The 243,793-nt window shown below is 39.1% G+C and overlaps 1 long non-coding RNA gene across 1 annotated transcript; it reads left to right on the top strand.

The window, feature by feature from the left end:
* The first annotated feature begins 409 nt into the window (after positions 1–409).
* Positions 410–169,926, top strand: LOC143434011 (uncharacterized). The gene is made up of 4 exons (XR_013103153.1): positions 410–645; positions 148,670–148,756; positions 161,601–161,760; positions 169,468–169,926. It is a non-coding gene; the product is annotated as an uncharacterized LOC143434011 (long non-coding RNA).
* Positions 169,927–243,793: the final 73,867 nt, after the last annotated feature.

Raw genomic sequence — 243,793 nt, 5'->3', positions numbered from 1 at the left:
ACTGTGCTAAGCTCTGCCAATGATAGAGCAAAAAACTCTAGTCAGGTTTCTGGGGATCACTGAGCCCTACCATGACCTGGGGAGAGTTACTGCCCCTTCTTCATGAGTTAATCCCTTGCTTTCATTTTCAATATATAGAAAGCAATAACTATACCAATACTCTCTCCCCCTCAGGCCTTTAAGACAGTCTTGCTTGTGATCATAGCTTTCTGCTTGCTTTAGACCTCATTCTACCTACTCTACAAAAAGAACACTGAGATTTCCTGTTTTAATTAAAAAGAGAAGAAACCTTAACTGGCTTTTCTTTCACTACTGCCCACCCCTCTCACTGATTACAAATTGTTGGAAGTGGTGCATCCTGCCCAAGAAAGTCTGTAGACTCTTACGCAATTTTTTCCATCTGAAAGATCCCCTCTGGGAGAGAGGAGACAGGCTCACAAGCCTGAGGAAGTAAACAAATGTCAGGAGTCTTGAAAAAGCAGCAGCAAGATTCACAAGGCCCTTTGCCAGTACCAGTCAGACTAGAGGATAAGCATCTGCTAAGAAGAGGAGACCCTTTCCAAATGGACAGTCTGCCTGCAGGAGACTTCCCAACGCCTGGAGCTTCCTGCGAGTCCCACAGAAACCTCAGGGGATGCAACTTTGGTGAGTGTTGCTAAGGCAGAGGTGGGCCTTTTTGGTGTTGTAGCTGCCTTTGAGCTATCCAAGGTCCTAGAGGTATATTTCCCCACCCACACTCCTGTAAATAACCTCCAAAGAAACACACTGGTTCACACACAACAGACAACATATTCATTTGGAAACACACTTCTGCCAACCAATCATTCATTACAAATGTCTATTAAGCACCTATTGTATACTGAGCACCATGGCTGCTGGAGCAAACCAGGCAAAGTCTCAGAAAGGTTTATTCTTTAAGGAAACATCAGACATAAACTGACTGACAAACATATAATACCAGAACTGAATTGTATTATTCAGGGTTCTAAAAAAAAAAAAAAAAAAAAAGACAACAGAATATATCTGACCTACATAATTCTTCTATATAATTTAAATCATCTCTAGATTTCATATACTGTTTAGTATAAGGTAAATATTACATAAATAGTTGTTACACACTTATTTAGATAATAATGTGAAAAAAATTTTCTTTGTGTTAACATAGCTTTTTGAAATATGTTCTATCTGCTATTGGTTGAATCTGCAAATATCAAATGTAGATATGAAAGGGTAGCTATAGCCAGAGACAGAATTTTCTAAGATCTAAATCAATGATGGTTATAAATCATTTTTTAACTATATCATAAAGGCAAAACACCCAAGAAGTAGTTAAGTGCACCTACAAATTTTGTTAACAAATTTACAATGCTACCAGTGTTAATTGGAACATCCATAATCTAAAATGTAAGAAAGAAAAAAATAGAAGTATAGATAATATTTTAGGTCACAAAATAAGTTTTAAATTCTGTATGTAACTGAAGTTACGTTTTTATCAGCTTGTTTCATAGTGCTATCTCTGTAAGATAGTTTATGTAAGGTTCATGGTAACTATGAAGAACGTGAAAGAACAGTAGAGGAGACATAGTGATTAAGGTAAAGGAACCAAAATCTCTCATATCAAGAAGTCATCAGTCAAAGGAGAACAGAAAGAGAGAGCGAGAGAAATAAGATAGAAAATGAAAATGTAAATGCCAGCAATTATGCCCTTACCTTCCAATAATTGGTATCAAAGAAAATAAATTAAACTCTTCAATAAAAGTCAAAGAGTGACTAATTGGACTAAAGAATTCAAGGGTGAGCCTTTAATAAGACCCACAAAGCTTAAGGACACACAGTATAAAAATGAAGAGATAGAAATATTCTGTAGAAATTACAATTGAGGAAGAACTGCAATTGCTACACATATACCAGCTAAATTAAACTTTTAGTTAACGATAAAATGGCAAGGCTCTCATTGCACAATGAAAAGGGAGTCAATTCATTGACAAGATAGACTAGACTAGCTGGAAATACTTAGGTAGCCAGATACAGCTAATTGAAATGTGAAATAAATAAGTAAATACTATGAGAATATAAGAATAAACAAATGCCAATAAAATATAAACTCTAATACTAGAGGCTGAGTTTAATACCCCCTCTCAACAGTGGACAAACCATCTATACAAAGTTTCCATATAAAATACAAAAAAAAAAAAAAAAAACATACAAAACGCACATGCAGAGCATTCCTGGGGATAGATAATATATGCATAAAACAATCTTTAAATTCAATAAAACTGAAATTATACCAAGTACCTTTATCTGATTTCAAAGATGTGAAACTAAAAGGTAGTGACAGGAAATAAATTGGAAGTTTTACAAATGTGGAAATTAAACACCAGTACATACTCCCAAACTAACAATGGGACAAATTAAAACTCAAAAGGGAAAGAAAATATCGTTAGACAAATGAAAATGGAAACAGGACCTAACAATACAGGACACAGCGCACCATATCCTAGATGGGGAAAAAATGTGGACATTAAGAGACAAGAAATTAACACCACAGCTGTACAACCCAGGAACTAGGAAAAGGCAAACAAGTCACGCTGACATTGGCAGACTAGAGAAAATGGGATGGTTAAAGGGGAGCAAATGAATAGAAAATAGAAGGTAGAAAAATAAACAACACAGATTTGGCATTTTGGAAGAAAAAATACTGAAAAACATATTTAGATGGATGAAAAATACAGATTTTTTAAAATAAAATTATAAATCAAAGAGAAGGGATCACTGTTGATAACAGAAATAAAAATAGATACTACTGCCAAATGAATGCACACCTGGAAGTATTATTTATAAAAAATGGATACATTCCAGGAAATGGACATCTCACTGAAAAGAAATCTTAAACAGAAAATTTGAATAAACACCAAACGTTAGTAAGTGACTAGATGGAATTAGTAATCATCATCATCATCATCATCATCATCATCATCATCATCATCACTGAAAAAAGAGTCTAGGATCACAAGTATTTCACTAGTAAGTTCTTCTGAGTGTCAAAAAATCAAATTCTAACCAGTCCCAAACTCTTCCAAAACCTTGAAGAAAAGGAACTATTTTACCGTTCTTTCATGAGTTTTCTATTATGCTAATAAAAGGTAAATGAAGACATTGCAGCCGAAGAAAGTTAAAGACCAGTATTCTTAGTAAACATGGAATACATACAAGACATTCTCAGTTGTATCACACTGTGTCCCTCAGCACAGTGACATACTTGTTGGTAGACCACAAGCAAACCCCATGTACCTCAAGAGTGAAAGGATAGTTCCACATTTACCAGTCAATAAACACACTGCAGCTCATTAACAGAATGGAAAACCCATGTGACCATTTTCATAGAAGCAGGGTCAACAAAATTCAATGTCGTCTTACAACAAAAACCCTGAATAAACTTGATGGAGGCTGAACCTCCACACTCTAAAGGCTGACAAGCAAGCCCATAGCCAGCATTACACTCTGGTATAAAGCTCAACTTTTTGTCCTCCACATTCAGGAACTAGAGGCTTGTTCTCACTGATTCTCATCAATATGGCTCTGATAATCCCAGGCAGAGCAACTCGAAAAAGAAAAACTAAGAAAAATAGGAAAAGTGGAACAGGGACTTAGCATGGTGGTGGAGGTTTTGCTTAGCAAATGCCTGGCTCTGGGTTTGATCCCCAGCACTGAAACCAAGATAAAACAAATGAACCAAAAGAAGTAAGAAAAGCTGTCACTGTTTAGAATGACGTGGCATGATATATAAATAATCTGAAAATCCCACCCCGAACACTGTGCAGTTAATGAATTCAGTGGGTTTGTAGACTAAAGTAATCAACATGTACAAGCAGGCACATGTCTCTGCAGTAACAATAACCAGCTGACAATGGAATAAAGAAAACAACCCCATTGACAGTAGTGGGAACAAAAGGAAAATGTTTTGTAATAAACTGAATCAAGTTCATTTTGAATCAGATTTATTTACTGAACAATACAACATTGATGAGAGAAAGCGAATAAGACACCAATCAATGGGAAGTTGTTTTTGGTTCATGATTTAGATTAATATTGTGAAAATATTTAGCACACCCAAAGTAAACTGTACATTTCATACAATTTCTACCAGAATTCCATTGGCATTTTCCACAGCATAAAAAATAATCCTAATTTAAAAAAAATCTGTAGTACCATAGAAATTTAAGAAAGATAGCACAACTGGAAGGTCATTCACATAACCTAATATGGTTATATTACAAAGCTATAATGATTAAAACATCAGAGTGGGAGTACAGTAGACCAATGGAGCAGAATTGAGATCACACCAGTCAACCTACCATTTTACGATCAACCTAATATTTGACACAAGTTTCAAGAACACAGGGTAAGAAATAGACTCTTCAGCAAGTTGTGCTGAGAAAATTGGATATCTACATATGAAATAACAAAATTGCATCCCTGTGTTATACAGTCATAAAACTTAAAACCAGTTTAAAGGTTTAAAGTCCTGACATCATAAAACTCCTAGAAGAAAAACAGGCAATGGTGTTTTTATTTTTGGATTTTGTCTACTATAACAGATGCTTGGGCAGCAAAAGAAAAAATAAGGCAGTAGAGCACTTGTCCTGGTTAGGGCTGCTATTGCTATGATGAAACATCATGACCAAAACCAACATAGGGAGGAAAGGGTTATTTGGCTCATACATTTACGTCATAGTCCATCCTTGAAGAAAATCAGGGTAAGAACTCAAACAGGGCAGGAACCTAGAGGTAGGAGCTGATGCAGAGGCCATGGAATATAACTCTGCTGGTGTGTCCAGAAGGAATTAGATCACAACGGCTCTGACCTGATGAATGATGTGGTCTTTTGAGACATAATATAATGACATTTTGGGTAACAATGAAAGACAGGGCTTAGTTAGAAGAAGGAGGCCACCAGTAGTGTGCCCTTGGAGCTATACCTCAATCTGGTCCCTTACTGTGTCCCCCTTCTCTCTGCTTCCTCTCAGATCTGAGTCATTGTACCTGCCACCAATGATACCCTATCCACCTACATGGAGCCAAGCAACCATGGACTGAAGTATTTGAATCCATGGGCCAAAATAAATATTTCTTCCTGTTGGTTTTTTTTTTTGGGGGGTGTATTTTGGTCATAGTGATATAAAATGACACATCAAACCCTCATGTGTTCACCAGAAATGTATAACATTTTATTTGTCCATTGCAACTCATTAAAACTGGAAAAGAAAAAAGTGGGGTGGGGAGAGGAACTATATTATCAAGAGCAATCTCAAAACTTGAAGAACTCAAACTACTCTGATGATGGTGTTTTTCACTTTCCAATTACTTAGGAATTGTTCTCATACCCGATGTACTTTCTAAAGTAGGTTGATAAAAATTTTGGTTTCAAGTAAGTTCTGTGATGAGCTTGATTAGTATGAAAACACAAAAGAGAAAGGTGAATGGATATGATGGTAATCTATGTATGAGATGGGAGATAATGAACCAGAAGGAAGAGTTAAGTAGAGAAACGAAGCATGCAGATTTGCTAAATGACTTTTGGTGTACGAAACTCTGGGCTACCTGCAAGTCAAGGTTCAGTTGTCAGTGGAAAATGGAATTATACCTGGAGCTTAGAAAGACATGGTACCCTCAGATCCCAGGCTATAAACTAGCTAACTAGTCCGAGAATGAAAGAGATTAACTTTGTACAATTCACTGTTCCAAATGATGCCTGTTAAAGCTGAATGCAGTCTTAGGCGGATACCACAGATAATGTACCTAGCTCACACTCTTCACTCTAGAGGGCAGATTTCTATATAACATGGCGAAAGAATAACCTTAGTGTTCTAACACAGGATTGGTATCTCAAATATGCTATGTAGTACTTTTCTGAATCCTAATACTGTCCTGTTCATGGCATCCTACTGTTTAGCTGAATCTATCTCATACTGAAGACAGTATTCTGGGCTAGTCAATAAAGCTTGGGAAATCCATAAAGCCTGTATTCCATAGCATCTAAACTAGTCTCTGTGATATCCAAATTTTTAAGAATATAAATAAATAAAGGAAGAAAGTGGAGATGTTTGGATTTAAAGAATGAATCTGTATTTGTTTGTTTTTAAGTAAAATATCATAGTGAGGAATCATTTCTAACAACATTGAAAGAAGAAATTTGAATAAATTGAGGATGTGTATAAAGAATGAGACTGTATGATTCAACTCTTGAGTTGAGAGATGCTAAGAAACAATTTTAATCACTCTTGGTCTATTATCTACCCATGTTCTTCCTCGGGGCAGCTAGCTGTTCACAGTTTCCCTTCTATTACATTGCCTCTCTTCCCTGTTTTCTTTTCCTTTCTCTCTCACCTGCTCCCAATTTGGCTCCTTCTTTCTTCCCTTTTATTACCTTGTTTTGTGATAGAGGATTCAAATATTAGTTACAAGTGGGATCAATAAAAGAAATGGATAGATATGGCTTAGAATATCTAGGAAATATGTCGAATACGTTCCAGATTGTTGATTGCAGTTAAATCCCACAATAATTATGTATTACCTACATTCAGGTCACTATACTAAGAACCAGGGACAGAAAAATGAATATAACATTTTGTATTAGAAGCAATTGTATTCCAGCACATTTAATTTAGAGGTTTACTTTCTTTTGCTGGATAGAACTGGCATCTTTCCATTTGTAGGCTTTTCATCTAAGTTTTGCTGCAGTTTCTGGAACAGCATTTGAAGACTCAATAACTAAAGGTTCAGCTAGGATGACGGCTGTTGTTCTCTTGCTTGGAACAGGAAGTATTCCTCAGAGAAACTCTATATGCCTAGTACAACCTTGGCATCTCAAATTATAGCTTGATGCCATAATTTAATTTTATCTTCTGGCAATCAAGAACGGAAAGATAAGATTAAGTCAGGCCAAGGCTTTCCTTCTTGTCCTTATTGTAACTACCTCTTCCCCAACATTTCACATTAGGGGATCAAAAAATAGAAGCTCAGGGCAGCTTTGCTGTGTCTGTCAGTCTCCACTGTGGTAGGGTGAGGTGGCCATGATAGAAGTGGTCCTCAGGACCAGAGATGAGGTTATGGTGCTGACAGAGGTCACCAGAACTTTCTACCACAAACAGTTGTTTCCTCAGCCTCTTTCTTCTCTACCCCTGAATTTAAGTCACTATCGACTGTCTTTTGCAAGAGAGGCACCACTCCATAGTAGTGTTCCTTTCCTTTGGGAACAAACATTCCAAGGGCTTCCAGATCATCTGAAAGCATGCCATGGAAAGAGTTATGTAAGCTAGCATATTATCTGTTAGTTTCCACATATAAGTCTTAAGTTCATTTTAAACCTGTGTTAAATATAAAGTTTGTTTAAGGAGTCAAAGACTGAGAGAAAAAACTGGCAGTTCTGCCCTTTCCCATTTTCTGCTCTGCAGAGGCAAATTCTCTCAATACCACTAAGCTTTTGTAATTTACCTTTGTATTTCCTCTTTTATCACAGTTATTTATCATTAGGTATTTAACTAATTACTCTCTCTGTTTTTATCTCTGTCTTTCTCTGTCCTCCCCCCTGTGTGTGTGTGTGTGTGTGTGCATTTTGTACCACATGTGTGAAGATCTCTAAAGGTAACTTGTGGGATGGAACTTGGGTCTTTGGGCCTGGAAGAAAACAACACTGTTACTGACATCCATTGTGTTGTCTCCAATTAATTTTGTGTGTCTAACGTGACCAATTAGCTGCTACATTTCCTTCCTCCACATTTATTGCAGATGTTTTCATTATTTGTTGATCTAGTACTTTGGAAGTCAAGTCTGAAGTGCTCTCTCTCTCTCTCTCTAACTTAAAATTTTAATGTTTTTTGAGATTTCCATCTGTGAATATTGTATTAACGTCATTTCTATCTCTTCTCACTTTTAAAAGCATTTTATTGATTCTTTGTGAATTTGACATCATGTACCCCAATGCCACTCATTTCCCAATCCCTTTGTATCTATTTTTTCCATAAAATTCCTATAGCATCATATGGGTATTTAAATAAATTGTATTTGAAAAACTAAAACAAAGAGAAAACTACATTAGAATTGTACATTGACAGTTAGGGAACTAACCCAGTTGGTGAAGGGTTGCCATGCAACTATGAGGATCTGAGACTGGAATGGAGGACAGGAAGGAAATAAAAGTTGCCTACTGAGTCTCAGCCTAGTGGGGCCACTGGGATTTTTTGTTAGAAAGTGATTCTGTAGGGTCAGCTAGTGACACAAAGGAAAGGGAATGGAAAATCAGCATGGTGGAGCTTCAGGAAGCTGGGAATAAATCTACCTCAAGATTCATCTATAACACTTTTGAATATATACCCAAAGGACTATATATCTCACCACAGAGACACTTGTTCATCCATGCTCATTGCTGCTCTATTCATAATAGCCAGAAATTAGAAACAGTCTACATCCCCACCAACTGAAGAATGGATAATAAAGTGTAATATATTTACACAATGAAATGCTATCCATCTATTAAGAAAAATAAAACTCGCAAATAAATGGGTGAAGCTAGAAAAAAAAACATCCTGATCAAGATAACCCAGGCCCCAACAAACAAATATTGTCTGCTTTTTTTATATGTGGATTACCTCTCTAGCTAGAATACAGCCATGTCCTTAGTATACACCGTTAATCACAAACAATGAAGGTAAAGTTAGTCCTTAGAAGGAAATGGCCATGTTTGTAAGTGGCATCTAATTGAGGGGTTAAATGACAAATCAGAGAAAGATTTGACAGAATGAGTCACAGATAGAATTGCTCAACTTTTAAGAGAGCATCTCGTGCACACACACACACACACACACACACACACACACACACGGGGGGGGAGAGAGAGAGAGAGAGAGAGAGAGAGAGAGAGAGAGAGAGAGAACAGTTTTATCAGAACAGTTTTACAGAGTCAGATTGCAGGTGAAGACAAAACAAGCCAGAGAATAAGAAGGAATCAGGCCACACAGAGCAATTCAGTCAGAAGCTGAGAGAAGAAAGTTTGAATCAGTGAGCTTGGAGAAGAGTTTTTCAGCCATAACAGCTGGGTTGAACCAGCCAGCCAGAGTTCAGAAAGAAGTAGAAAGTGTGAATTTATTCAGCAGCAGGCCTCCAAGAGGACAATTACATTTGGCAAATAAAAGTTACTTTTACATGATTTTTTTTGTACATGTGATAAAAAGATGAAGAACATAAAGTTGGGTAGGTTAGGAGGTGGGAAAGATCTGGGAGGTATTGGGGAAAGAGGAAACATGATCAAAATATATTGTATGAAAAAATAAATAAAATTAAAAATTTGAAAGAATTAAAAATCAGGGTACTTGGCCAGGTAGTGGTGGCACATGCCTTTAATCCCTTAATCCCTGTACTCAGGAGGCAGAGATAGATCTCTGTGAGTTTGAGGCTGGACTAATCTAGAGAGCAAGTTCCAGAACAGCTAGGACTACACAGAGAATCCCTAACTCAAAACAAAACAAAACAAAACAGCAACAAAAAACAAAACCATAAACTTACAGTAATAAATAAAAGTCCATTACCAATGAAAATAACAAAATAGATGAGTTAAATAGATTATAGGGTTCAAAACTAGAATCACATAGACATATATGGTTTTAGTTTATTATGACATTTTAGAATTAGTGGAGGGGTAATATGAAATACCTTAAAATGATAAAGACATCACAAAATGATGTTAGGCCAGTGACATGGCTCAGTGACTAAACGTTTTTGTTGTCAAGGCTAACAACCTAAGTTTGATACCTAGAGCCCACATGGTAAATGAAGAGAATGAACTCCTCAAAATCAAACTGATTCTAAGGGTCTTTCTGACCTCTATACTAGTTCCCTCTCCTCTCTCCGCCTCTCCCTTTCCCTTTCTCCACCCTCTCTTTCACAGAGAGAGAAAAAGAAAGAGAGAAAGAGAGTCTCTTCTATTTTTGAGATAAAAAAAACGGTGGCCAAGGCAACTCTTCTCAGAGAAAGCATTGAATTAGGAGCTTGCTTTCAGTTTCAAAGGTTTAGTCCATTATTATCATGGTATAAAGTATGGCATGCAAACAAACCATTGGAGCAGAAGTTGAGGGTCCTCCCATGTTGCTATGAAATTAGATATAACCAGTATAGGAGGGTGGAGAAAGGAAGCTGCTGCATGAAGATAAGAAAGAAAGAAAGAAAGAAAGAAAGAAAGAAAGAGAGAGAGAGAAAGGAAGGATGGATGGAAGGAAGGAAGGAATGTTTAACCGGAGTATACCTTTATAAAGAAATCTTAGTTGGGTAAAAATGGGTAAGTCCTTTACCTTAGTTGTGTTAAATATTGATTAGTTCATTGTAGACTCAAGAGCTGAGGCAAAACTTAGAAACTATAGGCTGTCATTCCACTCTTTCTGGCTGGCAAGGTGTTCTCTCTTAAAGAGTTCAGAAGGGTAAGCTAATATAAAGCCTTTGTGTGCAATGGCAATGCATACATGTGCACACATGCACAGAAACATTCAGACCAAAATATGAGCAAGGAATGGCTGTATTGGTTTGAGTGGTAGGATTTGTGAATGGTCATTACTGTTTTGACTGTTTTGGCATGTGTGTGTGTGTGTGTGTGTGTGTGTGTGTGTGTGTGTGTGAAGATGTGTGAGTGTGTGAAGATGTGTGAGTGTGTGTAAACCAGAGGTTGACACTGGTTGTCTTTCTCAAACACTGTGTACTTGTTATACTGAAACAGAGACTCTCATTGAATCAGGAACTTTGACCTGACCAGTGTTGATAGTTTGCATAAGCCTTGGGTGCTCTGTTTCCACTTCCTGAATGCTGATATACAGATTAGAGCAGGATGTCATGCCTGCCTGGCTCTTTTGTGGGTGCTAGCATTGGTATTCTAGTCTTCACACTTGGGGAGCCAGCACTTTTTTCCACTGAGCTGTCTCCCCAGCCTACAATATTCCTTTTTATGATATTCTACTGTACAACAGAAATACTTTAGCAAGTACATGCATTACTATAAACCAGAAGAAGTTGATAAATTCAGTAATAATTTTCAGACATTACTGATCCCTCTCTGTTCAGAGCATATGTCTATCATGTTCAGAGTTGTTTACCCTTCTATCTGTTAAGAGATCTTCCCTGCTCTTTTTGTCTAGCTTTTCATCGTTGGCTATATCTTAGCCATCTTAATTATTCTGTGTTATGTTATCCATACTAATTACTTCAATTAGGAATTCAAACCTATTAGTTTATATGCTTACCTCTTGGCTTCTCTCACTGTGAAATCAACTCCAAGTAACCAAGACTTAGTTCCAAGTTTAGCATTATATCCCTACCTACCAGCAGCATTTCTGGTGCATAGTGTAAGCTCAATAAATATTTGTTGGATGGTCAAATGACTTGTAAATAACATTAAGAAGAACTGGGGCTACATATTGACCCATTTTGATTAGAACAGAATTTGAGTCTTTCTGGCTTCACTTTCTTTTCTTTCTTTCTTTCTTTCTTTCTTTCTTTCTTTCTTTCTTTCTTTCTTTCTTTCTTGTTTAATACATTGCACACTCAGTGGCTGCTCTATAGAAGACCTATGATGTAAATGATAGAAAGGTAAGGTTTATGGTAGTCTCATGAAATCTACAATTAATGGGGAGGAACAGAAACCTGGGTTTTGACTAGCCAGCCTGCTACTGGCTGAGGAGTCCTTCAACCAGAAGTGGTAAGGCTAGGGTGAGGAAAGTGTAATGTTTCTATAGCTGGTGGGGTTCAGGGAGTTCCTACTCTCCCATATTGAAAGGCAGACTCTTGGAAACCACCTTCACCTCCTAACTACTGGGATATACCCCCACATAGAGAGGATTCTTGTATGTTATCTGTCTCCTGCTGGGTTTTCTCTCCCATATGGTTTCTATGGCTCCCCTGAAGCTCTAATGCATGGAGGGAATGCTGCCATAAGTTCCAGCTGGCTCGTGGGCCCCATTTTCTCACCTCCTTTCTGCCAACCCTGTGTCAGAGAGCTGGGCCTCGTTCCCACTTCATCTAGCCTTATTCAGAGTATATTCCCTGAACACAATCATCCTTAGAATGGGAGAAAGGATGTAATCAGAAGAGAGGATTTTCATAATAATCTTTGGATCTTTGGCCTGGAACCTTTACTAAAAGTGACTCATTTCTTTGAATTAATGCATTACCCTCTTGGCATTCTAGTGTTTCTGATGATAAACAGATAACTTATTGAAATATTAAAACAATAAAGAAGGAGATAACAAAAACATTTAAAATCTCAGTGTGAAAATGGGAACTAGGTATTTGACAGGGATCTGCTCTGTGTGTGTGTGTGTGTGTGTGTGTGTGTGTGTGTGTGTGTGTGCTTGTGCATGTATGTGCATGCACTTATCTGTGCGCATGCATGCATGTGTGTATGCTTGTGTACATGCATGTGCATTGGTGTGGTGTGGTGTGTGTGTGTGTGTGTGTGTGTGTGTGTGTGCGTGTGTATGTGCCCCTACACACATGCACACACACCTGTGCATGTGTGTTTATTGACAGGATTGAGACAGTGATCTCCCAAAAAGTGAAGTGGATTGGCTGCTGTCTATGATTAAGTTTCCTGAATCCCACCTGCCTCTGGAAGTGAAGCACAAAGCCAACTGAGTGTTAAGTGGACATCCCTTATAGAGGCCATTAGCAGACTGAGCCACTAAGCACTTAGGTGAGACTCAGGGAGACCATGATTTTGTTGCCTCTTTTTCACTAGTGTAGGAGTTAAAGGTCTTGGTTCTGGGGTTAAAGCAACATTGACTTGCTTCTTGTTTTATTGTTGAGCATGAAACAATATATCTTTAAGTAGCAGTTTATGCATTCCTAAGAGACAGATGGCAAAAGTATCTGCTTCATAGAATTATAAAGATTAAATGAGCTAAAGTAGTAAAGCACATAGCAAAATCCTTGGCTCATATCAGGAACTTGATAAACACTGGCTATTTAAAGTGGAGTTATTAAAGGGAAAATTTTCCTACCAAATGGTGTTGTGAATGGCTCTCCTGATGCCTGAGATATTGGACCAGCCAGCATCCTCTCAGCTCTACTTTTCTCTGCATTTAAATTTTCATATCTTCAAAATGATCTTGACAATTCATTTTACCTATGTTCTCTCCAAGAACAAATCACTTTAAAAATATGACAATCTTAGATGAGACACTGTGTCCTAGGGTATCTTCAAATCCTAATATCTTTGGAGAGCATAAAAGAGCTAGAGAAGACACATTTGTGTGAAATGTTTGGATTCTGTGATCCTAAAAATTATTGCTTATCCGTTTGTTTTGAGAAGGCCTGGGCTTCCATTGACTGGAATAGAGCAAGAATCAGAACCTGAGCCTTTGAAGACCCAGGGTTCCCTAAAAAGTCTAACCTGAGATTTGGGAAACTTACTGAGTGAATCTAACATGATATCTAGCTCTTCAAGTCTTAAAAGCTAACAAGAGGTATAATGGTTTTCTTCCTGTCTTGCTCCAGCACCAGATATGGGCTCAGAACTTACGTCAAAAGGCTGAGACCTAGTAACAAAGCTCTTACTATTTTTTAGCTAAATGAATAAAATGTGCCCATGAAATTATGTTCTAAATAATTATGATCATGCCTATAGATTATTAATTCTGTCAACTTTGTACAGAGAAGCCTCCTTTTGTAGTGGGTAGTGGTTAATGCAGAGACTCATAGCTGGTCAAAGTGTTGTGAATAAGGAACTTTGAGTGCTTAGCCTTAAATGGGCTATCCATAGCACCTCCTCCAAGTCTCATGAATATAGGGACAGAAGGAGCAAGAGATGGAGGAAGAGGTATGGAATCTATCTTCTAGAATGACATGGAATTTGCATTCATGAGCTCATAGAAGCAGATGATGTGCATAGAACAAATACAAGATTGGACTTGCAGACATCCCATCAGGAACTGGGAAAGGCTCATGAGTCTAGTCCTTTCTGAGGAATTATTGGCTATTAATGGTGCTAGGGAAAAAGAAGACATTTTTACCACTGGTAAGTTTTCTATGCCCCTATGAATAACCACTCCCTCATGATTATGTAAGTAGCTCTACTTAAAAGTTATTGGATCACTAAAACAAACAACAAAAGTCGTAACAGTAGAAGGGGACTTACTGAGAAGACAATGGATTAGTACAAATTGGAGGGGACATGAGGGATAATGAAGAAATGTGCATGATCAATACATTATATACATGAAAACATAATGAAACCTATTATACATACTTAATATATCCTAATTAAATTTTTTAAATGAAAAACAAATCTATTCTCTCAAAGGAAAAGCAGCTTAAGGTAGCCAGGTTTAGATAAGTTATCATGATAAATTACCGATATGATTTGTTTTTCTAGTCAGTTCATCCACTTCTAACAACATAAGACTTTCTGAAGATCTGTGGAATCATCTGGAAAGTCTAGAACGCAAATTCTTTAGTTCTACCCATAGAGAGTAAAATATGGAAGATTCAGAATAGGGCCTTGAAATAAGAATTTCTAATGAGCGATATGTAATTTTTGCATTAGAGTAATTTGTAACAGATACAACTATATATTCTGAGCTATCGGCATATACATCAAGGTGTCAGTTACAGAGTTAACAAAAACCATCTTCCTTTTGTATTTTCAATTCTGTTTTTGTGCAAATACCTCATTTTCCTACTGTTGAGAAATGATTTTGGTGCTTAAAAATATGAATAGGACAGAACCAGAGAATTTACAAGGCAACTTCCGCTGTTAAAATATCAGGGCCAGAGAAATGGCTCCATGGATAAAAGTGTTTGCTGCCAAACCTGATGATTTCAGTTCCATCCTGGGACTCATATGGTGGAAGGAGAAAACTGCAAGTTGTAATTGTCGTATAACTACCACACATACATCCATGTGTACGCATGCGCACGCGTGCACACACACACATACATACACACACACATACACACACACACACACACACACACACACACACACACACACACACACACATATCTGTTAAAGGAAACACAGAAACCAGAGACCTTGGTGTAATATTGAACATAGCTTTGTGGTATTTGTTTCTATTTATCTTTTGAAATACTATTGACTCTTAAACTATATAATATTTTAATATTCTAAAAAGAATATGAATTCAACAAGTATAAACCTCTAGAATTGAAAACAGAGATGCCTGAACTGAGTTTTAGATCAAGTTAATAATACTAACATAAAGATTCCAATTAAGAAAAAAAAACGAAACTATATTCCATCGTTGGATATTTTCTAAAGACAAAATCTTTTGGTGGTAGTGGCTTAGTTTGAAGCCACTTTTTGTGGATTGTCAAACTGAGCAAATGAACAAATGTGTGGGCATGTTAGAGAACCGTTTTCATTGTAGGAGAAACAAATGTGAAGCCGGGGGAAGACAAGGACTCTGATGCACTGGAAAGTATCGGTATAAACTTCTGACCTGAGTAGAATAAAAGGTGTGGAAGAGATAACGCCCAGGAGTAAGGAATACCCTTGCCATCCTTGCCCTGCTTTTAAACTACCACCTACCATTCAAAGAAATGAGGGCTTGATGAGAAACTGGTCCATGGTAATGGAGACCAAGATGTGCTTCAGCATGAAGTTGCATCAAAAAAGAAAAAATGTGCTCAAAAGCTGATTTAAAAAAATATTTAAAAACAAACAAAGACCACACATCCAGAAGCTAGGTTGAAGAAGGAATTTCTACTGGCTAAATCTGGGACATCTGGGATATCAAAACCAATTGCGAGAATGAGTTATAAGCCATTTATTGTTCAAAATGCATGCTCATAATGGTACCAACAATACTGGAGATGAATGGAGAGAAGAAAGATAAATCCATCTCTATAGAGAATTATAAAGGCAGAAATAATGGAAAATTATAATATTTTAGGTCTGTCGATCAAAATTACAATAATTGATTCAAGTAAGTCATCAAAGCATGATAAAATTATTGAATAAAATATTGGTCTTGGGCTAGGTATGGAACAGCTTATTCATACAGTGTTTGCTTAGCATGCATGAGGCCCAGATTCAACCTCAGCACTGCACAGAAAAGTCTTTAGAATTATCCATTTTCAAAAATATTTGTTTTTTAGAGAAAGGATATTGCAATAGAGAAACCAGGCAGCATTTCTTGAGCCCCATGATTAAACTTACAATCACCACATTTGACGAACGAGTAACACAAGCCACCTGATATACTAGGTCTAGCTGAAAATGTTTAATCATATTCTAGTCACAGTGAAATGATGAAATAAATTCAAACTGACAAGTGTTTGGCAAAACAAGTGTTCTTTTAAAAAAAGAAATAAAAACAGCTAAGATACTGATAAAATTAGTTAAAGAGACAGAACAAGTAAATATGCAGAATTCTTGACTGATCCTCAAATTTTAAAAAAGTCATCAGAAGACATTTTTGGGAAGACTTGGTAAATTAATAAAAAAAAGTCATAGAACAGTATATATCAGTTATAATTTTCTGAAAATGATACATTCTGTAAAAAATAGGAGAACAACTCTGTTTTCATGAAATCTACAACATTATTTAGGGATAAAGAATTCTGATGTCTATCATTTAATACTTCAAAATAAAGACAGGGAATAAAGGAAAATGAATCTGACAAAATCAACTACTGAATCTAAGTAAATAGTAGCACGTGTTGGTGTTATTACTAGTCCATCCTTTTCGGTATTTTTTTAAAAAGTCAAAATTTTAAAAAATGGCTCCTAGGTATTCTTGGTTGCAATCAATATTATTACCAGAATACTGGGATAGACATGTGCTTGTTAATAACCACAATGCTTAATTACTTACTGTCTATGGTTGTCTTTATCCCATCCCCCACACCTCACCAGGATGTGTTTAGGTCCCATAGTGGAGGAGATAGCTGGGGACATAGTGAGTATTCTCTGTCTTACTATCGCAGAGGGACAGGCCCCACTTCAAGCAGGTCTCCCGAGAACTAATGGCCAACAGAGCATTATGGCAATCCTGGGATAAGATCATTTTTGTTATGATAGTAATTTGTTACACTAGTTTGCCACTTGTCTGCTGCTTCCTTGTTAATCCAATAATCTATATGAGAAAAGCAATTTGACTTACCCTCTTCCCATCTGCCACCCATCATCCAATCTATATCTTAACTATGAGTGATTTATTAGTGGCGTCTGTGCATCTCCATCCCACTGGCGGCCCCCTTTTCAAGGCTCCTACTTGGATACAGTCCCTGAGTGTGTTAGAAGGCAAACTCAGCATGAAGATTAAAAGCAACAAAGGAATAATAAAGTGAGCTGCAGTTCCAGGGGTTGTTCATCTCAAACAATTAAAATTTATATGCATGTGTGTGTGTTACGGAGGTTCTTTTCTGAGCTAGTCTTGAGAATGTTTGAAACTAGGATATTTTTCATCATAACCTTCATTTCCTTAGCTGGCTGGAATTAGTTATTGGCTCCAGTGTCCCAACACAATGTTGTTCTTCTCACCTGAAGTCCCTGGATACCCATTCACGTGAACTGGACCATAGTGTGTTTCAAAGGCCATGAGCAGAGACCAAAGAGTAGGTAGCTATGGGGTAAAATGTGCAGGAGTTTATCTAAAGAAGGGACTCAGTCTTCAAACGTGTGAGTCTCATTCTCTGCACATCAGAATATTGCCTGTGTTTGCTGAACTTCCCTTTTCACAAGTCACCATGGTCTACTCGGAAAAAACAATGGCCCTAAGATGACACTCCCAGAGGAGGAACCCATGGTCTTGGCCAGGGAGAGAGTGCATAGCAGTTGCTGGCTGTCTTCTGTGAACTAGACGTGCCTTTTGCTTAGATTTTTATCGGTAGAAATGTGCTGCACATGGCCCAACCCAAAACTGTCATAGTGAGAAAAAGATAGCTGTGGATTAACCCCCAGGGCCCACCTTTACACTGTCTGCATGCAGCTTCCGTGAAGAGTCCACACTGGATGGAGTGGGCTTCGGCTAACTTAGACCCCTTTACAATTTTCTATTTTTCCGCCTTATGGGAAATGTTATCCATTGTTTATATCTCAGCTGTTTCTTTAACAAGGGACTGCTGTTGTCCCCTCCATGGCAGTGATAACCATTCAGCTGTTTATTATTTTCATTCTCTGTTTCTCGTTCAATGTGCTCTGAGTTTTAATTCCATACTGACACTCTCATTCCCATAAGCAACATTTTTTTTTTCCCATGTCCTCGGAGTTCTGAGAACTCTTGCTTTGAATTGGCCTTTATATGGTTTGTTTGGCTGTTTCTAAACTTCTATCCCATAAATATTCCTCTATCCTTACCCCAGACAGGGACCCTCTCCACTCCCTGCTAAGTCAGTGAAACATTGTGATGGTAAGAGCAGCCGCTAACACATTCAAGAGTGGTTTCTTGAGCTGATGGTTTTAGGGAATAGAAAGTGAAAACAGACAGTTCTACCTGTAAGCCTCCATCATTCTCATTCCAAAATCATTTTATGTTGTCATCTTGTAAGTAACCTAGCAGTGTGCTGTGTGGGGCAATAGTTCTGAACCCCATGCTACAGGTTGTGATTTTGCACAGCAGTTGGCATAAGTCTAATCTCATGAGCTGAAAGCCTGTTGACGGATGGGAACTGGCCAGCTACAGTCCTACTCGCCTTGCAGTTTCAGCACAGTACACTGTATTCAGAAAGTGTTCAATAAATGCTCAAGAAACTTTGTGGTAACAATCTTACATTTTTTTTTTTTTTTTTTTGCTATGGGTTTTCTTCCTTGAGTCATTTTCTTTCAGAATTCTGCATTATGAAATTGTTTCTTCTATCCAAGAGTTGCATTTCTCCATAGAGAAATCATCTTCCTCCATCTTTGCGTAACTATCAGCCTTTCTCAGTACTTTTTCCCCTTCTCTCTGACAATTTCCCACTATTGTCTGTTTGCAGCTGTTCACAGTTGAGAAACTGAGTAGACATGTTAATAATGTGTGCCTGGTGTGTGGGAAGAGCACCTTGTGTTTCTCCTGGACTGCCCAGGCAGCCTGTTCCAACTTAGTCTTTCTAAAATAAGCTTCTCTTGGCAGGCAGGGCCTGAGTTATTTGCAGTTTCATTCTGTGGAGGAAGTTCTTGCTTGCACTAGTGATCCATGTTTCTATTTAGGCACACACAAACACTCGGATGCTCCAAAATGCCTCCTGTCTTCACCATACATCAAATGCCAGATTCAACCTTGCTCATGAACTTGTCCAAATGATTGGGAACCAGCTTATGTCACAGGCTTTTTCTCTTAATCAGCTAACTTAGTAAGCTCTCCTACTGTTTTCTGCTCTGTCTCCATCTCTTTCTATATGCTTCTTAGTTGTACTCTAAGTATTAAGGGACATTGTGCGGTGAATAGATTACGGTCTTTGCAATTGTCTTTAGAATTATGCTGGAGATGGAGTATTTCCATTTGGGAATGTTGAGCACTTTGACATTGTTTATTTATTCTCCCCAAAATTTGAGACAATGATATTGACAGCCAAGAGAGGTTACAAGGTGTCTGCATTTCTGAGTGTCTAGGATGACAGTCTGAGGCACCGATCTGAGATTCTCATTCTGAGTCATGTATTTCACAGAGTTGGAGGAAATCAAGCTAGTTAATCCGCTTTCGATATGTTTTGCAGCTGTTAGGACTTTGTGACCTTTCCACAAAGACACAGAGGATCTCACTGATCAGAGAGAAAGCTGGAGGGGACAAGTTGGAGGCCTGGAGAGATAGCAGGCTTTGAACAAGATGCAAGGTGGTTGCCAACTGTCTTGTTGATGTGGGCAGCATCTCAGTGAGCACGAAATCTTTTAGTTTCCCAGTATATCTTAGGAATATCCCTTTTTCCCAGAGTATCCACAAGTATAAGAACTTGGAAGATGGGTGGTTGGCAGGAGAGGCAGGGCAAACTCTTTGTGATATTTGAAACATTGCTTTGTTCATTGAAGATGAGGGAAACTTATAGAAGAAGCTGAAACTATCCAGTTTCTTTGCACTTGGCAAATAAAAACACAGAGAACACACTCCTGGAGAAGGAGGGAATGATGGGAGGGCTACATTACACATTTTTTAATGTTCATAAACTGTTTTTTAGCCACAGTAGTCTCATTCCAAGAAAGAAACAAAGCTTTGTATATGGGCAGTTCTTACCATCTTGCCAAGCTAGTTCTGACCATAAATATGATAATACTGCTAACTTTTAACTGAATCTAATTAGTGTTATAGGATATATTCAGTTTGAAAACATATTCAGATTGAAGGCGTCAATTTTATGTGTTCTAGTGAAGGAGTCAGCTCAGGAACAGAGAGACTAATTAACATTCCTGGTCAGCTCAGGAACTTTGGAACATTTGTCCCTCCTGAAAAGAAAGGCTAATTAACCTTGCTCAGACCACAGGGGTTGGGGGAGGCCCAGAGCACATGGACACATTCCACAGGATGGACGATTGGCCACCCACAGACAAGGGAAGTCCCTGTCATCTCATTCTCTAAAGACCAATAATCAGTTTAAAAGTCACACTGTTCTGCCAATCATATTGTCTCTAGCTGCTGCTTCTCTATGCTACCCCTGAAAACTGCATACAGGTCTACCAAACAAGCTGCCCAGGGGTCGTTGCCTCTCCTTTTGGATGCAGGATGACCCTAGCATGCTGCAACAATAAAATTCCTCTTGCTTCCTTTGCATCAGTACCTGGCTCTGTGTTGTTCACTCAGGGAGTCCTGTCAGCTAAGGCTCATGGGAGTCTTACACTAGGCGCTGTGGACTTCCTCATCACCTCAGGATGCTACATCCCATATCTTCCCTGTATTCTAACCTACAACTCAGTTATACCCCTTGTTGCTCCCCTAAATAACTCGTCAGGTTAAATTGCTGGTCAGTGATGGGCAGGTGCTCATTCATCATTTGCCTCAGCTGCAGGATCTTTGTTAAGGGAACTAACAGAAGAGTAACTTTTACAGCTGGAACTTGAAACTATGTGCTGAATAATTAGCCATGTCTGGTAATCAGTAGGTGACCCAATAATAGACATAGAAAACAAACAAGATATTATTGAGTGGAGTAAGCTGATGGTTCTAAGAGGAATACATCCCTTTACGTGGAAGAAGACCATCCTGGGTAGAAATACCAGGTTATTTTGATCTCTTTGTATTACATATTGATTTTACTCACAGACTGTGAAACTAGATACAGATGGTTGGCTCAATAACTATTCCAGTATGTCTAGGATGTAGGCTAATCTGTAGAAAATATGGATGGAGAAAACTTGAGAATACATATCAGATGAGCTTAGAGTAGATATTTGCACATTGCCCAATGAGAGTGTGAATCTGCTGACTCTGGTATTGCCAACAATAAAACCAAGGTAGAAATATCAACAAATGCCTCCTCTTTTTTGATATCTCTTTAGCTCTGGCTCAGCTTCTCTTTGATTTATTATCTAAATGAGTGTGTGGTTTCCCCTTGAGAGCATCCCTTGGGATATTTTTAGAAATGGACCTTCTTAGGTCCCACTCCAGATGTGCTGAATCTGATGCTCTGAATGCAGAGGTCTATGAAAGTGATTTAGCCATCCTTCAGATGACTCTGATAAGTGCCAATCAAGATCTACAACCCTAATACCAACACCGTGTTTTACAAATCAGCAGATCAGGAGTCCTTAACAGATTCTTCAGCCCTTTCTGCACAACCTATGTTTCCACCAGCTCCCAGGGTATTATCAGGCAAACTAGAAGTTTGAGATGTACTGAACTATGTCCTTATTCATAGACCAGTTTGGCTTATGTCCCATCTACTTGCCAGAACTTCATACTCCTTAATACTACTACCCCTTAATACTACATACTCCTTAATACTACAATACTTAATTGCCCCTTAATACTACTACCAATGACTTCAAATCATGACCCTCAATGACTGTTTTCCCATCAGTCCCCACATCTTGTCACATGTCTCTACTGCATTTCACACAGGTACTCACTCTCTTCTTAGGCCATAGCATATTTTTGTGAAAACATCAAATATTGCTTCTTTGGCTCCTTCATAGTTGCTGTTTCCTTTTTGAATGTTCTTAAATATCAGAAATATACTTCAAGGATTCTGCCTTCACCTCACGGTTCTTGGTTTGTATATTCTTCCTGAGCTCATACATTGCTGACCTATAAATGTCTCTCATTCTCTCCTACCTAATTATGGGGCATGTAGAAATATCTTGCAGGCATTGTAAACTAGACATTCAAAAAATTCCAATTTAGCATTGTTCTACACTCAGCTTCTTCCGACTTTAATATTTTTTTCGTTGAGTTGGTATTTACCCAAACTTGAAGGTTGCAATTTTTTCTATTCTTGTCTTTTCTTTATTTAAATGTTTTATTTCTAAAACTAGCTTACAAAGCAACAGGTTTCCACATGGCTTTCTGTAATACTCCATTACGGTTGATTCCTTCACCATCTCCTCCCTCTGTCTCCTTTTCTTGGGTGTAATCTTTGCCCTCATTATTTCCCCTTCTACTTAGGCCTTTTGTGGGAATGCAGTAAAACATAAAGCCTCCTTTTTTTTTTTTTCAGTTTCACGGGTTTTACCTATATTTACTATCACTTAGATATACATATTTAACAGTATAGTCTAGAATGAACACATAAGAGAGAATATAGAATATTTGCCTTTCTGAGTCAGGATTACCTTGCTTCATACAATGTTTTTTAGTTCCATCCAGTTTCTTGCAAATTTCATTTTTATGGTTGAATAAAAATCATATATGTGTGTGTGTGTGTGTATACATATGTATATAAATATACATACATGTTATATGTGTATATATATAACATTATATATATACATTATATTTATAAAACATTAGCCATCCATCTGTTGATGAACATCTAGGTTGCTTCCATTTTCTAGCTTTTATAAAATGAGCAGTGATAATGTAAGTATCTCTGTGGCACGATGTAGTCTTCCAAGTATACGTACAAGAGTGATATAGTAGGATCATGCTGTAATTCTATTTCTAGTTTTCAAGAAGACACCACACTCATTTCCATGATGGCTGCACATTTTATACTTCCGCAAAGAGTAAATAAGAATTCTTTCCCCACATCCTCACCAATGGAGAAGTATCCTGAATAGCATAGGATGGAATCTCAACATAGTTTTAATTTATATTTCTTTAATAACAGAAGATGTTGGACACTTTAAAACCATTTATTGGCCATTTATGTTTTGTTCTTTTGAGAAATATGTGTTTAGTTAATTGGCTAATTTATTGATTACCAGGTGTTTGCATACAATTGTTCCCATAGGCTTATATACTTGCATCCTTAGTTGAGGAGCATCAGGGAAGGAGCTATGTTCTGTTGGAAGAGGTGTGTCACTAGGGGTGGGCTTTGGGGTTTCAAAAGCATCCACCAGACCCAGGGTAAGCTCTCAGCTCCATGGCTGCCTGTGTGCCTCCATGCTTCCTGCCATGATGACAATGGACTAATTCTCTGAAACTGTAAGCCAGTCTCTGACCAAATGCTGTCTCTTATCATCAGACATGCCTTGCTCAAGGTGTCTTTTTACAGCTGTAGAATTAACACCAAGGTTATATTTTGCCTTTTTGTTTTACTTTTACAAATCTTTATGTATTCTAGACATTAACTGCTTATGTGAAATATAGCTGGCAAAGATTTTTCTCCTGAAAAGGGGGCGTGGGATATGGGTTTTCTAGGGAGGGGAAATGGGGAAAAGGGATGGCATCTGAAATGTAAATAAAATATCCAATTTTTAAAAAAAGATTTTTCTCCTGTTTTGTATACTGTCTGATTACTATGTTGATAGTTTATTTTTCTGTGAAGATTTTTTTTCAGTTTCATGTAATTCCATTTGTCAGTTATTGGGACTATTTCCTGTGCTTTTGGAGTAATTTTAGGATTTTCTTGCCTATATTTACAACCTGAAGTGTTTCTCTATGCTTTTATTTATAAAGCAATTTCAACATTTTTAAGTTTAAGATTTTTTTAAGATGTATTTTTATTTTATTTTAATCTCTCTCTCTCTCTCTCTCTCTCTCTCTCTCTCTCTCTCTCTCTCTGTGTGTGTGTGTGTGTGTGTGTGTATGTGTGTGTATCTGTATGCCATGTAGATACCATCAAATTTCCTGGAGCTGGAGTAACAGACAATTGTGAGCCGCTAAATATGGCTGCTGAGAACTGAACTTGGGTCCTCTGGAAAAAGCAATATGTGTTTCTAATGACTGAGGTATCCATTTCTGAGATTAAAAGAATGTTCCTGATTCAATTGGATTGATTTTTGTGTAGGGGGTGAATATATGATTCTAATTTCATTCTTTTGTAGGTAAATATACAGTTTTCTAGCACCATTTATTGAAAAGGATATTTTTCCCCCCAGTGCATTAGTTTGATACTTGCATCAATAATGAGAGTTCACAAAGGTATGGATTCATCTCTGTATGAATGATGTATATGTCTGTTTCTGATGATGTATATGTCTACATTTATCAAGGTCTCTATATCATAATGTGAACTCAAGTAAGGGGATATTTTCTATATGCTCTTCCTTCTTAGAAGTGCTTTGGCTGCTGGGATTTGGGGGGTTTTATTGTCTCGTTTCTTGCTTTTGTTTTGTTTTTGTGAAAATTAAAGATTTGTGATAAAAAAAATCTGCAAAGAATGTCATTGGAATTTTGATGAGAATTGTATTGAGTCTGTAGATTGCTTTTGGTAGTTTAGCCAGTTTGACACTATTAACTCGTCCTTTCGGTCTGAGCCCGAACACTGAGCAGATCCCAGGTGGCAGCTCTGGCCTCAATCTCACAGAACCCAGAGAAAGCAGGCCTCCCAGGAGCTCTAACCCAGGCAGTATCTTAGGTAAGCAGACAGCAATGCCTGCCCCAAACAGGGAGTAACTGGGACCCACAGGGACCCAGGAAGTCACTCCTGGTCCGGAGCACTGAGCAGATCTTGGGCCCGAGCTCTTAACCTAGTAGTAACACCCACCCCACACAGTTCTGATACAACCAAGACAATAGGAAAGACAGGCTCCAGTCAGAGACAGGGCAGGTAGCACTAAGGAGATACAGATGGCAAAAGGCAAACACAAGAACATAAGCATCAGCAACCCAGGGTACTTGGCATCATTAGAATCTAGTTTTCCCACACAAGAAAGTCCTGAATTCCCCATATCACTAGGAAAGCAAGATTCAGATTTAAAATCACTTCTAATGATGATGATAGAGGAGTTTAAGAAGGACATAAATAACACTCTCAAAGAAATTGAGGAGAACACAGGTAAACAGGTAGAAGCCCTTAAAGTGGAAACACAAAAATCCCTTAAAAAATTACAAGAGAATACAACCAAACAGGTGAAGGAATTGAACAAAACCATCCGGGACATAAAAATGGAAGTAGAAACAATCAAGAAATCACAAAGGGAGACTACCCTGGAGATAGAAAACCTAGGAAAGAAATCAGGAGTCATAGACACAAGCATCACCAACAGAATACAAGAGACAGAAGAGAGAATCTCATGTGCAGAAGATACCATAGAAAATATTGACACAACTGTCAAAGAAAACACAAAATGCAAAAAGTTCTTAACACAAAATATCCAGGACACAATAAGGAGACCAAATCTAAGGATAATAGGTATAGATGAGAGTGAAGATTCCCAATTTAAAGGGCCAATAAATATCTTCAACAAAATTATAGAAGAAAACTTCCCAAGATGCCCATAAACATACAAGAAGCCTATAGAATGCAAAATACACTAGACCAGACAAGAAATACCTCCTGTCACATAATAATCAAGACAATATTAATTCAACCAATCCAAGAGTGGTGACAGACTCTCAATTGCAGAGTTTCCTCTTCAATTTATCTCTTCAGTGTCCTAAAGTTTTCTTCTTTCACCGTTTGTGATTAGACTTTTCCTAGGTATATACCTTAGTTTTCAAGTATCATGAAAAGAATATTTCTCCTGATTTCCTTCTCAGCAAAGTCATATTCGCTTTAGACAAAACCTACTGGTTTTTAGATGCTGATTTTGTATCCTGCTACTTTATTGAAAGTGTTTATAAGATCTAGATAGTTTTCAATGGAATCTATCCCATGTTTTGAGTATATAATCATGCCATCTTTAAATAGGGATAGCTCAACTTCTTCCAATTCTCACCCCTTCCTTTCTTCTCTTACTGTTGTAGTTAAGACTGTAAGCAGTATATTGAATAAAACTAAACAGGGTGGATGTTCTTGTCTAGTTTCAGATTTTAGTGGAAACAGCTTTGGTTTTTCTTGATTTAGCATAATGTTGGCTACATGTGTGTCACCTATAACCTTTGTTATGTTCAAGTTTGCTCTCCTTGTTCCCAGATTCTTCAGGGCTGTTACCATGATGGTGCATGGAACTTTGTTCAATGTCTTTTCTGTATCTATACCAAGGATCTGGCAATACCTGTCATTAACTTTATTAATATGTATTATATTTACTGATTAGTGAATGTTGAACAGACCTTAATTCTTGGAATAAAATTAACTTGTACATGGTGTATGGTTTTCTTAATGTGATTCTGAATTTTTTTTTGTATTGTGTTGGGAAGATTGAATAGTAGGTTTTTATTGTTGTTTCCTCAGTTAAGAATTCTCTGTTTAGCTCTGTGCCTCATTTTTAATAGGGTTATTTGGTTCTCTGGAGTCTAATTTCTTGAGTTCTTTGTATATATTGGATATGAGCCCTCTATCAGATATAAGGTTGGTAAAGATCATTTCCCAATCTGTTGGTTTCTGTTTTGTCCTATTGACAGTGTCCTTTGCCTTACTGAAGCTTTTCTTTGTATGAAGATTTTTTGATTAGATTCAGTCTGCTGCTTATTAGGGTCTTTTTAGGTTGTTTATTTCTCTGACTTTAATTTTAGTAGGTCATGTTTGCATAGAAATTTATCCATTTCTTCAGGATGTTCCAACTTGTTGGAATATACACTTTCAAAGCATTCCCTGATGGTCTCCTGGATTTTAGCTGACATCTGTTGTAACAACTCCCTATTTACCTCGAATTCTCTGCATTGTTTAGTTCTATTTTGTTCATTTCTGCCATGATATTTATTATTTCTTACTACTTGATACATTTAAAATAGACTTTTCCTTGTTTTCCTATTAAAATTTATGATGATGATAATGATAATGTTTGTGCATATTAATGGATGGATGTCTGGGTACATAGGCTACAGCGTGGATGTGCAGTCAGAAGACACTTCTGTGGTGTTAGTTCTTTTCTTCCCACTTGATGTGGGGTTTAGAGATTGAACTCAAGTTGCCAGGCTTGCTTGGCAAGTACCTTTTCCTGATGAGCCATCTTGTTGATCCTTTTTAATTTTCTAAAGGTTTGAGTCACATCAATAGGTTATTTATTTCTAGTATCTTTGATTTTGTCACATTAACACTTACAGCTATATACTGTGCTCTGGAGACAGCCTTGGTTATTTCGGCTTAAGACTGCAGGGTAGCCTTTTACCTTCATTTCACTCTAGGTGGCTTTTAATCTCCTCTACCCTGGTCTCTTCCAGGACTCTCTGATCATTTAAAGCTTATTGTTCACTCAAGTATTTATATATGGGCTGAGGTTAGTTTTGCTATTCATTTCTAGTTTTATCCCACTGTGGTGTGGCAGGGTGCTGGGAATTATTTTTCATTTTTTTTTTCTTTGTATCTATGAAGGCTTGTTTTGTGGCCTATAATGTGGGCAATATTGGAGAACCTTCTTTATAATTCTGAAAAAATATGTATTTCTGATCTGTTGTGTTGAATAGTCAGATATCTGTGAAGTCTAACTGATCTATAATGTAGTTTAACTGTAGGTTTTCTTTGCTGCCTCTTTCATTAAAGACTTACATAGATACAAGAAGGTTCTACCGCAGTCACCTATCTAGTATAGAATCTGGACTTATGTGGTCTTTATGCCTTGTGATGTTTCATGCAATTGGGGGCCCCAGGCTTGGTGCATAGATGTTTATAGTAAGCATGTCCTCTTGATGAATTGTTGTTTTTATCAATACCTAGTGGCCCTCTTTATCTTCTTGTTTTGAAGTCTACTTTATCAGAAGTGAGAATTGCTGTGGATTCTTCTTGCTTGGTAATCTGATTTGCAACCTTTGCCTCTCCGTTTCAGGATGTCTTTCAGAGATAGGTAAGCTCCCTGGATACAACAGATAATTGGATCTTGTTTTTATAACCAGGTCTATTTGTTTGTGTTTTTTTAATGGATGAGTTAAGATAATTTGCACTCAAGACTATGATAAAAAGGTATTTGGTCTTATTTATTATTTTGGTGTTTATTGTTTGTGTTGGTTGGTTGTTTTGGTTTTTTTCCTCCTCACAATGTTGGATATTTGCTGATTTTCTGTGTATAAAAGATTGACTCCTTCTGTGTGTCTATTGCTTGCATGTGTTCTCCTGTGTGAAACAATTTCTTCTGTGTAGTATTTTTGTAAGAATTCCTGCAGGGTTGGCTGACCTAACATGAATTGCCTGTGTTTATCTTGAATAGTCTTATTTCTCCATCTATTTTATTAGTTCATTTAGGTGCATATAGCAATTTTGGTTGACAAGCATTCACTTTCAAGGCCTGGAATGTACCATTTCATTATTTGTTGTCTTTTATGGTTATTGACAAAGGACTGAATGTTATTCAGATGTTTTTACCTCTATATATTAGCAGTAATTTTTCTCTTAAGCTTTTGTCCTCTTCTTGCATATATTACATCCTGACCAGTTTTCCATTCCTCCCTCCTTCTAGCCCTTTCCTCTCCCAACCTCCCCCAAATCTACTCTTACTCATTTTCTTCAGAAAACGGCTGGCCTCCCAGGGATATTAACTGAACATGGCAAATCAGGTTGCAATAAGACTAGGCACCTCATATTAAGAGTGGACAAAGCAACCCACTAGGAGGAAAAAGGGTTCTTAGTATTGTTTCTTTGCTTTGTATTTTTGATGTCTTTATATGTTATGAAGAGTTTCTGCTCTGGTCATGTCTCTTTTTAGTACTAAGAGCTTGTGAATTGGATGTCTAGGTCTAGGTCTGAAAAATTCTTGGCTATAATTTCATTGAATCATTTGTCTAAACTGTTAGATTTTCTTCCCAGGTCCTTGTTCTATCCTACTAATTCTTAGCTTTGGTCTCTTAAGTGTTTCTTACACTTGTTGGATGTTTGGGGTATGTTCATTGATTTTCTTTCATGTCTATATGTCTTATTGTTTCAACCTTTTCCTCCTGGGTTTGTTAGTTATGTTAACTTGAAACCAGCTACACCACTGGTTCTCAAACTTCCTAATGCTGGGACCATTTAATATAATTCCTCATGTTGTGGAGACCCCCAACCATAAAATTAGCTGCTACTTCATAACTGTAATTTTGCTTTGTTATGAATTGTAATGTGAAAATATGATATGCAGGATATTTTAATATGTGACCCCTGTGAAAGGCCCATTCAATCCCCAAAGAAGTTACAACCACAAGTTGAAAACTGCTAAATTAGAGTAATTTGGGAAGAGGGAGTCAATTGAGAAAAATCTCCATCAAATTGACCTATAGGAAAGTCTGTTTGGAGTTTTCTTGATTAATAATGGATATGGGAGGTCCCACCTCACTGTGGGCAGTGCCACGCCTAGCTAGGTGGTCCTGGGTGGTATAAGTAAGCAGACCAAGCAAGCCATGGAAGCAAGTCAACATTCAGCCTTCCTCTATGGCTTCAGTATCAGTTCCTGTTGCTAGATTTCCCCTCCTGAGATCCTGCCCTGATTTCCTTCCATGAGGGATTGATTATAAACTCTAAGTTAAAACAACCCTTTCTGTCCCAAGTTGCTTTAGTTCATGGTATTTTATTACAGCAAATGAAACCTAACTAAGACACCTTCATTCCTGACATTTGTTCTGCTTGACCTTCTTTGCTCTGCTTTCAGTGGCATAATTTATTTGTTAGATTGATTGATCCCTTTGTTTCCAGAATTTCTATTTCTTTTTGCAGTTTCTCTATTTCCTTGATGAAATTTTCTACCATAATTTAAGATCTTTCTTCTAAGATACCAATTCTATCATCTACTCTGGTAACTTCATTGGGATTTCATTGCATTGTTGAAACACCATGACCAGAAGCAACTTGGGAGGGTAAGGGTTTATTTTAGTTTACTGTTTAACATCACAGTTCATCACTGAGGTAGGGGGGCAGGAACTCAAATAGTATAGGAACCTGGAGGCAAAGGTCATGGAGGATCACTGCTTAATGACTTAGTCCTCATGGCTTGTTCTACCTGCTTTCCTACCTGCTTTCCTAGGGTATCCAGGACTACGTGCTGGGGGATGGCATTGCCCATAGTGGATGGAGTCCTTTCACATTAATAGTCAATCAAGAAAATGTCCTAGATGATTATTCACAGGCCGGTCTTGTAGAGGCATTTTCTCAGTTAAGAATTCCTCTTCCCAGATATGTCTAGGTTTGTGTCATGTTTCTTGCCTATGAGCTGACTTTGTAAGTTTCCTTCTGTATCTTGAGTTAAATACTTTGTCCATGTTGAGTCTTCTGTTTGGCCTTTGAACCCTTTTTAATGATTGGACTCTGCACTCAGATCTAAAGAGGACATTTCTATCACACCCCTCCATCATAGAGCTCAGGAATCATCACTAAAGAGGGGGCAAGAAGACTGTAAGAACCATAGATGTTCAGTGACTACAAGGAAACAGTTGCTTTCCGGACATAACAGAGCAGTTGCACGTATGAACTTACAGCAGTTGTGGTAGCATGCTCAAGATTTGCACACGTTCTAGCCAGACAGAATTCCAGAATAAGGTATGTCTGTGGACACAAGATTCCACCACTGTCCCAGGAGCTCTGGGTAATTGATAGCTGCCAGGAAAGTGAAGGTAAGTTTTCTTTAAGGGTGTGACCTTTGGTAGGTCTACCACCACCAAGAGTATTTGGGACTCACATACAGGACTTGATGAGTTACAAAAGAAGAGAGAAAACCATGATGTTGGGTAGATCTGGGAGAAGTTGGGATAAATATGATCAAAATATGTTGTGTGAATTTGTCAAAAATTTAAAAAATTTAAACAAAATTAGCCTATAAAATCCTTTCCTGGCAGTTCTGCTATCTCACTATTTTTATTTTTCTGGCATTGAGGCTGTCTGCTTAGCAGGCTGTCGCATAGTGCTGTGTTGTCTAATTGTCTCATGTTTTTGTTGTTTTGCATCTATTGGGAGGTATGTATCCCATTTGTAGCTTCACCCCTTTCCTACTCTGCTTTATTTTAAGGTTATCTTCCTGGTAAGGTGACTTCACTTGAATTCAGGTTTAGGAGAAAAGATGCAGTAATAGTTATGATGGTCTGAAGAAGACCTGTCATTAGCTGCAGGGGAAGACATTGTGCTCTTGTTACATGTTCTCTGTAAGATTGGGAGAAAGGAGTTTTAGGGTCTTGGTTGGCAAAAACATAGAATAATTACGTAGCGAAATGAAGAATGGACAGGGAATGGAATAGAAGGTAGGGAAATATATAATTAGAGGCATAAAAAGCAGAAGAGAAAATATTGTATATTTGGTTTGAAGGGGAGAAAGTCCAGCCATGGGGGCATTTCCAATAAGATTCTAGTTATAACGTATCAATTAAGCAGTTAGGATACATTGTACAGGGATAGAGAGAGGGACTCAGTGGTTAAGTGCTCTTGCAAAGGACCCAGGTGTTGAGGCCCTCTCCACTCCATGCTTGGTGGCCACTGTTTCCCAGCCCAAGCTGCTGCTCCGGTCCGCGGGTCAGGGTTCAGCAAGAGAGAGAGAGTGAGGATGGACTTGAAGAATGGAGACCAGACAGAGTGTGTTTCAATCCCATTTATTCTTCAGTCTCTCTTCCTAGTCCAAGTCCCAAGTCTTGAGTTCCTAGTTCCTAGTTGTACTCAATTTGTTCTCCTCTGAGTGTCTAATGTCTACTCCTACTCCTAGTGTCTGAATCTCTGTTACTCCAAATTGTTCTCTAAGTTGTACTCTCTAAAGTGTCTGATTCTCTCATCTCTCTTCTGTCTGCCTCTTGCCTTTATTTGTGGCACTTCTAAGCCATGCCTTTTGGTCACGCCTTTAAGCCATGCCCTTAGGTCTTGTCTCTAAATCTGATCTCTAAGTCACACTCTTAAGTCACACACCTTTAATCTCACACACCCAAGGAAAGTCCTGGGTATCTAAAGCAAGATGTTATCAGAGTGTGCTTAGCTGTTGTAGGCTATTATAATACAAGTCTCATGTCAGGCTATTATAATACAAGGCTCAAGATGGCTGCAAAGCTGATAGCCGCTTTCTGCTAAAAGTCGGCCCCCAACACCCAGGTTTCTGTTTCCAGCACCCACAGAGTAGCTCAGAGCCATCCATGCCTCCATGTCCAAAGGATCTGATACCCTCATCTGACCTCTATGGGCACCAGGCACACATATGGTGCACATGCATGCATGCAGGCAGGCAAAAACTTTGTAAAGTTTTATTGTAAATGAAATAAATCAGAAAAATGAGTTTTCTCCTTTTGGAGATAGCCTTAAATTCCAAAAGAATGCTGTTGGTTGTTCCCAAAGCATTCAAGCCACTGTTCACCAGTGGGCAGAGCTTTCCATGCCAGTCATTACTGTAGCTTGCAGTGTTCACAACTGAGTGATTATTGTTGATTATTTTCCTCCATCAGCAGATGGAATAGCAGCTCCTGGGACTATGGGCTAGTCAATAGGGAAGAAGCTTCCAGGTTGGTATTAGGTTGATTTCTCTGTGTTCTGTGACTCAGATTTAAGGCCTACTGCATAGGATATAACTCAAATTTGATATTATAAACCTCAACATAATCACATGACTAGGAAAGTCCATTGACCCTAAGGGAGAGTTTACTAATATTATTATGCCCAATGAACATAATATCAAGCTGCCTCTAAATATTTACTTATGTACCCATAGATTAATGTGACTATCAACCCTCATTAGAGAAGCTTCTTTTTACAATGTGTGCTGGCAAATTTTATGTCACCTTGACACAAGCTAGAGGTATCTGAAAGGAGGGATCCTCAATTGAGAAAATACCTCAATAAGACCTAGATGTAGGACATTTTCTTAATTACTGATTGATGGGGGAAGGCCCAGATCATTGTGGGTGGTACCATCCCTGGGTCCTGTAAGAAAACAGACTGAGCAAGCCAATAAGCGGTACTTCTCCATGGCCTGTACATGAGCTCCTGCTCCCAGGTTCCTGCCCTGTTTGAGTTCCTGCCCTGTCTTCCTTCCGTGTTAAACAGTGATATGCAAGTTTAAGTCAAATAAGTCAAAGAATCCCACACTTTCTCCCCAAGTGGCTTTGGTCATGGTGTTTCATCATAGTATTGTAATCCTAACTAACACAGTGAACAGAAATTGATAAAGAGACTCAGATCCTGGTCAATGTGCATCAAATATGTGGGTGTGAATTACGTATCCATAAATGTGACATCTACATCACAGTTCTGTTCCCCAAGTATCGAGGACCATTGTGGAAGAAGGAGAAGAAAGACTGTAGGAGTCAGAGGTTTCAGAGCACTGCTGAGAAACACCATTTTCTGGACAAAACAGGGCCATTGCAGACATGAACTCAGTGACTGCCATTGCCTATACAAGACATTCACAAGATCAAGCCAGTCAAAATCCATCATTGCTGGGGCAGAGCTCACAAACACACACTCCTCGTTAGGGAGTTACTAGAAGTTGGTGGTTGATGTGAACAGATGAGAAAATTTTCCTCAGGGATGTGGCCCCTGGTAGGTTGTCCATGATCAAGTGAATGGCTCTATACTCACACACATATTGGCAACGCTAATTAGTCTCAGTGGGTTTAAAAAGAGTTCATGAAGCAGGGAAGGAGACATGAGTATGGGAGGAGGTATTAGAAGGAATGGCATAGAGATGGTTATATTAAAAACATGCACATGCATACACATATGAAGTTTTCAAAGAATAGATTAAAACATGAAAAAGAAAGTAAAAATAGAAAGTTAAGCATTAAAAACTATGTAAACCGAGATGAGTAGTAAACTAAAATTGATACTGTATTCAATAAACTAAAACAGGATTATATTCTCAGCCAATGCTTTTTCCTGACAGAGAACCAACAGCCTGTGGTAATCTCAGCTCTGCTCTCGGGACACTGCACCTCCTTCTGTCACAAACTTCCAGCAATCCATGCAGCCCCTCGCAGCCAATGTCAGTCAGTGTTCCTGGCTTCTGGATCTGGTTCAGACTTCTTTAACTGGCTCCTGTTGTGTTCCTGGCTTCTGAATCTGGTTCAGACTTCCTTAACTGGCTCCTGCTGTGTCCACAGTTTTCGTGCCTTTGGGGTCTGATGCACTGAACCAGAAGCAGTGACATGCCACATAACATACTTTCTGTGTTTCTGACATACCTTCTGTGGTGGGAGAACATGCCATGTGGGTCCCTTACCCTTTGAGTGCTTTACCCTTTCTCTGAAGCTGTGACCATGGGTTGCTGAGCTGCCCTCCTTTGTTGGTGAATTTTCATGAAGTGACATCAGCTATTGCCTACCTGCCTACTTCCGATCTCGTGCAATTCAGATCATCTCTGCAGTACACTGGTGAGGGTGACTTTGGTAGGGAAGGAGATATAGGGTGTTGAGAACTAGTCCATCTCTAATTTCCAAACCCCTCATTTGTTACTTGTTCTGCCACAGATGGTTCTGCCTTTAATCTGGGTTTCCTGCAGCACCCGGTGCCGTGCTAAGTGCTTGGATCGAAGATGACTTCAACTCTTTTAACCTTCCCAAGCCAGTGGGGTTCATCTACAGTCACCGCTGGTGCTGCTGGGTAAAGCATCCTCTGAGAGCCTGTGTCAATGTGTTTTCAGAGTATTCTTCCTTTTCTCCCAATGGAGAATGTTAGTTGCTATCTAATATTTAATTTCCTGCCTCAAAAGCGAGATGGCAAAATGTTTATTCTGGGACTTAGGGTAAACCCTGCATTTCACAACTTACCTTACAACAAGGTGTTGTGTAACAATTTCCTCCCAGATAAAACCATCAGTCTTGGAGGGACGCTCCTTAAGACTTAAGATACTCTTTTGGAGACTGGGGTTCATCACATAGCTTTGGCTGTCCTGGAGCTCGTTGTGTAGACCAGGCCAAAATCCAATTCACAAATCTCCACCCACCTCTGCCTCCCAAGTGCTCAGATTAAAGGCAAGCACCGGCAAGCCTGGGTATTCTAAAGGGAGGGTCATTAAGCCTCAGGAGATAAGCAACCTGAAAGCTTCAGGAAATCCCCCAAACTGATCAGATGTGCTAGGCCCCTCCCCCTTCAAGCTTATATGAGAGTAAGGCCTCCAGAGAGACACTCTCTGTCAGGCTAAGCTGCCTGGAAGAGGCAAAAACCAGCACAGCTGCCTCAGAGAAGCCGAGACCAGCTGGGTTGCCTGGAAGAGGCTCAGACCAACCGAACTAGCTGCCTGGAAAAGACACTCTGACTGGCTGAGCTGCCTTCAGGCTGTGTGCAGTGTGCTCTAGATTTCTAGCTGTGGTGAGTTTGTCACCCATGTTAGCTTTTGGTGTTAGTCCCTTTGAGTCATTTCTGCTCCTGGAAATAACCCCGCACTCGCATTCCTGAAAGTAACCCCAATAAAATTCATTGGTTCGCCAACTTGGATTTTGATGTTATCCAAACTTTGGTTCATCTTTAGTTCTCTATCTGGGGTGAATCTGTGAACATCTGTTCACGTTTCCTCTGGAATAGTGTCGGACAACGCTGGTGAAATGTAGGTTCGAGCCTTGTAGGTAGTTTCTCTAAAATCCTGAGCATACCTCGTTCTCCTCTCCTTCTGCCTGAATCATAGGGGCATGGACCCTGCAACAGCAGCCACATAATTCAGGCGGTGGATGTCCACACCAGGGGTAGCACCGTGAAGAGATGGGAGGAGTTGTGTCCCTCTGAGAGGAAAGCCGGTGCTTAACTGACTTCATCGTGTGCGAAAGAAGGAAACTTCCTTCTCACAATTGCATCAGGTCTTCTGTTCTCACAGTTGCACTTAATCTAAGATATGAAATCCATGTCTAATTATCACCAAGACTTACTGATTTTACCTCAAATTATGTTTGGCTACAAGAGAAAAATTGCAAAATTCTAGCTTTACAGCTCTTAATTGGCTTTTAATTGAAATTTCAAAGTTGGGCAGCAGTCTGGGCCAAAAATGGTTTCGGATGCTCCACCCCGCCACATGGAAAGATGATATTTATAGCCAGAGAAGAGGAAATGACATATGGAAAGTGGAAGTGAGGTACCGACATAGTTTGATTGGTTAAAGTTTGATGTTTGCCTGACTTGAACCTGACTTGAACAGTTGGCTGCCTGGGGTTGGCTGAAGGTTGACTAATCTGATTGGCTGAGTTTCAGGTAATTGGTATAAGAATACCTTCCAGTCTGTTAACATACAAAGTTAGCTTGCAGTTCGTTATGTATGGAGAAGTATTTAGGGCAGGTTTGTCTATGGAGGCGACTTTAGACTAATGGAATTCACTTAGCAGTCCCAAATGTGTCTCCTCTACATTATGATCCAGACCTAGTTTAGACCCTTGTCATCTTTGAAAGTATGAAAGTGTTTCCCAAGTGCTGTTCAAATCTCCATGTGCATACCCTGCAAATTCATCCTCTGTTAGGTGAAGATCGAATTAAAAGAAACTCTCATCTTGCCGTTCCTCCCTTTGGTTATAATTCTTTCCCCCAGAGAGCAGCTTTCTGGTTCATGTCCTTGAGCTCACTACACTGCCCAGGCTGATGAAGTGTCTTCTACTTTCCAGATTAGTCTCTCACTTTTCAGGGCTCGAGATTGCCATCTTTGTTCCGGAAGGAGCTGCCTTGCTTCTGTTCCAGAGGCACATTCTTGGTTATCTTGTAAGATGTGCCTTAAAGGTTTTAACCTATTAGTCTAATTCTAAAATATGTTGGTTGCATAATACACGAATCAAAAGTTAAGAATATGCAACGCAAGTTTAGGTGTGCTAATTTGTTGTTCAGGTTTTTATAGTTCTACTATTGTATATATGATTCATGTGTACCCTTAAAAACCTACTTTGAAAAGAAAAAAAATAAGTTGTTAAGTTTTACTTTTACTCTCATAGGTGGATCTTCTGGGATAAGAACATTAGGCTTGGGGACCAGTTGTCTGCTCTGTAATTTCATCTTTGATACTCCTAACTGAAGCAAGATTGCTCTTTATCCTTTTTTACTATATCACTATCTCTAGAGCAGCACATTTTGTCACGTGTTTCTCCTAGTTCATAAGAAGCTCTGTGAGCTTTGTATACATCTGATGCAGCTTTTAAAAATCACTACCACCTACCGTTTGAATACTTTTAATTAATCGGCCACTAAGCCGACCCATATTTGTTGGATGTCTGTTATATACTAGCCTTGTTCTAGATCCCAAGGACTGAGCAGGGAATTTATTCAAGTCCCTGCCTTCACTTAGCTTATGTAACAAGGAACAAGCAAAGAGTGAAGAAACAGAAAATGTAAGTAAGGTTTTAGGTGTGATTAAGTTCAATGATTGAAAATATTTCTGTGTTGTTTTGAGGCAGCTCCTTGCTCTGTAGTTTGTAACACTCTGAAACTCACTATGTAGAATGGGCTGGCTCATTAGAATGAGCCATTCTCATGATGAATCATGACAATCCTCCTACCTCAGCCTGATGGGTTGAGGAGGTCACAGGAGTGAGTCACCACACCCAGCAAAGAGGGAAAACACTGAAATAGTATAATTTGAAACAGAGCTATGCTGAACAGTGGTCTTATGCTTGTTAACATAAAGATTTTGATATATTAAACAGCAATGGGTATCTGTGTATTTACCTAAACATATACACATATGATTGCACACACACACACTACACAGACACACACAGAGACACACACACACACACACACACACACACACACACACACACACACACACTTTCTTTTCTCAGCAGGAGCTGGGAATCCTTACCAGTACAATAAGCTCCATGTGGAGGGGCAGGCTAATGAAGCAGCATTCCTTTCTAGTCCTGTTCCCTTACTCTTTTATTAGAACACAGGGGCTATTTTGTTCTGCAATTACCTACATAAATCACTATTTGCTTGGCACTTTCGGTACTCTGTTGCTCAACAGTCCCTCTTATGAGCATCCTCTACCTGCTCCTCTCATTCCTGTGCTGAACTCAACCCTGCATGCAAATCCTCCTCCTAAAATAGCATCAGCCTCCTCATTTGATTCAGCCGTGGCCTCTGAACGTCCCTCCTATGTTCTGTCTATGCCTGAACCAGAACCATTCTTTGATTGGCTCAGAATTTGTCTTCAATCCTTCCTTCAAAAACTCCATGAGTGCTTTGAAATGTTCTTCCAGGACACCATTTTCTCTCCCAAGCTTCCAATGAAAACAAGCCAGTTTTTACCCCCTTCTCTTTCAGGACCGGAAAAAAAAAAAGGTGCCATCTTTTCTTTTTTTCCTTTGCTTTCCTGTGATCACATGCAATCCATTCTCTCATGGGACCATCTTCATGAAGGTGCTTCAGTTTGATTATGTTATTTTTCTTTCTTTATTATTACAAAATCCACTCAGTAAAGCAGTGAACTTTTCTACTTATGAAAAAGGACTTATGATTATCTTTCTTTTTCCTTGACGTTTTTTTGGTGGTGGTGGTGGGGGTTGTTAATTTTATTTCTTGCGATTTGGTCCTTTGCAAGATTTTACCATCCATGTGACTGAGGGTTTATGTAATAAGTACCTTGCTCCTCAACATTGGACTTGAACTTCTTCAACTCTTATTTCCTTAAGACATAGCTGGGCACTTAGACTCTTTGTACCCAGGTTTCAATTCTGATTCTTTCCTTATTTGGATTTCATTCTCATCTATTGTTCTTCATCTCCATCATATTCAGGTTTTTAACTTTTCTCCTGACTGTGAAGTGTAGCCTCATATACCTCTGTCCTTTGACCCTAACAATGCCTGGTGGATGGCCTCAGTAAGGTAGTACACATCATCTCTGGGTTCTTGCCTCTGTACTATATCTATTTATCTTTACGCTGTCTTTCCAACAAACCAGCCTGTATCAGCAGACATCTTCACCTTGAATATATATTTTGCCACCCCCCTCTTCCTTTATTTCAGCGTTTGAGTAGGAGGTATTTTTCTTCCTGTCTGCTAAAACCGAGTCCTAGACTCCTGACTCAGAGTATTGTCACATTCTCGGTCTCGAGGCAACTTGTTTAAAGTCCCTGCACCTTAGCTTTTCCATTGTTAGCTTCCTACCTAGCCCCATGGCCAATTGTTTAAGCTCCTTCTACCTTGGACTTTCATTGTCAATGGGAAGGAATAACATTTCCCAAGTGATGGTAAGGAGAGCAAAGTAAATACCAAATGCATCTTACAGTGATGGGACAAAGAAGGCAGTAAAGAAACAGTAGTTCTTCTATGTCTCCTAGTGCCATGTGAAGCAGACTTGACCTTCTTCCCACTTCCATGTCGGCCGTCTTCGGCCTTATATACGTATGTGCTTATATACACTACTGTAAGCTGGAATTGAGCTTCCTTCCATTGGTAGGCAGTGAGTCTCATAGCCTTGCCCATCTCCAGATTGCATTCGACTCAATTAATTTCCTTTCTTTTCATTATTAGTTTTCATCTTTCTCAATTTTTATAAGAAAGTCGCTACCCCACTTAATACTCCTGTGTTTTCCCTTTTGGGGTACTGTTTTCTCCTTAGATTAGATCATTGCTTGCCAGTTTTTTATTTCTCCACTTTTTTTTTCTTCAGTTTTCCCATTCTCAGAAGGGCCACTGCTTTTAGTTCTCAAATGACTTCTTTTACTCAGTGCTTCCCAGGGCCTGATTCCAGGTTTCCAGCACTGGTCTTAACCCCGAATGCCTGTGTCTGTTGAGTTTTAGCTACTATGAAAAAGTTACCAGTAAGAAACTGATGTAAGTGAGCTCAGCAGGTATGAGGTCAAGATCCCACAGCACTCCTGCAGACTACTCAAATCAGTTCCCAGCACTCACATCAGGAGGCTCACAACTGCCCTTAACTCTACCCCTTGGGGATCCAAATGCCTCATCTGCACCCCAGGTATATACTTACACTTATACACAGAGTTGGAAGTAAAACTAAAATCTTTTTTGAGATTAAGAAATCAATTTAAAGGAGGAAATTTGTCCTGGCTTCAAGGCTTCAGAGGGTTTTGTCCTTCATTGCTGTAAGCCTGTGGTAACATAATATCATGGCAGCAGCAGAGGTGGTAAAGGAAGCTGATCACCTCATAGGAACAAAAGGAAAGGAGATGGGAGAAGAAGAAAGAGGCTCAGGAGAGAATATATCCTTATAGGCATTCTACAAATAGCATACTTCCCCCAGTTTGGCCCCATCTTCTAATATCACCTTTAGCTATGAACTTATCAATAGATTGAATCATTGTTAGCACACAAACAATTCAATCATTAACAATTAGTGTCACCAGCCGTTAGCAAGTCTTCATTCAACCTATGAGCCTTTGGAGACATTTCATAATGTTGTACCCCTGGCCTCCAAAGGCTCATGGCTGTTTCATGACCAAAAACATCTGAAGTCGCATCAGTTCTGGCAGTGCTCTAAAGTTCCAGTTCAGTCTCCTCAGAGACTCAAGGAACACTTGTAGCTATGAGCCAATACACCTGCACACTCCAAAACCTTACTTACCCAAATTACAACTACAGATTAATGAAAGGAATAGAAAAAAAAAAGCAAGAAGAATTGAATCAAAATATGACCAAAGCACAGCCAAGAAACATTAAATCTAATACCTTCGTGCCTGGCATCCAGAATATGCAGTCATGTGGTATGAGCTTCATAAGTATGGGAAAGCCCCACACTTATGGCTCTGCCACCTTCTGTCAGCCTGTCTTCTCTCCTTGACTTGCATCGATTGCTGACTGCAGCTCTCCTGCACACATTTCCCATGGTCTTTCCTGTTACTTCCTAAGGACCTCCACTGGGATTTCAGCTTCACTCTCATATATTCACGTGCTACCAGTTTCAGGCAGTCTGGGAAAGGACTCCCAACTGCTACACCTCGCTCAATAACACAAGCCTTCCTTTGAAATCTGAGTATTTGCCTCCATGATGTCTTAACTTTCCCATTCTGTATGCCTGTATTCCATGTATGTATGTCATGCCGATGACACTGAGGTCTGCTGGCAGCCTGGATAACTAATTGCTTGATTCTCTTAAACTACACATTTAGTGCCTCTGGGGAGTCAAGATGGAGAAACATTTCTCTACTGCCCTTTGTAAGCAGACTGTCCTGGAGGTACTCTCAGTGGAAAGTTTTTCATAAAACCTGTTATGTTTGAAGTCTGGTAGATTCTACAGATGCCCTCAAGTCAGTTTTTCCTGTTGTCTTAATGCCATGTGTTTGGCTTTAGTAGTGCTGACCTCTTCAGCAGCCATGGCTTCCTCAATCCAAACTTTATATGACCCTTTCTTCGGGCCAAAGTGCCACCTTTCTGCTCAGCTTTTTCTTCCCAATTCTTTCTACAAAGCTGACTAAAAGCAGGCAGCAGTATTTATGCCATGGTATGAACGCCGTGATACCTTGGAAGTTTCTCTAGTAAATTAATAAGTCTGTCACATTTAAACATAGCCACACACAAAGTTGCTGGGAGCACAGAAGTCCTTGTATACACAGAGAACAATCAAGAGAACCGAGAATGCTAATCGTGCAAGGGTGTCTCCTCAATGGAGGAGATAAAAATCAAATATGGACATTCCATCCAGAAAACTGAAGTGCATTTTGTTAGTCACTTGGTGACCTTTTTCCTCTCTGTGGAGGCATACTGTACCCACCTTTGACTATAGAGGCAGACCGTACCCAAATTTCCCAGAACAATTATCCCAGATTCTTCCCCCATCCTTAGGGTAAATGTCACATATACTTATGACCTGCTGAACCCTATGTTATTAGTCAGAGACCACACTAGATTCTAGACCTTTTAGATATTGAACACACCCTCATGGTGACATGTAGTCTGTAAAAGAGTTCCATATAGTCACACCTTAGGCTTTATTGTGTGCCTGGAATTTGACTGATTGGACTGATTATTGCCTGGAAACCTTTTCCCAACTTATACTTGTTTTTAATTTGCTGACAATTAACTACCTGACATTAAATTCCCCGAAGTCTGATTCAAATTAATGAAGATAATCTATACCAGGTGTTCATTCTTACCTCTTCTTGAGGTTTGCTTTTCTGCTTGAATAGCTACAGGGTCCCCACTCACAAAGTCTCAAGCATAATATACATAAGATTCTTGCCAGAATGTGATACACATGACCCATAGATAAATTCCGCTAGAATCTTAATGTCTGTCTGAAACATCGTGAGTACAGTCCTTATTGTCTGCTTTCTGTTAACATTATATGCTTCTGAGGTCCAACCAGAGTCACTCATTACATTCCACGTGTGTCATTGTTTGCTCTTCTCCAGCCAGCTTCTCTTTTCTAGACTCTAACTGCAAGCCAGTCTTATAAGCTTCTGAATCACATGGTCTGCTAAAAGTCATAGCAGGAACTTTACTTGTCAGAACTAATTCTTTATGAGAGCTTTGTGTCTCTGAGATGAAATACTTCTGAAAATCAATGTGAAGGAAGAGAGACTTATTTAGGTTCACGGGTTCAAAACTCTCTCATCAGCATGGGCCCATTGTTCCTCAGTGATGGGCTTTTTGTGAGGGAGAATTTTATGATAGTGGGAGTATGAGGTGGAGGAGGATGCTAATGCCTTGGTTTTCATGAGGAGGGGCGGGAGGAGAGAGACAGACACAGAGACACAGAAACAGAGAGACAGAAAATGAAATAGCTGGGGACAGAACATACCATCTAAAGGCAAGCTCCCTGTGACTTACTTCTTTAAACTGAATTCCCCCTTTTAATTCACCATTCATGTGTGAACTCAGAGTTCCTCATCCAACCTCATCCCTACAGGACCATCAGTTAGAGACTAAGCCTTCCATACTTAAGCCTGTGGAAAACATGCTAAAAATATACAAACCCAAATAATGTCCCAATTTTAATATTTTTAAAATACATCCTGCATTTCTTACTCTTAATAATTTCTCTTTTAAAAAGCTCCATTTGTTTTTCAAGATAGTCTCTTAAAGGCTTTTACAAACTTAATCTGCAACTAATCAGTTGCTATATCCCATTAGTTGCACTACCACAAGTTTGTATTTTTCTCTAAAAGTTGTTCACAATACCAACACTTTACTTCAGATTTTGAGAGCATCTCCCCCCACTCCCCCTATGTCTTAGAGATTTGGTGACCTCTTTTGTCTCCATGGGCATTTGTACTCATTAGCATATACCCTCCCACAATACATGCCATTAAAGCCATCTTTAAACAAAGAACTATATTACCTGATGGCTCCCATCCCCCATCTACTTCCCAGTTCACAATAATTACACTTTGAGGTTTCCCACCTCCAGGGTCCTTGTTGCTGCCCACTGCTTCCCAGCATTATCAGTTTAATGCTCATTATTAATTACAGGTTAATAATGTCCTGACCTATTTATCTCAATTTTATTTTTGTTACTGCTTTCCTCGTATTGACCTGCATTTCAACCAGACTGGCATACTTGCCATTCCCCAAATGTAAAGCATTCTTTACATCTTTCTGCTTCTGTTAATGACCTATGCTGTCCCTTTAGAGTAAAATGCTTTTTTGATATTGTCCTTCTTGAAATCCCACTGTTTCAAGCCTTATACAATCTTATCATTTCCCTGTTATCATTTATGTTCTTTGTCTGCACCTCCCCCAACTTTAAGAAACTTCTAAGGGAGAAATACAGCACCCCCTTATATTATAGCTATTCTTTTGTTTACCTACTATACTACCCTATAGCTTGTCTCAGACAACCAGGTTAATGATTTGTTCATCCTTTTCTCCCATTGATGCTTAACACTCTATAATTTATACCACAAATGCTTGTTGAATTGGCTTGAATCTGTAGTGAAAACCTTTATTAAATTCAAATAAGATGTTTGATTTAGCAAATAAAGAATACGTTTCTGCTCGTTCAACTTTTTTCTATATAAATATAGTTGAGGAAAACATAGATCCTCCAATGTAGAAGTCATAAAACCCGTCTACATTAACAAAAGGCTAAGCGGCTGACCACGAGTGGACAGCAGTAACAGCACAAGGAGGAGGCATATTTAGAACTTATTTTCCACAGGGATTGAAACATCTTAAAAATAACAAGTCCCGATTTGAACTGGTAAACAGTAGGGACTAAGTTTAGCATTATACTCATTTCCTAGATGTTCTAATTTCTTTTTCTGTTATTATGATAAGGTGTTCTAACAAAGGCAACTTTGTTCTGGCTAACAATTTAAGGCATAAGGAAGTCAAGGGAGCTAGAACTTAAAGCAGGTGGTCCACTTGTATCTACAGTAAAGAAGCAGAGAACAATGAATTCCTGTTGCTGCTCCAACTTCTGTTCTCCATTTTATATAGTCTAGGATTCTAGCCAGGGAATGGTGCCACCCATAGTGGGTGAGTCTCTTCATCTAGATTGACCATAATCAAGGGAATGCCCCACAAACTTCTCTAACAGGCTTGGCTCTTAAACAATTCTAGATTCCGTTAAGTTGACATGTAGCACTAACCATCACACTGAATAAGCTACAACTATCAAAGTAGAAACCTTTGAAGTCTCTGATAGAAGTATACATACACCAAATAACCACATTTCATTCAACCGACCTTTAATAAATTTAGTAATGTGTGTGTGTTATATTTATAATTTATGATGTCTGTGCCTGTCATTCATTTTTTCAAATGTTATCTCTTTAGAGAGTCTTTCTATTCCCCTTTTCCTAAGTAGCCTGTGCCTGTCACATTATTAACACTTTAACTGTTTTCATCTTCATTGTGCTTCCAAAATTCACCTTCATTGTTATATGAGGATAGTTTATGTATACATACTGGCTAAATGAATTTCAATATCAAATGTGTTTTATTCTTCTCTGACATATTTGTTATAAAACCTAGTTGTTTGGTAGCCTTTTGATTTTGAGATGTTTTTGCTCATCTCTGCCATATCATTTTAAAGCACTCTATTCTTGTCCATACATCTTCACTGATGGATGCACCAATCTACTATTTTTTCTACCCTTTTCCTAACATATCCTACCTGTTCTGTAAGATGGTTTGGGCTTAAAATTTCCCCGGAAGTGAAAATGGATTTGTAACTCAGGCTTTTGTTGCTTCTTCTTTCCTTTTAACTCATGACCATTCTTGTTCCAAGTTGGTCCTTGTTGACCTATTCAGCATCATTACTGGGAACCAGAAGATGGTATGTAATTGAATTGGTATCTCTGCTGTCACCATCAATTTGTGTAGGAAGAAAGGCTGAGGAAACACAAAGGCAGAACCTATAATTGAATTTGGTTACTCCAAAGGTAAAACACAGTAGCAATTTTCAGAGAGCATGGCAGGTCAGTTGGTGAATGGGGTGGGCATGAGTGAGATAGATTGTCCTTGAGTTGGGAAGGGATTGCAAAAGCTGAAAAGATGGATGCTGGCTAACTGAGTGCTCAGAAGTTCCTAACACTAGCTTTCTCAAGGTCAGCTGTTCTAGCTAGGTATTCAAGGATAACAAACAGTGAATTAAGAGACAAGTAGGAGATCAAGAGAAGTGGGTTCTAGTCCCAATTTCTCTAGTAATATGAACTAATAGAACAATTATTGAATTCCCCTGGATCACAGTTACCTCATTCTTAAAATTAGGACAATAATAAAATCTCTTTGACTCAAGCTGCTAAAGGGACCAAATGATGCATCTTTGTTTTTGTGTACTATGCCACTGGATGAGATATTTAGAAGTTAACCTTATTATTATTCTTTGATCAAGGCCTTATCCCAGTAATGACTAACTATTTTGCTTAGCTTCTTTATTCCCTGTAGAAAGCATACCACAGAGAACTGTCTATCTCACATTATATTTATTTAGCTTTTAACCTCCTATAAATATGCATTTTTAATGACTGGGAATTTATAAACTCAAAGCCAGGAAAATGAAAGTGATATTTGATAAGGGTCTTTATATTTTAGCATTTATCTAGCCATAGAGAAGAGGATGTTTGCTTTGATAATATTTTATAGATGCTATTTATCTGTTCTTTTGTGTGTGCTCCGCTTTTTATGGCACTGTTCATTTAAATACTAATTCTAAAGGGGTCATGTGACTAGACAATACTCCCTTATAGATAAGTTTTCAATTCTTGTCTTTTCTACCCAGAATTTTTCTCTTCCACTGTTTTTGTTTCTTCATATCTTGTTTCATTATATGATATTCTGAAGTCCTTTTAATGCTTTTTCTTGGCCTCAGCCATTTAACAGAAGCACTGAATTGGTTAAAACTTACTCCTTTTGAGCCATCTCATAAACTGTCGGAAGGCTAACCATGCTCAAAGGCTTCAGTTCATTTCATTTTGTGTCATCTATTTCTTACTCTCAGAAATATTGGTAACTAGAAAATAACAATTTGGGATTCCAATGAGAGTCTGAAATCTATTATCTTTTAAGGACAATGTTGTCTTAGTTACTTTCCTATTGCTGTGAAAAGAAAGCATTTAATTGGGGACTTGCTTACAGTTTTAGAGGGTGAGTCTGTGACTGTAAGGTGGGATCATAGCAGCAGGCAGGAAGTGATGGTGCTCAAGAAGTAGCTCAGAGATTTCATCTGATCTATAGGCACAAGGAAGAGAACGTCAGACCAGGAATGAAATGGGCTTTTGAAACCTCAATGTTCGATCCTAAGGATATACCTCCAACAAAAACATATCTTTTAATCCTTCACAAACAATTCCACTAACTGGGCACAAAACATTCAAATATATGAGTATATGGGACCATTCTCATTTAAACCAACACAAGGTCATCATATAACATACTCCACTTGAGGCTCTGATTTATATATACATCTGTCTCAGAATAATTATCAGTAGTATTCCATTTTTGCCCACAAAGATGTCTTAATTTGGACATTAAATGACACAACCACCTTATTAAAGACAATATTTCCAAAATACTTTTTTCTTAGTTAGGGTTTCCATTGCCATGAAGAGACACCATGACCAAGGCAACTTTTATAAAAGACAACATTTAGTTGGGGCTGGATTACAGTTTCAAAGGTTCAGTCCATTATCATCATGGCAGAAAGTATGGCAGCATCTAGACAAATGTGGTGCTGGAGAAGGAATTGTGAGTTTTGCATCTTGATCCAACTACAGCCAGGAAAGCCTGTCTCACAAGCAGCTAGGAGGAAGGTTTCTTCTGCACTGGGAAGAACCTGAACATAGGACCTCAAAGGCCACCTCCATAGTGACACACTTTCTCCAACAAGGCCACACCTATTCTAGCATGGACACACCTCCTAATAGTGTCACTTTCTCTGGGCCAAACATTCAAACACATGAATCTATGGGGGCAAATCTATTCAAACCACTATAACCTTCCATCTCTTAAAACTGCCATCAGAGCAAGACATGACTTTGGAGTCCTTCTGAGCTTCTCACATGGACACTGACGAGCAACTGTAGTGGCTCTGATCAACCAGACAGTAGTGTTGTCAGAACTGGCCTTGCAAATTTAATGAACCAAATTACTTCTGTACTTTTGAGCATTTCGTTCTAAAATTATAACATTATCCTAGAGTCTAGATAGCTGTGTTAGTTAGGGTTTTACTGCTGTGAACAGATACCATGACCAAGGCAACTCTTATAAGGACAACATTTATTGGGGCTGGCTTACAGGTTCAGAGGTTGAGTCCATATGCAGCTTCCAGGCAGGCATAGTGCAGGAAAGCTGCTAGCAGAATACTGGCTTCCAGGCATCTAGGATGAGGGTCTTATAGCCCATGCCCACAGTGACACACCTACTTCAACATGGCCATACCTCCTAATAGTGCCACTCCCTGGGCTGAGTATATACAAACCATCAAAATAGCTTCACTCTTTCTTTAGTTGATAGATGTTATTTTCTAATTACAGAATTATGCATAATCTTCAAACATTGAAATATTATGAACTCTACCGTATAAAGATAAACTGCTTTCATAAGTGTACTCTATAGAGAAAGCCAGGATTCAAAATACTTAGCATATAGTTAGGGTTTTAAGTACTTTTTTGTGTGTGTTTGTACACTAAGGAGCTAACATGAGTTGCCTTACAGAAGAGTTTCACCATCTCGCTAAAAATAACAGGAGTCATTCTAGATGGTTCACAAGCATACAATTCTTTAAATTGATTTTTCTGGAAATCTGTTCTACGTGGTAGTACATGAATTTGAAATATCTTGAGGACAGTGTTGCTTCCCCTCTTTGTTGCTCACTGTGCTCTCATCAGAATCCGTCAGTTGATTGTAGAATGTATTCTATTTTGACCAATTCAACATGCTGTGGATCACCTGGTAGCTGCACTGTGACTCTTGGACTGGAACAGCAATGGTCCTCTTTAGCTTGCAGGAGTGTATTTAATTGCAGTGATCTGCCTGAACAGATCCATGGTGACAGCAGATGTCCTGAGAGCCCTTAATTCTCAGGTTGAGCCGTCATGGAGGACAAACTCTTCATGATGCATAGAATCTGATTTGGAAAACTGAGGTACAAATCTGCAGCAGAACTTTTGGATTACTCCTACAAGGGAAATCAATACTGTAGAACTAATCAATAAATATTAGTCCTAAGTCTATGTATTTAGTTTTTACTACTCATTAATGTGACAGATAAAGTGGAAAAAGATGGATATAATAGTACTACCATATATATACTAATATATATACTATATATACTCTATATATAATATTTATTTATTATATAGTATTTATATGTACCATATATTACAAATATATATACTAATATATATAATACATATAATATATATATATATATATATATATATATATATATAATACATATAATATATATTAGTATATATATATGGTATACTATATATTTCCCCACAGTCTTCTAAAGTATGTGGGGAAATTCTGAAGAATGTGAAGGGCTGAAAGGTCCGAGACTCCCCAGAAAGGAGGTCCACTTAAGTCACAGGATAGCAGGCACCCAAAGGACACACGAGAGACTGTTGTTGTTTTAAGAAGAAGTCCGACCGCAGCTCAGAACAGACCACTCCAGACCATGCGGTTCCAAGGGGGAGAAAGTTTATTCAGGGGAAAGGGCAAAGGTGGGGAGAGAAGAGAAGTAGAGGCCGGCCATGACCACGTGGAGAGACAGAAAGGTGGGGGAGGGGACAGAGAGGCAAGAGGCAAGAGGGTAAGAGAGAGGAAGAGGGCAAGAGCAAGAGAGAGAGGGAGGAGGGGGCAAGCAGCCCCTTTTATAGTGGATCAGGCTACCTGGCGGTTGCCAGGTAACTGTGGGGAGGAGCATACCTGGCTGTTGCCAGGTAACTGGGGAGGTGCAGTTTAGACGGAATACTAACATTCCACTGTTTTGGTTTAATTAAAAAAGAAAAAATTAGAAAGAGGTGACTATGAAGCAGGAATAGGGACGTCGTGATATCTGGCTACTTCCTGCTGGCATTGGGGGCGACATGTCTCTAGGGGAAACACAGAAGAATGGGTATGGGGGTGTTTGTCCAGTCGTAGGAGAATTGGCTGTTTCCTGCTGTCCAGGGTCCATGGAGCCATCTGAGGACAGGTCAGAAGGAGCAGGTCCAGTAGAAGCAGCTGTGTATGTGTCAGGAGATGGAGCATCTAGAGGTTGCTTCTCTGGAGTTGTTCTGGATGTGCCTGGACTTGACAAGATGTAGGGAATAAGATTAAGTACATTTGGGGAAAGAAAATTTTCCTAAGATGTACATTTGAAACCCAGAGGGATCCCACCCTTTGGAATAGGTAAGTGGGAAGTTTAGGCAGATATACTTATCCAGATGACATCTATTTGGTCCGTGAAAGGTAAATCTGAGTGGGTTTCCTGTAGTTTGTAAGTTTACAAAAGCGATAACAGCATGAGTTAATAACATTAGCAGTCTTTAAGATGAACCTTTGTTGGATCATATAGTGGCATGTTTTATTAGAGGTAGGCAAGTTTATAGGAACTCAGATATTAGGACAGTGGAGTAGCAAGAAAAGGAAATAAGAAGCATTTAATTGATGGCAACTGAGTTTAGGTAATGAGGTAACAGATAATATCTGTGAAAGCTTAGCTGTCAATGTAGTCAGAAGCCTGAAAGAGTAAACAATAATCTAGCAGTTATATATTATTTTTAAAAATGACAGAGTCCACTAGTCAACAGTTCCCATGGTCTCCATAGTTTCTTGAGCGAAGTCAGTTTGGCTTCCAAGCACAGAAGGCGCAGGGCTTTTTCTCTGTGGAGTGGATACGCGTGACATGAGAAATGACTTACCTTGGTTTAGCCAAGTCATTTGACTCACAGCATCCAGTTTAGCCCACTGCATTTGTTAGTGACCGTATCATCGCATGTAATCCAGGCTGTATCTTCTAGGTGTCCAAGTCTTCTGAAACCATCTTGGGTCAACTGTTACAGGCTTTGGGAGTTCTGTCGGCTACAAACTTAAATATACTATTAGCAGACTTCTGACAGGATTGAGAGCCATAAGGTTTGGTTGTAACTGAATAGAATTTAATAGCAGTAGTAAAAATCTATTAAGACAGGATAGGAAAGAGGTTTAAGTAGCTTTGGCGGGTACTGTAGGTAGAGAAAAGCACATTTTAGTATTAGCAAGAAAACATTTGGCTAGGAACAGAATAAGAAAGCTGGCAATAGTGGCATACGATCAAATGGCTGGAAAGCTGGGACTATGGGCCCGCAGCTGAGGGCAGAGGTCAGGTCCGCTGTGGCGGTAGGGCGGGACTTCCTATTAGCAGCTGGAAGCCACTGCCCAGTGCCTTTAGCGGCTAGGGTCTGCACTCACTTTACAGGAAAGCTGGGGCTATGGGCAGAATGTAAGAAGTAGACCCAGAGCAGAGCTAAGGAACATAGGGGAAGGGAGCAAGCAGGGTCCTGGACCCGCTGCTTTTCAGGCGAACCAGCTGAGCTAAATGGTCACAGCCAGTCGCAAATGACAGAGAAGGCAAAATGGGGAAGAGGCCTGCATCAGCAGGTGGCCAACTGACCCTTGGGGGAGACACACTAGGGACTAGAGCTTGGAGCCAGTGCTCCTGCGAGAGAGAACAGTCTGTCCAGGCCCGGCCTGGGGTACTCAGCTGCGAGAAACTGTCTCAAGAGGAGAGGGGATGTGTCTCACCCAAGAGGAGTTCTAGAAGGAGGGTCAGGGAAGAAAAGGGTTAGCTCTGAGCTCAAGAAATTTTTCTTGGGACCATGAGGATGGTTACTCTGATCAGTGGCGGATGGCTAAAAAAAACCTGAGGTTAGGAACAGACAGAACACATGGAGGGATTAGAGCGAAAGTAGATTGGATATAGGGAATTTTTCCATTTACCAGACTGCTGTATGTATGTATGAAGACCCTTTTAAATGACTGGGTCTAGTGTGTCATTAGGTGGCCATTTTAAACCATTACCTAGAGTATACCAAATCCAGACTTCATTGTAGAGATGTATCAATTTGGAAGGCCTCAAAGTAGGCGTTAATTTTAGAGATCTGAGGTTTTTAAGGAGACAACCCAGTGGGGTGCCTGAGAGTGCGGCCGAAGACAATGTAGCGCCTATTGGGTGACAGGGAGGGCTTACCAAGCTATCGTATCTGCGTCCCGATAGAAAGGCGGTAAGAAATCAGCCAACGGCCTGGGTAACCAGGTCGTCACGAGGTTACCCAAGGGGCTAGCACGAACTCCCGGAGTTCGGCGGGAAGCAATTTACCCTGGTACCAGGCTTTCGACAGCTGCTAGAGCTAATTGGGAGGGAGGGTGTAAATTGCTTTCGAGGGGAGGGGAGTCACCCAGTGGCCAATGTCCTAAATAGTGGTTCGGCTAGGAGGCTAGTCATAGGGACCAGGGCAGACAAATGCCAACACTTCACCGCCCAAGGAAGACTGGCCAGGTCTTATTTGGATGGCTAGGGTCCCTCCCAGCCAATTGAAATTTCCTTACCAATAAGCCGGTGTGTGTTTGAAGAAATATGCAGTCTGGTATCAGGAAAGAGGAACCACGAGGTCTGTGTGTGGGCCTGTCTGGCTGCCTAAGCCACGTGGCAGAGTACCACGTGGTGGGCCGCAGGCGTACTTAGTCTGCAGCAGCGGTGGAAATTAACGCAGTCGGTGATGGCAGATAGCAGTGATGGAGTCCACGCGGCGTAGAGGCGGTGGCGGCGACGGGTGGCAGGTCCAGTGGGTGCAAGGCTGCGGCGCTGCCAAGCTCGGCCTCGGCCAGAACGGCAGCGGCGGCGGTGGCAGCGGCAGTGGCGGGCCCAAACCGCGTGGCGTCCGCGGTCCTGCCTGGCCACTGCAGCTAGTGGCTGTGGCGGTTCCCGGACAGCGTGCGCCACCACAACCGGCGGCGGTGGCGCAGCGCGCGGCAGGCCACATGTCGTCGGTCCTTTTAAACCGCCCACCGGTGTCCCCACGCCTGCACCAGGCCGCCCGGTTACAGCATCCAGCAGCTGCCCCGAAGTTTTCGTATCCGAGTCACGGCACCATTGTTGTTGTTTTAAGAAGAAGTCCGACCGCAGCTCAGAACAGACCACTCCAGACCATGCGGTTCCAAGGGGGAGAAAGTTTATTCAGGGGAAAGGGCAAAGGTGGGGAGAGAAGAGAAGTAGAGGCCGGCCATGACCACGTGGAAAGACAGAAAGGTGGGGGAGGGGACAGAGAGGCAAGAGGCAAGAGGGTAAGAGAGAGGAAGAGGGCAAGAGCAAGAGAGAGAGGGAGGAGGGGGCAAGCAGCCCCTTTTATAGTGGATCAGGCTACCTGGCGGTTGCCAGGTAACTGTGGGGAGGAGCATACCTGGCTGTTGCCAGGTAACTGGGGAGGTGGAGTTTAGACGGAATACTAACAGAGACCATCTTGCTGTAAAGCACATGAGGTGGTTTATTATATCAGAGCTCTGGGCCAGCCCATATCTCCATATCTCACATAGGGGATAGAGGGACTGACCTCGTGGCTCAGTGGTCTAGCGCTTATATATGGGCGGGGTGGGGAAAAAGCGAACTTTCGCGCGGGTGCACAGGATTGGTTGTTTTACTTTTTTTTTTTTTGAACACTAGTAGGCCGTACCATGGGGGCAGGGTGTAGTTCCTCTCTTGGCCAGTCAGTTTCTGGGATGTTCTTAACAGGCCTTTGTCCTGTAACTCCCCCTCCTCTGTAACTAATTAGATGGACCCAAACCTGCTGGCAGGTGCTTTTCTGCCCAAGGTCTAAGGCGAAAAAATTTACACATATTTCATAAAATGGCCTTTATAATTTTTCACTCTACAGGGCTACTGAAATGTTAGGCATACTTAAGTTTATTACACCTTCTTTGTAGCACTTACACAGATGTTGTAGTTAGGTATTATATGCTGCCTAAGTCAAAAGACATTACCATAGTTTATGCCATGTGCTTCTACTGGCAGGTATTATTCCAGTGTACTTGACAAGATGAAGATATCTTGAAGAGAAAGCGTTTAACACAAGTTGTTCTCATTATGATCAGATATACATTTGATCTAATGTTAAAAAAAATTCTATCTCTTCAGCTTAAACAAGTGGGACCCTTCAATTATTTATTAAACAATAAACTGAGTAAATTTTCTCTAAATTGTTTCTCTTTTTAATAGTGGGCTTTTTGATAATTCTCTGCTACTTCTTTCTCACCTCTTTTCTGTTTTTCTCATTTCTAATGTTAAGACATTCCCTGGGGTGCCTGGTGTCTGCCATAGTTCATCTGTGTTACAATCTTCACCTTCAGGACCCACTAAGTCCCTCCCACCATTATCTTTTGAGCTCCTCAGAGCTGCCTTAGCAATCCTAAGAATAAAGAATACTTCAGACAAAGCACATTTCTAGAAACATCACAAAAATCAAAATAGCAAGGTCGATGACATTTTTCTGAGTACTCAGTTCTTGCTCACTTGGATTTGATATCCTGTTTAATAAAAGCAGCAATAGCAACAACAGTGAGAGGTGGAGGTGCTTGAAAAAAAAATCACCACAGTGCATAGGATTACCCCACCCTTCCTTAGCCATTCTGCTAATCAAATCGGTGATGCAATCTTCTGCTTTTCCCAGAAGGCCCCTCTCTCCATAGTGACAGAGAATACATTTGATGCTTCTTACCGTGCCCTAGATCCCTGACCTCTCATCCCTTTAAACAGTCCTAGCTGCTAAAAAAGAACCCCAATGACCCTGCAGCATTTAGCTTCAGCTGAGTAGCCCCCACCTCCTCTTACTTGCCATTGAATTGCAAATCCGGGCATGCCTCAGTGAGAGCACTTCAATTTCTCATCTGCATCTTCACTCCCCTCCCCCTCAGGGACAGCAAAAAACCCTAAGGAAATATAGCCAGCCACAGCTAGACTGGGGCACCGATCAGATTAACTCCTAGTTTAATAAGACGTGTGGTGAGCCACCAGCTGCTCCATCCCATTGCACTCAATGAAGGTCTTGAAGGCCCTTATTTGCAAGAGTTGAAACAATGTGTGGAATTTAGGAACCTGTTTCTCCAGATTTCTCTGGCTCCCCAAGTCAGAAGACACCAGAAGCAATCTTTGAAGGTTTCAGTGCATTAGGTTTAAAAGCTAAGAAGAAACCTGAGAATTCTTACTTACAGTCTAAAGCCCAACTAACTCTGTTTTTAAAGAAACTCCATTTTGTGCGAGACCAGGGGCTACATTCCAATTCCAGGAAGAAAATCACAGAGTCCTTTTGAGCAAGCATCCTATGGCAACCCACACCCCTTAGTAACTGCCAGTCAGGCTAAAATATTTACTTGCTGACCAGTATGGAAATTCCCCAAGTATGCTGTACCTACAATAAATATTGTGTACCCCTAGGCTCTCACCCTGACCTGCTGTGACAGGGTCTATGAGAGACCTTGCTTTCAAGCTAGTAATAAAGACCCTTAGGTATTTACATTGAAATTGGCTCCTCGGTGGTCTTTGGGGTATCTGCAACTTGGCATAATACTAGGACATGGCAAAGTTAGGGATTTAAAAACCTTTATAGTCATTTAGTCCTAACAAAACATTATTTGGATGGCATAAAAATTTAATTCTTCTATCTCTTAAGATTTCTGGCTTCCTTCCTGTTATGAAAAGAGTAAAGATAAATCAAGATAATACTTTTAAAAATTCATTCATTCTATTTCATGTGTATGAATGCTTGCCTACGAGTATGTGTGTATGGGCACTATGTACACACCTGGTACCTAATGATGCCAGAGGAGGGCATCTGATCTGCAACTGGAGTTACAAAAGGTTGTGACCCACATATGGTTGCTAGAACCCGAACTTCTTGGCTCTTCTGTAAGAACAATAAGTACTCTTAACCTCTGAGCTATTTTTTTTTTTCATCAAGACAAGCTAATTCTTAAAGCTGCTCTGTGTTTGGACTCCCTTGGAATCCTCAGGACCTGGAAGACTACTGTGGAAAAGATACCATGAGAGCCAAAGTTACATTTAAAGTTTTAATTACTATGCTTAAGAATTTCATGAAACAACAACAACAAAAAAATGCCTCTGGTCAGTAAGCCCTTATCCACTGACAGATACTTCCTGAAATGCTGGAGGCTATTGTTTATGGGAGAAACAAGCCTCTTGTTTTTACTTCCCTAAACAAGTTTGTTTGATCCAACAAAACCGGATGTGCTTGTTAGTATTCTGTCTAAACTCCACCTCCACAGTTACCTGGCAACAGCCAGGTAGGCCTGGCAGCTATAAAAGGGGCTGCTTGTCCCCCTCCTCTCTCTCTTACTCTCTCACTCTTACTCTCTCTCTTAATCTTTTGCTCTCTTGCCTCTAGCTCCTCTGCCCCCTCCCCCCTTCTCTTCCTCTCTCCACGTGGTCATGGCTGGCCTCTACTTCTCCCTCTCTCTTTTTCCTCTCTTCTTCTTCCATCTTCTTTCCCCCATCTTTGCCTTATCTCCTGAATAACCCTCCCCTGCTTGGAACCCTGTGGTCTGGAGTGGTCAGTTTGCTGCAGTCGGACGTCTAACAACAACTAACAGTTCCATGTGGACAGAAAGTATGTATGCAGGAAATAACTCAGGATATATGCTTGCCTCTGATTGGACCTGATGGAAAATGTAGGGAATTGTGGATTTTAGGTCCTTGCAAAGAGTGACTTGGGGCCATTTTCTGGAAATCTAGAGATGCACCTTAACAGAGAGTCCATCAATCTGGCTAGTATTTAATTAAAGCTTGCTTCAAATTTGGCTTTAAATCATGGTGGTGGTCTGATTATCCACTGGTGGAATTTACACCTTAAGGAAAGCGTGAAGAGAAGACCACAGTATTGCCTCTTGGTAAACATTTTAAATGCTCACCAGACGAAGCCACCCTGGTGAGAAAGTACAGTAACTGATTGCAAAGAACTCATCCATATGGGAAGATAATGGCTCATCCTAATTCACTGTGGTCACAACATAATTAAGATTCATCCACATGAAGTATTATGGGTTTATAGAGTTCAGACCAGAAGAGTTATTTCAGGAAAACGACTGCCATGCTCTGTGTGCAGGCTGAGAACAATGAATAGCTCTACTGTCTTTATATAGCTGAGTCTTCATTGCTAACCTTCTTAGTTTGCTTTCCTCTGCATCTTAACCAAGGATCTGAACTAGGATAATTTTTCCAACTATGAGGTTGATAATTTATAGGCATTCCTTGAAGTAATTTACTATGTAAGAACAATAGAATAAAATATTAGAGTCTGTTGAATCTACCTTGAGAAATTTTCAACCTAGTATTCATCAAAAGTGTAAGTAGACTCAGCCAAACCAATGTATCTGGTTGTATATGTTAATGAAAAGAAAACCCGCACTAGTTTAAAATATTAAATGTGCATCTGTTTTTGAAGACAAGACAAAAATCCAGGGTAGCTTTCAACTTTCTAGCTGATAGTCTAGAAAGAGAGGGCTACATCCGTCCCCAGGTATGGCCTTAGGACTTTACTTAATCTAGGATAATCTGATTGTATAATAGAAAAAAAAAAAAGATCATTAGCCAAGAGACGTGAGAATTGGTATCAGCTCTGGCTTTACCTAGCAAGGTTAGTTTAGCTAAACTGTTAAACTGAGAATATTTTGTGTTAATTGAAGTAGCTGGATGACATAATCCCTAAATTTGCTTTCAGCTCCAAGAGTCTTGGTTCCTCTGTGAGTCACCCCAAGGGAGTAGAGTGTTTGACAAGAGAGGTTCAAGTCCCAGAAATAAGTATGAGGATGTGTCCTGGGGTAGCTGCTCTGGGCAGCAGCCTCTGGCAGAGGAATTGATAAGCAGATTATTTATAAGGGAATGCTGTAGGCATCAGAATCTAAGCAAAGGAAGGAGAAGTAGCAGGAATGGGCAGAAGACAACTAAGTCTGCAGCATCTGGAAGTAGACCTCTCCAAGCTGTGCTGTGTTGGGAAGTTGGGCCCAGTCTTGGTGCTTTTCTGTCCAACCATCACTAGACACTGGCTATGATGAGTGGCTTTCTTCAGCTGCAGTGATACCAAATGGGAGCTTACAATGCAGATTTTCTACTGGTAGAGTTCTCTGGTAGTTGCAAGGGTACATCTTTCAGTCTTGAGGGGGAATGTGAGTGTCCACTACAGGGGTCTATACACTTTCACACACTATGAGTATCTAAGGAGTGTATGTGAAAGCATCTAATGCCTGTCCATGCTCAGTAATTGCTTTCATCCACCCATCTGCATCCACTCCTACCCACCCATCCTTTTGTTACCTTGTTTTGTCTTTTCAAAGGTCAGAGAATTGAGTTGTCATTTCTCTTACAAGAAAAGAAAATCCTTTAAAATAGATTGAATTTATCAATCTATTTCCAATCTGAAATTATTGCTAAACTGACTATTTACCAATAACAATAGTAAACAACAACTGACTATTGCTGCACAGATAGTTTACAGCATCTTTAAATATTTACTTATCACCTCTAGCTTCTATGATAAACTAAGCTGATGATGACAGTCTAAATGTAGATGTGAGGAACCAGAAGGTTAGTTTTTTGCCTGAAGATCACAGATGCAGCAGGATGAAATGATTGCCAGACTTTGAATCCAGTCCTGTTGATTTCTGGTCTTGTGTCAAGCCAGCAGGATCTCAGGGGCAATCAATGGCTTACAAGACCCAGACATGGAACACTTGGGTTCATTAGAACTAAGTGAAGACCCCCATACTCGGGAGACCCTTCCTCAAGTCTCAGGAGATCATGACCACCCAAAGATCACAAGAAACCATACCTGGATGCAATCAGCAGAGGCTTTATTAGGGAAATTAGTCGGTGGTCAAAACTACAAGCTCTTTAGCTCCAAGAGCAAGGTTTTGGCCCCAAGTGGTGGGTTAAAGGGTCTTTTATAGCATGGGGTGGTGAAAGGAAGGCATTTTCACGCACTTACACATGAATGGTTGCATTTTCGAGCGTTTACACATGATTGGTTGTTTTACAAATTTTGAACATAGCACTGGGAAGACCAAGGGAGGGGTAACCAAGAACAGTGGAACATTTTAGAGAATCTAGCCCAAATGATCTAGAGTCATGTGAAAATCACTCTGCACACTCATTCTTCTCAGAAATGTGGTTTTTACCATGCTATTGTGTCCTATCCTGCCATTTACCAACTATTTCAGATTAACTATCTTCCGGCTATAGCCCTACCTAGGTGGCAGCATCTTTATCTGTAATCAGGAATGCCTTCCTGCCTTGGGCCTCTCCCACCCATAGGTGGGCCTATTGTTTGAGGCTTGATTCACATTCACCTGGAATGTGTCCTGGGGAGGTGAAAATCTTACATTTAGTTCCTCTTTCTGGAATTTACATTCTTGTTCAGGTATAGGATAAAGGAAAAGCCTGCATATATAATTTTTCACTCTACATAAGGACAGCATTGACTTGCTGGGGTTGGAAACCTTAGGCCCCCTCTCACAGTGCTTCAGTGCTGCTCACAGAAGCCTACATACGGACTATCAACTGATAGTAAAGTTTGCTTTAGAGATTTTGTGGAGATTCATGGGAAAAGGAAACAAAAATTCATGTAAAAGAATGCAATGCATCATGTGCCATAGGCCACTGATTCTTAAACACTAATTGATGCTTTTATCTCTTGAAAGTCTTTTTAAGATGAGAGAGGATTCAGCAGGTCTGGGGTGGGTACCAAGAGCCTTCATTTTCAGTAAATCACCCAGTGATGCTGATTCTGTGTTCTCAAGAATGGCCTCCCACTGCTCCAGGAACAGAAACCTACAATCTTTCCCAAAGGGAGCCCAAGATTAGTCCTAGCTCTGAAGGTGGGTTGGAGCCAACAATCAGAAAGAAATAAGTTGGAAGAAATAAGTCACTATGTAGTGACAGTTCTTTATCTCTTCTACCTTTCCCCAACTTCCATCCTGTGTGAGGAAGGACGGAAGAAGTGGCAAAGACAGGAGAAGGGAGGGGAGAAATACGAGAGAATAGGAGAGTCCCATCCCTAGGTGACTCAGATTCTAGATTCGCACATTACTTCTTCCATTTGCCCAGGTTTATTACATTAAAGGTCTGGCTTCCTGACCACCTCCCATCCTGGAATGTGTCACTGTGCTCTGGGCCTTCCTCACCCACAGGTGGGTCCCTTTCCTAAGGTCTGAGGAATGTCAATCAGCCTCTCCCTTCCTCCTCTGACTGTTAATCCAGAAAGTGTCCTCTGACTAAGGAATGTGTCCCTCGGAGGATGTGTCCTGGGACAGTGGGATTCTTTTAATCTTAAATTTAAACTGAGACCCAAAAGTCCTATATAGTCAGAACAGACCTTGCTCTGTGTTTACATGACGCTAGTCACGCATGACGAACATTGGTTTGGAGCCCATTCTTACTTTGAGCAGGTCAATATTATCCATTTTGTAACTGAGAGGAAGTCAGATAGATGAAACCTTCAGATGTCAGAGGGAAAAACACTGCAGACAATCACCCAGAGTAAAGAAAACCCTTGGGGTTAGAAGCCCAGAGCAAAGCTTCACAGGCCTGTTAACCGGCTCCTGTTAATGGACAGTAGTTGGGTACTTACACAGAATTACCCTCCCTCCCTGCCATCCCTAGGGTGACACTTTCCTTCTTGACACTGTCTGTACCAAACAAAGCGTGTGGCTTCCTTTCCTGGCTTTTCTGGTTAGCCGAAAGGGTGGGTGGGAACACATGATTTTGAAGTGATTTCCTTGCTTTCTCCTATGGGGGATAAAATACCTTCTGAGTTTTAACTGTATAGTTTTTCTGAGAAGCAGAAGGAGGAGGGTGGGAAACAGAGGCTAGAATCAACCTTAGTCAGAAATGTTCTTGAGAGGGACAAGGAGGCATGGGGGGGTGGGGGGGGGAGGGTTCTTTTTCCTACACAGAATGCTCTTTGAAAGCAATGGGAAGAAATATGAAAATCAGGGTTTGCTCACTAGAGAGCTGCCAATGCTGTGGTAGAATATACACATGAAAGGACCACCTTCAATAGGCAGCAGGATCAAAGCCTCCTGAGGTATTCTGTTCAGGGGAAGTGACCCTGCTAGTTCTCTGTGTCATGTCTATTCTGGTCTCCAGGTGGTAGAGTTGGGGTGGGCAGAGTCGATACTGACAGCCATTGTCTGTGTTCTCAAGGGTGTGTGTGTGTGTGTGTGTGTGTCTGTCTGTGTAAAGCATTTTTGAGACCACATGTCTCTGGAGACTTTAGGGGAGAACTGAGTTCAGGCTGTGGCGCCAGCTTTCCAGAGGGAAATCAAAAGCATGGTAATTAGACATCTCCCCCCTCAGGCAAATGGGGAAGGAGTTTACCTTACCTAATGCCAGCCCACAGTGATGAAAACCAGGAGGGAGCAGCAGGGTCCACCTGCCAGCCAAACCTGCAACTCCCGCTGTGAGGAGCCATCTGACTTTGTCACAAATGCTGTTGACTTGAACAACCTGGGTTCTTTCTCATGAAACTTTTTTATCCACTTGTTTGAATGATTTATTACAAAGAATCACATTCAAGCCTTCTGAGAAAATGGCACAGCGCGAGGCAGAGAGATAGAAAGAACTAGGGATGTGTGATCTCACTTACAGGAAATCTCCATGGAACTAGAAATAACTAAAATTTAGAATAGCCTGTTTTGCAAGAACTTGCATAGGGCTTTTTTTTTTTTCTGATTTGCATATGTTATTCTATTAAGTTCTTTAGTAGGCCTTGAGCCAGGCATTGCAATGGCAGTTTCAAGGCCAAGTCAGAGAATCTGACAAGTCTAAGGTCACATAATTAGCAAGTTGTAGATTTGGGACTCAATGAAAATTGCTTCTCTATCTTCCACTGATCTTCAAAACTGATCTGTTGCCATCTTCTATATGGCAACTGAACCATCTTCAGGGCCCACTTTACTATTGTCTATAGTAAAGACAATATAAACTTCAGTCCACTTTGCAATTTGGGGTTATACCCTTAGCTATTATATCCTATCTGACTCAACTAAAGGCCAGAACTTCCCTATTTCATTTTGAGAGGATATAAAAGGGACAGAGGTCACCATACCTACCCTTCTACCTACTGTAATTTTAGGTAAGCATGGAGTATCTTTAAGCTTAGTTTTTCAAAACCTACTTTAATAAAGGTTCTCAAATGTTTGGACTCCCCCTTCTAGTCCACTGTTCAAAGATAGGGAAGAAAAGATGGAAAATGGGACAAGGGGGTGGGGACCTGTTTAGCAGTAGTTCTTTAATGTGATTCCAATGTTTGTCAGATTGCCAACAGTCCAGTTCAAAAAGTGTCACCAAATATGAATCAGCATCAGCGGCACAATCCAGCAGAAACAGCCAGGCTTACTTCCAATCAGCATGAGTCAGTAGGAGCAACCAGACCAGCTGTAATACCAGGAGAAGTTCTTTGCCATGCCTCTCTCAATGAAGTGAAGATCAGTGGAGAAACAAGACCAATAAAGCATTGCACAGCTAGCAATGCAAGTGCCCTGTACTGTCTGTTGAGTCCTACCTATAATCTCTCCAAACATCATGTGTCTTCTCATGGGTCTGTTTCCGCAAAACATCACCTGAGTCTGCATCATAGGATGTAACCAGAAATTTCCACTTCACATATGTATCTGCTTTGCATTGGTGCTCTGAGGACAACCACAGAAACCATATTCTGAACCCAGCAAGTGTGAGGCCCTAGAAAGGAATAGATAATGAACATGAGTTTTGCAGTCACACTGCAATAATACTCTGGCCTTGTTAGGGATTATTTAATCTGTTGAGATTTCACTTTACTGATTCTACAACAGGAATAATAATAATGCCTCAGTTACTGTGAGGGGTAAGGAATCTGTCTAGTCTTGTAATGTTGAATGGCTATTTATTATCTCTATTTGTAGTTGTACCTTTGAAAGAAAGTTTGACTGTGAAAGACTTGCAAAATTCAAAGTAATTTTAGTGCAAGTCAACTATAATTCCCATGTTGGGATTTTTATAGAGCTAGAAAATGCCATAAAACTGTAAACCAGTGGTTCTCAACTTGTGGGTCCTGACCCCTTAGGAAGTCAAAGGACCTTTTCGCATGGGTCATTTATCAGATAACCTGAATATCAAATATTTGCATTACAATATGTAACAGTAGTAGAATTCCAGTTGTGAAATAGCAATGAAAATAATTTTGTGATTGAAGGTCGTCATAACATGAAGAACTGTATTAGAGGGTTGTAGCATTTAGGAAGGTTGAGAACCATTGTTGTAAATCTCTTCAAAGCCAAAGATATGCTTCTAAGTAATCACAGTTCTCAACTGTATGACTTTACATGGGGACAGTGTTCTATGAATGCTACTTTCCCAGCATAAGATAGGGAGAAAGTGTGCATGTGTGTAGAAGAAGAGAAGATAGACTTGTACTCATTCTTTGACCAGCCCAAGGTCTTTGGAGTTCTTGATTAGAGATTTGCCTTTGGAATACAATTCTCTTCTTTCCCTAGACTTTTGCTGGATAATGCTCTTTCAAGTATACCTTTTCAACACTCATTGTTGTGGTTGAATGACAATTGTCCACCATAGTCTTGGACATTTGAACACTGTTCTCCAGTTGGTGGTGCTATTTGGGGAAGTTTAGATGGGACAGCTGTGCTGGAGGAAGTACATTACTGTGTAGAGGAGTTTTAATCCAGTAACATGGCTGCTTTCACAGGGGATAATATCCCAAGACATTCTATGACTATGTGATCTGGCTGGAATGCAGACATGCTTTGGATTATAGTATGATCTGGCTAGAATAAGACATGCCCTTAGCACACACATTTAATTCCTAATAAGAAAGGTAAGATTAGTTTGTAGAAGGAAACAATCATATTTGAAAGGGATGTCTAATTGAGAGGCAGACAAAGTAATGAATCAGAAAACTATTTGACAGAATGAATCAGAAATAGGATATACCCAACTCCCATGAAAACAGCAGAAGGATAGGTAGAAGAGCAGAGCAGGAAGAGAGAGAGAGAGAGAGAGAGAGAGAGAGAGAGAGAGAGAGAGAGAGAGAGAGGCAGTTTTAGCAGGACAATTTTACAGACAGGTTGCAGACAAAACAAGCTAGACATAGGCAAAACCAGAATGAGACAGAGAGTGAGAAGGAGATAGAAGATTAGAACATATTGCCAAAGTTATTATGAGGCCAAGCAGAGCAGTTCAGACAGAAGCTGAGAGAAGCCAGACTGAATGAGTCAGTTTGGAGGATTAGATTGTACAGAAGCTAGAAGCTTCCAGGCCTAGGTCTAGGAATAATTAGAACAGAGAAGAAAATATTCTGGACCCAGCCCAAGCTGTGTGCACAGTTTGGGTATGGCTCTTATCTCATCACTGCATCTGAGGAAAATAAAAGTAGCATTTACATCACAGGGGTTGAACTTTGAGATTAAAGGTCCTGCATCAGTGTGTTCTGGTTTTGTTTTATCTTTGCAGTTAAGAATGTGAGCTCTCACCTTTAATCCCAGCACAGTGGGAGGCAGAGGCAGGCGGATTTCTGAGTTCGAGGCCAGCCTGGTCTACAGAGTGGGTTCCAGGACCGCCAGGGCTACACAGAGAAACCCTGTCTCGAAAAACCAAGAAAAAAAAAAGTGAGCTCTCAACTTTTTGTTCCTGTCCTCATACCTGCCAGTAGCTGCTATACCTCATCCCTTGAACTGGAAGCCAAAATAAGTTTCTTATAAAAATTGTTGTGGTCATGGTGATACTTTATCATACCAACAGGAAAGTGGCTAATACACTCATGTTCATGGTGTTGGGTATAATGAATTGATTTACTAGACATATGAGAATCTACATTCACAATAAAAAGATAAGTGATTATTTGAATAGACAGTTGATTTATTTTTTTTCAGCTTTGAAAATTAAATTCTAAATATTTTTGAACATTGTGCTCTGATATTCTCAGTTCATCTTCTTCTACTGATTTTCATTGATTCCAAATTCTTTTTTTTTGTTTGTTTTGTTTTTGTTTTTGTTTTTGTTTTTTGTTTTTCAAGACAGGGTTTCTCTGTGTAGCCCTGGCTGTCCTGGAACTCACTCTGTAGACCAGGCTGGACTAGTTTCTTTTCTATGTTTCTTAGTAGACTAAACTGAAATTCAGGGCATTCTCTGGCTGTTGCTATAGTCATAAATTGTTGTACCACTGGGCAGGGAGTCTTTGTTATTCATTTCATTGGAACATTCTCAAATTCTTTCTAAAAATAAACCTCTTTCCTCTTTTGTAAATTCTTTCTGTAAAATCTTTTGAGATTCTCATTTCTGAACTAGAGAAAGCAAAGAGGATCTATGCATTGCTAAGTATTAAGATCCTAAGACCCCCAAAGTTCTTGCTTTGAGATGCTTGGTGTGATGAAGAAGGTTTTTCTAATTGGTAGGTCTACCTGGATCCATTGGTTAAAAAGGGGAGAAAATGGAAAAGTGTTGTGTAAAGGGTGTTGGGAGCCCAGTTTACACAGAAATAGGTTCCTAGATATGCAGTTGAAAGTGCCTTGTCAAAAAGGGCCAGGAGAATGAATGGAAATATGCAGCTGTTGGGGGTGGAGGTAGGGGGAACTTCTAGAAAGTCCCATAGACCTGGGATGTGAGAGACTCAATGAGGATGACCTAAGCCAACAGTGGGGAGATGAAACCTGAAGAGACCACCTCCAGTAGATAGACAGGGCCCTCAGTGGAGAGATGGGGCCACCCACCCATCTTCAAAATTTTTGACCCAGAATTGTTCCTGTCTAAAGGAAATGCAGGGACAAAACTGGAGCAGAGACTGAAGGAAAATACATCCAGTGGTTGGCCCAACTTGGGATCTAACCCATGTATAGGCACCAAACCTTGACACTATTATTGATGCCATGTTGTGTTTGCAGACAGGAGCATGGCTGTCGTCTGAGAGGCTCCACCAGCAGCTGACTGAGACAGATGCAAATAATTACAGCCAGCCATTGGACTGAGGCTAGGGACCTCTATGGAAGAGTTAGGGGAAGGATTGAAGGAGCTAAAGGGGATGGCAACCCCATATGAAGAGCAACACTATCAACTAAAATATACCTCTCAGAGCTCCCAGAGACTAAGTTACCTACCAAAGAGCATACATGGGCTGGTCCTTGGTTCCTGGCACATATGTTGCAGAGGACTGCCTTGTCTGGCCTCAGTGGGAGAGGATGTGCCTAATCCTGAAGAGACTTAATGCCCCAGGGAAGAAGTATGCTGGGGGTGGGGAGGTGGTTAGGGGTGTGTGTGTGTGTGGGGGGGTGGAGGAACATCCTCTCAGAAGTAAAGGGGAGGGGGAAGGGAGGAGGGAGGAAGAACTCTGGGAAGGGAAGGCAACATTTGAAATGTAAATAAATAAAATAAGTTAATAATAAAAAAAACCAAACCAAACAAAAAAACCAACAAAAACAGCAACCAAACCCCAAAATATAAACAAACAAACAAACAAAAAGAAAATGACTTGCTTGTCATTATTGGGATCTAAGTTCCTAAATTAAAAACAGAGCGATCCAAATAAATCTACAGTCATATACTAACTTTGTCTGTTAGGTTTTATTTAAATTTCTTCATATTGTAAAAAAAAAAACAAATCCATTTCATGATGTGTATGATTGTGACATACAATAAAATTTACATGTATAAAGCATTTCTTACAGCCTGGTATATATTTGGAGGCTCTTTCTCACTAAAATGTGAAGATACCTCCTTCCTAAGAGGGCAATGTCCTATATTTATCCACTTAATCAGTTTTTAGCATGGAAATTTAGGGTCTAAGGACTGGGAAAAAGAAGAAAGAAAGCTAGGGGGAGTGGGACTTGGGAAACAGATGGGAAGAGCAGATAGGTCCAGTCTAGGTAGAGACTTGTAGACAGGTAGACAGAATGTAACAAAATAGCTGGTGATGCAGGATATTTGATCACACCGTGAACCCTGAGATTATATTATTTAGTGGAAATATCCATTTCTAGTTGTGGTGTGGCTTAGCCCTGGCACACATCTTTGATTCAAGAGCTTTCTACTTATTGTAAAAAGGATTAAATAAAGTCAACCATAGGTTAAGAGTTGGAGCAAGCAACCAGTTGACAGGGAGTGAACGTAGGAAAAAAACCATAGCGAGTAAAATCGATAGAGAGATACACAGGAAGTGGAAGAGAAGGACATGGCATTTGAAGTTGTGAGATGGCTTCATAAAAAAAGAACTTCCTTTTGGGATGATGACTAAGGAGAAAGGACTGCTGGGTGCTTTCTCTGCCTTGCTGAGCTAGCAGGCTTTTACCCTAGCATCTGGCTCCTGAGTCTTTATTGGTAAAGTTGAATGATTTAAATTTTGTTAAAAATAACAAGTTGGGGAGGCCTGATAAAAAGAAGGGAACACACTGAAAGGGGTGATGATACCCACAGACTGCAGCAGAAATAGATACCAGTTGCTAAGATTGGATCAGATACACCCACTGTTTTAGTGCCTAAGGCTTATCCAGCTCAGGCCTCAGAGTTTCCAGGCATGGAGTGAGAAGCTTCATCATTGCAGTAGTTCACAGAGGTGTCTAAGTATTTCTACTCGTTTCATGCCTCTAGCTTCAGCAGAAGGGACTTAGGTTAGAGACGTGTTGGTCATTTTACAAAATAAGGTTATACAGACAAAATCAAAACCAGGATTTGGTTTTGATTTTGGTTTTGGAATATTCTTTGGTTTTGGAATATTCTTCTAGTTAGTTTATTAATTAGCCTGTTTAGTTATGGGAGGTTGATTTTGATAGATTTGGTCCTAAGCTTCCAATCCCTGCTTCTAATCCCTTTCTGTTTCATTCAGATCAAGTCACTATCCTGTGTTTTATTTATAGAACAGCTGGGTTTCTCTCCTTCTGTGAAGCCTGTTTAGCACCTTGTATGCTAAGATTATCTTAAAATACCTTCACATCCTAAGTCGAGGCTGAAGGAAGTGAAATCTTTGGGGTTCTGTGGTTTTTGTGGTGGCCTATCTTGGTAGTAAACATGACAGGATATAGAGACACCTAGGAGATACACTTTCTAGGTACATATGCAACTGTGTTTCCAGATAGGTGTAACTGAGGGAAAACTACCCTAAATAACAGAGTCATAATCCTGGTTCAGGGTTCTGGACTAAGAAAAAAACAAAACATTCATCTCTTGCTGCTTCCTAACTGTGGACAATGTGAAAAATTGCCACCCCACCCCCACTCTATCATGCCTTCACCATAATAGATTGTGTCCTCCATCTATGGACCAATATGAACTCTTCTTTCTTTGAGTTGTTTTTTTGCCAGTCGCAGTAATAAGAAAAACATAGTGGATATAGTAAAAGAAAGTATCCTACTGGAAAGTTTGATACTCTACTGATAAATGACTGATTTGTAGTCACTATACCCTGATTGCTTGTGGCTAGAAGCCTTTTGTTCCCCATATGCTCATCTACAAGGACTGTGAAGATTCCAACTAAAGACCACCAGAACATCTCAGAAATGGCCTTAAGTAAAGTTGCTTGTGGTTTGGTGGGAATTCATCCTACAGATGGACTGTAGAAATCCCTGACAACTTACTAACCCATGCTTAGTTAGGGTTTTACTGCTGTGAACAGACGCCATGACCAAGGCAACTTTAATAAGGACAACATTTAATTGGGGCTGGCTTACAGGTTCGGAGGTTCAGTCCATTATCATCAAGGCAGGAACATAGAGCATCCAGGAAGTCATGGTACAGGAGAAGCTGAGAGTTCTACATCTTTATCTGAAAGCTGCTAGCAGAATACTGGCTTCCAGGCAGCTAGGATGAGGATCTTGAAGCTCATACCCAAAGTGCCACACCTACTCCAACAGGACCACACCTTCTAATAGTGCCACTCCCTGGCTAAGCAAATACAAACCACCACACCTCCCATAAGTCAAAGTTAATATATTGAGGTTCTTTGCAGTTTTTGGTCCTAGTTAACAATTCCTGAACAAATTTCCTATGCTGAGATTCTAGTTCCCTCTTGAATTGGATCCACAAAACACCAAATACTCAGAAAGATGCTGGAGGTCACCTGGAAAGCCCAACCACAGCAAGGACAATGCCCAGCTGCAGTGCAGCATGTGTGGGGGTTTCTTGTTGCTGTTTTTACTATTTTTATTTGGCATACAGTACAGATTTAATTCTATTTCTAAGGAGAAAGGGGAAAATGGCTTAACAACAGTGTCCATCAAATGTGGTTGAGGGAAAAGGCTGTTGTAAGAATATATCTGATGAAGGAGTTCAGAGACATAACCTTGTCCATTAGACAGAAGCAAATAGAAGTGGCAAAGGCATCAGGATTTTGCTAACAAGTTATACTTTCACTTATTGAGCAAGTATAGATATTTTAATATTTAATTCAGCAAGTATGTATGGAGGTTCCATTATTCGTATTGGAACTGTGCTTAATAAATAGAGTGTTGACCTAGATTTACATGTAGAAAAGCTCAGATTAGAGTTCAACGCCTATTCTCTTTGTAAAACCTGACACAAAAGAAAATATGTATTTAGCCTTAAAGAAGTAAAGTAAGAACAAAATGACATAAAATATAAAGTAACAGTTTGGTTTCAAGAGCACAAAGGCTGTACGCTGAGTACAGCTACTTCTTTTCCTGTTTTTTAAGCTGTTATTTCATTCTTTTTATTTGCTAGTGAGAATTTCATATGTGAGTATTACAACCTTTCTCTCCTTTCTTCTCTTCTTCCAACATCTTCCATATCCCCCTCTCTCCCAAATTCATGACTTCTTATTCTTTCTTTACTATTGTTACATGCACACAACTATAAATATATAGATACAGCCTGCCATTTCCTTTAGTGTTGCTCTTACACACACGTGTTAATGACTGACCATTTGGAACTGGAGATTCTATCAGGGAGACTCATCCTTGTCGACGACCAATTCTCTCTTACTCAGCAGCCAGGAACTGCCTGCATCTCTTCATCAAGGGCTGGGTCTGTGAAAGACTTTTCCTCATCTCTGTTGGCATGTCAGTTGTGTTGTCCTTGTTTAAGTCTTGTTTAGGCAACTTTATTGGGAGTCCATGGGTGTGGCTTTCCTGTCTTATACAGACATATATCTCACATCACATGTCCTGGTCTTCTGCCTCTTAATCAGTTTCTACCCCCAATTTCATGATACTCCCAAGCCTTATCTGTAGGTATATATTTATCAACTAGGGCAGGGCACCCCATGGTCAACTGTTTTCTGCCTTTTAACCAGGAGTAGATTTCTGTAATGTTCTCCCTTTTCTGCAAAGAAAACCTCTTTTTTTTTTGTTTCACAATAATATACTGTTTCGTTTTTTGCTTATTTTCTATTCCATACACAGATAAATGTTTTATTATTAACTATGCATCCTAATTACCCATTCAGCATTCATTCTAATTATCCTTTCAACATTCTTCTACTTGCCAGGAATTACAAGAGATGCAACAATTCATAAGGCCAAGTTCTGTTCTTGAGGAGCTTATAAGCCTGTTTGGGGAAGTTACTGTGATAAAAGGCACAGTGTAAAATCTGCCAAAAGGGAAGTAGGCGTTCTGGCTTTCCCATTTCTCATTTCCACAGATAATCAATAATTAATCCTACTTTGTATTTTGCTTATACCTGCCTTCCAAGGAAACCAAATGCTTTGCATACATTACATTGTGAACATTCTCCATAGCAGAAAAGCTTCACATTTGAATTCTAAACACCTATCAGCTCGTAACCAGTACAACCTGTCTCGCTCCACCTCTCTCATGCCATCCGTGGGCACGAGGCATTAAAATTCACATTAAGCACCTAAAGCATAATGCCCTAGCACTGGATCCCCACACCTTACTTTTATTTTATCTTTCTGAGCACACACCCTAATTCTTGTTACAGATTATATATTGATAAACCAGTCACTGGGACAGCAATGGGAAAGAAAATATGAAGTGATTTTTTGGGGGGTGGGGGGATAGGGGTCAGCAGTAATATAAATAAGTAAGTAAATAAAGAAATAAAAATCCTGAAAGTAAATTTGGACTGCTGAGCCATGATGAAGGCTTACTGTGTAGACATGGTGCTGATTGCTTGACGCTTTGGATTTTATTTGCTTACTTGGAAACAGCCCCCTCCTGCTCCATGATTGCATTTGATCCCCTCCTGTCTTAGAAGGCTATACTTACTTTTGGGTAGCACTTTTATCACTCCAATAGCCTTATAGTTAGAGGACTTGGGACTCAGTCATGACTTGGACCAGGCAGTAAGGCTGTAATAAGCTAGAGTCCAGCCACAGATTGTTTTCTGATGCTCTTGTCATTAGTAACTCTGCCATTGTTCTTCACAAGGCTGGAAGGACATTAAGGAAGCTACCTGAAGATGGAGGCTGGGTGTCTGAGGAGGCTGGAGAGTAACTGAGAGAGAAGACAGGGATGGAGAAGCAACGAGGTTTCAGATGAGGCTGGGGTTTGTATAACAGCCTGACTCCTGTGTGACATGACAGAACCCCAACACAAGCTCTTGGAAACCACAGAGAAAATTCTGGGGCTCATGAAAGCAATTTCTGGAAATTATGGAAGCACAGAAAATCTAGCAGCCTTGGTCTAGGACACTAACGAAGACTGCAGGGTACCTGTCTTTGTTTTCCTGCCATTTAGCTTTGGTGTTCTCTATAAGTTTCTGTCTCTTTCTCTGTCTATCTGTCTCTGTCTATCTGTCTCTGTCTGTCTGTTTGTCTGTCTGTCTGTCTGTCTCTCTGTCATTCTCTGTCTGTCTTTCTGTCTCTCTCTCTCTTTCTGTGCTCTTTAAGGGGACCAACTCTTCCCAAAAGGGTGACCTCATGTCTATTAACTATCTCACAATTTTACCATTGGAAAGGGGAAACACACAGCTCTTTATAAATTTCAGTTTTAAAGACTCCCACTAGAGCCCCCTGATTAGCATTGCCCTATTTTGTTCTTCTTTGAATTTTTTGTATAATTCTGGGGATCAAATGTATGACCTCAGCAAGCATTCTGCCATGCTTTAAGCATATCCCCAGCTTTAAGCCTTTGCGCAAGAACACTTTGGTTGGAACCTTACCCCAGTGAATCAAATATTGGTATAGAGAGAACTGTTTCCACAGCTGGGAAAAGGGACAGATAAAAGTTGAACCATCAATAACTACAAGCCACAAACCAGATTGGTCATCAGAACAACAGACATAAGAAACCATACCTGAAAAATGTACCTTCAAATAGGGCATTTTATTTTGTTTGTTTTCCTGCTAAGACAAAGGTTAAGGCAAGCCAACCCACGATCTACAAATTTATGGAATCAAGAATCCATCAACCTATGTTCTCCTTAATGCTTCCTCTGGTCCATCCATACTATCCTTCCTGGGATTTGTTTGTTTGTTTATCTGTTTGCTGTTATTTATAACTTAAACTGTTTTTATATATTTTGTGTTTTCTCTCTCTTCAACTCCTCCCTGGTCCTACCTACTTCCTTCCCATCCAACTTTATGTTCTCTTTCTCTCTCTCACTCAAAAAAAAAAAAAAAAAAAAAAAAAAAAAAAGAACAAAAGACCGACCCCCATAAACACACACACACACACACACACACACACGAAACAAAGCAAAAACTAAGACAAAACAGCCCCTGCCAAAAACACAAAAATGAAAATACAAACAAACAGAAAAAAAGACCAATAGGACAGGAAAGTGGAATAAATAGTGCACAAAATACCACTGAATTCAATTTGATGTCGTTCATCTATCCCTGGGCATGCAGCCTGCTCTGGAGTGTGATTGATACACCCAGTGATACTCCATTGGAGAAAATTCATTTTCTCCTTGCCAGAAGGTATCAGCTTTCCCCTCTCAGCTGGGACCCTGTCTGGCTTGAACTTGTACAGGTCTTGTGTTTGCTGCCACTGTCTCTGCGTGTTCATATATGCATCAGTCTTGTTGTGTCTAGAATATGCTTGTCTAGAATATGCTGTTTCCTTGGAGTTATCCATCACCCCTGACTTTTGCACTACTTCTGTTTCCTCTTCTGTATAGATCCCTGAACCTTTAGGAGCGTGGTTTGATGAATTCACCCCTTTTAGGATTGAGTGCTCCAAAGTCACCCACTAGCTGTATGTTGTCTGAGTTAATTACCATCTGCTGCAAGAAGCAGCTTCTCTGATGTGGATTAAGCAAGATACTAATCTATGGGTATATCACTATGTTGTTAGGAGTCATTTTATTGATATGTTCCTTTACCAGAATAATAGTATGTTTTCTCCTTGGCCTATGGCCTATCTAGTCTCACATTATGGATTCCATCTCTTGGAGGATTAAAAGAGGATTGGATATGAAAAGGCATAACAGAGGAGGGAATATGGGGAAGAATAACTAACAAAGGTTTTGCGAAAAATTAATATGGAAACCTACTCCTATAGAAGCTTACACACACACATGTGTGTGAGTGTGTATGTATATACATATATATATATATGTGTGTGTGTGTGTGTGTGTGTATATATATATATATATATATATATATATATATATAGAGAGAGAGAGAGAGAGAGAGAGAGACGAGAATGAAAAAGAAATGAAGTTGCCTTATAAAGGGGAAACAATTCCCTTATTAAACATTATATGCCACTAAATTAAAACCATAGAACAAGTAATTTGTTGCATCTTTTGGAGTTGTTAGATGAATGGGGTCACATAGATCTCCATAAAAACATCACAGGCTATTGCTAATGCCATTAGTACCTATAGAACTTGATGGAAAGAGCCTATCACTGAAGCCATCATGTACTTGCGTCATAGAACATGCAGAAATCCATCTTGTACTACCTTGGAAGTTTGATTCCTATTGGCTAGTGTTCCTTGTGCCAAAAGATGCTCTGAATGCTAGTGAAGGAGAAAAGTAATCACCAATTGTACCCAGCTGTGAATCCTGAGATCTACAGTAATGATCTGCCTGGCAAAATGTAACCACTAGCACAATAATGGTATGGATAGATTATGGAAGTAACCAATATTTTTTGATAGGATTTAAGGCCCATTCCATGAGATGGAACACATACTCAATATTGTCAGTGAGGGCAGGAACCCGGGGCTAGATAGATTCATGAGCCTTGGGAGAAAATCTACTGCTATTCTGATAAACGAACACAGCAATGAAATAACTCCTCATGACACTATTATACCCTCAGACATCTATACAAAAGAGGAAACAGAAGGAATGTCAGAGACAGAGGTGATGGGTGACTACAAGGAAACTGGATTTTAGATACCATGGGGGCACATGCACATGGGAATTCATAGACACTGTGACAGCATGCACAAAACCCATACACGATCAAGCGTACAGAATCCCAGAATGGTGGAGGGGAGATGGACGTGAAGTCTTGCACCTAGATGAAGGCCTATTGGTTAGTGATTGGTTCTGGTAGAGGGAAGGTTGGTTGTATTCAGTGGAGTGACACCTGGTATACTGACCACACTCCAGGGCAGAACCAATGCCTAGGAATCGTCAGCCAACATAAACTAGATTTTATGGTTTTTAAATCTAATTAATTAATCAAAATATTTATTTGTTTTTATGGAGTGATAATATGGAGATGAGTGAGTAGGGAGGTCTAGAGGTCTGGCAGTAGTTGGTGGAGGGATGAATAGGATCAAAATACATTGTATGAATCTCTGCATCTCTTTCCATCCATTGCTGGATGGAGCCTCTCTGATGATGATTGTTCTAGGCTTCTATCTGTGAGTATAGCAGAATATAATTAAGAATCAGTTTCTCTTCCACGATGGGTCTCTTTTTGCAGGGCATGTTTGGTTCTATTCTAGTTCCCTGGGCTATCCAGCCTTTGGTTTCTGGCCCTCCAGGCAATGCTGGGGATGGGCTTCCTCTAGTGGTATGGGTCTCAAGCTGGAACAATGTTTGGTTGAACACTCCCACAATTTCTGTGCTGCTTTTACCTCAGCACATCTTTCAGTCAGGACAAATTTGTATAGGTTGAAGGTTTTCTGTGGGTTGGTGTCCCAATGCCTTCACTGGAAGTCCTGTCTAGTTACAGGAGACAGCCTTCAGGCGCCTTATCCTGTGTTACTAGAATTTTTAAATTCCTGGGATTTTTCATTGTCCCAGGTTTCTACCTTGCCCTGGAAATGCCCCCAAATTCCAGGTGTCTCTTCCAGTACTCTCTCCCTCCATCCTCTCCCTACATGGTACCTCCCCCACTTCCCCCAGCACAGATGCAGAGACCCACAGTCAAATATTAGGAGGATCTGGGGAATCTTGCAAAAGAAGGGGAAAAAGGATTGTAGGGGCCAGATGGATAAAGGACACCACAAGGAAAAACACAGAATCAACTAACCTGGGCTCATAGGGCTTCAGAGAGATGGGATAAACAATCAGGGAGACTACATGGTCTGACTTAGGCCCTCTGTGTAGATGTTATGGTAGCATGCCGTGGTCTTCTTGTTGGACTCCTAACAGTGGGAGAATGGGCTGTTTCTGATGTTTTTGCCTGCCTTTGGGACCCTTTCCTTCTACCAAGTTGCTTAATCCAGCCTTAATATGAGGGGAGGTGCCTAGTCTCATTGCAACTTGACATACCATGTCTGCTTGACATCTCTGGGAGGCCTCCCCTTTTCTGAAGAGAAACAGAGAAGTAGTGTATGTGGCGGGGGTGGGGGGGTGGGGAGAGCGGGGGGGGGGGGGAGAATGAGGAGAAAAGGAGGGAGGGGAAAGCAGCAGGTGGGATATAATGAGAATAAATAAAAAATTCTTAAAAAGAAAATAAAATACATTGTATGAAACTCTTAAAGAATAAACAAAAACACGTTATAAAAAGTATAGCTTCATAGGTGATGAGAGAGAGAGAAAGAGAGAGAAGGGGGGTCATGGAGGCAGATGTTCACATGTCTCCACCAGTCAAAGATAGTTTATATATCTAGGTTGGGTATTGGGTTACACTTCTGATTGAGCATTACCAAACTTATTAAGCTTTGGATTAACATTTAAAAAAAATTGTATAAAAGCAAAAAGGAAAAGGGGGCATGGGATAGGGGTTTTCTAGGGAGGGGAAATGGGTTAAGGGGATAGCATCTGAAATGTAAATAAAATATAAAAATAAATAAATAAAAAAGGAGAAAAAAAGAAAAATATAATAAATCTTGCAAACAAAAAAAAAAGTATAGCTTCAGATCAATACATCAGCATCTCCTGAGAGGATGTTAGAAATGACAATTTTTAATGGTCCTTTTTTGTTCTTTCAAGTTAGAAAGTCTGGAGCAGGCTCAGCAACTTGTGTCTCAACAGTGCCTCTCCAGGAGACTTGGCTGGAGAGTCCCAGCTTTAGGACATTTGCACAGCCAAGTGGTCTCAGCTGAAAGGTAACTGGATACCTATGGGGAATTAGAGCCCTTTGCTCTAGAGAATTAGGGATTAAATGACCAATGGCTTTTGTCATCACTTAGCAGCACTAAAGGGATTCTCAAAATGTTAAGTCCACTGTTATTAAAATAAAGGATAATCTTAGTAAAAAAAAAAAAAAGAATGAATTGGCTTTTGTAATATATTTCTACTGCCTGTATTTTTTTAAAAAACCTGCAAGTATAAGACAATTTTTGATCTTATGCTTTTGTAAGTCATCCCCTAATATAGATGTCACTAAGTTAAAATTGGTGTCAGTCGAGGGAAAGTTGTGTTTCTTTCTAGGGACTTGCAGAGAATCTATCTTATTGACTTTCACATGTCCAGAGCCTACTTTACTTCCCCCTTGAAGCTCGTAACAGTACAGCTTGGTGACCATGCTTCTGAACTCACATCTCTCTCTGATTACAGCCAGAGAAGGTGTTTCAATTGTTAGGACCATAGATCCCGAACTTAGTTGATCTTCAAAGTCTCCTTTGCCATTTAAGGAGCCTTATTCCCAGGACCTAGGACTTAAGACAAAGACAACTTGGAGAGAATTTACTCTGCCTACCACCATTAGTATAAATGGGAGGCTGGGGTGTAGGACTTTCAGTATGAAAAGCAGAGAAATCTTGGGCCAAAACCCACGACAAGGTTGTTCCTTAATTGGAGAGCTGGGTACAGAGGAGAGTGACATTATTGTGATGGAGGTCACATCATGCAGTGTTGAGAGACCCTGGGGCCGATCTTCTGTATCTGTGCAGAAGTGTTGAGGAGGCAGATCTGCACTCCTTGGAGAACTAGTCCTTGATTTTGTGTGACCTGGCTCCAGCTTTCTCATTCCCATGCTGTGACAGGACCTCGCAGTTGTAGACCTTGTCCTCATGGTGAGGATAACCGTACTAATTTATTGCTAATCGCTAACCATGAGTCATTCATTGTTGCTTATAAAATGCCACATTAACCACTGCTCTCATTGAGTTACCAGTTCCGATAGTAGCAAAAACAAATCACGACATTAATTGTCTGAATCTGGCTCTGTGTGTTGTGGGATCAGCATGTGCTCAGGGTCTCGCTGAGTCCTAAAGAGAGATGGTGAGACACAGTCATAGGAAGGCAGGCTATAGTACCAGCTCTTGCAGGGAAGCAATGTTCCGTGAGTATTTTACTGTGTATAGTATATATTAAGAATTCATTTGTCCCGTGTAAACATCTAGCTGTCTTCCTTCATCTATTTAGATGAGATTCTCTCTACTGTATTCCCTTTACCAAACTCCCTTTACTATAGAAAGCTGGACATATAAACATAACCTATTAATTATGCAGCTGAATTCTTGTGGTGTAATGTCAAATCACTGCTTATCCCTTTGTTCGTATTGACCAGCTAGAATTTGAGTTGAGGAAGGATTTGGCTTCCATAAAGTGACCAAGTACTAGACTACATTAGGGCCCAGCTGCTCCTCTGTCAGGGAGAGAGCATGGCTGTTTGGGCAAAAGATAGATGCTGAAAATTTCAATCTAAATTCCTTATTGTGCATCTTAGAGGCATTTCTATTTTTCCTATCTTATCCTCTTACCTTTAAAACTATATATTAATATCTAATATTTATTATGATTAAGGAATCACATATGTAAGTTATATAAAGCTAAGAATCTGGCACTGCAAGGGTAATGGCACAAATGGATACCAGTTATTAATATCATTAGGGAATGAGGCTAAATATTTCCAGTGAAGGGCTTGTTGAAGTGTTTTAGCAATGATGTGGCTATTTTCACTCTTTCCAAAGCTGTCTATTCAACAAGTTCTCTGTATTGTATCAGGTTAAAACTGAGAACATTGACAATGAAAATGAAAACCCCATCCTCCAGGAATTCACAGGCTCCCTGCAGAGATGACACTCTCTTGAGCTAGAAGCCAAGGTGATGATATTTGAGGGAGCAGAGTGCATGCGCACTTGGGAAGCAGTACAAGCTGAACTAAATAAGGCACAGAGAGGAAACCAGTGTGATCTGAGCTGAGAGTCATTCCTCACTTGGCATGCTGCAGGAAGTGAGCAGAGCTGAGGCTGGAGATAACAGTGGGCAGTGACAAGCTACTCTGCATCACTATAGAGAACAGTGGGACTTATCTGTGAATGGTTAGGATCTACTAAGAGTTTTAAGGAAGGAGTGGCCTGATGATGTGGATTTATTTTAAATATCAGCCCAACCACTATATGAATAACCGACTGAAGAAAAGCCATGGCTGACACTGGGCAAATGACCACCAGTCATGGTATCTATGCAAAAGGGAAACTGTGTTATCTTGTGAGAATGGAGGTAAGGACTTGTGGATTCTACTAAAGCAGCTGGAAAGCAAATCTGGTCATGGAGGATTAAGAAGAAATAATGCAAGGTGGGAGTATGAAGAGAGAACCCAGATAGGAGCTATAGATAGGATGAAGGGAGATACCATAGGGTACAGATAGGAGCTCTCACTTTCCTAGCCTCAGAACTAAACTCTAGGGATTTAATTCATGAGATGCTTCCTGGAGAAACTGAGGAATAAGAGAGAGAAGGAAGGGAAGGGAACAATGCATATGTACCATTCCTCATGCCTGGTGGGAGAACCCTGCTCTGGGACATGCCGGAGTGGGCAGAAGCCAGGATCATGGAGGCAGCCCTCATCGGTCACGCAGACTCCCTGATTTTCAGTTATCTATTTAGAAAGGGAAATACACGCTTACAGAGCCATAGCAGAAATAAGTGAGGGTAAGGATTCGTGACATGATGTGCAAACCTAAGGTGTTAGAGTACTAGGGACATTATAATATTTTAAATCCTTCTGATCTAGGAAATGAATTCAGAACCCAGGTCACATGTGGAGGCTGATGTTAGTTCCTTTGGGGTCTATGTTGATGCACTGTACTGACAGACACTGAACCAATTCCTAGACACCATTTGCTATGCTTTTAGATTTAAAAAAAATCATCCTAATTAGTAATTTTGTACAATGATAATGACAAGAGAAATTTTAAAATATTCTTGTACTTTAAATTGGATATAGTGCTGAATTGATGGCATAGTATGTACAAATTACTATGGATACTATATATTTTTTTAAAAGCCAGTATGTATGAGTTTGAGTCTCTATGTCAGTGTGTATTCTAATGGCCAGCTACTTTACTGTTACCCACTGTTATTTAAAACCTATAAGCTATCAAAAGAAATGCAGTCATAGCCTTCTGAAAGGATTTCAAAATTTTAGTCTTGTCATTGCCATTTTGTGTTTTCTTCTAAATTTATCTTGACATCTGGGCTAGAGAGTAGCTCTTCACATGATGGTGACATCTGTTTGACTTTGAGATGTTTGGAAGACTTAGTATCTTGGGATGGTAAGAGAGGCCGAGTGGCCAAGGGAAGGACCTGTCTTAGCACATGATTGCATTGTGATCACCTCAGGTTACTTCCAGTGGCAGCAGGAAATACTGGTAACCTTGGCAACAGTGCTCTAGCCCTTCCCACCTTCTTTTAATTGAAACAGCTGTTGCTAGGATACAGTCTAATGAAAAAGGAAAAAAATAGGAAAAGAGAGGGAGCAAGTGATTGAGAGAAAGGACAAAGAAAAATAAGAAGTCTTGAAAGAAAGAAAAAGGAAGGACTATGGTGTGGGAACAGTAAGTGGTAGCAGAAGGGAGACTTTCTGCCATGAGGCTGTTGTATTGTTGTGAAAATTAGGGGTGGGAGTAGGAGTGGAATGCTAATTTCTAGCTTACTAAAAATCAATAATTCATACTTCATTTTGATTCTGAGTTTTCTCAAGTATGCTACTTATCTTTAATGTGGGTATCTTCACACTGCCTCGTAAAGGAAATGCTCATTAGGTTTCTTTCCCTTATTTTTCATCAATTCTCAACCTCCATCAGGGTTTGTTCTTCTGTTGCTTCATTTTTCCACTTCAGCCTGAAAATAATATATCTGCAGAGACTAGCACTGCATTAAAATTCAGCAACCGTTCTTCTGTCAGAGGGCACAGGAAGAGTTTCCCTGGTGTCGAGGAAGAGTCATGACCCTGTCATCCACACTTCTGCTCTCATGCTCCTTCCCTCCCTCCATACAGAGGCCTGGATATTGGCTAGAGATGAATGGTTTAAGCAGCCGACACCCTCTGAGTTCAGGGGAAAGGTTATGATTGCTTTGGACAACGGTAGCTTTTGTCACACCATGCAAGACTAACACATCATGAGAACTGGCAGTTCTGTGGACCACCTTCTCTCATCAAATGAATGGGTGAGGATCAATCAGTATGAGCATACCTCGTATTTCCAGCAAACAAATGTGTCATCCAAGATAGAGACAACTTCCATAGCTTAAGAGATTCTGTGTGTTTGTTTGAGATGGCGTGTGTCTATAGTACCTAGAACACTGAGATCATGGTGGGTGCTCAGTAAGTGTTGATGGATAAATGGGGGATGGGGAAGAAAAATAAAACAATTTATTGTACCTTACTGGGCAATAGTAACCTCACTATTTCCAATCTTATGTAACAGGCATCTAGCTCACAGCCCTAAAAGTATACTTCATTATAAGAACACTCTTCTCACAATAGTGATCAATAGTGATAGATTCAAGGATAAGTCTATAACTCGGTCAAAGTGGTGGGACTAATTTCTAGCTAGAAACTTCTCATTTTCTCACTTTCTCCCCACTGTCAAAGGGGAGAAAATGAGATGTAAAGGAGCAATTGTTTTTGTTTTGAGGCCATTTATGAGGATCATAGAGTCAAGAGGAGTTAATTCTAATGAAGTAGCAGAGAAAGGAGAACTATTTTCCCTAATGACTATGCTCAAGCCCCTTCAAAGCCACAAAAATTGGGAGAGCATCACCGGCTCTCCATTGCAGCCACAGGCACACAGATATTGGAGATGCACCTTCCTCATGCAACATTAACTAACACTCATCTGTGTTTGTGTCTTCTAGTAGCTTCAGTTGGTACAGACTTGGTGCTAGAGCTTTGGCAGAAGAAGCGTCTTCTTTCTCCATCATTACTTCCCACCCTCATATCTGTTCCAGATATTTTATCCAATGGTTCTTCTAAAAAAATCTTTTCTATTGAGTTGGGGAGATGATCCATTGGGCAAAGTGCTTGAAGAGCAAGCATGAGGACAAGGATTCAAACCCCAAGGACCCATATAAATACCTGGTGGGTCTGGTGGTCTTTCTTTAATCCCAGGCCACAGTGGGCAGACACAGTAGATATCTGTAGCAAACTGGCTAGATTGAGTGTCTGAATCACTGAGCTCTAGATTTCAAGTGAGAAACTCTGCCCCAGTATAAGGTGGAGAATAATAGAGAAATGTTGTGTGTAGTTTTGGCTGCTTGCTTTGTGCTCCTGACTGGTTGCATCACTCACGCACCTGCTGAGGAGCTATCAGATCTGTGAATAGAAAACACACACACACACACACACACACACACACACACACACACACACACACACACACCAGTTATTCTTAAAATGTCTTGGCTAACTCAATTACTGGGTACTCCTAAACCTTTCCCTGCTACCTCAGGTCCAGTCAGGGAAGAAGGCCAGTTACTTGAAACATGGCTGGTTGGTTTTATCTCCTTTGCTACTGCACCACCTTCTCCTCTCTTCCCAATCCTCTCAATCCTCTTTCCTCCTACCCGCACAACTCTGAATGTCCTGCCCCATGCTCAGCCATTGGCTACTGGCAACTTCATTGAGAGATCAAAAAACAATTGAGGGCAAGGACCTTCAGCATCAATAAACACAGATTCCCCATCAAAGCATCAGAACCACCCCCTACAGGCCTTTATGTGTACCTACACATGTGTACCTACACACATGCATATATATCACACCACATTTATATACACAAACACAAAGAGGAAGAAAACCGCATCTCTTGTACAAATGAAAATGAAGAACAAACACAAGAATGTGTTCACACCCAAATTTATCAGAGCCATACAAATGTATGTGAGTTTTAGGTAGGAATCAACCAGGATCTAGAAACTGAGACACATGATGGTTAAATGACTAATGTCTCCCATAAGCTCAAATATTTATTTGAACCCTTAGTCCCCTGTGGATGGTGCTTATTGGGGGAGGATATGGAATTTTTAAGAATTGTAACCTTGCTGGAGGAAGAATGTCACTGGACCAAACTTTGAGAGTTCATAGTCTTGTCTCACTTCCAGTTGGCTATCTGCTTCCTGAATGTGGATGTGATCTCTCAGCTTCCTGCTCCATCACCTGCCGCCATATCTCCCCTGTGGTTTTCTGTTTCCCCTCGTTATGAACTCTTACTGTAGAACCATAAGCCAAAATAATCCTTTACTTCTATAAGTCTGTTTTGGCCATGGTATTTTATCACAGCAACAAAATGTAACTAACAGGAGAGATCATTTATTGCTAACATTCTATAGCCTTGACAATGCCGATTGCTTTGTATAATCATCTAAAGAGTCATAACTATATTTTCTTGCCTTTAATTTCTATCATGCACATAACTTAAGCACTAGGTATTACCTTCATGTAGACTAGGAAATTGAATATGTCTAAGTTTAAGTGAACTAGTTGGGATGGAGAATAGATACATTATAGTTAAGTAAGATTTTAGGCAATGATATTCACTACACAGAAACAAAAATGAGTGATATGACACAGGGTCTTTGAAGTGGTCAAAGCTCACCTGAGCTAAGGTGGCTAAGGGAAGCTTTTAGAAATAACAGGTGAGTCAGAATCTAAAGGACTAGAAGAGTCCAATCCCGATAACAGACAAGGCAGGTGTGTGAAACAGAAGTATGGTAATCACACGTTAAGGAATGCACTTCAAATTCCAGAGAAAACCAGAAAACACCAATATCACCGAATTCAAGAAAGAGCATGGATATAGAGAGAAGAAAAGTGTAAAGAGCCCTGAAGACTATGAGGAGAAGCTTGAAACAGGACAGGGCAAGAGAGATTACTACCTGATTTAAAAGTCCTGTTGAGAAAACTAGTTTACAATGAGACAAATATCCAAGGAAATTAGTACCATAGTTTACTTGAGAATTGTGGATATATTGAACTAGGGAGGGATTTTAGGGGTTGTAAAGATTGGGTATGGCCAGTGGCAAAAGGGAAAATTCTCAAGGATATCAACGGGCTTTTGCACAACTGGGTGAATGAAGGTCAAGTAAAAGGAAGACCTGGATAGATACATATGGGGAGACTAAAGCCGGATAATATGTACTATTATATACTAAACTGTGATATAGGAAAGGGATCTCAGAAGGAGATATGAATTTTAGCCTACGATGGTCCGTAATGGTGGAACTAGATGAAATTATGAAGAATGTTGATGAAGACCAAGAATCGTCTCATCTAGAGGAACTGAAGCAGAGGAGGCAATTCAGACAAATTAGAAATTCACAAGTAAATCCATAGACTGTGCTATTGGTCAGAAAAGAGAAAACTAAACTGTACTGAATGCAGCTCAATGGTTGCTTGGGTGTGTACCGTGCTGTGACTGTAGTAAGGGCAGTTCTAGCAGAGAAGTAGGTTAGAGAGAAAGCTGGACTGAGTGGGAGAGTATACGGAGAGGGGAGAGGAAAGCGAGCAAAGGCAGTTCTTTCAAGAAGGTTTTCTATTGAAGGAAATGAAAAGTGACCGAGTTTTTGCAAGAGGCTTTGGATTCAACCACAGCTCTTAGCTCAGTGGGTTGGAGGTGTTTAGACCAATTTTGAACATGAAAAGGAATGCCTTAGCCTGAGCCTTCTGATGACAACAATGGGGTGTACAACAGTAGTTACAGACTGTCTGCAAACAACATTAGGGGCCTGAGATCTGAGTCTTAATAGTGTGGTCCTAAGTAGTTAGAGTTTGGTCTGTTACTGCCTAATCCTTGCAGCACCAGGTTATAGACAATTCAGCTCTCAGTTGAACTGTCTTTATCAGTCTGTTAATGCAGAACCAACCTTAGTGACTAAGGAAAGAAGAAAGGTTCCCTGGGTGATTTTGAACAAAATCTCAAACCCAAACAGACAAACAAAGCAAAACAGGTTTATCCTAACCTTACTACAAATAGAAAAACAAGACAGAAAACAGGGATGACTAAAACTAAGCCACCCTTGCCGAACCAATTCATCTATTTTACCTTTTCGTTTACCATTGCTTTGGAAGAAAAGTCATTTACTTTTCTTTTCAGGGATATGCTGCTTCAGTTACTTTAAAGAATTGATGACATTGGTCTCATTCCATGAATAGCTATTATGCTTGTAAAGGGGTATAGACTGTGTCTTAGTGTTTTTGAAGGTTAAAAAATATAAAACATTTTATCCATTATCGGTAAGTCTTCCTCCCCCATACAGCAGAACTGAGAATTAACTTTAGGGTAGATTATCATTTTTCTTTAATCATTTAACTTGTTTTGCTGTTTCTGCTGCTGTTGTTTAGGGGAATGTAAGCATTTTATTTGTCTGGGGAAGATGAGACTGGAGATGTGCCTCAGATTGAAGTGGTTAAGAATCCCGTAGAGCATGCTTAGTGAATCCTATGGATGATTTCCTTTGGAGAAATGATTTTTGTTGCTTTTCTAAATCTGACTTTAGACTTCCCCATGCCTACACATTATTAGATTTCCTCATAGGACTGCATGGACTTTCCCTTCAACAGCTGCTTGGAAAAACAGGCAGACTAGAGGGATTTAGTACCTGAAAACTAGAAAATATAGATTGTATTTTACACATAAAGCAAGGCCTATTCTATTGGAACTTCCTCTATGATTTTTATCTAAGACTAAAAAACCCCAGACAAGAGACATATTGTTATATTGTTGATTCTGTCTATTTTGGGAAATAATAAAGTTGGATTCTATCCTTAGAGTTAAAAGAATGATTTTCCCCTAAACTAATGGACATGTATTCCCCTGCCTCCACAGTCATCCTAGAGAAAACACAAATCTAAGACTGGAGTGAGAATTTAGAGACAGGGCTATGGCATTCCATGACACAAAAGTTTTCTCCTATTTATAAAAAAGTCAACTGACCATAAGCCAGGGAGAAGGCAATTCTAGGGAGGTAGTTAACTGGCCAGGTCACACAGATTTGGGGGAGAGACATTCAGAGCCAGGTATATGTGTTAGGCTCTGATATCAGTCATATGTATAGCAAGTTCTGGCCTCTTTATTATTCCCCAAGGCATTTCAGGAAAGAAAAGTGTGGTAGGAGATAGTGGAAGGAAGTTATTTTTGTTAAAAAAGAATACACCAAATAGCTATTGTTTGTGAAATTCTCCTAATGAATAATGGGCAAAATTCATTGCCATCATCATGTGCATTTTCCTTATCTGATTGTTCATTTATTCAATTTATCGAATAGTTTTATTTCTTAGACTCCATGCTCTACAAGCTAAGTACTGTAAAAATGAATGAATGAATGAATGAATGAATAAATAAATAAATACAAGAGGTGAGAGAGCTTGAGTAAACGGCTTTTAAAAAGTGATTCTAAAGTAGAAATCTAGAGGAAATAAATCAGGCAGCCCTGTGGCTATCTGCTGGAGAACATTCCAATCAGAGAGAAGAACAATTGCTGTGCCCCCTAAGGACATTGCCACTTATGTCTTGGTTAGTGTGAATAGCAAAATACTTTAAAGACATAGAAACTTATTTATTTTAATTTTGAGACCAGAAGTTAAATTAAGGAATTGTCAGCATCAGGGTCTGGGGAGTCTGTTTCTACTCCCAGGATGGCACCTTCCTTGTGAGTCCTCCTGACGAGATGGAGATGGATGCCACACCCAAACATGAACGCTAAAGGGCCTGTCTTAGTTAGGGTTTTACTTCTATGAGACACCTTGACTAAAGCAACTCTTATATGAACAACATTTAATTGGGGCTGGCTTAGAGTTTCAGAGGTTCAGTCCATTATCATCAAGGTGGGAACATGGCAGCATCCAGGCATGGTGTAGGCAGAGCTGAGAGTTCTACATCTTCATCTGAAGCCTGCTAGAAGCAGACTGTTTCCATGCAGCTAGGAGGGTCTCAAAGCCCACCCCCACAGTGACACACTTCCACCAACAAGGCCATACCTACTCCAACTAGGCCCCAACTCCTAATAGTGTCACTCCCTGGGCCAAGCATATTCAAACCACCACAGGGCTTAACTTATCCCCTGGGCCCTTTCATAAAAGCAATTAACATCATTTATAAGCGTTCTACTCTAATGATTTAGTTAGCTTCTAAGGGTCCTACCTATTTATACATTTACAGTGGGATTCTAAGTTCTAATCTATGACTTTTGGAGTAACACATACATTAAGTCATCCCACTGTATTTAAGGAATAGTGATGAATTGACAGGAAGTGGGATGGAGTACTGGCTTCTCGGTTCGATTCTCAACATCTGCAGGGCAGCTCCCAACCATCCGTAACTTCAGTCCCAAGGGACCTGCACCCTGTTCTGCCCACTACAGCCACTGTGCACACATGGTGCATACACATACACACATACATGCAAAAATACCCATACACACTTAAGAAAAAAAAGATAGAAATTATATGGAGTTGAAAAGATTGAAAACACAGAAAAAGGCAGGCTTGTAAAACAGGCTAGAAAGTAAGGAGCCCCTGAAGGTATAACAAGAGCTTCTGGCCGGTGTTAAGGTAGGAGGGCACTTTTACCAGGTGGCATAAAATAACTTACATTTCAGAGGGACAATTGGCTGAAAAGTGGAAAACAGACTGTAGGGAAGAAGGGAGAGTCAGGAAGCCCTTGTGCACTTTTTAATAGCCTACATGAAGTCTGGCTTTATGCCATTCTTCCATAGCAGCCCATACTCTTCACCTTCAATCTGGTTTGCTCATCGCTGTTAATGTTCTTCTTATCTGCTTCCATCAGCAGGAGCAGCCCCCTTTCACAGGCTAGATGCTCAATATCGTGTTGTTCAAATGAAGAGAAAGAAATCTGGCCATGGGGAAAGGGAGTGTGGTCTCCAGGTAATTACTAAACTTCAGAGCAGATGATAGTCTGTAGACTACATTCAGTCACTAACACAGGCATGTCCTTTGCAGTGGAGAGATCTGTGGATAAAACCAATCAGGAACATAAAAAAGCTTTGCAGTGATAAAAATACCCATCCAAGAAAGCATCTAACCTATAAAATACTTGATTCAGCTTAAATCCCTTTTACTTCAAGATGGAACAAACATACATGGACAGTAATGCAGTCTCTCTCTCTCTCTCTCTCTCTCTCTCTGTGTGTGTGTGTGTGTGTGTGTGTATTATATCTTTCTTTCCCCTTTTAAAATGCTAGTATGTTCTTTCTTTAATGTCTGTATGGTAGTGATAGATGATAGTTGCAGTTAGTCAATATGCTTAGAGAAATAAAATGGAAGCACACTGCATTGATCATTAAATGTTTTTGACCTTGCTGTCCTGCTGTTTTACTACTACGCAAATATGAACTACCCCTTTCAGAATATACCAGAAAAAAAGGAGATACAATTCTCAGTGTGCTGGTCTGTGCCCATTGAATGATGGCCCTAAGATTCCAAGTGGGTGCTCAATACCAACAAGAAACAAACCACAGTTGTGATTCCTCTTAAAGCCTCCGTACTGTTTGGATTTGTGTGATAGGAGGGAGGAATAGAAACAGAAGTAATAAATGCAATACAAACGATTGCTTCCCTTTGCATAAGTGTGTACAGTAAAACAGTAAAGACTCAGTTTTGGGAAACTGTTCCCTAGCAGCTCCCGGCAGAAGGCCTCTCAGCTGTACTACACTGGTCATTTACTGACTACTCACATGCATGTAATTTTAGGTTATCCCTACAAAAATGTTAACACCTTCAGAGGAAACTGGGGTTTTCAAGGACATTAGGAACCTAAAATTTTCATCTAATTGAGAAAGCAGGCTTCAAAATCACAGTGGTCTTGCACCTTATTCTTTGCTCCCTGTTTGTATTGCCTCAGAGTTCAACGACATCAGAGGCAGGACTTGTAAGACTAAAAATGAATCCCTATAAAGGCCTGAAGAGAACGATACTCTAGGCACCTCTAGAAAGAGTCAAGAATTCTTAGGTAGGACACAAGTGGGGACAATATGAAATGTATTGGAGCTGACTCTTATGCATCATTTGCAATTGATATTTATAATTAAGTGAACAGCCAGTGGGCTGTTTAGTCAATTTCATAGTCTCTTGTCATTTCCTTGTGATTTTTTTTTTTTTTTTTTTGTCACCTTTTGTCGCTTCCTAGTTAGAGGAAACCCTTGAGGAGAAAGCTTGTTTACTCTTACTCTACATTTCGTCTACTTTCTTATTTGGATCAGCCAGGTAAACATCTGTCTATTAATCTTATGCTCCTGAGGGCTCAGTTAAGGATGAGAGGAAGTGCCTGGGCAAAGTGGTGTTTCTCCAAGACTGATCCTTGGTCTCACATCAGCATGACATGAATAGCTTAGCTAAAAATTTATCTTTAGGGTCCCTTTCCAGATCCATTAGATTAGAATATTTTTAGGTGAGCTAAAAGTGTGGACATCTGGTAGTATTTCTAGAAGACTACAACCAATTAGTTATGTAGTCTGTATTGCTAGGCTCTTGAGAGGAGGGGAGTCTCGACTTACAGCATTACTGATTTGTCCTGATCAAGTAGGATAAGAAACTTATAGGAATAGGGGGCAGTGTGGCAACTTCCTTTGTATTATTGTATTTTTTTTTCAGTTGACATATTCAGCCAGCTTTTTTTTTTTTTTTTTTTTAATTCTTAGTAGATAGATCAGTCTTTCAAGTTGGTAGCTGTGACGGTCACACCTCTCTTCATCCCCTTCTCCCTTGTGTAGCTCATGTCTATTTTTGGTGCATCCTCCAACCCCGTAGTACCAGGTAAATGTCCTCTTTCCAGTCTGGCTTGTAGCCACAGCATCATTTGGAACATGAATTGTATATTTGGGATTTCCAGGATTTACTTCTCCATCTGCCTTCCTTTGAATCGGGTTTAGATAAAAGGGGCTGAAAGAGAGCAGGAAACAAGGGGGCTATTCCAACCCAGGAGAGGGAGACACCTCATTAGCTCTCATGGAAAAGTAACTGCAATGTTCTACCTCCTCCACAGAGGCAAGCACATTCTCTTCTTCACCCTGAGGCTGACCTCAGAGCCCAGGTGCAGATCTATAGCACCTCATCATTTTGTCACCGAGACTGCATCTGTCATAATCTTCTCTATAAACCTAGTAATATCAATGTTTCTCCACACCTGGGGCTTGTCCCCAAGCAATGATCTCAGAAAGACAATCCTGAGATTCCTTTTCTGTGTTACAGGATTATCTTTATATGTCAAGTGTCCTTTTCTTTTCCCAGGAGGCAATGAGATTAAGGTTCACAGAGCCCAGTGACATAAAGAATTTAAGGGTCTGGTCTGAATTGAATGTCCTGGCTTATACTTCTGTGTGACCTTAGCCAAGGATCAGAATAGGTTACCTTTCAATTTTGCAGACATGAACACGACAAATGGTAACCTAACACACTCCGAGTCAGCACATGTGCTCACACACTTATTTTGTGAGTATTTCTTAAAGGATAGTAATAATATTGGCCTTCTCAGCTCTGAACTAATTCTCTGGCTGGCCTGAGAACAATACTGGAATTGTTTAGTGCTCCGCATAAAGGCTTCTGAGTTCCAGAACTTAGATTGTGCACCTGGTCCTTTCATCCCCTGTAGAGCAGAGAGCACCCATGTTGTTTTTTTTAAAGAACACCAGAATAGGAAGTTAGAGTATCTTCCACAGTATTGCAGCAGTAAGGAATTTTGTTTGATTGAAAATAAAGTTATTTTGTGCAATATATTCTGATTATGTTTTTCTTCCCTCATCTGCTCCCAGATCCTCCTCACATTCCCACTCTTCCAACACCATGCCTTCTTCTTTTCTCTCTTAAGAAAATAAACAGGCAAATAAAAAAGATGAACAGGAATAAAACAAAACAAACTAACAAAGAAAGAAAGAAAAAAGAAACAGAGCATGAGAATCAGGCACACACACACACACACACACACACACACACACACACACCATGAAAACACAAAATCAGAAACCATAATTTGCAAGCAAAAAAGTAAGGTGAAAAAAATATTCCCAGAAAAAGGAATGTGAGACACAAATCTTTGAAAATCTCTTTGAGTTCTTTTTATGTTGGCCATCTCACACTGGGCATGGGGGCTGCCCTTAACTGTGGTTTATATATCCAGTGAGACTCCCCTGGAGAAATTAATATTTTCTTTGCCAATGGTTCTCAAATTGAGAGAAGTTCTTGGTTGGGACAGGAGCTCATGTCTCAGGTTTACTTCCCCATCTCAGTGCCAGGCTCTGTCTGAATTGGAGCCATGCAGACCCTGTGCCTGCTGCCACAGTCTCTGTGAGTTCAGAATGTCCATCAATCATGAAAGGCATTTATTTAGAAATTATCTCAACCAAAACCTTCAACCAGCCCCTTTATAATGCTTGTTTGTCATTACAATAAATGAACAACAGTCTCTTATAGTTGGGTAAAATATCTATCTTGTAGGATAAAAACATTTATAACTGTTTCCTTTGCCCTTTTTACATTCCAAAAGCACAAACTAGCACAGTGATTCTCAATCTGTGGATTGCAACCCCTTTTAGGGTCCAATGACCCTCTCACAAGGGTTGTCTAAAAACATCAGGAAACATAGATATTTACATTACAATTCCCAACAGTAGAAAAATTACAGCTATGAAGTAGCAATGAAAATAATTTTATGGTTGGGGATCACCACAGCATGAGGAACTGTATTAAAGGTCTGCCATGTTAGGAAGGTTAACAACCAGCATACTAGTACCTGATACTCAGTAAATACCTGGGTAGCTAAAATGAGAATCTGCCCTGAGAATAACGATATAGATACCATAATAGTTACAACACCAAGTGGAAAGGGTAAGAAAAGGATGATGGGTGTCAAGAGAGGAAATTGTAGGGCCAGTCTGATGGCTCAGCAGATGAAGATGCCACCAGGTCTGACCTGAGTTTGATCCCTGAGTCCCCCATGGCTTCAGGAAAAAACCAATTTCCACTAATTGTCCTCTGACCCGTACACATGTTCACATGTGCATGCAAACACACACACTAAACAAAATATAATACATTTTTAAAGAGGTGAAATTAGTAGTCTGTATGGGAGGATTTATACATAAAAGGATAACATGAAAATCTACTTTCTATACTTTTTGACTAGATGCCTTTGTTAATCATGAAGGTATTTTACCCACTAAACCCTTTCAAATTTTCTTCTTATTGTTGAAGATGGCTTTGAATACAAAATAAAAAAAGAACTTTAGGCTTAGAGTTCTTAAATTTTCGTAATGTCTAAATATATTTTCCCATAGGCCTTTTGATCAATATAATATCAATTTATTATAATAATTTTTATTATGTCCATCAACTGTCCTAAGAATTTAGTATCTAGTTTTAAAAAGTAAAATATGTAAATTGCAAATTAAAATTTTATGTACTTAGTTTTATGTGTATGCATGCTTTACTTCTATGAATTAATGTATACCATGTGGTGTCCTTGTGCTCTTGGAGGCCAATGTACAAATAGCTCTTCTTCAGTGTGAGATAACCCTATGTATAAACAGAAAAACAGGATACAGACAACGGGCGTGCAGATTCACATCTATACTTTAACCCGTGAGTAAAGGCATGGATTGCTCTAAGATTGTCTCCCATTTCCTTTCCTCTTTTCTTTTATTTGTTTCATTTGTTCCTTCATTGAGGCCATGCTAATATTCAGCACATATTTTGCATTAAGCACCAAGCATAGTGCCCTGAGCAAGGTAGACTTGATCCCCATGACATAACACTTAGAATTTCCCTAAGAGCTGTTTTTTGTTTATTCAAAGAACAGATATTCACACATCACTCCAGGTATCTAGGCTCTGAGCTACACACAAGTGTCACAAAACTGAGTCATTGGGAAACTGTCCTTGACAGAGTCCAGGTATAGACTTTTGCTTTCTTATTTTGACTTTGCTGTTTACGTCTCTGGGACCTGGTTTGTTGATTGCTCTCCCCACCAATTTTCAAATTTCCATTTCTCTTGGAACACACCTCACAGCAGAATTACTTGTCTCCTAACTTCATGCCACTGTTCAGTCAAATTGGCATAAATATATATTGTTTGGATCACAGCATTTCTCGATCTTGTTTTTTGATAAGTTGCTATTGTTGTGGTATATACATTTTCACATGACAGCAATATTTTTCAAAACAATGATCTTCTTTAAAGAAAAGTGCATTGAGGAGCCTTTATTGGTGATAATTAAAATATAAGATTTCTTATTTGCTCTAATTGTTATCACTTGACAGTTTTATAATACAGTAATTGATTTGTTGATCCATTCATTGATTGTATACTTACTGAATTGTGCATCAAGTACACAAGCAAACATGATAGAGTCTGTCTGCTCGTAGCCTAGTCAGACAGGGAAAAGGAGCTCCATACGTTAGGGTAAGTGTATAGTATATGCCCAACTAGAAATATTTTTAGAAACTTTAGTAATTAATTAAATAATTTAGTTAAATTATTTAATTAATTAAATAATTATATGTCACTACAGGGATTTTTTTGATGGCACAAATACTTATTAAGGATTTATAGCATGAAGAAATATGAAACAAAACATACAGCATAACAGCAACTGTAAATCCACTGGAAATATGCATGCCACAACATGAATATTTTCTGCCCGCCCTTAATGATGTTGGAGAAATGGAGAGTAATTAGTGCTAAGGAATAGAATTATAAATCAAATTCAATTTTCCTCCCTTTGATAATGTTTGTCTTCTCTATCGGTGCTGGTCAAAAAGAATAGAATGCAAGGCAGATGCTAGCTAGATGCTTTTTCTACTAGTTACATTTTGTAAAGTAAAAAAGGAGGAATTAATTTTTATATTTTATATAATTCACTATATCCAAAACCTTATCTCAGCACATGCTCTGGTTTCATTCAGTTGCTGTGATAAAACCCTCTGACCAAAAGCAACATGAAGGAACAAAGGGTTTATTTCATTTTACACTTCCTGGTTACTGTCCATCATGGAGGCAGGTCAACAGGAACTCACTTGCCGAGAAGCACAGCAGAAGCCATGGGAGAATGCTGCTTGCTGGCCTGCTCTTTGGCTACCTCACAGGCTCCTGATTAGCTAATTTCAGCCTAGGAGTGTGCACCTCAGTGGGTTGAGTCCTCCTACATTAGTTGATAGTCAGGGTGATTAGGCCCACAAACAGGCCTATAGGTTAATTTAAGGAAGCCAATTCCTCAGTGGAAGCTTTCCTCTCAGATACCTCTAGGCTATATCAACTTGAAAAAGTAAGTAGGACAGCAGAGAACCAACATAACTTTTGTTAATTAGATATTTACATTCGTTTTCAACATAGGCCTTTAAACTAGGGTGTATGTTTTTAAGTAAGTGTGTTTTTAATTCAGAGAAGCTTCATTCTCTCTCTCTCTCTCTCTCTCTCTCTCTCTCTCTCTCTCTGTATATGTGTATGTGTGCATGTACATACACGTACATGTGCATGGGCATGTGTGTGAGATGTATATGTGGGTATACATGGCTGTGAGCACAGCAAGAGCCAGAGGAGGATGAATGTTGGATGCTCTGCTCTATCACTTTCAGTCTTAGTCTCTTAAGATGGTACAACCATTCTGGAAATCAGTCTGGCTGTTCCTCGGAAAATTGGAAATAACATTACTTGAGGACCCAGCTATACCACTCCTGGGCATATACCCAGATGATGCTCTAACATATAACAAGGACATATGCTCCACTATGTTCATAGCAGCCTTATTTATAATAGCCAGAAGCTGGAAAGAACCCAGATGTCCTTCAACAGAGAAATGGACACAAAAAAATGTGGTACATTTACACAATGGAGTATTAGTCAGCTATTAAAAACAATGAATTCATGAAATTCTTAGGCAAATGGATGAAACTAGAAAATATCATTCTGAGTGAGGTAACCCAAACACAAAAGAACACACATGGTATTCACTCACTGATAATTGGATATTAGCACAGAAGCTTGAAATAGTCAAGATTCAACTCACAGGCCACATGAAGCTCATGAAGAAAGAAGACCAAGTGTGGATGCATTGGTCCTTCTTAGAAGGAGTAGCAAAATACTCAAAGGAGCAAATATGAAGACAAAGTGTGGGACAGAAACTGAAGGAGAGGCCATCTGGAGACCATTCCACCTGGGTATCCATCCCATGTGCAGTCATCAAAGGTAGATGCTGATGTGGATGTCAGGAAGTGCATGCTGACAAAAGCCTGATTTAGCTGTCTCCTTAGAGGTCTCCTAGAGTTTGTCAGATTCAGAGGCAGATGCTCACAGCTAACCATTGATCTGATCAAGGGGTTTCCAATGGAGGAGTTAGAGAGAAGACTGAAGGAGCTGAAAGGGTTTGTGGCCCCATGAGGAGAGCAACAATACCAACCAACCAGAGCTCCCAGGGTCTAAACCACCAGCCTGGGAGCACATAAGGAGGGACTTATGGCTCCAGCTGTATATGTAGGGGAGAATGGCTTTGTTGGGCATAGGTGGGAGAGGAGATCCTTGGTCCCATGAAGGCTGGATGCCGAATGTGGGGGAATTCGAGGGTCGGGAGGTGGGAGTTGGGTGGTCGGTGGGGGCACATCCTCATAGAAGCAGGAGGATGGGGGATGGGATAGGGGATTCCTGGGTGTAGGGGGGGATGGGGTAAGGGGATAACATCTGAAATGTAAATAAAATATCCAATAAAAAATAAAGTTAATAATAAAAAAAAAAAGACAGCCTCTCTCACTGAACTTGAAGTTTGTTGGTTTGTTCAGCTGGCTGGCCATTGAGCCCCAGGGGTTTTCTGCCTCTGCCTGCCAACACTGGGGTTATTGGCATGTATGTTCATGCCTCACGGTTTACACATGCCCTGGGGATTTAATGTCATGTCCTCACACTTGTGCAGCAAGTGTTCTTATTAATCGAGACATCTTCTCCCCATCTTTTTTTTTTTTTTTTTTTTTTTTTTTGGCCACCACCTTAGTGATGCTGTGGAAATGAACCCAGTACAGGTATGCTAGGTAACCACTCTGCAAGATGAGTACACAGCAGCCTAGAAGATATGTTTTAAGAGTTCAGTAGCTTCAAATGCCCAATGACTTCTCTATCACATTATAGTAAGGATTCTGTAGATTCTTTGATGAACTTTCATTTCTTCTTTTGTGAGAAAGACATGCAGAAGTTAAAAACCAGAAAGTTTGTTGGCTGAGGAGGGGAAAGAAAAAACAAAATGATAAGTGTCTTATGTATGTAGTAAGAGGAGAGGCCGGGTTTGTTTGGACAGCTCTGTAGAAGTTAGTTGCTACAGAATTTAGAAGATTAATATTTTTGATGAGAAGATACAGGGTGGTAAGAGTGGAAATCTAAGAGATGGTTTCTTCAAACCTATGGAGAAGAGATTAAGATATTTTGGGGGCAGAACAGAGTAGGTCTAGTTTGAGGAATATGTGATAGTTATACATGCCCAGGACGTCGGGTGAGTGTAAAGTGATTGCAGGAGTGATGTTTCATAGGCTAATGTGTGACAGATATATAAGAACTTTGTTAGCTATAAATGAATTTGGATTTAATAGAAAACCACTGTAGAATGTGAACACACACACAGGCACACACACACACACACACACACAGAGAGAGAGAGAGAGAGAGAGAGAGAGAGAGAGAGAGAGAGAGAGAGAGAGAGTAGTATAAAAGATAAAGGTGAGGGCGAGGAAACCAATGAGTAATGTTAAAGTCACAGAAAATAGATCTGTAAGACATTTTGAGATGGGATAGCATGTTAGTGGTTAATTAAGAAGATTTTTTTTTTGTTGTTGTTGTTGTTGTTAGAAGGGACTAATCCTTAAGTTTTAGGGAATCAGCATCAAAGTGGGAATTTGGAGCTGGTGATGGAGCCTAAGAAGGAAGTGACATCATTCATTAAATACAAGATGATCATGGGAGCAATGGATACATAAAGAAGTGAATGACTTTACAATTATTGAAGTTGAGGAGTCCATGTGGCATTTTAGGTGGACATAATCAGAGAAAAGTTTATACAGAGAGTCAGAATTCTGATCTCCAGGCTACCCCAATTCCCTTGCGTGCCATCTGCGATGGCCTATTATCTTTCCTCCTCTTCTTCTACAAATCCTCCTTTATCCATTCACATTTAAGTTCCCATTCATATACTGATGATAATAATAAATAAAATGGATTGAAAGCTTACAGTGTGACAAGTGCTATTTAACTGTGTTGTGTGAATCTTTAGATTCATTCCTTGTAACAGTCATGGGAAGGTAGGAAATTTGGGTTTGGAGCCCTAGTAATTGGGGCACAGCCTTTTCTCTACTGTATATGAACTGCAACTCAAACTCAAGAGATCCAACTTTCCTTGGTGACTGACTCTCAACTTGATTTCATGCATTGGATAATTCTGTATCAAGATCTTTTCTCTGAAATTCAGACTTATATGTCAAGATACTTTTTGAGTATTAAGTAATATGAAGGTTGCCGTTGTCATCAAAACCCCTTCATGATCTGATAACTCCTCAGGCATTTGGTCCTACATCTACCATCTATCTCCTTACATTCTATATTTGAGGGTATTGAACTTCCTACAACTAAAACAAAACAAAACCAAACCAAAAAAGAAACAAAACAAAACAAAAAATACCCTCATATGTGGTGGTTTAAATAGGAAGGGCCCATAGACTCATGTGTTTGAATGCTTGGCCATAGGGAGTGGCACTGTTAGGATGTGTGGCCTTATCAGAGGAAGTGGACTATGAAGTCTTCTATGCTCAAGCTATGACTAGTGCGACACACAGTCTTCTTCTGCTGACTGTGGATCAAGATGTAGAACTCTCAGCTCCTTCTCCAGTACCATGCCTGCCTGAATGCCACCATGCTTCATGCCATGATGATAATGGACTAAACCTCTGAAAATGTGATCCAGCCCAAATTAAATAATTTTCTTTGTAAGAGTTGCTGTGGCTCATGGTGTTTCTTTACAGCAATAGAAACCCTAACTAGAACACAATGGTTAATACCTTATTGAGAGTCAGGTTGATCCAACGTTTTCTTTAGAGGGCCTGATGAAAGGACAAAGGGGAGCTAGTTGTAGGTTCTTGTTCAGGGGAAGACTTGGCAAGATCTGGACCGGAGCTTGGGCAAGAGCCTCAAAGGAGTTAAAATTCAGGTTCCGGGGAACTTGGCTTTTCCCCTTGAAGAGACTCTTCTCTCATAGCATCTTCCTTTGTCTAATCCCATTTACTTACACCCTGATAAGTATTTTCTTATATCCATAAATCATATTCAAATCCTTTCCATAAATATACATTCGAATCTCTAACTCACAGTCTGTTTTGTGAGAAGCCTCTTCTAAAAGCATTAATACCGGAGTAGTTCCAGCAGGTGACATGGAGCCATGTCATCTCTTGACTGCCTAGCAGTCAGAAGCTTTTTACAGGTGCTGTGTAAGATTTTGGGGCCTTTACTATGTGCACTATAATGCCACCTGGCACAAGTTACATCTCCCATCAGCAGCCCAGGGATTGTGCTAACAGTTGAGAGGTTGTAGGAAACATGTTATTAAAGATTGTTGGTTCAGATGGCTTTAGTTTTGTGCTGTTATGGCATTTGAGAAAAAAAAAATGAGAGACAGAGATTAATTAACCTAACATTTAGGGCAAACTGTAAAATCCAAAGAGATTGTGGATAGAGAAGCTCGGGACTAAACTTAGAGGATAATTTTAAGTGTAGTAAGGTTTTGTAGAAGATGGACATTCTGACCCTGAGACATCTGCTTCACTGAGATATGGCTTTAACTGGAAAAGCATGAGTTTCTGATCTTGGAGTACTTCATCTAGGTTGATGCATTTGTAAAAAAAAAAAAAAAAAAAAAAAAAAAAAAAAAAAAGCATACTTTTTGTGAGGCACTATCCAACTCTTGCCCAGGTCATCTTGGAACTTACTATGTAGCCCAGGCTTGCCTTCACTATGTGCACTGGCTGCAATTCTTAAAAATCTTGAACTTTCGATTTTCTCTGAGTCACAGAAGATCTCTGTTTCTTGCTGCTGAAAGCTATCATTTTCCCTTGAATTACGATATTGCAGATCCTACTTTTCTTTTCTCTTCTCCCCCATTTCTGTTTTCTACTTTCCTCCTGACTACCAAGCCAAGAGCAAAGATCATGCTGTCACAGTTTAACTGGTAGGAGAGAAAATGAACACATGCCCCAACCCTGCAGGGCCTGGAAAACATGTGCCTGTACAACCCAGGAGTATATAGTAAGGTAGTGGGAGTTAAGACAGAAATTTGTATGAAAGAGAATTTATTAATGTGGAAGCACTTTCCATTAGTGCAGGACTTAATGCCTTAAAAAGAGCACAGTAGAACATGCTAAGGTGCAGCTAGACTAGAACTTAGAAGTTTAGGAAAAGCTACAGGTTATATTTAATAATAAAAAAGTTTAAAATCATGGCTCATGATGTAAAATCATGGCTCAAAAAGTTTACAGAACTCCTCATATTGGAAGAGACATGCTGTGTAAAGCAGAAAGCTGCCTCCTAACCACATTCCACTTAGGAATCTGCAGGGATCCATTTGCTGGGTGATAAAGAAGGTATTGATGGGAAAGAAAGTGAATTCATAAAGAAGTATGTAGTACTGTCTTCTATAGGCCAGGGACAGTGGAAGATGCTCTTACAGAGTCAAGAACCCCAGCAGAAATAAAGGAGATGCCAAAGCAATAGGTACTCAGTGGTAGTTTTTTACTATTAGATACAACATGGTCACAATTGTAAGTGGGTCTGGTGGTGATTTGAATGAGAACTCCCCTCCACAGGCTCATGAATTCGAATGCTTGGCTGTAAACTGGTTGTGCTCTTCAGGAAGGTTACAAAACCTTTAGGAGGTAGAGCCTTGCTGGAGGAAGTAAGCTACCCAGGGTCAGGATTTGAGATTTTGTAACCTGGTCTCATTTATTGTTCTCTTTCTTTGATTCCTAAATGCAGACCTCTGCTTCCAGACTGTAGCTAGCCTCCCACTCCTCCTCCATCCCTTTTCAACATGATGGATCTTATCCTTTTTGGAACTTCAAACTAAATAAACATTTGTCTCCTCCAAGTTGCTTTTAGTTGTGGTGTATTATCACAGTAAGAGGGAAGTAAACTCATACAGTGACCATTTCTGAATAACAGCCAGAAAGGTCTGACCCACCCTGGTCCATGGAGATGAATAATAGGGTACTTATAGTCAACCATCAAAGACATGCTTGATTGATCCACTCGAGTCAGATAAAGATAGATAATAAGAGTTTTGTGAGTATTTACAGTAAGGTCCCTTATCCAGTTTCAGGAAACGGAGTCAGTTGTCAATTTTAGATTTCACTGCTTAATAGTTAAGATAGGTATCCAAAAAAGATTGACTTATAACCTCATTATTAAGTGTTTGCTAAGTATAGGCACTTGGTTCTTCCTCAAGGAACCTAGAACTAGTAATTATATCTTGGATAAGAGACGTTGCAATCATTTTGACTAGCGTTCAAAAAGTCTAAGTTGACAATGCTTTCAAGAGACATACAGTGGGCATCTACAAGAACCAATCAGTAATTGGAAATCTGAACCCTTTCACAGTGAGTTCAGCAGGTTTGGGAGTCAATAGGTGACCCTCTACCAGTCATCAAATGTAAAACAAAGTGAGTCTGTTGGGTACTTGGACTGTTGTTTGCTCGTTGGCCTTTGAACCCGCAAGTTGTTCTTTCTACTGAATGAAACTTCTCTCAATACTTCAGAGATACCTGATGGCTCCATGGGTTTTTTTCACTGAATCCTCCACTTCTATCACCAATGTAGTTTCTAGAATAAGTGGGTAGATGTTAGTGGATGGTAATGCTTTACTCAAAACAAGTAGTAGCCCTATTGACAACTGCTGTGCTACCATAACACTGTTAGAGCTGACGAACAGCTCTGGATTCATTAATCTGGAAGCTGATCTTTCTAGTCGTTTCGAGAAAGATGTATCAGGATCAGTGTCTTCCTTTGGAATGAAAGTAGTAAGCATTGAGTTTTCTGCCCTTTGTTACAATACAGTCCCAAAGAATATAGATGATTTTTAAGATTATTTTTCTTCCCTTTTGTGTATTGGGAATGAGACCAGAGCCTTGTGGAAGATAAGCAGTGCTCTATCCCTGAGGTACCCCTCCAGCCTCTATCTTTTTTGGTTTTCTTGTGAAGAACATTATTGTGATGACACTGGTTAATTCAGCTCGATAAGAAAGACATGAGAAGCACTTTAGAGACCTTGGTAAAATAGATATATTTCAATGAACAGAAGATAAATATCGTGATCATTCAAGGCTATAACGTAGTTTTAAGAAATACAGTTATTTCAACATGTTCAGATGTTCTTTTGAAAAAAAAGAAGAGAATATTGCATTTCATATTTTCCACTTTTGAGGCCTCTGTGGTTTCTGAGATTAACATATTTCATACTTGGCACAGGCCACAACCCATGCCCCAAGCAACAGAGAAGATGACTAACTTTAATTAAAACTCCGAATAAGAAAAGGTTCTGTAGTATGTCTGGAACATATTGTCTTGAAGAACTAATGTTATGTATGTATGATGTGAAAATTTATCTGAAGGTTTTGGAAAACCCTAGTATGCAAATTACAACATGAACTCTTAAGATTCTCAAGCAAGACAATTTCTTCTATAAGAGAGAGCGAGAGTCCAACCTATTATTGGAAAATTATTATGGCTGTATTACTAGGGCTTGACAGAGAAAAACATCACTATCAATTGACCACACATTTAAAAATTGTTTGTGTGAGCCATCTGATACATTAACTCTTAAGGTTAGGCTGAACAAATAGCCACTCATTGTGAAACAGAAGGGCTATCTGAAGGCTTGCAAACAAGCAGAACAAGAAAGCACGTATAGGTGGCAGTTGCCACAGACTTCCATGATAGCTACTGTGTTACCTTCTCTTCCTCAGTTCACTCTTAGGGCTACATAAAGAACCTTCTCATTAATTGACAAAAGAGGAGGGCAACACTCTTTCATACATAGGTTGTCTGTGTATGTAGCTGTTAGCTGAGAAAGCATTTCTATAACTCTCTAGTCCCATATACACCCAATGAACAGTGTCAGGAGGCCACAGGTATTTCTCCTTTTTGTAAAATAAAAGGAATCATTTGAGTTAAGAATAAGAAGGAAATACAGGAAGTTTCCTACAGTTCAGATGGAGTTTAAATGCCTTAGGAGTTCATGATAATGCCCATCGGAGATTGTTCATCAAGGAAGAGACATTAAATAGCTAAGTAGACAAAATGACTCAGCCATCTGATGTCACCCAGCCTCCATCATTGATCACCACAGTGCTGGCATAATGGATCTGCTACATTAAATTCTTTCCAAGGATGACTCAGTGACATTGGTCCTCACTAACTAGCTGTTAATGCCACCTACGTTCAGACGGCTCCAGCCCACCTCTCAGCCCTTGTCACTGTCCCACATTATCAGTCCCCTAGACCCTATCTGATAATAGATTCACAGACCTTGCTCCTGCTAACAATGCAAATAATCACCACGTCTCAGATACAATTTTACCTCTTAAGGACACCAACAGCCAGAAAGGTGCAAGCTGATTATTTTGGAACTTATTTATCCCGGAAATGGTAGTGATTCATCCTGACCAGGAAAACATATTCTGGTGTCAATTTCCTTTTCCTTGCTGCTGGGTCTCATCCATCACTACCGTCAGAAGGCTTCACAGAACTTCTGGTTATGCCATACACTTGAAACAATTCAATATGTGTGCAATACAGTATCAGTGTATTTTTCTGACAGTGATTAGTATCCCTGTGACTTCAGCGTATACTGACTACATAGATATGTCCCCAGTAATCATTCTAAAGGAAGATTAGAAACCAAGATGGAAACTTTGGAACATAAATACAGAAACATGGGTAGGAAAAGGGAAGGAATTGCCAGAGAGAACGGTGGGCCAGAGATGGGAAATGATTTCTTTAACAGGAGGGGACGTCAAGCTGCTCAGAGAGTTTAGGTAGCAGCAGGTTTCACTGGGAGTTCTCACCTGTCCTTCTCTCTTCAACTCTCTTTTTGAAACAGTATATGGCCTTTCCTTTTATATATTTTAAAATTCACCCTGTTGAATATTAGGACAAATCATATTCTTTCTTTTCTTTCTCTTGAGAACTTGAGTTAGGGAACAGCAGAGAGAATGAGTTAACCATAGAAAGGGAACTGAGGCTTCGCAGTGAACCAAAAGACTGAGCCTAGACAAGGCTAGCAGGAGCGGCGATCAATTCAAATTCACTCCTATCAATAACAAATGGTTATTGTGTGCTTGACCAAAGTGAAGCAAGTGGCTTGGAGAGAAGACTGAAAGGGAAGGCAGTGGCTCAGTGTGAGATATGCTTGTACAGTAGATGAGGGAGTCAGCATTGGGGAGAGAGGCTTGCAGAAGCTTCCCTCTCCCAGTCCAGGCAATATCCTAGTGGTTAGAGTAGATCTTCCTCTTCTCTGTGCAAACTGAATGAGATGCTTGGTAATCAGAACATACCCGAAACGGAAGCTTTCCAGGTAAAACTCGTGTTTTTCTTTTTAATTTTTAAAAAAATCTTTAAGATTATGTATAATCGTCCCCATTTCTTCCTCCCCTCCAAACCCTTCCATATACACATCTTTCTCTCTTTTAAATACCTGTAATTGTAGATACATACATACATGTCTACAAATACTTATATATGGAATATAAATACAACCGGGTCGGTCTGTGTACTGTATAATATTACTTGTATGCATTTGTTTTTAGGACTTGTTCTCAACATAGTGTTCTGTCATCTTTGTACCCATGTAGCTCTTCTCTCTACAGCTCCTGGCCAGCTTTCTCTATTCAACCTTCACTGGGATAAGGAGAATCAACTGTTCCCCGAGATGTGCTTAACACAACCTACATTACTTTTATTTTTTCGATTATTCAAGTGACTCTTGTGAACTGATTATTTCCACATTGCCAACTTGTTAGTAAAGTTTTAAATGTCTCATGATTCATCTTACATTTCTTATGAGTTATCTTATTTTCATAGGTATGACAAAATTTATTTTTAACTATCTTATACTTGCCTAAAATGATTAGAAATGGACCATAACACTTAGTTTTAACTCTAGCAGGTGATGTTAGCTTGTTTCTCTTTGGGATCTTACAATAGAAGATTTTCACCTCAGCACTGTATTAGTCAAGGTTCAGCCAGAGAATTAGAGCAGTAGCATACCATACTAACACATTTAGCTCAATGGTTTTAGACTATTAGCTTATAAGGCTTGCTACCCAAATCTGAGATTAGTACAGCTGGGTATGTATCAAGAACAAGCTTGGACTTCTCAGATACGGGCTTTCCGTCACTGTTGACAAACTGCTTGAGATAAAAAGCTTAAAGAATGGTTTGTTTTGACTTACATTTCAGAGGTTTCAGTGCATGGACCTGTGGTAAGGCACCTATTAGGGTAGGAGTATGTGGAGAAACAGAGATATTTACCTCATGGTGGCCAGAAAGCAGAGAAACAGGGATAATGTCACAACATCCACTTCAAGGCACATTCAAATGACTCAAGTCCCTCTCAGTAGGTCTCACCTGTAAAGAGTTCCATCATTATCAAATAGTGCCATGGGGACCCATTTTACCATAGCACAGCAGAAGCTGTTGTTCACTAGTCTTCACTATCTACACCAGGGAAGCTTCATCTCAATACTTAAGGTCTAATTTGTGACCCTTCATCTACCCCAATCATGTAGGAAATATGAATTATAGTATTTCTGTAGTCAACTCACCACATGCTTCAATCAAATAATCAAGATTCTACTAGGGTTAAACTGGATAATTAGGGACTATGGCCTAGACAATTTGATACATTAAAAGATCAACAAAGGCCCCATGGAAGAAGTCCACTATACAAATGCAGAACAGGTTTGTTATGAAAAGTCATAGAAATTAATTTTATTTCTCTAAGTCTCAGTTTTCTCTGGGAGAAGTATGCTTAGTTTTGAATTGGCCAGTTTTCTAATTTGATGGATGCTTATTTGTCCTAATGCCAGTCACACACCATCCTAGCCACTTGCATTCATTCCATCAGTAAATAATGTCACTTTATCTTTAGAATGTATTGTGAATAACTACTGTTGCTTAGTTTTATTATCCTGCTGCAAGGACATATCTTGACTCATGACAGTTCTGGCTATTGTGTGTCTCCTTCAGTGTACACTGCAAGCTAATCTTCATGTTTCAGTTATTGCTTTCTACAACTTGAGACAGATATTTTCCTTCATCTGATTAAGGTTCTCTCACTACTAAAGGTAAAATCCAAGTTATTTTTTAAAATGAATTGTGCATTTGTATATGACCTAAGCTATGTCCATCACTCCTGTCAATCCTCTTTGCTCTCTTTTGGCATCATAGGCTTCCTCCTATTTGTCCAGGATTGTTACTAAAGCATATGTCCTTATACAGGGCTTCTACATAAGTAATTTTGTCTGTCAAATATATAAAAAGAAATTACTTTAGGACTAGTGAGATGGCTCTTCATGTAAAGATGCTTGCTGCCAAGACTAACTCCTGGGACCTACACTGCAGGAGGAGAGAAAGGACTTCTTCAAGGCGGTTTGCATCATGCTGCGCATGCTCCAGCTCAGCCACCCCCATCTCTCACAAACAGACCAACAAATCAATGACTGTAACTTTAAGGGAAAGAAATAAATGGACTCCATTTCCTGGCTGCCTTCAGCTTACAGTTCAGCTATTACCTTCTCATGGAAGCGTGTTGCTCCACCCACTTGCAGTTTGTTATGATGTCATCTCCTCTTTCCCTGCTCTCTTTCCCTCGCCTCCCTCACTGTCTTACAAAGCAACCATATACTTGCTATTTGTGCCTTCTGTTTGACAACAGAGCCTTGGACTGCCATGTTTACTGTGGTGCCTGGCATGCAACTGGACTTCAAAAATATTTGTTGACTAAAGGAAAGGTAAAGAATGTCTACTGTTGTGAAAAGCTAAAATGAAGACAAAAACAAAAACCCCTCAGCCCCTCAATGCCCCTCCTTTAAATATTATATGATGCTTTTTTGTTGAGGGGGAAAAATCCTATTCTATATCAAATTTGGCAAGGAATTCTGTCTGCTTTTTTCTTTCTTGAATGGAATTGTGCTGTCATGTCTCCCATGGCCATTTATTGAATGGGTGTTTCTATGGTTACCATGTTATTTCTAGTCAGAATCCTGTTGAGGAGAAACCTGAATTTGGTATCTCAGGAAGTCAAGATTCCCTTGACATCCTATAAAGATACCAATAAATTTCCACAAATCAGTTTCCTGCCTTATTCGGTAAATTAGTTGGGGAGATGGATTGAAAGACATCTTTGGGGTTCAACTCTAGAGTTCTGAAAAAATTGCACCACAGGAAATAAATAAAAGGACTTACCAGTATGTTTGTGTGGCGGTGATGGTCCCAGTGAAATCAACGCAATTTCCCTTTGCCTCCCACTGAAGGGACCTGGCATCCTAAGTGTCACCGTGCCCCCATCGTTGTATCTAATCATGCTGCAAACTATGTATGCTATTTGTTCTTTCTGTTTTATTCTGGGAGCAGAAATACAATTTCAGATGAATATGCTTCTTCAGTCTCATTTAGTAGTTCACCCCAGAAAACAACTGAACTATCCCTAATGATTGCATTCAATGAGAACATCAGGAGCTGATTGTGCTGTTGCCCAGAGCGCCCAGCCACGTAATTTAGAAACACGCCATACTCCACGTGCTCAGTGTCTACATGCCTAGAGAATCACTAAGGAGACAGAATTTTATCCCCACCTCGGTCTCACTTTCTTTTGGTGTCTCCTATTTGGTTCTGTCTGTTATTTATCCCGTTTGTCTCTAAGCTTGCTTCTATTGCTTATAATCTGCCCAGGGCAAACCATATACAGCTGTATCCTTATTCAATTATGAAATCGCAGAAGCACTTCTGCAACTATGCAGGTGTTGTTATAAAATCTTTAGAATAAGGAATATTGCAGAATGCAAATTAATTTGCATGTATATGATACAAATAAAGGAAAAATTTCATGCACAACTCCACCTCTATCAGGAACTCAAAGCCAGGCTCAGTGTAATTCAAAAAAATGCTATTTAACTTTTGGTGTAGTCGTTCCAAACTGTGGCATGGGGAATTACATTTTAGTTCCTACAGTAATATATACACTCCATGTGTCTTATAGTCTGTTTTCTGGCTTCTCTCAGTACACCAACTTTGAAACTACTAAGCTTTCATTCACTTAGACCCCCAACATTTATTGAGCACATATTATGTGCCATGTACTCTGCTAGGAATGATCACTGGTCTCTAACTTTAAGAGAAATAAACATATAATTCAACATTCTAAATCAACAGAAAAATGATATAACAATTAAATCATCAGGCAAGATGTCAATTTCCTGAAACAAATAACTGCATGGAGATGAAATCATTGCTGATCTCTCTGGATAACTCTATCCCTCACTTCCTTGGTGAATAGCTTCATTGATTCCTCATTAAAGTTTTCCCTACACTACCTTTCCAAATTTAAAATAACCTAAAGTGTGACTCCAACCTGGCTTACAGTCTCCCTTCCTGCAGATGTATTTTATAAGTAAACTGCTGTGTCTGTTTGGCATAGCTCATTACCTTCCTGACTAAGAGCTATGCTGTTTTCTAAGTCTATCTTTGCACTAAGTACCTGCTACTTCACAAATAATACATAAAAATTGCTGATAACTGCTTGATAGTTCATGATCTACCTACTGGGTTCTAAAATATTTCCTTCATTTTTGTCTCCTAGGGAAAATGGTAAATACTTGCTAGAGTAATTGAAAGAGTTTAGCAGCTTTTAGCAATTTTTAAAAAAAATTTTTTTTAAGATAAAGAGTGGATAGAATCAATGCTTAGGTATGGGTTTGCGCAGACAGGAAAGTATAACATCATATGTAGGACAAAGGACAGTGCAGCTGTATGGATCCTTATTCAGTTGAATATAGATGAAAAGGGAATTTTGCCAATAAAACAGACCAAGTACCATAGTCAGCTCTGAGGCAGATCTCTTTCTGAATGTGCCTAAGGAGGCACAGTTGTGATTTCCTTCAGCCAAAAATGGCCTGAGATTTCCAACCCCTATAGGAAGCTCCCTTAATTTATTTCTCTGATACGGAAATGGAAACGCTAAGATACTACAGGACTCGTGGCTGAGCCCCTTTGTCTTGGACTATGATGACAGGAACTGTCCCAAGATCTCACAGGGTAGGTTGAGCAAGGCTCAGCATGTGCTCTGATTGTTTCCTGGAGCCTCATGTTGGCTGTCATACTATGTTTACTGCACTACGAGTGTTTGACTATTGATTAGAATGCTATCTAAGGCCAACTATGGATCCTGAGATGCTAGACACTAGCACAATAAAATACTAATACTAGCATGACATACACTTTAGATTGTTTGGGATAGATTTATTTTGATTTGTGTGTGTGTGTGTGTGTGCATGCTTGCACACATGCATGCATTCATGTATGTCTGTGCACCACTTTCATGCCTGGGCCAATACCACAGAGGCTAGAAGAAGGCATTGAATTCCCTCAAATTGGAGTTTCAGATGAAAGTGAGTTACCATATGGCTGTTGGGAGTGAAACTCAGGTCCTCTGGTTAATGGCCAGTGCTTTTAACTGCTGAGAGCTCTCTCCAGCTTCAACAGTGGCTTAAGATAAACCTTTACAAGTCAAGTTTGACAAAGAAAGCAAAGCTAACTGTGAGTCAGCTCTCTAGTCTCTGTATTTAGAAATACCTACTCACTGGAAACAAAACTCCAACAAAAAATTCTTGAACTAATTTTCATGTCTCAGTATTTCTAATTACCTGCTGATTTAACTCTTTTGTTTTGGGGCCTACCCAAAAGCCAAAATATATTTAATATGCCAATTTGTATAGTATCATAAATTCCTAGTTTATTACTATAACATATTTGTAATATGATTTTTTTTAAATAGGGCCTGCAGCTGATCCTTACAAAGAATGGGACACTGGCCAGCATCCCTTTTCCAGTTTTACTATATCAACAGCCTGGAGCACATTTCAGGATTCCCAGGATACCTAAAATGTAATTTAATCTTGTTATCTCCTAGAAAAGTCTTGGGCTTATTTATTTAATAAACCAACTTTACTGAGCATGAGACCTGACCCTGAGCCTACCATGCTGATTGAAGTGTAAGGTTTCTTTCCATGCAAGAAGCCTCTTTAGGATTCTTACCAAGTTCAATAACCTACAAAACAGTTGATCCACATTCTAGTTTAAAACCAATTATCCTGGAGTGTGGAGACTCTGGAGTGGGCTAGAGGTTGGGACTCTTGTCTTATGACGAGGCTTCAAGGGTAGAGGACATAGCACAGTTTCCTACTCTTTGTTGCTTATGCTGTTTTGGTTAAATGGGTCTGGTCATAAGGTTATCCATCCCACAGAAAATAAAGACCATCAAAACAGCAAAGCCAGGAACAAAACAAACCTTCTCTCTCTTTCTCTAGTTCCCAGTGTACTAGGAGAAGCCTGCAAAGATTCTGTCTTGACCACTTATGATTTTAGAAAACTACTAGCTTGGTTGTTAGCGCAGCCCAATACTGCTCTGGCTGTGGGGCTTGGAGGACGCTAAGAAGCCTGAGTAGGAATCACGTGACCTCACATATTCTCTTTGTGTCGTCTGCGCTAAAGCTGACTGTTGGTTGTAGGCACATGGGGCCTTGCTAGGCATTTCTATGTGAGAATGAAGTAGGGCTTCAGACTTGACTCTCCCAATTGAAATTCTATATTAAATTTATAGACATCTCCATTATTTCTATTGCTATAAAAGATTTCTTTAGAAAAGTTTGCTTTATTTTAGTTTCTAACAGAGCAAATTGTCAAAGCAATTGTGATTTTAAAATGATTCAAAATTGATTTTTAGAAATACCTGAGAGTTCTATAAACTATAAGGCAAAAGTCTCCTTTTAGTCTGAACATTTACTGAAGCGCTGATCTCTATTAAATATGAAAATTGACATATTGAGAAAGATTAGAAACAGCTTGAGACAAAATTGGGAGCAATTTTGCTCCGAGGATGATAGCAACAAGATAAAGTGAGTGGCTAATAGCCCATGAGGCTACAGGGGATGGGGCAACAGTGACTTGAGTCACCTCTGAAGAAGTTGGGAGTCTATGAACTCCTCATAAACCAGGGTTACCTGGCATGAAAAATTTTGACCCTATGGAAATGTAGGAACACTGGAAAGAATATGTAAAAGGTGGAAATACTCGACTTTTAAGTGTAAAGTATAGCCATTGCTCTTGGTCCCTAACTTGAAATATACTTACTTGTAAAGACACTTAAATTGTAAATGAACTAAATGTATTACTGCTTTTCGGTCAAAACTCTGCCTTCTTTGGCAGAGTTCACTCTTTCCTCTGTTAGTGTCTCTTCTTTGGAGGTTTAGAAATAGTTATTCCCATGGTTGTGTAAGAAATCATCCTGTAATGACCTTCTGTAGACGCAGGGATTCTGCTCCTGTGGCCAACCAATTATATCATAGGCCAGACAGTACACCTCATATTGGCTCTAGTGAGGAATCCAGCAAGCATCATGATAAATCTTTATGATGAGTCCTGACTGCTGGACAGAAGGGAAAGAGACCCCTAACCCTACCCCAATTTTCTTTTTCATTAGCCTCCTGATACTATCTCCTGAATAATATTAAAAGTAAGCAGCCAATAAATATTGCACAAGCTCCCAATACTAAAAGCTGATAAAGTTTATTGTACTTATAAAATAAATAGAAGGAAATGCTTTCACTTTCCTTTTTACAGGTCTGTGGGGAGATCCTAGGTATAATTTATTGCTTCAATTTAAAAAATGTAGTCTCCCTTAACGCATGCTCTCCCCTTTCCCTTGGTGTCTTATGTCCCAAGCAAAAGCACATGTCAATATTCCCTCTTAGCCACTGTCAAGACTTTTGCTTCAGAGTCCAATTTTTATGGCAATTCTTTAATGAGATCTTTAAAAATAATTCTTTCATAAGTTCCCATTGCTACCTCTATTTCTTTTCCTATTGCTCCAGGAGTCCTTTAGTTAACATAGCAACCATTATTTCAGTGTCTCTAAGCTTCCTCTTATTCTGTTTTTGTTCTGTAGTACTTGTCAACACAGCCAATCCTTTATAAACATATCAGATGGATGAAAGGCTGCAACTGAATATGTAAAATTCCTTCTAGTAATGCACTTACAGACTTTGTCATTATTGAACATCAAGGCTTCTTCTGAGTGCTTGATGAATAGGATATGAATGTCAATTACTCCCTAAATACAGAGATGGGAAGGGGAGGCTAAGGTATCTTCTGGGCCTATATAGATAATCATTTTTATTATCTTATACTGCTTCTAGGTCCTGAAAACTAAGTCTTTGTTGAACATAAAATGGTAAGGACTGTGGGCATCATCTGGTGTGACATCTCCTTCATTTACACCATTCATTGTTCTACTCTTTTTGTGGTATTAAATTTTGAAAGCGTGTTTGGACTTGAATTGACTGACACCTTATATTTTTGGAATCAATGTAAACACTTCCTTCAATTAAAGCATTCTTCATAATATAAGGCAGAGACAGCAGTAGCATATTTGTTTTGGGATGAGATGGGACAATAGTGTTAAGTTCTGTCATTATCAGACTGGCCAATTTAAAAATAAATCCCATCCTGGAATCCAACTTAGAGATTATAGAAGTTAAGCCTTGCCAAGAGAGATATAAAGTACAGACGTCGTTAATGAGGCTTGGTACACAAAGTGTATATATATATATACATGCATATTTTTAAATGATGCATACTGTTTTAGACCATTTAAGAAAGCACTTTGTTTGGTTTGTTTGTTTGTTTGTTTTGCTTTGTTTTTGAGACAGGGTTTCTCTGTGTAGTCCTGGCTGTCCTGGAACTCACTCTGTAGACCAGGCTGGGCTCGAACTCAGAAATCCACCTGCCTCTGCCTCCCAAGTGCTGGGATTAAAGGCATGCAGCACTACTGCTTGGTTAAGAAAACACTTTGTTGCCGGGCGGTATCCTTTATTCCTGAAGTTTTATGATAAAACTGAAGGATAAAGTATTTGTGTCTAGTTAGAGATGAGAAAACTGATATTCCAACAGGTGAAGTAATGGGTACAAGGGGGGAGGCAGTTAAACCTGTGTCGTCTGTAGTCTATGCTAGTATTATAACCAAATGTAATTTGGAAAGATCTCAGTTAGTGAGATTCTTGAGGTTCACACTCTGGTCTCTAGAAGATCTGAGTCACTATGTGGTCATGTCTATGAGTTATTTTTTTTTTTTTTTTTTTTTAAGATATATGGACACTTCAAAGTTGTTTGCTTTTTCATCTTTTGATTTTGTTACATAACACCCAGACACATTTGATCTTTCATTAAAAAGACACTGCAGGGGCTAGGAACAGGGCTCACTGACTAAAATGCTTTCCATGCAAGTGGATCTGGGTTTAGAGCAGTTAAATAAAAAGGGGGTGGGGTGCAGGATAACACATTTGTAATCCCAGTTTCAGAGAAATAGAGACAAGAGGACCCCTGGAGAGCCTTTGTTGACCAGTCTAGTCAAACTGGTAAGCTCTAGGTCCAATGAGAAACCCTGTTTTTGTTGTTGTTGTTTGTTTTTGTTTTTAAAATAAGGTGGAGAATGATAGAATAAAATACTTGATGCTAACCTCTGACTTCCACACACGTACACATATATGCACATGCACTTCCCACACATCTGGACAAACACAAATGCATACATAGGCATCTACCACCCTCCCCCATACAAATTAAAGAGGTATCATACAACAGAGGTAAAAGAAATAGGAAACATTCATGACTAAAGAACTTCTATATTGATTTAGGATTATGGTGAAAATTTATATTTCTAAAACATACATTTTCCTCTATAGCTTTGGAGGTGAAAAAAATTTTTTTACAACCGGTATCCAAGTATTTCACTCTCTGCCCGATATTATTTTTATAGGTTGTCACAAGTTTACTTGAAAAAAAAAAATAACTCTATGAACTATTGGTCTTAAGAGGTTTACGAGGAATACAAAAGCAACAATTTTTGATACATTATCAAACATTTAAGTAGCCACTCAAATCTATTTCTGTTTCTACCACACATTTATAGTCATTCTGGTCTCCAGTCCAGCTTCCTCCATTTTCTTTCATTTGAAATATCATTCTGTTAAGCCTTAACCTTTGTATTAGTCCCGATTCTCCTGAGGAGAATCAACAGACATAAATAAATAAAAGATTTATTAGAGAAGTTGGTTTGGCTAATTATGGAAGCTAAGGATGTCCCCCCAATATTGCATCTGCAGCACAGAGGCCATGGAATGGGAGTAACATCCTAGCACCTCAGAGCAAGACAAGTGGATGATGTCACTCTCAGGCCAAGATCAGAGGTGTGAAGACCTGGGTCTAAGGCTTTGCTTTTGGAAACACTCTCACAGACACACCCACAGATGCTGTATCTGTCTTCTAGGCATTCCTTAACCCAGTTAGATGGATACCTAAGAGGAAACACCGCCTTGTCTCGGCTTCATACAATTTTGTATTGCTCTCTACCTTCTGTAACAGAACTATCTTGCTCTACTGGCGATTGGCTTTTCTCAACAGTAGTAAATATCTTTCTGTAAGAACTCGGTTAGTTCCCTTCTCACAGAAGCGTGCAACTAATTCCATTCACAAATGCCATCATCATGTTGAGACAGACTTAGCTCTGAAGCCAGATTTTGAAACTAGACTTTAAAGAACAGATAGAGTCAGATATACGGAGAAATTAATAAGGTAGAACAGAGAATTCCTCCAGAGTCTGCACTCTAGTCTTTGCTATTAGTGTTTCATGTCAGTTGTATCATGCACATATGCCCCAATCAACTAACATTGATATCTTAGCTGAAATCTACCTTCACTCAGCTCTTAGATTTTACCAAATGTTTTTTTTTTCTATACCATGATCTCCTCCATGACATCACATCAATCTTTATGACTCCCTAGATTCCTGTTGACTGTGACAGTTTCTCTGATACCCCTGTTCCTGATCACCTTTGACAGATATGAAATTTGGACAAGTGTTTCAAAGGATTCTCCACTGCTGGAATTTTAGGTTTTCTTGGCTATGACTCTCTTTGAGAGGAAACGCAGAGCTGCAAAACACCATTTTGATCACACCATATCAAAGGTATCCATAGGAACCTGATCAATCATTGTTGATCCTCACCTTCCCTAAAGGAGTGTTTTAAGGTTTGTCTGTCACCAGGTTCCTCCCCTACTTCCTGTCTAGCCTGTGCTATTTGGAAGGAAGTCACCAGTATTCACATCTAAATAGCAAGGATTTATAGTCCCCCTCCTTTGGGACAGAGGAGCAAAATAAATGATTAAGAATTCTGCAAATGATGTTAGATTATTTGCTACCATGTATCATTTCTTCAAATGTTTGTTCACATAAGTGTAGAATTATAAATATTTTGCTTGATATAGTCCCAAATTACGTTACTTTAGTCATCTGATTGCTCTGCCCTTGGCCGATGGTTATTTGCTTTGTTACTGAGTCTTTTTTTGAAATGCCTTTTTAATAAAGTAGTTATTTTATTTAGTTGGTTTTACTGGCTTTTAAAAATATCACTTTCTTAATCCCTGGTACTATAGGATAATTTGAGATCTAATATATATATATATATATATATATATATATATATATATATATTTTTTTTTTTTTTTTTTTTTTTTTTTTTTTTTTGCCTACAGCACCCGGTATTCCCAGGCGGTCTCCCATCCAAGTACTAACCAGGTAACCAGGCCTGACCCTGCTTAGCTTCCGAGATCAGACAAGACTATTTTATATATTTTGTGCCTCAGGACAAGACAACCTTTTCTCGAAACAGTTCTTGTGTTTGGTATTAGAAAATGGTCCTGGGGTCTGACGTGGGTGCTGCTCCTCACTGCTACCAGGATGCTGTTACTTCTAGATTCAGTTTGCTGACATAGCAAAGAAGTGTATGTATTCACAAGTATGCACATATCAATAATTGTTTCTATAATGTGAAGGTCTATGTCTTTATTAAGCTTCACAAAGCTCATACCAATGCCTACGATTCTGATTACTCTACGAATCAATCTTGCTTTCTCCTTATGTGTATCTGTAAATTCACACTCCAACACTAAAACACCTGGTTCCTACTAACCGCCATCTGCTGTATGTACAATGTTTTCTGAATTGCCAATTCAGACAGCCGTGTACAGGACTCCTGTACACCTATTACATGTAATTCCTTTTACATTTAGTCATTGAGTCCCACACTCCAATTACCTTTTAATGATCATAGAACTAAACTTTAAAAAAATAACTCTAATATATATATATATATATATATATATATATATATATATATATATATATCTCCAAAGGGTAGCATGATACTTCAATACATGCATACATCGTGTCATGTTTTGACCAGATTACCTACCTATCTCCTCAAACATTCTCCATTTCTTTATGGTAAAACTTTTCAAAACCTGTTCTACTTACTTTTTCAAATGTACAATCCATTAGTGTTACCTCTGCTCTGTACACTGTTTTTCCCTCAACTCTTTAGTAGGGTCCTTACATACCTGTAACATAGAAGAGTGCTCTTTTCCTAGTCAGCCCTCTGTGGAATACAATGATTTTCTGAATAGTTTTAAAAATTTCAAAATATTCAGTCTCAATGTTACATAGGTTTTGTGGAAACATACAGTGTTTGGCGGATAGGATAGTTTAATTGCTGTAAATGTCTTTTTTGCCTTAACTAGTCTTCCCCCCTTTCCTTTAAATTCCTACTAACAAACCATGCTTTTCCTGCCTACTATTTTCGCCTTTCCCACAGTGATGTAGGTAGAATTGTGAAGTATGCAGTATTCTCAAACTGGCTGCCTCCGTTTATCCATATGGACTTTAGGCTCACCCAGATCTTCTGGTATCTTCATACATCACTGTCTTTTATTGTTGCCTAGTATTCCACAGCATAACTGTACTGTAGCTTTCTTACTTGTTAATTCATCACTTATAAGATATCTTGCCTACTCCTGTTCTTTGGAATTTAGCAATAAATTGCTATAAACACTTGTGTGAATATAAGCTTTCAAGTCAGTTATGTAAAGATGTAGGAATGCACTTGCTGGATCTCATGGTAAGAGTAATTTTGTGAAAGATGATCAGGTAATATTCCAAAGAGGCTGAACCACAATGGCACAGACTTCTTGTTCTACATCCTTGCAAGTGTTGGGTTGTGTTTGGATTTTAACCATTCAAATAAGTAAATTAGGGGGTCTCATTACTGTTTCAATTTATAGTTCCCACATGATATATGATATTGAGCCTCTTTTATATGCATGTTTTCCATCTCTATCATTATAGAAGAAATGTCTGTTTGGGTCTTTTGTGAATTTCAGTTGTTTTCTTATTGGTATGTATTACAATTTGTACTTATATGTTGAATACCAAGCCTATACCACTCGTGTGTACCTTATGAGTATTCATCTGAGTCTGTCACTTTTAAGACTAGTTCTCGTAATAGTGTTTTATAAAGCAGATGTAAATTTTAATAAGATCCTGTTATTTTTTTCTTTAAGAAACTTTTCATTGGCTTTATTTAGAGTGTATGTATATGTGTGTTTATGGGTATGTGCACATGCACACATATGTGCCATATCATATTCATGGAAGTCAGAGGAGACAACTTCTAGCAATTATTTTTCTTCTTCTACCATCTAAGTACCAGGGCATGAACTCAGGTTGTCAGGCTCTCTGGCAAATGCCTTTACTCCACTAAGCCAACTCATCTGTCTGTGTTTTCTTTAATGAATCTTGGCTTTGTACTTATCTAAAAGTTTGTTATTATGGTTAATGTCTCTTTAATGTCTATATATGCCATGAGTTTTTTCTCATAGCTTCCAGAAATTTTTGATTTGTGTATTCGATATTGAATATACGTTCCACGCTGTTTTTGTCTGAAAAGTATAAGTTGCATGTTTTGATAATGCTTGTGCAAATAGATATCCAGTGTTGAAATGAAAAGGCTATAAACTACCTGTTCTGCATTGAAGTGACTTTGTGTTTCTATCAGAGATCAATTGACTCTGCCAATCTCAGTCTCCTCCCTACATGTAGGTCTTCTTTGGTTTCTTTCATTGGAATCCTACAGTTTTTCTACATGTGGATATGCATCTATTTCACTAGATTTGTATTTTGAAATTGCAGTCTTCTCTCTCTCTCTCTCTCTCTCTCTCTCTCTCTCTCTCTCTCTCTCTCTGTGTGTGTGTGTTGACATGTGTGCAGGGACAAATTATGTGCATGTATATAATGGATGAAGGTTGAAACCAGGTGTCTTCATTCTGTCACTAGTCCAGCAAGTCTGACTAGCTAGCTTGTTCTGAGGGTTCCTCTATCTCCACCTCTCCTGCTTGCCCTGGGATTACAGTCACTACCATCTCGCATTCATGTGGGCACTAGGAGTCTGAACTCTGACCTTCACACTTGCATGACAAGTACTTTACCTGATGAGCCACCACCACTATATTGCATCAGTTTTTGGTTGTTAAGTTTAAATTACAATTGTCTGTTGATGGCTTCTATTCATTTTTATTTACTTCCAATTTTTTTTCTTTTCATTAGAGATTTTTTTTCTTTGGCTTAAGTGTCTCTTACGGGTAGTGTCAGACCTTTAAACATTTTGGGATTTTCAACAGTCTTTCTGTTATTGATTTCTATGTTGATGCAGTTTGGGTCAGACAGCATACTTTGTATGATTGTATTGTTTTAAACATGTCAGGGTGTGTCCTGAGTGCCAGAGTAGAACGTGGTGTGTCATAATGAGTTTCCCATGAGACCTTAAGAACAATGTTTATTCTGTGGCTGGATAAGGACTTCCATAAATGTCAGTGAGCTCAGGTTGACTGATGGTGTTGTTTGGGTGAACTCTATCCTTACTGATTTTCTGCCTGCTTGATCTAACAATGACTGTAAAAAGGGTGTTGGTGCTCTTGCTGGAACAGTGGATTTGTCTTGTTTTCCTTGTTCTATCAGGGTTTTCCTCTCATATTTGACACGTAGGCATATACCCTTAATGACTGCTGTGCGTTCTGGGAGAGCTGACCTTTCATCGTTTGTAATGTCAGTAATAACTTTCCTTTTCCTGAAGCCCCTCTTTGTCTAAGATTAATACAGCTCCGCTCACTTTCTTATATTTTTCTGAATGGTACTATTTGTTTAGAAGAATCCTTTCTGTTTTTTCTTAAATTAGAGTAAGTTTGTAATAGAACATATATATTTGAAAGCTAGTTTTTTTTTTGCTTTTATGCTCCATTCATTAATAAAGTTAGATTGATATCTGCTATGTTTGTATTGTCTATCCTTTGATTCTTATTTGCATCTTTTGTTTTCTTCCTCTATTGTTTTCCTTCCCGGAGTATAACTGAATGTTTTATATGATTTATTTTCTTTTTTCCTCTGAACATAGAAGCTACACACACCACATTTTAGTATTTACCTTTAATTTAAAATATATATTTAGAATGATTCTAAATATGACATTAAACACCACCATAATGCTTCACAAGCAATGAAAGTATCTTCACAGTGTATTGTCAATTCTTCTTTCTTACTGTCATTGAATTCACTTCTCTGTTCAGTGTATGCAGTTGAGTTGGTTAGTACTGTGATGTTACTGGTATTTGTAAGAGTCATTAATTAGATTAACCAAGAACAAGAAAAACAAACTTTGATTTTTACTTTTATTTCTTCTCCACTTCTTTTCTCTAGGTAGGTTCAGGTTTCTGACCTTTAACATTCTTCTTTTCCCAGAAGAACTTCTTGTAACATTTTATTTTAAACAATTTGTGGCTATAGGAATCAAACCCAGAGCCCTTATGAATGCCAGGCAAGTGATCTACAAAGCCAGCGCTGTGGTCCTTGCTTCTCCTTGAAGTTTATATAGTGCTGCTTTCTAGCCATGAATCCTCTTCCTCTTTGTTGATTGCAAATGTCTTTATTTTCTGTACTTCATATACTTCCATGGGATAGTGAACTCCAGGTTTGTCCTTTGTTCATTTTTGATACTTTTAATACATTCTATTCTCTCACTGCTTACATGGTCTATAAGGAGAAGTCTGTAGCAAATTTTGAATTTTTTTTTTTTTGTAAGTAAGATGTTTTCATTATACCATTGACGTTCAAAATCTTCTTTGGTTTTCTGCCATAAGAATATATATCCATGTGTACTTTTTGATATGTATATTTTGTGATTGTCTTTGAGCTTCCTAGATCTTTAGTTTGTTGTTCATCAGTGTTTCTTTTTCTTTCTTTCTTTTTTTTCTTTCTTTCTTTCTTTCTTTCTTTCTTTTTTTTTTTTTTTTGTAATTTTTTGAGACAGGGTTTCTCTGTGTAGTCCTGGCTGTCCTGGAACTCACTCTGTAGACCAGGCTGGCCTCGAACTCAGAAATCCGCCTGCCTCTGCCTTCCAAGTGCTGGGATTAAAGGCGTGCACCACCACTGCCTGGCTTTTATCAGTATTTCTAAAGTACTAAGTCATTATTAACTCAAATAAGTTTTCTTTTTTGTATTCTAGTTATTCATGTTTACCACTTTGGAAACTATTCAATGTCTCTTAACATTCTGTTCTATTTCTATAAAATTATTTTAGTTGGATTTTAGTCTGTCAACTTCTATTAGCATATCTTTTAATTCACTCCTCTTGTCTTTAGATTCCCAGTCTACTGACAATCCCATCAGAACCTTCCTCCATTTATCTCAAAGTTACTGGTTCATTGTTACTATTTTTAGAGCTTCCATCTTTCTTCTGCCATGTCACTCTGGTCCTGCACTGTCTCTACTTTTTTATTAAAATTTCTAGTATACCAACTAGTCACACATGATTAAGAAGTCTGTTTGGTTGATAGTCCCAATTCTGGAAGGTTTCTGAATCTGGTGTTGATGCTTTCCCTCTCCTAACTATATTTTAACTTGCCCTTTTGTGTTTTGTGTATTTTTAAAATTGTAACCCAGACAAAATATAATGGGAAATTTGAGTCTGATACTTTGTATTGACCTCTCTCTCTTCATATGCCAGGCTAAATGTTTGCCTTATAACATCATTATTTTGATAAACCTGTTAAAAAAACTAAGCTATTTTCAGTTTCTTTGTTGTAAGAATGGAAACAACAGTACCTCAACTTTTTTTCAGAGCTCCTTCTAATACAGCAGTATGGTGTCTAGTGTTGGCAAGTGTTTGCTGAAACACGTTTAAAGTAATATGTAATTATGTTCATGTTTTTACAACTTCTAACATAGTGTAAGCACAGAGACTAAGATGTGGAAATTACCCATCAACCATAGTTTTCCCTCCCAACTGTTGTCTTATTTTTAAAAATATGACTCTAATAGAGTTCTATAGCATTACGTGTGTGCTTATCTGAATTCTTACTTTTTAATAGACAAATACCTGTTATGTGCTTATTAATTATTAATGTTATTCCAGATACTTAGAGTATGGCAGCAGACAAAATAAAGATGGTGACTTGGCACAGTATATATCTATATATCATCTATCTATCTATCTATCTATCTATCTATATCTATATATAATCTATCTATAATCTATCTATATATCTATATATAATCTATCTATCTATCTATCTATCTATCTATCTATTTATACATCTATATATTTATATAGATAATAACCACAAGTAAATGAGCACAAAACGCATACCAGAAAGTTAGAAGGTTAATGACAAACTTAAGATTAGAGTGGTCAGGAAAAACTTTATTATTTGTACTTTCATTATTCTTAAATTTCTTTTCATTTGTTCAGATCTTATAGGTCAGGATAGGCCTGTAGTATAAATATTATTGAGGTTAGCTTAATACTACTGATTATACTTCTTAGATATTATAAACATATTATTATACACTTACTGCTTGTTTCTTATTCAACAGCTCACCATGTGTCAGAACTCCTCTATATTCTGAAGAATGAGAGATAGCACTATATGCCTGGTAGAGGTGACCATTTAGATAATTCCAGATTGATGTCACCTGATATTGGTCTGTTCTAAGACACTCAGGTATTGATTTCAGTGGCTCTTTTCTTACAACCTTCCATTAATTCTGTGTGTCAATCACTCTCTGAGGTTACCTCTTCTTTTCTTCCTAAAGTTGAAAGGAAAAGGAAGTTTCAGTGTGTCCATAGAATGTAAGAGTAGGCACGTACCTAGGTTGTTTCTAATCTAGATAAAGATAATATTTACTCCACCAAATAAAGAAACAACTCCACTCAGTACTGCCCTTTGTTCTGGGTATCAATGCTATTTATTTTCTGTAGTCTGTACTTGCTGTTTTTTTTTGTCTTACAGATAGCTTGGTTGAGAGTTTTCTTGAAAACAAGACTCTTAAAAGGAACTTTAATTCCACACAAGACCAATTTGAATGAGTAGACTAAAGGGATTAGATTATTTTAGTCTCTACAACATGTAACATTAAATGAGGCAGATGCACCCGTATCTGAAATAAAGCAACACAACATTCTGAAAAGAACATTAAATAAGCAGACTATGTGTGCTATTACTTCCCAAATACTACTGTTTTGAAAAAAAAAAAAATTGCAGCTTTTAACAGCACTAGAGTCAACAGTATTGCTGAATACTTTGGAAAATGACCAAAGAGTTGACAATGGCACTCAGCATTCTGTAGTCTGAAAGTGATAACAAAAGCAGAGGGTAGGCAGAAACACAGAAGGTATTCACTAAAGAAAGTTACATAGAGTAAACAATAGACTCAAAGAATTTGTAATGCGATTAACTCTCCTGCAAATAAAAATTTAAAGCAGGAGACACCACTACATATCTATCAGAATGTAGGTACATCATAATATGTGTATGTGTGTGTCTGTGTGTGTGTCTGTGTGTTTGTCTGTGTGTGTGTGTCTGTGTATGTTTGTATGTAATGAGACTCAGTGTATGCAAGGATTTGGAAACCGTAAGTTATTAACTGATTATCAGTATAAATACAAAACAATACAGATATCTTTGTTGTCACAGTATGTGTCTTAAACATATTGTGTAACTACCATGTGGCCCAGAAATTGCACGCCTAGGCATTCATCTCAGTAAAATAAAAATGTTTACATAAAAGCCGTAGAACTTCCAACTACTCTTGTAGCCTTTTTCCTGTAACAGTCCAAACTGTAAACAATCCAGGTGGTGAACAATAAATAAACTGCAGTATTCATACCACAAAATACCCCTCAACAATAGAAATGCTTTGTACTTAATTCCATCATTGTTAGAATCCCGACACCAGTTCAGAATCAACTCTCTTCTTCTGTAACCTTCTAAAATGCTAAGTATACACAATTCTATAATGTTGGTGTTTTCTATTATATGTTCTAAATCCTCAATTGAAATGTGCTCTTTTTGAGCAGACGCATGGAGTTTCAGGTGACACAGAGCACTGAGACCTTGAGGAACGTTTAAGGCATGTTTCAGCAAATCATTAGTCTGTGTCTTCCAGCAGCCCTTCTCAGTTTCTCGGTTTGAGCAATCTGTACTTGCAACAGGTTATACTCAGCTCACTGAACAGCCCTACAGTACCCAGCTCCTTAAAATTCACTTTATTGTCTCCTGTGACACATTACTCTTTTGATTCCTCTGTTTGATTTACTTTTATCACTTATTTTCTACTGCTAAATATAAACATTACCTAAATTATTTTGTCTAATGCTGGGGAGAAGGCTTAGTTGATAAAGTGTCATCTAAATAGAAGGACTCAGTTTAGATCACCAGTGTCTAGCTTAAAAGCCGGGCATGCTGGTAATTACATATAAATTACATGGCAGTCATCACATAGAAACCCAGTGTGGGGTTGGGGTTGGGACAGAACTAGCTCTGCAGTTTGCTCGACAGCTAGTTGAGGCAATCAGTGAGCTCCAGATTTAGCGAGAGATCCTGGTTCAAACTGTAAGGTGGCAGTGACAGAGGAAGATAGCCAACATTGACCCCTGTCCTCCACACATATGCACATGCATCACACACATATATGCACACACACGAACACATATGCATCATAGATCTTAAATACATAAATATATGTTTTATAAGCTTATTTCTTTTCTTCACTTTCATTAGCATATTTTGGCCCTTAAAATAACCTTTAGGTAATTTCTAATTTTTAACCAGACTTAATTTGATAAACAAAGCTATTTTGATATGTCTGTGGCTCTTGCAAAAAACCAATATTCTCCAAGTACAACATGTTTTTTTCTCATTGATTTCCCAGAGACTGTCTTTATTTTGTATTATTTTTATAAGGATTTCACCAATACTAATAACATACTCTGTGATCAGTCTTGATAATGACAGAGTCTAGAAGTTTGCCCAAGGAAGGTAGCACAGTCTTTCCTGTACTAGAAAGGACCTCTCCCCAGGTAGCTTCATCTCTAATCTCCCTTCGTTATGTTGCCCCAAACAGGTACACAAAGGCGTAGGCTGACAGAGGTCAGGTGGACTAGAGATCTTCTATTCTCTAATCTTGGGCTCTTATTCCATTTGTCATTTCCTGAAGAACACTGCTTAAACATTCAGATACAACCATGTGGAACAGCTTTGGCCAGTAGAGAATAAGAGATTGAGACCTTAAGTATAGGTCTCACCAATTTGACCCATCAAATGGATATATTTGAAATCTGTTCTCTGTGGAATCTCCAGCACATTGGACCAACCCTCAGGTTTTTTTCAGCCATAATTCCCTCAGCAACACTTCCTGGAACTGGCATTTCCATTTTTATCTCTCAGTCTTCTCACAACTCAGTTAAAATTTCTTTTACAAACAGATTACTTGACCCTTTTCTTTTCTCAGGCTTCAGCATTTTAAGGGAAGAGAAGACTAAAAGTCAGTACCTGAAATGCCAGGATAAGTGACTTGAATTGTAAATGAAAAGTCACTGAGAATTTAGAAGCTGTGAGTTAGCAGGATTATTGTATTTCAGGGTTTAAGATAAACTACATACAAGTTTTTACTAGTTTAAGGGTAGTGCAGGGAAACCAAAGCATTTGATTTAAGACTGAGGACTGTACTAGAATACTCTATCCAACTTGAAATGACCTGATATTTTGTGTGTTTGGGTGGTTGGAGAGATGGTCTCAACAAGAGTAAGATACAACTTTATGTTTGGGTCTTAGAGGTTATGTTCTCCCCCACCTCCCCCACCCAGGTTCACATGTTGATGCCATACCTTTTAGTATTTTGGAATGTGACTTTATTTGAGAATAGGATCACTGACAGTATATTTGTTTTAAATTACATTATTATTGGAGTAGGGTTGACCCCTAATTCAGTATAATTGTTTTCATAGAAAGATAGACGGACATAGATGGACAAAGGCTGATCTCCACAGAACTATGAAAATAGAGCTTACAGTAGTGTTGCTTCCAATCTACTGGCATCTTGATTTTCAGCTTCTAATCTCATAAGCTTTAAGATAGTATATCCCATATTTAAGCCGTTCAGTCCATGATAGTCTGCTGTGACAGTCCCAGGAAGCTAACATGCTAAAATGGGTAACAATACATCATTAATACAAGTAAGGAAGCCAAGAGGGGAAGCCTACTGAGGTGAAGAGGAAATGTGGAAAAGGACAGTACATCAAGAATTTGGCATATCTAGCCCATTTAAAGGGAAATATAAGACACAGATTAGAATTTTTGTGTGATGGGGTGAGAAACATGGTCCGCATTAATTGATCTGGAAGCAGAGCAGTATGTGAGTAGGAATGAATTCATCTTCTGCATGTATCTAATGAGAGTTTGTACTTGAAAAGCATGCTAGCTCTCTCTCTAAAGCCTTGGGTGCAGAGGAAGCAATTAGGCAAATTGAGTGAAATTCAGATAAGGAATTTATGAGAATGGAAGACTGGCTTTGAGAAAAGATGAAAGGAAAAAAAAGTACTTAGTTAGACTAAGTGATGATTAAGTGGAATTTGATAACAGGGGACACATGTTTTAAAGAGAAAGCTTCAAAGAAGAAATAAAGTGACACAAAGAGAAAGATGCACATGTGATACCAATTTTAGTAACAATTTTATTTTTTATAAACAGGAAAATATATTAGTGATGTATCCCTGGGAAAGCATTTCTAACAAGATCACAAACACAGAAGTCATAAAATCAATAAATTAGATTACAAATATTTTAAAATTTGAAAGAAAATTTAAGTTTATATTAAAAACAAATAAAAATGAGAAAAAAGTTTATCTGTGACTGGTATGCAGTTAATAGATATCCTTAATGATATAATCTTATTACTAAAAACTTTAGTATATTTAGTTTTAAGTTAGGAAATTTTGATTAGATGATAATATGTTGAGGTAAACAGGTGAGAAAGGCTCAGTCTTGTTTATGAAATAAAAAATGGGGAGATGTGGAGAGCTTTTGGGGTTGCTTGGCAGGAATCTGACATTGGCCAAGGACAAGGAAATGGGCTTCAGGCAGGAATCTTACATTAGGCTAGAACAAAGAATTAATTTCAGGCATCTAAATCTTAGGCTAGAACAAAGAATTAGACTTCAGGCATAAAAATGACTTTGGGCTAGGACAGGGAAGTAGGCTCGGATACTTTGGTCATTCTGATAAAGCCCTTAGAAACAGTGATCATGGGAGTGATCATGGGACTTTGTTGCCTTGCTTATTCTCTGACTATTTGTGTTTATTGTCTTGCTTGTTCCTGGACTATTTGCATCTATTGTATTGCTAGTCCCTCAACCTAGAACTGATGTTAATACTTGCATGTAATTAAAATGGCATAAAATCAAATTGGAAAAAAAAATAAAATTAAAAAAAAGAAAAGATGCTGCAAGTACTTTCTCAAATGTAAATTCAAGTTATAATTTTTGTTTTAAGAACTGCATTGGTTCACACAGACAAACTGATACTCTTGTACTCTAGTGAGGGTGTTAAAGTACATGTAGCTTCTTTCAATATAATTTCAAAATTATTTTCAAAAATTTAAATGTGATTATGCTTTATTTTGTCCAATCAACTTGTAGGAAATTGTTTTACAGAGCCTCTCAGAAATACTTGGAAGAGTATGTAGCATGGAGATTTTCTGAATAATTGTTTGGGTTGGGGAAGATTAGAAACAACCTAAGTGCCACTATTAATAAAGAAATGTTTAAGAACAAACAGCAGATGATGCAGGACGGCGGCAGCTGTGAATCCGATGAAGTCAGTGTAACAGTGAGGTTGCTTTCTGTATAACTGTTACAAGCTAGAAAGACATTTGTGATATATTTTTATGTATAGAAAGTTATAAGTGAAGTGTTGGTAGTAAGCACATAGATATGGAAATCATTGTTGAGAAGCCTTACTAATATTTACCATAGGTAGGTGAGAATGTGTATAACTTTTATATCATTTTGAGAATATGAGTCATTTGAATGTGAATGCACTAATTTTATGACCATAGCTTCTCATTAAAAATATAAAGAAATCCAAGTTAAGAGAGAGAAAATCCAATAGTCCATTGAGTGTTGGGAGAATAAGAGAACCATCTAGAAGCCACTTCCTGCGTGAGATGTCTACATGTCTATGTTCTTATAAGATAGCATATTTTTTTTTTCAAAATCAGTAAACTCAAGATTAAAATTTTACCTTGGTAAATCCATTCTAATATATTTCTAAATATTATGGATTTTAAGTTTAGAGTTTTATTGAAAACTTTCTGATGAAAAGTTCTGAATGCAGTGCAAGCTACAATTCACTTTTGAACAAGGCAGCTAAGAGTTTATTTCCATACCTGTCTGTCATTGTTTAAAGGACACCTGCCAGGAACAGATTTCCAGGCACTCTCAGACATCTGTAAATGTATCCAAGCTGGTTCCAGTTGCCTGAGGGCAAGGCCTCTGACAAAGGGATGGAGGTCCTGATTGTAATGAGTGACAGCTCTCCCTGAGAGTCAAGTCTAGGAAATGGACCTGGGCCTGAGGGCATGTAGGTGAAGGACTGACAACATGTTACCCTCACCCACCCTGGGATGGTGTACCTCAACCAAAAATAGACAAGACCCTTTCTTGAGATGAAAGGTGTGAGGCAGAGTGTGAGCCTCAAGCTGTGTAGGACCATATTTTCCACCACATGTGGAGGAGCTTTCCATGGTTCCTGAGGATGATAGCTGCACACATAGGAAAGTCGGCAGAAGGCAGGCTTCAATAAACCACACCCAGACACTACCTGTTGACTGGCTTCAGGTTGTCCTTGAAGGCACCAGACCCACCACCTCTCACTTGTTTTTAGTCACTGTGAATGTCCCCTTTTCTTCTTGTGTATTTTGCATCTGCTGGTTTAATTTAGTTTTGTGACTTGCAGCTACTTGAGAAAGGCCTTGACTTTGTAAAATAGACTGTGTTTATAATGTGATAAACCTAGTAGACCTGATGCAGAGATATTTGAAGGGAAATGTTATTTCCCTTCACAGGTAGAAATAGGAGTTCATATGTTTGGTCTGTGTATTTTCTAACAGAGATTTTGACGAACTACAACCAGATTCACCATTCCCAACCATATTGCTAGTCACCTCTTTCACTTTATCTTTATAAGATCTGTTTACATTTTTAAATTAATTAGGAATTAGGAAGCTCACATTTTAGTGTTCTTAAATATGCTTTTTAGTTTTATGAAGAAAATATATATGAAAGGCTCTTCTCTCTTTTATCCACACACGTACACGATACCCTTGATTTTGTCTTTTGACCAACAACACAGGGAGGGCCCCATGAACCAAGGTTGCTGGGTACAAGTGAGAAAGAATTTGTTGAACATAAAAGAGGCAGGGCAGACTTAGGGGCTGCTCAACCAGAATGTGGAGGAAATAACAGGGGGCTGTGCCTTAAGGTGTGGTCAAGGAAAGGTGAGAAACGGAAGTGTTTTAGTAAACTACACTCTATTCATATGTAAAAACAATGGGGACATGAGAGATTCATCTGAGAGAATTTCACATCCCAGTAGTATTTTCTAGAACTTTCTCATCTTTTGAGGAAGAGAAGCTGATGGTAGAAATGTGTCCTTTTAGCACTGCAAACTGAAATGTACAATTCCCCAAGTTGCCTTTCCATCAGTATTAACTTTACATTCTCCGTAGCCTGTCATCTTTCTGTGCTGACAGGAAGAAGAGAAAAAAAAAAAAAAAAAAAAAAAAAAAATGCTAATTGACTGAAATAAAAGTGGAATTTCTAAGGCTGCCTGATTTACATCATTTCTTTGCTGGCTTTTCCTGGGTAACAGAGTGTCTAATGTTCAGGGACAAGAGGCTTCAGACCACAGGGTGCCTGCCAGCTCTCCAGAGGGCAGAAACCCACATTTGCATGCATATGAATGAGGCCAGGAATAGGTTGAGAGATTAAAAAATGAAGCAGTTACTAGAGCTGTGCCCTGTGCAAAGGGACCTGTACTCCCCTGATGGAGGGGGAACTTGGACACTGGATAGGTGGAGGACATAATGGTGTTAGAAAAGAGATATTCAGTAGCATGATATATTTTCCCAGCATGCTATGCCAAGGCAGCACATTGTTTAATTGTGTAAAGTATGAGACCTGGTAACTCCTCTCACCTTCCAAAAATGCTTAGGCTTGCAGAAGGAAAATTTGGCATCCGTTTCCATTCATTTCAAAGGATGAAAGAAAAGGCCACCGTAGAGATGTATTGATCTTTGGAAAGGTCAGGTGAAGACTCATAGGTCAAGGTGCTGCTTCTGAATAGTTGAGATGTGAAGGGATGATGCATGGGAAAAATATAATAAAATAAAAACAAAGGAATATTCCATGTGTACAGTCAAAAACACTTGTGACCTTTTAAAATGTAAAGCAGCATAGTGTTGTATAAGCTTCGGTGTATGAATGCATATATATCTGCACATATGTAGGGCATTATAATTATTAACTTTAAAATAGAAGCCAATTTCAGAAAATAAATTCAGTAACTGTAAAAATTAGAAATGTATTTATTTCACTGTATAGCCTAGGAGTTAAAGAAAGAAAAATATATCAAGAAATTTAAGGAGAGATCAACCACAGGAATGAAGAGAGTGAAGCAGTTGATATATAAAGCAGAAAGTGGGAGTGTAAAGGGAAAAATTAAGACAAAAACGAAGGAGAAAGAATGAAGAATGGTTATGGGTGAGATTACCACCTCTGACACTGAACATGAATACCACATAAATATCTCCAGAGCCTTGTAAAGAGCTAAGAGGCCAGTTGAGCAATGCAGTGGACAGGCGGAGACAGCATAGAAAGCTGTCTGAGATGAGAAAGCTGTTTGGAGAGCTTCTTTTTTTTTTTTTTTTTTTTTTTTTTTTTTTTTTTTTTAACACTCTGTTCTTTGGTTAAGGGACCCAGGCTGGATTCATATAGTGACCCTTTAAAATGAGAACAGTCAGCTTAGAACAGTTCTTCAGTATCTGAATTCTGTTGTGTTTCATTTTCCAAGTTCACAGCAAATGTTTGAAATAAAATGCTAGTTTCTTTTGCTGTCTTTGAAGTTTATTCTTACTTGTGAAGGATTGGCCACATTTCAGAGGGTGACCCCAAAATCTTAGTGAAGCAGAATATTATTCTAGAAGTTGGCTGCAATCGGTTCATTCTGTTGCTTTCCTTTCTGATCTGTCACTCTTTGTACATTATGTATATCTAAGTGAGACTGGTACTTAACTGGATCCAACCATCCATCCTCCCATCATCCTTGCATAAGGCTTCCTATATAGTCTATAATTCAATAAGTACCTTGTTCGTACTGTGCTGGAGGAAGGATGTTGTCTCTATCTTTGAATCACCTCCTCGGAAACAAACTAAATTCATTAGAATGGTACATATTGTCTTGGTTGGATCTTTTTCACTAAAACTGTGTGTACCTTAAACTACAGAATACCTAGTTCTTCCTAAAATGGTTACATGCTGACCACAAACTTCTAAAGAATTAAATGTATGTAATTATATGTTTGTCATTTTAAAAGCATCTAGGTTACAATTTCCATACAAGAAAGACCCCGCTCTCTCTTAAATGTCTCCCATAAGGCATAACACACACGTTCTTTTTACCTTTGCATAAGGTCAATCTAATATACTGTATCCCTCAGACAACTGAGAAACAATTGGATGCATATATAAATGTTCACTCAGCATACTTTGCATATTTATAAAGCATATGTATCTATGCTTTATGGCTGAACTCTTTCTAGCCATTGAGAGCTAGCTTTTCACTTTGTGTCCTTGGCTAAAGAAGGTATATATTGTTCTACAAATGCTATGAATCCATGAGATCTCTTTTTACCATGTCCATTAGCAGAGGTTTTTTGGTTTTTTTAAAATGATGTTTTCTCAACCCTGACCTTTCTTCTTGCCATTATTTTATCTTCTGGGATACAGGTAAGGACTCTCCTAGACAACAGAACCCCTGCCCTTCCTATGTTATCTCTCTGAAATGTAACACAGGCTAAAGTAGTTCTTGTATCCTAAGAGATCGTCAAGAACAACGAGTAAAGAACAATAAGCAACTGGAGTTGTTAGACCTTAGAAGGGTGTCATAAATTCTGTGAAATTCGATTGGACTGACCAACAGCTGTATATCCCAGAGAGCCAGAAGAAATACTGGGAAGGCCTCGGATGGCAAAGAAGGGTAAAAAGAACTTATCTTCAGAAGGACTATGTTAATGGTGATGGATTCTGATTTGTGTGCCATTGACCAAGTGCTCCTAGCTCCACAAATGCTCCACTTTCCTACACAGGGTTTGTGTCCAGAGAAGATACAAAGCATGGACTTCCAGGCAGTCAGTCCAGCATTTTGTTTTCATATAAAAAAAATGTTTCATTAGAACATAAAGCATCTTTTGCCATTTGTGGTGGGTAAAAATTATAGGAAAGACTACTTGATCAATAAAACATATAGGATTTACTATCTGGCCCTTCATTTTAAGACTGTGCCAGTTCTTACAGCACAAGTTAGTGTTAAGAGAATGTTTTACTTTGTTATACAGCCAAGTAGCTTAACGTAGATTCCGAGGACTAGAAGAAGTCGAAATTCCACCGTACCTTACTTAAAACATCTCAGCGTTATGAAGGATCTTAGACTTTGTGAAGGCCAGCTCCCAGCCAACCAGACTGCAGGTAGGACTTCATCTTTCTGCTTCATGAAGAGGCTAAGCTGATGAGACTGAGAACATGAAACAGTTAGCTGAGGGACTCATTTGTCCACTTAGGAGAATTGAAAAAAAAAACAAAAAACACCTGACTTACATATTATAAGTGTAATTGAAACACTAAGGAGAACCTACATGTTCATCACCCAGCACTTTTCAGTCTTAATTCTTAAGTAAGTAGAAATTGTACTTTGTGTCTTGAGTTGTAATCTTTCCTCAGAGTAGTCATGTGTTGGACGATATTGTGTCTTGGTGCTGGACAACAATAGAGAGCCAAAGCTTCCATCAGCTAAGGAATCACAAGGATAAACTGTGGTGTTTGACAGGTGTATTTTTGCTTCATTGGGATGTTAAATCATCTCAAGTTTAGGAGCATCACACACATATAAATACACATGTGTATACACATATGCACACATATGTGTACACTCACACACAGAATTTACTCCTAAGATAGCTTTTCCTATATTAATCTTAAAAGAAAAAGAAGATTTCTTTTGAAATCGTTATAATTGAGTGTTCATGTGAGTTTTCCATATTTTTAAATTTTCCATTATATATGATCATATGTTAAATAATATTTCCACACACATATCTAATGTACACTGGTTTTATTCCACCAGCACTGTCCCTTTTCACCATTCTTGTTCTGTTATTCCCTTTTGTTCCCTTATAACACCCCCACTTTAATGGCATGCCAACATATCTGATTTTATATATTCATTTAAAATCTAAGAACTATGTATGAGAGAAAACACATATAATATTTGCTTTCTGAGACTGGTTTAATTTGCTTGATATGAGTTGTATCAATTTTTCTGTGAATGCTTTTAGCTACACAGTACTGAATATTCTATGACAATGAATATACATATTCTTTATTAGTTTCTCTGTGTCAGAACACCTAGGTTGGTCTCATACCTTACTGTACCTAGTTGTTGTATAAGAATTACCATGAAAGTATTTCTGTGACAGGTTAACTTGGAGCCCAGTGGGTAAGATCTACGAGTGTCAGCAAAGTGATAATCTAGAAATTAATGAGCTTTTCTTAATGGGCTTGTAAAATAATTTACAAAGAAAGAAGTTTTAAAAGAAAGGAAATACAACACCTGAATCATTGAGTGAAACACATGTTGTCTAAAGAGTACAGTCCCTTTAATGGGCCAGTCACTACCTTTATTTCTTATTTCTTTCCATTTTTATTATGTGCCTTACTGACTTTTTACTCGTCCAATGGATGCCTTTTTCATTCCAGATCTTAATTCAAAACAGACCCGTTTTCTTCCCTGTGCTAATTGCAGAAGATTCCAATACAGATAAAGAACAGAAACAAAACACAGCACACAAAACCATACGGTTTCATGAAAAGATTCTTTATGTTATATGTCACTGTCCTGCTGAGTGCCCTTTAGAAGTAACATCTGCCTCACAAGTAACTAATCTGACATACTCGTATGATGACCCAGAAGATGGAACAAAACCAATGGGGACAATTTTCACTGAGTAAACACAGTGTTTCACTAGAGTTGGACCTTAGGTTGTCTTGTGTGTTAAAAGGCACATTAATCTAGCTATTTCCAGTTGATTTCAGATTGTCAGAGATGTAAAGATGGTCCTTGCCCACTCTGAGCAGTACAGTGGAGGAGGTAACCTGCTGCCTTTCATCCACACACAGTAGAATTCAAGATACTGGCTTCATTATTGGGATAAATAAGTTTTCAGCTCTCTATATTAATATTTACCTTCAAGGATAGAAAGACAGAAGGCAAACACCTTATGAAACACCAATGAGGTGACTGAACCGGACAGGCTCCAGGAGAGTCTGTTTTGTTTGGGTGAGTCAACAAAACCGTTTGAAAATTATACACTACTTGATTTAGGTGTAACAGCTAGTTATCATATTGGGAGAATTCTATGGGTAAATCATGATTACATAGACATCACAAAATACTGATTTCATAAATAATTATCATTATCTTCTACGTGGTAAGCCCTCAGGATGCAAAAGTGAGAAAAACCTAGTCTCATGGAATTTGAGGTCTAGTGGGGAAAAAATGAAGAAATGAATAAAATATTTGCAAATTAGGAAAATTTCAAGACAAGTAATTATTATTAATAATTTAGGAGTGCTGCGATGTCACTTTGGGTGGGTGTGTTCCATAAGACCTTTCTGGGAAAATGAGATCTAAAAGATCTAAACCTGTGAAAGGGGGGCATGGACAAGCAGGCCAGGCTGGAGGAAACACATGTGTAAAAATCCTGAGACATGTTTAGGCACTGAAAGAAGACTGGCATTTTTGGAACCTTGTCATCAAAGGCAAGAGAAACAAAAGATGAGGGTCTAGCTTGGGCCAGGTGGTATAAACCCTTCTGAGGTACAAGGCCATAGCTGTCAGGCAGAAGGGTGTGTGTTATCTGGCTTCTATCTTCAGAGACAACTGAGTCTGCTCACATGTAATGTGAGTGAGTAGTCTCACTGAAACCAGAAGAAGATGGATCAGAACCTGGTGCTGTGTGTCAAGTGAGCACTGCTGAGGACTTACACTAGGCTGAAAAGACCGTGTAGAAAAAAGTGGTGTTTAGATTTGAGAGAGGACTAGGATGTATGGAGAAGGAAATAAAAAGCATCAGGAGTTTTGAATATCTGAACCCCTAAAGGACTAGCTAGTGTGTGTGTGTGTGTGTGTGCGCACGCAGACAGGGCTTCTCATTTTGCAACCTATTCCACTATTGTACTATTGTTATTCTGTTTTTCTCTTGATTTTAATAAATAGCTTTGTATTTTATTAGAGAGAGGTTTCCTGTTCTATTAATTTTCTTTTCTAATGGAAGACAGTTTGACTTTATAAGCATAATGATTTGGGGTTTTATTATATTTGAAACTTCTTACCCTGTTTAATTACATCATGTCATTAACCAGGGATGGTACATTCTGTTTGAATGAAGCAAATGGTTTATTCATAGTAGTTGGCATGCATTTGACTGGTCAGATCACAAAACTACTCAGATATCTTACATCTCTTATTTACCTCTTTTTATATAAGTATTTCATATGTTTGTGATTTTAATCTTCATTCTTAGTGTTTCATATTCTCTGGTAAAACTAACTGAGCAGATACAACTTTATAATGGCACCCTCTATGTCTTTGTCTATCCATTTTATAGAAAGATTTATCAATTATTTCAGTACAGATTCTACATTTTTTTCTTGCTCAAATGTTAAAAAATTTTTCTAGAAGAGTTTGCCATAATATTTGCATCAGTTTGAAATTTTGTTTAAGATATGCACTTGCAGGTATTAATAATAAAGGTTCTGAAGCATATGCTATTTGTGCAAGTATGAAATATTCAGAATGCTTGTGTATATCATCTCCAATTCCCTGCTTTTAGAAAGATTTTTCTTTCTAACAGTGTTCTCAAAATAGTGCAGGTATTTTCCAGACATTCACAGAATAAGTTTTAGTTAGTGGTTTTTTTGTGGTAATGTTTACACATAGATATTTACTGGCCATTTCTTTGTGCTGATGCTAATACTGTAAAAGGCCTTTCAATATAAAAACTTTAAGCATGGAAACACAATGTGGTGTGTCTACTTAATGGAATACTATTCATCAATAAAAGAAGCAATGTTCAAAACAAAGTCTAAAATTCAACAACAAAAATAAGTAGCATAATGTAAAAATGAGCAAAGTAGTGAAGCAGAAATTTTTCTAAAGAAGATATACAGATAGCCAATAAGTGCAGGAGAATTGTCTGACATCACTATTCATCTGCAAATGGCAATCAAAACCACAATGAGATGCAATCTTGTATACATTGGGATGAGTACTATCAAATAACATTGAATAATATTGGCAGAGATAGAGATAAATTGTGCATGCATTTTTGGCAACAGTGTAAAACATTGACCATTGTGAAGACCAGTTGGATAGTTTCTTAAAAATCCAAAATAGAATGGTCTTTTAAACTCATTCTTTTCTGCACTGAAGTTTACATGAAAGTTTCAGGTGATAAGCACTGATTCTCTCTCATCTTCATAGGGTAAGAAAAGTCATCCTTTTTACTTCTTAGCTCTTTTCTAGACATTTGAAACTTAGTGAAAAGAGTAGAAACATTCCCAACAGCCGAATTTCAAAACTTAATACAAAAGACAATAAATAACCATTTATGTATATTCATAATGATGGATCAATGTTTCTACCTTTGTCAGAGAAGTGTGTGTGTGTGTGTGTGTGTGTGTGTGTGTGTGTGTGTGTATCTTATAGTGGATAGCAGTCAATAAACAGACAAACCTGGTCAAAGTTCTGGGAATAACTCATTGCTGTATTCTAGGCCATAAGTCGGATGTCCTGAAGGCTTGGGTAACAACACCTAAGAGTGAATGGAAAAAAACTAAGAAGAGTGGATGGGGAGAAATGCCCTGAATTCTGTCTTCTGGACATGGCACACTCACAGAACTAATGAATTCACGGCAGTGATGGTTCCCTGGCAGACTGTATGAGACTAAGCTAGTCGCCATTTCTGCCTTGATGGAGAAGAGGCCAATAAGGCTTGACTCCTGATGAAGATCTATTGGCAAGTGATTGGCCACTGTGGAGGAGAAACACTTTTCTTAGGACCGTGGCCAGTGGCAGTTTATGCATGTTCATGCAGGTGCTACTAATTAGACTTAATCTGCCACAATGAAAAGTAAAATAAAACAAAGAGCATGTGAAGATGGAAGAAATGTTGGAGGACCAAGGGGATGGGAAGGGGAGTGTTGGGTTGATTTGGTCAAGATACAGTGTACATATTTATAAAATTATCAAAGAATAAAAATAATTTTAAGTGAAAAAAATACAGTGAATGAAGAATAATGAAGAAGGAGGAGGAAGAACGGAAGGAAGGAAGAGAAAAACACAAAAAAGCTAGAGACACAGAACCTTTTTTTTTTTTTTTTTGTGGTGAAAATAGCTTTTCAATATTGACCATAGTGCCACCGCTATTGCTTGCCATATTGAACATAAGTGTCATAGTGATATAATATCAGCAGGACCAGGCCACGCCCATTAAATTACACACAGGAAAAAAGAGTGGAGAGAGTGAAAGTGAGAACGAAACCCAGAAATCAAAACCCTGAACAACTAAATGCCACTCCAGGTACTATGTCAGCTCACAGCTCATGAGTCCTTAAAAATTCAAAGTATGTTCAGCCACAGGTTTAAAAACAAATCAGTACATACTTCTTTCTTCTTCTTTCATGTTATCAACATCTTTCATGATACCAACTTTCACTTTGAGGATATCACTCTTTATTCAGGCGTTTTCCAGTGAGTCTTCTTTATCTGGAAATAGAGTCTACCTTTAGCTTCCTCTTTTCCCACCAAGCATCTTTTCCAACTGCCTCTTTTAAAGTTAGAGCCACTTGAGGAATTACTTAACAATCCCTTATAACTGACAGACCCATCACTTCCCTGTTACACCCTGACTTCTCTCTCCAAGGTTGTTTGGGTTGTCACCCTCAAAACAAAGGATGTGATTGTTCTGTGGAACTCTACGAGGCAGAATGAAGATTAATAGTGAGAAGTAAGAGGAAGAAAAATTGTAACAGCATGTGGAGGCTCTTTCTAATAACTCGAACTACGTGACAATCCCTGGAACTGTCCAGGTAGGAGCTGGCCATTTGTCATTGCTACTGGAAAAAGGGTGCTTGTTCTGCAGTGGCAGAGCAGAGCAGTCTTCCAGGTCTCTCCCAGCTCTGATCCATCACTCAGAGAGGATATTTTTCGCAATGTCTTTTCTTCTCATTTCCAAAAACTAAGTAAAATAACTAAAAATAAAATAAAAATAAAAACTAAATAAAGCCTACTCTTTGCCATGGCCCCTAAGTGATTCCCTTACCCTTACTGCATGCACTTTGAAATATTAGACACCAGTGCTTCCACTGTTGTGTGCAGTGATGGATCCAAAATGTGTAAGCCACATCTTTATTTTCTACATTAAAAACATTTAAGACAAACTGGCATGAAAACAATAAAGGACCACATTGGCATTAATGGAAACTGAAGAAAGTCTCACATCATTCCGATTTCTCAGCTGGCTTTTCCCATTTATTATTGCATCAAACAGAGACTCCATTTCTTATGAATCTCTACAACCCTGTTGACATTTTACATTTGTGGGGTTAAAGGATTTTCCAGACTTCTAGACTTAGACTGAGTGGACCCCTCCATCACTCCTCCTTTCTTAGCTTCTAGAAGTCATATATATTTCTTTCCCTTTGGATTTTTTTTTTTTTTTTTTTTTTTTTTGCTATGTTCACTGTCTTAACAGAAACTCTGTTCTAGACAGCTTTATTATTATTATTATTATTATTATTATTATTATTATTATTATGCATGGTTAAATTATCAACCGATATCTAATATACAATACCAAGGAGACAGTGGAAACTCTTCCCAGACAGTGTAAACGTAAAGTAAGACTGAAGTATTTTGAGATTGGCTACCTCAGAGAGAAGCATTCTTTCTGTGCTGACCCAAGACAAATGTGGAAATAATGTGCTCCTGCAAAGATTTAATGCATGGCATGAGGGAATATATATATATATATATATATATATATATATATATATATATATATATATCCTAAGATAATCCTATAAACTGTGGGATGGGAGGGCACTTGCTCATACCGTGTCTCAATGACCTTAGTCATTCATTAGCCACAGAAGAACTGCTCTGGTTGCTAAAGCCAACTTCATATAGGCTTTCATAGCCAATGTCATACCTAGATTGTTAATGCTATAACATCCTTTGTGGAATCAGTCATGCCCTTTACCAGCTTAGTCATTCCAAAACAAAGGACATCACTCATGCAGGGTACTGACGCAGTACTGTTACGCTGAAGTCATTCAAGACAAAGCAAGTCTTCCTCCCTCCCCCACACTACTCACTATCCTGTTTTGCTTAAGCTCTTCAGCAATAAATAAGCATGAAATGAAATAGAAATGACATTCTTGCTATTTCCATTCCTTTGAGGTGGAAATATGAATTGAGCCTTTCTTGATAGGTTTATCCCTCACTATATGTTCAAATGCAAGAGCTGTGAGAGGGGCTCATAACAACCCCCGCCACACACACAATAACATATACAGCCTTTTATACACTTTCACAAAGTCTTTAAACCTAGCGAATCTGCTCAGTCTATTTGCATTTTTTGCTCTGCCATTTTTCAGATGCTTTCTTTCTCAGGAGTAAAGTCCATTCATCTACCCCCTTAAAGTTTCTGTTAAACGAAAAAGCATAAAGCATTCACACAGCACCTTCCCTTGTCACTATAACATACATGTTCTTACCTACCTATTTGTAGAAATAACAAAGTTTATCTTATATATTTTATATCCCTGGAATCCAACACATTAATTCACTTCCAAGGCTTTTTATTTGGCTGAAGGTACAAGCCTGAGAAAAACTTGTGATTTCTGTGTATGTCTTAGAGGGGACAGGGAGTTTGAACACTACTAGGACCAGCCTTAAAAGAAGCTAATGCTACCTACATTATGCTAGCGCCCTGCGAGTTTCAACAACCTATTACATTTTCAGTATTGATGATTACAGACCTTGGGGAAGCTTTCTTTCCTACTTCCCTCTTTCCTAACAGCCAGATGATCTGAAAATGAATGGAGTCCAGTAGGAAGGGGCTAAATACTCCCAAAGAATGAGGAAGGGGTGTCCTTTAATCCACTGGCATAAAGTTCATGATTTTCAAATGGGATAGACATTTTTTAAACAAATATAGTCACTATTAAAATCAGAAGATACAACAAAGAGCCAAAATAAGAGGCGGAAAGCAGTTTACTGTTTCAGGAGCATGACAACCATATGAAGATCTTAGAAACAGAGAAAGATCAGAAATGAGGTAGAGGTACAAAACTTTCCATCTTCATTTTTTAAAGATTTATTTATTTTATGTATATGAATACACTCATATACATATCATATACACTCAAGTGGGGGGAATGGTGGCCTCTCACTCTAGCTGGGACTTGGATACACTAGTACTTCCTAGTCTCTGACTTTTGCTACTACACCTTGAAGGTCAGAAGGACAGGGACCAGACTGTCAAGGGTGTACAGCAGTGGCACAAACTCACATCTCCTACTCCAGTCCCAGCAACTGATGATTGTTTTTGAAAGTTAAGTACTGAAAGTCTAGGGCCCACAAGAACTTCCAGAGACTTCTCTATTTGAAATGAAACATTTTGAGGCTGGATATGTGGCTCAGTGGTTGAGAGCACTAACTGATTTTTCAGAGGACCTGAATTTAATTCCCAGCAACGACATGGTGGATCATAACCATCTGCAATGGGATCCGATGCCCTCTTCTGGTCTATCTGAAGACAGTGACAGTGTACTCATATACATAAAATAAATAAATCTTAAAAAGAAAAAAATGAAGATGGAAAGTTTTGTACCTCTACCTCATTTCTGATCTTTCTCTATGTTTCTAAGATCTTCATACGGTTGTCATCTTCTTTGGGGACTTCCTTGTACAGATGTCCTTCCCAGGTAGCCTACCACAACCTACCACTATGCAAAAGCTGCTAATGACCTCTTGTTTTTAGAGTTAATTATAAAGAAAAGTTGCAGAGACTTTAGGTTTTACTAACATGTTTACACTAATGTATATTATATTATTAAATTAAAATTAACCAATTTCTGAGATTATTTGAAGTGTTTCTCCTTTCAAAATTTAATTAGAAAATATTTACTACATCCACCCTGTCCCTCCTCCTTCCAACTCTTTTTGTTTCTCCCCTTTATTCTTTCAAAGTCATAGCCTCTTTTCTTTAATTTTATTATTATTAAATATGCATAAATAAGTATATAAGTGTTACCTGCTGAGCCTGTTTAGTGTGGCTCTTATGTATACAATGTCAAGGTTGACCACTTGCTATTGGATAACCATTTAGGGGGCTCATCCCTGGGAAAGACTAATTCTCCCTCTGTCAGAAGTTGTTAGGTGTCTGTTGTTGTTCATCTAAGCAATAAAGCCCTATGATATTTCCTTCATCCACATTAGAATGTCAACTGTTGTCATTGGTGATTTTTAATCTAACTGTAATACTGTTTAGAAGTCTACAGATATTGGAAAGAAGACTTTTCAAGAGGTTCTGACTTCTCCCCACCCCCACACCTCTTCCTATAACAACCTACCAGTTGATTGAGCTTTGTAACATCTAACTACCATTTTGAATTGTTGTAAAATTCTGCATTCCATGGTGCTTAGTAATGTAAAGGGGAAGGCATATCATCAAATACATAAATTGGAAATGTAAATATTGATCACGTTCTCTTTTCTATAAACTGACAATTTACTCACACATACACACCTCCACTTTTAGAGATGTGAAGAACTCTACAAGTACCTATTTATTAGATAGCATTTATCCCTACAGTAAAAATGGGAGAAAAAAGAAAACCTACTCAATTTAATATTTAAATAACCACAAACCATTATCTTTTTACTTCCGTATCTTCCTTCACAAATGCCATATTATACTTTCATTCATTAAATGTATTTTAATTGTTAAAACAATAAACTTACAGTGAATGAAGCCAAGCACATCTGACTATGAGGCATACATTTATAGAGAGAACATCACACACACTTACGCTGGGAAGTGAATTAGATATTGGGTATCTTCAAAAAAAAAGTTTCTCTCATCAGTGCTTTCCTATATTGACTAACATGTAAGGGAAACAAATTCCTATAGATCTACAGTATATGTCTAACAGAGCTACTTTTCAGGATAAGCCAGACTCGAGATCATAGCAGGTATAGGTTTTGATCTTAGCTTAGCAGTCACCCGTGCATAGAAGATGTATAAGAAAGGTGTAATGTAACATTTGTACATCTGACACTCAATACATAGAAGATATTAGTGTATGTTAAAATAACAAAGATGTTAAAATAAATTTCTTTAAACTTATTGTTTAGCTTGAGTCCCTAAAAGATCAGACAAAAATAAGATAATCATTTTCCCAATTCATATTCCAACGTGAGATGATTCATCAAGGAGGCTTGGTGAATAGTTTTGTGCCTAATAACAGATCATATAAAAGGAGGCAGAGAGGCCCAGGGAAAGGAATTGGGAAATTTGAGAAATTATTTCCTAGAGAGATATTCAAATGATGGAAATTCGTACTCCTTATCCTGTCCATACTGGAGCACACAGTACAGGTATGAGGACTTTACTAGACCAGTCAGGTAATTTACATAATTTTCATGTAGTATGAAAGAGTAATGGTTGATGAATGACCTAGAAATGAGCAAGGGGCTGTGTCAATAGCTGCTTGCTCCTGGAATAAGTAAATAAGTCAGTTCGATGGAACAATCTCTGTGTCCCCAGCTTGGTAGGTCAAACATGCAGGGATATTTTTCATGGGCCTGAAGGGACTGTTTATAAGAACCTGCTCATGGCTGCCTTATGGAGGAAAAAAGGAACAACTTGGAAGGATATATTTGTGCTGTCAAGGTAACTTCAGGTGGAAGATTTTCAACAGTTAAGTAGAGCGAGTGTGGGATTGGTGCAGAGTGTACCTCACACATGGAGTTGGCACTACCACAGCTATACAAATCCAAGGGCAGAGCATGACAGTAAAGTAACACCTTTCTATACAATCACACACACACACACACACACACACACACACACACACACACACACACACTTGCCTACAGACACAAAGAGACATATACATACTTTCATCCCAAGAGGATCCACAGACAATAACTTTTTATTTACTTATTATTTACTTGAGTTGGGATTTCATGAACCTGAGACTGACTTTCCTGCCCCAGCCTCTCAAGTGCTAGAATTACCAGTGTTGTCCTTATACCTGGCTATATAATAGCTTTTCAGATCATTAGACATAAAGTACAGTGGGTAATAAATGAATTTTGTGAAGCACAGATGTTTTAGAAAACCTGTAATTTAATACAAGAAAATCAGGACAATTTATTAGAAGATGAATAAAACAATTATTTTTCTTCCACACCCATAATAAATACCTGTTTATTTTATTTTATTTTTTACTGCATATTATATTTACATTTCAGATTTTATTCCCTTACCTCATCCCCCCCACCCAGGAACCCCCATCCCATCCCCCCTCCTCTTGTTTCTATAAGGATGTGCCCCCACCTACTCCCCCACTCCCACCGCCCCACCCTTGAATTCCCCCGTACTCAGCATCCAGCCTTCATGGGACCAAGGATCTCCTCTCCCACCTATGCCCAACAAGGCCATCCTCCCCTACATATACAGCTGGAGTCATGGGTCCCTCCCTATGTGCTCCCACACTGCTGGTTTAGACCCTGGGAAGTTCTGGTTGGTTGGTATTGTTGCTCTCCTCATGGGGCCACAAACTCTTTCAGTTCCTTCCTTAGTCATCTCTCTAACTTGTCCATTGGGAACCCCTTGATCAGTTCAATGGTTAGCTGTGAGCATCTGCCTCTGAATATGTCAGGTTCTGGCAGACCTCTAAGGAGACAGCTATATCTTGTCAGCATGCACTTCCTGACATCCACATCAGTGTCTACCTTTGGTGACTGCACATGGGATGGATACCCAGGTGGAATGGTCTCCAGACAGCCCCTCCTTCAGTTTCTGACCCACACTTTGTCTCCATATTTGCTCCCTTGAGTATTTTGTTACTTCTAAGAAGGACCAAAGCACCCACACTTGGTCTTCCTTCTTCATGAGCTTCATGTGGTTTGTGAGTTGAATCTTAGCTATTTCAAGCTTTGGGGCTAATATCCACTTATTAGTGAGTGAATACCATGTTTGTTCTTTTGTGGTTGGGTTACCTCACTCAGGATGATATTTTCTAGTTCCATCCATTTACCTAAGAATTTCTCAAATTCATTGTTTTTAATAGCTAAGTAATACTCCATTGTGTAAATGTACCACACTTTTTTCTTTGCATTCCTCTGTTAAAGGACATCTGGGTTCTTTTCAGCTTCTGGCTATTATAAATAAGGCTGCTATGATAGTGGAGCATATGTCCTTGTTATATGTTGGAGCATCTTCTGGGTGCTCAGGTAATGCTATGGAGTATATGGTATGCCCAAGAGTAGTATAGCTGGGTCCTCAGGTAGTGCTATGTCCAATTTTCTGAGTAACCGCCATACTGATTTCCAGAGTGGTTGTACCAGCTTGCAATCCCACCAACAATGGAGGAGTGTTCCTCTTTCTCCACATCCTCGCCAGCATCTACTATCACCTGAGTTTTTGATCTTAGCCATTCTGACTGGTGTGAGGTAGTATTTCAGGGTTGTTTTGATTTGCATTTCCCTGATGACTGAGGATGTCCAATATCCTGGTTTAGTTTTTAAACAGGCAACATATCTTAAGTATTTAATAATAGAAATATAACAAATATAAATCAGTGGGACATTTCTGATAATCAATAATCTTGGCCTAAATCAAAATTCTCAATGTCTATTTATTTCCTTAATCATTACAGAAATAGAATGCAATAGATCTTTAACAAGAGTTACGTTTTCTAAAAAGTCCTTGGCCTGTGAACAGAAAAACATTTGCATCGATATCTGTATTGATGTCCAGCATAAACCAAAGGAGAAGATGATACCAAAAAAAAGTTTGGAAAAGGTTATGTATGGCATGCTCAAGGTTTCTTCTTGTAGCATTTGCTGTGACGTCTGGCTTCTAGTGGCACAAGACCACCATCACTTCCCCAAAGGTGAATACCCTGTGTTCTGAGCATGAAAGTGACTCCATTGCTTCAAAAAGAGTTTTATGATTTAACCATTACTGAATTGGAACACTTGATTCAATTATGTTTGGTTAGGCCCTAGTCACTGATGGGCCATTTATAGACTCACTCTTAAATGTGCCACACGTTTTAGCTAACGTGTCAACTATAGCCACAGTAGGACTTTCAAGAATGAATAATTGGAATCATTTTATTATGATAGCTATATTAGTTACTTTTTTCATTTATTTGACAAAATACCTAGTAACAGCAACCCAAGGGAAGAAGAGGTTCTTTTGGCCCAGAGGTTGAGGGCCCAGTCTAGACAAGCATGGTGGCAGGAAGTTGGTCACATTGCATCTGCAATCATAAAGTAGAGAATGAGCCAAAGGAACTCTCAGATCCCTCTTTCCTTCTTATTCAGTGCCTGGACCTCAGCCTATGAGATTGTGTCACTCACATTGAAAGGGAATCTTCCCTTTTCAGATAAACCTTTCTGGAAATTTTATTACAGACATCAGCAGTATTTTTCCACAGTGACTCTAAGTCTGGTCAAGGAGCCAACAAAACTAATTGCTAGCATAATCTTACTCTTTTGAGCAGTTCTGTTCTTTTCCTCCTGGATAAAAGAATTTTAATTCAAATTTCTAGATGGGTCCAATAAACACCTTGATTTAAAAAAGAAGGATTTGGTGTGGGGGTGTGTTGGAACCAGGAGACCAATTATTGCTTTTTGTCCTTCAGATTTTTCTACTACCATATACCCAAAATAAAATATGGAACACATTAGTGAGACTCAGATTTTACATTTACTGATTTAAATTTATGTTCATAAAAAGGTTTTTTTTTTTGTTAACGAAACTTATAAGTTAAAATTTATAAGTTCGATTTGCCATCTTTGTATCAAAATATGTGAGAAAACCATTTAAAAACAGAAAAGGCATGTCTCGGGCCATGGTTTCAGATGTTTTGGTCCATAGCTGGTTGACTCCCTTGCTTTAGATCTGTTTTACTAAGGTGCAAACATCATGACTGAAGGATATAGTCAAGAAAAACTACTTACCTCATGGAAGACAGGAAGTAGACAAACAGACAGAAGGGAACCAGGAAGAAGATATGCCTAACACAGTCATGAGCCTAGTAATCTGCTTCTGTCAATCATCCCCTACTTCCTAATTATCCACTATGCTATGAATGATTCTATTGATCCAGTCACCTCTCAGTCATTCCCCAGCAGGGAACCCAGAATTCAGCACATCAGCCTTTTGATGGTATTCTTCATACACAAATAGTAATATGTCATTATGAATTTGATGCAATGATATAATATCACATAAATTATATACTCATTCATTTATATTAAAGTATATATATTATATTATTTTGAAAAGTTCACACTATTCGCTATGCATATTTAAGAATTATTAATGTACATTTAAAGTTGAATAAAATTGCTAATTCTAATTTGTAATTCGGGTTAAGGATCGAGGTATGTGTATTTGAGTAAGAATAGTTAATTCTGGCATGGGTAATTTATAAATTACTAATTTAAACACATTGGCTTGAGAGTTTATTAACATCTGTGAAAATGTTTGCTGAACATTTGATGTTAAGTGCTAGAGAAGACACAGTATTTTAATGTATTCTCTATGCACGTACATTAACACACAATGGAGTATATCACCAGCATTGAGTCTTGTGTTCATTTAGAGAGTTCCATAAACTCAATGTTCATATGTCATTATAAATGAACAAATCAGCTTAAAGAATCACTTGAGTGATGAAATGTTAGAAAAGTGATAGATCCCCAAACAAACAGTAACTAATCACTGATCACTGCTCTTATACAGTCTGCCTGTGCAGAGCAAAAAAGGGTCATAGCTTTCAATAAGGTTGGGGGGAAGCCAGGTATAATTACATAGGAGAAATATGTACATACCAGAAAGATTCAAAAGGCTATTTGAAAAGACAACCACAGATGATAGTCCAAGAGATGATAGTCCAATAATTAATCTACATATTCTTTGCAGGGAAGACTATTGGTCTTTCTCATAGATAATAAGGGGGTTCCATCTATGTGCTTTAAAACCTATATCACACCTTTCTGATAATTATTCTTGGCTCTTGCAATTTAGATATTTTGATGATATGTCAGCATAGGACAATCTAAGAGATGAAATACACATTTGAATACATTAAATATGACTTTATGTGTTAAGAACACCCTACTTTGAATTATAGTACAATATTACAATATGGCATAATACATGAACCCACCTTAGATAAGGATGAAAAGCTGACCAAGTACAAAGAGAATAGTAGAACTGAGAGCAAGATCATAGCTCAAGTGGTTAAGCATATTGGATATTACACAAAATGATCCAGTAAAATGTGCTTAACATGAGAGGAGAAATCATTTCTCAGGGTGGAGATAAAGTTGACCAATGAAGCTTTCTAATTCTGCAGATTTCAGGTTAAGTCTAAGATTTTGAAGCATGCTACTGTAAATAACTAGTAACAGTCTCCAAAGAAGGGAGGTAAGTTTCTATTGCTGAAGACACAATACACTTCAGATACAGAGAGCTCTCACCTGAATTATCCTCTCCCTCAAGACTGTTTTCATGGTGCCAGAAGTTTTATTCAGGTTTTCAAAGAGGGAAGCAACCAACAGACCTACCAAGCTATGATACCCATGAACCTTATCAATGACCAACATAGCACAATAATCCTAGACATACTGTAGTGGCATGCATGTCTTGGTGGTAACCAACATCTCTCTAATTGGACTGAAGACACACTTAACAAGAGGAAGACTGTGCTTGATACGAAAGATCTAGACTACTACCCAGGGCTAGTGGATATTGGAGAAGAACATTTGCCCACTGCTTTTCTAAGCCAGCACCATCCCAAACTACATCTTGAATACTTGTCCCAACCCCCAAAAGTAACATAGTGCTCACGTCTCATCAAGAAATTTCTCTTTGTGACAGAGAGGAAATGTTACAGAAAACCACAGCCAATAAAAAGGCTAAATTGTGAAGCCCAGTTTCATGGGAAACATCTAAAAAACAACTGTGCCTAAGGCCCAGGGAACATTGCAGAAGTGAGGTTGGAAGACTGTAGGCATCAAAGGATCAGAGAGTTTGCTGTGAGACTGTGTTTCCTAATAATCATACACACTGCACTCATAATGTCTCACCAGGATGACTGCCTAAGCATGAGCTGAATGGGGGCAACAAAACCTTTATGCCAAAGTGGATGGGGAAAGCCCAGGAAGCCTCAACCTGACAGAAAGAACTATAGGCACCTAAGGAATGGTGGGAGTGGGAGAAATAATCTTACCTACTGAAGAGCACAACCATTGGTCAGTCCTGAAAGCATACACTCAAGTAACATTATACAGAATATTATATTTATGAATATGTATATATTTATGAATATATACTTATATTAGGACTATTTAGATAATCATATGCATGCAAAATTAATAAGAAAAAGAGGTCATGGATTTGAAAGAGCAAGGAGAGGGATATAAAAAGGTTCCATGAAAGGAAAGAGAAGGGGGAAATGGTGTAATTAAATTATAATCTCCAAGGTGAAAGAAATAATTTTAAAAATAAATAAAATTAGAAGGCATTTTTAAAAAAAGGAGGGATGGATTGGTAACAAGGCTGTGGATTGGTGGTTGTGTCACCCTGGTAGAAAGGATGCGACTGAGTCCTCTAGTCAAGGATTTCATCTCGAGATAGTCCGCCCTCTTTGCTCTCTTTTTCTAACTAATGAATTCAGTTGAACAACATCTTCTTTCTTGTCTTTACCCTTTTCCATCACTCCTCACAACCAAATGAGACAAGAGACAGGCTCTCACGTACTCAAAATTGTCAAATGTAGTTGAGGGTGACCTTGAACTTCTGATCCTTCTGTTTCTGCTGCCGGAGTGCTGGGATTACAAGCATTTGTCATCAAGCCCGGTTTACTCTATGTTGTGGACCTAACTGGTGTGTATGTGCTTAGTAAATGCTCTATCAAATGAGCTATGATCTTGTGTTCTACTCTTCTCATTGTCATTACTTATATTTTCTCAAAATCATCCTTATCTGGTATTTTTTCATTTATTATTCTACATGTTCTATTGTAATGGGAGTTACTACTTTAGTGCAAAGGAATCTGGAGGTTGGACTTGTAATTGGATTAAATAAATTACAGTTACACATTAGTTTTCCGAGTATGTCTTCCAAGCTTTGCAAGCCTTCAGTCACAGCCCCATCCCCTCTGTATTCCCTCATTCAGAAAGCATTTTACAACCCAATTTAAATAGTATTTCCAACACCCCTCTACTTTTAAGAGATTTAAGAAATTATCTTTCAAGCATAATGATGGCTCAATAAATAAAATATTTCTCGTGCAGGCACGAGGACCTGACTTTACATTTCCAGAACTCTCATAAAAGCTGAGCAGGCATGACTGCCTCCTTACATTCCCAGCTGTCAGAGAGCAGAGATAGGAAGTTTTTCCTAGGCAAACTCTCTAGATGGATTAGCTGAATCAGTGAGCTCTGGGTTCAGAATGAGATCTGGCTCCAGTAAATAATGTAGAAAGTGGTGGATGAAGACACCTGACAAACCACTGGCCTCTACTTGGCATGTGCACACATATGCAAACAAATACCACATGCACATATATACACACAGTGAAAATGGAAATCTTTCAAAATATACATAACTCAAAATATAAAACTCTGTGGTGTTTTAGATGTAAAGAATAACAGGCTACCTAGCTCGTCTCTGTAAATATAAAATGAGATAAGAAATTGCAGACACTAACAGGATGATCCCAGTGTCAGCCCATATTGTTCCTTTTTGTTCATCCATCGATGTACTAGCATTCCCTTGTCATGTAGTGTTCACATGCACATGTTTCAGTAATTACTATAGAAGAATTTCCCCCACACTACCTTGGAACAAGGTTTTCAGGCATATGGCCTCAAGTCAGACAGTCTGGTATTTGGAATTTTTATCAAGTAAAAGAAACTGAGAGCCAGATGTGAATAGCCATTATTTAGTTGTTAAAAACAGGTTTAGTCAATATCATAGTGGATTGCTTTGTGAGTAGACTCCCAAATTTATGAATTATTAATTATTAAGAATAGGATAAAAATGTTTTCCTAACATTTCCATGCACTTGTGACCTCTGGTCTGGGAATGAAGACAGGAACTGAGTACATAAAAATAGTAATCACCAAACGCCAAACTTGGGCATTTTCCCTAATCCCTTTCTATAACACACACCAATGGTGTTTAAAAAAAAAAAAAAAAAAGAACTCAAACCTTTCTTTCCTTTTCTTTCTAACAGTTCCCATTTTCTACCTTCCTGGGCACCTGGCTGCCATTTTCTAAATGCCAGTGTGATTAATGAGTGCCAGAGCTAGCAGATGGCAAGGTAAGTTTCCCCTGTCTGACTCTTACATTAGCCAGTAGGATTTCTTGTTATTTCCCATAATACTCCATTCAGCTGATCACTAAACAATTAGGTACAATGAGAGAGGCATTTGGTATTTGTTCAATACAAAGATCTGCATCAGAGATTACCCAAGACTCAGCTGAAAACATCATTTGTGAATTCATTTACTAATCTCCTTAAACCCCAACCACAAAAATATTTTCGAGCCCTACACTGGATAGACCGCCTCCACAGCTCATGTCTTGTGATTTGTTCCCAGACCTAGCTATTGGATCCTTACTAGACAGCGTGAAATTTTACAATACGTCTTCCCTAACATTGGTATGAAAATTGGCTTCATTATGCTATAGTGTGGTAAATTCCTATTGGGTTTGCAAAGAAATCTGCACATTCCATTTGTGCAGAGTCCTGAATGGTGGCAGGCATGCTCCCTGGAGCAGCTCCCATTAATCGGGGACTATTTTCAAGTCAGAAGCCAGTGGTGTCTTTAGATTGTTCTTTTCTTTCTGTGGCAGTGTGTCTTTTGGTCATTTTCTTCTCACAAGAGCCCAGCAGGTGGCCATGGCAAAAATGAGTAAAAATCAATTCTATTTTGGTGGTTGTGGGTAATAAAATCAGCTATTGTGATGATGGAGAGGACATGGAAGCTCCTGGCTGTAATGAGGTTTATGGATTATCTTTGCCTGGGTGATCAAAGCTCACCTTTTCTCTGTGGGGAGCTGGGAGATGTCTATGAAGAAAAAAAAGTCCGACTTTATGAATTTGTTTGGCTACCACCTTGACTGTTCACTTTTCTTTAATCATAAAAATGGTGGTAGTAAAAACTCAGGCATGATCCGTAGGTATGAAATAAGAATAAAACTTTCACTCTCCCACATTCCTGCTCCCAAGAAGTAATCTGATTTGGGTTGTTTCTGATTTTAAATTTCTGGTTAATGGTCTCAATAGCATTCTTAGTTTTCGACTAGGAACCAAAGAATTCAGCCCACGTACACAACCAGGCTTCTCCTCTGTTTGACCTCATTTTAATATTTTAGCTCTTTCATGGGCTACTTTTACAATTTTAAGCACTACATTTCAAAGGAATACTGTAAATGCTTATGAACATATATTTAATATACATATATAAGTCATCTATAATCTATTTGCATATATCTACTATAGGTAATTTTTTACTTTCTACCATGTAAGATAAATAATAAATATTTTTCCTATTTATACTTTGTTTATAGAGTTTATCTTAGAAAAACAAAGTTAAACAAATTGCACAAATATTCATGTAACATAATTCAGTGTGGATGAATCTATGCAGAAGCTAATGTTTTCCCTGTATCAAAACCAGAACCCACTGAGAAATTTCTAGTGAAATGTTCAAAATCATGCTCTGCTTTAATTTGTTTTGTAAATATATAAAAATTCTTTAGTAACTTCATGAATAATAGATGTTAAACATTTCATCATTTTGTGGATTTTATATGAAAAGAATAATAAAATTTCACTTAATTCTTAAATTACTTACACTCTGTAACTGGAGTTCATTTTCTTCTTGAAAACATTGTTTTTAAATGTCTTCTAGCTACCTGCTTTAATGTTGCTTAACCAATTTTATGGATTAATTTCTTCACAGCTTTGTCATGTCTAGTTTAATTTCACAGCTCTGGAGACCCTTATATTGATCTTTCTTGGACTTTCTTTCAGTATTTACTACTTACCCTAGAAATATTTTTTTTTTCAGAAATATTGGGTAAAAGATTGGAGGTATTTGTATGACTGAAAACATCCCTCTTTCCCCCTGTGTTGTGTTGACATTTGGGCTGGGTATAATATCATGAGTAAATACTGAGTATATGTATGGGTACATAGATAGACACCCATGTGGACACTATTTATGTTGTGTTGTCTTTTGGTGTCTTAGGTGGTGACAATTTGATCATTGGTTTTGTTAACAATATCTTCTTCTCTTTTGTTCTCAAAAATTTAAAATATACTTTTCCTCCATCTTTGAAATTTGAATTCTTTTATTCCCCTTACTCCTCATTGAGCTAGCACTGAATGTGAAGACTTAGATCCATTTCAGTTCTAAATGCTGATATGTTACATTGATTTAAATTTTATTCTTCTCTTTCACATTCATTCTTTGTAAAATATACATTGTGTTACACAATTTCTTGTGACTTCCTAACTGCATCATCCTATGCTATTTTCTACCATTTTATATATTGTTTTAAAATCTTAAGGAAAAAGTCAATTTTACCATAGCCCACTTCTTAGTATATTTTCTGATGCAATAAGTAAATGCCCAAGGCTGGGTAATTTATACACAAATTTTATTTGCTTGTAGGTCTTTATGTCTAAGACCATGGTACTATCAACTGGTTGGCTTCTGTGAAGGCCTTGTGCATATACAGAGTGAATGTTTGTGGGAAGTAGAGAGGAGATTTTATAGCAACTTATTATTTCAAAACTAATTTAGGTCTAACTTGTAAGACCCAACACAGTCTCCTGAGAAAAACATGAATCTATCCATGACGATCGTATCTTCTCTAAAGCACCTTTCAATAAGCCTCATCTGTTAAAACTTCCATCATTCTGGAGACCAAGCATCGAAGCATATAAATTTTTGCAGGGCATACCACATGTGAGAACCCTTCATTTAAAAAAAAAATTAAAAAAGCAATTACACTTTAAATTCCTCAATACTCTATTGTATACGCCCATTTATTTATTTTGAAATACCAGTGATTTTTACTTTTTGCAATTTATAATTTTGTGAATCTCTCTGAACAAACTAAGTAAAATATTTTCACATTTTGAATCATTCCTTATTAAGATCAGTGGTTTTAGTACTCCCCTCCCCCTACTTTGGTATAGCTATTTTTTCCCCTCAAATCTAAATCTCATCAATTCTAATACATCTATTCCCATGAAACCAACATTTTAATACTTCTTGGATTACAATTCATCTTTGAACTAATAGTATTTTGCACCATAATTGAAATGTATTCTTCTCAAATGGTATATAAAATAGTATGTTCTATTATAGATATCACATCTGCTATAATTAAACAAATGAATTGGCAATCTATAGATGGGTTTTATATCCAGACATGTTTTGTCACCGGCTTTGGGTTTTTAGACAGATATTTAGGCTCCCGTACCTGGGGATTTGAGCTGTTGATAGTGGGTTTCATTGGCAAGTTTCAGTTGAGTTTGTATGAGTGGAGAAAACACAAAGGTAAATGGAGAAACCTTTGTTCTAGAGTGTGAGACACAAAACAGCCATTCATCTTTTAAACGCAGGTTCTCATTCTGACCATAAGTTTTTCTACTACATGCTGAGACAGGGGTTAAAAATCAGACATTAATTATTGTTACTGTTCTCTAAGACGCTTGCCATCTGGACTTTGCCTTACTCCTGGTGATGATTCATCTTGTCAACTAGACAGGAGACAGAATCACTTAGGGATTTTTTTTTTCTGTGAAAATCTAGAAGAACATTCCCAGAGAAGTTTATGTGAACCAACCCTGGGTGTGGGTAGCATCATTCCATGAGAGGTGGTCCTTGACTGAATACAGAAAACAGTGAGGATGGCACTAGAATTACTCTCTCTTTTCCTGAGTGTGTATGCAATATGACTGTTTCACACTGCTGCCATGGCTAGAGCTACTATCTTCTCCGCCATGAGAATAAACCTTTTGTTCGTTCCTTCATTCCTTCGTTCCTTCGTTCCTTCGTTCCTTCCTTCGTTCCTTCCTTCGTTCCTTCCTTCCTTCCTTCTTTCCTTCCTTCCTCCTTTCTTCCATCATTCGTCCTTCCCTTCTCTTTCTCCTTTCCCTCCTTCCTTTTGTTCCCTCCTCCTTCTCTCTTTCCCTCCCTCCATCATTTTAACAGATATTCTGTCACATCAATAAAAACACATTTCCAATTCTTAAGTCTACACCCGTTAATTGTCTTTGGATGTTTTGATTTCAAGCAGATCTCCCACCAGAGTGACAGCTTTTTCTTGTGCTGCTTTGACTCATGTTGTCCCCTCTCATTTACCCATCAATATTAGCAGAATGGTCGATGTTCCTTCTTCAGTTAGCTTACATCAGTAGTTATCAAACTTGTCTGTACACGACAATCATCACAAGAGCTTCAAAAGCCACTGACCTCTGTATCTCACTCCCAGAGATTTTTTTTTTCCCCTGAGTTGGGCTGGTTAAATCTAAATCTTAGCAAAGTTTAAAAGCTATCCGCCTAGAGCAGCTCTGAAATTGAAAACATCAAGAGGAAGCAGGATACAGTATTGATTGCAGCTCTGTAGCCAAATAGCCTGAGTGTATTTCCCAGGTTTTTTACTTAATATTGTGTGACTACAGATAACTGCATTTCTCTGTGCATCAGATTTAAATCGTTGCTATAACTCCAGTGTACTGGCAATATGAGGAAACTACAAATTGGGCTGTAACCATAATAATAATAATGGTCCATGAGATCATTATATAAATTTAATAGATTGATATTAAATAATACTTAGATTACACTGCTATGTAAGTGTAAAATAAATATATCAGCTACCGAATGCTATTCTTATCTCTTAAAATCTTGGTCATTTACTCTTCAACATCTCACTGAAGTTAAATGAGTCTATCATGAGCCAATAACGTTTTGTGATGACATGACTTCCAAATTTATTGTGTTTCCCCCCAATTTTCATCTCATTTGCTTGTATATAGCAATGGATACAATATATATTTTCCTGCCAAATGGTGCTTTCTTATATCTTCTAAAACATTGTTCTTCTCTGTTTTTTTCTTTAATGTTCCTTTTCAGACCTTTCTGTGGGTTTATTTACTTGCCTCCGTATTTACTACTGGTGTGCCATATCATATGGCCCTCCTAACTCTGGATTTCTCCTCTAGTGCATTATTCCCAGTAACTGCTGTGAATAACTTGTGTCTACAGCTTCAAATTTATCCTAATTCCTTATTTCTTTAGATACAATTGCCTAACAAGACTGAGAAATTACTAAAATTGAGGGGTTTTTATCCCCACACCAATCTTGTCTTCTTTCACATATTAGTGGTGGCAAGTGACTACTTTATTGAGTAACTTCTAAGACTACGGTCTAGAGTCACTCTTCCCATCAGCCCCATTTTTACGTCACACACTAGACAGGCTTCTGCATCCCATTGCTTCTACTTCTGGAGCTATTCTCTGTGGCCCAGTGATTTGGCCCAGTGTGAGGGAAGAGCGAGAGCAGCTACACTAAGTGTTCTGAAGTTAACAGCTTATCCTGTGCTGGAGGAAAAGCAAGCTACACTTTCTCATACTGGTGGAGCATTTAACTCCAATTTGAAGCCATAGAAGTTGTTGTCGGGAAAGAAAAATAAAAAGAATACCATATTTCAAGAGATTACAAATCCAAATGTGTCACTTTTATTTTTAGGAAGCATAATTATGGCTCATCGGGCCAGCATGATTGTCACTTGGAACTCAGCAAAAGCACAGGCTCTTGTTCCTTCTTCCAGATGTGCTAAATCAGGAGTGTGGTGGGCAGAGACAGGTAGTGTACTGGAGGATGCATCCTGGACGGTTCTCATGTGGGTCAAAGTTGGAGAACTTCTAGCCTAGATTCATATCTCCCATATAGTAGTATTAAGAAATAGTTCATCAAAATTAAGAATGAAAATTGCTATAAAATAGAAGGGCTCTTGATTGCTATAAAAGACAAAGTGGAAATCTCAATGAAATGTGTTAAATCAGAATTCTTTCCAAATAATCACTCGCTCTATTACTGAGGAATTTTGGGGTTCCCCTTACCTTGGGGTTTGAGCCCCTGGCTAGTTTTGAAGAGTATGGCTCCCTTTCCATCTGCACCCAAGACTTTTTATTCCCCAGTCTCCTGAGCTCCACAACTCCAAAATCAGTCGATGGATACCAACTAGAGAGTTTGCAAGGAGCTTGGCTTGAGGACGTCTCTGAGGAGTCTGAGCAGGAGCAGAAAATGATGAGTATTCTAATTTCATATAGGCAACATGGGTGATAATGGGAATATGTGGGTCTGGATGTAAGTTTTGCTATATCCCATACATGGCTGGTATGAACTATCATCAAGTACTTTCTTGCATATTATTCTTGATTCTAGGTGGGGCTCTATGGCTAGCAGTGATTTAGAAGAATGGAAAGAAGCCATCCCCTCATTCTTAGAATGACATGGCAAGCTGCAGTCTGTGGTTTAGAGTAGAAGATAGGTGGCTGGCATCATAACATCTGGACTAGAATTCACAACTGAGTGTGTTCCTTGCAGTTAGCATACTACCAGGGTAGCGATGCTGATGAAAGTTTTATAAAGTTCCCCAGTCAACTGACTCAAACTAGTTTCCCTCAGAGAGCCATGAAACATAATCCAGGCCCTTTATCTGCCTCTCTCACAAAAATATGACCTCATCCTAAAGGGATACATCTAAACCCTGGGTGACATAGGAAATACAGCTAGGGCTATGGGTTCTATATTCAATTAAAAATAACCTCTTACAGTTGCCTTTAGAGCAAAATTTCATTGTTGTGTCTGACAGATACGAATGTGAGGAGTTGAGGTTTGCAGGGGAACTGTTTTTGTGATGCTGGGGAGCATAGAAGTCTTCAGGACAGTGAGTCATTGTCGTGATACAAAACACGGGGCTCATGAGCTTAGGGAGTGCTGAGAGCAAATGACATGTCACGGAACCCTTGCATGTCAAGCTGCAGAGTTTGTGGTCATTGGAATTCCCACACTGGTTGGCTTTTCAGGGATGGTTATAGATGGCCACAATAGAGTGCACAAGAAGAGAACTGGAGATATGGGCAGGTGTCATGGCTCAGTGTCTATGAGGTTATTGGGAGAAAAGCTGCATGTCTCATACTGCTGAGGAACCAACTCAGAGAATTCCAGCCAGAGGAGATTTAAGAAGAAATGGCTACCGATAGCTATGTAATATCAATGTGGGAGGGGTTTCTAAGTGAATTTTCCATCCTCAACTCTGCTAAAACCAGAACACACTCCTTCAAGCTGATGAAATCAGCCAGGGTAAGGAAGAAAAAGGGAAATGTAACTGTTTCCTGAAAAACAAAGATTCCCCACCCACTTTGCCATGGAAACTAGTATAAAAGATTATCACAATAGCAGAAAACTTCAAACACAGATTTATGTGTGTTTGACACTTGTGTACTCCACCACAGGTTAATAGATAGCTGCTGATGTCAGTGGAGCCCAACATCCTACCAAGGAGAAATGTGTCTAGCCTATTCTCATGGGCATAATCAAGAACAATCATAATGGGACAGTGGTAAGAAAGGTCCAGTGTCCCGTAGTGTCTTTCCTGGACAACTTTAGTGATGGTCTTTCAAGTTTAAAATGTTCTCAGGATTACTGAGGATCTCTATGGGAGTGGCGGGGCTGGGAGCAGGAAGTACATTTTATTATTGGATATTGGACTACCAGAGATCATTGTTTTGACATTGTTTATAGATGGTGTGTATCCTGGAGGTCAATTTCCCTAGATCGGAAATGGATATGTCTTAGGCCAGCTTGTCTTCTTTTGTTCTTTTGTGTACGTGTATGCATGTGTGTACGTGTGGTATATGGTATTAGAAATTGAATCCAAGACTTTGTGGGTGTTAGACAAATACTCTATATCTCAGTTCCCCTGTTACTTTCATTTTGGCAAAAGATTATGCTAAATTGTGCTGGCTGACCTTTAGCACATTCTACAGAGAAAGCTAGACTTGAACATGAGATTCTTTAGCCTCTAGTCTCTCGAGTAGTTTGGGTTACAGACCTTATCCACCAGGCCCAACGAGACTGGAATTGTTTGAGATAAAAATGGCTACAGGTCAGTTATGAAAATCACTGAGTTAGTTATAGCCAAGATTGGAAACCAAGCATGGAGTCCCTTTGTAAATTGGAAACAAGTGTGACTTGTTTAAAATGATGGACCTACTCTGGAGAGAGCATGCAAACTGGAGGTCTTCTATGTTTTCCTTCTTCACGGCCAGTCCTTTGATGCATACAGGGAATTCAAGACACACTTTGATGTTCTATTTCTTTGCCAGAGTCTCTGCCATGGCTACTGGTAGTTCAACAAGACAATGACATGGAAGCCGCTAAGATGGCCCAGCAGGAAAAGGTGATGAAGCTTGACAATCTTCATGATCCTCAGAACCCACAGGATGCAAAGACAGAGCCAACACCCACAAGTAATCTTCTGGCCTCTACACATATGTCATGGTACACCTATTCCTGCTCCAAAAAAAAAAATCAAATTAAAAATTAAAATAACTAACATTCAAAAAAATGAGGTGAAATAAATGAAGAAATGGAGAATGGAAATTTAAACTAAGAGCAATATTCTCCGAATTTTACTGAAATGTAGAATGTCCAATGTGTTCAAGATGTGAACACAAAGAGATCTGATGACCCTGATGGTTTGGATCTGGAACTGTCACACTGTGTGAAGGATCTGAGGGAGAAGTTTCCAAGCATCTTTGAATCTCAGAATAGGTGCACTCCTTTGTGTTCCACATCACAGTGCAGACTAGGAAAGTGGTTTTGAGAACTGATGCAGTGATTCTCAACCCACAGTTCTCAGAGCTGAAGACCAACAATCTGTGCACCGCGTATAAGGTTCCTTCAATTAAAGCCTTGGGAATCTCTGTGGTCTCAGCTTTCAACAAATTTGTAGTTTCCCAAATGATTCCTGGACCATGGAAAGCACAAGATATGAAGGTTTGAAAGGCAGTCTACTATCTGAGTGATACTTTCTGAAAAAAAAAAAAAAAAAAAAAAAAAAAAAAAAAAAAAAAAAAAAAAAACCATACAGATCCAGTTCTCTCTCCCCATACAGAACAGCTACTTTTCACACTTCTGTAATAGCATCCAGCCATTTGAATCCCATGTACAAGAACCATGACTTTCTCCTGGGTACCTACCACCTAAAATCTGAAGTATCTATGAAGCACCCAATAAACATGGAATGAATAAATGAATGAGCAAGTAGAAACCTGAAATGCAACCAATACAATTCCTCTACCCAGGAAATTTTGTAGAGAGGACACCAGGTCTGATAATAAAATATAGACAGCTTGGCCCCCTGTCTCCTCAACAGCCTGCCACAAGTTCTGCCTCAGATGAGCAAATTTTTCTTTGTTTTGCATAGAATATCTATAGCTATATATAAAGTGAACGCCTGGTGAGTGGGTGGAAGATGGTGCTCACTCCTATTTAGTGGAATGTGAATATGTCAGAATCACAGAAAATAGAAGGAATGAGGTTTATGCAAAGCTGTCAGTTTCCATGCCTGTCTTTAAAATGTGAGATGGTGCTGAGATGGTTCAAAGTTAATATTCACAACCATTTTATTGCATCAAACATGATCATTAGCAAGCAGTGTTTGAATGGTAGCTATTTCCTGACTGACAATAGCCATCCGGTGGTGCCCACTTCCCCATATGCTTGAGACTGATAGAATTCTGATAGTCTGAAAAACAGTGGGAGGAAGGAAGTAATTAAAACTGGTGGGGAAGCTGCATGCAGGGGATAGGCACCAATTTTATCTCACATGGAGTATCCCTGTACCTATTCTTTTGAAATGTATGGGTGGGACGGTATACTATTTTTAAGCCCATTTTATGACCTCAAGTTAGCAAACAGTCTTCCTCATAGGATATCTCAGAAACCCCTGAGGGTGGGCACTGGTGTTTAAAATAAGCTTAAGAAAACAGGAAGATGTTAGGTCTGAATACTACAAGTGTAGAGGAACCAGCAAAGGCAGGCAATGTAAGCTTGAGTTCTGTATCTTAACAGTAAATTACTTGCTTCCCAGCAACCCAAGCAATACCTGACTGTCAGCATCCTTACTCAGTCTGGGAGGGCAGGGCATGGAAATGGGAATGGAGACCTGATATCAGCATCTCTGAGTGCTGCAGAATCTTCTTGGGCAGCAGCTTTGCTTAGGAAGATGAAGAAGGAGAAAGTGCTAGGCAAGAATTTATGAGCATTGGAATGGCAAAGCAAGATGTCTTAAATTGCACTGTGTGTGCATGGTGTGGTGTGGGGTGTGTGTGTGTGTATGTGTGTGTGTGTGTGTGTGTGTGTTGTAGTGTGTTGTATGCATTGCATTCATTGCTTTCACAAGGGTCTCTCATTGACCTGGGAATTTCCTAGATAGTCCTAGTCTGGAAGGCCAGGGACCTCTGGAGATCTACTGGTCTCCATTCCCCAATGCTGTGGTCACAATTCTCCTATACCCAGCTTTTACTAAGAGGGCTGGGGATTCAAACTCTGGTCCTCATGATTGCACACCAAGCATGCTGACTCTCTGAACCATCACCTCAGCCCCCAAAATTACAGTTGGAATTTGAGGACTAGCCAGTTAAAGGAAGGAATTTATTCATTAAATTCCTGTGCTGTTCTTTCTTGCCATTTGGTTAAAGTTACAGCTGCTCCTGTTCTTGGGTCGAAGGTATGATGACTTTATAGCAATACTGATGTTAGGCATTCAAGACTGATATGCTCTTTAGGATTCAGTGATGTTTCTCTGTGCACAGAATGAGTGGGGAAAAATCTAATCCTATAGCAGTAATACATCCCAAGACAATGTGTAGGTCCTCATATGAACTATTCTTATGATGTCCTATTACTACCCCGCACAGCCATTTGGTTTTTACATCTTTCTATGAAGCCGCTGAGATTTGGGAGTTTACCTGTTATAGCAGGTCTATATCTCTGCTTCAGAACCTTTCACAAAGATGGCTCAGATGATCTCACTTACCTTGTTCTCCGATGCTCCCTGTCATTCTTGGAGCAGCTTCCTGTCATTACCACTCCCATTTGGGGCATGCAAGCAATTCGTTCATTCAGAATGTCAAAAATGTACCTGTGGCCAGAATAGTAATGCCAATTAAATGGCTGTGGGGTCAACAGAGGCACTTGTTTGTTTGTTTTGAGAAATGGTAAAAGAATTGAAGAAACACAATGGGCAACGTGTTTAATCATTAGAATACTTTCCCCCACAATGATGCATACATGTGGTTTTAATTAAATTTCAAGGTTCACGTTAATTCAGCCTTCATTTTTGCTCTTGCAAACACTTGGATTTAATTAGAATAATGGGCAATTTAAACAGCTTTGAACTTTCCATCTAAGGTGGGGATGATGGAATATGGTATTAATCCAAGAAATGAATCCCTTGCAAACCTGGAGTATTATCCTGGTAATCCAACACTGGATAAGGACTAGACAAGAAATAAAGCAGGCATTCTGGGGGAGAATTTTCTCATGTTCTATTGTTTCTTTGATTTTCAGTGTTTGGGTTGTTGTCCTTTGTTTTGGTGGTTGTAGGAATTGAACCTAAGGCTATACATTTGCTAAGGGAGCACTCTACCTCTGAGCTACATCCCCAGCCCACTTTCTTTTTTATTTTAGGATGAAGTCTTACTCAGGCTGGACATTCACTCATTCTGTAGCCCAAGCTAATCTTGAACTGTGACTGCCTTGAATAAGCCTCCCTGTGTCAGGATTTTAGGTCTGCATCATCAAACCGTGCTGCATATTTGAAGGGTTAACTACACAGCCCTCTCATTCACCTGGGTAATGAACTAGGAACTGTGAACCATTCTAAAGTGAGTGTCACCTCTAAAAGATTAATAATCTCTCAGGTACATTTTGTCAATCTGCCTTTTCTATTGCCTCTACCCAAGGATAAAAGAGGGACCCTTCCATCAATAAAGATGATCTTCAGCCTTCTACGTTGTCTCACATTTCTGCTGTCTGTGGGGCAATCCTGGCTATGTAGCAAAAAATCCACTTAAGGGTAGCACTGCTCAAGCATGTGGAGTGAAAGAGCTTGTGCACATAGCTATATGCAGAGTGCTGAGCCACAAGAGCACAGAATTCTGCCTACTCATGTCTGCTAGCTATCGGTGAGAGTCACAGAAACAAATTTCAGGTGCTCTCCCAATCCCAACTTCTGATTTTCAGGGATATTCTCTTGATTGTTCTGAGTGGCCCATCTTCTTGGATATGTTAGCTATCAGAGACAATTGCTAAATCATGCCTTTGACTCCTTCTCTTACATCTATTGATGTCTATTATTTAAACTTGTGTTTCCATGAGGACACTTCTGTTCCTCGTGCACACACTGGTCTAGTGGATTTCCCACCAACTCCTCTTCTTCCATCTCAGAGGGATGCTGTATACTGGTTCTGCCAGCAAGAGTGAAGGAAGATCCCCTTACTGACAGTTTGAGATAAGAGATTTACAAGAAAAGTACTACTCATCTTAAATTACAACATTACTAGCAAGTACATTCTCTTCCCTGTAAATCCTTTGGCTGTTATTTACTTATTTATTTATTAACTTATTTGTTTATTCATTGATGTTGAGCTCTGCAGTATACATGAGCTAATGGAATGTAAGCACATTCTCCCACCTTTAGAAATATTGGGAAACATTTCAAAGAGTCTGTCAATTATTTTTGTTAGTTTTTCTTGCCATGAAAATGGTACAATTTGCAACTTTTTTGTCATTACTCTACCCAGGCATTACCAGACAGGTGTAGCAGAGCCAAGAGGAATCAAAACATCTGCAGCCACCACTCTATCATGTTGTCTGTTGTCACTAAGAGCCTAGGTAGGTTTGTGTAAGCAAAAGCTGATAAAATACGACTCGGTCACGAACACTAATGAAGATTTGTGAAGGAGAGGTAGACTTTATTGGGTCAATCTCTTGGGTTTCTAGTGATTACAATTGTATTTACTCTGATATAATAGGCTTATTTTTTCTCCTTTTCAAAACCCCAGGACACACAAGTCTCTGAAACAGGACTGCAGTGCTGTGGAGGGGGAAGCATTTGCATCTTGGTTGAGATTAGCAGGGACTACTAGCTTGAGACCTCTGCAAAGAGCCAGGACAATGGTGAGCACCCACTGTCTGCATTTCCAACAACTCAGCATCTCACAAGTATGTACAACCATAATTGGGCTTCTCTTTTCCTTTTTATCCTAATTGTGCCCCCAACAGATTAGCTTCTCGGTAGCACAATTTATAAGGAGCAAGGTCCTTTTACGAATTTCCCCTGCAACCTGAAGATGCCCTTGCACATGACCTCTGTGCCCTCTGAGAAATTTCTTAGATTCTTTAGTTTTTATTCAAAGCCTTTGAATTATCCCTTCTCTGTGAGGTAAGCAGAGGTCAACCTTCCTGTCTGCTTTATGTTAGCCTCTACTCTGGCTTAATTATCTGGATGATTTTCATCCCAGGCCTTAGCTTTATTGAAAGAAGGGTATCTGATTTTCTTAACTTACTCTCTTTTTTAATCTTTCTCCTTCTTATTCACCAAGTTACTGGTTACCTACACCGTTGTACCACCGAAAGGTAGTTCTCCAAAATTCCCTTGTGTGCTTTGGACATCTTGGGAGGATTAGAACTTAAGAGTCTTTTGCTTTCTACTCTCCCTATCAAGGATGTTTGTTTGTTGTAGTAAGTAGGCTTGGAAAATAGAAGCGTTGTCTTGCTCTAGAGCAAAGGCAGGCTTCTTCATTAAAGACTGGATCAATTTGCTTTTAACCTATTTCAGAAGACTGTTTCCTAATTTCAGTGTTCCCTACAGGTGACAAAACCCAACCCGATGTTTTCACAATATTTCTCTATACCTACCTATGTCATTCCAGAGATCTTAGAAGACACAGAGAGCTGGCACAGACATGAATCTTATGCTACCTGCTGTTCTGTGGGTAATAACTCTTTGTCTCTCTGACAGAGTCTCAGGCTTCTGCCAGCATCTATAAAATAAGCTCTTGCATTTTTAACAGTACTTGACATATTTTTTTATCTCCTATAAGTTATAATTAGTCATAAACTAATATCTATAAGTACACATGTTTACATTTATCATATATCTTTTTAAAACATGGTTGTAAAACAATATACCCATGATACACTCCATTGCTATAAATTCCTTGCCCAATAAAAAGCTGTTGAATGACTGGATGGTTTTAAAATTGTAAAAAAAAAAGATTATATACTATGTGCTGTAAAATGTTTAATACTTTTATACTTGTGGTTACTGCCAATACTCTCACTAGATGAGAAGAAAGTCAATTAAGTTCAGGTGCCCAAACCAGCAAACTAATTCTAGTCAATATGTCCTAGAAGTGAATGTGCTGGCTTTACAAAAAAAAACAAAACATCTCATTTCTGTCTGCCCAGGATTAGAGAGAAAGGCCTTCATTCAGCAGTTTTGGACTCACTCTTACGTATAGTTCCATCAACCATGAATATTAGATACCTCATTGAATGGTGTGTGTGTGTGTGTGTGTGTGTGTGTGTGTGTGTGTGTGTCCTAATGTTTTCAAGGAAGACCTAGGCCTTTAAACTTTAACCATAGAAATAAAAAAAAGATCTAATCAGAAAGTATTAAATGAAAACTGGGTGTGGTGGCACATGCCTTTAATCCCAGCACTCAGAAGGCACAGGCATGAGAATTTCTTTGAGTTCAAGGCCAGCCTGGTTTTCATAGTGAATTCCAGACTAGCCAAGGCTACATAATGAGACTCTGTTTCGAAATAAAAAATATTAATTGATAGAGTTCAATTAAAAATTAAAGAATCACAGAGAAGACAGAGGTCTGGGGCTGTAAAACATCAATATTAATAGTCTAACCTGGCTTAGGAAACTCATCTACAGTCATCTTCATTCTTTCTGGCTTTTTAGTCCTTGCTTTTACCACATTAATTGAGTAATACTGTTTGTCTCTCTTCTGATACCACACTCTAGTTTTTTCTAATAGCTGTTTGCTGTCCCTTGGTTTGGTTTTATCTCTCATAGAATGTCATTCTGGACATTTTGTCTTAGTGTTCTGTTTTTCCTGGTGCTAACCTGACAGGGTTTCTACCTACCTGGATCTAATACAGTCTAGGGAATGGCATCTGTGTTTCTAAACACCCTATACCCCCAGTGACTTTAGTGTAAAACAGTTGTGGAGCCCAGTTTTAAGCCTTTCTACCATTCTACCAATTCTGAATTTAAAGGTGCTATGCAAATTCTTAAATCTATCTTAGAAGGTAGTGTTTGTCCTATTAGCTTTTCTCCATGGTAGCCTGGATTCTCCCCCACTGCTATATTTTAGAAAAGAGAGGGGATATGGCTGGGGCTATGTTAACATTATAGTTTTAAAAACTAGAGCTAGAATCCAGGGGTTTTGAGTCTCTATTGGTGGGTATTAGATTGACTAACCAGGTATAGACAACTATAGATATCCTTTAGTAAAACCTGTGGAGAAAAATAGGAGGGAAAAAGAAAAGCACACACAGATAATGGGAAAAGGGCTGGGAGTTGTCATGGCAGCCTCAAGCCCCCTACAGAAAACAAGCTCTTCCTTGCCTAGTGATGGAGGAAGAGCATGTTTCCTGTGAGTCTCCACGGGGATAGTGGGTGGTTTTTAGATTAAATATATACCCTTGTTCCAGGGTCATAGCTGTACAGTTGGGCTCCCTTTATTTATTCAGGATGCAGTACATCCCTGCTGAGTGGGACAGGGCATCCAGTGACTGTGAAGCGTGAGCATAAGAAACCCACTGCTTTCTAAAAATAGGTAATCACAAATCAACCATGTTCACACATCAAACATTTCACATGTAAACCAGAGCAGCTGAATTAGAGTCACTGTACAATAGTTGAATTTACATTTCAGTTACTTTAGGAGATGGCTATAAAACCAGAGAAAGTAGCATTACACAGTGGTGTTTATTGGTCTTCAGAGCATTGGCTAGAGGATCCCTTCCATTTTAAGCTGCTAGTAGAGTGCCACGTGGACTGCTTTCAGGGTTCTCTACCTTCGTCTTTTGGTAACTTGACACCTGAGTGGGGTGTATGATTACGTGATTGTCTGACTTGGCTTATTAATTCATAAAACATGTATTGAAAGTCTATCGTGTGCTATTTACTATACAGTATGATAAGGGTAGGTGGATAAATAGAAAGGGAAAAAAAGCCACCTTCTCTATAAGTTTTTGATACAGAAGGGGAGGCCTTAAGTGACAATTTGAAGACAAGGTGATGAATGTTGCAGCCATCACTGAGGAGGTGTATTTACTTACAGAAGAGGGAGTGCCCATATCTATACAGGCCAGGAGTGACTGAAGTCAAGAGGAAAGAGATGATGTGTCAGTTCACTTCTGAAAGATTTAGTAAGAATTTGTCAGTTGTAAAATATTACAGAGTTTGGTGAGGAGGAGAAATTACACAAGCTAAAAATATAAGGCAGTATGTTACAAGTGATGCATACAATTTAGATGCATAAAATTTCATATATATATATATATATATATATATATATATATATATGAAGGAGGATAGTGGTGTGTGTGTGTGTGTGTGTGTGTGTGTGTGTGTGTGTATTCAGAAACTTTTCAAATACTAAGAAATGGTTATGGTCAAGGAAGGCAACCAATGAAGACATGATGTATATTCTGTTATACACATAGATTGGTGCCTTGTCCTGTTGACATCAGAGAAGCTTCTTTGGGCAGCATATGGGAGCAAGTGAAGAGACCCGCAGCCAGATATTGAGTGGAAAGAATCTCAGTTGGAAGTCTCTATTGGATCCCTCCCCTTGGAGATCAGGAGTCCCCAGCAGAAGAGAGGGAACAAAAGATCATAGAAGTCAGAGGGGATGGAGGAGACCAGGAGAACATGGTCTCCTAAATCAATTCAGCAGGCCACACCTGGGCTCACAAAGACTGAAACAGCAAGGATGAGGCCTGCATGGGCCTGCACCAGGTCTTCTATGTTTTATATTATGACTGTTAGCTTGGTCCTTTGTGGGAGTCTTAACAGTGGGAGTGGGACTATTTTTGACTCTGTTGTCTGCTTTTAGGACTCTTTTCCACCTATTGGATTACCTTGTCCAGCCTTGGTATGAAGGCTGATGCCTTGTCTTAGTGTGTATTGTTTTGTCATCTTTGCCTATCATCTCTGGGAGACCTGTTCCTTTCTGAAAAGGAGGCAGAGTGGGGGTGGATCTGGGATACAGGGGAGCTTTGAGGGAGCAGGGAGGAGTGGCAGGAGAGAAAACTATGGTCAGGATGTATTGTATGAGAAAAGAGTCTACTTTTAAAAAGGGATGTGATAGAAGATGCGATGCTGACACAGTTTATTGCTAAGGCTAGAACTGGAATTGTAGTCGAGTGGCAGAGTACTTGACTAGCATGAGCAAGCCCTGGGTTCTATTCTCACTGCTGTAAAAAACGGGATGTTTCTGAAAATTGTGTGTTAAGAAGAATGTATAAATATGGGGGAAAGAAGAAAAAGGCTGTATGTGTTTTCCATCAGGTACTTGAGTGGAGTTGTTATTTACTAAAATAGAATTAGAAATGAGTTCATTTGAATAAGGTGAATTTTAAATGCTTGTGGGACATCTGGGGAAGATGAGTAGCTAATAACTACTTTTCCCGACCTTCTTTTATATGCAAGTGAGTGTGCAAATTCATGTGTATGCAGTTATGCTTACGTTAGGATGGATGGATGTACATATGTATACATGCAGAGGTCAAAGGTCAACCTTAAATGTTATGCCTTAGGACAAGTTTATCTTTTTTTTTTTTTTTTTTTTTTTTTTTCTCTCTTTTGAGATAGTCTCTCGTGGGGACCTGAGGATCCCAGACTGTGCTTGCTTGGCTGATCAGGGAGCATAGAAATTCTCCTGTATCTGCACCCCACCCCCAGCTCTGGGATTAAAATGATATCACAATTCTCAGCTTTTTACCTAGGAATTAGAGATGGAACAGAGGTCCTTCTGATCATTTGGAAGTTACTTTACTAACTGAGATAGCACTCCAGTTCCCCCTCTCCTCTTCCTTCATCTCCTTCATTGTACTGAGAATTATGAATGCTAAACAATTCTTCTACCAGTGTAGCTATCCTGCAGCCTACCTCAAACCTTCATGAGCCAAACCTCAAAAAGCGACACAGACAAAAGGTATAAATTTGGAACTTATGTCGAGAGATGGAGAAGTAGATCACAACTTGCAGGCCGTTAGTTACACAGTACAACAGTCTATATAGGTGTTTTCTAAGCCTTAGTGTATATACAGATTGTCACCATTTCAACTTGAAAAGTTCTCCCATAGACATATTTGCTTGAGCACTTGGTTGCTACATGGCAGCTCTGACTCATAGGTTGTCAGACCTTTGGTATCTGTGACCTACCTGGATGTAGGACTCCGGCAGCCTGCTTTGATGGCTATCTTAGCTTCTGGTGCCTGTCGAAGCTCTCTGCTTTCTGATGCAGCAAAGTGTGAAGAACATATGTAAGAAGCTCCAACTATCAAGGACTGAGCTTCTCCAACCACTATGCCTTCTCCACTATGGAATATAAACTATAATATAAAACTGTGAGTCAAAAAAAAAATCTTTTTTTTTTTTTTAATATACACAAGGTATCCTAAAGAAACTGTTAAGTAAATTTTGATTCACTAGACCTGCTGCTATTTAGCAAGCTTCCAAGCTATCTTGTCTAACAAGTCCTTATAAAGCATTTATTGGTAATCATTGTGGTGGTTTGTATAATATTTAAATAGTTTGTCCCCAGTTGGTAGAACTGTTTAGGAAGGATTAGGAATTGTGGCCTTTAGAGGAAGCATGACAGTGAGCATGAGCTTTGAGGCTTCAAAAGGCTACACTATTCCCAGTTCTCTCTCTTTCTCATACTTGTGGATCAAGATGTCAAGCTCTTAGCTACTGCCCCAATGCCATGCCTGTCTACCTGCTGCCATGTCTCCCACTGTGATGGTCATGGACTCTAACCAGGTGGAACCATTAGCTTAGCTTCAAATCAAATGACTTCTTTATGTTTCCCTGGTCATTGTTGTATCACAGCAATATAACTAAGACACAGAGGCAGATGACAAGGTGATAACAGAGTAGTAGCCAGAGAGGATAAAGGAGGAGGGGGCAAAGGAAATATCTTGGAATCAAAGGAAGAAAGTTTCATACAGAAGGATATGTTCAAAAATGTCAAAGGATGCTACCAAGGAAGTAGAAGCTGACTGGTAAATGTCATCTGAAGTTGGCAATTTGAAGGTAATATTGAACTTTGGTGTGATAGTTTCACACTGTGAAGAGGACAGAAATGAATTCTAGTGGGGAGCTAAGTAAATGGCTGGTGAGGAGATAGCGATAGTATGGACTACTTCTTGTAAACAAAACATAGAAAAACTATCAAGGGAAAAGACAGACTCGGTGAGCAGAGAGGCAAGTGGTTGATGAAGTGGCACCATATTTAAGATAGGAAAAACACAAAGTACGTGGTAGGAAGAATAATTCCCAAATGGATTTAGTGGCTGTAGTTAAATTGAGGTTTGAAATGGAGATGCTGCTCTCATTACGTAGGTGTATACTGTGGACACAGATGTCTTTAAAAGAAGGAAAAAAGGACAGGGTCAGCAAAAGAGATGGGGCAACCAAGGTTGGAGTGATGCTACTGCTGGTTAGGGCTACTAGAGGGCTAAGCGTCAAAGTACATGGGCATGCTCTAATACCACCACAGACATCTGGGTTCTGGTTCAGTGAGACCTCTGATGTCCTTCTAGAAATGTAACATAATAAAGCTGTAAGCTGTATTGTTTTTAGCAAATACATTTTTGTTCATTTGCTGCAGCTATGACAGAAAACAAAAACAAAAACTAACCAACCAATAAATAAAAACCTCTTTGAGTATGTCAAGGGAGAGGACTCCAGGGTAGGAGGAAGCAATATCTCCTTTCCTACCTCAGGAGGATGGCTCATATCCCTATCAATAAAAACTAATGAGAGAAAAGCAAAGCAATTTTATTTAACTAAAGCTGTATGGCATACTAGGACCTTCAGAAGAGAAGACCCAAAGTTCCAGAGCAAATAATTTCAGTGGACCCAGAAATGTGACTGAAGGGCAAAGGTCATGACCTACTGACAGTAAACTGGGGAAAGCCAGTAAGGTCTGTTTGTTGTCTCTTACTGAACCTTCAGGTCGATGACAGAACTCTAGCCCTGGAAAAGGGCTTTGAGACCTCCAGAAGAGGTAGGCTGTGACAGGATCATGCTTCAGTACAGATGGGTTTGAGTGTGACAGTCAAGGTGCCATTCTAGACTTAAGAGAGCCAGATATGAATGAAGATGTCTATCAATCAGGAAAAGGGGTAACAGAGTTCTGGAGGGACAAGGAGTTTTCTCCATGCCTTCAGGTTGGGTGGGAGGCTATGCACTAAATTCTCATGTAGACCTCTGTCTGTGGACTGGGGATCGTGTATAGTGTACATGAAAAGAAAATGGAGGAGCTTGTAGCAAAGCCTTCCCTTTCTTATTCTTATTCGTTTTAAATGCTTTAAAAAAAAATGCTTTGCTTTTATGTGAAGTGTGGTAGGGACTTCATTGTAAAGTCATCCCTAAACAATCTCCATATTAAACTGAGCTCTGTTGGATGCTGACAGATTGGCGGTCATAGACCTTGACCTTGAGATTTCTTGTTTGGTTCCAAGGACTCCTCTGAATTGTTGTTAAATTGAAATAAAAATTGAGAGAGAATCTGGACCCTTAGCTCCTTTTATCTTAACTTACACCACTCTGCCTAAATTCTCTCCCCTCCTCATCAGATTCATGTTAATTAGGAGACCTCTTTTTTTTTTCTTGCAGCTCCCTAAGGCCCTGCTTCACCTAGAAGAGAGAACCTGGCTCCAGGATGCAGGAGACTGCTTCTGGTTTCCATGGAGACCCTGTTTGAAGTCAATGGCGGCTCCAGGAGGGAGGGAAACCAGGACACTTGTATTTAAAGGATAGAGAGTCTGGGAAGGAGGAGGAAAAAGAAAAGGAAGTAAGGCAGGCAGATAGTGAGGCTGATCCAGCCTGTGTTCGAGGTTTCAAGCAGAGGAACAGAAAAGTTCAGCTAGGTTATTCAATCTCCTTGCACTTTGAGGATGAATCAGAACGGAAGCTGTGGGGGAGGTGGCAGAGGGCTGTTTATTGCGCATGTGAGAAATATCTTGCAAAGGCTCCTTTTTGATATCAGCATGTAGGGGACAGAATTACTTAGGCAGCTGGGAGTCCCTGTCCTTGTGGGTGGCTCCTTGCAAAGCAGCTTGAGATTTTTCTCTTCTCCCCAAGTCAAATCTTAAAGGTTCCTACTGCTGTGAGGGGGCTGAGCCTCTCCTCCCTCCCCTCCCCCCCCCACCCCCACCCCCCACCCCAGAGGGTAACTAAATACAAACCGTGGCAAAAAGCTTTCCAAAGCTTCGTGCTTCGGATTAACTGCTATTTATTAGCCGAGTGTCTGTCTACTAAGAGACAGGGGGCAGGATGGGGGAGGTACTCTGGCGGAATACACGCTAAAATAGAATTGCATGAGGATTCAGATGACGTCATCTTGGATAAAGGTCTGACCCAGTGAATGTTAAATGTGGCTGAGCGACTAAATCCTTTGAGAGAATCAGTGGCAGAGACCTCTATGAAAGGACCATGCCTCTTGTTTAAAATATTAAGCATGTGGCTCAGCTGATCTCCGGTTGCAACTCCCAGGGCGCTGGTGGAATCTCAGTTTTCTGCTATAATCACTTGAACATTACTTACTGCCCTAGATAACTGCAGTCACGAGACGCTTGCACAGGGAAAAAAAAAGCCTTTGAATAAAAGAAAAGAAAGAAAGCTACCACAAGTTATCAGTGTCTGCTAATTTTAGGGAATGAAACCACGTCAATTCAAAAACACTTTCTGAGGTGTGTTGCAGTCTGAATGTGCCTGAGGAGTAAGGAGTGGTTTTTCCTTCAAGGTACTGATACTCAGATGGGGACAGCAATAGTTATAAACGCCCAGAAGAGCTGGATAGAAGTCATTAATGATATGGGAACTCCAAGGGAAGGTTAAATTGATAAAAAAAATAAAATAAAAAATAAAAAAAAAAAATAAAAAAATAAATAAATAAATAAATAGATGAAACTCAATTTATATAGGTGTTCCCAGAACCCACACTGATTGGCTCACAACAGCCTATTATTCTAGCACACAGATAAACATTTATATTTCTAAATTCTTATAACATAAAGCATGTGTTTAAGACGAGGAAGCACTATATAAGTAAGGAAGACTTTGCAGACCTCTTGGGACTGAGGCAACACTAAAAACAAACAAACAAACAAACAAACAAACATTTGTGCTTGTCAGAGCTTGTCTTTAGAGGGATGGTGTAGAAAGAAAGAGGTGACTCCCACAATGCAACTGAAGAATCTTCAATTTCAAAAAACTCCCTTGCTCTTACAGTCAGAGTTGAATGTAGACCTTCAGTCATCAGCCTTGTAGTTTTTGTTCCAGAATTGAGGAAAGTTTTGGAATAAGTTAAAGTATGCGGAAGGCAAAGGCTATTTCTTGGCTTTAATTTAGGAGGAAACTATTGAAAAGGAAAAGGAATTAGAGGAGGGCAGTTATTTCTAGAAGAATGAGAAAAGACATATGTGCTCAAATTAGTCATGGTTTCTGTGTCATTAAAATGTTAGTTACAAAGGCTTTGATTTTAGTCCTGTTTGCTAAGGGACATACCTATAATAGAAACATCTCCCAAAAATTTTGGCAATGTAGCTGAATATTAACAATTTGAGATGAAAAACTCATAAAAGCGCAGAATACCACAAGTCAGCTCCTTTTAATTGTTTTTATTTTTTTCATTCTTAGTCATATGGCTGTCTGCAGATTCCTTGGACTTCCAGTTTGCTTAAGGGCACCCTAGCAAGGTTCTGAATCATGGTATATCCCCTGTGGCTCCCCAATCTCAAATAGGCACCTCCTCTCATTCATCTCAGTGAGCTTAGTTGTTCTTACATAGTGTGTGTCAGGTTTTTGTTGTTGTTTGTTTTTTTAAATTAGCTGTCAATATTGTATGACGGTTTCTTGAAATGACTATATAATAATAAGATGAGTGGATAATTGACAGCGTTATAGAAGCAGAGAAGACAAAATAAAAACCTATGGAGACCATTAGTACCAAACAATAAAAAGATAAGAGACTAAAAGCAGAAGAAGTGAGGAAAAGATGAAGGGAAAAAGGAAATAGAGGAGAGCACATGATCGCTAGGCCATGACGTGCAGTGATTGACTTCTGGGTTGAAGATAGAACTTTCGAGACTTAGAAGGGACCTGGCGACCAGTCATCCTCTCATTTCACAAAGTAAAAACCAAAAGGACACTAAAATATTACTATGTCATTTCCTCTTCCGGAATAGTTGACTGAATCCAAAGTTCCCTTGGAATGTAAATTCGTTTGAGCACAACGTTTGTAATTGTCTTGGTTCTTTCTTGCTTACAAGGTGTTTTAGCTTACTTAACCCTTGTACTGATTCTGAAAAATAGTATCAACTATAAAATGGCCCACTTGGGACTCACCTAGTAGATACCAATTTCTATTTGTAAGTACTGTTGACATGAATGAAAAATAATACTATTTTTACTCTTCTCTGTTGTACTATTGAAGAACCCATTGTATTAAAAAAAAAAAAAAAAACAAAAACAAACAAACAAAAAAAACAAAACAAAACCCTCAGACCAGTGAGATAGCTTGGTGGGTAAAGGTGTTTGCTGATAAACCTGATCAAGTAAGTTTGATTCCCCACATAGGAGAAGAAGAGAACCAATTTAGTCTAGCAGTCATCTGAGTTCTACATATATGCTGTGACACACGTGCAGCATCCCCCAGGCATACTAAATAAATACATAAAATGAAGAAAATTTTAAAGAAAACAGAAGGAAAATGGACAATCTGACAATACAGCTTTAGCAACTAAAGAAAAAAATAAAAGAAAAAAAAAGAAGTCAGGGTACAGAGAGAAGAAAAAAATTACAAGATTAGTCAACTAGTCATGACTGAATTTGCACCGCTTTAAACAGAATGAAGGACACCACTTCTAGTTGTCTTTGTGATGTGTGTTGGTACTTCAAAAAAGTTGTCTTTGAAGCTGATGAAGAGGGTTCCCAGAAGACAATGTGGGTGTGGTGTTGGGGAAATGAGTTGCCCCTCTTGACTATGAACTCACTTTCAGAGGCCCAGCCGCTCCAGGCAGGATAGTTTCAATCACCCTGCCATCTAGTAGTCATAGCTGACACGTCTTGGCAGCTGGCCTGCCCCTAATGGAATGTGTCCTGCAGCTGGGAATTAGGTCATCAGTAATTCACTTAATAGCATTTTATGAGCTGGGCTCTGACACAAAAGAGTGATCTGGCCTTACCAGCAGGAGCTTTTGTTGAAGTGAAGAGAAGAAAGAAGTTGATGCCACTGTGAACAGACTCCATTTCCAGAAAGCCATTTCCTCAGCCTGTCTCTGTTATTAGGACAGGTATGTGATCTTAGGCAAGCCACTACTTGTTTTTGGACATTAGTTCCTCCAAGGTTTGATCAGACCTTGGAAGTCCCCTAATTTTTTACGTCTTTTCATTGGTGGTGATCCAGAAAGCAAGATGGTGGGCCCCCTTTTTCTGCCTCTGCTATGCTCAGATAAAGAAAGCCCTGATTTGTATAATTGACTAATTTGCCTGGTCTAAGTATTCTCAAAATGGCTGATTTCTGGTTACCAGTGGTATAACAACTAATTATGAAATCTTCATATTGACTATTTTGCTTGGATGAGTTGGTATGAGCTACTTCAGTGCATCAGAAATCTCCCCAGCTAGAAAGAGCTGTATGAATAAATATGGCTTTATATGTACACACATTACTACATTCCCTACATACTACATGACATGCTTGTGTGTGTGTGTGTGTGTGTTCTTTTCTGATTCTATTCCACATACTGCACCTTGAAGTTTTCTTAGCTGCACATGCAGAATCCTCAGTAGAAAAGTGTCCATCCTCATATAGTTCTTGACTCAAATTTCTGTTTGCCACCAGAGTGCTGACATTCCCAGGATGTTTAAGAAGCAACTAGACTCTTATTTTCTTCTGACCTGGAGAACCCCACAAGTTTCCTGTTAAAAAACCCAATATATTTCTCATGGATTATTCAGAAGGTTCACTGTTATACAGGACCTACAAGTTAGAAACAAATCACTACAGTCCTTTCTCCTTTTAACATTTTTACTGATGTGAGAGAAAAATCTCCAGGACTCTGGAAATTTGGTGCACAAAATCTTAGTCAAGACATTTGGAGTTATTCGTGCTAAAGTCAATACCTGGAATGATGATGAAAAAATGATGAATTCATTTTGGAGCAGCAACTCAGGTAAGTGATACATACAAAAACTATTCAATTGATAGTTATGCACAAAACATTTACTATATAGACTGAGCCAGCACAGCAAGCTATTGAGAAACCCAAGAACTGGGATACAGCCTTCAACTTCAACTTGGAAAGATAAGCTTAACATGCACAAATTAATGAAAATCAGTTAAAACACTTTATAATTAAGTGTTTAAATGATGTGACACAAATTATAAATGAAACAGGATTTTCAGAGGAAACAGTCATCTGAAGCAAGCCTCATCCAAGCTAATGGAATGACAGCACTACAGGGTAGAAGATATCCATGATGTTGGGGTTGTAGTCCCATGGTCAACAAAGACATAGGGCAAGTTCATTCCCAGGGAACCACACTCAAAAGCTTAGGGGAAATAAGTAGGACGCTATAGAAAGGAAAGTAGTAAAAGGTGAAGAGAAAGAGAGCCTGTCATCCTAAAGGTGGGTTATTTGTAAATGGTAGAGGTATATGAGATGCCATGTACAAATGGTCAGATTGCCCAAGACAATAGAACTCTAATCCACAATTCGCACAGCCACCATTTCAGGTTGCAAAGCAACCTCTGCAGCATTGGGCCAAGAGCATTCAAGACGTGGTTAGTGACTGTCCCCCTCTTTAAATTGTTCTTTTGCCCATCTTCATTGCTTTCAACTCAGGGCCAATGAAGAAAAGGCATACAAACTCCTGAACCAATCACAAATGATGTCCTACCTCTTATTAGACAGCATCTATCTATCTTCACATGTCCACAGGCTCCAGTCAGAACTTATGTGAAACCATCCGTTTCTTTTATGATAGCTTTCTATGTCCACCGCCTACGTTAGAATCCCTGCCAAACACAAATGATGGCTAGTAGATCTCTTGCTATGGAGCATATTGTGAATAAATTTCTGTTTGTTCTCATCAGATTGTCCTTTATTTAATTCCACACTGGGAAGGGAGCACATACTTGTGGTTCTGCTTGCTTCGGGTTGCATGAGTACATACACATACACATACACACACACATACACACATACACACACACACACACACACACACACACACACACACACACACACACAGAGAGAGAGAGAGAGAGAGAGAGAGAGAGAGAGAGAGAGAGAGAGAGAGAGAGACTGATTCCTTTTTATCCACTCTCTTATTCTTACACCTTCACTCCTATAGTCTATGCCTTATATAGGCTTCTTTGCTTTCCTACCGATCTTTGTAGAAGCTCATATCTGGTCCCCTAAATACAGAGCCAGAAGTGCTCTTAACTACTGAGCATCTATTTCTCTGGCCTCCTAACCCCCTCTCTCTTCCTTCCTTCCTTCCTTCCTTCCTTCCTTCCTTCCTTCCTTCCTTCCTTCTTTCCTTCCTTCCTTTTTCTCCCTCCCTCCCTCCCTCCCTCCCTCCCTCCCTCCCTCCCTCCCTCCCTCCCTCCCTCCCTCCCTCCCTCCCTTCTTTCTTTCTTTCTTTCTTTCTTTCTTTCTCTCTTTCTTTTTTCTTAGTAATACGTCCACTTTCTGTTCCATTGAGTTCAGTGTATCAGCTTTTATGTTGAGGTCTATGATCCACTCCGACTTGAGTTGTGTGCAGGAAGATAGAAGTGGATCTGTAGAGTCTTCTACATGCAGACACCCAGTTAGACCAGCAAAACATCCTTTCCTAAAGTCTTTAACAAAAATCTCAAGTTTTAAAATATTTGGCCTAACATTTACTAGGTAACATTTAATACTTTCATAGCACATTTAATATATATGTAAAATGGCTGATCACATTTTCTGATCAACACAGAAAAACTGATAATATATATTTGTGATCAAACTAAAAAACATAGTTTGTTTAAATCACCATTACTACATGACCTCATACAAATCATGGGTTCTATAGGAGCTACTTGAAATTCTGAAAATAATTCACTCATTTCCATCTGTTTGTAACACTCCTTGGGTGATGATATAACAATTCTATCACTTTACAAATTCCTGGAGTCTTTTACTTTGGGCTCTGAAAGTCTAAGGGAAAATCCTCTTTGGCTTTACAGGCAGAAATGGATCATTTTAGGTATTTAGAAGACACCCTAAATAATTGACACCCTAAATAATTTGTCCTAATGGGTACAAAAGTTGACAGATAGATGGCAGTGAGATTTTATGATTAAACATCCTTTTGTTTTTTCCCACGATCACCACATGATCAATGGGATGAAGGAGGGAAAAAAAAAAAAAAAAAAACAAGCAGATTTAGCATGGTTATGCTGAAATTCTCCATGTTTTTCTCTCATTCAATTCTTGAACATGATCTTCAAGTTTGTAGACTTAGAATTTGATTTCCTCTCTCACTCTTAAATGATGATGCTCTCTGCTTATCTTCCTTTTGTATCCAGTCAGGTATTACTATCAGGGTACTTCCAAGTAAGTCTCCCAATCACCCTTGGAAGGGTGTGATATTAAAAAATGTCTCATGTTAGTGGCTACTCTATTTTGTTGCATGTATGATCTTGTTAAATATAACCACAGGAGCTGGGCTTTCCTCACTGAGGAAATGTCTCTTCTTATTGAACTTCATTCTGTCACCTATGATATATGTCCACAAGATATATTGTTTATGAAGTATGTCTGCAAGGTATGTCATTTATGATGTCTGTCCATAAGATATATTTTGGGACACACTGATGAGGTCAGCTAGTGTTCTGTAACAAAGACATTAAACTGATCAGTGTTTCTGTAGGAAGGACATATATTCACTGTTCACTCAACAATTGAAATTTGATATCCTTTCCTAGCATTATGACTTTTTTCTACCTAGTGATGAGAAACCCAGGTTTCTTCTTTGCTGTGGACCTTCCATCCTATATGAAGATTTAGAATATAGATGGGGGAATAAGAAACATTACTATTTCTTAAAAAAAAAAAAAAAACAAAACAAAATAAAAAGCACAGCAGCAGCAGCAACAACAACAACAATTTATCCTAAGTCAAATGGTATGCTACACACCTGTAAGCCTAGTACTCAGTGGTCTAAGCAAGAGAATTGAGAGTTCACAGACTCAGCTACATAGTGTGTTTGAAGTCATCCAACCTTCAGGAGACTCTATTTCAATAGAGCAACAACAACAATACAAAATTCCTTGTCCCCCAATAGTGTATTCACCTTCTGATTGAGAACTAATGAGTCCTCTAGGACTGCAAAAGAGTCTAAAATATTTAGATCATCTATTATCTGGCGTCAGGAGACAAACAAATGAACAGAACACAAATAAAAAAAAAAGCAAAAACAAAAAAAAAACCAAAAAAAACAAAATCCTTCGTCCGGAATTAACAATCACTGCTTCAAGCATGGATAAATTCTGATCCTTTCAACAAATTAAAAATATTGGAATAGAAATGGGGCTACATTTTTGGCTTCTTTGTCAAAGATCAAGTGTGCATAAATGTGTCGTTTTATTTGTGGGTTTTCAATTCTGTTCCATTGATCGACCTGTCTGTCGTTGTTCCAATACCATGGCATTTTTATCACTGTTGCTCTGCAGTATAGCTTGAGGTCAGGGATGGTGTTTAGCCTAGAAGTTCTTTTATTGTTAAAATTGTTTTCGCTATTCTGTTTTTTTTTTGTTTTGTATTTTTTTTTTTTTTTTGCCTTTCCAGATGAATTTGAGAATTACTCTTTCCATGTCTTTGAAGAATTGTGTTGTGATTTTAATGAGAATTGCATCGAATCTGTAAATTGCCTTTGGAAGGATGGACATTTTCACTATGTTAATTTTTCCAATCCATGAGCATGGGGAAGATCTCCATTTTCTGAGATCTTCTTTGATTTCTTTCTTGAGAGACTAGAAGTTATTTTTATAAAGATCTTTCACTTGTTTGGTTAGAGTTACCCTAAGATATTTTATATTATTTGTGGCTATTGTGAAGGGAGTTGTTTTTCTAATTTCTTTCTCAGCCTGTTTATCATTTGAATAAAGGAAGGCTACTGATTTATTTGAGTTAATTTTATATCTGGCCACTTTGCTAAAGTTGTTTATCAGCTGAGGAAGTTCTCTGCTGCTCACCGCTGTGGTTGAATTAGGGAAAAGCTGGAAGAAGCTGAGGAGGAGGGTGGCCCTGTAGGAGGACCAGCAGTCTCAATTAAACTGGAACACCAAGATCTCTCAGACACTGGATCACCATCATGCAGCATACACCAGCTGATATAAGGTCTCCAACACATATACAGCAGAGGACTGCAGGGTCTGGGTTCAGTCAGAGAAGATGCACCTAACCCTCAAGAAACTGGAGGCCCCAGAGAGTGGGGAGGTTTGGTGGCGTGGGGGTGGGGGTTGGGGGATGGAGACATCCTCATGGAGACAGGGGTGGGGAGGAGGTATGGTATAGGGAACAGACAGAGGGTAGACCAGTAGGGGGATAAACTCTGGAGTGTAAGAAATAAAAGATTAAATAAAATTAAATAAAAAAAGAAATGAAATTACAAAAAAATTTCTATAAACATGATGTTTCTTCTCCGTGTCTCAATGATTTATGCCACATAAATCATTGTTAGTTAGGAGGACTGAAATTCCTATTGCAATGACCTTAACTATATTTCTGAGGTGATCTCTTACTTGCTGTTCTCTGCTACTGTGCAAATGCTCTGATCAGAAACTGCTTTAGATTAAACCCCATTGGCCCTGAGATACCTCTACAGTGACCTGGCTCAGGGTTTGAGCTCAGCCCCACCCCTTAAACACTGTGTCACAGCCTCTGTGCATTTACTTTCCCCTAGGAATGCTTAGGGCTCCACTTCAGTGACTGTCAAAACAAAAGTCTAGGAAAGTCTTTTGTGTCTAGCTCCCATAATCATGAAGCTGCTGGTCTATCACCTCTTGCTTTTTTGCTTTTACTAGCAACTTTGTTGCTAGTCATGCCTCCAGTAATGATGAACAGAAAAGACGCTGAGAAGTAGATTCTCTGTCCCCAAGTTCCAAATGATTCTCCAGATTCTAATATGCCTTTGTGCATAAAGAGAGGCATTTGGATATTTAAAATACAAATGGATCAGATTATATGAAAGAGGAATAGTATGCTATACTTGGATAAAAGTCATTTCTCTTTATTCCTCATATCGATAGATTTTATACAAGAGAGAACTTGAACTGTTCATGTAATGATTATTTATCCATTCAACTTAAACATTAAGCATGCACTATATTTAAGTTATGAAGAACGTAAGAGCAAATGATTCAGATACAGTATTTATAGGATTTATTTTTATCATTTTGAGTACGAGTGTGTATGTGTGTGTGGGTATGTGCACATAAGCACAGATGCTCTCAAAGGGCAGAGGCATCAGATTTCCTTTGGAACCAGAGTTATAAATGGCCGTGAGCTGCCTGGCAGGGATGCTGGAACTTGAACTTGGGTCCTCTGGAAGAACAGTAAGTACGCTTGACAACTGAGCCATATCTCCCACCCTTGGATACAGTCTTAGTCCCGATAAAATATAAAGAATGTCTTAGGGATGCATTCATAATCTGGAGCTTTAAAGCAGTTTCATCTCTCAGACTTATACATTCCCTCTTTTCTTTCTCCTTTAAGTCTTTCTATACTTCATTGCAGAGACTTTAGGGTGATCCAGACTACTGTTTTCTTGAGCAAGTTCCTTCAGTTTTAACTAACGCTGGATGTTTACCATACTTAGCCAGGTTTATAGATAGTAGATGATGCCACCAAATGGGAGCTGTTATTACTGTTAGTATTATTTTATGTTCTTTAGGACATGGTGGGGCTGGGAGGCTGGTTCAGGTGACAATTTTGATTTGTCTTTGTCCTTGAAAAACTATCAGGCATCATTAACTCCCAGATGCTTTAATTCTTACTCTCAATTCTAACGTTAGGCAGTAGTCAGCAGTTGCTTCTGGAGGGGATGAGATCTGCAGATTGACTTGCCAAGTGTCACAAAGCAGCTCCATCATGACTGGGATACTTAATGAATTTCTCGAGAATGAACATCCATGGCAGTAGCAATGACAATGTACTATTGTGGATGCCTCTGTCCTTGGAGTATGGCAGACACTGTTTCTCACCAGTCTCTCAAAAGACTTTGTAGAGGACAGAAAAGAATAAAAGAGCAGAGATTGAGAAATGGCAAGTCTGGCAAATGAAAGTGACTGTTTTACTCCTATTTCCACACACTCCGTCTTCCCCTGTATTGTAGCCACCACTCTCCCCAAACAAAGAGGCTTCTAAATAAATGATTCATGAGGATTCCAATCTCAACACGAAGATGCTCTGCAGCTGTCACCAGGGACTAGATCATTGATCAATCTAAGCATTTGGTGAGGGCTCTTTGGTGTCCAGAGCTGCATGAGGTACTCTAGAAGGAGATAAGAAAAAAATTTATAATGCAGTCTTCACTCTCAAGAATTTATAACCTTCATGTGGGGAACAAGACACGTACATGAACATTTACAGACCAATTCAACTCAGAACTGTTGGTCACTGAGAATGGCAGCTTAAACTCTAGCCTGTCCTCCTGCCTGCCTGCAGAGAGACATTGTGGAACAGTGGAGGAATACAGGTTTGCAGGTCACCGCACCTAGATTCAAGTCTCTCTGTGCTGTTTAGTGCATTGTAAGACTTTCAGTGGTTTCCTTCATCTCAGGTTCAGAGGTTTTATCCATTGAGCAAAGAAAATGCTTTCTTGTAGGGTTGACTGATTGCACAATGGCTTAAAATATATCAACCACTTGGATGTAGTAAACTCACAAAAATATGGAAATGTGTCCTGTGTCCACAAAACTGTGTGTCCTTTGAGAATAGGAGAGGTTATGGTTTTGAAACTGGCCATATTGTCTCCTATCTGACTTCCAATTTCTTTGTCCTTTGCTCATGATGAAACTTTTTTTTAGTCATCAGACTTGAAACCTACATGCTAACTTTGAACTCCTTTACTTCTATGTATTACATACATCAATACTTTATTCTTTCCCTTTCATATCATTCTAGTGATCTTTTCTACCTTATAGTCAGGAAAAAGCTGTAGGAGTTTGGTGTACTCTCCAATAGTCTGTTGAGAGAATGATCATAACTTACATATTTTTTATAGTTTATTTTTATTTTATGAAATAGGGTTTCATGGCCCAGACTGGATTGCAATTCTTGATTCTTCTTCTTCGAGGATTGCAGGCATGTGCCAGTATGCTGAACAATTTCTATAAATTCTTAAATGAGCATTTATTAACAAAGTTTATAGACTTCAATCACTCCCTTGTTTCTACTTCCTTTGCTGTGGTGTAGTTACAGGCTTAAAAATCTGCTATTTGCACCAACCAATGGACAGAAGCTGGTAACTCCTGTGGTTGAATTAGGGAAAGGCTGGAAGAAGTTGAGGAGGAGGATGACCCTGTAAGAGGATCAGCAGTCTCAATTAACCTGGACCCCCGAGATCTCTCAGGTAATGGATCACCAGCCAGGCAGCATACACTAGCTGATATGAGGCCCCCAACACATATACAGCAGAGTACTGCAGGGTCTGGGTTCAGTCAGAGAAAATGCACCTAACCCTCAACAGATTGGAGACTCCAGGAAGTTTAGAGGGTCTGGTGGGGTGGGGTGGAGGATGGAGACATCCTTGTGGAGACAGGAGGCAGGGAGGAGGTATGAGATGTGGACAGGGAGGGGAATAAAATCTATAGTATAAAAAAAGATTAAATAAAAAGAAGGAATATATGTATTCCTTCTTTTATATAATTTTTTATATTTATCTATATAAATATATAATCTGCTACCAAATACAATAGCCCCTTAGTGCATCATCTTCCAATATAGTCCACTCTTTGTGCAACCGTCATAGCTACTTGAAATGTAGTTCCAATTAGTTCATTTTCCCCAATCAACAACTTTCCACACTTCTCAATCTTAAAAAACTACACTGAAGGTGCTTAACTTTGCTTTCTCGGCCCTCTTTGGGATTTTCATATTCTGTTACTCTATCTCAAGTGCTATACTCTAGAGAATCCCTTTCTGGCTCATTTTGAATAGACTATAAGACTCCAGCTATGTCTTTTCCAATATGGAACATAAGGGGAAATAAAGAAAGCAACAGTAGAGAGAATGCAGATTTTCACAAGATTAATTACAAAATTTCTTTCCAAGATATACTCCTCCTCATAATAACCCAAATTAATGAGTAGATGCCAAGGAGGGCCCTGGTGTAGGTTTAAAAAAAAGAAAGAAATGTATCTTTTGTTGCTATTTCCAGATAACCAGCCAAGGGAGTTCTTTAGAAACTATGTTTGTTGTGCAAAGCTCTGCAGCTAGCTGCTTTTCTTTGCATTCATTAGCCGGTCTGAGAGTCTGTAGTGAGACACATTTCAGTGTCTACACCACGCTGGAGATGGTCTTTCTTTTTTCTGAGAATCCTCTAATCTATGTTAACACACAAGAGTGGACTTTCCTGTCCTCCAGTGATCCGAGAGTCAGATGGCTGATCTATTCTGCAGTGAAAAAGAACACAATAGGTGAGTTGGAAAGAGGGCAGGAATGAGAGAGAATGAACATAGCTTGATGTCTTTGTAGTTCTCTATCTCAGGCCTTAAAAGCTTCTAGTTACTTTCATTCTTAGATACTTTTGATCCCCTCTTATATTCTTGCTTAAACTAAGTTGTATTTGTTTTGTATCCTGGCAACCAGTGAGTACTAACTAATATGATAACTTAATTTCAGATGAACATCACATCTTCTTCCCTTACCTACCAGGTATTTTATACCATACTCTCTTCTGTTAGCCTCTGTGCTGGAGCTTATAAAGAGAAGACTTTAATGAGATGTTCTCTGCTGCACATAAACACACAATAAATAGATGCATTGAAGCAATGAAAGGAAGGGATCATAGTCATTCTAAGAAAAAAAATTCCTTAGCTAACCTGAGTCAATGCTTTATCAAGTAAGGAAAAGAAGATGCTTAGCCAGCAGGCACTGGGTCGAAAGCAGCTAAAGCATGATGCACCGTGGGATAGGTCAGTAAGTTTCTACAGTTTGCGTTTGTTGTATTTATCCTCGCAGAGAGAATTTGAAGCCTACATCACTTATAAGGAATATAGTTCGCTACACACTTGTCTCTTCATGGGAGTAAGGGAATCTTTGAAAATTCTATGCAGTTACCTTAGGAGTTTATTCACATTAGGTTATAGACAGAAACTTTGAACTGCATACTCAGAATTGTTTCCAGGACAACCATAAGCTATAGCATTTGCTATTGAAAGCATTAGGATTTAGGTAAAATAATACCTATGTCTTTCAGGAGTAATCACTTTTGATACATTCATACAATTCTGCTCTTCTATATTGTAGCAATTATTTAGTTTAAATATTTCACACTCTCCCTCTTTTTCTTTCTCTCTTTCCTATCTTCACTCTTCTCTTCCTCTCTTCCCCTTTCTCTTTCTGCTCACTTTTATCATTCTGCATTTTAATATCTTTCATGATTTATTTCTTAATATAAATCTTTTTCTAATTTATTTTTATAGTAATCATTATAATTAAACCTTAATAGTACAAAGAAACCAGTTTCATTGCAATTAAACTTGATATAAGGTTAGAAGGGATATAAAATATTTCTATGACAAGTCAGGACCCAAGAGATCATTAGAAAATATAGTTATTGTTGGACTCTAAGAAAAGTCAGGTAACGATGATAAAATGTTTTCTCTCTGAGATTCTAAAAACTGGATGGTCTACAATAATAGGGAAGATGGTCTCAGCAGGGAAGCTTACAGCTATCAGTAAAGTCAATGAAAGTCAGCAGCCTGCTGTGACCTGTATCCCTAGCAGCTATAGCCTGAAATATCTATATAAAATCATAGGATAGCATATGAGTATATTAAAGTGTAAACTCTGGCTCTACACAGCTCCATATTTGAGAGCCAATAGGATCTAGCATGTTACAGAAAAATCTCCCTGGTCATTCAATGTGCATAATGTTGAGTGCAGACTCTCATCCAAGTCACTGTATAATGTAAGCTTACGGGAAAGCACGGGCTATGACTTCCTTAGTGCCTTTTCAACACATAGACAGACCTCCTGATAGCAGTTGACTGATAGAACAAAAGAATCCATAAATGCTGAAATGATTCAAAATCTATTCAAGGTAATTTGAAGAAAAACTGTATTGGGTTAAAATAGTTGGTAATTGTTAATGAGAAGTTTAAGTTAATGAAAAGAATAATATTGGTTTCCTCCATGCTGACTTCAAATCTAGAGCCAACTGTGAAAACCAGAGCCATCCATATCTCAGAATGAATGAGTCTGGCACAAAGAACTAGATAATTAAATATTTAGGTTTCTTCAGGGTCCTGAAAAAAGGGAAGGTGAAGATTTCATATACTTTAAAAATTAGACTTTCTGATTAAAAACAGCAGTTATAGTATTAATCTGTCTTTAGACCTGTATCTCCAGGCTACCCCTTACTTTTCATGTTGATATTAAACACAGTTATTATTCTAGGCCTGTAATTATATAGAGTTAAAATCAGGTTATGATGGGTGTGGTAGCGCACATCTTTGATTCATGCGCTCAAAATCTGTTAGTTCAATGTTAGCTTAGTCTGCCGAGCAAGTTCCAGACAGCTAGGGCTACAAAATGAAATCCTGTCTCAAAAATAGTTTTTAAAAAAGGTTATGATTTTGTCTTAGTTACTTTTCTATTGCTGTGCTAAGATGCCCTGACTAATGCAGTTTATAGAAGAGTTTATTGGGGGCTTACAGTTTCAGTAAGTTCATGAGCATCATGTAGGAAGCATGACAGCAGGCAGGCAGGCATAACACTGGCACAATAGCTGAGAGCTTACATCTGATCCACAAGCAGAGACAGAATAAGTTTTTGAAACTTCAAAGCTCACCTGTAATGATATACCTTCTTCAACAAGGTCACTCCTGTTAACCTTTCCAAACGTTTCCACCTTCTAGTAACCAAGCATTCGAATATATGAGCCCATCAGGACCACATCTATTCTGACTACCATAGATCCAAAGCCAATAAGCTCTCTGAACTTGTCCAAGTTGCAGACTTCTTTAGGGCATTCAAGAAATGGAAATAGTAATAGTTTCTACCATGTAGGATTATTATGAAGATGAAGTAAAAAAAAAAATGTAGTGATCTGTGGGGGAATGAAAGTTTTCCCTCTATGCTCATAGAAAGGTTTATTATATAAATAGAAAGATAAATGGGGAAAGATGGATACTTTTTCATGGATGGGAGCATCATACGACCTATGAGTGAATATCTGTAAATCTAGTGAGATATAAAAGCATCTACCCCTTTGTTATAAGGGTGAAGTAAGGGAGACATAGGCAACTTACGGGCAAGGAGCTTACATGACGAGTCATTGAAAATTCTAAATAGCCATATTAAGAGGTTATTTACAGTAGCTCACAGGTGTCAACCTCAGATGGCATAGTACATACATTTAATAGTGTTAGGATTTTGGTGCATTTGGGCCTATATCTTTCTAGAGCAGCTAATTTTGATACATACATAGCTGAAGACAAGGATGGTCTGTGGCAAAGCCTGCTAATACTGACCTTCACTTTCTTCTGTGATGAGAATTTGAGAGAAGGACCCCCATGGAGTTGAGTTCCTTCTGGAGGATATGTCACTAGGCTGGTAAGGGAAAACCAGAAAAAGCTCCACTCTGCTTGCACCTGTTGTTCTTATATGTCTGCCACCTGAACTCAAAAGTGTTTTGCTGTTGTTATATTTTTATTTTATTTTGCTGAGATTTTTTTAAATGTAACTCAGACTGACTGATCTTGAATTTGTGAGCCTTCTGCTTTCATATCCAGAATGCTAGGATTACAGACATATACCACTACACCTACCTCATGAAATGCCATTTATTTGAAGTGGTATTTCTTGAACTCCTTTTAGGGAAGGTTCAATATACAGAAATCCATCAATGTAATCCACTACATAAACAAACTCAAAGAAAAAAACCCACATGATCATTTCATTAGATGACGAAAAGGCTTTTGACAAAATTCAACATCCCTTGGTGGTAAAAATCTTGGAAAGATTAGGAATTCAAGGTCCATACCTAAACATAGTAAAAGCAATATACAGCAAACCAGTAGCCAACATCAAACTAAATGAAGAGAAGCTTGAAGCAATCCCATTAAAATCAGGGACTAGACAAGGCTGCCCCTTCTCTCTCTATCTATTCAATGTAGTACTTGAAGTTCTAGCTAGAGCAATTAGACAACAAAAGGAGGTCAAAGGGATACAAAGGAAGAAGTAAAAATAATCACTATTTGCAGATGATATGATAGTATACTTAAGTGACCACAAAAATTCCACCAGAGAACTACTAAACCTGATAAACAACTTTAGCAAAGTGGCTGGATATAAAATTAACTCAAACAAATCAGTAATCTTCCTCTACTTAAAGGATAAACAGGCTGTGAAAGAAATTAGGAAAACGACACCCTTCACAATAGTCACAAATAATATAAAATATCTTGGTGTGACTCTAACCAAGCAAGTGAAAGATCTGTATGACAAGAACTTCAAGTTTCTGAAGAAAGATATCAAAGATGATCTCAGAAGATGAGATCTCCCATGCCCCTGGATTGTCAAGATTAATGTAGTAAAAATGGTCATCTTGCCAAAATCAATCTATAGATTCAATGCAATCCCCATCAAAATTCCAACTCAATTCTTCATAGAGTTAGAAAGAGTAATTCTAAAATTCATTTGGAATAACAATAAACCTAGGATAGTGAAAACTATTCTAAACAATAAAAGAACTTCTGGAGGAATCATCATCCCTGACCTCAAGCTGTACTACAGAGCAATAGTGATAAAAACTGCATGGTATTGGTACAGAGACAGGCAGGAAGATCAATAGAATAGAATTGAAGACCCAGAAATGAACCCACACACCTATGGTCACTTGATCTTTGACAAAGGAACTAAAACCATCCAGAGGAAAAAGGACAGCATTTTCAACAAATGTGCTGGTTCAACTGGAGGTCAGGATATAAAAGAATGCAAATCGACCCATTCTTATCTCCTTGTACAAAACTCGAGTCCGAGTGGACCAAGGACCTCCACACAAAACCAGATACAGAAACCAATAGAGGAGAGGGTGGGGAAGAGGCTCAAACAGATTTATTAACTTTTCACCAGTCACCATCTCTGCCTCTTTCCTGACAGTACTCACACTTATACAAAATCATAGAATTTTAGAATAAAACATGACTGTACACATACCTAATAACCCCAGAAGAGTCACAGAAACCTGATTTCTTATTGCAAGGGTTGGTTGGATCTGCTGCTGGGACTGAAACTAGGAAAGATGTCCTCCTGTCATATCACACTGAAAACTTAATGCCGTCTTTAGCGTACACACTAAAGTAGTGTGTACCTATCAATGTCCTTAGCCCTTGGGAGTCCAAGTTTCAATTGTTAAGCAAACAGTGAATAAACTTCATTCATATAGAAACACTTTTCAGTTTAATGTATTTGTTACAGAATACTAGCCGACCTTATCGGTGTGTCCCAAAATATGTTACCGACACACATCATAGATGACATATCTTGCAGACTAGTATTATAACGACATATCTTGTGGATGTCTATCATAGATGACAGTGTGAAATTCAATAAGAAGAGAAGTTTCTTCAGTGAGGAAGGTCCAGTCCTTGTGGCTATATTTAGCAAGATCATACATGTGGGGCAGTGGGCTGTGAAAGTCAGTGGGGTACCCAGTTGAGTCTGCTTCGAACCCTGGAGACCCTAAAGAGACGGTAGGAGTTTGGCAGTACTCCTGGACCTTCTGGTGCCTCTCACTTAGCTTCAGCCCTCACAGCCCCTCCCACAGAGGGGTCTATGGCTATCAGTCACATAGGAACGGTGCCTCAGGCTCTCCCACATGTAGATGAGGTATCTCCAAACTCTCAGACCAAGCCAATAGGAGCTACCTGCTGCCAGACCCTAACCCACCCCCTAAACTGTATATAAGTACCCTATTCGGGCGAAGTAAAGGTGTGCAAGAATCATCCCATTGTCCGAGAGTTTCTGTCGCAAAAGCTGTAACACTTGGAAAGAGATCTGCTCTCCTGAAGTGCCTTCAGGACCCTTCCTGTGCTCCTTGCTAGCTAGCTAGCCTACCTTCAGCCCTGACTAGCACAGTGCAGAGCAACAGTTGCAGCAACTGGGTGGCCACAGCAGAGACTTGGGTACAGGCAGCAACAGAGGCAGTGGAGGTGATTCTCTCTCCTGTTCGCACTAGATCCCCTTGGCCCGAACCCCCGCACCCAGCCGGGCTGGGGATCTTCGTGGGAAGCCTTCCGAACCATGACCCACACATACATGCTACAAAATAGAACAGGAACATAGGCCCTTCCAGGAAGCACTCACAAGAGACTGAAGTGGGTAGAGACATGCAAATTGATAAAAATGTAGAAGGATACTGGGGGCTAAAGCTGGTGGGTGCAAATGAGGCCCCGAAGTCACTTGACTCCCTTAGAAATTCTGGGTTCTAACAAATCTTTTCCATGGTTTCCAGGTAGTTTTTGAGGAGACCCCTACAATCATGGTTTTTGAACAAAATCAACATTGCCACATTTATGTGTGTTGGTCAGCAATGGCCCACTCAATACTTCTAATAACACCACGTTTCCTTTCATCAGCTCTTTGGGTCAGAATTGATCAACATGTATCTATGACTTCTTCACTTTCAACATAATTGTGGTGTTTTATTTACGAAGAGAAATAGGTGAAACAATTAACTCATACCACAGATTGGCTTGTCTTAAATCCGGTTGTACACTGACAAGTTGTATAGCAGTCACTCTTCACACTGATTTTCTTTAATGATCCCTATCAAGATCTCAAACCTCTCAGTGACACCGAGGGGAAGAGTATTTCCAAGAATGACAAAACCTTTTCACAGTGAATATTAATTGATATGTCTGTCCATTCTGTTGGATATGATTACAGCATTTCCAAATAGACAAATTTACCACGAAGTAGCAAAAGAGTATTTTGAAAGATTTGTAACATCTCCTTTGTGTCTCAATGAATATTTTTAATGTTTCTGCAGGCAGAGCAAGAGTTTTTTTTTTTTTTTTTTTCTTCTCTCTCTCTCTTGGCTATATATTCAACTTGATTACAATTTCAGTATTCACAAGAGAAAAGTTAGCATTTCTGGAAGTCAGAAACACAGACAATACTGATTTTAAGGGGCTGTCATCTTGAGTCTTATGATGAATCATTGAACACACTTTATTCATTCATTCAGGCATCCATTTGAAAGTGGTACATTGAATTTTTATATGCTGGTTGAAGGCCAGACACCAGCAATACATGGATGAATAAACACCATGTCTAGCATTTAGTGAATGAATGAATAAATGAATCTATGAATATTTGTCTCTGCCCCATTGAGGTTCTCTCAGCATAGTAAGAAAGACCAAACTATTGATAGATGACTATAATACCATGTGATAAATGCTATAACAGAATGATGTTCAAGCTGCCATGGAGTTTAAGATCTTAGTCCTACCTGATAACTGTGCCAGGCCATGATTCCACTGCAATATTTAATGGGGCTATTAGAGAATTGCCAACTCAGTTCCTAAACCAATTATGAAAAGTACATTATATTCTGGCTCATTTTATTTCAGTTCAAATATTTTTGAGTTATTTATAGCTACATGGTTCAAAATTCAAGAGCCACAAAATGGTATACATGAAAAAACACTATCCTAGACTTGACATCCAGTAATTCAGCTATTTAGCTCTTCCCTTGGCTGGAGGAGCCAATGTTATCAGCATGAACAGTTTTATGTATCTATACATATATCATTATTTAAATATATACGAACCTAATGATTTGCTGTCACATTTTCCATATTATTGGTATTGTATTATGTAATAGTATTGTATATGTCAATAAATATTATTTGTGTGTATGTGTATATATCAAAGTATAACTTTGTAAATACACAGTATAATTATTCACTTTTAAAATATACTATGTATATACTGTATATATTCTATTTAATGGGGCTATTAAAGAATTGCCAACTCAGTCCCTAAATCAGTTATGGAAAGTATATTATATTCTGGCTCATTTTATTTCAGATCATATATTTTGAGTTATGTGTAAAACTCAAAATATTGGTATATAACTATATATCTGTAGATAGATAACTCAAAATGTTTTATATATGATAATTCTATACAATATATTTGGTATAGATTGATACATAATAAATATATATCTTTATCATTGGAACTGAAAATATTTTCTGGAAATCACATTCCCTCAGACACAGCCACTTGCCATCCTTTACTATAATTACACGGTTTACCACAAGTAATCCTATATATGTTATTTTGATAATAATGTCAATGAATGTAATGGCAAAGCTCAGGGCAACAAAAGATTTTGACAGACTTTATGAGGCAGCCTGCAATGTATGAGAGTGTTTGTTTCTCTAGTCTTGCATTAACTATTCACTAAGCAGATTGGCTTTTGGTAATTTATTATGCCCCAACTGCTCTTAAATTGCTTAATTATGAGACATTTCATTCCATCTATGACCACAGATCTGTTTGGGAAATTACCAGAATCACTGAAACATTGAGATAAACTTTTATATCTGATAGAAGGTACTCTGGATACAATGTCACATATTTGATTTGAGAAGCTTTAGAAGTAATTTTCTAATTTATATTTAAATAACCACGTTAGCATTTGGTTTAGAGTGACATTGCATTTCTAGATTCATTTAGGAAATGTGTCATCTTTATAAAAAATCTAATGTCCTCGGGAACATTCCAGCTCTCCTTCATTCAAACCATTTTTTATTCTGTTTATTTATTATGATTTTATTTTATAACATCATTTATCATGATGATCTGTTTTATCATTCAAGTCATACACATTCCTTGTGTTATAATCATCACATACTTCGTGTTTTACATCACACTGAAGCTATATGGGAATGGGTTATTCTTTTAGTTAATTGGTGAGCTGTCATCACAAATTTTTTTCGTATTTTTTTATTGGATATTATGTTTACATTTCAGATTTTATCCCCTCACCCCATTCCCCCCACCACCCAGGAACACCCTATCCCATCCCCCCTCCTGCCTCCACAAGGGTGTGCCCCTACCTACCCGCCACTCCCCCACCCCCACCCACGAATTCCTCCCCGCTTGGTGTTCAGCCTTCATGGGACCAGGGATCTCCTCTCCCACCCATGCCTGGCAAGGCCATCCTCCCCTAATTATACAGCTGAAGTCATGGGTGCCTCCCTTTGTGCTCCCAGGCTGGTGGTTTAGACCCTGGGGAGTTCTGGTTGGTTGGCACTGTTGCTCTCCTCTTGGGGCCACCAACCCTTTCAGCTCCTTCAGTCCTCTAACCTCTCCATTGGCTGTCATCACAATTTAATCCAGGAATAATTTGTTTTTCTTTTGATTCTATCAGTTGCCTTGTGTAAATTGTCACACTCATTTTGTGCTATCTTGTAGCTAAGCCTTCCTGCCTTCTTTAGCAATGCTGCTAGGCATCTCGCCATCATCTACATGGTCAAGGCTGTGCTGTATCACAATGGGAGGCGTTTGCTTAACATAAGTGAGACCTTCGAGTTAAGTCTCAGCTCCACCAAAAAAGAATAAAACAATCCCATATTCAGACCTAACACTGTTTCAGCAACTTCATCTCCTGGAGATATGCCTCATACGCCTATGTCACCTCTTACCCAGATCAATTATTTTTTTCTTTATCATCCTCAGCTTTCCCATCCCAGCCACTCTGCAGACTGCTTTTTGCCTCTGCATCCAGGTACTGCTGCCTCCTGAATCCCTTGTCTTCCTAGCTCTTGGTTTTGCCTCCTGTTTTCATAGAGGGTAGCTTCTAGTTGCTCATCATGAAAGCTTTCATTTTTCTCCCACACTTGATGTAAATAAGTACTCTTGGTGAACACATAATTTAGTAAAGATCCTAGTTTAGTAAGGGATTCTAGCTAGTGAGGAGTCGTCTAAGCTCAAACATGTTTTTATTGAAACCATGAATGGCAGGATTTAGTTACCAAGTCTGTGGCTGCTAAGACATCTTCTCTTCTCTATGGTATGTTTTCCTCTCTAGACATTTTGACAATCTAGTGTTTATGCCTACTGTTTGGAATGTTCATCATGAATGTGTTCCTTTTTATATTTCTGTGCTGGAGATTCATTTGAGACTCCAGTGCTGGTCCTTTGAGGAAATTTTTCTCCTCATATTTATCTGCAATTTTCATGGGTACCCTACTTACGAGACTTCAGATCTGATATAATAAAATGAAGTTGGATTTATGACACTTAGTCTTGATTATCTGTTGAGGACCGCACTAGCCCCAAGTTGGGGCGGCCAAAATAAATGTTGCAGCCCAGGCAAAATGTTGAGGCCCGGGCCGACCCACGTTTGGGCGGCCACTGTATCCCGGCCCAAGCAGCCGCTCCGGTCTTTAGGTTGGGGGGTTCAGCAAGAGCGAGGGTGGCGGCAGATTCTACCTAATATCTGAGATTCGTCTCTGATGATCCCTCTATAGTCTCTGATCTCTGTCTATATTCTCTGATCTCTGGTTCTGTCTTCTATCATCTCAATTCTGATCTGTTCTGTCTCTGCCTTTTATATGTCTCACTTCTAAGCCACGCCTCTAAGTTACACCTTTAATTATGCCCTTAGGTCTTGTCTCTAACTCTGATCTCTATACTTCTAAGTATACTATTAAATCACACACCTTTAATCTCAAGGTATCTAAACCAAGATTATCCGAGTGTTCTCAGCTGTTGTAGGCTATTGTAATTTAAATCTCATGTCAGGGTATATGGCTCAAGATGGCTGCAAAGCTGATAGCCGCTTTCTGCTAAAAGTCGGCCCCCAACAGGTCCCCCTTTTTAAATTTTTTATTAAAAGGGAAGGCTGGGAAAACTTACGGAAACCGTGCCTGTCCTAGGTTGGAGCAAAGGACCCCAGCCTCCCTTTCCCGTCCTTGGATACTCAACAGCCATTGGTTGAGCTCCTGTCTTAGGATGGTGAGGCCTCCCTTCTTTTAGGGGCAAGGGTCTCGGTATGCTCTCTTACCCGTCACTGACTATCCGGCTTAGCACGTAAGTTAGGGGATATACCTCATTAGTCTTGATGACAGAGGTTTTACAATCCCTTACTTCCAGCCTGTAATAATGGACCTGTGTGGGTTTCATTTGAATAGCATCTCATACAAAAGCCATCAGTTTGTTGAACCGCATGGACCCAAAAGACAAGAGACTTAACAATGCCTGAATAGTTAGTATGACAGCAACACTCTTTTTAAAGGGCAACATATAACTCCCTCTATCAGAGGAGTAAAAAGTGTAAGCCTCCTCTATTCTGTTTATAAATGTCTTATATTAGAATCTAAATCTATAGAAGTACAAAACTGATCATAGCTTTGATCTAAAGAAAACTAAGGAAATCCCTGTTCCTGCTCTAGTCAATCTCAAACCCAAAAAACAACTATTGTAACTGTGGTAGTAGGTTTTCTCCTGGGTCTAAACAATCTAAATTCCCACTAAATCTAAAACAATCTAGTTCCCCACTAAATCATAAGTCAGGGAATCAAGAGTCCAATAGAGCCACCCTGGAGATATGGGTGGTGATGTCTTCTTCAGCACTGATAACTTCCCAAGTCAGGTTTACTCGTTGATCTGTTTCAGTTTGAAGGCAATTGTGAAGCATCTTCATGTTTCCTGTGAAGAAAAAATACGCTTCTCAGGGGGCTTTCTCCTCCCTGGATTTGTTATTGTTGTCTATTTGTTTAATCAGTCTCTCTGGCAGCCAATGTGCAGCATCTGCAGTGTGGGAATATATGCAAACAGAACCTCTTCCCCAGATAAGCACTGGATCTGGCCCATTCCAGGTTCCAGTTAATGGGTCTTTCCAGAGGACTGTTGCAAAATTCTTTTTGGTATCAGGATGCCAGAATCTATCTGCAGCAGATTTTCCTTCAGAATCCAAATTTAAAAAATTTAAAATGAAGAGTGCATGATGAAGGATATTTCTGGGGGATCCCTTGGTAGGGTACCATTCCCCCTTTTTAATTTTTTCAAATTGACATTTAATGGTTTGATGTGCCCTTTCTACTATACCTTGGCCCTGTGGATTATATGGAATACCCGTTTTATGTAGTATTCCCAATCTTTCACAAAATTGGTGGAAACTGGAGCTTGTATAACCTGGGCCATTGTCAGTTTTTATCTGTTTAGGCACACCCAATACAGCAATTGTAGCAAGCATATGAGCAATCACATGCTTGCTTGCTTCTCCAGTTTGTAATGTTGCATAGATGAAACCACTGTATGTGTCTACACATACATGTATATATTTTTGCTTGCCAAATTCATTATAATGAGTAACATCCATTTGCCAGATACTGTTTGGTATTACTCCCTTTGGATTTACACCCAAATGAGGAACTGGTAAAAGTTTAACACATGATTGACATTGTTTAACAATTTGTCTAGCTTGTTCTCTGGTAATTTTAAACATACCTTTTAAAGTTTTAGAATTAAGGTGATGTAACTCATGAGTCTTTATGGCCTGATCCAAATTAGATTTCTGATTTGATAAAGTCACTTCAGTGGGTAAGGCCTGAGGTCCCATTTCTGGGGTTAATACTGTGTGGGTGGCAGAACTGAGGTCTAGTCCTGCGCTTCCTGGTGTTGCTCGACTAAGTTCAGAAAGGGATTGGTGTTCGCTGGTAGGACACTGACTGCTCCATAAGCCTGTTTTGGCTTGTGTCGGTTCGGGGCCTGGAGCTGGCCCCTGTTCCAGTTTCCCTGATTATGGGAAAGGGTATTACCTTGTGCGTCTTGTTTAGACCTGCAATCACTAGCCCAATGCTTTCCACATTTGCAAATTGGGCAGAGCCCAGGCTGTTTTCTGGGCTGTCTCTGGCTTAACTCATTTTCTACTTTGCAATCTCTTGCAAAGTGTCCAGGCTTACCACATTTAAAACATGCCTTTCTGTCTTTACTTGCCAAAAAATCTCTTACTGATTTTCCTTGCATAGCAGCTGCCATAGCTAAGCCCTGTTGGTAAGAGGGACCTATGTCAGAACAAAGTCTGATGTACCCTGTAAGGTCTGTCTTTTTCCTATAAGGTCTAATGGCCGCTTGGCAGGCAGGATTAGCATTTTCATATGCAAGTTGTTTCACATAGTCTACACCTGCCTCTGCATTACCAAAAATCCTTCCTGCTGTTGTCATTAATCTATGAACAAAGTCAGAAAATCGCTCATCAGGCCCTTGCCTGACTGTTGTTAAAGATGCACCAGGGTCTCCCTTTACCGGAAGTTTACGCCAAGCCTTCATGGCTGCATTTTGAATTTGAGCAAATAAACCTGGGTCATATTGCATCTGGTTATCACTAGAAGCAAATTGCCCTTCTCCTACTAAGGCATCAAAGGACCAACCATTACCTGCCTGAATATTTCTCCTAGCTGTTTCTTTGCAATTCTCCACCAGTAAGAACTGCTCTCGCTAACTTATTCCAATCACTAGGAGTTAGCCACTCCTCTGCGGCAGAGTCTAAAATTGCAAGAGTAAAAGGAGCAGTGGCACCGTATTGAGATACTGCATTTTTTAATTCCTTAATAATTTGAAAATTAAAACCTGTGTGATGTCTCCAAGCAACTCCTTGATTGTCTCTAGTCTCGGATACAGGGAAAGCCTCAGCCTTTCCCTCCTCTGGCTGATCTGTGGCTAATCTTAAGCTAGGTGATAGGGACTGCGTTTGGATTCCTGGTTGAGGAATGCAAGGAGCCAGGGGATTTTCACAGTTTACCTCTTGAGACATCTTTCCTGTCCTTAATTTTTGTAGCTGATTAATTAAATCCTGATACTCTTTTTCTAACTCTATTTGTTGTTTAAACAAATTTTTTTAACAGATTTTTTTTCCTGTAATTCCCTTATGGGATCTATAACCACCATCTCCATTGGGGGAGCACTTGGAGGTGGAGGTGCATAGGGAGGGGGCATTTCAGCGTCATAAATTTTGACTTCCTCTTTCTCTTGGTCAGCACAATCTGGCTCTGACAAATTGTCAACAACCTTTGGTTGTATTTTGGATTCTAACTTACGCTTCCTTTTATTTTGAACAAAAAAGACAGCATTCAAGAACAAAAGCAGAAAATTAACACATGTGAGCAGCAAATAACAAAACCAAAACAGAGAGTTGAATTCAGGCTGACTAATTTCTTGTCCCATTTTCATTACCTTTCTTGAAGCAAACCAAAACAGAGAGTTGGATTCAGGTTGACTAATCTCTTGTCCCATTTCCTTACCTTTCTCAAAGAGGCAGATTCCTGGGACAATCAACAGATCCTTCTTCCAGTAAAGTCCTTCACTGGGTCTCTCGTTCTTGCTGCCCCACATTGGGCGCCAAAATAATGTTGAGGACCGCACTAGCCCCAAGTTGGGGCGGCCAAAATAAATGTTGCAGCCCAGGCAAAATGTTGAGGCCCGGGCCGACCCACGTTTGGGCGGCCACTGTATCCCGGCCCAAGCTGCCGCTCCGGTCTTTAGGTCGGGGGGTTCAGCAAGAGCGAGGGTGATGGCAGATTCTACCTAATATCTGAGATTCGTCTCTGATGATCCCTCTATAGTCTCTGATCTCTGTCTATATTCTCTGATCTCTGGTTCTGTCTTCTATCATCTCAATTCTGATCTGTTCTGTCTCTGCCTTTTATATGTCTCACTTCTAAGCCACGCCTCTAAGTTACACCTTTAATTATGCCCTTAGGTCTTGTCTCTAACTCTGATCTCTATACTTCTAAGTATACTATTAAATCACACACCTTTAATCTCAAGGTATCTAAACCAAGATTATCCGAGTGTTCTCAGCTGTTGTAGGCTATTGTAATTTAAATCTCATGTCAGGGTATATGGCTCAAGATGGCTGCAAAGCTGATAGCCGATTTCTGCTAAAAGTCGGCCCCCAACAATTATCAATTTTGTTAGATTGAGAGGTACCCAAGAGATGAATAAAGTACACATCTGGATGTTTTCAGAGATGACTGATGATGGGGTAAGAGATTCCTTCAATATGGGTGCTGCATCCCATGGGTTGGAGCCTAGATTAAATACAAGGGAAGAAAGAAGAAAATTTGAGGCACAATCACTTTCTTTTGATGCTTTGTGTCTACCATGATTGGAATGCTCACTTTGTTCTACCATAACTTCTATCCATGGTAGGTTATGAATTCTGAAACCATTAACCAAAATAAATATTTCATCACTTATTCTTAATTCATTTACCTTGGGTATCTTCGTCTGAACAACAAAAGCTCTAACACATGACACAATCTCCAAATCAAAAATAAATCAATTAAGTTCTTAAATTTTAACACATAGAAGCAGTATATCCTATAGTTATATTATGGAGTTTCTTTGTACCAAAAGGTAGTTAATATATGTTTTAAATATATATGTATGATATGCATAGTAATCATATTAGCTCAGTTAGATGGACCTGAGTCAGAGTTTAGCTCTATCTTTTTCTATCTACTCTTTTAACTGTTTTGATTGTGTTTCCACACCCATGAAGCTGAGATGCTTATAATATTTAATTATGATAACTCAATGAGAAAATGCATACAAAGAGTGTAACACAATGTCAGACATAGTAGAAACTCAATAAACATTGTGTGATATTGGTGAGAAGGCATTGTTGAGAGAAATGAACAGTGCTCAGATTACATTGCTCATTAGAATTTGGTTATGTAGAGCACAGCTGTCTGACTCTATAAACATCCTCTGTTACTCTGTGAGTTATGAACACTCCACAAAAATGGGCCACTTGCTTCCCTTGAGTATGGCATGTCTCATATTCTTATACCCCACAAAGCCTTTTTTCTTTCTGGACATGCTAATGAGTTAAGAAAGTTCTTCATTAACTTTTGTGATTTAACCCTACTTCTTAGATCCTCCTTTAACCTGTAGAACAGATATAGAGGGAACAAAGACTGAGTGCAGGGAATGAAAGGCAGAGATCAGAAGGAACTGCTAGTGCTGCTTTAATGCAAAGGCTCTGTCACTATGATGAGTGGCTTCCCCTGGAACAGTTTCAGAAGCAGCCCCACAGGTCAATATCATAATGAAGATGAGAAAGCTGATGGAGATGGAGGCACACATCTACCAGGAGAGTGTTGGTTGCCAAAATCATTTCATGCTAAATCGTAGAGGAGACTACTGTCTACTCCATTGCTTGCAGTAGTTCCTATCATCGTTAAGATAACAGAATGTGCTCCCTTCAGGTCTATAGTATATTTGCTGAGTGGTAGAGTAAGATCTCCAACTAAATGCACATACTCATCCATCTGGGATTCTGAGGATCAGCGGTACCTAGACTTCATCTTATGGTTACCTGTTCTGTCACAATCTCTGTAGAAACATAGCTAAGGAAAAGCAGAGATATGTAATCATTGAATGGCTTTGACTTCTTGATGTCGATATTAACTTATCTGAAAATTACTCAGGCACCTGAAGTCCTGAGCTTTATGAGGAAAAGTGGTGAACTGGAATGGGTAGAACTCTTTCCTAGACCTGATTCTGCCCATTTTTTTCTGGGATAATACTCCACTTCCCATGTCTGTACTTTATTGCATTCTTCTAGCTAAATTGTTTAAAACCCTTGGCTCAAATATCCCATACTAATCTAGCAGAAGCCACAGAGTCTTTACCCATAATTTTATGTGTGTTACAATGTTACAGACAAGCAAGAATGCAGACATCCTCTGTGGAGCTAAATATGTATCTAACATACAAATTGCTTGAGGAATGGAATACTCAGGTCCTCATATTTGTGTGGCAAGAGTTTTACCCCCTGAGCCATCTCCACTAGGGCCAGATTCTTGCTGTGTGATGTTCCTTTATAATCAAGGATTCTATCAGTATTGAGGAATATATGCTAGCAACATGCAAGGTTCCATTCAAGGAAAGTAAAGCCAAGGTTTGGTAGGTTGTAGGGGCATATTTTCCCGCAAGTTGGGAGGAGCTAAGGTGGGAGGAGTAAGGAAGAGGAGAAGGAAGAGGAGGAGCTAGGGGAGAAAGGACGAGAAGGGGGGGAACATGGCAGCAGATGTTTGAGTGTCTCTAGCAGTCAAAGGTAGTTGATATATCTAGGTTGGGTATTGGGTTACACCTCTAATTGTGTAGGCATCTTGTTATTGAGCATTACCAAACATATAAAGCCTTTGGATAATTTAAGCATTAGAGTCTCATTTCTAGGTACTGCATGGATGGTGGGATGGTCTGGGCTCAGCCCAGGCTTGTGGAGACAGCGTGGAAAATTGGCAGAGCCATCTCCCACACTGGCATCTTGTGGGTGGCAGGGCCGGCCGCTGTTTTAAAATATTACCACAACAGTAGGTTGTTCTTGAATCAAATGGCACCAGCAAGGCTGCATTCTCCTCTAAGGAAAAAGAAAAGTCAACTCTCTAATTTTCATGTCATCTTTCCATATTTCTTTGTGCATGTGCACACAGACACACACACACACACACACACACACACACACACACACACACACACACACACTCACTCACTACTCACTCACTTTTGGCATGTAATTTCCGGAGGCTTACAGACACTTCTCTCAAACTTATCTCATGTACCCCAGGTTAAAGTTACATGAACCAAAAGACAGGCATGATGGCATGAAAGTAAGTCCCTGCAGGAGGGTGGAGGCCAAGGAATGGAATGAATGGATGGAAGCAGGAGAATCAGGAACTCAAGACCAGCCTAAGCCACATGAGACATGGTCTCAAGCAAATAAAACAGGTCAGATGACATTATGATATTTCTAATCTCTCAAATACTATTAGTCTAAACAAAGCATTTTAGCCATTCAGATCACAGTGGAGGACTTTGGAGTGCTACAAGTGACTCTTTTCTATAGCTTTCAGACCTGCAATATAAGTTCTTTCTTTTGTTCTATTTTTTTAATCCCTGTCTTAAGGGTAGAGTCTTAAAGGACAGAGTCTGCCAGCTCTCAGGGAAAGTTCAGAATGATGTGACTTTTTCTATATGAGGGATTATTATGTTCCAGAATAATATTTCTAAAATCCAAGGTGAAAGATCTGGGAGAGTCACTGTGTGCTGACTTCAGCTAAGAGTGGAAGGTCTGTATTGTGGTTTATACCCCCACTTAATTGAACCTCTGACTCTGTCTTGGGGAAAGTTAGATATTCTACTCTTCATGTTTCATCTGAAATTGTATCTCTGCACATTCCTATTTAACCAGAAATTGGTTTCATGTTCACAGTCATCATCATTAGCAGTTCATCTAATACTGTGCACCCCAGCGTCCAGCACTCCCCTTCTTGACCCATTTAACTGTTCATTCCAGAAATACTGTTTAGTAATGGATCACATTCCCTGAGCAGCCACTGTGTGCTGAGTGTGGAGCTAAGACTGAAAATTCCACCTCTTATAATCCAGTTTCAATTGTTTCTTTTCAGGCATCTGGAGGCAGAATTGGTTTTTGATGGCACAAAACCAGCAGGACATGTGTTTTTTGCCCCAAAGCCTTTGGGTCATTCTGTTTGCCCCTGTGAGACTTAGTAAGGACTGGATCAAAGGATGAAGGCCAGGCAGCGCTTGTTTGGCAGAATTCCCGTATTTTGGGACTATCAGGAGGTAACTCCTTTACTTCTGTAATGGGGGATCCTAGAGACCTTACAGAAAAACTTGGGCCAAAAACTAAACTAAGGATGTTCACTAAGTGTCATCCTTAAAAATATGTGTTTCCTCCTCATGTTTACAGTGGGTATATCTCCCTCTGCAAAGTGGCAAGAAGCTCAAAAAGGTCATTTGGCTAGTGTGTGCACACCTCAGGTTCCAACTAGGCATCCTTGTCCTCAAAACGAATTCTTTTCTCACAGCTTTCTCAAGAGAAAGGGAAAGAAAAAACCTAGTCCCAAGGAAGCCAGACATTTATTGCAGCAGAATGACCATCTGAAGCCAGTGGACAGAACACTACATGGAGACAGATGAACACCACCTACTCTATTGTTCAGATTACCTGATTTAAATTCTAATTTGACAAAAAGCTGCCTAAAAGCCTGATGAGAAAATTAAGTGTTGCAAAGCAAGGAGACAAATACTCTGTTTACCTGTTGAAACCAACCATCCCTTTTCATTCACCATTTCAGACTGGGAGCTACCTTCCTTTGTAATATATGTTGTCCACCATTCTGAACAGCTACTTATATTTATCTTGCAAGTAATTTCGAGCCTTTTTTTTAAACCTCAAGCTTTTAATCACATCTATTCAAAGGATACAAAGGCCAAAATAAGCCAGTTTCTGAAAAATGCCCTGCCCTTTGCAAATACCGTCTTTCCAGGGAGGGACACTCGTCCTGTTATAGATTAGAGTCTTTGACTCAGAGCAACGAGAAATCATTTTAATTAAGGAATACCCTCAAGTCTTCCCTAACAGTTAATTTTCTTGCAAGTAGGAAAAAGCTAAAACTGAATGAGGGAAAAAAAAAGGTTCACACTATTTCTAAAATAGTTTGATATATTTGGAAGTGAGATTTCATGAGCGTGTTCTTGTGCAAATGTAGAACACCAGAAATCCTGGGTGAGATAAGTTTAACTGTGTTGAGGTTTTCACAATCATCAAATATCAGAGGAAATCCATGTGATTGCTGTACGAGTTCTGCATTCCATAATATGCCATTATGCCTGGTTGTGAGTTTCCTCCTGATGGGTGCATGGAAGTAAGGATTGCATATTTTTAAAGGGGGAGAAAAACCCTGCAGCTGCTGTGTTTGCTGATAGAGTAAGGAGGTGGATGGTGGAGTCTTGAATATTTTAGGTCTGTAAATGTGTATCTAATTATACTTGAGAAATAATGCCTTAGATACTGCTTTTTGAGACAGGAGTACGTAGCCTCCTCTGTAATCCGTGGCATCGTTTGGACGTTTATCCACAGAACAACAGGTAGGGCCTAACATTAAAAGCTTGAAGGCAGTTACTATGGAAACCAGATGCAAATTTAGATTTGTGTGTCCACTCTGTGATGCATAATAGAAAAAAATGTGCTGTAGTAGAAATGAAGAAATTGAAATAAGATTCGCATTCATGTCTCCTGAGACTTAAAATATCTGCCAATATCCTATGATGGTGAATAAGTTATGATTTTTCAACTTCAGCTTCCAGTCAAATTTACAAGGGTGGGTGATATTAAGAACATCTCTGAGATGCTTGACATTTTCCTCATCCTCCTAAATTTCCCCTTGTCAGTATATGTCTAAGACACTCTATCTTGGAAGCATGCAAAATTTTGTAAATGTATAGATATTGAAAATAGCTCATAAGTGTTTATTATATACAATTTATAAAATGCAAAAAAGAAATTCAAGTACTTTTGGTCACTCAAGCAAAAGGATCAGGTTTTTTTCCCCCCCCCTGGAGTCTAGGTTGACCAAAGTCACTTACTAGTGACACTGTCACCAGGGGAATGGAGGTCCCTGATTCCCACACCTGGAGGATAGAATGGAGTTCATTGTTCCAGATTGGGAAGAAATAAGTACCCCAAAGCCAAACTGAGCACTGTTTTAATTGCAGAGTGAATGCAGCTCTGATGCCCAGTTTCTTCCCTGCAGCACACCTTACCCTGAGGAGGAGCAGGAGGGTGTGGTCATGTTCAGTGAAATAGTAAAAACAAACTGTCTGTAAATAAATAAACAAACTTTTGCATTCAGACTGTTAGAACATAATGACTACTGCTTTTCACATTTACAGTGCCCACAATGAAAGGAAAGAGCTGTCTCGGTGAGAGCCACGCCTTAGAGAAACATGATCATTCCACAGAAAAAGTCTAAGTACATGTGCAAAACCGGAGACTTAAAGAAATCCCAGTGGGTTTGCTATTTCCAGGTGAAGGAACACACCATTTCTCTGAACACATGTGTTATGTACAAACAAAACAGACAAAAACAACCCCTCTACCTATTTAGATAAATGCCATTTCCCCCAGTGATAGGACAAAATACAAGGCTCCTTTGCTGTCTTGCCATCATTACATGGACAGAAACTCTGATACAATTGAAATCATCAGTCACAGCAATAATGGCCACGGTACCACTTTACATTGACCTAATATTTCTGTTTATAAACCTTATATTCTTTGCTATGCGGTGGAGGTAACACAGGAGGGGAGAGAAAGAGAAAAAAAATGACTGAGTTGTACATGGATTGCTATGGAAACAGGAGCTGACCAATCAATGGAGAGTCGTCAGAACATATGCCTCCTCTTTACTGCAGACATGATGAATTGATGCCTGGATATAACAATCCTTTTGGCTCTGAAGCCACTTGTAGTGATAGTTTCTCAGCATCCATTAGAAGACAAATGTCTGTTGTGTTTTTTAAAAAAGTCAGACGTGTGAATTCTTACTCTTGCAATTTCCAGGCTTCAAGTGTAGATGCATACTGTCTTTTCTTTCTCTAAAGTAGTCTGTACATTTCTCACATGCTTTCTAAGTAGGGCCTAATTCTGATGCTTTAATATTCATATAATCCAGCTCACATCCCCCGCCCCCTTGCCTCACTATCCTAAGCCACCTCAGTCAGCTAGAGTGTAGCCATTTCTACATGATCAAGAAATATATAAGAAATACTTCAAACCTCTGCCTGATTTTAAAGTTAATAATAATAATAAAAGAACAGTTGAAGAAATATGCTGGCTTCAGAACAAGAGAGCCCAACCATCAGAAACATGAAGAAACCATCATCATATTTATCTATTGAATTTAGATAATAAAAACACCTGTTTGGGGAAAAAATAAAGTTGAAGAACCTTTTGAGGCAGAGTCTAAACAATAAAAAATATTCTATTTCACAGTAATCTGCTTGTTATGAGATTAGATCTGTTGGGAAAAGTGTCTGAGTTTTTTTTTCGAGATGTAACCCTTAGATCTGCAGAAGATGCTGGGCTCCTTTGGCTTTAACTGAATTTCTTATGATGCAAATTTTCTTTACAAGAGCTTCAGTGAACAGAAAGGAATGTGGGCTCTGATGGTAAAGACAAACCTAGGCCCTCTAGTCCTTGCTACAGTCATTGCATAAAAAGATTTAAAGGACTGTCTTCCATTGAGCAGATTAAACAATAAATAAAGCCTGCTGACATTTAAGCCTATCTCCAGATCTCACAGTAAATTTAGGAGGATGATTGAATACCAGCCTCGGAACTCGCATCATCCAACTAATTCACTAGGGGACCAACGTGCTGATTTGATAATGCACTGAAGCTCTTACTGTCTGGCCTCATTCAAGAATTAAACTATATATGTATAATATAGTACATAGTATAATAATATAGTGTGTATCTATCTATCACACACAGATAGATAGATAGATAGATAGATAGATAGATAGATAGATAGATAGATAGATAGATACAGTATTTTTTTGAAGCAGGGTCTTGCGTATTAGGGCTGATCTTGAATTTGAGCTAGGATCATAGCCAAACCACCTTACTTAATGTGATGCTGGGGATGAACACAGGACTTAATATACCTAGGAAAGTGCTCTAATAATTGGGGCATTTCCTCAGCCCAAAACAAGGATTTTGGAAAAACCTGATACTTACTCCATGAATTTTTGGGAATGTTTCTTGGAGCTTGTGGTTTGCCAATGCACAAGAAAAACATACTGGGCTCATGGGATATATATTTTCTTAGGGTAGTAATAGTAGGAATCAATATATCAGACAAACTGTATTAGAAAGCAAATGTTCCTGTTAAGATCATCAGTGGTATCTAATTATAATATCTATGCCTTTCCTTACCAGTACAGACGCAGATACTCACAGCCAACCATTAGACTAAGCCTGGCAACCCCAATGAAAGAGCTAGGGGAAGGATTGAAGGAGCTGAAGGGGATTGCAACCCCATAGGAAGAACAATATCAACTAACCAGAGTACCCAGAGTTCCCAGGGGCTAAACCACCAACCAAAGAATATACACGGAGGGATCCATGGCCCCACATACGTATGTAGCAGAGGATGGCCTTATCTGACATCAGTAAGAGAGGAAGCTCTTGGTCCTGTGGAGGCTTGATGCTCAAGCATAGGAGGATGCTAGAGCAGTGAAGTGGGAGTGGGTGAGTGGGTGGAGGAGCACCCTCATAGAGGCAAGGCAAGAGAAGAGAGGGGGTGGGGTGGAGGGTTTGTGGAGGGGTAACCAGAAAGGAGGATATCATTTGAAATGTAAACAAATAAAATGATTAATAAAAAAAAACTGTGCCTTTCTCATTTTCTTTGAAGCATTTGGTTCAGTTGAACCCAGCCCCCTTATTCTCATATCATGCATCAAATAGATGCATAGATGAAGGCATGCACTGGGTATGTCTTTCAACTTGACTTTGTTCTGGGTATTTTGCATCCAACAGATTATATGGATCTTTATCTCCTCCTTTCTTCCCTGGAAACATTTTCTTACTTCTTGAGTTGTTCATGGCTTTCTTTTCCTCTTAACCAGTCTCTTTTTTTAATTAGATATTTTCTTTATTTACATTCTCCATGTTATCCTCTTTTCCAGTGTCCCCCCCCCCCCGAAGTCCCCTATTCCATCTCCTCTCCCCCTGCTTCTATGAGAGTGTTCCACCACCTACCCACCCACTTCCACCTCCCCACTCTCGAATTCCCCTACACTGGGGTATGGAGCCTTCATAGGACCAAGGGCCTCTTCTCCCATTGAAGCCTGACAAGGCCATCCTCTGCTACATATGTGGGTGGAGCCATGGGTCCCTCCATGTGTACTCCTTGGTTGGTGGTTTAGTCCCTGGGAGCTCTGAACCATAAACAACAGGCTTTGGCTTCTACAATTTCATTCATAGATGGCTGTCTCTGCATCTTGTCCCAATAATTCATTGCTTTAGCAGATACCCAGTGAGTATTTACTCTTTTATTACTCTTTTATAAGCATGCCATAAAGGGTTAGGAATTCAACAATACATAAGGAAGGTGTGAAGATTACAATGTAGTGGGGAAAACAGACAGACATAGTAAAGGAGACATGGATAAAAGTGAATACAATGTAATGATTTCCATGTATGAACCAAACAAGATGACAAAGCTAAGAACACGAGACCTACTGTTGAGTATGATCGTTATGTAGACTCTCAGAATAAACATTTAGGCAGAAATCGAATGGTAAAAACAGTCTAATGACTTTTCATAGGAAAGATGTTTCAGGCAAGGAGGAAGCTTAAGTTAAGTTGGAAGACTATTGCTGACATTTGTGACTGGATGAAACTGAATACAACCCATAGTGCTTGGAAACAAGTTTAGAAGCAAGTAAGACAGTGTGGGGGAGGGTCTTATAATTACTTTTAGTTATACTTCGAAAGCATTGAATTATTTAGAGCAAAAGACTGATGGAACCTGATTTACATTTTGCTATTACTCTTGCTATTAAGAAGAAAGTGAAATTAACTAAGAGTCTGTTGGAGTGCAGTGGGTGCTGACAGCTAAGGCATTGATAGGAGGAGATGGGAGTGGGCTGGTGTGCTGTGTAGTCATCCCTTATCCCTTGGTATACACAGGAAATAGGCTCTAGGAAGTCCTGCAGATATCAAAATCTATGAATTATCAATTCCCTCATAAAATATTTACAAACTTTTCACATACTCAATATTTTTAAAATAATTTTTATATTATTTATGACACTTAATACAACACAAGTATTACTCCTCCATCATGTTGACCTGTGGTCATACCTGCCAAGTATTTTTTTTTCTTATTTGAAATAGATCATTTATTGGCATTGTGCAAAAGTGTTCATTTTTGGACACCAGTACATACCCGACTGCCTGCTGTACCTTTTATTCTTAATATAGACATACATATGAGCAATTTACTGCAGTAAATTTTACACAACTCAGAAAGTGATATGCCTTGTATTACTTTTTGAGCTTATAACAGCACATAAACTAGTTATTGAGGTTCTCTGAGATTTTGGATAATTACAATTGAAAAGGATCCATCCTTAGTGATATAAGAAATAAAAATCAAGATGTAGAATGAATAGAAATATGTTTTTACCAAATACTAGTTCTAGCTTATCTCTGACATAGCAGCAGGGTTTTAACACCTTTTCATGGTTTTTCTTTTGTTTTTTTTTCTCATAATTTTTCTTTTATATTACATCCCAATTGCAGGCTCTCTCCCTCCTCTCTTCCCAGTCCTGACCTTATAAATCTCTCCCCCCATCACTCCCTCCTCTTCTCAAAGAAGGGGAAGCCCTCTTTGGGTACCACCCTGGGACACCTAGTCCCAACAGGACTAAGCACCTCCTCTCCCACTGAGACCAAACCAGGCAGTCCAGGTAGGGGAAGGGCATCCAGTAGCAGGCAACAGAGTGAGAGATAGCCCCTGATCAAGTTGTTAGGGACCTACATGAAGACCAAGCTGTATATCTGCTACAAATGTGAGGGGCAGCTACGTCCTGCCCTTGCATGCTCTTTGGTTGGTCATTCAGTGTCTGTGAGCTCCAATGGGCCCAGATTAGTTGGTCTTCTTGTGTTGTCCTTGACCCCTCTGGCTCTTTCAGTTCTATTTCCCAAATCTTCCACAGACTTCTGGAGCTCCATCTAATGTTTACCTATGGGTCTTTGCATCTGTTTCCATCCACTGCTGGATGAAGCCTCTCAGGAGATAGTTATGATAGGTTCCTATCTGCAAGTATAGCAGAGTATCATTAATAGTGTCAGGGATGGGCTCTCTCCCATGGGATGAGTGTCAAGTTGGGCCAGTCATCAGTTAGCCTTTCCCTCAGTCTCTGCTCCATCTTTATCCCTGTGCATCTTGTAGGCAGAACAAATTTTCGGTTGAAGGTTTTGTGGGTGGTTTGATGTTCTTCTCATTCCACTGGAAGTCCTACCTGGCTGCAGAAGGTGTCCACTTCAGCCTATATATCCCCCACTGGTAGGAATCTCAGCAAAGGTCATCCCCATAGACTCCCTATATCCTCCTCCATCCCAGGTCTCTAGCTGGTCCCAGAGATGCCCCCCCATGATTTCCATTCTCAGTCTCAGACCTCTCCCACACTCCTCCCCCAACACCTGATTGACATCCTCATACCCCTCCTCCCTCCCTCTCCTACCCAGGTCCCTCTCTCCATCCACCTCACGTGTCAAGCATTTTCTTGATTGATGATTGACATGGGAGGGCCCAGCCTGCTGTGAGTATTGCTGCATATGGGGAGGTGGTCCTTAGTTGCATAAGACTGTTGACTGAATTAGAGGCGCACTAAAGGTTTCCTTCATAGTCTCTGCTTCAGTTCATCCCTTCAGATTCCTACTTGAGTTCCTCCCATCTTCCCTGATGTTAGGCTTTAACCTGTAAGCTAAATAGATAACATTCCATCACAGGTTGCTTTGGCCATGGAGTTTATCACAAGAACAGAAAAGTAAACTAAACACTGTGTGTGAACATTTCCTCCTATATTTGAAGTGTAGAGCATACAAGTAGAATTGATCATTCGCCTCGGTTTAACTCTCTGTCAGTGCTATTATTCTAGATCTAGTTAATACAGACACTTGCTGCCGAGAGTAGAAGTGTTGGTCTTGTCCGTAACAATTCTTTCTCTTGAGACCCTTTTCTCATCCCAACATTGGGGCATTCTATATTGAACATCTTTGAAATGCCTGAATTTTATTCATCCACTCCACCCTGAATTCAATCCATTTTATGTTATTGTTAAAATTCTGTATCTCTCTTCTGTCGTCCAGATTCTGTTCTCTCATTTCTCATTTTTTTTTTTCATGCAGACAGAGAACTTTGACTCAAAACCTAAATTTGGTTATCTTTGCCTCCTGATTATAAATATTTCTTCCCCAATGCCTATAATTTGAATATGCAAACACTTTAAATTAGAATCCAGCCTGATTCCTGATCTTACTTTTTTAGAATCCTCTACACATTAGGCTTTCTCTTTCATAACGAATCGCCTGTCATTTTTCAATGACATGAAAATGGTATTATAACCCCAAATGGTATTATGGGGTTTTTTTTAAGTTTTTTTGGTACACCTAGAATCTTCTTCCTCTACTTGGAAAACTCTAATTCATACTTCAGAGCCCCATTCCTGTGTTTCTTTTCTAGATACCCTCCCTGATTTCTGCAGACATTGGGACTTAAGGGGTCTGTCTTTGTTACCATCTCTCTCCTGCATCACTGACTGCATTTTATGATCTGATATCCATGTTTTTTTTTAATCTGTGTCATCTGAGAGTGTGACTATAGGACCAGAAGCAGTGGAATCTTTTAATATTTTATTAAGAATATGGATTCCTGAGCTACTCCTGTAATGGATGAATCAGGGTATCTTTTAATGAAGCCTGAGACTCCTCTTGATTTTAGCTTACCTAAAGTAATTTTTATAAATATTAAATTTCAAGAATCACTGAAATAAAGTATCAGGCCCATGGGGCAAGATCATATTGCACCTTTCTCTTATCTCCACCAATTAACACACAGGCTATGTTCGACACACTTTTCTTAATAGATAGTGATTTCAAACGAACGTATATTATTTATCTAACATACCATTATTCATTCAACACATAATTAACTTTGATTAGTACTGTGTTATTAGCAAGTTTTTCTAACAGTTTGATGTTTCACGCATGCTGTGTGGAGGCTTTCAGAACATTATATAACATTTCAAAGGGAAATTTAGACTTATATTCCTCCACACAATCTTTTGAAAAGAGAGAGAGAGAAAAAAAAGCAAGCTTCAGTCTCTATTCAGGAAAGAGGTTTTCTGTATTAGCTAAGATATGTTTGAACAATAAAGAAATACTAGAAATACTTTAAAACCACACCCCCAGAAAATTCTCTAGGAGGTTAAACCACCCCTAGAAACATCAAGTGTAACATGTGCTGTGTTTACATTCACATACACCTATCTTGTTTTTTCTCAGTGGGTGTTCACAGCTGTGTGCTCCATGACACTTTACTCTAAGGTTCCTTTTCTCTTCTTCCTCATTTCTTACTAGAAATGATAACCCATATATTTAAAAAATAAAATGTGCTCTTTTCCCCTGGAATTGGCTTGGCCTAATTCTGTAACCAGACTCTTGCTTCCACCTTTAAGTCCATCCCAGTTCCATGCCTCAACTATCTCGTATTTTCTGCAAAAGGCCCTTGTCATCACTGTCCCCCATGGATAATTAGCTGAATTCCTGAGTGGTTCAGAGATCCTGTGGAAGTTAGAGGGTGCAGGAAAGGTCTGAGTGACAGAAACTAAGGAATAGAAGCCCTGGAAAAGAAAAGACCATGGCCACAGAATTTGCTTACTATGCTTTAGAGTATTTTGGTCCAGCAGTTGAAGAAGCCTGAAGTCACAGGAAGGAAAAAAGGGAGTAGCAAGACCTCATTAACTTGAAAATTCACTTTCTAGGACACTGCATTAGAATCAGGGTAAACAATGCAACAGTTACTAAAGTGCAAATATGTTTACTCTTTCAGGACTAAAAAAACCCCAGGGACTCATATTCTACTTGCATAAGAAAATGGGATAAAAGTCTAAACCGAATCTCCAGGAAAATGGTCCTCCAACTCTCCTCCCTCCTTTTCCTTGCCTGCCATAGTATATGTCATCTTTATGAGTCAAGTTCTTCCTGCTTTCTTCCAACCAACAAAAATTAAAAATAGAGAGACAATGTAGTCCTGTCCTTGAACAATCCAAATAATCAAGCTTCAAGGCCAAATCAAAGAATCTGTGTACCTAACTTGAATGTAGAGGCGAGGGGAAGGATCTTGCTGAGAACACCTGCCTAAAGCCTTGCTAGTGCCTGAAGCATAACAAGTAACACAACCTTGCTTCAGTAACAGTATCAAAATCATTTCCAAACACGGAAATAATCAAGGAATGGAGGGAAAATAAGCTACTGTTTCTCATGTGTTAAATATCCTCAGTCTCTCTGTGTGTTACCCACGTATTCTTTTCATATAACTATGATGTAGATAATGTACACTATTCCCCAATTTATACAGAATAAAGTGAAAATCAAATAGATGTTGGACACACAAGTATTCCTTGGTTGTAAGGAGAAAACATACTTAATATTAGTGACTACTGATGAAGTCTGGTATAGGTGGGCAGAATTGCCTGGTAAAGAACTGATTGATTACAATGGACTGCATTTTTTTTTAGATTAGTTTTTATGTTGATCCTATTTTGAACAAGTTCTGGATCTTGTTTTTAAATGAAAAATTATTCTAATGGTTTCTTAGTCCAGTCTTTCAGAAAAGCCATTCTGAAGAAGTATTTTTTTTAAGGGACAATTACTTGGGTGGATTACTGTGAGCTCAATTTAATTAGATCAGTGACCTGAGAATCTTCTTGCAAACACACCTAGGATTGATATTTCTTTTTAATTATATGTTCATAATAGGCAGGGTTCTCTAGATAAGTGGAACCAATAGATTGTATATGTGTTATAAACGGTGATTTATTGAGTTAATGTACTTGATAGGATGGTTAGTCCAACAATAGCTGTCTGCATGTTGAGGAGGCAGAGAGCCCAGTAGCCACTTAGTCCAGATAGTTTGCTGCTGCAGCCATTCACCATGGAAAGTCTGGGGGCTCCCTGAGCCTATCTTAGAAGGATAAAAATGATGGAGTCAGAGGTTAGGAGAGCCCAGCAGAAGCAGCATTAGATGCTCTCACTCAGAAAAAAAAAAAAAAAAAAAAAAGCTACTGTTTTTTCTCAAAACTTTTTCTTTCTGGGCCACTCACTGGAAGGTACTGCCTAATTTGAATGTATATTATCCCCTTTTTTCAGTTAATACTCTCTGAAATTTTCTCACAGAAATACCCACGGATGTGTCTCCTAGGTGATTCAAAATACTGTCAAGTTGATAATCAAAATGCAGTATTGCAATATCATTCACTAATATAAACATGAATTTTGTACTTTAGTTATTCATTCAACAAACACTTATAAGGCACCTCCAATCTTAGCCCTGGATATTTATAAGAGTAAACAGAAAGGTAGAAATGTCAGATCTCATACAATTTATATTCAGTGAGGAAATAGTACTCAAAATCATTTGCAGAAGGTAGCTCAGTGGTTTAAGCACCTCCACACACTCACATACACATGCACACTACATACATGTGAAGCAAACAGGAAGAAAAATGAAAGGAGTAATACCTTATACAATTGAGAAATCTTATAAAAGAGAAACTAACAGGAATAGAACGATCGGAGCTGAAAGGCTCAGAGAAAGCCTAAGATGATAGTATCCTATGACGATACAGAGCTTCACTAGACTCTTCAGGTCGTTGAATGTGAATCTTAGCATCAGAAGTAGGCCACCTCCTATGATTTCTTTTCCAGGGAGCCCCACTCAAGGTTCCAAAACAATACAAGCAATTGTGACTGCCATAGGTAGCGCGCCAGAACTAGATAATGAGGCACTGTTCTTGAAGAAAACATGCTGTGGTCATGGGGCATAAAGAAATCCAGCTAAATCGGATCGGACGCTTCCTCTGAGAGCTGGCCCTCACATTGCCAGAAGGTGCTATGCATGCCACCTGGTTAGCCACTGTTGTCAACAGTTTTACTCAGATGTGGATCCTGCATACAACTACTGATCAGCCAGATGAGATATTCCCATTGGTGCAATACTGGTACCACTCATGGAGGCAACCAACCACTTTCTCACTTGGATTTGAGACTCATTCCATAGGGAAGAATTCACACCTAATAGTATCCACCCAATCAAAAGCCCGTGGCTGGGGACATCATTGGTCCTAGTGGAGAAGTTGCTACTGTTGTTTTGCTAATGGAACACAGTATACCTTCTAAATAACTATTTTTATGTCTATAGATTAATGCTGCTATCAGTTTTGGTCAGAAAAGTTTCTTTTAGCAGTTATTAATCATAACTGCAGAAATGTGTAACTGGTCACGGTGCTGAGAATAAATGACTATTCTGTCATGAGACATCTGTAGCAGCTCTCCTAAGGACTAGGGAGCATCTCAAGGGAGTGGGAGAGGGGAATGCACGGGGTCCAACCCTCTCTGAGGATTTACAGCCAATTGATGGTTGATGGGGGGAGAAAGACATCTTCATCAGTGATGTAGCTATTGGTAAGGCATGCATGTTCCTGTAAGTGATCCCTAATAGAGCTTAGTGAGTCATTTTTAAAAACATAAAGAGGAAGTAGTGGAAACAAAGAAGGGTATCTATGGTGATGGGAGAGAAAAGAGGTAAGAGAGGTGTAAGAGTGGTTGAATAGGATCCAAATGTGGTGTGGGTATGTATGTAGGTATATGTGTATGTGCATGTATGTGTGTATACGTGTGTGCATGTGTAAATGTCAGAATGAAACGTATCTATGATCAATGTGTGCCAACAAAACCATTGAAAGTAAAAAAAAAAAAAAAAAAAAAAAGAGGGAATAGTGGACATGAGAAAGAAAGCTAAAGCACAAAATACTATTGTTTTCTAGAAGGAAAGCTGTTCCAATGCAGAGCAAACAAATAGCACAGTGGCCCACAGGGGACCCATGGCTGCAGAGCTTGAGGAACAGGTGAGTGGAGCAGTCTGGAAAGTAGAAAGTCAGAGAGACCCAGTGGGGCTCGCAGCCACTGTAAGGTTCCTTCTGTTATTTGAAATGAGAAGAGAAGCAATTGCAGGATTTTAAGCAGTGCAATAGGATTAGACTTCTATTTTTAAATGATTACCTAGGTGTTATAAAAGAGACGTGGTGGGAAATTGGCTGGCTCCGGGAGGTCGGAGTAACCTGTTCAGGCTGCCACAACAAAACACCCATAACAAAATGACTTAAAAAGGGCGGAGTTGTGTTTCCCCAAGTTTCTGAGGCAGGAAACTGAGATAAAGACACAAGTATATTAATGTCTGGTAAGAACGTACTTCTAGGCTCTAAGTAAGCCATCTTCTGTATAACATGGGTGAAGGCTCACAGGCCTCTCTGGGCCTCCTGCAGGCTAATCTCATCTGCAGTGAGTTTGAGAGATGAAGGTAAGTACCCGAGGGCAATAGGGCCAAGAGTCTGTGCTGTATGAGAACTTAGCCCATTGGTCATTCTTGACTTGGTCTTAGCATGGATGTTGTGCTTTGATTACATTTTAAGATGTGAGGAATAACAGGTTTGTAAGCTAGTAGGAATGAATACTCTGATAATAACTGATCCCTTAGTAAAGGGAAACAATGTTTAGACAACATAGAAATGGGAGATTGACCCATAAGGTCAAAAACCATGGAAACACAGAGAAAGACAGAAGTGAGTGGCCCAGGCTTTTCACCAGCTAGAGAAAGGAGTAGAATTGGATGCTAGCATGAAAGATACTTGAGGAAACTCTAGCCTCATTATTCCTGGTCTTGACAGTACACTGAGAAGCAAAGTCCTAAGAGGAGCCTGATGCAGAGACAGAAGTGGTGGAGGCTGTAGGAAGAAACAGAAAGACATATGCAATGTCAAGGCTGCTTGGCTCGCAGTTAGTTGATTTAAGAGTTTTCGAGTGAAAGTAATACATATTCAGTAGAAACCTCACAGTGGGTTTTGGATTTTTATATTCTCCTGGTGACATGTTGCATGGTGCTCCCAAGATCCCAAAGAAAAAGACCCCACAGTCTGTACAATGTGCCATGTTGTCACACTATCCATTCAGTAGAAGAATTAAAGGGGCCTTAAAAAGTCCCCTCCAAAAGCACCTTTTGAAGTTACAATATTTTCAACTTATAAAGGTTTTACCTGCTCATGAGCCAAGGAACATCTGTAACAGCCATAGAAAATGCAAGAACAGACAAGTCTGAGAAGTGGAGGTCTGTAAGAATAATGAGGAAGCATTTTTTTTTTTTTTTTTTTTTTTTTTTTTTTGTATTTCCCTCCAGTCATTGTCAGTTGGGTACAGATAAGGAGTGAAGAGGAGAGACTCAACCAAGGATGAAGGTTTGTCAAATTGCTATCTTGACAAGGAGATAGGAAGAGGAAGTGAGAAATCACGTGAGCATGTGCATTCTAGAAACAGACAATGAAACAGAAGTCGGGCTCAGACAGAGAGCCTGGAGAAAAGTGAAGGGCGTAAAAGGGTGCTTTGATCTGGCAATGTACAGAGAATGCGTGGTTCTGGAGGCAGTGCTCTGCAAAGATGGAGGCGAGCAACCGCAAGCTCAGCAGGTACCACGCCAAACCTTCAAGGGTCCAGGAACTGAGATGAACGAGTTAGGTTTGGCTGTGTGTGGATATTTACACGGTAAAGCTTTGCTATTGGAGGGATCCATAAGAACCAAACTCTCTAAGAAACTGAGTTAGAAGTTAACTCAGATGGAAAAAAATGAATGCTACGATTCCATTTGGGGGTTTATTTTACTTGTAAGTCTAACATTGCTTTGAAACTTGAGGCACGTTTGGATTTTACCTTTTTTGTTCGGGATCCTGTTTTCTGTATCCTGTTTACACGCCTCTGCTGAATTCTCGCTTTCACCACCTCTTGCAATCGCCTTATCCTTTTTTTTTTTCTGCTTTAACTATCTTTCTCAACACCCCAAGGTTCTCTCTGCACCCCTTCCCAATAATTTCTCTCTTAATTATCTCAGGACTTCCTGATGACAGTGAAGATTTTGTGATGATGCAAGTAGAAAGATGGATGGGGGTCAAAGAAGAAAAGGGGAGAGAGAGAGAGAGAGAGAGAGAGAGAGAGAGAGAGAGAGAGAGAGAGAGAGAGAGAGAGAGGAAAACATGGCTGACACATCTAATTTGTATCATCTTCTGACATCAGTTCTACCCAACTATTCACTGAACATTTTTTTTCCTAACAGCCATGGTGTAAAGTTGCACGCATGAGGCTCCATAGCTGAGCAGTACCTGAATAGATACAAAATGCTCTGTGATGTGTGCAAATGGGTAGGGGAAAATTTGATTACACATTCTGAAAATGTACTCAGTGCTTCTGAAATGGATGCCTTTCCACAGACTAGCAGCAATAATGATGATTACTGTGGCATCTACCGCCGTAATGACAAATGAAAAATCAGTTCCTTTCATGACTGACTCCAGCCCTTAGACTTTTGCTACAACAGAGCCCTGCTTAATAATCAGTAAAAACCTATTATTATCTACCTTACCAATGCTGTACATAGCAGAGAGCTTGCCAATTAGCATTTAAAAAATATTTAGGGTATAGACAGTAACCTTAATTGCAAAACATTATTTTATGAAAAGAGACAGGAGGTCATCAAGGGACAAACAGTCAGCACACATTTCTAAATGCTGAGTCTGGTGAGCAGAGATCTTGATAATGGAAATCAGAGATACACACAGGGAGGATGTAGTTTTAAATTGTAACCCACTTTATAGAGTGATTGTAATTAAGCATTTAAATTAAACTTTTTCTAGGTCCCAAGACTTTAATTCAGTTAATCTGGCATGCTTTAGTAGTAATACTAAGACAAATTCAAGAGTAAATAATGAGTGTATTTTTCAAGAGCCACTGAAAGGATTTTCCTTTCATTTTCTAAGAGCAGAACCAAAACCAAACAACAAACAAACTAAACCCAACATTACCACCACCAACAACAAAACCCACCAATCCCACTCATAATTCTGTTGTATCATTTCTCTGGCACCATTTTCTGCTTGTGATATGCGCCAAAACCCCATTATGGTAACATCATTAGTTGGGTTGTAACTTGCAGCCTTTCTGGATTTCCTTTTTATATTTCTACCTATATTCTCAACAGAACTGATATTCCTCAGAATTAGGTTTTATCATTACTTATTTGTCAGATCTGAATGACTGAATACCAGCTTACTTCTTTCAATAACTAAAGAATTCCCATCATGGTGAAAACACATTTGTACCCAAGGACTTCTTTCCCCAAACATGGGAGAATAAAGATACGAAACACATTTTGTCAAAGTCATGTGCTAATGTGCAGTTATGGGATTCAGGAAAGTAGAAAACTTTCATTGTCAACATCCTTACTACTGAGAACATGGTCTGTAGACTATCTGTGTATCACTCAGGCTCTGTTTAGAAATGCCCACCTTCACTTATAGACTCTGGCCTCAGCTCTGATGCCCTGAAACAGAATCTGCATGTTAAGAAGAGCCCGGGTGGCTGGTATACACATTAGAATTTGAGAAATGTTGATCTACATGATTTCTTGTAGTTGTCAAGAAACAGGAAAGGAAGACATAGAAATAATGCGATAAACATAATATTCATTGGTTTATTCAAATGTATTTATGAGTAGTTTTTATTCACCATTTGCTGACCTAGGAATCAGAAACACAAGGGTTACAGTTTCACAAATACTCTTCTAGGGCCCAGCACTGAATCAGTCGATACAGAGTTTCAAAATATGTGAAACTTATTTTATCTAATATTTATATGCAAGTTCTGTGAGAAGTCTGCAAGGTATAAGACATGCATAGAATATATTCACAGTTTATAATGGTGAGACATATGCCCATCCCTTACAATTTGCTTAATGTCAACATGATCAGCTAAGTCAACATGATTTTCATTCACAGACCAATGTGGAATGAATATTATGATATAAATTATGAATAGCATTGCAGTTAGAAAGGGAAAAGAACAGTTACCTAAAAGACTCACTGAGTCATTCTTCAGGAAGATGACTTTGAGAATGAGTGAAATATCTGGAACATTCAGGGTGGGCTGCAGGAGGGAAGCAAGTCTAAATGGATTGCTTAGAAAAGTCTGAATGAGTAAAGCGAGGTTTGGCCATGTCGATGGCAGTGTGTCTCTTTCATAAGAAACAAAGTAATATCTGTGAGAAAACATATCTCTACCCAGATTATCATTTCCAAGAGCAACTCAAAGGGATAGAAAAGCATTTAACTCATAGAGGAATACAGTGAGATGTATTCACCAGAACCCATTTCCTAACACAGGTCATGAAAAGGTATGGCTCACATCTCTAGGTATGGGAAAAACTAGCCCAGTGGGAATGCAGAGATGTGGAAGTCAGAGTACTGGGAATTCATTCCCAACACATTGTTGATATTAAAGTGTAATATTGACCACCATAGCCCTCTTCCTTCCCCAGTAAGGGGACAGATTATTGCACTTCTAATTTTGTTCTGGCAAGCACATGTAGGTCTCATACAGTGTCCCTTACTCCTGCATAGTTTCCCCAACTATATACCCAGCATAACTGCTTCTCTTGCAGAGAGGAAATCAAGCAATGAGTATGGTTGCTTGTAAAGTCCTACAATGTGCCTAAACTAACTCCTGGTTTTTCCAAGATCAACACCTTAAAAGTTTTAGTCACACCTTATCCCTAAGCATAGTTCTTGCATTTGGATTCAGATTGGATTTAGCTGTTGGCAAGCCAGACAGGTATTTTATTAACTAGTGATGTTGCCTTCCTCAGTCTATTGTGGGTAGTTGCCACCTCTTGTCTATTGGTCCTCAGTGCTATAAGAAAGCAGGATGAGCAAGCCATAGGGAGCAAGCCAGAACAAAACACTCCTCATGACCCCTGTATCAGTTCCTGCCTCCAGGTTCCTGCCCTCTTTAGGTTCCTGCCTTGGCTTCCCTCAATGGACTATGATTCAAAACAAAACAAAACAACAACAACAACAACAAAAAACCCAACAACAAAACCCTTTTCTACCCTAAGTTGCTTTTGCTCATGGTGTTTTATCACAGCAATAGTAACCCTAACTAAGATGGTCATGTATGAAATCAGTCATGCATGTTTCATGTATATGTTTAAATACATGTCTTCTGTTAGCCTTCTTATCTACATTGTAATTACACAGTTTGTTATGCTTGATGCTCACTCTCCACAGAATCTTCTGTTTGCTTCCAACACCATTCTTCCCACTGTTATTTTATACTGTACATGCATCTCATGAAAAATTATATGCATAAAAGGAAGACCATGCATACAATGGGAGGAAGCAAAGGCTGTCTCTGGAGCATATATTTCCACCTCCACCTACTCATTCCACCTATGCTTTGAAGAAAGAATTAAAATCTAAGCATAATTAGTTCACCTTCATTCCTTTGCTCTCATTTTTTTATGGAGCAGGGATGTGAAGTGATATTTCTAGCAGGTCCTCTATAAATGTAGCATCTGAATGCCTGAATGATGACACTGTCTTCACTTACTAATTCATAAAGCAAATGTAATCTGTCACTGTAATATGCATAGTGTGATGAAAACAGTTTAAATTACATAAGTGCATTGAAAAGTTGAGATGTATTAAGTACACATGGACTGCCAACTGCTCTAAGTGATGTCCATCAGAATCTACTACTGGAATTTATAGTTCAGAATCTTGGACCAGCATCCATGGTACTACCTGGGTACTGATGACCCAGACCTACTGAATCAGAACCTGTCTGGTGCAGTTGTACACAGAAGGTTGAGAAGTACTTGCCTCAGGAACTTCCCTCAGAGAACACTGTTCTCAGGCCCAGGGATCTGAAAGAGCCTTAAATTCCACAAGGTGGTAAGCAGGTAGGTGGAAAGATGGAAGGCATGGAAACAAAGCTCATAGCAGGTTACCGATGTGACATTTGTTTTATTATTATGAAGGTTTCCCAATGATTCTTGGCTTGTACTTTTCCCTACAGGGCAGGCCACAGAAGCTAGATTTTTCTTTTATAAGGTGGAGTGCAGATATTCTAATCCTAATCCACCTTTCTGAACCCATCTTGCCTGATGATAGGTTACAAGAAAGTCCTTATTCCAAAGGGGTCCTACCCTGTACCCCAGAGGGAAGACAAGTACCCAGAGACCAAGAAGAGTGCTGAATCAGGTAAACCTTGCTCAGTTTCTACACCAAGTCTAGTAGCATAGGATCATATGTGGTTCAGCCATGGCCATGCAGTGAGTGTGTTACTAAAATGTTCAAGGAGGAGGGGAGATGAACAAGATTTGTAGAGTTTCTGAGTAGCTCAAGGCCTGAAGGCTCAGAAGAAGGTAGTAATTGTTATGCCATCCATCTCACTGGGAGGCCTGCTCTTTTCTAAAGGGGAATCAAAGAGTGCCGGATCTGGGGGGGAGAGGAGGAAAGAGAAGAGAGGCTACAGTTAGGATGTACTCATTGCACGAGAGAAGAATAAAACAAGATAAACTAAAAAGAGATGGTAGCAAGAACTCATTAAGACACTGGAAGGGTAACACACTCAGGATCCCAGGGTCAGATGATGCTGTGCTCACAAGCTTCCAGGCCCTGGGTTTCTTCTCTTCATTTGGTTGCTTGTTATTAGGTGGAAAATATCTTTTATTCAATCTACAGTGTGACAAAAGCAAAACATTCCTTTATAATAAACCAATAAGTGTAAGAATGTGTTTCCCCAAGTTCTGTGAGTACCCCTATCCACATAATCAGACTTGAGGGCACAGAGGCTAAAGGGGAGGAGAGGGAGCGAAGATACATTAGGCTGACACGTTTACCTTCGTTCCATTGCCAGCATCATTTTGTTCTATGACAAACACGACGTTCACCAGAGCTTTGGCTGCACAAAACAGAGTAAGTATGGCAGTGTCTCAAGTGCACACAGAAGGGCTTGAAAGAGAGACCCCTTCAGGTAACAACCCTGTGTGCAAGTTGGAGGACTGGGCACCATGTCAAAAGCCAGGCATGCTCACATGCATGCTTGTAACTTCAGTGCTGTTTGGGGTGAAGACAAACGAGTCACTGGGGCTGGCTGGCCACCCATCTAGCTCCAGGTACAATAGGAGACCTGTCTCAAGGGAATAAGGCAGAACAGAAAACCTCTCTCTCTCTCTCTCTCTCTGTCTCTCTCTCTCTCTCTCTCTCTCTCTCTCTCTCTCTCTCTTTCTGTCTCACACACACACACACACACATTACCATCCTGGGAGATACATGCTACATACCTGTATACTCCTGTATATGATTGCTTGTGTGATCCTAGACATGGCATCATATCCAAATTTATGAACACTTGAAAGTTACGTGTGAAGTTAGTAATGTACGGAATATGTTGCACACTCCTTTCTGTACAGGGTTTCACTCACACAATGGAGATCTGCAGAAGTTATTTTGCATCTGCATTAAAAACAAAAAACAAACAAACAAACAAACAAACAAAACACATCCTGGCTGTATGGTGGTGACACATGACTTTAATCTCAGTACTTGGAAGGCAGAGGCAGGGAGATCTCTGTGAGTCTAAGATCAGCCTAGTCTACAGAGTAAGTTCCTGGATAGCAAGGGCTACACAAAGAAACTGTCTCAAACAAACAAACAAACAAACAAACAAAACCCAAACAAATAAACCCAAACAAGCAAACAAATAAGCAATAAACACATCCTGGACAAGTCTCATACTCTCTAATCTATGCATATATGTATAGGGCTATTTAATCTACTTCCATTCAAATATACTTAATTTTAAAATTCATAGACTGGTACTTATGCAGGATCCCTTCATGTAAGTATTTATGACTTCACTTGCCCTAAAAATGTGTTACACTTTTTAATTGCTTCACCCATACCCTTTTTTTCTTACTTAGCTTTTTTTTTCCTGTGTTTCCTTGGATTGTTTCTCCTGTCTGGAAAGCTCTCTTGCTATTCTAATGTCTGGTATGTATACTTGGTAAACAGAGAATGAGTGAAGGCTGAGATCTCTGTAGACAGAATATCTGCTGTAACAGGGAAAGGCTTAGAATTTATAATTAGAAGTCTATTTCAGGTTCCTTCAGAGGGCTGCTGCAATTCCTTTCAGGGGTGTCTTGACTGCCTGGAAATTGGATGTCATTAAGGATTTTTTGCCCTCTCTTGTTTCCCTGGCAACAGGTTGGCAATGCAGCAGCTGAAATCCACTGTCTCCCTGGAGATGCTGGTGTGGGCAGGTGGCAAACCACTGGTAATGGCTGCAGTGAATACCAAACTCACCAAAGCTTTTCATTTCAGTCCCCGCACAGGCATCCTATGAAGAGACCTATACAACAGAAGAAGGGTTTTACAATAGAATTATTGACAGAATGCTCAGTGAGGGGAGTGTTCTTCTTGCCTTTTGAAATAGTTTCCTTTTGCACATACCACTTAATAGTGAGTCCTAACATGTACATGTTTCAGGAAACTATATATAATTCTGTGCTAGAGTATCATACTGGAAAATATGTTCTGTGTAAATATAAAGTCTGAGAGAAGAGGGAAAGGTCAAAGGACCCTTTCCTCCAGACTCAGGTCGGACAAATGGTCCTCTTTGGACAGACATATCTAACAGTCATTCTCCATGTCTCACATAGTGTTTTGAAACAAATTGTGTCTGCACTATGCAAAGAAAACCTGGAAGGACTGTAAACGTGCTTCATTTGTCGGTGTTTTTGCCTATTTATATTGCACATGAGAAACAAGATGCCCAGGGAAGAAAGGTGAGTTGGAAGGAAGCATCATTTAGGAGAAAATCTATGAGGAAGCTGAGGACCCAGACCAATACAGCTGCTAAATACAGATGGACAAGACAGCTGGGAGACATATGGACCTTAAACCAAAGTTTAGATGGCTCAGCCACTCAGGACTTTATGGAAACATGACAAACATGATATTTAAGTAACAAACCATGTAACTAACCATGAAGAGGTTAGTGCAATAGATAATAAGCAGGAAGGTCAGAATCCTACGGATTCATTTCAGAAGCATATTTAAAAATGTAGCCAATTTGTAAAAAAAAAAAAATAATTGAATTCAACCATTTGCTAGATTTACATTGAGAATAAATCCATAAAAAAGAATGACTGTGAATTCATTTAACCTTTGCACAGGGGCAAAGACAGCCAGATAAATGGCCAGCGTGAAGGTTGGGTGGTGTCTGGGACACAGATGTCCAAGGCTATGTCAAATAGAATGGGAATGTCAATGGACAGGAGTGCTGGTCATATGCTATCCAAGGAAATAAAGTACTAGTTATAAGCATCTCAACCAAAGACAATGCAGTGAACACGTGCTCTAGATCCATAACAGTACCATGCCTCATTCTAAGAAGCATGGTGAAAACTTACGAGTTTTGCATTACCTACATTACCACTTGTAAATATTCTGGTGTCAAGTTCCTTGTGAAGTCCAGAAAAAGATGTGCTCAGCTAACTTGGTTGTCTTCCTTTCATTTCTAACAGAATGTTCAAGTTACTAAAGAATAAATATCTTGAGGAAAGACTTTTTTTTTTTTTTTTTTTTTTTTTTTTTTTGTACAGCATTTTAAAAGAACGCACTCACTGACCTAACCTTTTGATCTCTCAATTGACATGAATGGCACAGCTCAAATAAATTGAAGCAGTAGTCTTCCTGGGAAGTAAGGCTAGTAAACATGATGCCAGACCTGAAGAATAAGAGGAGCAAGTAGTGGATTCTCTCGCGATGGATGCAGTAACTGGCTAGTTGCACTGGCTTCAGTTAGGAGGACCACTCTGGAAGAGCACAGAAACGAAATAAAGGCAGACATGCCAGGTTTAGCTGTGCTTTCAGTCACCTTGCTCCTCCTCAGCTCTGAACATAGCATGCTAATCATTCAAGAAATGTCAGCCTAAGAGCTGGTGATGTGTAACCTCTCTCATTCTCCTTCTGGCTGGTGGCACAAAGAGGAACTGATGTGTTATATTGTGTCAGCTTTTACAATGTTCTCTTCCCATAGGTGTGCCCAACAGGTCCCAGTCTTTGTTTTAAACCTGCCGTCACCTTAGATTGCAGGGGCCTTGTGGTGAGTCACCCTATGACGAGCTCACTCCATAAATGGTGTTGAGAACCGCACTGGCCCCACGTTCAGGCGCCAAAAACTGTCTAGGGCCGAGCAAAATGTTAAGGCCCAGGTTGCCCCGCGTTTGGCAGCCACTGTATCCGGGCCCAAGCTGCCGCTCCGGTCCACAGGTAAGGGTTCAGCAAGAGAGAGACTGAGGACAGACTCAAAGAATGGAGACCAGACAGAGTGTGTTTCAATCCCGTTTATTCTTCAGTCTCTCTTCCTAGTTCCTGTCCCAAGTCTTGAGTTCCTAGTTGTACTCCTCCTAGTTGTACTCTTCCGAGTGTCTAATGTCTATTCCTACTCCTAGTGTCTGAATCTCTGTTACTCCAAATTGTTCTGTCTAAAGTGTCTGATTCTCTCATCTGCCTCTGCCTTTTATATGTCTCACTTCTAAGCCATGCCTTTTGGTCACACCTTTAATCATGCCCTTAGGTCTTGTCTCTAAATCTGATCTCTACACTTCTAAGTCATACTCTTAAGTCACACACCTTTAATCTCACGCACCTTTAATCTCAAGGTATCTAAACCAAGATTATCAGAGTGTGCTCAGCTGTTGTAGGCCTTTGTAATCCAAGTCTCATGTCAGGGTATATGGCTCAAGATGGCTGCAAAGCTGATAGCCGCTTTCTGCTAAAAGTCGGCCCCCAACAAAATGGGGACAGACTATCCTCAACAGACACTGAAGTTGCCCCTCCCCAGCACAAGTGTTCATTTCACGGGAACCAGTTTATCCCCCAAAGTGGTCAGAATTTCTCTCGTCACCTTGCAGCATTAGGAACGAGATAATTACCAACCAGGTAACAGTTGTGCCAGCACTGTTTAGTTCTGTTCTCTTACCCACACTCTGAAGGTAGGCTGACATGTTTGATGTCTGTCTCCTGAGGATACCTGTGTTGCCTCAAATTATTTCTTGCCTTCCCACCATCACTTTTCCATTTGATTTCTAGAGACAGTCACTTGAACTAATTTAGGGGGCATTAGAGTAAGGGTTCTGGACTATGATTCTGATTACAATAGATACCTTCCTGTGATGGGTAATTTTAGTTGCTAGCTTGACTACAGAGAAGTGTCTAAGAGACTAGGAAATTCTATTTCTTGGTAGTGTCTTTGAAGACCTTTATGTGAGGGGAAAAGACCCACCCAGAACAACGATGGCACTTTTTGAGAGGCTGCCCTGGGGAAATGAGAGGAAAAGAAGAAAGCCAGTCAGAGAAGGCATTCTTTTCCTCTCTACTTCCTGGTGGGCTGGCAGGGTATACTCTCTTCTATTCATGATGGGGTATACCTCCCCATCATGATGGCTAAAACCTGTATAACTGACTCCAAACAAATCCTTCACTTGTAAATTGTTTCTCTTGGGTCTTTGGTCACATGATGAAAAAGCTAACTAACATACCACCTAAAAAGAACAATGCTGCCTTTTAAATCAAATGGTGGCTTTTTTTTTTTTTTTTTTTTTTTGCACACTTCAAATTATCTTTTAAAAACTTGGTCTGTGTTTCAACTTTGAATTGGTTTCTTTCTATATCTATCTTTACCCTGCTCATTAATCCAGTGCTCTATGTGGAGTCTGTTGAAATGGAATAGAAAAGGGAGACCCTCTAAACTGGTCTTTGGGAGCAGGAGTATTTTCACACACAGCTGAGGCTGATAAAATAGGAGAGAGCCCTAACCCTTAGCAGCAGCAGTGTGTGACAACTGAGCTTGACATTCACCCCAGCAGAACAGAACAGAGCCCTGGGATGATGAACTAGATGTTCAAAGTCTATAAGACAGTAGAAATGAATTCTGGGCACTGCATAGCAAAGGAAGGACATAGCATAGTTGGTGCTTGTAAGCTCAGCAGGTGTTGGACAGAACTCCAGGGAGAGAGAAGTTCAGAACTCAAGAGAGGTAGCCTGAGATAGGGTGAGGAAGCTGTTGGTCTTTTGGCTTTATTGCAGAGGTCTGCTCTCCTTGGGAGTTTTCAGACATTTTGGTTGGAAGAAAATGCATGGGGCAAGCATCTCAGAATGGGCAGGCTTAAGGGAGCAAGCCACTCACCTGACGGGAGAGAAAAAGATCAGCTGTGGAAGACAGATGCAATGGAAGACAGATGCGCCCAGTGCCTGTTTGGTGAGCTTACTGAGATAAATCACCAAGATCAGACAGCATTCATCTGGGAATGGTTAAGACATTTGAGGTGGTGGCTTTGGGACTTGTGTCTATAAAAGCCTGTCTGGAAATGATTGCTATGAAAAGATCCCCCCAAACTCTTCTTCAAGATTCTCTGTACTTCTGGAGGTAAACAACCCCCACTCCAAACAACCTCATACATCCACCTGGCTATTTGCAAACCTGTATTTTTTTTTTTTAATCCTATAAAAATCTCTGCTAGGAGAGATGCTTGCAAAAAAGAATTTCAGGGGGCCAGTGTGGGTTCCATCGAGGTAGCATGTCCATATCCAGGATATGCACACTGATCTTAGGCTACAGTTTAGCACTACTGTCACAGGTAGCAGAACCTCAGGACACAGAGATTGGGGCAGGAGAAACTAAAGGCAAATGCCACATACAGCAAAAGTTCTTGAATACAAAGCTTGGTGCACACATAGCTTGTGCTTAGCTCTCTCCCAGGCTTATTAATTCAGATAGGAATTAATTCACAGCTTCAGCATCTTTTCCTTAATATTCCAGTTGACTTTAACTTGAAAGCACATTCCATATAGAAGAGACTCCATGGGGGAAGTGAAAACAAGTAAAAGGCAAGGGGGTGGCTGAAGAGAGATGGCTCAGTGGTTAAGAGCCAGTGCTCTTCTTCCAGAGGACCGGGGTTTGATTCCCAGAACCCATTCAAAAGCTTTCTGTTGTCAGTAAGTCCTGATCCCATGGAATCCAATATCCTCTTCTGTCATCCCTGGGCATCAGGCACACATATGGTACACTGTAACATATACGAGCAAAGCATTCACACACATCAAAGCAAGTAAAAGGCAGAGTCCCATGCCTTCCAGAAGTAAGGAGAGAACAGGGGTGCTTGGGATGGGGGCGGAGGGATGCAGAGGAGTGTCCAGTCTTAGAGTCCTAGAAATATTTTAACACACAAAATATTTGTGATATTTGAGTTTGGCAACTCGAGTGTTATTTTAGTGTGTCTTCATCCCATAGAACACTACTTTTATCTCTGAACCCATTTAGCAAAATTTGATTGTTCTCACACTATGCCCAAGCTGAAAAACAAACGCAACTTCAAATACCTAAAGAAATCTCTGTTTCTTATTTTTTTCCTCTTGTTATGTTTATTGATGTATGAGGGGGTGTGCATGCCCATGGCACACATGTGGATGTGCAAGTACAACTTTTCTCTTTCTACCATGTAGATCCCAGAGATTGTTCTCTGGCTGGCAGGCTTCCCAGTGATGGCTTCCACCTGTTGAGTCCTTCTTCAGGCCCCCAAATTTACATGTTAATACAATATTAAATAAGCACAGCCTTTTAGAAACAAGAGCTATGTAAGAATAAAGTATTAAGTGATACTTTTCCTAAGCCTTCAATGAGCTGAAATGACTTTTTGATTTATGAGAGAACGAGAATTAACTTAAGGCATGCTCATCCTTTGGTCAAGAACAACAACAAAATCCTTAAATAACTCTGCTAAGGAGGGATGTGTGTGTCTTTCCTCTAAAAAGTAAACGCTGCTGCATGGGAGCTCTCATCTAAATGCAGATGCTTCTCAGTAAGAAGCCAGGGTTGAATTGTAATGTGATTCTAAGCCAGAGAAATATTGCTTCACAGACTCCTTAGAGGCCAGGCAGGGTAGGTATATTTATTTTCTCTGTAGGAATTTGAACTATATCACACTCAGACTGCTTATATACTGGTGAGTGTTTATGCATATTAGCCTGTGTGCAAGTTTGGGTCTGCATTTGATATATGTGTGTGTGCCCTTGGGATCTTCATCCAGATCACTGATCTGAATTCTAGAAATGCAGGCTGAAGTCTCAAGAGAAGAAATGTTCAAGGGGATAGTCAGCTATAGAAAGCCAATGGCAGTTTCAGCTATTAGGAGTCTGAGGCGGGAGGAGCACAAGCCTAAGAACTTCCTGGGCTATTAAACAAACCTATCCTGTGTGAGGCTTGAAACAAACACAACCAACCATCCAACCAACCAAACAACAACAACAATGACAAACCTCTGGTCTGATAAACACAGAGTTAGGGTCCCTAGAAATGATGCTAGGTGTATATACCTGAGAAATGAAACTGGAAACATATGACCACAGAACCTTGTTCAACAATGGTTTTAGCAGCATTATCTGTAACATCTCAAAGTAGAAACAGCCCAAGTGTTCTGTAACTAATGAACAAATAAACAAAATGATTGTATCCATCAGCTGGAATGAAATTTTATTATGAAAAATTATAGCTTTCCATGCATGCAGCAACGTGGATGAGTGGTGAAAATGCTGTTCAAAATGAATTAAGCGAGTTTCAATGGGCTGTGTATTCTATGTTCCCACTTGCATGGGAGACTGAGAATCAGCAGAGCTATAGAATGCAAGGCACTAGAAAATGTGATGAGGGAACAGGAAATGATTTCACAAGAAATGGACATGATCTACAATTAAATTGTGACAATGCTTCAACTTGGTTAATATTTCAAAACTGTATAATCTAAGTCAGCTAATTGTAGAAACTGAATTAAATCTTCATTTTTTTAAAAGCATGAATGATTCAGATTTGAGAAATGCACTTGAATTGGGTACAAACCTCTATGATACATTGAGTAGCAGCCTGGGCTCTGGAACCAGACTTCCTAAACTGACCACCAACCTTGCCTTTTAATAGATAGGACAGAGAGCAAAACACATCCTTCTGTGCCTCAATTTCCTCAGCTATAAGTAGGGAAATAATTCTATGCAATTACGTATGTGTGTGCACGTGTGTGTGTGTGTGTGTGTGCATATGTGTGAGTGTATGTCTATACCATAGCACATGAGTGGAGGTCAGAGAACAAATTTTAGGAGCCAGTCCTTTTCTTTTTCCATGTGGATCTAGGGAATGGAACTGAAGCCATCAAGCTAGAGAGTAGGTGCCTTTATCAATGAGCCATCTCACAGGTCCGCTTTTTAAAGATTAAGAAAAAATGTAAGAGCTCTAAACAGTGCTTGACGCTTAGTTGGCACAATAGAAAACATTTACTATTAGTATAATCTTCATCTTTACTGAAATGTCACCTTGTTGGTACCTGAGAACAGGGTTACACTCCAGTGCTAGAAGGTGATAATAATTCCCTTATAGCTGTTATAGCCTGTGGCAGTCATCCTGGCAAGCGACTGACCTCTGCAGAGGTAATGAGATCTGGGGAAGTAGGACATAACTCCTCATCAAGCCTTGCTCCTTCTGTCTGGGCCATGTGGCTGCTGGCACCAACATTCTGTCAATTATAGACTTATTTGAACAAAATCCAGTTGATAGGGTTATATTAGAGCTTACCTAGACAAAGGCCTACAAACCAGGGGGCCATGCAGATAACTAGAAATCCTCTAGCAAGACTGGACATGCACTGTGTGTGACCCTTGACCTATGCAAATAGACACATCCAGGAGTAGTTGTGTTTTTGTTATTCTTTTTTTTTATAACAAAGAACTTACATGAAAGTCCTACAAAAAGACACAGGCTAGGCTAGGCACTCTGCCATAGGAAAGTAAGTGGAGAGTTTGCGGTATTTCCAATGGTAGGCTACACAGAATGGCAAATTCTGGAAGATGCCCCAGAAACATGAGGTAAGGCCAGCAGACAGATAATAGGCATTTGATAGATACCAGCAAGCACAAATCATGACAAACAATGACAAGGGGAAGAAATCCAGCACTATAGAGGAATCTGGATGATTACCACTGTCCATACCGAGGAGGAGAGGACAAGGTCATAAAGCGAAGGAATGATATCTACCACCTAAGCAAGTGAGATTCAGGATGATTACGACTGGAGTATTAGGTTACTGTAATCTTGGGCATGCTTTCAGGCTTAATGAGGCCTAAGGATTACTTACTATGCATCAGATTCTACTACTATAGCCAAGGTGTTAACTGAGTCTAAAGCATCTCAAATCAGTTCTCCATCATCTCATCCACATGAAGAAGCTTCCTGGATCCTTCAGGGTCATATCTCCCCAGGTGACATCCTGTGTTTCCTTTTGTCTTTGTTTTCATTTTCAGACCCATACCCTAAGCCAGGGGCTCCTTGAAAATAAGGATGTGATGTTTTAAATCTTTTCCTTTCCTTTCCTTTCCTTTCCTTTCCTTTTCTTTCCTTTCCTTTCCTTTCCTTTCCTTTTCTTTTCTTTTTGATCTCCCTTTTCTAGTTAATTTCTAGATTAGTATTACTTCATCAAACTCATTATGCTTGGGGCTAGATGCTCAGGATGTTGTTACTGCACGCATGAAACCATCAGTTGTGGATAATTTATGTATGGCGATCTTATTGCCCAATGTGATAGTTAATCCGATTGTCAACTTGATGAGGTTTAGAATCAACATAGAAACAAAAATCTGGGCCCGTCTGTGAGGAATTATCTAGATTAGGTTAGTTGGGGTGGGAAGATCTGCCCTACAAATGAGCAGTACCATTCCCTGGGCTGGAGTCCCAGCCTAAATAAAAGGGAGAAAGTAAGGTGAGCACCAAAATTCATTGATCCACTTTCTGACTGTGGTCACAATGTGACCTGCTGCTTTTTGCCCCTGCCCAAAGCCATATACCTTTGGCATGATGAACCATATCCCTTGAACTGTAAGTCAACACAAAACCATCCTTCCTTCATGAAGTTGCTTCTGCTAGGTATTTTTTGCATAGCAACAAGACAGGTGTATAAAACAGATACAATCAGTCTGGATTTAATAAAAGATCAAACTACATTCCTTTCTATCCCTGAGATCTACAGAGCTATCTGTTTTTAAGTTCCCATCTCCTCAGCCCTTCCTTTTGTTTCATTGATTCTCTTCCAGTTGGCTACTTGTACCCTCCCAAGTTTCTGTATCCTTCTAATAGTCGCTCAGCTATGTTTAGTTTAGTTTCTCTTTTTCTCCCAAACACCCCTACTTATCATTTTCATAATTTCTTAATAAACTCAGCAGCTTCTGTGTGTGTATTTTTGTGTGTGAAGTCAATGTGTTTGTGCACAGGTATACATGTATGAGGTCATATTTGTGAGGGTGTGAGTGCCCGAGTGTGCACATGCCTATGAGGACCTGAGATCAAGACTGGTGTCTTCCTCAATGTCTATCCATCTTACTTTTGATGTAGTGTCTGTCACCGAACCTACAGCTCATCAGTTTAGACAGATGACCGAGAACCCCATGGGATTTCCTATTCCAAACTCCCTATAGCTGGGACTATGGGTGTATGCCACTGTGCCTGCTCTGTTATGTAAGTGCTGGAAATCAAACCCAGCCCCTCCTCATGCTTGCTGACTGAGCAATCTCCCTAGCCTGGCCCCAAACTTTCCACCTCTTATGCTTTCTGTCTCAGTTCCACTGGCTGTTCCTTCTTTCACTTAACTTCATCTCAATATAGATGATTCTAGAACCAGACACCTTGATTTCTTCTATTTCTACATCTTCTTCCATGGGGCAACCTGGAGACCATGGATTTAAGGTAAAAATTAGAGAGAGTAAACAGCACGGATCGGATCAGGCATTGAAGTTAGAAGCTGACTGGAGAAGAATGCTAATGCTGTGAAAACAGTCCATGGTCCAGGGGCTCCGTGACCGGCAGATATAGAGTAAAGGTTCCTAAGGAACTTTAATCAGGTTCTAATACTGAGAAGTAATTGGCCGCATGTCTACATGAGTGAGAGCCCGTAGAGCATGAGTCAAGGAGAGCAAAGGATGGAGCTGACCCTGGGAACAAAATATTCCCATTAGTGACTGTTCTTCACTGCTGCCACAAACGCAAAATTTAAAAGTAGGGAAAGGTTTATTATGGCTCACAGTTTGATGACACAGTCAGTCACCAGTCACATTGGGAAGATATGCCATTAGAAGAATAAGGTCATAGGTCATGTGGTGTCTATATTCAGGAAGCAGACAGGCAAATGCTGGTCCTTTGTTTTCTTTCTCCTTTTTTTAGATCAGGGCCTTATCCCACAGACACAGTGCCACTCACACCCAGGGTATCTGTCTTCCTCAGTTAAGACTTTTGGGAATGCACTCAATGTCCATTTCAGATTACGTTTCCATGGTGACTAAATTTCATCACATTCGAAATGTCTGTACTCTCAGCCCTGAGTAGAAACATATAGCAACTCTTGGATCCTTGCTGCCTAGCCAGTCTAGATGAAACAGAAGAGTCTAGGTCCAATGAGACATCTGCTTTCAAATACTAAGGCGAAGAACAATTGAGAAAGCATCTGATGCAGACCTCTAGCCTCTACACACTTGTATATAATCGAACACACACACACACACACACACACACACAGAGAGAGAGAGAGAGAGAGAGAGAGAGAGAGAGAGAGAGAGAGAGAGAGAGAGAGAGAGATGTGAGATGTCTGGGTCCTTGTGCTGACTGTTTTACATCAATTGGACAGAAGCTACGGTCATTTTAGAAAAGGTAACTTCAGCTGAAACTGAGAAAATATTTTCACCTGTGGACAAGCCTTGCGGGTGCATTTTCTCCATTGATGATTGAAGTGGCAGAATCCATCTTACTGTGGGTGGTGTTACCACCCCGCTGGGATGTCGGTCTTGGGTTCTATAAGAAATCAGGCTTTCCAGAAAGTCAATGAGGAGCAAGCCAGAGCAGTGCTCACCCATGGCTTCTGTATCAGCTCCTGCCTCCAGGGTTTTGCCCTGTTTAAACTCCTTCCCTGATTGTCCTTGATGATGAACAGTGATGTAGAAGTATAAGCAAAAGAAACTCTTTCTTCCCCAACTTGCTTTCAGTCATGGTGTTTCATTACAGAAATAAAAGCCTAACTAAGACGGTTCCAGTTCTGTCATTAATCCTGTGTAATACAAGATATTTAAGTTCCTTGAGTTGTTCTTTTTTTCTAATCTATAAAATGGAAAATAATATCTCCCAGGGAGATGGTAATATTTAAGTATTTATATAATAAATTGATTTATGGCATAAAATGAAATATTATGCTTAATAAGTCACCAGACACAATGTCTAGCTAGAAGAATTTAGGTCCAGTGTTACAAAAAGTGAGCTCCAGAGTCACTGGAATACACCTAACATTATGTAGTAACTACATGCCAATAAGCTGGATGAAATTTGGGATGAAAATCCACCAATTCATCCAAAAAAATCTAAGATTTGCATGGTTATATTTTTATGCTTAATGATATCTTAAAAGTTGTATGGTTTCCTTGGAAGGTGATGGATAAACCAAAAAACAAAGAAATCATAAACTTATCCAAACTCACAGAGACCCAATAGTATGCCTTCCTGACAACCATACTTCCCAACTTACAACCATCTCTGGGGTCCTCTGCTGTATTACAGACCCTTCCCTTGCTGTTAAAAAGAGCCATCTCATCCTAGTCTAAACCTCTTTATCTTTAAGATTCTACTTACTTTGTTGTTTGCTTTGTTATATTTTTAATGATTCCATTTAATGGAACCTGAATACCGGAATATTTGTTGCAAAAACTCATCTTTGGGGCTCCAGATGTTTTTCTGCGACTGCTTCATTGTCTTTGCATTAGAAATTACTGTTTTCCTTCTAATAAACAAGCAAAAATCAAGGTGAAACAGGAAACTTCTCAGGCTTCAGCAGTTCTAAGTCCCCGTGTGGCTTAAAAGATGACAGAAGTGGTAACTGGGCACTGACAGGGGGTTCTCTTCAGAGCTCCCCAGTCTTACAGGAATGGAGATATCATATTATGTGATTTTACTCATGTGACTGAAGATTTACTTCCTCCACTCTTTATCCTACACCTCCAACCTGGACAACACTCACAGAAAACACAATCTCATCTTCTTCCAACTTCTCCATTCCTGCAGTGCCCATTCCCCAACCCCTTAATAAGCGGACCATTATAAGACAGTAGCCAACCTGACCTCAGGCCAGCCAAGGAAAAAATAGAGATTAAGATTTGTCCCAGACCCACAGTAGTAAGAAGTTATGCTAGAGAGTCACAGGACATCTTGGGTTCCATTCCTGATCAGGACTCGTCCAGTCCTTAGTAGTCTGAGAACTGAAGTCAGCTCTTGCTGTGTTTGACCCTATGAGTCAGGGTGTAGACTAACCTCTGACTACTTATGCTTACATCCTGAGGCTAGAACTGTTCTTGCTTCATCTCGGTGTCTCTTTAATCTGTCTTTGTGTCCTGAAGATAGGAGAGCACATGGTACTGTTGTGTGTTTTTAATTTATTAGGATATAATTCATATCGTATCTACAAAATACAGCTGTGCTGAGTGAATAAATTTGAAAGAAAACAGGGCTTCCCAAGACATCCAGTGGCTAGACTGTCAAAACTAAATGTATTCCTTCAGGCAAGATCATGTATTGAGCCCCATACTGTCTTTATCTTTTGCTTGCTTGTTGGTGTATTGTTTGTTTATTCAACTTTGTTGGTTTACATGCATACTTGCTGTACATGTCATGCTGACCTCCTATTCACTATGTAATCATAAGGTTTAAAATATCGACTTCTGAGACCTGCAGATCCTGAGCCATACACACAGAAACATGTTGTATTTTGAGGAGCTCCTCCCAGCAACTGACTCAGATAGATATAGACACCCATGGGCAAACAATGGATGGAGCTTGGGGACTCTTATGGAAGAATAGGAGGAAAGATTGCAGGTCCTGAAGGGAATAGGAATTTTATATGAAGACCAATAGAGTCAACTAACCAAAGACTCTTGGGGATCTCAGATCTGAACCACCAGCCAAAGAACATATGTGGGCTGGACCTAGATGTGCAGCTTGGTCTTCATGTGGGTCCTGAACAACTATATAGTGGGGGCTATCCCAAAAGCTGCTGCCTGTATGTGGGATGTGTTCTTCTAGCTGAGGTGACTTGTCTGGCCTCAATGGGAGAAGATTCTTCTAGCCTTATAGAGACTTGTACCAGGGTAGGGGAATACTTAATTCCCTAATATCATGAAGGTTAAATGCAAAGCTGTGCAGGTTGTGGCACCTCTCTGAAGTTGCGTTTGAGCTGATTTTTTTTTTTTTATCATATCAATAGAAATAAAATTAGAACAGTAACCTAGGCTAGTCTTAGATTCACAATTCTGCCTCTGCCTCATGAGTATTGGAATCACGCTGGGACTACACCTTGTTTACTGAAATGATTACAAAGGAGTTTTCTTTGTTTTTCTAAAAATTCTGGTGCCAATAAAACTACAGATGTTCTTGAAACTATAAGTAATTATTAATAATAACAATAATAATTTAACATTTACTATAAGCTTTCCATGGGCCCAGGTCATGCTGATAATTTCATGTGAGTTTTCTTATTTGAGAAAGAGGCACCAATATTAGCTTTTTCTTATAGCTAAAGAAACTGAGGTTAAGCAAGTTCACACTGATCAGAGTCTATTGAATCTAAGCCTTCACATGTTATACTGTAGCAAGAGTTTTCCATTTCTTCTCACAGGGAAAAAAGCAGCATCTGTATGTCTTCTAGAATTGAGAGGATGCTTGAATCAGACCCAAAGTGTTATTAACACATAAGTGTTTGCAACACTCAGAGAAATAGGTGAAGCAGGAACTCAGGACAATATGTTTTGCTCTCCAAGATTCTATTGTAAACCCATCTCAAAGGCTGAGATGATAGTAACTAGGATTTCTATGGGGTTTTTTTTCCTACTTCCTCTCTTCAAAGATTTACGGTCCCTACTTTGAGTTTGACTTGTTTGCCTTTGAAGCATCTTTCCTGATGTGGAATAAAGACAGCAAGTAAGTTTTTAACAGCTCCCATAAGAAAATAGGGATCAAACAACATTGAAAGTTGTAGTGATATGTGGGGATGAAATGAAAGAAAAGAATTGATGGTAAATTGATGGTAAATGTTCTTTTTTGGATTTTTTAAAAAAGTGTGTATCTAGTACAAGGAACACCCAAGATCTTTAGTTTTTAAAAATATTTCCAAGTAGACCTTCAACACAAGCCCAATTAAGAGAGCCACAGAAAGTCCCAGAATTCCCATAGGCTTCCCACTGGAGATGAATGGATTTAGACATCCACAGATGGTTAAAAGGGGCACTTGTCACTTTAAGTAGACAGAATTTCATCTTTAGTATTTATTTCTGAGAGGAAATAAAAGCAAGAAAAAAAGCTTGGCTAAGGTTCCAGAGGAGAATGGGAATATATGTCCAGTTCTATGGACTCAGATTCAAAAGTAGGTGCCTTCAACTCATCCCAGCAACCTCCCATCACAGTGGTCCCCATAACAACACCATCTGGAACTCTTCTAGACATTTCAGGTTCTCGTGGTTTGACTTACCTCTGACCTTCACCATGCTTCATATTCTTGCATCACTAGGCAATCAGTGCATAGAGGCCTGGAGACATCTCTTCTCTGAATTGGAAACGAATATTTGGAATATTGTGAAGTGGATAGTTCTACTTGCTACAGATAGGCTGCTGTTTTCAACTTGTTGCTTGGTACACGGCAGTCTAATGATTTTTGTGACTTCCTTCCTTCCTTCCTTCCTTCCTTCCTTCCTTCCTTCCTTCCTTCCTTTATTTATTTATTTTTCAGGAGAAAGAGGTTTATTTTAGCTCAAAATTTCAGATTATAGTCCATCATTTTGGAAGAGTCAAGGCTGAACCTTTAAGCAGTTAGTCATATCATATCCACAATCAAGAGGAGAGAGAAAGTAATGCATAGATTCTCACCTGATTGATTACCTGTACTCAGATCAGTTTCTCTACTTTCAAGCAACCCAAGAATCTTTTTCACCTAGAGAGTGATGCCACCCAGAGTGGAATGGGTCTTTTCACATCAATTAATTAGGTCAATATCCCATAAGCAAAATTGCATGCTAACCCAATGTACACAATCCGTCACTGAGCAAGTTATAGTCTTTAATCTCTTCATCACTAAAATAAAGACACATATTGATGACCCCTATAACAAAAGCTAAGGGAAGAAAAGCATATAAAGGAAGTTAAGCAGTACAAATGGAGAGTGACCTCCACATATTCTTTAGAATTATTAAATGTTTAGAATAATCAGACATCTATGGTTTTCCAACTGATTTCCAGTGTTGTGTATCTAACAGGGCTCATGATAGAAACTTAAAAGAATCTGTTCTCAAAGTACCCACATGGTCTCTAACTTCACTTTTCTATGATATTTATCAAAAATTACAGAGGCTCAGGTTGTATTCTATACTACAGAACCACTGAGTTACAGAACATTTATATCTGGCTTTTAATAAGCTCCCTGGGTAATTTTTATGCACAATGAAATTTAAGATATATTGCTCTGGACTGTAAGACCTCCAAGATAGGAAAGGAAATATATTTGTCACTGTAGCCCTGCCAGTTTTAAGTATAATAGGTGGCCATATAATACCATTGAGTAAACAAAGGCATAAAAAGAAATTATTTCTGCCTTGATCTCCTTTGTAGCATGTCTTCATAATCGAGGGCCTTGGTGGCCTGTGTGTAGAATGAGCAAAGCAAGCTTTAAGCTAAGCCTCCTGATGGGAAAGGAGCTTTTCTGCATCAGAAATGCCCCTTTCAAAATGATCCAGAAGGACTTTTAAGAAAAGCCCCTTGGGAGCTAATTAAGAAGCCAGAGGCAGACAGTCGGCTGAATTAGATCATTGGCAAACCACTGAACTCAAAGAGGAAAATCGCAGACCTGGAACAGCCGTGAAAACCTCAAGGCAGAGGGTATATAGGCCGATAGCAGAAGTCAGATAAGCGATCATAGCCAGTAAACAAGCAGCCAGAAAGGCTAAGACAGCCATGTGTCTAGTCTGTAAAAGCATTAAGCTTCTAGAGGGAAAGGGAATGCGCATGAGCGGCACTTCTGAGTCTTTTGAACCATGGTTGACAGAGCTGGGAAATGGGGGCATGAGAGCAGTAGGGGGGCACCAATGGAGTGAGATGCCTGAGCAGTAAAGTGTAAAACTAAACCCAGTTGGTGACCTGCTTTTAAAAAGACCTTTTAGCATTGGTGGCTTTTATACATTGAAACAAACACCTGAGGCTTCCTTGGGGCAAAATGGAAAGACTCCTCCCCAAAGAGGTGATTGTTTTAAATTGCTTCTTATGGTGATCATATAACTACATTTTTATTTTAATGCTCTTTGCTTGAGTCACATTGTAGTGGAGCCCTTGGGGAATGGTGTTTTGTGCTGTTTTCCCACCTCTTCCTATATGCTTATTACTTTCCAGAAAATTCTTTGCCAGCTTAGGTAGAACTTTTAAACTAACAAATTTATCAAGAAAAAAAATGTGGAAGATGCACCCAAGAGTTAGTTGTATGGCTGCTGAAACTTCTAGGAGGTGAGTTGTGCAGATGTCAGGGGACTTGTGACGATGGTATGGTACCTATTGCTTCATCCACAGCCTCACATGCCATTCTGGGAGACTGGCCAGAGTGAGTGATGTAATTGCTCTGAAATAAAGGAGGGAGTCCCAGTGTCTTTCCTCTCTCTGCACGCTCACACATCATTCTTGACCTTGGTTCACTAAACCCATGGTAGCATTAAACAAAACCCTAGAAAGTGACAGGGAATCACCTAGGACTCCTTTAAAAGGCAAACGTTCTGGCCCAGCCTTGCAGAAACCATACAGCTGCCAACTGAAGTTTGCCAAACAGAGAAGCAAATTCCTCTTAGAAGAAAGGCCAATTAAAGAATTACAAGGGAAACGGGGAAGCCTTGATCATAGAAGGTGGGGGATATCTTCTGCATTCTTTAAAATGTTAATCATCTATGTTGTTTTGTCTTAGCTTAAGTGCCCCCAGGACTAGCAATTGTAAGCTTCGGAAGGAGTCATTGGGAGCCTGTGTAACACACTGAAGGCCAGAGCCAACACTGCTGGGTGTGCGCTCATTCTCCCTTTTCTGTTTCTCTAGTGCTCAGAAATATTAAGTCTGTTTTCTGAGGCAAGGGCTCTCAGGATCCAAGACTTTCCTAGAGATGTGAGGGTGGGAGATACTAGAGCAGATGAGTTTATAGAGTAGGTGACAGAACCCTCAAACCCCTAGGGTAGCTTCCTAATAGACCCTTGTTTATTAGGAGTTATTAGGTTAAACTTCCTAATAAAACTCCCATTCTATAGTTTTAGAAAGATAGCCTGTTGAATCATATGTGTTTGTTCATAGGATGGGGTTGTTATTTGGGAAGAAATGCAAAGGAAAGTATCCATTTGAGATACAGAAATGACATTCTTCTCAACCTTTAGACAACTTTTCATTAGCTGACACTATTGAATATCAGTCATTGGTCTGTCTATGCGTTTCCCAAGAATTCTCTCATCCCATCTTTCCAATGACCTTTTGTTGCAGGTCATCCTTTGGGACATTACCTTTCTTTCACATATGAGAAGGCAGGACTAGTAAGGTCAATTAAACTCGTAAGAGTACAAACCGAGAAGGTGGTAGAGGCAAGGTTTGTTCCAGGCTATTAGAGGCAGAGCTGGGCATGAATTAAAAGACCATGCTATCTTCAAAATGTTATTTGTGCATCACAGTTGTGGGTAAAATATTCTTGTGTTTAAGATCATTAGGTTTTCAGACTGAGGAAAATACATTATACCTACTAAAATGTAGATACATGACAGAATACAAGGAGAGGCAGCCTGCTCCCAGTACTAGCAGGTCCTCTTCAAACTCAACCACTGAGGGGTACAAAAAAAAAAAAAAAAAAAAAAAAAAAAAAAAAAAAAAAAAAAAAAAAAAAAAAAAGCCAGTGGCGATTTCTTTTCACCTATCTGTAAAATATAGATATTCATATATCTATAAAAATTAAAATAAAAGCTAGGATAAAAACACCCTTCACCTTCCATGATTAAAGTAATTCCAGAGGTAGATTACTCAACATTCTCCTTAAATCATTTGAATGGTTCTGCATAAAGCCATACGAATATGAGCTTTGAGGCAAATTGCTTATTTTCTTGATTTTAAAAAGGAATATTTTTACATTTTGATGGCTTTCTAAACTGTTGGCTGCCTTATAATCAGTGTGAGCAATTAATGTAGAATTCTTTACTTTTCTTCCATCCTACGAGAGGCCACCATTAAGAGTTTGATGAATGTTAGATTTTAACATAGAAGAAACATTGCTGTGTTGTATATTTGCATTAAGATTTAGAATACAATGCCTACCTTTTAACCATTAGATTTGCCCAACCAACCTTTCGCCATAACAAAAAAGTACTGAGGAGCTCTTAAAATTTGTATTTTAAACAATAATTGTTAGCTACATTTTAAGTACCATTCCTCATGGAAAAGGACTAAGGCTTATTCCAGAGCTGATGCAGAGAAAACATAAGATGAGTTTAGAACATATTGCTGTGATTCAAAGTGGCTGATAAAATAACCAAGACCCATCCAAAAGACAGTGCTCAACACAAGAGGACTCCCTTTCCAACCATGTAACAACTTATGATGGAAGTATTACAGTGCTTTGTTATAATTTATTGAATAAAGCACCAATGGATTCACAGAAAAACATAAAATAGTTGAGTACTGCCTCCAAATTATTGTATGAAAAAAGTGGCCAAATTTAGAAATAATTGTTAAATAGTTATAATGATTGGTAAAGAATCATTATGCAATGCTTTCATGCCTCATGGAAATTTAATGAGAAAATTTCTCATGTTAATATGAAGGGGAGAATAATAAACTTCACAGTAAAACAACTGGACACATAGTGCCTCAACTAAGTGACCAGAATTAATGTTGCCAATAATACCACAGCTTGACATTTAGTGCCACTTGATATAGCACGTGTGGAAAGATCCACTTCTTATGTACTGTACCTGATGGGAATTTGTCACCTGTGTGAGAAGCTGGAGGAATATCAGGCTAACTCTCAACACTTCACCTATATTGAAAATATTAGCTTCATAGAATATATTGAATACTGTTTCGGATTAAAGTATAAAAGCATTGTTTGTAACTTAATGAAATACATTATCCTGGTTGTATTCTGAATTAGGCATGGGGTAGTAGGGGGTGCTATTATGGAAAATAATAAAACAATTGACAATGTTTTCTAATAAACATTATAATAGATAATAATACAGCATAAATGTCATATTGAATTAAATAATTACCCTACATTAATACAAGGATGTATATTTGTTCTAGGGAAATGCTGAAGCACTGGAGAATAAGAGCCATGGTTTTCACAAGCCCTTTGTAAATGATTTGGGATACTTATGTATCTTATGAGGAAGCAGGTAGATAGGTATGAAAGATGCTAGTGAATTTGTATTTGAAAAACACAGAAGTTGCTTTTATTATTATTAATCATTTTCTATACATTTGAAATTGTGTTAAAAATAAGTTAAAATTGTTTACGTCTATTGATATCATTCAAAAGGTGTGTGTGTGTCCCCACATGCCCACATGCAGTGTATACATGTACATGTGTATACAGGTGTACATGCTCATGCTTGTTCATGTAGAAGTCAGAGGGCGACACTAGTTGTGTTCCCTTACCACTCATCATTGTAGTTCTTGAGACAAGATCTGTCACTGATCCTGGAGCTAGTTACTTTTGCTGGCCAGAAAGATCCCAAGAGCTATCTGTCTGTCTCCCCAGTGATTACAAGCATACATCTCAGCATCTGACCTGTTTAAAAATATATGTATATATAATAATATTATATTAATTATATTATATTCTTTTATATATGTATGTATGTATGTGTGTATGTATTTATGTATTTATATGTACTGGGATCAAACTTAACCATCTCCTCAGCCTTGAATGTGTTCTGTTGTTTGTTTGTTTGTGGTGCCAGGAATTGGTATTGGAGACTGAGTTCATGGACCAAGTACATTTTAAAGAATTCTTTATTACTGAACTACAACCCCAACCCTTTTGAATGTAGTCTGTTTATTTATTTATTCTTTATATGTGTGTAAACAGATATGTGTGCAATTATGAACACATGGAGGCCAAGGAATGCCAGTGTGCTCCATTACCACTTGTATCCTTGATACAGGGTCTTTCACTGGACTAGAAACACTCTGACAGCCATCAAGCCTCAACAATCCTCTTGTACCTGGGGTTACAAATGCCCACAGCCATGCCTGGTTCTTTGTTAGTGTCAGAAATTGTAACTCATATAATCTCACTTGTGCAACATGTGATCTTACCAACTGAGCAATCTGCTTGATCTTTAAATTTGTTTTTAAAAGCTATTTTTAATGGTTTTGTCAATGTTCCTCTAATAGAGGATAGTCTGGAAATCTGAAGTTAAAATCATTCATAAACACACTTAATTTATGAATTGTTACTCAGCACCAGGTTTCAGAAGACTTTTTCTTTTAAGACAGCATCTCAGGTATCCAAGACTGACCTCCAGTTCAAACTTGTTATGTAGACAAGGATGACTTTGACCTTCTGATTCTCCTAACTGTTGGGATGAGAAAATTACCAGAGCTCTGTGTATGCTAAGCAACCACTCCAGCAACTGAGATCGTCCCTAACCCTCAGAGATCATTGCTCTGTAAAGGAATCATTAGATGAAAAGGGTCTGTTTGGAAAAAGGCTTTCAAGAGTGATTTGGAATCTTATATGCTTATTTTTTAAATATCATGTTGTAGAGTAAGAAACCAAAGTATCACCATTTTGACATTTAAAGAATTTAAGAGTAAACAGAACGTCTGAATAGCATCTAGCATGGGTGATAGGAAAAGGGGAGTGAGCTCCATGCAGAAGCCTTTGATGACAAGCCAACACTCTGTAAAACAGAAACCGAGTGTGAATTTCGGAATGTTTTGTCTAAGAAAAATTTCTGGATGGATTAAATGAAATATACATCTACAGAAGTTAAGAGTTCTATATTGGCTACAAGCAAAGAAAAGGAAGAAGAGGGGCATGATGAGAAGGGGGGAAAGAAAGGGAAACAAAATACATTTTGTTAAAAAAAATACCTCAAAATGATATTTGACACATTCTATACAGACTTGAAAAATATGAGTTATATCATGTACCTCACTGGTACAATTAGGAATAATTATGCTCTAATTGTAGTTTGAGAGAAAAGTTTTATTTTAACAGGAAGGGTGATATGTAGAAGGAGCTAAGGGGGAAGGAGTACTGAGAGGAAGAGATGGAGTAAGGAGAGGAGAAGATGAAGGAGAGGAGAAGCTAGGTGATGAGAGAGAGAAAGAGAGAAAAAGAGAGGGGGGCATGGAGGCAGATGTTCACGTGTCTCCACCAGTCAAAGATAGTTTATATACCTAGGTTGAGTATTGGGTTACACTTCTGATTGAGCATTGTCAAACTTATAAAGCCTTTAATTAAATTTTAAAAAATTGTATAAAAGCAAAAAGGAAAAGGGGGCATGGGGTTTTCTATGGAGGGGAAATGGGGAAAGGGAATGGCATCTGAAATGTAAATAAAGTATAAAATTTAAAAAAAAGAGTAACTTAGACCCCACAGCTGCAGCTAGCTTCCTCCACCTGCAAAGCCCTCTTTCCTTTCCTACCCCTCCACATATCCTGTTTTTAGAGTATATAACTGGTGTGAACAATAAAAATTTTGCCAGCTTGACCAGAAAAAAATAAAATAAAAATCCATTCTACAGAAAAAAAGAGAAAAATATGAGTTATATTTGTATCTTATTACAGTGTCTAATTATACTTCTTTGACAATTATTTGTTCATATTCTTTGAAGCAGCCTACCTAGCTTGTATACTTCCTCCTGATGAATGAACCACTTAACTCTCTTTTCAGGGTACAATTCAACATAGGTTTGTAGGCTCTCAATTCATGATCATGATAGTGATCCATGATGTCATATAAAGATACTG

This window comes from Arvicanthis niloticus, chromosome 12, assembly GCF_011762505.2.
Source record: "Arvicanthis niloticus isolate mArvNil1 chromosome 12, mArvNil1.pat.X, whole genome shotgun sequence".
NCBI classification, from domain to species: domain Eukaryota; kingdom Metazoa; phylum Chordata; class Mammalia; order Rodentia; family Muridae; genus Arvicanthis; species Arvicanthis niloticus.
The sequence above is the reverse complement of the archived record's forward strand: the minus strand, read 5'-3'. Positions and strand labels throughout refer to the sequence as shown.